At 33.5% G+C, this 288,358-nt stretch overlaps 1 protein-coding gene, 1 long non-coding RNA gene and 1 other non-coding gene across 4 annotated transcripts; all 3 read left to right on the forward strand.

The window, feature by feature from the left end:
• The first annotated feature begins 11,801 nt into the window (after positions 1-11,801).
• Positions 11,802-208,470, forward strand: LOC140622253 (uncharacterized). 2 transcript variants are annotated; one of them, XR_012022006.1, is made up of 5 exons: positions 11,802-11,911; positions 112,887-113,007; positions 146,437-146,541; positions 157,409-157,488; positions 208,098-208,470. It is a non-coding gene; the product is annotated as an uncharacterized lncRNA (long non-coding RNA). The 2 variants fall into 2 exon arrangements; XR_012022005.1 differs by lacking the exon at positions 208,098-208,470 and having other exon boundaries at positions 157,409-157,757.
• On the forward strand, positions 76,254-76,667 carry LOC140622442 (transcription elongation factor A protein-like 8). The gene has a single exon (XM_072808152.1). The coding sequence runs from the start codon at positions 76,310-76,312 to the stop codon at positions 76,640-76,642; it is 333 nt and encodes a 110-aa protein (XP_072664253.1). The 5' UTR covers positions 76,254-76,309; the 3' UTR covers positions 76,643-76,667.
• Positions 208,471-287,368: 78,898 nt separating the features above from the next.
• On the forward strand, positions 287,369-287,475 carry LOC140622496 (U6 spliceosomal RNA). Its single transcript, XR_012022254.1, has one exon. It is a non-coding gene; the product is annotated as a U6 spliceosomal RNA (small nuclear RNA).
• The last annotated feature ends 883 nt before the right edge of the window (positions 287,476-288,358 follow it).

The raw sequence follows: 288,358 nt of genomic DNA on the forward strand, positions 1-288,358 counted from the left end.
CTTGTGCATTTACCATTATCTTCTTGGGAAAACTAAGCCTCCTGCAAAAGACAGTTTGACTGTAAGGTAGTTGTGTTTTTTGTTTTTTTTTTTTTTTTGGTAGTTGTGTTTTTTAACTCCTGTTGCTATTAAAACTTTTCCTTCTATGCTATGTTGCCCGAGGGGAACAATTAACTATTGAAAGAAGCATGTGGTCTTCATTAGGTAAGGCACTCAATTTGGTTTGTTATATCCCAAGCATCTAGCACAACATAAGACATGTAGATGTTCAATAGTCATAGCTTTCTTGTCAGATAATAAGTTGCAATTAATGACGTATACTCTTTTCTATTGAACTTTTTTTTGGTGTGTTATAAATCTAGTTTTTAAAAAACAAATCTTTAAAAAAAAATAAAAAATAAATAAATAAAAAACAAATCTTAATACTTCTAAAAAATCATTACTCTGTGGAAAAAGTGTGGCTTTAGAAATGTCAGACACAGGTTCTGATTCTATGTTTACCATGTATTCGTTGTGATACCTTGGGTAAGTTCATAACTACATTAGAATTTTGTAAAAATAACTTCAAATAATAACTATTAATTTCCCATTGCTGTTCTCACCAATTACCATAAATTTAGTGGATAAAGCCACAGACTTATTGTATTACAGGTCCGGAGGTCAGAAGTCAAACAAAGTGTTGGCAGAGTTTCTTCTAGAAATGCTACAGGAGAATACATTTAAGCTTCTAGAAACCACTTGCATTCCTTGCCGTATGGCCTCTTCCTCCAGAAGAGCAACTTGAAATCTCCTTCTGCTCTTGTCATCACATCTCTTTGCCTGACCCTCACTCACTCGCCCTTCTCATAAATAACCTTGTGATTACATTTGTAACATCTGGGTAATCTCCCTGTCACAAGAACCTTAACTTAATTACATCTGCAAAATCCTTTTTGCCATGTAAACTAATATAATCAACAGTTTTCCAGGATTAGAATGGTAAGGTGGGTGCATTGTTCAGCCTGCTACAATAACACTTACCCCAAAAGGTTTTTAAGAGGATTAAAGGATTTTGACTGCATGAATGTTTGGTATAATGGATTGGCCTTGTGTGATACATTTTGTATACATCTATATCTGTCTATCTATCTATCATCTATCTATCTATCTATCTATCTATCTATCTATCTACCTATCTACCTTCCTATCTCTGTATCTTTTATATCTGTTTATTAAAGTTACCCATAACCAGAAAATTAAGTAAAACTTTGATATTTTAATGTGTTGTACTATAGTTTTATAGGGCTCATTTATGAGTCTATGGTTAAACATATGAATGCAATATTAATTTATGGAAAACCTTTGGAAGTTGACTTTTGGAAGGTTAAAAGTTTTAATGTTAACATTTTAAAATAAAGCAATAAAATGCTGAAATAGGCTTGGGGGCCTAATAGGAAAATTTATTGAAATCACTGGAGTGTAATATCTTTGCAGAGTATCTAATTTTATACAGTAATGGAGTGTGCCCAAGTGCTACACCTCAGTCTATTTGGCCAAAAGTTGTAGTCTTAATCATATGAATGTTAAGCTTTACACCTTTACAAAAGACTAAAATAACTAAATATTGCATTTTCTTCACAATGACAATGTTCACATTTCTCATTTTTTATAGTAAAACAACTCCATAATCTATACTTCTTAAATGTGTATACTTTGGTTGATTTTGTTTAGTGAGTTATATACATAACTTTATTTTCCATGACATAAGCTCCTATTAATCTCCACAGACTTTTTAACAAGTCACAATATTATGTCTAGAAAAGCGGTGGAACAAATTATAATTTATTGAATATTTAAAACATATGTTTGGCAGTATGAGATCTTCTGAAAATGTTGTATTAAAGTTACCATGGAGGAAATCACTGTGTCACACTTGAAAACAAGGATTCAATGCCTATTTTCCTTATAAATATACTTCCTCCTCATATACATGCCATAAAATCTAAATTCACAGAATATATTTATGAGATTTATTTTATATTTTAGTTTGCTGCACTTTCTACAATCTATGAATTGAACTGTAAAACATCAATTGATTCCGTGGTGTGAGCCAAATCATAGCTAGTAGAGTATAGCTGTGGCGATAATTTAGGATGACAGAACCAAATGCTAAATACTCTCTCTCTCTCTCATACACACACACATACTTGGCATAATTTGGATAACTAGAAATAGAGATTGCACATTCAATAGGGATGTACCTTGTATATAGTACACAATATACAGATATTTTGTATTCAAATAGTGTACATTAGTAAACTGAGGTTTCTTTTCAATAGGTCTATGAATATAGATCACTACATATAGGTCACTACTGTTCACAGTAGAGACAGGAAATATTTAGAGTGATATAAATTGAAGAAGACAACTCAGTGCAAATTCATAAGAAATATTTGGAATGAAGATCATTACTATATTTTGCTACATGTAAACATATATGTGGCTTTTATTAATATGTGCTAAATACTATTATTATCATGAAATCCACACAATAATAGCTTTTTAGAAGAAAATAAATTCATATTCATTCCTATGCAGAAATTTTAGATCGTTATGTACAGTTTGTTAATGCTGTATTTTTCTTATTAAAGTTACCTACTTTAATGCTTATCTCTTCATGGTCATTAAATTACGAAGAAGAAAAACAATGGTAAAGATAAATACCACTTGTACTTGTAGTGAAGTGAAGAAGAAAGAAAGCCCTTTCATGGGGATGTCAGTAGACTAGTCACATTCTGAAATACGGTTTTAAAAATATTTCTTTTTCTTTCATTGTATTTTTTAAGGGCTATTACCTATGGTTTTGAGGAATAATATATGTTCTAACTGAGATTAGTTTATGATAAGCAGAAAATTATGTTTTATTTGTTCTCTAAACAGTAAATGTTAAGAGTATTAGTCAGAAATCTTTAATCTTTCTAAATGCCAAGTAACCCCCACATAATGCTCTTATTGAGATTCTAGATAAAATGTTTCAGAAAACTGAAAACACAGAGAATTAAAAATTAAAAGGTTATTTAAAATAAAAGTTTTGGTGTTAGACTGCACGAATTAAAACTCTGGCTGCATTAGTTGTGTAAACTTGGGAAATTAACTTACTCTTTTTGGTTTTTTGTTCATTTATAAATGGATGTAATCATGCCATCATTGATAAAGGTATTGGTGAGAATTAAATGCTTGTTATAGTGTCTGGTAGATATTGCATATAAGTAATTATGTTAATAGAATGCAAATAGTATAATTATCATTATTACCACTTGCAAGATATTTCTTGTATTTTACATTTAACTCTTATTTCTTATACTTTAACCCTTATTTCCTCACATGTACATTCTATACACACTTTCTTTGTCTTGCTTTTATTTTTATTATCATTTAACCACTTTTTTGTAAGAAATGTGATTCTTGGGCAGCTCGGGTTGCTCTGGGGTTTAGTGCTGCCTTCAGCCCAGGGCCTCATCCTGGAGACCTGGGATCAAGTCCCACGTTGGGCTCCCTGCATGGAGCCTGCTTCTCCATCTGCCTTTGTCTCTGCCTCTCTTTCTCTCTGTGTCTCTCATGAATAAATAAATAAAATCTTTAAAAAAAAATGTGATTCTTACCTAAATACTCAAATTTATCCTTATCCTGCTCAAAGTAATGTGCTTTGGGTCTGTTTTCAAATTATATATATATATATATTTTACTCCTGCAAATCTTATCTAACCATAATATAATATGTATATGTGGTTAGTTAAACTTGATGGCTGGTTAGGGAAAAAATAAAGAGAGATTTTTCTCTCCCAATTATGAATTCTAAGCATTTAATTTGTAAACTGGTGAACTGTCCTATTTACAAAGCAAAACAAAAAAACCTGAAAGCCTTCATATGTAAACTAAGATAAAGGACGCATGCTAGAAATTTTGTGTTAAATGACTAAGCATTTCTTAGATCCTGGAAAATCCAGAAGCCTTTCAGTAGCAAGAATTTTATTTTGAGAAATTTCATCACCATGAAGCTCGTCTACCTAACTAGTCTGATAACACATAAATGTTTTTATTACTGTCCTACAGCTCAAAATTGATCATTATTCCTGAATTATATGTGGAACTACAATTTCCACATTTGTATATGGAAATCTATCAATAAAAAAAATCTTTTCCTTGAAAAAAAGAAGTTATTCATCAACTCAAATGATTTGTATATTTTCCAATAATATAGCTTTCCTATTGATAGTACATATAAACATTCCATTTTCACATTTACACAGAAGAAAAAAAACCTAAATCTTCTAATATTTCCTCCAAAATTGCAAAATAAGAAGAGGGAATAAAACTACTCAAAAATACACTATCTGCACAACCTGAAGATGAAGACTACCCAAACTCAAAGTAGCATAAATAACCAAAAAGAAAGCATTATATCCCAATGAACAATCTCTTGGACTCAACCCCGTAGCAAACTTGTGTGATAAGCAAAGTTAGTCTTACTAAAAATTTTATAGAAAAGAGTGGGGGGAATCTAGGGATGAGGGAGAGGTGCAGGCACCATTTTTCTTCATGGCCCATCAGTACTGACTGACTTCAGTGAGCAGCATAGTACCCACAGTGGAGGCCTACAACACCTATACGAAGCCTCCCAACCCCACACTCTATAGGTGTTTGTTTACTAGGGCAAGTATCCCTGAGAACCAAAGCAGTGGGCTCCTCCCCCAGAAAAATCAGCACAAAGCCCCCCCGCCCCCCGCCCCGCACACACACTATATCTACCAACCATCAAGTGCTGGAAAGCTTCAGCTCTGGAGGAAATAGGATCAGGCCTCTTTTCATTAGCAGACCAGAGCACACCCAGTTAAAACTTGCCATGTGCTGGACAAGGTCCAAATACTGCCCACTGCAGACAAGGAGAAATTCTGCAGAGGACTGACCTGAGGGAAAGGGCACCCAAAACAGAGCAGAGTGCACACAGCAAACACCAGAAACGCTTCCTGAAGCACCTGCCCTGGCCAGTACATGACTGCTTCTTAATAAAGCCATTATGCTCAGAAGCAGGAAACATAACAGGTTTTCATAGCAGTCAGGAGAAGACAGAGACTTAAACAAAATGCCAAATTGGAGGAATTCATCTCAAAAGAAAGAACAAGAAAAGGTCACAGCCAGGGCTCTATTTGAAACAGATACAAGTGATATGCCTGATCCAGAATTTAAAACAATAATCATAAGGATACTATCTGGGGTGAGAAAAGCATGGAAGACACGAGAGAGTCCCTTACCATGGATATAAAGGACCTAAAAGCTAGAACATCCTTCTAAAGAATGAATGAGTTAACCAGGAAATGAAAGAAGAAAATAAAAAATAAGCAAACAAACATGGAAACAAATGAAAATGAAAACATGAGGATCCAAAACCTTTGGGATGCAGCAAATGCAGTCTAAGAGGGAAGTACGTAGCAATACAGGCTTTCCTCAAGCAGCAAGAAAAATGTCAAATACCCAACCTAAACTTAGACATAAAGGAACTAGAAAAAGAACAACAAATGAAGCCTAAAGCCAGCTGAAGAAGGGAAATAATTAGAGAAGAAATAAATGATAGAGAAATAAGCAAACGGGGCACCTGGGTGGCTCAGTGGTTGAGCATCTGCCTTTGGCTCAGGTCATGATCCCAGGGTCCTGGGATCAAGTCCCACATCAGGCTCCTCTCATGGAGCCTGCTTCTCCCTCTGCCTATGTCTCTGCCTCTCTTTCTGTGTCTCTCATGAAAAAAATAGATGGATCTTCAAAGAAACAAACAAACAAGCAAACGAAAAACAGAACAGATCAATGAAACTAGGGACTGGTTCTTTGAAAAAAACTTATAAAATTGATAAATCGCTAGCCAGACTTATCAAAAAGAGAAGAGAAAGGAACCAAATAAAGAAAAGCATGAATGAGAGAGGAGAGATATCACAACCGAGGTCGCAGAAATAGTTTCCTGGTAAACCAGAACACTGGTTTTCAATTTTAATAGCTTACTTCATCAGAGGAAATTTAGAAATATCTGGAGACATTTTTAGTTGTCACACACTGGATAAGTGCTTCTTATTGGTATCTATTGAGTAAAAGCCAGAGATGCTGACATATCCTACAGGGTATAAGGAAGTCCCCTACAACAAAGGAATTATAAAATGGCAATAGTCCTGCTGTTGAGAAACAGTGATTGAAGGAGAATGTTATGATTTGATGTCACAGTTATTTAAAGGCATAGATTCTAGAGGATATCTATAGATATATAGATATATAGATATAGATAGATATATAGATATATAATTATATAGATATATAGATATATAGATATATATCTAGAGTATATATCTATATATACATACTATGATATATAGATATATAGATATATATAGATATATATATCTAGAGAATATATCTATATCTATCTATCTATATATACATACTATGTATATAGTTGGAAGAGTAATACCATTTGATATTTGGTATTTGTGTAAAAAATGTAAAATGGAGAGAATTAGGGTCAAATAAAATCAAAGACAGTGAAAAGTTTTAGGAAACAAAATGCTTCCCCTCACTACCAAAAAAAGAAGACCCAATAAGAATGTATACTTTACTAAACTGATTTTTAAGTTAATATTGAAAGAAATATTACAAATGACCACAAATCCTCAGAATGGACCAAAATTTTGGGAAAAAAGAAACTACACAAATTTCTTATAAAAAAGTCAGAATATGAGATCCACACACTTTATCTGATGAAAATTTTTTGCCAAAATCTATAATGAAACAGAAAAACTCCGTAAGATAACACTTTACACTGATTATTCTCAAGCCAGCATTTGTAGATATGAAAAACACACCCTTACAGGATTATTTTTAACTCAGAACAGAAATGATCAAAATACACACACAAGAAAAATGAAAACTTATTAATCTCAGACAATAATGAAAAAAGACAACTCAAATAGAAAATAATAAGGTGACTAAGGAGGAATTAAAATTTGATGAAGAATATAGGGTAAAAGTAAAAGAGAAAGAGAATAAAATGAGGTATTAATAAAAAATAATACAATAACAATAAAAAAGTTTTAAATATTTCTGAAAATTAGGTTGAAAAGGAAAAGAATAAAAGAGGAAGTAATATTTGCATAATTGATGTCCTAGGAAAGGTCAGGGAGGTTGGGCAAAAAATAACCATTAGAGAAAAACTAATGTCTGAAACTATAATCCAAACAAATTTTCAGAAATGAAAGACTTGAATCTTGATATCGAAAAAACTTAGGAGTCCCCTGGGAATATTATCCTAGAATAATCATCTATACTTTATAACCTAGAAAAAAAAAAGAAAATATTAGATTTTAGGATAAAGAAAAATAATTCTCAGGTCTCTAGGCAAAAATCAAATAACATACAAGAATAAAATAGAATGACAGTAAACATATAAGAATTGAGGAATTCTATACCTATAAGACTTTCTTGAGAAATCTACTGCAGGTTGCTCTTCTCCCAACCAAGACAGGACTGGAAAAGCTCTGACAAAAGAACTGTTGTGAGCACTTAATATTTGTATATTAGTATATCTCAGACTAAATAAAAGATGGTTATGAGGCTGTAAGACGAATGCAAACAAACAATTGTATATGATGTGACCAAATAATATAACTAAAAAACAAAGGTAATGAAGAGAAAAACAGGAAAGAAGAATAATTTTACTGGTTTTTTTATAGGAAGAAGATGAGATTTAAAATGTGCCATTTAGGGAAGCCTTGGTGGCTCAGTTGGTTAAGTGACCAACTCTTTACCTTGGCTCAGGTCTTGATCTCAGGGTCCTGAGCTCAAGTCCTGCATTGGGCTCCATACTGGGCATGGAGTCTACTAAAAAAAAAAAAAAAAAAAAAAAAAAAAAAAAAAAAAAGGCACCATTTAAAAATGCCAAAATGATTAAAATCATAAGAGAGAACTTGGTGTCTTAAGGTATAATTGCAAAGGTAACCACTGAAACAAAAATACAAATCTTTTAAAATATCTTTACAAAAGGAACAACTGGGTGGCTCAGTGGTTGAGTGTCTGCCTTTGGCTCAGGGTGTGATCCCAGGGTCCTGGGACCACGTCATGCATCCCGCTTCCTGCAGGGAGCCTGTTTCTCCTTCTGCTTTTGTCCCTGCCTTCTCTGTGTGCCTCTCATAAATAAATAAATAAAATCTTTTAAAAAATCTTTAATAAAAGAGAATATAAGAAAAATCCAGTAAAGAAAGAAGTAAAGCACATATACTATATATTTTTAAAAGATTTTATTTATTTATTCAGAGAGAGAGAGAGGCAGAGACACAGGCAGAGGGAGAAGCAGGCTCCATGCAGGGAGCCCAACATGGGACTCGATCCCGGGTCTCCAGGATCAGGCCCTGGGCTGAAGGCAGCACTAAACCACTGAGCCACCTGGGCTGCCCACATATACTATATTATATTTAATTATAAAATAATATGATGGAGTGGAGACCAAATTTATTAGTCATATCAATAAACATGCATTTCCATAAGTCACAACTAAAAAAAATTTTAAAGCAATTTTAATTGGGCTCATAAAGCAAAATGTAACTACTATATATATATATATATATATATATATATATATATATTCAAAAAGAATCAGAAATGCTAAAATTAAAGAGTGGCCAAAGGTATACATGAATTATGGAAACCAACAAAAGTAGGGCTACTGAATTTAATATTTAAAATAAAGTATAGGGACACCTGGGTGGCTCAGGTGGTTAAGTGTTGACTCTTGATTTCAGCTCAGGGTTGTGAAATTGAGCCTGGCATTGGGCTCCCCACTTAGTGTGGAGTCTGCTTGTCCTTCTCCTTCTGTGCCTCCCCCCACTGTACCCCTCTCTCTAAAATAAATACAATTTTTAAAAATAAATAAAATAAAATTCAATCAAAATGTATTAAATGTTAAAACAAAAGCACATTTTAATGCTTAAACTCATAATTCACAATGAAAATTTAATGTCCATCAATATTTATGGACAGAATTACCTAGAATTTAACTCTGTGAAGGAAAAACTACAAAAGATGCACTGTAACATATGAAAAATATACTAATACTAGGAAATATACTAAGAAAAATCCAGTGAATCGTAACAGCAAATATTAGCAAGGGTAAAAAAGACATAGATGTAATCAATAAAATAGATGTAGTAGCTGTATATCAACCTTAATTTCTGCTGTTTGAAAATATACTTCCTTATCAACAAAAAGAAGATATCCTTTATGGCAAACATTGCTGATGGCCTAGCCCTGTGGTGATCCTATGACTCAATATAGTCAGTAGGTTATAAGGCAATTTTGTATGGGATTTTTAAGATATCATTCTTATTGCTGTTGTAGAATTTTGTTCTTTTAATTTTTTGAAGGAAAAAGCCTAATAATTCTTTTTTTAAACATCTTACATTTTACTTTTTTGAAATGAGCAACCTGAAGCTGCAGGAGCCTTTCATAGAAATAAATGGCACAGTTAAGAATCTTAGAGCAAAACAGTGATAGGAGGCTGTAATATTTGCAACATTGAGAAGCTTCCCACCAGCTCTAGACCACCTTCCTGAAGAGTCTTTTTTGTTATGTGAGAAGAAAAAAGATCTCTCTTTGTTTAAATCCTTACAGTTGAATACACGTTATTCGTGCTAGAGTCAAACAAGTCAAACATAGTGTGAAATAATACAGTTTATAACCACAACTACCTTCTCTTTGTAGATGTTCAATTTTATATATATTTGTTTAGAAGATACAGTGACATTAATAAAACTAGAGGTTCTAAGAAACATCAGTTTCCTGTGAAATTTTTATATTAAACTCCCTTCAGTCACTACATGATTTCTCATCAAGATGTCAGTGCTCGGTTTTGAAGTGTTCTGCTTCTGAAGACTGAAATTTCTCTTCTTCCCTGTTTTTCTCTTCGTTACCTTTGTTTTTTAGTTACATTATTTTGTCATATCATATGCATTTGTGCATTAGCCTTACACCCTCATAACCATCTTTTATTTGGTAAGGGTCTTCAAAAAGATGCCCTGTGCTTTTCTCCAGAGCTGCAAATTACTAAATGAGAATTTCAGTTCAAACAGTTGTTTCTTTTGGAAAATTTGGCTATCATTCAACTCTACTGAAAATTAGCATAAATATGGTAAGGGTTAACCCCTGTTTTTTATATGATTTAACTACTGTAAATAACTCTTTTACTTAATTCTTTGTAGAATATCCCCTGAAGTATTTATCTTATTCATTAAGAATACTTCATAGTTTAGCTGAGAGGTGAGGTAGTGAAAGAAAAGATAGTATTTTTCTTTTTATGCCTAAATATTATGTTGTGAAAATAAAGTTTAATTTCAATCTAGTTCTATATTCAAAATACATTCTAAGATCTATGTGAAATAATAACTCTGCTTAACATATGGGTTAAAATTATTGTTTTTTTTTTTTTATATGAGACAGTGAAAATCTAAAATCCCTACTTGTTTTTATCCCTCACCATTCTTCCCTTATCTGGTTCATTTCCTTAATTAAACTCAAAACATAAGAATTAAGGAATATGCTTTATTGAAGACTATGGTTGGAGAGTAGTTTTAGGTACTAACAAATCTTAAATGTTTTCTCTGTGACCTCTTATCTACTTTATATAGTTCGTAAAATTAAAACAGAAATAAAAAGGGGAAGAAACAGATTGAAACAGAATTACAACAGTGGCAAGAGTCACAGCATATTTTAGCTAAAATGTATTATCCTTTCAGGGTTGAAATTGTGAGTGTAAAATGATAGCAAGATTGAAGAAAAATTTCAGCAGTTGCAAAGATACTAGGATTTAAGTAGACCTCAGCAATTTTGAAGAAAGAGAAATTGAGTTACATGTGGCATACATGGGAATACATTAGGCTTTGAGAAATGGAGATTACTTAGGCTTGTGAAGGAAAATTGAAAACTATAAAATCCATTGAGAATGTAACATTCTATTTGATGTGTAGAGAATGTTTAAGACTACCCTGAATATGTCTGGAGTTTGGTGAATAATACCTATCTCAGCATTTTAGTGCCCTGAAAAAAAAAGGAGGAGAAGGAGGAAGAAGGAGAAGGAGAAGGGAACAGTGGAGAAGCACAGAAGCACAGATATGCCACTTGCCAATAAAATGAAATCAATCTCAATATCTCTTTTGATGAGAAGATTTTTATTTGTTTAATAACATCAGAAAAAAAGATGCCAAGAACTTTTTCTTTAAAATATATCTCCCCATTTCTCCTCTAAAGTATATGTGTAAGTTTATTTTCAGATATACTATTAGGTTTTGATGACATTTAAGATAATGAAAGTCAAAAAAAAAAAAGATAATGAAAGTCTGAATATATCAGCTGAGAATAGAGTCCTTTTCCCCAAGCATTCCTGCATTAATCCCTCACATATTTATTCAACCTCTACCCTATCTGTATGCATGGGACACATCTATGAGCAAAGTAAAGGACGATGCTTCCATCTCATATAATGAAAGAACAGGACAGACAGATGGCAAGAGGAGATAGACGGTAAAGAACAAATATTAAAAGTTAGCAAAGCATGTAGTATACATGAAGTTAATAAAATTTGGGGAAAAAAGTAGAGACGTTAGGCATGTTGTAAATATTTAATCCACTGGTAGCTTCACTTACTTTTATCTCAGAAATAGATACTTGGATTATAGAAGTTCTAATGATATCAATGCCATGACAACGGGACCTTCCTCCTCAAAACAAACACCTCTCAGAAAACACTAAGATAACAACTGAAATAAAATTGAGAGGACAGTGGTTTGCCCTGCTTGAGGAGAATGTTTAAGATGAAGTGGATATCCATTCTCCTGTCGATAATATGGTAACAAATCATTCTAAAGTGAATCTAGATCACAAGCACCAGACCAGAGATAACTATTTCAAATCTATTTCATAATAAGACAAAAATAGGCTAAAACATTCTGTCCGCAAATTGACTAAAAGAAAAAGGTGAGGGGGGTAGGGCTGTAGCGAGTGTTTCCTAAGAACACTAAGAAGGATCAGTAGACTATTGAAGCATCACACACATGCTTAATTTAAGAATCAAGATCACACTTTAAATGAATTATTCCTAGTGAACATTGCAAAGGAGATGTCTACCTATCACTACATTTATTAAAAAGGATAAAATAATGTTATGAGTATAAGCAGTTTACTGAGGTATGCTGTATCTGATAAGTAACTGACATTTCAAAAAGGAGACATGGCATCCAAAAGTTTTAAGTCAATGAGAGGATAAAGATCATCTTGAATCTGAAGAGGCCCACTTGGATTTTTCAAGAAAGTAATTTATAAACATACCTAAGCTCCTATGACATTTTCACCAATGAGAATGAACTGGTTTTGTAGGAGCTTGCAAAATTCTTCTCTAGCAAATGTTAGAAAATCAAGTAACTGTGAGTTTAAGCATAAAAGAAATAGAACTACTAATTGTATGATTTCATAAAATAGAAGAGGTTATCTGACTGGTTCTATCATTGCAGCAATAAATAGGCTTATCTTAAGTTATTAAAATTATTTCTTGGCTGTAAAGTTATGTTATTTTCACAAAGAAATAGAACATGTGGCTAGAAAGTTTTTATTAATAATACTACCTTCCAGATTAGAATTAATGAAATATATTTATTTACCAGATAAATTAAAACATAAAACCTCATTAGAGTTTATTTTAAAATATTTGAAAATAAGTGTCATTAATCTCTATTTTAAACTTATTTCAAAAAAAATAAAAAAATAAACTTATTTCAGACAGAAATTATTTTAAAGAAAAATAAAACATAAAATCTTTTATATTTTTTTTGAAGTTTTTTGTTTTGTTTTGTTTTTTGTTTTTTAAGTAAGCACTACTCCCAACATGGGGCTTGAACTTATGACCCTAAGATCAAGAGCCTTACGCATTACCAACTGAGCCAGCCTAGTGGCCCTCTTGAAATCTTTTAAAAATCAATTGATGAGAACAGATCAAACTGAATGTCAGTAAGATATTTTTAAATAAACATCATCTGGTGAATAATATATGTAGATTTTCTAGGAAGTAACACTTAATAGAAATTCCTAATGCAGGCAGTATGCTATAATGATACTTGCTACTGAAGAAGTACATTTAAAGGATGAAAAAATATCTGTGGTTCATTGAACTCGTGATAAAGAGGCCAAAGGTATTGTTTCAAAAGGCACACTGAATCTGAGATTACTGAATAGCAATAGTGAAGAAAGAGGATTTGGTGGTTTTAAAAACACATTTCATGAGGAGGAAAATAAATTAGAAGAATGAAATCCTCATCTTTGATTCAGTAATAATTTTTGAAAATTTCCATCGGTTTTCACTGTTTTTTTATCTGCATATTCTTTCTTTTTTTTTTAATTTTTATTTATTTATGATAGTCACACACAGCGAGAGAGAAGCAGAGACATAGGCAGAAGGAGAAGCAGGCTCCATGCACCGGGAGCCTGATGTGGGACTTGATCCCGGGTCTCCAGGATCGCCCCCTGGGCCAAAGGCAGGCGCTAAACCGCTGCGCCACCCAGGGATCCCTGCATATTCTTTCTTTACAGAAATATTTTTTTAAAAATGATGAGCTGTAAGAAACAATGTTTTCTCAAAGTAATACATTTCCATAAAATATGCAGTTTCCAATTTCATTAATTCTGTACCGTTCGATTCTGAGGGATTTTTTTTTTTTTTTGTATATGGTGTTAGAGAGTAGTCTTATTCTTTTCCATGTCCATTTCCCCAAAACTATTTATTGAAAAGACTATATTTTCCTCATTGTATATTCTTGCCTCTGTTGTCCTAGGTTGACTCTATAAATGTGGATTTATTTCAGGAGCCTCTACTCTGGTCCATTGATCTATGTGTCTGTTTTTGTGCCAGGACATTACCATTTTGATTACTACAGCTTTGTAATATATCTTGAAATCTGGAATTGGTATAATTCAGCTTCATTCTTTCTCAGGAATTCTTTGGTTGTTTGCGGTCTTCTGTGGTTCCATACTAATTTTAGTATTATTTGTTCTAGTTTAGTGAAAAATGTGATTGGTGTTTTGATAGGGATCGCATTGAATCTGTACATTGCTTTAGGTAATATGGACATTTTGACGGTATTCATCTTCCAATCCATGCATATACAGTATCTTTCCAAGTTGGTGTCATCTTCAATTTCTTTCATTAGTGTTTTATAATTTTCAGAGTACAAGTCTTTCACCTCTTTGGTTAAGTTTACTCCTAGGTATTTTATTCTTTTTTTTGCTATAATTATAAATGGTGTTTTGGGTTTTTTTATTTTTTTCTGTGATTTCATTGTTGGCATATAGAAATGCTACTTGTTTCATGATATTAATTTTGCATCCTGTTACTTTTACTGAATTTATTTATCAGTGCTAGTAGATTTTTGGTGAAGTCTTATATATTGAAGTATATATATGGAAGTATATAACATTTTGTTTCTCTCTTGCTGCTTTTGAGGGAAAGTTTTCAGGTTTACAACATTGAGTAAGATATTAGCTCTGAGCTTTTCATATTTGGCCTTTATTATGTTGAGGTACGTTTCCTCTAATCCCAAATCATTGAGAGTTTCTATCATAAATTGACATTGAATCTCATCAAATAATTTCTCTGCATCTGTTGTGATCGTAAAATTTTTATTCTTTATTTTGTTGATATATGACATTGATTAATTTGCAAATGTTAAACCATCTTTGCATCCCAGGAATAAATCCCACCTGATCTTGGTGAATAATCTTTTTAATGCATTGTTGTATGTGATTTGCTAATAATATTTTGTTGAGGAGTTTTACATCTATGTTTACCGGGGATATTGGACTGTCATTATCTTTTTTGTGGTGTCTTTGTTTTTTGTTTCAGGGTAATGTCATCCTCATAGAATGTATTTTCAGGGCAGCCTGGGTGGCTCAGCAGTTTAGCGCCACCTTCGGCCCAAGTCATGATCCCGGAGACCTGGGATCAAGTCCCACGTGGAGCTCCCTGCATGGAACCTGCTTCTTCCTCTGCCTGTGTCTCTGCCTCTCTCTCTCTCTCTGTTTCTCATGAATAAATAAATAAAATCTTTAAAGAAAAAATAAAGTATTTTCATTTAAAGTAATTATTGATAGCTATGTAGTTATGGCCATTTTTTATTTTTTCTCTGTTTATGTTTTTGTATTATACTTCTTCTTTGTCCCTTTCTTCTCTTGCTCTTTCTCTGTGATCAATGAATATCTATAGTGTCTTATTTGGCTTTCTTTCTCTTTATTTTTTGTGTCTCTATCATAGGTTTAGGGTTTATGGTTATTATGAGTCTCATATATAACATCCTAATTTAAATGGCAGTCCATATTAATTTGATGGTCATTTTAGTTCAAATGCATCCTAAAAAAGCTTCTTGTATTTTTTCCTTTCCCCCTTTTTTTCCTTTTCCTCCTTCTCTTCCCTTTTTACTCCTTTCTCCACACTTTATGTATATGTTGTCATATTTTACATCTTTTTATTCATATTTTTCTTATGTCTAATTATGGCTATTTCTAGGCTGATGTAGTGGTTTGTCTGTCTGGGAAGGTCTTTATTTCTTTGTTTATCTAGGAAACTGTATCTGTTCTTCAAATCAAAATGATAATTATGCCCTGTAGAGTATTGGTTGTAGCTTTTTTTTTTTTTTCTTTCAGCTCTTTGAATGTATCATGCCATTTTCTTTTGGCTTCCAATGTTTCAGCAATGTTTCTGCTGAAACATTGGTTGACAGGCTAATGTGTTTTCCCATGTATATACATTTTTGTTTCTCTCTTGCTGCATTTGAGATTCTCTCTTTATCTTTAAATTATTTTAATTATTATGTGCCTGGTTTGAACATCCTTGTGTTCATTGTATTTGAAATTCTCGATGCTTCTTGGACCTGAATGTCTTTTACTATGCTCCACCCTCTCCCCTCCCCGCCACCGGTTAAAAATGTTCTCAGTTATTATTTCTTCAAATAAACTTTCAACACTTTTCTTTCTCTTCTTCTTCTGGGACCCTTATAATGTGAATGCTTGCTCACTTAATGTTGTCCAAGAGATCTCTTAATCTATCCTCATTTAAAATTATTTTTCTCTTTTTGCTATTCAGCTGTTTGCTTTCTGTTACTCTGTCTTCAGATTGCTGATGCAGTCTTCTGAATCCTCTGATCTACTGTTGATTCTTCCTAGTGTTGTGTTTTTTTGGTTATTGTTATTTCAGTTACTGTATTCTTCAACTCTGGCTGGTTCTTTTAAATATATTTTTTTCTCTTTATTAAAGGTCTTACTGAGTTCTCTCACTTTTTCCTCCATTCCAGTGTCTTTATGATCATTATTTAAAATTCTTTATTAGGTATATTGCTTATCCCTATTTCATTTAGTCCTTTTTCTGAGGTTTTTATCTCATTCTTTCTTTTGGAGCATATTACTCTGTCTCCTCATTCTGCTTTTGCTTTCTGGTTTGTTTCTGTCAATTAGGTGAAATGGCCACTTATCTTATACTTGGAAGAGTGGTCTTGTGTATGTTGTCTGGTTTGCAGACAATGTGTGCTTGGTGACTTTTTCTGACTGGCTGGAGCTCTGGCTGTATATACTCATTAATCTTTTAAACATGACCATGCCTCTGTCTCTCTTGCTATTCTCCTGAGATTTTCTTGGTCTTTAGTTGTTCAGTAGCTGCTCAGTCAGCCCTCAGTTCTTCTTCGGGAAGAATTATTCTCTTAATAGGTGTAATTTGATGTGCTCCATGGAGAAGGTAAGTTCAGAGTCTTCTTACAACACCATCTTAACCAGAAACTTCCCAATTCTGTATCTTTTAAAATTACAACACAATCTACAAAATAGTCCAACAAATAATGTATTAGGATGAGCCAAAATACTATCTTAAGACACTTCCGCAACTGCAACACACACATTTGACACTCCTATTTTCTAATATTCAAATCACATGTATTTTTCAAGACCACTGTGATGTCCTTGCTTCTTCCAAATAGATACTCTGGCTGGTATTAACTTCCTTTTTTCTGAGAATTTACAGAAAAAAATTTGCCACTCTTTTATGGCATCAATCATTTTTACTAGGCACTGTAGGCTTTTGTGTGTTCATCTGATTTTTTTCTAATGTTCTTTCAAAGTGGGGATCCCTGGGTGGCGCAGCGGTTTGGCGCCTGCCTTTGGCCCAGGGCGCGATCCTGGAGACCCGGGATCGAATCCCACGTCGGGCTCCCGGTGCATGGAGCCTGCTTCTCCCTCTGCCTGTGTCTCTGCCTCATTCTCTCTCTCTCTCTCTGTGACTATCACAAATAAATAAAAATTAAAAAAAAAATGTTCTTTCAAAGTCTTTCTAAGACAATATACTTAATTGAAATTTAAAATTTCTTATTCACTTATTTGATACTACTAATACATTCAAAGGATAGTACTGTGTTTGTAAGTTATGAAGTATGACACAAAGGACAAAAGAAACAAACAAAAAAGAGAAAACATGAATGAACCACTAAAATTAAAAAGGTTAACAACATATATAACTTGAATCTGCCTTATCCCTTATTCTATTTTCCTGAGTTTGTTGAGATCAAAGATATACTGAATTTTATGCTTTTTATTCTTTTATAACTTAGTTACTGGAGGCATAGTTTAAGTGACCACATTTTTTAAAGTTGTGATATCAATTAAGCAGTCTCACTAGCAGTGTATAAAAATTGACCAACTTTCTCACCAACATGTGTCATTATCAGACTTTAATTTTGACCAATCTAGTAGATATATAATGTTATCTAATTGTGATATAAATTTGCATTTATATAATTACCAATGTAGCTGAACATTTTATCATGTGGGTACTTTTCCTAACTTTTTGTAAAATTCCTGTTCATGTTATTTACCTGGTTTTCTATTTGGTTGCTATTTGTAGATGTATCATAATCTAATGATAAGCTCTGTGTGCTCAACTAATGTTAGTTATATATCCTACAAATATCTTCTCTCAACATGTGTATTTTCTTTTCATTCTCTTTAAAGTGTGTTTTAATTACAAGTAGTTTTTCATTTTAATTAGTTTGAATAATTCAGTCTTTTTTTATGATTAGTGCTTTGGAGTACTTAAAAAACACTCCCCTCTATATTTGTTTTAAAGATGTGTTATAAAAAAAAAAAAGATGTGTTATATATTATTTTTTAATTGCCTCTTATGTGTAATTGCTTAATCTATTGAAAATTAATATTTATATACAGTGTGAGATAAATCTCTTATTTTACTTTTCCACATGCATAACCAGTTGTCTCAGAGCATTTATCTGTTAGTCTCTAGTTTTCCCCATGATCTGCATTGCCCTCTTAATCATAAACCAATTTTCAGAGTTTTTTCCTAGGTTGTTAGTTCTTTTGGTCAGTTGCATATATTTGGGTTAATGCCACATGGTCTTAATTAGTTTTAGCCCAATAATAAGTAAGAATTAATAACAAGTAGAAATAGTCCCACCCCACCTCCAGCCATGCATTGTTTTTCTCATTTATCTTTTTGTCCTTTTATTTTTTCATATACATTTTAGATTCCATTGTCTAAGATTTGAGGTTTTTCTTGGAATCACAGTGAATTTATAAATTAATTTTGTGGAAAAAATCCACAAGTACTGTGTATCTCATTTATTTAGGCTTTTTTTTTAAATGGTTTTAATGATGCATTACTTTTTTTTTCTAATAAGGACAAACACATTTCCTTATATATTACTAAGTACCTTAACATTTGGTATTATTATAAGTCTTACCATTTTCAATTACAGTTTTAACTATTTTGGATTTAATTGCAAAGTCACTTGTTTTATACATTAATCTTTAGATTATTTCAGCTTATATATGCAATTATATAATCAGAGAATACTGGGCGTTCTGATTTTTCCTTTTCTGGTTGTTGTGGAATTTATTCTTTTTTATGAACTGAATAGTTTCCAGTGTATAACCTCAAATGCAAATCTTGCTCCTAATTTCAAAGGGAATGCTTCTAATATTCCATCTTTAAGAATGGTATTTGCTATCAATTTGTTTAAAGGTACCCTTTATCATATTCACAAGTTTTCTTTTATTCCTCATTTCCCAAATGGTTTCTGGTATAAATTTTACAAATAAATTTCCTCCATTATTTTGAAATGATTTTTGTTTCATTTATTTGTTGAAGAACCAAATAAAATTTATAAAATGTTCTCATTTTAGGCCACTCTCCTCCTACCAGAATAAACCCAAATGTGTTATATTTTTATAGAATGAAATATATGTAATCTTGAGCTAGATGTTTTTAGTTAATATTATATTAATATTTTATCTTTTTAAGGTTTATTTCTTTAGAGAGAAGGAGTAGGAGAGAGCACATGTTAGCAAGGGAGGGGTATAGGGAGGGGGAGAGAATATCAAGCAAACTCCTTGTTGAGCATGGAGCCCAACATGGAGCTTGATCCCAGGATCCTGAGATGATGACCTGAGCAGAAATCAAGATTCAGCCACTCAACTGACTGAGCCACCGAAGCACCCCATATTATATTAATATTTTTTAAATGTCTTTAAGGCCTGCAATTTTTCTTTCTCATTATATCATCATTATATATATATTCTTTCTCATTGTATCATCAAGATTATTTTGCCTCATGAAGGAGATATAGGAAATATTCCTCTTTTTTAGAATGTGCTGAATAATTTATATTTGAGTCAGATGATTTGATTTCTTTGAATATTCAAGAATTTACCCGAGAAGCTGTATAACCTGGGATTCTTTGTGGGAACATTTAAAAGTACTTATTTCCCTGCTTAATGGTTAAAGAAAAAAATCAAGCTATGTATTTCTGCTTGAGTTAATATTGCTAGAATTTTCCCAAGAACCTATCAATTTAGAATAAGTATTCATATATATATAATAATTTATAGTACTATCTTACTAACATTAATCTCTGCTATAATTTAATCCCAATTTATATTATTTATATTATTTATTTTGGCCCAGTATTTCCATGATTGAACTTTAAAATTTCAATTATATTTTTTCTTATACTCTTGAGTTATTTGGAAATGATTTCATTAACCTCTAGACAAATGGGTATGTATTTCTAATTTATTACAAATTTAATTGCTCTTTTGCATAGAACATCATCTACATAATACTAGGCATTTGAAAATTGTAGAGCCTTGTTTGATGGTCTTGTCTTTGACTAAAATGTTCTGTGTGGCTTTTTAGTCATCTATTTTCTTTAATTTGGTTGTGCCAAAATGTATATATTTTTAAAAATTATATCTCTGTATGTGTTGTTCAAATCTTCACTATGTGTATTTTTTGCCTGTAGTTTTATGAACAAATTAAAAACCTGTTTTTAAATCTTCCTTTAAAATGGTGTATATATAAAGTCATTACATGATATAATAATGTTTATGCTATGGGTTTTGAGGCAATTCTGTAAGTACAAATAATTATAGACAGTAAATTAAAATTTTCTCATTGTGAAAAAAAAAATTTTCTCATTGTGTAGTCATTCTATCCCCTAAAAATGCATTATGTTTTTAAATCCCATTTTGTTTGATATTGATACAGTTACACTTGCTTCGTTTTCTATTATATACATTTTATATATATGATTTTTTAAATTTACAGACTTTATTATTTTTAGAAGAGTTTTAGTTTTTTTTTAGATTTTATTTATTAATGAAAGATGCATTTTTTAAGATTTTATTTATTAATGAAAGATGCAGAGAGAGAGGCAGAGACACAGGCAGAGAAGCAGAGAGAGAGAGAAGCAGGATCCATTCAGGGAGCCTGACGTGGGACTCGATCCCGGGTCTCCAGGATCATGCCCTGGGCGGAAGGGAGGCGTCAAACCGCTGAGTACCCAGGCATCCCTAGAAGAGTTCTATTTTTACAGAAAAAAATTGAGCTGAATGTACAGAACTTTCATGCGTTCTCTTACCTCTTCTTCCCACACAGTTTTCCCTATTATTAGCATTTTGAATTATTATGGTACATTTGCAAATTATGGATGGAACTAGAGGCTACTGTGCTAAATGAAATAAATTAGACTGATCAAAACAATAACCACATGATGTCATTTATATGTGGAATCTAAAAAACAAGCAAAAAGAAGGAGAATCAAACTGATAAATATTTAGCAACATCTAAATGAAGTTGGTAGATATGAAGTAACTTGTCTTAAACTTTTTTTTCTCAGAGATTATATAACGGAGCCTTTATGCTTTATTTAAAGGCACTATAATTATTTAAATAAAAACATTAAAATAATGTTAATAGAATGTATAATTTTAAAGCCATTGTTGGATGACGATGACAGTGGTGCAAAACAATCTGTACCTTCGTTATATTTAATGCATCTCACCCTTTTTTATAACTGTGTAATATTCCATTACACACATACACACACATTGCATATATACATATCACATCTTCCTTATCCATTGGTGAAAGATGGTAGCTACAGTTGCGGTGAATATAGTTGAATCACAATGTTGTACACCTGGAACTAATGTAACATTATGTGTCAACTATATTCAAAAAAATTTGGATGTTGACTTCTAAGTAATAATATTTTAAAATAAATATTATTTTTAAATATAAGAAAAATACAGAATAGTACACAATTCATAAGTACAGAGTTCAGTGAATTAAACAATGTGAAAACATCATTTTAGCTACCAAACAGATAAAAAAATAGAACACTACCAATGTTTGAGAACCTCCACCCAATGCCTCATTCTCAGTCATTGGATTTCCTTCTCCCCGCGAAGTCAGCCATTGTCCTAACTTAGCATACCAAAGGCTCTTTGCCTGTTCTTGAACCTTATATGATTGGAATCAAACAATGCAAATTCTTCATATTTAGCAACTTTTGTCCAATATTATGTTTTCAATATCCATTCATGTTGTTATTTGTTGTCCATTGTATTCTTATATATAAATTTGTCTATTTTACTCTTTTTTAAAAATATTTATTTATTTATTCATGAGAGACACAGACTGAGAGAGAGAGGCAGAGACTTAGGCAGAGGGAGAAGCAGGCTCCTCGCAGGGAGCCCAATGTAGGACTTAATCCCGGATCCTGGGATCACGACCTGAGCCAAAGGCAGGAGCCCAACCGCTGAGCCACCCAGGCATCCCAATGTCTATTCTACTCTTGATGGATGTTTTCTTTGTGAGTTATTATGTTGCTATGGGCATTCTTCTACATAGCTTTTATTAAACATCTACATGCTCCCCTACGCCTATTCATTATGTACCTGGTAATGGAATTGTTTTGTCAAAGGATATGCTGTATCTACAAATGGCAAATCACGCCAAATGTTTTTCAAAATGTTTGCATTCATGTACACTCCCACCAGAAATCTATGACAGTAGCATTTACCCAACAACCTTTTGAACTGCATTTTCATTTTAGAAACTCTGGTAGGATGTCATGACATCTCACTGTGGTTTCAGTTTGCATTTTTCTGATGCTATTAAAGTTGAACAAATTTTTATAAGCTTATTGGGCACTTGTATATCCTATAATGTGAAGTGCCTGTTTAAGGTGTTCCCCACATTTTGTATTGGACAGTAGGTCTTTGTCTTAGCATTTTAATATTCACAGATATTAATCCTTTATTGTATTTATTACAAATACATTCTCCCATATTGCGTTTTGCATTTTTACTTTCTTAATGTCACTTTTTTCTTTTTCTTTTTTTGTTTGTTTTTTAAAAGAAACAGTCTTTTAATTTGTCAAATAAATTATCATTTTTCTTAATGGTTAGTGATTTTTTGTTCTGTTAAAAAAATAAACTATTTCAGTGTCACAAAAACATTCTCATATGTCATCTTCAGAGGTTTTATCTATTATATATACATTTACAATCCAATGGATTTCATTTTTTATGTATGATGTGAAATCAGCTTCACGTTACATTGATTTTCATAAGAATAGCCAGTTGACTTGGCACCATTTATTTAAAATGGAGTCCTTTACTCTTTACTCTCTGTACCACATTGACATAAGTCATGTGTCCACATATTTAGGGTTGATTTCTGAACTTTTAATGTAATTACTTTAATATACCTTTCTGTCCTTGTGCCAATTCTGCATTATCTTAATTACTATAACTTCATAATGTCTCAATATTTAATAGCGTAATCCTTCAACTTTATTTATTTCCTTCATTTTCTCTTGGCTATGCCTTATCTTTTAGATTGTTATAAAAATTTTTGAATTAGAATGTCAATGTCAACAGCCAACTTAAAAAAAAAGGGATAAATTGCAAATTTACTTTTTTCCTTTTCTCTCTTTTTTTAAACAATATTGAGTTTTCCAATTCACCAAAGTTATGACTTTCTTTTTACTCAGATCTTTTTACTATATGTCTATAATACTTCAGTGTTTTTGTATAGACTTTATGCATATTTTGCTTAGCTTTTATGCATAACTATAGTTATACATAGTTATATTTTGTTAAGCATGTTATAGCTATGTATAGTTTATACATAACCATTTTAGTGATATTATAATTTACATCATTCTAATGTTACTTTCAAAATGTTTGATGCTATTATATAGAAATATGATATTTTTATATTGATGTATCTAGTGATTTTAGTTAATTCATTTGTTAATTCTAGTCGTTATTTTGTAGTTCTTTGCATTTTGTCATATACTATTATGCCACCAGTGCATAATGACAGTTTTAATTTTTCCTTCTTAATTATTTTATGTATATGTAGAGAAAGAGCTAAACTTTACTATATCTTTACTCCTTGAGAAATCAGAGGATAAAAACAAATTTTTATTTGGTAATAGCCTCAAATCATGTGAGTAGCTATATTTATAACTACCTACCTTTGAAGGAGCCACTAGACAGGAAATAGGAATTAGGTCAAATTTGTTGCCCACTAAAGTGAATATTGTGCTGACTATGACTACCATATATTTTAAATTTGAGGGGATGATTAATTTATTCTGATTTAATTTATTCAGTTCTTACAATAATCTTATGGCAGTCATGGCAGTGATATTGGAAAATCATATTAGGTATTAAAATAACTATGATTAATATGCTAAGAGTTCTAATGGATAATGTAGACAGCATGCAAGAGCAGATAGGCAATGTAAAGAGAGAGATGGATATCCTAAGAAAGAGACAAGAAGAAATGCTGAGATAAAAGACACTGTAACAGAAATAGAGAATGCCTTTAATGGGTTTATTAGCAGACTGTATATGGTTGAAGAAAGGCTCTCTGAGCTAAAGGATGTATCCACAGAATCCTTAAAAGCCCAAAAGCAAAGGAACAGAGACTGGAAAAATCAGAACAGAATATCCAAGGACTGTGGGACAAGAAGGTATACATATACATATACATAAAGGTATATCAGAAAGAGAAGAGAGGAAAGAACAGAAGAAATATTTGAAACAAGAAAAGACTGAGAACTCCCTCAAATTAATGTCAGACACCAAACCTAACAAATGCAGGAATTACTTAAGATTTCTCTTCAGAAACCATGCAAGCAAGAAGAAAGTGAAATAAAATACTGAAAGTGGTTAGTGAAAAATCTAGATCTAGAAAACTCTACCCTGAAAAAATGAAAGATGAATGAAGATTTTCTCTGACAAAGAAAATTGAGGAATTTTGTTACCAATAGATTTGACTTGCAAAACATGTTTTCTTTGGAGAGACCAAAAATATATATAGGTAGGTCAGAAACTCAGGTCTACATAAAGAAAGGAAGAGTGTCAGGAAAGAATAAATGATGGTAAAATAAAAACCTTGTTTTTTTTTTTTTTAATTCTTAATTGATCCAACAGATTTATCCCAGATACTAAAACAGGTTTAACATTTAAAAAAAAATAATTAGTGCAGTCTATCACATCAACAGGTTAAAAATAAAAATCACATTATCATATTAATAGATGCAAAAAAAAAGCATTTTGCAAAATCCATTACCCATTCATGATAGAAACTCTCAGTAATTTGGAAATAGAAGGGAACTTCCTCAACATAATAAAGACTATCTACAGGAAATCTATAATGGGAAAAGTTTGAGTTTCCCATTATATTACAATCCATTGGGTTGTAAACGTATATATAATAGATAAAACCTCTAAAGAGGGGATCCTTGGGTGGCTCAGCAGTTTAACGCCTGCCTTTGGCCCAGGGCACAATCCTGGAGTCCCAGGATCTAATCCCACGTCAGGCTTCCTGCATGGAGCCTGCTTCTCCCTCCTCCTGTGTCTCTGCCTCTCTCTCATTCTATGTCTATCATAAATAAATAAATAAATAAATAAATAAATAAATAAATCTTAAAAAAAACCTCTGAAGATGACATATGAGAATGCTTTTGTGACACTCTAACTTTTCCCATTAAAAGCAGGTACATGAAAGTCCCTTCTTACCAATCCTATTTGACATTATACTGAAAGTTTTTGCTAAAACAAGAAGGCAAGAAATAGAAATAAAAGATGCACTGGTAAGTAAAACATCATTTTTTTAATGCAGATGGCATGATTGTCTAAGTAGAAAATCCAGAAGATTGGACATAAAACTTCCAGAACTAATAAAATATTACAGCAAGGTTGAAGAATAAAAGGTTAATGTACAAAAGTCCATTGATTTCCCATAAAGCAAAAATGAACAAGTGGAAATAAAGATTAAAAAATATTATTTATATTAGCATCCAAAACTGAAATACTGAAGTATAAATCTAACAAGATATTTACAAAATCTAAATGAAGATACCTACAAAACTCTGATGAAGAAATTCAAAAAACTAAATAAATGGAGAGACATTCCATGTTCATGCATGAAAAGATTGTGTTGACAAGATGTCAGTTCCTCCTAACTTGATCCATAGATCAATGTCATTCCAGTAAAAATCTTAGCAAGTTATTTTATGGATATCAACAAAGAGATTCTAAAGTTTCTATGGTGAAGCAAAAGACATAGAATAGCCAATACAATATTGAAGGGAAAAAATGGAAGAATGACCCTGCTAGACTTCCAAACTTACTATTAAATCACAGTAATCAAGACTGTGGCATTGACAAAGAGAAAGACAGATCTATAGAACAGTATAGAGAGCCAGAAATAGACCCATGTAAGTATAGCCAACTTATCTTTGTCAAAAGAACAAAGGCAATACAATGGAGAAATGACAGTCTCTTTGACAAGTGGTACTGGAAAAACTGGACATCCACATGCAAATAATGGAACTAGACACAGACCTTATACTTTCACAAAATTTACTCAAAATGGATCACAGACCTATATGTAAAATACAAAACTATAGAAGTCCGAGGGAAAATGATATCCAAAAAACCTATGGTGGCACCTTTATAGACACAATGTCAAAGACTATTCCATAAGAAAAATTAAGTGATAATCTGAATATTAAAATTATAAACTTTTGCTCTGCAAAGACAATAAGGAAATTAGACACCACAACCCAAACTGGGTGTAAATGCTCTAAAAAAAACTTACCTGATAAAGGCATGGTATCCAAGATACAAAGTACTCTTAAAACTTAACAATAGGGGAAAAAATGAAAAATTGACAAAGACCTGAACACACACTATATACTAAATAAGATATACAGAGGCAAATAAGCATATGAAAAGATATTCCACATCATATGTCATCAGGGAAATGCAATCTAAAACAATGCAATCTAAAACAATGGGATACTATTAGAATGGCCAGAACCTGAAAAACTGACAATACTAAATGCTGACAAAGATGTGGATGATCAGAGACTCTCATTCATTGCTGGTGGAATACAAAATAGTATGGCCATTTTGGGAAATAGTTTGGTGGTTATTTACAAAACTAAACATACTTTCACAGTATGAGCCACCATCCACACTCTTTTCTATTTACCCAATGGAATTAAAGCATGTCCACACAGAAACCTGAAGGTGGATGTTTATAGTAACTTTATTCTTTTTTTTAAAAAGACTTTATCTATTTATTCGTGAGAGATACAGAGAGAGAGAGAGAGAGAGAGAGGCAGAGACACAGGAGGAGGGAGAAGCAGGCTCCATGCACCGGGAGCCCGACGGGGGATTCGATCTCGCGTCTCCAGGATCGCGCCCTGGGCCAAAGGCAGGCGCTAAACCGCTGAGCCACCCAGGGATCCCAACTTTATTCATAAGAGCCAAAATATGGATGCAACCAAGATGTACTTCAGCAGGTGAATGGCTCAGGTCATGATCCTGGGGTCCTGGGATCAAGTCCCACATTGGACTCCCCCCAGGAAGCGTGCTTCTCTCTCTGCCTATGTTTCTGCCTCTTTCTCTGTGTCTTTCATGAAGAAATAAAATCTTAAAAAAAAAAAAAACTGATTGGGATACCACATTTTTAAAAAAACAAACAAGTTACTAAGGTGCAAAATATTTTTGTAGTATTTTAATTTTTCCTCTGAGAATATAAACTGCTAAAAATATAGCATTAAAATGCTGTTAGAAAATTATTTAATTTCTTAAATTGTTCTTTTTTAAAACTGTGGTTATGTTAAAATTTTACGTAAAATTATATTAAAATATTTTTAATATGAATATATAGTTGAATATATAGTTGAATTATAGTTGAATATATATTACATTAGTTTTTGGTGTAACATTTTTGTTTTTGTAATCCATATGAGGTTTTCCTTCTTTTCCATCCCCATTGATTACTTATTTACATATGTAAATCATATGATTTCAAAAATCAAAATTATACTAACATTATTAACTAAAATTATACTAAACTTCACGTGACACCTATTATTTTCTTTCCTTCAATCTAGCCCCACATACCCCTATAGGTAAATATTTCATTTGTTTCTGATTATTCTTACTATGTAAATGTAAGCTCTTGCTTATGTTTAAATATTTATGTTTAAACATTCAAAAATGAATCATTTTTTTAACTGCCACATCCTTTTTTTTTTATCTTTTGTTTTGTTTTGTTTTTTTAACATAAAGAAGAGCTTATTGGAAAGTCTTTTCCAATAGCTTTTCACTTAGCAATGTATAATGGAAAGCACCGTCTGGCTTATTTTTATTTAAGAAAAAAAAAAAACCCATGAGTTTGTATCTTTTTTCATTCCCTTTAGCAATGCATATGGATGTCTTTTACCTATGATCTTGCAAAAGTATATGTTGTAATACTTTCAAATTTTGCCTAATTGGTGAGAAATCAAATCTTTATGTCATTTAATTTTGCATTTCACTTACGGTTAAATTTACTTATTCACATATATTTTAGACTAATTTCACTTTTTTATGGCCAGGTTTTCGATCCCTCTTTCTTAGGCTTTTAAGCCTTGAGCATATTAACCAATTGTCTGTGGTATGTTATAAATAGTATATTCCACTTTATCATCTGCCTTTTGATTCTTCATGCTTCTTGTCAATAAGTTTAGTTTTCTCACAGTTATTACTCTTTTTCTTTAATGCCTCAAAAATTTAAATCATACATAGAAGTCTCTCCCCAATGTTTTCCTCTGGTAGTTGTTTAATTTTATATTTAAATTTCCAATCTATTTAAGTTTTTCTTGTCTATGATAACAGATATGAATTAAATTTTAATTTCCCATTTCTGAGTCAAGTTTTGTTCCGGTAATTTGAAGTGCCACCTTTATCAAATGCTAAATATTCATATATACTGGGATATGTGTGTAGATTTTCTATTTTGTGCAATGATTTGTCTGTTACCTCAAGATTCATCAGCATTTCCCCTTATTGTCTGCATGCCAATGATCAGGTCTCAATATAGCTTATGCTTTGTGCTCTAAGGAGGAAAAGAGTACATGTTGAAAGGATTGCAAGACTTGTCTAATGCAGTTCAGCAATAACTGGTAGATATGCTTAGAGTTGATTATGAGGTTGGCCTTTTTTTTTTTTTTGACCATTGATTTGTTGGACAGGAGATAAATTATTGACATTAGAATATTATCTCATGACTTGTTTCAACATCCTAGCAGGAACTTCTGGAGTCAATATAAAATTGTTGCTGAAAATGATTCCTTAAAACTTGTAGTCAAAGAGAGTCAATTATAGATGAGGTAAGAATTCTGGTGATGCTTTGAAAAGTGCTCAGGAAAGTGTTAGAAGGAAGGCCTGAGAGGAAAAGATCGAAGTCTTAGGATAGTTATAGCTTATGTCCAGAGAATGCACACTGGGCCATATTCCCTAGGAGATCATAGAGTACACCTTTCATTAAAGCTGTAAGAATTCACTGGTGGGGCTCACAACCTTCTCTTTGAGAATCTCAGTAGTGACTGTCCTCTGTAGGTACAGGTTAACAGGAGTTATTACCTTTGGAAAAAGCTTCATAGAATTTCAGAATGGCCAAGTTGCATCATTCAGCCAAGAGAAAAAATGTGAAAGTGGTTATACTAATGGAAATTAGACTGTTGTAATCAGAAGAACATTGTTCTTTTTTTTTTGGGGGGGGGGTTAAGTTTTTATTTAAATTCCAGTTAGTGTAATATTAGTTTCAGTTATATAAGATAGTGTATTCAACATTTCCATATATCAGCTGGTTCTCATCTCTGCAAGTGTACTCCTTAATCCCCATCACCTATTTCACCTATACCCCCATCCACTTCTCTTCTGGTAACCATCAGTTTGTTCTTTATGGTTAAGAGTTTGTATCTTGGTTTGCCTCCCTATTTTCCCCCTTTGTTTCTTTTGTTTCTTAAATTCCTACATATGAGTGAAATCATATGGTATTTGTCTTTCTCTTACAGACTTATTTTGCTTAGAATAATACTTTCTAGCTCCATCCATGTTGTTGCAAGTGGTAAGATTTCATTCCTTTTTATGGCTGTGTAATATTCCATTATATATGGGGTGTGTGTGTGTGTGTATACACACCTTCTTTATACATTATTTATCCACATTTTGCATTGAATGTGTACATTGTTTTGGATAGTATAGACACTTTAACAATATTTGTTCTTCCAATTCTTGATCATGGAATGTTTTAGAGATCACTGGTAATGGTTACTGCATTCATAGCAGCTACATGATTTTTCATGTAATCAAATACAAAAGTAATAACATACAGTGCATTTGCCTGAGTATTTACACAGCCACATTGAGCAGAGTGCACCATTTATTTTATATTATTCAAAGTTAGTGATAGAACTTTTGTGATTTATCTATAGTCGATTTATAAGCATTTAGAGAATAGAAGCACATATTTCTGGAATGGGTGTTGAAGATAAGTGAATTTTTCCTTGCCATCATTCACTGATTTATTCAAAGGTTATTTATCACACAGGACACTGGATTCTGGTATTGTGAAAAAAACAAAAAGACAAAAAATTAGAATCACTTCCACATGGTCTTTTTCTGAGATGGACACATATATTAAAACTTAATAATCATATATCCAGTGTGTTTCAAGTGAATGAAAGCATAATAGAAACATATAAGGCTTCCATGGATATTTTAGAGAAAGCTTTTAGGGAAAAAAAAGTATATTTGGCCTAGTACTTGAAGGATGAATATACACTTTTAAGGTTAACAGATAGGGAATATATGTTAAGAACAGAAGTCATAAGGGCACCTGGGTGGCTCAGTGGTTGAACATCAGGTCAACCACTTTGACTCAGGTCATGATCCCAGGGTCCTGGGGTTGAGTCCTGCATCAGGCTCCCGGCAGGGAGCCTGCTTTTTTCTCTGCCCTTGTCTCTGGCTCTCTCACTTCGTCTCTCATGAATAAATCAATAGAATCTTAAAAAAAAAAAAAAAACAAAAAAGAAGTCATATTCAAAAACTATTAGAATTTGTCAATCACTTTTTGTAAAAAGTACAAAGTGCATGAAAACCATGTGTCTTATTTGTTTGGTATTCCATGCTGTTGATTCCCAAAATTGAAGCAGAACCTCTGGGAATAAGAGTCAGATAACTATATTTCAAAATGTAATCCAAAAGAAAACTTATGAGCAACCAGATTTAGAACCTGAAATCTAAGTAACTGTAATAAATGGCATAAAACAGATTAAAGAAATAACATAACAATGAGTGTCTTTGAGTGACCTTAATAGTCTTGACCATTGCTAAGATGAGTAAAGAAGATGAGAATTCTCTTTGGTTCTTCTAGTTAATTTTCAGTAGCAATTGTCTTTGAAGTTCCATTAAAGGCTGATGTCCCAGTAGCTTTATCCTTTGAATTTCTTACCACCTGTTCACAACCGCTGAGAACAATTTACTGTTTACAATGTACACACATACTTACATTTAGACACATACAAAGACCTGGTGTAATAAGAGACCAAGTGGAGAATTGAAATAGACACCTGGACTTCAGGGTTAATCATGATGCTTGGGGTAAAGTCTCAAGAGGAAACAAGTGATTTAAAAAGATTAGATGCTAGACCTAAATAAGAGTTGCTTAAAATCCATGTGATTAAACTCCAGGAGGCTCTGGACTTCGATGTACACTGTCAAAGTACCTCCAACACAGATGAAATAAAATGATTGTCAGGAGTTATGCTAAAAACTAAAGGCAAACCAGTTGATTTTACATTCTGTGTTTGCTGAGGGGCAGCTGCTCAAATGGAGACATTAAATTGACATACAGTGTAACATCAGGACCAGGGTCTCATTTTAGGACACATTTAAATCTTCTCAACATTTCCCTCTTGTAATTACTCTGACTTTTGAGCTCCATTTTCCTTAATGACACTCAATGAACTGAATTGCTTCAGTGAAATGAGAAAGCAGCAAGGAAATTCAGTGGAAGGTTTGATTACATCCCTTGTTGTAGTCCTAGTTTCTGAATAATCTTATACTTTGATTATATAATCTTCTTTTCACGGTTTATCCACCATCAAAATAGAAAACTATTCAGGGGTGATGTAGTTCCCAACCACGTATTTGTAGTATTCATAGCTAAGATATTAAAATATAAATTATAAAATATGAATTTGAAATTTCTCTGTTGCCGATCCTAGATTTATTGCTTTTAAATCCTGTGAGCTGAAATATTTTGTACATGAGTGCGTATTGTTTTTCTTAGTGATTATAATCCATATGTTCCTTTTGCTGGTTGTTTGGTTAAAGCATTAAGTGTTGATGACATTTCCTCAGTAATCTGTCCGTTTAGGATAAATTTTATACTTTAAAAATGATGTTTTAAAGGAAGATTTGAAAAGTAGGTTACCAGAAATTTAAGGTTTTGTAAGTACTTCATCCTCATGCCTGCATTTAAAGCTCCCATGCATACTGAGATTTTACGTACAGGCTGAGATTTTTATATTTAAGCAGATGATAAAAGGCAAGCCAACGACTGCACCAGTGAGTTGCTAAGCCACCAGAAAAAAAGCAAACTGTTCTAAGCATAAGAACTAGTCAAGCTGTGAGCTGTGGAATCCATAAGCTGTGTATAAAATGAGGTCACTGAATCATGATCTCATTCAGAACAGAATCATTTAGATATGCATGTACATAGATGACTTGTTTGAAGCTCAAGTGGTGTTGGCGAAAATTACACAGTGCAGTGCAATGATATGCATATGCAAAAAGTTAAAATGAAATTTTTTCATTAGATACATGTATTTCCATGTGCAGTCCGTTGAATGCCAGCTTTTATTGTTATTTTTACAGATTCAAAACATCTCCTTTTTAATTATAACAATTAGAATCTACAAAATACCAACGCATTTTTTAAAAAACTGGGCACATTTTAGAAGTCATTTAGAAATACAGGATGATCATATAGTACTAAGAGAGAATCTATAAAAAATAACTTTTAGTCAGCAACATTAATTGAGAGTTACTATGAGCGGAACAGTTTTTTTTTTATATTTTTTTGGAAAGAATGAATTTCCTCTTACTTCTGAAGGTACATAACTTAAACATGTTTTGAAAGGTATAAATTCAAACCCACTCCAGAAAATAGGTCATCTGTCAGAGCACAAATGTTTACATTGTCTTGTGAAATCCAAAGTGGCAGAAGGGATAGGAAATTCACTAAGCCTTTGAAAGAAATTAAAGTTATCTTTTGCATAGATGGTCACTGTTACTCAGGAAATAAAAGAGGGGCTACATTTCACCAGCAGGCAGCTAAAGCTGAAAGGACTTTTCGGAAATTAAAGTGTCATCCTGAGTTTCATAATAGGGAAACCCACCACGTAGTGACAACTCTCTCAAGTATCAGCTCTGTGCAAAAATAAACTGAATGATGACATATAGGGAAAAAAAGAAAAGATTGAAGAACAACTATTTGCAAACTTTAATATGATAAATTTCTGTAGAAAAAGAGAGAAAACTTACTAATTTAGAGAATGAACCAAAAGGGGGTAAACTGTTATGAAAAGTTAAAACATTCATAATATCATATTTGCAAATAGATATATATCTTCCATTTCAGTTTGGTAAATGTTACAGGAAAGGGTGCTATGATAAAAAGACACACAGATCCTTTACAAGACTGGAAGTTCTTTGAGAAAAGAGACTATGTCTTAATTTTTTTTTTTTAAGATTTTTTTTAAATTTTTTATTTATTTATGATAGTCACAGAGAGAGAGAGAGAGAGAGAGGCAGAGACACAGGCAGAGGGAGAAGCAGGCTCCATGCAGGGAGCCCGATGTGGGATTCGATCCCGGGTGTCCAGGATCGCGCCCTGGGCCAAAGGCAGGCGCCAAACCGCTGCGCCACCCAGGGATCCCTTAATTTTTTTTTTTTTTTATACCAAAGAACTATCATGGATCATTAATTGTAATAAGGCTCCGAAAATGTTCAATACAGGCTTTATTGTTTTCCAAAAATTAGAAAAATATAAATGTAGGAACAGGGTTGATAACGTAGTTACTGCACAGGACTAGATATTTTTGCAGACTAAGAAAAGCAGTTAAAGAACAGAGTCCTGGGGGATCCCTGGGTGGCTCAGCGGTTTAGCGCCTGCCTTCAGCCCAGCCCTGCTTCTCCCTCTGCCTGTGTCTCTGCCTCTCTCTCTCTCTCTCTCTCTGTCTGTCTCTTTCCCCTCTCTGTCTCTCATTAATAAATAAATAAAATCTTAAAAAAAAACACAGAGTCCTAATTCAGCCACTGTGAATTACAGTATGGAAGTTCCTTAAAAAATTAAAAATAGAACTCTCATCAATTCCACTTTGAAAAAAAAATGAAAAAAAATTGCACTTTGAGGTATATATTCAAAGGAAATGAAAATAAGAGTTTGAAGAGGTTTCTGTACTTCCACATTCATTGCAGCAATTTCACAATGGTCAAGAAATGGAAGTAACTTAAGTTTCTGTCAGTGGATAAAGATGTGATATATATATATATATATATATATATATATACATATATATATATTATGTACCAACAATGGAATGTGTTCAGCCATAAGAAAGAAGGAAATCTTGCCATTAACAACAACATGGATGGAACCTGAGGGAATTATGTAAGTGATACAAGTCAGTCAGAGAAAGACAAATACTATATGGTATCATTTATATGTTGAATCAATAAAAAATGCCAAACTCCTAAAAACAGAGTAGAATGGTATCAGAGGCTGGGGTATGGAGGAACTGACGACATTGTTTAAGGGACTAGCTTAGGGAGCTAGTAGATAAATATATCCTGAGGAGCTAATATAGTTTAGCGGTTGTACTAAAAATTACTGTAGTGTAGAGGCACCTGGGTGGCTCAGTCAATTAAGCATCAGACTCTTGATCTCAGCTCTGGTATTGGCCTCAGGGTCCTGAGTTCAAGCCCCTTATTAGACTCCATGCCTAGCCTTCTTAAAAAAAAAAAAAACAGATTTTTTTTAAAAAATATTTTATTTATTTATTCATTAGAGAGGAGAGACACAGGCAGAGGGAGAAGCAGGCTCCATGCAGGGAGCCTGATGTGGGACTCGATCCTGGGTCTCCGTCATGCCCTGGGCCGAAGGCAGGCACTAAACCACTGAGCCACCCAGAGATCCTCCCCCCCAAAAAAAGTCCTGTTTTATAAACTTTAAAGTTCCTGGGAGATTAGATAATTGTTCCCACCATAGAAAAGAAATATTAATTCTGTGGCATGATAGAAGTATTAGCTAAAGCTAGGTAATAATCATATTGCAATATAGATCTCAACACATTGTAGTTAAGTGGACACAATATTATATGTCAATTATATTTCAGTTTAAGCAGAGAGAGAGAGACATTCCTGAAATTGGGTTTCTCTGTCTTTTATGGAGAGAAAGGTGAGCTTTGTTTAGGAAGGCAGCTGACTGAGTAAGCTTACATGTGGCTACATGGTCACACACTCTGGTGCTCTGGAGATACATCACTGAGTACACAAAGCTAAGGAAGCTAATGATTACATAGATGTTTATTTATTTATCATTTGTTTATTTATTTTTCAACTACCTCAACAATAAAAGTGATAGTATCTGGAGTTTCAGAGAAAGGTAATACTTCCTGGTTTTATAAAATGTTATTATATCTCTTAGAAAATTAGAGCATACCCCAAACCCTTCACTTGACAGGTAAAGAAGCTTAACCCTGGAAGTGTGAAATTACTTACCTGCAATCACATATAAACAGAACCAGTCGTGATTTATGTCTCTCAACTCTAAAGCTGGTATTTTCCACTTGTGAAACACAATAAATTCTTATAGGACCCAATAATTCAAGTGAGCAACCATATTTCTCTGATTGTTTTAGAAATTCCACCCTGATAAGAGAAAGCAATGATAACTTTCTATTCACTAGGAATTGAAGTATTGAGAAATTAAAATAATATTTTGTTTTTCTCCCCACACATTACTGAGTAGTTTAGGGACTGCAAATGCAGTCCATTATCTGCTCTAATGCTTGCTTGGTTTTCCCAGAATAAGAGAGTAGTTATTTTAGTCAAAGGAGAAGAAACTTACTCTATACCATTAATAAACTGCTCTAATAATTTTTCTATTTTAGGATTGTAGAAAACATTCATTCCATCTATGTGAACTTTCAATACATGCTCATGGCTTTCTGGAAACACCATTAATCAAAAATAACTAAAGACAACAGCACTGAGTAGTAGGAGAGGGAATTTTTATATGAATGAAATACATTAAATCTGCAGTGACAAAGTGGAAAAACTTTTCAAAGGAATCTTATTACCCTAAGAAAATTTTCTCCCCATTTTGTAAACTCTGTGATACCATGAACCTGATTTTTTGCTCTAGGTCTATCAAAGTCTCACTTTCTCTGTTTCTTTGCAAAACAATGACACAAAATAAAATTGCTATGTTCACTCTCTGCTAGCAATGAGAGCTGCTCCACTTAGCACAATTGGAGAAAAAAGTAAGTTGTGCAATATTTGTTCTTTCCTGTGCATGGTTCTTATATCTCTATATTGATTACCAGTCATGGTACCTATTCCTTTTGACCATTATTCCTGGATATTTACCTCATGGCCTTCTTATTCCCATCCAGTGCAATACTGAGTCATGCTGGAGATGAAGGCAAAAGGAAAAATCAATAATCCTAACTTTATTTAAAATTTTGATATTTGTTCATCATAGATAGATTTTTGTTTCACGTTTGGTTGGCAAAGTGTAACTTAACATGCTTGTTTTCAGGTCCTTATATTGTGTGCCTAAAACATGTGTCTCCTTCATTTCACTGTATTTCAGCCCTGTAAAAATTCTTCCAATGATTCAAAAGCATTTTTTTTTTATCTTTCTCATTGTGGATATTCTTCCTAAGTCAGAATTTTATTATTTCATCAAATTTATGGATTCTCAATTGCATTAAGTAAAATGTTAGACATTTTTAGTTGGGATGTAAAAATTAAGATATGATCCTACTCTAGACATTTTAAAAATACAACAAAATGAGAAGAAACATACACAATTATTATGTATGCAAAAAATGTAAAGTCTACAAAAGAGATTAGAATTTATGAGAATAAATCAGTGAAAATATTTTATTCTGATCAAAAAAAGCCAATAAAATAATATCATTTGAGCAGGGAGTAAAAGGTAAGCTTTTGAAAAGCAGAACCCAGCACCACACTCAAGTTGTGACTGATGACACTGGAAGACCCTGGGAAGAAAGACCAGCTGCAGCAGAGAAGGGAGGACACCATCTTATGCTCTGAGCCTAACTCAGTGACTCAGAATAGCTTGAAATTTATCATTTTTAAAAATCTGGCTTTTGGGTTAAGGTTCTTTTAGAAGATGTGATTCCAGCAGATGAATTGAAATGGAAATTTGAAAATCTTGAAGAGAGATTACAGACTATTGAAGAATAGATGCCAGAGGAGTTCAAAGTGTCAGGGACTATATTAAAATACTTCTATTGATGTCAGATTGACATACACAAAAGTAGTATCATGGGATACGATGAAGAGAAATATGTGAAGGACTTCTGATACTGCCAAGACTTTTTTCAAGGATGACAGGTGAATTGGGAAAGAGTAGTGTAAGCAGATTGCAGTTGGTACATTGCAAAATGATATCAGAAATACATTACTGATATCAGAAATACAGACCTGAAATACACATTTGAGAAAAAGATGGATACCAAATATACTCTCCCTTGCATTAAGCATTTGAGAGAGTATGAAAATGTGAGAAGAGAAAATTTTCTTAGGAAACATTTTTAGGAACAGGCTTGAAGAGTGGGTTTTAGTCTGGAGAAAGTCAATTTGAGAGAAGTTCGAATGAGATCCCTTTAGAAATATTTCCAATGTGGAGAGTTTTTCCCCTGAAGAATGTGGTCAAGACACTGGAAGGAGAGTTTAACCAGATAGGATGTGTTTTAGATAAAGCAAAGCAATGAGGCCAAAACTATCACAAGGAATATGTGTCTCAACTTAATTCTTGCCAAATGAGGTGATGCTCTTTACTGTCAATAGATGTAGCCAGTATTTCATCTGAGTTGAAACAGTAAGGGCCTCCTTGGCAAGGAAATGACTCAATTTAAGATTTGTAATTGTAAATTCATGTAGTTTACCTTGCTAATGTATTCAGATATGACCACTATTAACCAGAACCCTGGGACTTCTCAAACAGCTTGGACGAAAGCATCTCTCCAATGTAGATTATTGTCATTACAAAGTGGCACTTAACTTTTAGGGAAAATGCCACCACCACCAACCCCCACGTTTTTTATGAAATTAAGTTTGAGCACATATCTCTCACATTCCTCAATTCCACAGTACTTACTGGCATAAATTAAAATGTCAACTGTAGCAATAATTTTATACTAAAATTATGTGAAAGAAAGCAAAATGTTAAAAATCATAAAATGCCAGACTTTCAAGTTAGCATTTAAATTCATAACATTTGGTGTAGAGGGGATTGAAAATATTAAAATCCTACCTGATTAATTTGAAGAGTACTCTCATGCTAACCTCTTAAACTATTTTAGAGATTTACTTCTATAAAGAATACATGGTAAGAAATATACTACTATATTTCCACTTTACAAAGATAAGTGAAATTTAGGTTGCAGGAATAAAAATAGGTTCCCCAAAAATTCTTCAAAGTTTCTTTTTTAAGGTCTCAAAATTATTTCAGAAAAATTGGTGGAATACAAGTTAAAACAGAAAATGATCTGACTCCAGAAAAACTCATGCATAAGGCAATCTGAACAATAGTTTTTATTAGACACCAGTAATACTCATAATTGGAGTGTCAGGTTAGCCATAATTAGTTAATGTCTTCTCTCAGATGAAATAATTTCAATGCTATTTAGTTGTATTGTAATTAAAAAAATTTTAGAGCTCAAAGAAAAAATGCTCTTCTTGGCCCTTACGAGGCTTCTTTCCCCCGAGAGAGCAGATGAATTTTATTAATTTATAAAGCTGAACTGTTAGGGGGAACACCCTGATACTGTCAATTATATACAACAAAGTGCTGATTTCTCCTGGTATTAGAAATCCAGAACTTGTCCTTCCTGAACTCTCAGGTTATTCTTAGCAATCTCTTCTTCCGAGTGTTCAGTCCTAACCTCCTAATTCCTTTCTGATGTAAAATACTTAACACTGAATAGTCCAACCATGGCCCACTATAAAGTTATCATAAATATCGGTTCATTATTTAACATTTAATTATGTTCAATTCCACCATTGAGTTCCCATTGCCAGCCACATCAGTATATCGTATTGTGCTTCTTTTCATGAACTTTGTATTCACATCTCTTCCTCTAACAGACTCAGAAATAAGAGTTTTCGGGTTTTTGTCTGTTTCTTAATCAAATAAAATAGTCATTTTGACAGTATGAAGATATTCTTGAGAAGTTATTCTTAAAGATGTGATGTTTATCCCTACTATTTTGGAATATTGAGAAAATGAATAACACTCTAATTAACTAATAATTTCAATTGCAACCCGGACCAAGTAAATACCAATTTAGTAAAACTAGTTTAAGATATATAAATAAAGTTTGAGGAAAGGAAAAATATGCTGGGTAAATTAGACTTCAAAAATCTATGCTGTAATTTGTAGATAATCTGTGTACTTATTTTCTCATCTTTTACAGCTCTACGCTGTTCCCTGTGGTTCATTCACATCAGGTGGAGTTATCATCCTTACTAGTTTATACTTCTTGCCATCTACCAATGTTCTTGTCCTTCTTATTTATCAAGTATTTTACTGTTTTTTTTCCTGTCATTTCTACATGATTTCATCCATAATTCTTGATAACATTTCCATGCACCTGGATGACTGGGTAATATTTTCTCCCATTCTACCCGAATACCTCATTTCCCTGAGCCCTACCCTGGACCATGCTTTAATCCCAGACTGCCCCTCTTCAAAAACCTTGAATGCAAATAATGCCCATGGACATTAACAGCCCCTTAGACAGTTAGCTTCCCTACTCAAATATTCATAATTAAAATCACTTATCATTTTGCAGCAAACCATTCTTTGAAGATCTGACCTTTTTCTCATCATTTTAAGCTCCTTTATTCTTCCCACTTCTTTCTTATGTATATTAGATTCCATGGTCTTTCACAATCATTATTTTATTTAGTTTTCCTCCTTCTGTTTTTCCATAATACTTGTTCTCACAAAATGTCCTTGATTTTATTATCTGAAGGATAGAATACCATCTGAATTTTGCCTGGCCAGTGTGCTAGGTTCCTTTATTAAGTTTACTCTCCTGGGCAGCCTGGGTGGCTCAGTGATTTAGCACCAACCACCTTCAGCCCAGGGCCTGATCCTGGAGACCTGGGATCGAGTCCCACATCAGGCTCCCTGCATGGAGCCTGCTTCTCCCTCCGCCCGTGTCTCTGCCTCTGTGTGTGTGTGTGTGTCTCATGAATAAATAAATAAAATCTTAAAAAAAAAAAAAGTTTACTCTCCTACTCTTTAAACTGCTGCATCTTATCTTTTCTGCACTCAAACTTCCTTCCTTCCCACCAAAGCGAATAGAATGATTTAATGTTCAAATGATAAAATAGGAAGCACAAGAAAATTGAATCCTTATGTTTCTACCAATAGATCTTCAAATTTTAATGAAGGCTGTCCTTTTTCTAACCAAGGGTGTCTCCCTTTTATTGTCAAATGGAAATACCTGTAAGTGTACCTTGGATTCTATTTTCATTAACCTTTTTTTGTCCTAAGATTTTATTTATTTACTCATGAGAGACTGAGAGAGAGGCAGAGACATTGGCAGAGGGAGTAGCAGGCTCCCTGCGGAGAGCGTGATGTGAGACTCGATCCCAGGACCCCAGCATCACACCCTGAGCTGAAGGCAGACGTTCAACCACTGAACCACATAGGTATCCCTATTTTCATTCCTCCTCCAGACATGCTCTTTTTTTAAACATCAGTATCTCTCTACCAACATTAACATTTAATGTTAATGTTTAAAAAATGCTGTTTCCCAAATAATCTTCTAAGTTCCCCCAAGTAACAGCAACTGCAGCAGCCCACTCTATACCCATATAAATGTCCACTCGATTGTTTTCTAGTTCCCACACAACAAAATTTGTCAGTGTCAACACATTCTCTCTGCACATTCCTTGCACATATTGACTCACTATCCTGATTTATCCTGACTTCACAGTCATTCCAGTAGAGCCATGATTTTCAAGTTGTTACTTCAGTTACATTTTCTAAGCCAGTATTGTTCTGTTTTACCTTTCTTATTTTAAATTATCCCTCAAATGATCCTTCTTATTCCACACTACGTGGCATATAATTAGCATTGGACTATGCTGGTTCACTCTTCTGCTTCATATGCTTTTCCCTTTTACCTCTGCAGTCATACCAACCTACATACACCTACTTTATTAGCTTTAAATGCCATTATATGGATGTGCAATTTATTTTGTGTATTTTAACTGAATAACAGTAGCATGCTATAGACTTCCATTTCTTAATTTTTGTACTCTACATTTATTAAAGTTCTAAACATGTTGCTATATGTGCATTTCATTTGCTGTTACTAACCGCACTGCAATCCACACTGCCATCTTCACAATTCACCAGTGCTGGTCTGCAAGGTTGCCTCCATTTCCATGCTCATGTGAAAGCACTGGGAAAAACATCATAAATGCTCTGATATGGAACATCATGAGAGTTTTCTGAGTGTATATAGGTAGAAAAAATGTTTTTTAAAAAGCTATTTTATTCATGAGTTTTAAATTCCACCTGCAGTTTATAATTTTTACTGTATAAGCTGTAAATTGTGGCTTATTTATTGAGGATTTTATAGTCAATCTTCTCAATTCAAATGGTTTAATGTGTTAGTTTTTCTAAATAGTTGATCATTATATCTCCAAATAAAGATATTACGATTTTTCCTTTTAAAAACTGAATCCACTGTTTCTTCTTCATATTTTATTACATTGTTGAGAGTTAAGATAAATTATTGTAATCATCATGGTTTGTATTACTTTTGACTGATTTTGGAATCATGTCTATATCCTAACCTAAAATGACTGACTGCTTTTCTTGTTTTTCTGTTTTTCAAACAACTCATATAATATAGGGATTTTCAGTTTAATTAAAATTTAGTAAAACATACCTAGAGTTTATTTGAGATTGTGATCTTTGATTAGACCTTTATTTTCATGAGGAGTTTATGTATCTTCAAGTTTGCTCATTCCTTTTGCACCACCTGTGGCATTTTATATTGTTCCAGAAATTAATTTACTCCATCTAATTTTTCAAATTTATTTTCTTACAGCTTTTTCATATGTTTATCACCTAAAATCATTTTTATGTATGGTCTTATTTTGTTTAGAATTTTGTATTTGAAAAAAAAAAGAATTTTGTATTTGAGTGCCTTCTCTCCTTTCTCTTTTCTTTTTAGTCTTATCCATTTTTATGCCCTCATTTTACTCACTTACAAAGCAGCATTTTACAGATTTGAAAACTTTCTACTCTTTGAAATAATCTTTCCTCCTAGATTATGCTGGTTATTTTCTAGATTCCCCCACCCAACTCCCAAGTATTGGTTCTCCATAGAGTTTGTTTCTTGATTTCCTAATTTTGTCTTTTGATGTCTCTCCTCTAAATGGTCTGATTCAGTCCCCTCGCTTTACATATAACATAGAAAAAGAAGACTACATTTAAAAAAAGGCTGTTGAATTTATATTTATATACTGAAGTTCTCTAAACACCATTTTATTGAACTATTTGTCATATTCGATAAATAAAACTCTTCATGTAGTACCTGATATCAGATCTTCCACGTCTCAGTAACGTGGTACCACCATTCATTCTTGCTGACCTAAAACTCAGGGCTGAATTTTTTTTTTCTTCCTTAACCTTTGAATTCCAATACACCAGCATGTTTTGCCGGTTTTTACCTACCTATATATTATAGAAGCTTCCTTCTCCAGCTTCCTTTTTCACCTAAGCCTATTTTTCAGCTAAGCCCTAGGCCTCAACTACTGAGATCTTCAACTACCACTCCCTTTACCCCCACCAATCTTATAAAAGTGTAAGAAATTTATCAAACTAAGAAAGGGTGCTAACTGAATTAATGAAAAGTGATATAAGTGCACTAACCTTGTAAGTTATTTCAGAATGCCATTTGTATACATTTTAATGAGAAAATTAGATGAGGAAAATATTTTGTCTGGGATCAATATTTTCTTGACAGAATCACATATATGTATTTATATACATATATATGTATGTATAATCAATGTACTTGCATTTATTTAAAAATGCATAAATTTCTCACTAATGTATCTATCAATATCTTAACTTAAGGTTGTAATCAAATTTATATATCTTCCACTTCCAATTTTAAAAATAAAACATATTTATATATTTTCTTAAATTCCATTGTTTAAAGTGCTAAGGTTTTTTCCTTTGTACATATCTCAACTTTTATTACAGCCTATTTCACAAAGCGCTTGCATTTTTATTTATTCATATGTGTACATGTCTCCACTTCAGTACAGTATATCTAACAGATATATAGTGAAAAATACCAATTGTGACTCAATTAATTTATATTTCCTGTGGTACTTGCATGGAAACTTGCACACAACACATGCAGATTGATTTTTATTGAATTAGTATCAGTTGTGAAGATCATACAATTTTGAGACTTTAGAGCCTTATTAGTTAGTTAAAATATTGGAGATAACAGAATAAATGTAGAGTTTATTAATGTGCTCACTATACTTTTGCTTGATAAGGTGAGAGAAGGGTGAAAGGGGAAAGAATAGTTAATATGTAGGGCATCATGATTTTCTCATGATTTTATCAAAACGAGGCTTTTATGTAGCATGTATGACACAACCATTGATTCACCCTAAATAAATATGGAACCATAATCAAAGGAATTATCTATTATCTTATCACTCCTAATATTTAATTGAATTTACACATTTTCTGACATGCATGGATAGATGGGCAGATATATTTTGTTTTATAGTTTTTACCGTTTAATGTGCAAAGGAAAAAAATTTTAAAAAATGGGCAAAGGACTGGCTAAAAGTGAAGAATGGCTATAAAAATTGTAAACATAACTGTTTTTGTTGGCTTACTTGCTTGTATTTTTAGTATTAAAAAGGGAGAAGGATAAAAGAAAGAGAGGTTCCTTTAGATCATGGTTGCTAAGCCAACAATTGTTATCCTTTTAAGTAAAGTAATCTCAATTTTGTTCAGATATCTGTTACAGCCTTCAGATGAGATGGGTCCCCCAAACAGCTGTAAAAAGTGAATCACGACTGGATAAGCACTTAAGTCATCTCATTCCCCGTGACATTGATCAATTTAGAAATGGATGTGTGTCAAAATACAAACTTCTGAATAACTTATTTTTATTATGAAAAAAATATTCATCATTATTAGAGATAGTTAAGGTTTTCTGTTATTTGTAGGTAAATATTCTGATATAAACTAAAATTATTTAATTGGAAACTCAAGAAGGAAAATGTTTTCTACAAAGCTGATACATAGTTAGAGTAAGTGGACTGTTAATAACCTATCTTGTAATGTCCAGAATTTGACAGTATCTTCCTTTCTGAATACTTTCATTCTGTTATTCCTTTCTTCTAAATCCCAAACTTATTTTTTTTCCAAACAACTTATATCATCCAGTTTTACAACCTGAAATTTATTATTTAAAAAAAATAGGTATCATGTCTGTCAAGCATAACTCTGTCATTTGGTCAGTTTTACGAGATTAAGCAGCCTACTATTCAACAAGCCTGAAGGAATGTGACACAGGACAAACTGAGGTGGGTAATAATAAGAGGAAGAGGTGACTGAAGCACTAAGTATATTATAACAGTGAAACTCAAAGTACGAAGGCACTCTGAGCCCCAATTAACTAGGAAGACAGTAAAAAAATAAAAAAGAAAAGAAAAGATAAATAAGGATGGAATGACAGAATCAAGTCATTCTTATTTGGCAAGAACCATTTCTCCCTAACCAATTACTTATAGCACTCAGAATTCTATCCAAACATTCTCTGAATCCTTCCTGTTTTCAACCTTCTAATAGCCTTTTAATGAAAAGCCATTATTCAAGGAAACTTCATGAATTTTAAGCTTATTAAATAATTCTATGAACCTCTATGTTACAGATGAATATTAATTATTTTCACAAAAAGTAAAAAAAATAATTTTTAAAAGCAAGTATTATTAGTTAAAGGTAGCATTTTTGGAGCTCAGAAACACATAGTTGAATTTTATTTTCATTCTATAAGTAGTTGCGTTCTACATAATGTTAGGCTAAATCAACCACAATAATATATCTTATCACAGATGTTTTTACTTATAATATCATTAATGAATAGATAGTTCTTTCAAGTATTTCTACTTAACTGAAAGATATATTATGGATTTTGTTTTTTTTCTCTTCACTTTCATTTGAAAGTCTAATCTATGTTTGTATAAAGGATGGAAAAATAGCTTACAGTTAAATGCAAATCAAATCTTTGATCCAAAACAACCCAAAGTCCGCTCTTTATTTTCAAAACTCGAAAAACTTTGATCATCTTTGTAAATACAACATTGAGAAAGTATGCATCAGACACACATACAAATGTTTCTTACATCTAAAAAACGGCTTGATTTAAAACGACCAATGGGCACCTGGGTGGCTCAGTCAATTAAACCTGCCTTTGGTTCAGGTCATGATCCTGGGGTCCTGGGTTCAAGCCCGACAGCAGGGTCCCTGATCAGCGAGGAGCCTGCTTCTCCCTCTGTCTACTGCTCCCCCTGCTGTACTCTTTCTCTCTCTCTCTCAAATAAAAATAAAATCTTTAAAAAAAACTTAAAAAATAAAAAAGACCAAAACTTATGTAATAAATCATTATCACTCTAATCTATAAAGTATAATATAAAGTGAAAAGTAATATTGTGTGTGTGTATACATCATACATATTCACACCTGCATAATCTCATAGTTGGGTGGGATTTTTTTGCTAAATAGAAAGTGATTTTTATGTATAATCTGTTGACTCATTTGAATTCCATCAATTATCAGGAGATAAATTCAAACAAAATAAACAGATACTGAGATTGTCCCTCTCATGCAAGGGTAAGAAACCTGACCCTGTCCCATGTGAAGCAGAGAGAAGGAAGTAAGGATTTCTCTTAAACTGGTATTCTAGGAGGCTACTTTCTCAGCAAAAGACTGTGATTTGGAAATGAAAAATCTTCGGTTATAACACAGGGAAAAAGAAAACCCATCTCTGCCAAGGATTCTAGATAGATGAGAAAAAAATTCCTGTGAAAAATGGAAAACTCAAGCCTGTACAACTAGACTTGTGCAGATATTTCCAACTTTGAAAATTATATAAATCTTATTTAAAGCCCCTGAGGAGCAAATGAAAAATGGCAGAAGTCTCCAAACTGTGGTGTCCATTTCCAAAAACAATACAAGCAAGATCTATAATAAAGCTATTGGTGGATAACTTTATAGATATTTTTATATGATACACACACATATGATTCTGTGTGTATTATATGATATGATGTGCAAAGCCAACTTATATATAAAATATATGTAAAGTTTCAAACCCACACACATCAGTGACAGTGGTATCTTCATGATAATTTTAATGCCATAGAAATTATCTTGGAAATATTTTTTACCATATAGATGTTTTCAGATTATTACTGCAAAAACGTTAGATCTACAGGATTAAAATGAAATACCTTTTCCTAACTCCAAAAGCAGATGACCATGTGGACATATCACTAGGGCCCCTCTCAGGGCCTTGGGCTTGGCTCAAGCAAGTGAAGGGCCTTGACCTTCTACCACTAGATACCATTAATGAGAATTCCTTCTTTCCTACATTAAACTTCATCCAAATTTAATGATTTTTCACAGCTATATTTATAACATTTCTCAGGATGTTCAAACCGACAAAAAGGTTACTTTTCATATGGGTAAAAAGCTCAATTGTAAAATAGTGACACTAAGAGCCTTTATTTCTTTAAATTGAATTGTCAGCAAACAGAACAACAATAAAAATATGTCACTCATGACAAATAATAGAGTATATTGTAAATTAATCTCAGTCTGTATCTTCTCAATCTAATTAAAACGTTAAAGTTGCCTTTTTTTTTTTTTTTAGTTTCCTGGTTAATACACATCCTGCAACCTGCTGCTTTCTTTGCAGAGCACCTCATTAGCAAGCAGGTGAACCTAAATTCCTGTATTTTAGCTTGCCAAAACACACAGACACATTGTGTTATTCAGTTGTGATGAATTAAAATGTGGATTTACAGAATTTCACTTCTTAATTCAATACAATGATGAATTCTCAAGAAGTGTATTCTATCATTATTTTGTTTGTTTTAGCTAAAACAATGGCTCTACAAATTACTCTTGGTGTTACTAAGCTATAGGAAATTATCTAATGGTCTTTCACTAGAAAGAACAAAAAAATGTAGTACCTCTCACAAGCTTGGCATTGTTCTCAATGCTAGAAGAGTAAATAAAACAGAAAATATCCTTGCTCTCCCGTAGTCCACACTCTGGTGGAATGAAACAGACAAAACAGTAATTTTTGCTTTGCAAATTTTGCAGAGGAAATGTTTGCATTTCTATCAATCTATATTTCATAAATATGTTAGTGACCATAATTACCAAAAATATTATATGAAATATTACCAAAAATAATATCTGGATTCCTCACATAATTCAAAATGGTTTTCAGATTTTATGAATATTGACAGTATGCTTACTATATAGTTCATAGATAAGGGATATTTTGGTATTAATACTGGATTAACCAATAAATCTGAAATTCCTAGGACATAATATTATTGAAATTGTCATGTTTTCAATCAAGGGAAATCATAAATATATTCAGTTTTACTTATTCTTTATATGCATAAAGATATAAATTTGAGATAGCCAAGACCAGATTAAAAATAGACCAAACAATATACCAAGAGAAGAATGGAAAGAATGACATCCTGTGATGATAGCAAGTAGAAAATAAAAGCATAAATTCAGGCAATGGAAACTGAAGATGATTAACTCTCTTAGACTGTATCTCATTTGCATAAAAGGTTTATATGCCTAAAATTATCAGAATAGCATTATCTTGCATTTTACATGGAACTTGAAATTTAAAGTTATTTTAACATTTGCACAGTTTTTCACTGCTTTGGAGGGTAAGTGTGTATGGGGGGAACTGAAGTGTCCTTTTCTGGGTAAATATTTTCAAACCTATTGATATATTTAAGATACTATTGACATAATACATTTTTTTAAAACCTCTTTGCAGAGTTTATTTTTTTTATTTATTTATTCATGAGACACACACACACACACACACACACACACACACACACAGAGGCAGAGACACATGCAGAGGGAAAAGCAGGCTCCATGCTGGGAGCCCAATGTGGGACTTGATCCTGGGTCTCCAGGATCACACCCTGGGCTGAAGGTGGCGCTAAACCACAGAGCTACTGGGGCTGCCCGACATAATACATTTTAACAAATACTATGATAGAGTTTTTAGGGAGGATGCTGATAGTATGTTATAACCTTGTAAGAACAGGGTTTTTTTAGATATATTTATTTATTTTAGATTGAGAGAGTGTGTGCATGGGAGTTGGGGGAGTGGGAGAGGTAGAGGGAGGGAATCTCAAACAGACTACCTGCCAAGTGTGGAGCCTGACACAGGGCTTGATCTCACCACCCTGAGATCATGACCTCAGTTGAAACTAATAACTATTAATAACTATTAGACATTTAAAAAACTGAGCCACCCAAGAACAATGATCTTGAGCCAAGCACAAGAACAGTGTTGTTCATTGTTTTTCTACTGCTTTACCTGCACATAATATGCATAATACAGTTTGTTAGAATTTGATTTAAATTTTGGCATTTCTTTAACACAGTGGGTCTACATGGTATGGGAAAAAATTAGTTGTATTTATATTCAGAAGGGCCAAGTTTTCTTCTTAATGCTATCATGCAAATGATTTGAACAAGTTGTTTAATTGTTTTTAATCTTGGCTCTACCATATGCAATATTCTTTAATTATTCTAAGTTCACAGAGTTGAAGACTATAAATAAAGCCACCAATTAATACATTCATTCATTCACTTCTTGAATGAATGTTCCTTTGGTTGTTACTGTATGAGAGACATTGCTAGACGTGAGCATAAAATATTTTTTTAAGTGACATTTTTGACTTCTGCTCTCATGGAGACTAAAATTTAACAGGTGAAGCATATATTAAAATAATTACACAAGTATAAATGTAATTTGGTAAAAGCTAAGAAGAAAAGCTATGCAGTATTATTTGACAGCATATAATAGAGACCTCAATTTAAGGGTCAGGCAAGAATTCTGTTAGGTATTAACATTTCAGTAGCACATGAAACCACTTAACTTTATGTCATATAGGGATTTACTAGATGTGTGTCTATGAATAGGAATATAATTTCCATGAGGGCAAGAATTTCAATAATTTGTTCACTGCTCTCCCAGTGCCTAAAGTAGGGCATAAATCAATGAAAGGGATGGGACATTTATTATGTTGGTAAATTGGATAATGACTTTCTTCCATTGTATTATGAACCTCAATAGAAATATTTTTTTTCAAAATTTTCAGCTTTACAGAAACTTTAGATGCAAGAAGTACATTTTTAATTTATTAATTCAACATCCCTTTGGCATTTATTGAATGCCTATTATTAGCCAAATACTGTGCTACTACACGGAAAAACCTGCCTGTTTCATTCTATACTCAGAGAATATTTCACTTATGACACCAAATACCAACAACTTCCATACCAAACAAGGCTCTAACTCTCCAGATACCAACAGAGTGCCCTATAATTCAATTATGGCACTAACTACATAGTGTTGGCACAAACCACACAGATTAAGGGCTCAGCTCCATAAAACTGGCTCCTACTTTTGATACCTATCACAAATAGTGAATCCCAGATTATCTACATTTTTGTCTGACGTGGCCACAAATTGGAAGTTTTCATGATTGTCTTCTCCGTCATGTATAAGTAAGTAACCCCAGTAGCCAGAAGAATGTTAAGAAAGAAAACCAAAGATAGTGGAATCACAATGCCAGACTTCAAGCTATATTACAAAGCTGTAGTCATCAAAATACTATGGTATCAGCACAAAAACAGACACACAGAAAAATGCAACAGAATAGAAAACCCAGAAATGGACTCTCAACTCTATGGTCAACTAATCTTCCACAAAGCAAGAAAGAATATCCAATGGAAAAGACAGTCTATTCAATAAATGGTGTTGGGGGGCATCCCAGGTGGCTCAGCAGTTTAGTGCCACCTTCAGCCCAGGGTGTGATCCTGGAGACCTGGGATTGAGTCCTATGTGGGGCTCCCTACATGGAGCCTGCTTCTCCCTGTGCCTCTGCCTCTCTCTCTCTCTTTCTCTCTCTCTCTGTTTGTGTGTCTCTCATGAATAAATAAAAAATAAAATGTTAAAAATAAAAAATAATGGTGTTGGGAAAATTGGACAGCCACATGTAGAAGAATGAAACTAGACCATTTTCTTATGCCTTATACAAAGATAAACTCAAAATGGAAGACCTAAGTGTGAGACAGGAATCCATCAAAATCCTAGAGGATTTTTCCAGCAACCTCTTTGACCTCTGCCATAGCAACTTCTTGCCAGCCCCAATAGTTCATTGGGGCTTCATCAAGATTAAAAGCTTCTGTATAGGAGTCCCTGGGTGGCGCAGTGGTTTAGTGCCTGCCTTTGGCCCAGGGCGCGATCCTGGAGACCCGGAATCGAATCCCACGTCGGGCTCCCGGTGCATGGAGCCTGCTTCTCCCTCTGCCTGTGTCTCTGCCTCTCTTTCTCTCTCTGTGTGACTATCATAAATAAATTTAAAAAAATTTAAAAAAAGCTTCGGCATAGTGAAGGAAATAGTCAACAAAATTAAAAGGCAACCAATGAAATAGGAGAAGATATTTCCAAATGACATGTTAAGGGCTAGTATCTAAGATCTATAAAGAATTTATCAAACTCAACACCCAAAAAAACAATAATGAAGTCAAGAAATGAGCAGAAGACATGAACAGACATTGCTCCAAAGAAGACACAAATGGCTAGTAGACACATGAAAAAATGCTCCACATTACTTGGCATCAGGGAAATACAAGTCAAAACCACAATGAGATACCACTTTATACCAGTCAGAATGGCTAAAATCAACAAGACAGGAAACAAAAAATGTTGGTGAGGATGCTGAAAAAGGTGAAGTCTTGTACACTGTTAGTGAGAATACGAGCTGGTGCAGCCACTCTGGAAAATGATATGGAGTTTCCTCAAGAAGTTAAAAATAGAGCTACCCTAAAACCCAGCAATTGCACTAGGTATTTATCCCAGAGATATGAATGTAGTGATCTGGGGGTGCACCTGCACCCCAATGTTCATAGCAACAATGTCCACAATAGCCGGATTGTGGAAAGAGCTGATGAATGGATAAAGAGAATGTGGTATAGATATACAATGGAATGTTACTCAGCCACAAAAAAGGATGAATATTTACCATTTACATTGACGTGCATGGAACTGGAGGGTATTATGCTGAGTAAAATAAGTCAAGCAGAGAAAGACAATTATATGGTTTCGCTCATGTGGAACATAAGAAATAGTACGGAGGATCATAGGGTAAGGAAGGGAAAACTCAATGGGAAGTTATCAGAGAGGGAGGAAACCCAAGAGAGACTTTAAATGTAGGCAGCAAAATGAGGATTGCTGGAGGGGAAGAGGGTGGGGGGATGGGTAATTTGGTGATGGACATTAAGGAGGGCATGTGATGTGATGAACACTGGTTGTTATATGCAACTGATAAATCATTGCACACTACATCTGAAACTAAGTATGTACTTCCTGTTGGCTAGTTGAATTTAAATTTAAAAAATAATAAGCCAATAGTATATGTAAAGTGATACATTAATAAAAGCTGCTGTGGATTGGCTATCTAAAAAGAATTCAGGGCACCCAGATGGCTCAGTCTATTAAACATCTGCCTTCAGCTCAGGTCCTGATCCCAGGGTCCTGTGATTGAGCCTCAACAGGGAGCCTGTTTTTCCCTCAGCCTCTCCTCCTGCTCCAGCTCTCTCTCTCTCTCTCTCTCAAAACTAAATTTAAAAAAATATTTTAAAAAATAATAAAAATAAATAAAAAGAATTCAACCTTAAGTTGAATTAATTTCATTATATCTAATTACCTCTACCAACCTGAAAGAATATGTCATTTCTTTTTTCAAGTATGGAAATTGAGGAACCACTAATTTAAGTAGATTATCCATGCCATACTTGGTAAAACTGGTAGTCTGGACTTGTGACTGTCTATTTCTTAGTTTCTTTCCAGACTTCTTTTATTTTTATGTAATTTAGGAGTGAGTTGCTTAGTCTCCAAGTATTTTAGGTTTTTTTCAGGTATCTTTCTTGCTATTGACTTCTACTTTAATTCCACTGTGTTCTGAGAGTATTCTTTATAGGGTTTCTATTTCTTTTTTAATTTGTTAAGACATATTTAAGGGCCAGAATGTAGTTTATTCTGGTGAATATTTCTCATGAGCCTGAGAAGAATGTGTGTTCTATTGTTGGACAAAATGTTCTATAAATGTCAATTAGGTCCAGTTGATTGATGGTCGCTGTTCAGTTCAACTATATCCTCACTGATTTTCCGCCTGCTGAATCTGTCAATTACTGAAAGAGGGCTGTTAAAGTTTCCAACTATAATAGTGGACTTAACTATTTCTCCTTGCAGTTTGCATTAGTTTGTTTGGGCTACCATAACAAAGTGCCATAGAGGTGAGTGGCTTAAACAAGAGAAATTTACTTTCTCACAATCCTGGAGCTAAAAGTCTGATACCAAGGTATTGGCAGTCTTGTTTGTTAGTTTGTTTTGTTTGTTTTCCTGTGGCCTATATCCTTGGCATACAGGTGGCTATCTTCTCCCTGTATCTTCACATGGTCTTCACATGGTCTTTCCTTTGTGTGTGTCTGTGTCCTAATCTCCTTATAAAGACCCGAGTTCTATTGGATTAGAGCCCACACTAATGAATTCATTGTAATGTAGCAATTACATCTTTGAAGACTTTCTCATCAACTATAGTTACATTCTAAGGTAACGGGGTAAAGACTTCAACATATGAATGGGGGCACAGTTTAGATCACATCATAACTCTATCAGTTTTTACCCCAATATTCTCGTGCTCTGTTGTTAGATGCATACACATTAAAGATTGGTATGTCTTGCAAAACCAGTCCTTTTCTGATTATGGAATGTTTCTCTTTACTGCTGATAATTTTTGTTTTTGTGAAGTCTCCCTCTTTTGTCTGAAATTAATATAGCTAACTTCAGATTTCTTATGGTTAATATTAAAATGTAATATAGTTGTCTATTCCTTTACTTTTAATGTATCACTGTCTCTATATTTAAAACAGGTGTCATATACTCTTAACTGTAGAGAACAAACTAATGGTTACGGTGGGGAGGAGGGTTAAATAGGTGATGAGGATTAAGGAGTGTATTTGTTGTGAGAAGAATCAAGTGTTATATGGAATTGTTGAATCACTATATTGTATGCCTTAAACTAGCATTATACTTGATGTTAACAAACTGGAATTTAACTAAAAACTTAAAAAAAGTAAAGTGGGTGTCCTACAGAGACCAGTAGTTGGGTCTTATTCTTTTGTCCACTATTTTTTTAATTGGTGAATTTAGACCATTTACATCTAAAGTGAATTTTGACCTGGAGGCATTAAGAAGGCAGAGTAGTAGGAGAACCTTATGTTTGCCTCATCCCTCAAACACAAACTTGAAAACGAAAATGAAAGGGGGCATCACAATTTCAGCTATATTACAAAACTGTAGTCATCAATACAGTGTGGTACTGGCACAAAAACAGACACACAGATCAATGCAACAGAATAGAAAACCCATAGAAACTCTATGGTCAACTAATCTTCCACAAAGCAAGAAAGAATATCCAATGGAAAAGACAGACTCTTCAATAAATAGTATTGGGAAAATTGGACAGCCACATGTGGAAGAATGAGACTGGACCATTTTCTTGTACCTTACACAAAGATAAACTCAAAATGGATGAAAGATCTAAGTGTGAGGCAGGAATCCATCAAAATCCTAGAGGATTTTGGCAGCAATCTCTTCGACCTCAGCCACAGCAACTTCTTGCCAGACATGTTTCCAAAGGTAAGGAAAACAAAAGCAAAACTGAACTATTGGAACTTCGTTAAGATTAAAAGCATCTGCATGGTGAAGAAAACTGTCAACAAAACTAAAAGGCAGCCAATGCAATGGTAGATGAGATTTGCAAATGGCATGTAAGACAAAGGACTAACATCCAAGATCTATAAAGAACTTATCAAACTCAACACCCAAAAAACAAATATTGCAGTCAAGAAATGAGCAGAAGACATGAACTGACATTACTCCAAAGAAGACACAAATGGCCAGTAGACACATAAAAAAAAAAGTTCACATCACTTGGCATCAGAGAAATACAAATCAAAACCACAATAAGATACCATCTCACACCTGTCAGAATAGCTAATATTAGCAACACAACAAACAGCAGGTGTTGACAAGGATGCAGAAAAAGGAGAACCATCTTGCACTGTTTGTGGGAATAGAAAGTGGTATAGCCACTTTGGAAAATGGTATGAGAAATTTAACTTTCTGAGGAAAGTTAAAAATAAAACTACCCCATGACCCAACAATTGTACTACTAGGTGTTTACTCAGAGGATACAAAATTCTGATTTGAAGGGGCCCATTCACCCTGATGTTTATAGCAGCATTATCAACAATAGCCAAATTTTGGAAAAACCTTAAGTGTCCATCAACTGATGAATGGATAAAGAAGAGGCGGGATGTATATATGTAATATTACTCATCCATCAAAAAGAAGGGAGTCTTGCCATTTACAACAATGTGGTTGGAGCTAGAGTGTAGTATGATAAGCAAAATAAGTCAGAGAAAGAATATCATATGATTTCTCTCCTATGTGGAATGTTAGAAACAAAATATCTGAACATATGGGAAGGGGGAAAAAGAGAGAGAGAAAGAAATATGAAAGCAAACCATAAGAGACACTTAGCTCTATAGTATAAACTGAGGGTTGATGGAGAGGATATGAGCAGGGGATGCACTGAGAGATAGGTATTTAGGAGGGTATTTGCTGTGTTGAGCGCTCAGTGTTATATTTAAATGATGGATCACTACAATCTACTCCTGAAACAAATATTACACTATATGTTAACTAACTCGAATTAAATAAAAATATGAAAAAAAAATAATAAAGTGCCTATTTGCTGGATTACTATCTACCATGTTTGTAACCATTTCCTACCTATTGAATTTGGGTTTCTTTCTTTCTCTTTTTTTTTTTTTTTTTTGCTTTTTTCTCTTGTTTTAACTGTTTTACATGATTTTATTTTCTCTTCTGTCTTAGCATATTAAATATATTTTAAAATATAATTTAAATGATTGTCTAAATATTGCAATACATGTCTATAAGTAATCTAAATCCACTTCCAAATAGCACCATAGGTAGCTTATAACTGAATGCTTCCATATCTTACTCACTAGATGTCATTCATTTCACTTATCTATCAGTTAAAAATCACCTAATCCATTGTTTTATTATCATTTTGAATTGTTATCCATTTGAGCAGCTTAGAAGAAAAATTTTAAATGTATCTTACTTGTATTTATTTCTTCTCTAATGATCTCCTTTTTTACTTAGATATGAATTTCTGACAGATTTTCCTTACTTATTTTAATATTTTTGCATGTCTGGTCTACTGGCATTAAGTTCCCTCATTTTTTTGTTTGTCTGACAAAGTATTTTTCTCCTTTACTTTTGAAGGATAATTTCACTGCATATAAAATTCTAAATTGATGAGTTTTCTTCTTTCAACACTTTAGTTTATTCCACTCTTTTTACTTTCATGACATTTGAAGAGAATTCCAATGTAATTATTATCATCTTCTCTAGGTAAGATCTCTCCCAGATCACCAGCATCTTTCAAGATTTTCTTCTTGTCTTTGGTTTTCTGAAGTTTGATTATGATATGCCTAGTGTAGATTTTTGGTTCTTAATTCTGCTGTATTTCATCTAAGTTCCTGAATTTAAACTTTAGTATGTTTTACAATTTTGGAAATTTCTTGACAATTATTACTGCAAATACTTGTTACTCCATTCTCTCTTCATCTTTATTATTTGTATTACATGTATGTAATACATCTTGTAATTTTTCTCATGCTTCTTGAATATTCCATATTTTACATTTTATTCTTTTTTTAAAAAATTTTTAATCTTTCATTCTTATTTTTATTTTTGCCTGTCAGTTTTGGAAGCTTTTATTGACATATCTTCAAATTCACTGATTCTTTCCACAGCTGAGTCCTGTCTACTGAGGAGCCAATCAAAGCAATTCTTCATTTCTTTTTACAGTGTTTGGTCTCTAACATTCGCTTTTGATTTGTTATCAAAGTTTCCTTTACTCTGCTTACACTGCACATCTGTTCTTGAACGTCATCCACTATTTACAGTAGAGAGTATAGCCTATTATCATTGTTATTTTAAATTTCAGCTCTGATAACTTTAAAGATTTCTGCCACATGTTACTGTGTTTCTAATGCTTGCTTTATCTCTTTTGATTGTGTTTTCCTTGGATTTTACCATGCCTTGTAATTTTTTGTTGAAATTTGGACATGGTATTGGTTACTATAAAGGGAGATAAAAAATTTATCAATGTGAAGTTCTATATTTATTTTTAATATATAAATATATTGATTTGGGCTATGTTTAATGTAGCTGTAGGTGTCAAGGGTTTCATTTCCTTTAATGTCTTTATTTATGGTTCCATTGTTCCCTTTGGGTCTCTTTAGAAACATCTTAAAATCTGTTTCTAACAGCTCTCTCAGTTGTAATCCATTGTTATATTGGAGTACTGTTGATAAGGTGTCAAAGTATTAGGGAGAGGAAGTATTCTATAACTACATGGTTAAGTCCTAGTTTTTAATGACCAAGAGTCCCTAGGCTGTGATCTTTAGAAGAGTTTCTTACCATTTTTTCCTCCCCGTATGTGTGACAGAGTGGTTAGAAAGGCTCAAGTTATTAATTGCCCTTCCTCACAATATATTAGATTCTGATGAAGTAGCTTCCTCTGAGGGCAGGACTTTGCTATTGAGAAAATAATGTTCTGGCCATATATCAATATGGTTACTTTTTTCATTTACTTTCTAAAAGCAAGAGGGAATATTTCTCTGTCATCAAAATAAGAAGCTGATGGGCTCTTAGCTTCCATGAAAATGTGGAAGCAACCAAATGTCTATTCCTCTAGGAGTTTTTAACTCTTAAGCTAGTTCAGCCTCACCATCCATATATCAGTCAATTACTGAATTTTTCTTACCTGTTACTGACTCTAGTGGCATCTACTCCAGGTATGCTGTGATTCTCTGTATTTGAATTTTTTTTTTTTTTTTCAGTTTTTAGGACATCAGTTTACCCTGTCACCTCGGTTCTCTGTTGCATATAAGAAGAGTTGTATTTTAATTTGTTCAGCCTTTTGCTTATTTTAAGTTTGGGAGTGACAACTTCAGAGCTCTTTATATGTTGAAGCAGAAACCAGAAGTGGGGATAGCCTATTTCAGATGCCCACATTTTTATCAGCTATATCCAAATCTCAAAGTGATGGTATTTGTTGGGATGGAGGGAAAAGAGTTTAGGCAGCAGATATATATATAGTCAAGTTTTCATTTTTATCAGGACACCAAAGTAAGTAATAAGTACATGGCTAAACAACTTGAATATCTCAAGTTTGAGATTAATGCAAATTGTAAATCATTTTCCAAGTTATATCATAAGGATTGAAGATTTTATTCACAGTTCCTTATTATTATATATGTGGTTGTTACTCAAGATCCAAATAATAGGATTTTTTAAAATAAGCCCACTTAAATTATTATTTTTTGAAAAAGTTCTAAATTATTAAATTCAGGTAGTATATAGATGGACAATGGTAGAATGCACTAATATATGAGGTTGCATTAGGCCTGATTTGGGAGTTTCAATGATTCTGACAAAAACTGTTAAAGATGTGCATGAAATTTAAAGAAGAAACATATACCAAATTTTATTACCCTTATTCCAGTTATTCAATGTGTATATTTTTAGGTAATTGAGTTATCTACCATGATTACAATTCCTATTATCATTTTTATACAAAATTTATCTGAACCACTTTCATCAAAATATTTTCTTTCTTAACCATCCAAATGATATCCTCATTTATATGTATTAAAAATGCCTTATTTCTCAAGTAATTTTTTAAAAAGGACTATGGCTTTCTACTACATTGTACCATAATTTTAGTTTGTGGAATCCATTTCTAAAACTAAGGTCCAATAAATAAATAAATAAATAAATAAATAAATAAATAAATAAAAATTAAAAAAATAAAACCAAGGTCTTATATTTTCAGAATCATGCAGTAGAAATTTTTTTTTTTTAAGATTTATCTATTTATTTATCTATCCAGAGAGAGCCAGAGAGAGGCAGAGACACAGGCAGAGGGAGAAGCAGGCTCCATGCAAGAAGCCCAACGTGGGACTCGATCCCAAATCTCCAGGATCACATCCCGGGCTACAGGCGACGCTAAACCGCTGCGCCACCAGGGCTGCCCTCATGCAGTAGAAATTCAATCTGGCATTCTTTATTGAGGACATTTACTGGCTAGCAGTGAGTTTTATGATCTTGAGGCTTTGTTTCCTAGTTAGAAAATAATTTGCAGTACACTTAATCTGAAATGTTATATAAGAAAATGGAAAGTTATTTTGTATATATATATATACACACACACACACACACACATATATAATTGTCTTCTAAATATATACAGAATCTATTGGTAAGGAGAACTTCTAAATCAAAGGATTTGAGAATTACTTATTTGTCTTTTCAAATCCTTTGATTTTTAAAATGAATTTATTATGTGTCTGTGTATATTTAAAAATTTATGCCACAAATATATGACAAGTTAGTATGCAAGATTCAGGGATCTAAAGAGTACCAGTCACATATTACCCATCTCTGAATATCTCCCCAGAATTTGACTTGATATAAACTATAATGATCAACATTAAATAAGAAACTTTCTTTTAGCTTTATTTCCCCAAATTTCAGTGATCACAACCACAGTACTCATAATTCTTACAATAATTCAAAACAGAACAAAAAAATTATATTCCTTAAGTATTTCCATAGTCACATGGAAGGATTCATTGTACAAAAGGAATAAATACTGAACTAAGCTACAATATTTAACAGCTTATATCAAGAAGAATATGAAATCACATAGTGAAACCAAAATTATTAGTATTAAAAGTTTAAAAATTATACCAACACATTTAGGTCAATCCCTTGTAAGAATAAATAAAAGAATATTATTAAGATATTAACAAGTACTTGTCTGTTATATCTGGGAGACTTGGAAACAAACTTGTATTTCATTTGGAATATTTTTAAAGTAATTCTGTTGATTTATTTTTTTTAAGATTTTATATGTTTATTCATGAGACAGAGAGAGAGATAGAGAGACAGAGACCTAGGCAGAGGGAAAAGCAGGCTTCCCACAGTGAGCCTGATACAGAACTCGATCCCAGGACCCCAGGATCATGACCTGAGCCAAAGGCAGCTGCTCAACTACTGAGTCATCCAGGTGCTCTTTTTCTGTTGATTTAAATTTTGGCTTTTTGTGTATGCTACAGCGACGCTACTTAATACTGTTTGAGTTGTACTATGGCATGCATACATCAACTTCTATTAATTATTTTAACAATTTGTGTGGTTTTATTTGCTGTCAAACAAATTTAAATAGCTACTATTTATATAGAAAGAAGAAAATGAACAAATAAATGAAAATTAAAATGAATTTTGACCCCAACAATAACCAAAATAATATTTTGGCTAATATTTTTATTTTGACCTGCATATTACTTCTGGTCATATAAATATATTAGAATAAAGGTATTTCTAAAATTAGAAAAAATAAAATAAAATTAGAATACCCTCTATAAGCTGTTCTAGAACATTAATATTCCACTTCTATAATGATGACTTTAAATTATTCCAGAATTATACTAACGACAGTATTTTGCAGACTAAATACATACCATTTTATAAGATACTGTAAGCTGATCAGGTGTTTTCCTGATGTTAGCCATTTAGTTTGTGTCCAAAGTAGCAATATAAACAATTAAAAATGAATTTATTTTGGTTCAACCATTGCTCACAGCTTTCTTATTTTATTTTATTTATTTTATTTTTGGATTCATGAAATGGATATTATTGATATAAAGTACATGTTTAATTTTAGATCTTTTGGTAATTGGAGCATTGCCGATTAATGCTCTCGAATTGTGGGATCAGTGTAGCCATATGTATAGCTCATTTCCTTGAAGTATTGTCTTTATTCAATATTCTTTAAAGTCAAGTAGGGAGAGAATATCATCTCATTATTGCTTAATTTGTGTATTTTAATACTAAAAAAGTTATTCCTTCTCTATAACTCATAGTATGTATTTTTTCTTTTTAAAGAAATTCACTTATTCCCATGTAATGTCAGTTTGCATATATTTTCATTATTTGTAAAAGGTTTTTATATGTTGAAGCCATTTGTATGCTCTTGGGATATATATTTAAAATACCACAGTATATTCCACTAATGATTTTACTGGGAAAAAAGATTGAAAATTAAACAAAGAGAGAATCTAATGAAATAAAACTGAACAAAACAGTAGAGTTGGTCAATAATACAAATTTTAACAAACCAATTTATAAAAAGATAAGTGAAGAGATGGAAAAATGCAAATACTAAATAATAATGGTAAGAAAACTGAAAGGGCTTTATAAATATTATACAAAGTAATATTTAGGAAATAACATTACAATGACAAAAAGTGCATTCATCAATAAACAATTGTATAAGTGTATGTATATGCATATGTATACACTTGTGAACAAATATTTAAAATAAGAGAAGCAAAACTCACACAAATAAAAGGAAAATAAGACTTTAAAATTGTGATTGGTTATTTTATCATTCCTTTCTCAGTAATTAATTGAAGAAGCAGTCAAAAAAGCATATCTTAATGCTTAAGAGAAAACCTGAATAACTTTATCAACCAATTTGTATACAAAATATAGTTGTTTTGCTTTTTATCCACCATGAAAATCTCCACATCTTAATTGGTTTATGAATTTATATTTAATATAATGATCAATAAAGCAATGTTCAATATGGTTGTTTGAATATATCAACTTTTGATTTGTTTTTTCTTTTCTTTATTCTCTTCCATATTTCTTATTTCTTCATTTTGTATTTTGGATTAGTTGAGAAGTTTCTGGCTTTCCATTTCTATCTCTTAATTGACTTACTAATTATAGTTCTTTTTTTCATTAGTTGTCAGTCTTGAGTTTACCATATAGCACTTTAACTCATTACAATCCATGTCAAATTTATATTATTTATATTATATTAGTTCATGTGTAATTTGTAACATTATATGTATATTACAATATTAAATTTGCACTTCCCCACATTTCCCTGCACTGAGGTCTGAGGAATTGCATATCTATGCTTGAAAACCCCAAGTGTGATTGTATTGGTGTCAGCCTATACTTAGGAATGCTATCAGCTAGGAATCCTGTCAGCTAGGGCTGGTACTACTTGGGGCAGCCCCTACAGACATTTTCTCAACCAAGACCAGTTGTGGATGGACTGGCCTTTGTGGTTCTTATGATTGCAAGATGCACCTTGGCAACAACCATTAAGGAACTTTTAAGAAACAGGGTTAATTAACCACAAGTCCTGGAGGATACATGACGTGCCCAAGGGCCATACAGGCAGATTGAAAGTAGAGACAGAGAGTGTGCTAATGAACTGAGAGCTCTGCCTTTATGAGAGTTCAAGAGCAAAGTACCTAGGGTTTCACAGGTTCCTTGGGTTGTTAGGCTTTCTTCAGTCTTTTATTTTTCTATTCCTCAACCTGGATTATCTCCATTGTCCTATTTTCAAGTTCACTGATTCTTCTGCTTGCTCAAATGGACCTTTGAATTCTTCATTTCAGTTACTATGTATTTCAACTCTAGACTCTATTTTTGGCCTCTTTTTAGTTTTTTTGTTTTTTAACCTCTTGATATTTTCAGTTTATTCATATATCATTTTCTTAACTTTTTCCACATCTTACTTTAGTTCTTTGAGCATATTTAAAGCTTTGTTTTAAGTGTTCGTCTAACAAATCTGCCTCCAGGGCCTTTTCAAGGACTATTTCTGTTTATTTTTTTTCCTTTGAATATGCTATAGTTTCCTGTTTCTATTTTTTGTTTTGTTTTTTTTTTTTTCCTATTCCCTTGTGATTTTGTCGTTGTCATTGCTGAAAAATAGACACTTGAATGTAATAATTTGGTAACTCCAGATATTAGATTCTCTGGCTTCCCCATCATTTTCCCCTTTTAATGTTGTTTTGTTTTTCTGATTCTTGTAGGCCATCACTGTGCTGAGGATCAGCCTGGGGTATAAATTTAAGGTCTTTTCAGGTCTTTCCTGACTCTTTTCCAGGACATTGTGATTCACTTTCTAATTTTCCTCATGTATGCAGTTGTTTTTTAATGTCTAAGTCCTTAATTTCTGGCTCCCCAAATGGGGAAAAACAGATAAATAAAAGGGGAGGCAAGGGTGCTGACCCTTAAGCACCCTGCAAGTGATTTCAGCCAAAAGAGGATCTGGCTTACAAACAACTGCAGGGGAGGTATAACAAAAAAGGCCACCAGGCTCTTTGTCTGCATTTCTGCAACCAGAATCAGCAATGGAAGATCAGAGCACAGATCTCTGGATTTGAAGGACAGGATCATTTTAATCCACATTGGCTCCTTCAAGTTATGGTCTGGGTGCTCCAGAAATATGTCTGCCATTGCAATGCGGGTTGGGGAAAGGAAGCCACTACTGTGCTAAGAGCTAAAATTGATTCAACTTTACAAATTGACCACTATTTACCATCCAAGTCTCTCTTTGGAAGTTGCAAACCTTCAATACATTCCAGAGTTCCAACAGATGTACATCAAGCATATTTCACCAGTGCAATTTTTATCTAGGTGAGGAAACAAATTCTTGGCACTTCCTATACTACCATTTTTCTTGAACTATCCAGTGTTTTCTTTTTTTAAAGGGGGTTAAATTTTGGTCCCACAGGCTGTTATTTTATGTGTAGATTTTAGTGTGGAAAACTTACCGTGGTAAATAAGAGTGACTGAAAACTATCAGAAGCAAAGATGGAAGCTTTGATTTTTAGTGAATATTAATAAAAATACAATAATACTTTAAAAATCACAAATAGAATAGCTTACATTTTCTGAATTATTTATGTGCACAATGCACTGCAGAGAGTATGGTGGATTACAAGAGAGACACTGATTATTATTTCCTGTCTTGGAGATATATTTTTAAAGTTTTTTGTTGTTTATATTCTTCATCTGTACAGTAGGGAAGATACCACTAAAATGTTTTAAAAATATAAATCCCTAGAGAAAAAAATTGTTTTAAATATTTATAAACCAGCATCGATTTATAAGAAGATTATTAATAAAAAAACAATTCAACACCTTCCAGAAAACAATGTTTAGAATTATGTATTTTGTAGGACAGTAATAATTATTTATGTAAATATCTGTCAGAAACCCAATTTTGGTGAAATGCATTCTAATGTTTGTTTTCTAGATATTTATGAAAATAAATGAAATGTATACTTAGTTGTCCATAGAGTTAGAAATGAATGTAGATTTTAAAACATCCTATTGAAATCATTTAATCTCACTTACCCTTCATTCTCCTTATCTGCACAAAGACTTAGTTGGACTACCATGAACTCTCTGTAAAAGATTCCTAATATCCTTTGGGTATTAGCAAATGGAGTAAAACCTTTTGATCCTTATAATCTCCTAATTTTAGAATTAATAATATGATTACTTATATTGAATAAACTATATCAAAGAGATGACATAGTCGACTATACATAAAAGTTGAATGCAGCAAGGTCGACAAATCTTTTTTTAATATGTGTAAAGTATGTAAGTGTATCTTGAGGACTATAAATGTGATTAAAGGTAGGAATTGTGATATTTTATTTTATTTTATTTAGAAATTGTGATATATTGATGTTAGAGGTTGATATAGTATTGTCATCAGTTGTTTCACATAACTACCTAACAGAATTATATGCCATCAAACTAGGGCTAATTCTGGAATAGATCCTGAAGTAATGTTAAAACTAATGGAAATTTTATGATAACAACAAAAAAGTACATTTATCCATTATAAATTCTAGAGTACATTATAAATGAGAATATTTTCATTTGTGATAGGATAACTTGACCAAAATAGCAACTCCTATAATCCCACAGAAATCATGAAATAAGGGAAAGGTGTAAATATGAATAAATAAATATGAATCAAATAATATAAATTTTTTTATAATATAAATAATATAAATTTTTTCTAAGACTCCATTAGAGATGAAGCCTAGCATAGAAAATTAGTTAAATGAAATTATTAATTATGGGTAAAGAAAGTAGGAATCCTCAGGAAAAGAGAGATGACACTGAGGGAATTACTTTAATTCTATGAGTTGGTGATTTTTATGGACACATGTTTCACTAATTAAACTAATTTTTCTCTTAGAAATAGTTTTTGGAGAAGGGCATCTGGGGGGCTCATGGTTGAGCATCTGCCTTTGGCACTCAGGTCGTGATCCAGGGGTCCTGGGAGTGAGTCCTTCATTGGGCTCCCTGCAGGGAGCCTACTTCTCCTTCTGCCTATGTCTCTGCTTCTCTCTATGTGTCGCCTGTGAATAAATAAATGAAACCTTAAAACATAAATAAGTAGTTTTTGGTGCTAATGCCCGTATTTTTGGTATATGGCTTGATGAAAACACAACAGAAATAAAGATTTGTCTATCAAACAAATTAATTGGTGAAAAATGAATGGGAGAGGGATAGGAAAACAAACAAGAATGGTAAAAAAAAAAAAAAGAGAGAGAGAGAAATGGAGGCAGTAATGACAGGAAGAATAATTAATGAAACCTTTGGTTTTCAGTAACTGATGTAGGTAGTCAGGGAAATATTCATAAGTATTTTCAGAATAATAATGACACAGAGCTTCATGTATGCTTATTTACCTTGTTTATAGAACATTGTAACTGAGAACACTTGGCTTGAATATTTTAATCTAGGCTAAAGATATTTATCATTAATTGATTTTCTCCTAATTTTAAAAGAATATTAAACTAAAATGTAAAAATACATCTGTGTAATTAATTGTGCATACTGCTGCAATATATAATTAAACATCTGCGTTTTTTTTTAAAGCAATAAGAAAAATGATATAAAATGAGTCCTTAGCTAAGAGAGTACTATTTTAAAAAATCAATTATTCTCTAAAACACAGCAAGCTGCTTTTCAGAAATTACAACAAAGCAAACTGCTGGTAACCATCCTACTGTATATCCATTTCTCAAAATAGTACAAGCACTCTCACAAAAAAAGCCAAGTCATTCATTATAAAATGCCCCCAAGGCATAGATTTTCTCCAAGTGAGCTTCACATTTTTTCTTTGCAAAGAAAATCAATTTCAAAAATAAGGGGAAATGCTAAGCAAGAACAATTTAGTTGCTTTAAGTATATGTACTGACTATACAGTATATAAACATACGGATATTTGAATACTATTTATACTTGTAATTTAAACAGTAGAGCAGATATTTTTACTGAATGTTTAAATGCATAGAACATTCTCAATAGCATTCATTGTGTACCATAACCATATACTGCAAGTAAAATTCATATAATAGCATTTTAAGCTTTTCAAATAGTAATTATTCAAATTCTGTATTTAAGTACAAGTGTGTTATGAAAATGAATGATTTCATAAGATGGCGCATTATAATAGATTCTCCTCAAGCTACATAACCTTCAAAATATCTGAAATCATTCTTTTTAAGTATTAGCATTTTCAAATAAGCACTTTGTTCTTTTAGCAATAAAACAATATATTATTTTAACACCTGTTGACAGTTATTATAGTTTATCTTTTACAGTTTCACAGATATTACTAATTCAGAAACATACTTTTTTTACTTAAATATATGGACAAAGTTGGACAAATAATAGCAGGCTCATTAAATGAGTGTTGCAGTCTTATGAGAAGTTACTTTTCCTTGGGGCTCCAGGGTGGCTCAGTCAGTTAAGCATCTACCTTTGGCTCAGGTTATAATCCCAGGTTCCTGGGATCCAGTCCCATGTGGGCTCCTGACTCAGCAAGATAGTCTGCTTCTTCCTCTCCCTCTGCTCCTCCCTCTGCTTATGCTCTCTCTCTCTCTCTCTGTCTCTCTCTCAAATAAATAAATAAAATCTAAGAAAAAAAAAGAAGGTACTTGTCCTAGTATGTAACTTAACTCATACAAACAGCACCTTATGGATCGTAAGTAGAACATGTTGGATAGTCCCTTCCCAGGGAGAATGTCTCCCCTTCGCACAATACTCAACTACATATTTTAAATTATATAAAAAAAATTGTAATTATTCAGTTTAGGATTAGTAAACAGCATTTTCCTATTCTTTCAAGTTATAAAATTTTCTCTTTGAGTGTTAGAATAACTAATCAAGAATAGCCCATGGTATGATATAATTATTGGTAGTCTTAAGTGTTGATTCATGTATAAGGGTAGTCTAGCTTTTGAGATTTGCTTGTTTCTTATTTTTTTAACATGATTAATGGACACCTATAGTGAACTTATCTATGCCTATAGGCTTCTATCATACTTCTTGTTCCAGTAGCTGAATGTCTAGGTATATAATTCTGATTATTTTATGTTTGGAAATGTTCTGATGGCTACATTTAAGATAAACAAAATAAAGGTAGAGTAAATGCAAAATGAACAAGTTCTTCCTGGGTTCTTTTTCCTTAGTTCTACCAAATATTTTGAAGACAAAATTAACCTATGAACATTTAAGAAATTTACAGATATGTTAAAATTGTATAAAGGGGACCTCATTTTTATTTATGTCACATGTTACATTTTAAAAATAGTCTCACATGGATATTTGAAGCTCAGTATAATAAAGGGAAGTAACTACCAGCAGAGATCACTTCCAAATTAGAGATGAGAGGCTGAGTCTTAGGTCTTGGAAATTGTAAAAAATCACAGAGCGCTAAGAATTAGCTCTATCCTCAATACTAATCACCCTATTCCCTGTACGCTGTATGTTCTGCTACAAAGGGAGAAAACTAAACTTAATCCTTTTGTATTTATACTGAATTAGAAGTTTAAATAAGTAAAGAAAACATACTTGGCTGTATGTATTTGGGAAAGGCAGTAACTGTCTCCCATTGTAGGCATTTTTAAATGATATTGCATATAACAAATTTAAGAAATCCATTTGACATTGTTCATGTCAGAATTTTTGTAATTACACATGGGCATGTAATAGAGTTCAACTCCTTATTTGATGTTTGTTGGCTGACAGATTTCAAGCCCTACAATGACCCCTTTCTCTTCTGCCCCACATCTGGGAAGGCCTGGATGCTCCCTCCTTTGGCACTGGTAAGAGGTTCAAATTATGAAAGCCTTGGCTGTTCTGCATAGAAATCTTTGCCCCAGCTCTTCTCCAAAGCTACCATAAAGCACCGAGTTAGTTTTATCTCTCCATAGAAAGCCTCATTATGGATATAGAACTTTTCATAGTTTCTTGGTGCACATGTAAAATCCTTGACATTGATCTGAACTAAATTTTGAGGGAGAGGTTTATCCTACTTACCTCTGTTTAGTGTCCAAAGCAGTGCATTATGTATAAGACTCCTATTAACATCCAAGTGAGGAATAACAACTTGTAAAGCTCAGATAATCATTGGTATGTATATGTCAATCTCCATTTTTTTTTGCTTGTAAAGAGAATATAAATTAGTTAAATTTATAATTCTCCTAGAGTGAGTGAGGGAAGGAAAAAACTTATTTTTTACGCTACAAACATTACATCACGATGACAATCCTTGAACTTTGCTCTCTGTGCAACGGCAAATGTTTTGATTTGTACCATTTACACTTAGAACACTTGTTCCTGGCTCAACCTCCACTTTTTTGATTTCTAGTTGTCATTAGCACAGTGGAGTAATAGAAGAATTCTATTCTTGGATTAGCTTGAGGAAGTGTGCAGAGATCAAGAAGTGTGTACTTAAAAAGTTTTACATGGGCAGCCCAGGTGTCTCAGCGTTTAGCATCACCTTCGGCCCAAGGCGTGATCCTGGAGACCTGGGGTCAACTCTCACATCGAGCTCCCACAGAGATTGATTTTTACCTTAGTTCTCCAAAAGAAAAAATATATATATATAATATTTTAAAAAGAAAAAAAATCTTGTCTATATTTTCAAATTTTCAAATATAAACATAAATGTTTTCTAATATGAATAATTTATAATCATGGTTGGTTTTCATTCCCCTTATCATGACTCACACACTGTTTTTCTGATAGTTTTATAAGTATTTATCCAACTTTAAGATGGCACATTTATAATTTTTTTTATTTAAAAAATATTTCCTTTTAACATACAGATACTTTTTTTCAATATCCACTTAATTGTTGTTAAGGTATACTTTTGCTGTTATCTTAACTTTATTGCATTATTGTCTTAGAATGTAATAAATGAGACATTAATCCTTTGGAGTATCTGATGCTTAATTTTTGGATTGATAGAGAATCTACTTTTATAAGATTTCCTGTGTATTTGGAAAAAATGTTTATTGATATACACAGTTTGTATTGAAATCTAAGTATATCTAATAAATCAATCTAAGGAATAGTATTATTTAGAGCTATTATCAGTGTGCTTTGTCTATTTAAGACTTCTGGGGATGGTGTGTTAAAATTACTAATTGCAATGCTGATTTATCATTTCTCTTGTATTTCTATCGTTTATCACTTGATATATTTTAAGGTGTGTTAAAATATGCATGTTTAATAGTAATGAACATAGCTTCTAGTTTTATATATATTATGTGCATATATTAGTTTTGTACCTTATGACATTTTGAACTATAATTCTATTTTTTATAGATGTTAAACTTAATACCTCAAAAATTTTTGGTCTATAATTGCCTAGGGTGCTTTTTTCCATCAATCTATTTTCTTTTTTTTTTTAATTTTTTTAATTGGAGTTCAATTTGCCAACATATTGCCTAATACCTAGTTCTCATCCTGCCAAGTGCCCCCGTCAGTGCCCATCACCCAGTCACCCCAACCCCCCACCCACCTCCCTTTCCACTACCCCTTGTTCATTTCCCAGAGTTAGGTGTCTCTCATGTTCTCAATCTATTTTCAAGCTCTCTGTGCGTTTTTTTGTGTGTGTGTGTGTTAAAAAGATCTCCTATAGACAAAATAAAATTATGCATTGTTTTTACATACTATGCGAAAGTTTTCTAACTGGTAGGTTTGATGAACATACATACATCTGTTATCACCAGTTATATGAGAAACTGGCTGTGCCAGTTTTATTTTATGATGCTTTCCCACACTCTACATACGTATTTATATTACTTTCCCATTTGATTTCTAAGTTATTATTTAATTCCTTTATAAAAAACATGTGTTCATGTATTTTTGTATTGTACTCCGTCTTCGCATTATTTAGATAATACCTGGGATTTAGTTCTGAGTTTTATCCATATATTTATTTTTTCTTTTCCTTTACTTTAGTCTGTCTTTGATTATAAATATTCAAGTATTGTATTCTTTTTACTTCTTAAATATTTTGTAACAAATCATATATTTGGTTTTTATTATTATAATACTTTAGCTAAAATTGTTTTTATTATGAGCAATGTGGATTTACATGTGTAAGACTATATTCATAACTCATATTTGAATACAAATTTGTCTGGCTGTAACATTGTGAGTTCAAAATAATTTTCTTCCATTAACTACATTTTAATACTTCATTATCTTCTTGAGTACAATGTTTTTGACAAGAAAACCTATTTTAAATTTATTCTTTTCCTTTGAGTCAAACTTCTATATGGATACTTTTACATTTTCCCTTCTTTTCAGACATTTTCAAATTTCACTATAGTATATCCAGGTCATGGTTATTTATTTTATTAACTGTTTAACATTTGATAGACCCTTTCAAACAGAATTCTTATTTCTGAATCATGTTTCTTCAATATTTCTTCAAATATTTTTTCCTATTCGAATTCTTTTCTACTTATGTGCTTTCTGTTATCCCAACATTGGCTCTTATATTTCCATACTCTTGATCTTAGAATTTCTTTTTTTATTGTCTATCTTTTTTATCTTTCCATTCTGCCTTCAACATTTAAATAGATCTTTGGTGACATGTATTCCATCTTCTGTTTTGTTTTAGTTTTTTTTTTTTTTAACCTTTATGGGTTTTATTAAGTAAAAGTTCCATATGGTTCCTTTTGAATGGTTTTTGGTTCATGTTGTTATCATGTTCCTGCCTATAACTATGTGTGTTTCATGCTGAAATATATGTACACATATTTATGTGTATATTTACACATATATATATATATATATATATATATATTTCAGTTTGGTGTCTTTCTTTTAAGGTAGTTATGAGTTCATTTTCTCTGGAGATATTAACTACTCTGTAACAATTTTTAATAGATGGGCAGCCCGGGTGGCTCAGCAGTTTAGCACCGCCTTCAGCTCAGGGCGCGATCCTGGAGACCTGGGATGGAGTCCCCACACTGGGCTCCCTGCATGGAGCCTGCTTCTCCCTCTGCCTGTGTCTCTGCCTCTCTCTCTCTCTCTCTCTCTCTCTCTTTCTGTGTCTCTCATGAGTAAATAAATAAAATATTAAAAAAATTTATAATAGAGAAAGGCCAAGGCAATACATAATTCTGTATTGGTCCTGATAAATCTAGAAAGAGGCTCAGACACCAGAGAAAGACCATAAATTACTCTCACTCAGGGCCATGACAGCACAAATTCTGCTGGTCAAGATTTCTCTCTTAAATCTTTAGCACAAAACAGGAATGGAGAGAGACAGTCTTAAAAGATTAAAATTAACCAACACAGGAACTTGGGACTGAAAATGGATAAAAGTAAAGGCTCAAATGTAGCTTGTCAGTCTGCATATATGCTAATTAAACCCTCACTGTAGGAGAGCTATGATGACTTGTTCTTATAACATAGGGGTGTTGGTGGCTACTGCTATTTTGCTTCAATGAAGAGACAGGCAATGATTATTTTCAGCCAAATCAAGGGCAAGGCAAATATTCTGTCCCGTGGGGTTCTCCTCTCCTCTCCTCTCCTCTCCTCTCCTCTCCTCTCCTCTCCTCTCCTCTCCTCTCCTCTCCTCTCCTCTCCTCTCCTCTCCTCTCCTCTCCTCTCTCCTCCCCTCCACTCCTCTCCCCTCCTCTCCCCTCCTCTCCCCTCCCCTCTCCCCTCCCCTCTCTCTCCTCTCTATTTTTTCTCTTTCTTTCCCTCTCTCTCCTCTCTCTTTAGACTACCTCTTGGAAATGATGTTTCCCTTTCATTTTTATACTTTCCCAACATTGATTTTTGAGACAAGAAACTATCACCCATATTTTAAGAAATTGCTGTTTAATAACATTTTTTTTAAGTAAAATAGACCTTATCCTTGAAAACCAAACCTATCTGCACAGATAACTACATTAACATTACTCTATATTCCACTGTATTTCTGTCCTAATCACCATGTTTTTATTGTTAAAGGAGACTCTTGTCCAGGAAGAGAGAAGTTATAATAATTTTATTGTTCATTCCTGGAACTTGCTGAAAAACTCATTTAAATGAATAATGAAATGTTCATCTCTTCAACTGATAACATTAAATGACTGTAGATTCCCCAAGACTCTTCAGAATCCTCACCTTAAAATCTTCATTTATTATAATTTCAAATATCATGATAATTACCACTAAACTCAATAAATACCTTGGATGAAAGTCCTAAACTAGACTCTAAAACACATAAGTATTCCAACTTCATTTTTTCCCCCTTCAATACAACCAAGACTATCTCAAGGTAGTACTGCCCCATGCCTCAATAAGAATAATCTCAGCTTTTTCTCATCAACAGTGTATTTTAATGGCAATTTGAGACAGCCAATATTCAATAATCTTGTAGGTTCACTGAGCTCCAATTGATTGAAAATCCTCAAATCGCATCCTCCTCTGAGGCTTATTGAGATCCCTACTAGGACAGAAGTTCTCAGAGACTTGTGACTTGTGCAGTCACAAAGGCCCCCATGCTTAAAAAGGGCTCTGGGCTTAGTTTAAAACTCTGTTATTGTCATCTTAAATTTTTTAACCCTATTTGAAAAAGGAACACTGCATTTTTATTATGCACTGGGCTCCACAATTATATAGTCAGTCCTGTCTATCAGTGTTGTCTCTGATTAGGACTGTGATAGGTTAAGTTTCTGACTTAGATATTTTTTTTCTCTTTATTTCATTGATAAAGCCAAATGTGAATATTTTGTTTCATATGAATAATCATTTTAGGAAGCTTTTGATAATCTTTTTTTAAAATATTTTTTTTCTTTATTTATTTATGATATTCACACAGAGAGAGAGAGAGAGGCAGAGACACAGGCAGAGGGAGAAGCAGGCTCCATGCACCGGGAGCCCGACGTGGGATTCGATCCCGAGTCTCCAGGATCGCGCCCTGGGCCAAAGGCAGGTGCCAAACCACTGCGCCACCCAGGGATCCCCAGCTTTTGATTATCTGATCAAACTTGCAGTGTTGTCGTTAGTGAATATTTGCTTTATTATCAACTCTCCTATGTGTCCCTGTATGTTCTTGTCACTTTTTTTGTTGTGCAGCTAAAAGAGGAATTCTTAAGATCACGGGAAGAAACTAGGTAATTTTCCTTTGGGACCCATCCAGCCTCCCTCATGCCAGGTGCAAGTAATAAATCAGTTTTTCTGGGTTACTGAAATGAGGTGTTAGGTAATCTGTTCAATGATAAACACCACAAGGGACACCTGGGTGGCTCAGTGGTTGAGCATCTGCCTTTGGCTCAGGGCATGATCCAGGAGTCTTGGGATTGAGTCCCTTGTCCGGCTTCCTTCAGGGAGCCTGCTTCTCCCTCTGCTATGTCTCTGCCTCTCTCTCTGTGTCTCTCATGAATAAATAAATAAAATCTCAAAAAAGTAAAATGATAAACACCACAATGGGCCAGAAAGCTAGAAACTTAAACACCCTATCATGTTTTCTCTAAATAATAATAATAATAATAATAATAATAATAATAATAATGAAGCTTGTTTTTAACCTTGTGTTTTTATGGAAATAATCATTTGTAACCAAACTTCCACATACATACAGAGCTTGGAAGATTTTCATTGTATGTATTTTTTTGCAAACATTATATTTTGAAAAAAATGCATATAGAGAATTAGGGCATTTAAAAACATAATGAGTCCCGCTTTTAGGTAGTATTATGTATCAGAAAAACTGTCCTGTGAGAATTTTTTAATGGTTTTTGAAAAAAAAATTTAAAAGACCCTTTACTTTCCAATTTGTACCTCTCTTGCCCCAGTTGTTCGGAAGAATCTAAAATGAAACATAAAGATTCAATAGATGATCACAGTAGTACAACCCAATGTTCTGTAAGACTGATTTACTTCTCTTTTACCTGAAACATAATACATAATATGTTAATTCCTAAGACACTCTCTAAATTCTATCCAATTTTAGTGAACAGCCATTCCCTGGTAAGTTGTAAAGAATAATGCTGGGTTTTATTATAGCTCAGCATGCAATGTATGTTTAACAATAAAATATACATTTTTGAAAAGACATAATCCTTGGGGTAATCTATGCTTCTTTTTAGGACTGTATGTTAATAAAACATAATACCCAGGGAATTTATAATACTGTTGAAAGAACCTTCACAATGAACATAAGTAAGTTTGGACACTGTAAAGCACATGCTTATAGAATATTTCTCACAGAGTTTTCTAAGGAAGAATGAGTACATATATTCTGTTCCTTGAGTTAAAATACAAAAATAATAAAACACCTTGATGGCAAGTATTATTAATTCTTCTGTGTTTTCACACGAAAACTGGGTTAAAACATAAGACCAGTTCATTTGTTATTTAAAAAAAGAAACGTAGTAACGATGAAGTAGTCTTCCATCTATAAATTAATAATATTAAAAGGTTTATTTCAACTACCTTTTAAAATTAAAAACCCATTTTCTAACAATAGAAGTTGTATCTGATAATAAAGATTTATAATTTATTAAGAGGAGAAATAGTGTGGAAACTACTTCATAGGCATTATCTTAATTTTTCTGTATAACTACCCTATGAGTTAGTTGATATTATTATTTTAGAGATGTAGAAACTCAGACTGTTTAAGATCAGACAGATGGGAATAGGTAGGTGGAATCTGAAATGTTAACTACCAAAGGCAGAGCACTTAACAGTATTATTGTACCTCCCAGTGAGGCATATAGCCAGTATTATCTAAAATACCCTATTTGTCCTAGGACATACCCAGAATACATTATTAATGATAACTGTAACATTTCTTCCCCAAGAATATACATTTTGAAATCTGACTAGAGATAGCAAATCGACATTTATATTGCTTTCTGGGAATAAAGGAATGAAATTCTATTTCACATTCTCCTTTAGAGCTAATAATCATGGAAAATTTAGGAGTCCCACTCTAGAACACATTGGGAATTTCTTTGGTATAGAATTATATGGTAAAAAAAAAAAAGTTATATTACTAAAGCCAGTGAAAGTGATATAGCCTTTGGAATTATATGGTAAAAAAAAAAAAGTTAGATTACTAAAGCCAGTGAAAGTGATATAGCCTTTGATGTCCAGATAGGACTGAGAAATTAAGAGAGTAATAAATTTAGAAAATCTAATTAAATGAATGAATTTAAGAGTCCAGTTTAAAAAAAAAAGACTAAGTGATAAACATAAACATATATTGCACAAATGCACATACACAATCTTTATAGAGACAAGAACAAAAATCTAGTAATTAGAAATAGTTAAGTTTACCATTATGTTATTAATGAGAGAACCAATGTCTATGAGACCGTCCCTGCCAAATCCTTTACGCAGGTATCAGATCTGCTTCCCCTGCCTAATTCTACTTCCTCTTCCATATTTCACAAAATTTACCATCAATACATCTTTTATAATTTTCAGTGTCTGTTTCAAAAGATCCCACTGACCTAAGGTCTTCAGAGTATTCGATGCACAGGATTAGACACATGGTATGAAATTGTCATCTTTTCCCTTAAATCATACCTAATGTAATTCCTCCTCACTCCTCACCATCACCAGCCATGAATTATTTGTACCACTTTGCTTTCCTGATGTGTTTGGAAACTATCTTTTGCTCACCTCTTTATCATAGAGCAACTCTAAGAACAGCAAGGAAATGATAATTGCTTGTTAGGGAAAAAAGTTTATCCAAGAAATTAGAAACTGGAATCATTTTTTAAGTTAGTAATTCATCATTTGTAACCAAAAGAATTGTATGATTAATCTAGGTATTCTCTTTTAATGAAAAATAAATATTAAATCAAGGGTTATTGGTGCAGGATTTAATGCACATGTGAATTTTGTTTTCAGATTAATGTATACCCTTAGATCACAGGAAAAAATCTATTTTCTCTCTTGATACTAATTAGCATAAATTACCTGAATAAGCAACTCTTTCCCATACGGCAAATTGTGTCACTATATAAAATTACTCATGTTTGAGAGTCAAAAGCTGTGTTGTTTACAGAATACTAAGGACTATGAAATAAACAGGTATTAACTCTCTGAATCATTTGCAAGTATTTTTGCTTTCCTTAGATATGCAATTCTACATGAACTATAACCATGGTGGTAAGAGACAAAATCAACAATCTGTAATATTACTAAATATTTATCTGTGAATAGGGTAGTAGATAAAAAATGACTACTTAGAATGAAATAATAAAGAAATCATTTTCTAATGCTATTTTTAAGTATATTTTCTAATCTAAGTATACAACCAGTCAGAAAAGTTCTACTTCCTTAAGATCAGAACCCCAGTGGACTTTTACAGTCTCTTGAATTTTCTGATGGGGAATTCTACACATCCACATAATTCCTGTCGCCTTTAAAATAATAAAAATCTTGCTCCATATTACTGGAGGAGAAAAGTGCCCCGGATCCTTTCAGGATTATTCAAAAGAAATAACAGAAAAATATTCAACATGAAAAAGTCTTGTGAAGAAAATGAAGGAAAAGCACAGAACATGCCAAAGACCGAGGCAGACCGCCCTTCAGAAGATGTACCACAGGAGGGAGAAGGAAATCTTCAACCTTCTGAAGAAGGTGTAAGCCAAGAAGCAGGAGGAAATCTTAGAGGAGGGCTGACCCAGCTTGGCCTGGGGTTTAAAGAGGACATTCCTTTGGGGCATTTGGATCCTGAAGAAATGATAAGAAGAGTAGATGAGTTGGAAAGGCTTAGGGAAGAGATAAGAAGAGTAAGAAACGAGTTTATGATGATGCATTGGAAGCAAAGACATTCACGTAGCCATCCTTAACCTGTGTGCTTTGGGCCTTGAATTCTTTTTTTTTTTTTTTTTTGTCTGATATTAAAATCTGGCCCCTGCTTTCTTTCTGTTATCTGATGTATCTCTGATTTTCGTTTTACCTTTAGTCATCTGTGGAATTTTTTTTTAGGCAGCTTCCTTGTTACCAGCATCTCACTGGATTTTGTATTTTGACCCATTCCAGAGGTCTGTTTTTCAATTGGAAAGTTTCACATATTTGCATGAAAATATATTCATTCTATATTGTAAAGTAAAACATAGCAAGTTACAGAGCAGTATATTTAGTATCAGTTCACATGTAGGATTAAATCCCAAATTTCTGTGCCTGTGTGTGTGTATATATACATATCAAAAACTTAACTGCTTATTTCTGTGTGGCGTGAGTTTTTTTCTTTTTGCTTATATGCATTTTTTTCAAGAACACATGTCACACACAAAAAAAGAATTAAAGTTTTATAAGTAAGAGTTAAATAATCTGCAACTAGCTTAGAAGGGCAATGGTGGCACCTAAACTCTTGATGGATGAACTATTAAAAATATGTAAACCCCAAGTTACCTCTGGTTCTCTTAGCCAGAGGAATAAAACTGGCAATTATTACAGATTTAAAAATAATAATAATAAAATAAAATAATAAAAATCTGAAACAAAAAAATGCAATCTTTTTAGAAGCATTATATTATGGTTATGTAATATGGTTTTATATGTATATCATAATAAATATAATATATATTATAGTTATATAATGTAATTGATTAATATCTGTCAATTGTATCTCAAAAATATGTATCAATTGGTAGAATAACATATATTGCCATGCAATATTCAGTAGGTAAATCAAATTAAAATGTATATTCCCTTTTATTCTGTAATTAAACTTTATGCAACTACTCATCAAATGGAACATTGAAGAGCATGTCATTATGAAATCATTCCCAGAAAGTGTAAGTATTCTTTTGTTTTTTAAAGAAAATATTGAGGATTTTTTTCTTTTTTTCTGTGTCTAGCTATATTTTACATTTGCCAGACCAAAATAAAGTATTGCGATGAAGGGAAATATGAAATTCTCCTAACATATTTTCTCTGCATTAAGAGTTCCATATTATAGAGTTTATTAAAATTCATCTCTGTTACAACTGTACCACGTTGACCTTTTAACTTTATTTCCCTGTAGTCTGTGGACTATATAACCTTCTGTTTGGTTTTATTACTAATTTCAAGATTTTATTGCATTTTACTATTGATGATGACTCAACATTTTATAATTTATATTGCCCACTGGACAAATTAGCTGTAATTTTTATTTGTAAATATGATTTCTATTTAGAAAACATTAACATATTTTCTGACCAAAAACAAATGTCACATATCAACTATTGGTAAATATTAAAATATACACAATGAAATGAAAGCAATTATATTCCATATTTCTTCTAACTTAAATTTACATGATTAATAAGGTGTCTGTGTTCGGAAAAATAAGTAACCACACTCTTTTATATATATGCTTTTGTTCAAATATTTTCCAGAATTGCTGAATTCAGTAGAAGGAACCTAATGTCAGTCTGTTCTTGTCCTCTGGGAAATTAATCCAAAAGGATAAACTTCAAAGTAAAAATGTCTTGAACTTTGCCAATATGCTCTTCAACTGTGCCCTAAGTATAATTACTCTCTAATCATTTCCCACATATTTCATGCTGGTTTATTCAGGTCTCACAATGCTGTCTACTTGCTTTTCCTCAAATACTCAAGGCTTACTTTCACTTTGGGATTTGTTAACTGACTCTATATACTGAGTGTCTAAAATGCTCTACCCAAGAATCTTCGAGAGCTAACTTCATCTCTTTCAAGACTTTGATCAAATGTCACATTTATACTTATTAGTTATTGTCCCCCTATTTAAATTTATAGCCTTCACCCCTACACCTCACTCTTGATTCTCATTTCCTTAGAAAAAAATATGGGTGGTTGATATTTTCCACATATACTGTGTGTCAAGTACAATGCTATTACTGTGAGTATAACAGTCTAATAATGAACCAGACAGAGACATGGAACTGTCCTCAAGTTGATCATACTGTATAGTAAAATATAAATATTTTTTAAAAATCAAGTGATTTATTAATATATTTGTGAAAAGTTTATTTTTATTTATTTTTATAAATATTTTATTTATTTGTGAAAACTCTTTAAATGCAAAGTGCTTGGGCACTATTAATGCATAAAAGAAGGGGATTGAACTAACCTGGGGGAGAAGGACTATGTGAGGAGAAGGTATTTTTAGGAAACGATGTTTATACTCTTAACTTATTAATCCTGAACATCTCCATATGTGATGCCCATGACAAATAAAAGTGCTAGGCTACGTGAGATTTTTATTAGCAGTAATGTACTCAAAGCTGAGCAGCTTACATACAACACTTCTCATTGATCTCTTTATCAAGAACTTAGTCCCATGGATTCATTGCACTGAAGGCGGTTGGACCATTTAATCACTTTACTATTTTGTGCCCTCCAAATAAAACCAAAATTCTTAAAGGGTCAAAACATAACCATCAAATATCTGAAGAAGAACAAGGAAAGCAGATTTGGCCTAAATTATGTAGTATGTATTTTGAAGCAATAGTGAATTAGTTTAGTATTTGTGAATGGATAAACAAAATGACAATCGAAAAAAGAAAGCCCTGGTTATACCTATACTTGGATACAATTTTGGCTAAGTAGTGAAGGAAGGATATTTTCAAACAGAGAACTGGAAAAAATAGTTTACTATATAAAAGAAGATATTGGTTTCTCAAAAAGATATTGGCTTCTCACCTATCATCATATATATGTGTGTGTGTATATATATAAAATATAGATTAAATACATAATATAATATATAATACATATACATAATATCGATACATAAATGCATAAATATCAAAATGAAAGATGTGACTTTGGAAAAAATATGGTGAATATCTCAAGAGAGTGGAGTAGGAAATATTTTGTTTTTTTAAATCAAGATAAAAAATCATTGACTCTAAATAATACACTATTGATGAGTTTGACTTATTAAAATTAGATTTTGTGCAAGGAAGACTAACTTACACAAATTTTAAGTACAAGTTTCAAACTTGAAAAAGATATCATATTTCATACAATTGGCAAAAAATCAATATCATACCTAAGATGACCCAACTTACTAATAAGAGATGATGTCAAAATCTGAACACAGATGGACTCCAAAGTCTGTGTTCATAACCACAATTCTGTGAGGCTCTATAAAAAATTATCTGCTGAATAAATAATTGTGTTTACATATGCATATGAATTTAGTATGAATAGTTTATTTTTTGAACAATTTATATATGTATGGGATTATATATGCATAAATAGATATATATCTAGAAAAGGAGAGTGTCAGAGACTGAATAGAGAATTGAACAACTCCCAGGCTTTTAGAATGGGTGTAGAGGGGTAGTAGTAAATTTCACTTAGAGGTGAACATTTTGTGGGGATGAAGGGTGGAATCAATGACATGGTATTTTCTCTATTTTTAATATGATGTGATTTTGTACTTGCATATTGAGGGGCTGATGCCAATACAGGAGTTGAGGACATATATTTACCTGCAGTGCCAAGATTTTCATATATGTGTTGTGTGTTTAGCCATCCATCCACCCATCTAGATGGAAACATTTGTGGTGTGACTATTTGCTTGAATCTATTCTTAGTTGCTTTTTTTTTTTTTTTTTTTTTTTAGTTAAGGGTGCTAATTTAGAGATCTTGTCCTCAAAAACTTTGATGTTTTCTTTGCATTTTCAACTTTGAGATATTTAACTTTTAACATTTAATGTTATTAGTTAATAAGTATATTTCAGTAACATGAAAAATGGTATGATTTCTTTTAACTAATCTATCTTTATAGCTTTCCACTATTAGATTTGTATGTGTATAACTATTCTCAATGAATTGTATCAAAATCGTTAGAACATGCTCAATTTTTACACTTTTTTGTTAGTTGGGCAAGAAAACCTTCATTCTAGGATGTTTTTGATTATGGCTTTTGTTCTTTCATTCATAGTTCCTTCACTTGGAAAATGTTTAATATTTTGTCATCTCATTTTATTTCTTTGATTTTTTTTGTTTTCAATTATAACAATGATTTCCCAGATTCTCTTCTGAATCAGCTTCTGGGAGGGGGGGTTATATCTTATTTTGCTGATTGCAGTTTGAAGTTTTTTGCCTACCATAAATGGGTTTAATTCCATTTTCATACAGTTCCTATTCAAGTTGTCTATATCTTACCTCTTTTCTGCTCTTGTTCTTAAGATATATGTATCATGTGATAATGAGAATATGACATATCCCTTCTTAAAATTATTTTTTCTTATTAGCACATCTATTTCATACCCTAGATTTATTTTTAGTCAATACAGAAATATAAATTCATTATATTTTGGAACATAACCCCAAACTTTCACAACTTATTACTTACTGTGTCTCTTGACATATTAATTCTTTCTGAAGTTCAGAGTCCTAGACTTTGCAATGCATGTTGTGGATGTGATTAAATTAAAATAAACAATGCAACAAAAAGCACCAAGGAGATTGCCTGGTGCAAATGTTGTCTAGTGGATACACATTTTATGGAAATTCCTATTTCCAGATGAATAAATTTAAATGATAGGTAGAGAAAAAAATGCATCTTGGGGGAAGTATAGAGACAGAAACAATCTGAGCCCTCAGAGGAATATTATTTACACTGAAAAAAGAATCCAACAAGCTATAAAGATAATAATATCCTTGGTCATCAGAAAATCATTATAGTTACCTTGGCATAATGTATGTTATCTACCACTGTTCCAGAGATTTGGATAGTAATCTAAATATATAAATTAAAGAAGAAGAATGCCATTCTCTCTTGTCTAAGTTTGAATATGTAATTTGTCATTAAATTAAGAAAATTTTGAGAGTAAAATGAGGAGCAAAACAATTAAAATAGTATAATTTTCAGATATTTATCATTGGCTAACCAAAGTATTTATTATATTAATGGGTTGGTAAAATAATACTATCCAGATACTGTTTTTAAATAATCAAAAAACATATGTATATATTAAAGCAAAAGTTAAAAAGAATTATGTTTGCTGTATATTCATATACTTCCGTTATTAGGTCCCATATAGTTCTAAGTCTATGGCATTGGTATTTTTTGAAGAATAATTCCTTAGGGTATAATCTTATTTTAACTTATTTAGTAGAATTGCCTGCAATATTTTTTGTTTGTTTTAAGGTTTATTAATCTAAAAAAATTGTAATTGGTAACACTTTTATCTATTTTCTGTAAGCCTGTTTTGTTTTAAGATTTTATTTATTTATTCATGACAGACACACAGAGAGGCAGAGACATGAGCAGAGAGAGAAGCAGGCTCCCTACAGGGAGCCCAATGTGGGACTTGATCCCAGGACCTCGGGATCATGACCTGAGCCAGACAGACGCTCAACCAGTGAGCCACCCAGGCATCCCAATTTTTACTCTTTTAATTTTGTATTTAATATTAAACATCTAAACCAAATTTATTATGTCATGTACAATGCTATTGTTATGCTTTACCTTCAACATAACAAACTTTCAGACTTTATTTTGATTCCATATATTGGATGAAATCATCAGATCAGTACTAGAACTAACCCAATGGATTTTTCTATTTGAAAATCTGATGACTTAGATATAAAACTGAACCATTCAGTTGTTTTTCAGAATTTCCCTACTAATAATCCCAGCACATCAATAGCCATTGCTACACCTCCTGTTTATGATCACCTACTGCTTAATGTCCATTTCTGTAAATGTAACAATAATTATAAATAAGCATATCATGAGAAAATACAGACAGGCTATAGCAACTGGTTTGATATTTTTCTAATAAGAAGGAGAATATATTGTGATTAATAAAAACAAATGTCAGCAATATTTAGTGAAAATTATTCAGATTCATATGAACTACAATTGTATTTGTAAAGAACCGTCATGGAGAGAAATGAAATGATAGTGTGATCAGAATCACGTTGAGGATTTTAAGAAGTATTCTGATATAATGCAGGTTCATAAGATTAAGGAGTCAGGGCGCCTGGGTGGCTCAGTCAGTTAAGCATCTGTCTTTGGCTCAGGTCATCATCCCCAGGATCCTGGGATGGAGCACCATATCCCTGCTCAGTGGGGAGCCTGCTTCTCCCTCTCCTGCTTCCCCTGCAGGTGCTCTCTCTCTGTCAAGTAGACAAATAAATCTTTTTAAAAAATCAAGAAGAGTCTTCAAAACAGTTATATTCTTTCGACCACAAGAATGAGGAAAGCAATGAAAATTTTTATGCCACTTAAGAGGGAGAATAGGTATAGCTGGTTCATCCTTAAGGATGTATTTCATGGGAATTGGAGAGGGAATACGGTAATGATACGACAGAGAAATTTTGGGACTTTAAATAAAAGACAATGCCCTTATGAATATACATGCATACATGGAAACTCTTAGGTATTGCTGACTTATCAGAGTGATTCTATTAAAAGTATCTGCTCTCTATTTTGCATCACTTGTTCCACCCAGTAGCTACCAAGAAAAGCAGCACAAGTGGTTGAAATGAAGTTCTTTCTCATGATAATTGGTCTTTGAAAATTGATTTGAATTTTGGAAATCACAGTAGCCTGCTGTTATGATTATTCACCTTGGTGTATAGTCATTGGCAGTTTCTCTGTCTTTCAATGTAACATTTTTTTAAATGCATGAAACATTAGATTAAAAAGTGAAAAAGGGGGATCCCTGGATGGCTCATCAGTTTAGAGCCTACCTCGGGCCCTGGAGTGGTCCTGGAAGCCTGGGATTGAGTCCCGCATCAGGTGCCCTGCATGGAGCCTGCTTCTCCCTCTGCCTGTGTCTCTGCCTCTCTCTCTTTCCATCTCTATGAATAAATAAATAAAATCTTTTTTAAAAATATAAATAAATAAATAAATAAATAAATAAATAAATAAAGGGAGAAATAGAATTATCTATAACATTAGTCCAATCATATTTGAAATAATTTGTATAATCTCTTCAAGTGCTTTCCACTTAATGTGAATATATTTGGAGTTAATATGCACCTTGTTCTATAGCCTCATCTCTGTATTTAAAATCTTTATGAACTTTTGGGGTCTATAAATGCATTTTTCAAAATGGTTTTTAGTGACTTAAGGGTTCCACAAGCCCAATGAACCATTAATCATTCAGCAAATATCATATGTTGAATGTTAGTTTCAAGTTGTGCTGTTAGAATTAAGCTTATTGTAAATGTGTATTCTAGCATTTATGCATTTAATAGAATTAATTAATATTTAATTAAGAATAAATATTTAATCTTCTCCTTAACAGAAAAGGAATTTGTCACCTAGGAATGCAATTATATCAATTTATCTATTTATTTTTAATTTTTTAATATATTACCAAATGATCCAATTGATTGACCATATTCTATGAACCTGACATTTTTTCTATGCTTGGTTAGCCTGAGACATTACTTTTGTTTTCCTAATTTTTGCTAAATTTTAAATAAAATCAAATGATATTTCATTGTTACTATAATAGCCATTTCTTGTATTATCATCTGACAATTTCTGTAATGATTCAACACTTTCATAAACACCCAGTGCTCATCACAAGTGCCCTCCGTAATCCTCATCATCTATTTCACCCATCCCCCCAGCCATCTCCCCTCTGTCAGCCATCAGTTTGTTCCCCATAGATAAGAGTTTTTCTTGGTTGGCCTCTCTCTAGTTTTATTTTCCTAACTTATTTGTTTGTTTCTTAAATTCTGCATATGAATGAAATCATATGGTATTTGTCTTTCTTTCACTGACTTATTTCACTTAGCATAATACTCTCAAGCTCCATCTATGTCATTGCATAAAGACTTCATTCTTTTCTATGGCTGAGCATTTTTCCATTGCATATGTATACTGCATCTTCTTTATCCATTGTATGGTTCTTAATTGGCCTAATTTCTTTTTTAAAAGATTTATTTATTTATTTGAGAAATAGAGCAGAGCGAGCAAGGACATGTGTAGGGGGAGAGGGGCCGAGGAAGAGGGAGAAGCAGACTCCCCACTGAGTAGGGAGCTAGATGCAGGGCTGGATCCCAGGACCCTGAGATCATCACCTGAAGGCAGACACTTAACCAACTGAGCCCCTTAATTGGCCTAATTTCAATGTTGTGTCTCTGAGAATAAGAAGACCTGAGAAGGAGAGAGACAAAGGAAGCTGGTGGGTGGAAGAATCAGAATACATACAGCATTTGTCTATTATGTTTATTATATAATGGCACGGTTCATGGCATCCAAAAACAATACAATAATAACATCAAAGATCACTTACTATAGATCACTATAACAAATATAATAATAATTGTAAAAGTTCAAAATATTGCAAGAACTATCAACATGTGACACAGAGACATGAAGTGAGCAAACACAATTTAAAAATGGTGCAAATAGACTTGCTCTACATGAGGTTGCTATAAACCTTCAATTTGCAAGAATGCAATAATGCAAAGCAGAATAAAATGAAGCTTAATAAAATGAGGTATAGTAGATGTCCTTGTACATTTATAATGTAATGTACATTAAGATTATTAAGAGTGATTCAACTACTAAACAATAACTTCAGATCTGACTATAATAAAAAAATTATAACCAGAAAAATATCAAGGAAAATTCATGGACAATAATATAATATAAAATAATGGCTTCAATGGGAATTTAAGTTTCTTGGCCCCTCTGTATGTCTTACTTTGTTTTTCTCCAGGAAAATACCAGAGCACATCTGTCTGAAGTAGAAATATCCTCCACTTCCAGTATTTTAAGTCACATTTGAATAGCTTTACTTAATTTTGAAAAGAGTACAACCACACTGCACTAGAAAAAGCTTAATAACTACAAGAAATGCAATTATGTTGCTGAATCCTATCACACAAGAATATTTTTTAAAAGAAAAAGACAAAAACATTCTTGTAAAACTATTTCTCTATTCCTTTCCTTGTGTTCATATTGTTGTTTATTCTTTCAAATATCTTAGTCAAAAATTGTCAGTATCTATTTTTCTCAATTCTAGTTCTCTCACAAATGTTTTCTAGTCCTTCCATATCCTGTCACATCAAATTCAAATATTTAGAAACTGTATAAAATTAATTTGATAATACACAGTTTGTTTAAGTATTCTGCTAATGTTTAAAGTTTTGGTTAGTTTTCTCTCATGTGTTTTCAAATAATAATGCACTACACATTTGTGTATAAATGTTTTTATTTATTTTAATTATATTTGTAAAATAATTTTTTCTCAGGTGGGATACTGTTGTGCCACAGAGTGAGGCTTCTGAAAGGGAAACATTTTACCAAATTATTTTCAAAATATTGTTAAAAGTTAATGCTCTATAAGTTAATTACACAATTTTTTAAAGTAATCTCTACACCCAACATGGTGCTCAAACACATGACACTGAGAGATCAAGGTCACATGCTCTACTGACTGAGCCAGCCAAGTGCCCCTCCATAATACAGTTTTGCTCTTGGCACTGCAAGTGATGAATTTCATTACGTAAAAATGCTAATTCTTATGGCTGCAAAATAAAATATTTATCATTTGTTTTCCTGTTTTAATTTATACTCAGGGGCAGCCCAGGTGGCTTAACGGTTTAGCGCCATCTTCAGCCCAGGGCCTGCTCCTGGAGACCAGGGATCAAGTCCCACTCAGGTTCCCAGCATGGAGCCTGCTTCTCCCTCTGCCTTTGTCTTTGCCTCTCTCTCTCTCTTTCTGTGTGTGTCTCTCATGAATAAATAAATAAAATCTTTAAAAAAATTATATTCAGGATATACTATTTTTATTATTAAGAGAATAGCATATGATAAACTCAGCACTAAGGGAACTTAAAATCGATTCTTACTATTGAGTCCTTGTTTCTTGCTTTTGCAGCTCATATATTTTGGGAAAGCATGCCAAAAAGCCATATAACTTTATAAGATTTTTCTTAGCAGCTGCATATTACTCCTTGGCTAAATGTATAAAAATTTGAAATGATTTATTTATTTGGGTTGCTGCATAACTTTTGCTATAATGAACAGCAATTCAATAAGCATGCTTATACCTGTGTATACAAAGAAATGTATGTATGTTTGTATATGTGTGTTAGAATATATATGTATATAAACTTCCCAATAATTAATAAACTTAATGATTCACTATCATTTTTGTTACATTCTAAAGTAGCCCCTAGAGTAAACATATAACTTTGCTCATTTATTTTTTAATATAATAATTAGAGAATGATGATTCATAGTTCCAACTAAAGAAGTTGGAAAAATTTGGAATAGAGCCAAAAGTCTAGAATTCACACACACACACACACACACAAACAATGAAAATATTAAAGATCAGAACTTAATAATCTTGAGAATAAAGATACAATAAAGAATATCAAGATTTGCCAAAAGCTAATATTTCAGAAAGACCAGAGAGGTAAATATAATGTTGGTGAGAATAATCAAGTGAAAAATAAATAAGAGCAAATTAACAGCATGAAACACTAAAGATTCATAGATTTATTGAAAGCTCTAGAAAAACTTAATGATATTATCAGGTATCCTAAATTTCATACACTTTAAATTACTTTTAACCTTTTTGTACTGCTTTTCAAATGTATTTAGTTTACTTGATTCTTTATTGTTATTTAAATTTAATTTCTTGAGGAAAGAAAACACATCAATCAAATAATATTATAATTTATTTTAAGATTTATTTATTTATTTATTTATTTATTTATTTATTTATTATTATTTATGAGAGAGAGAGAGAGAGAGAGAGAAGCAGAGACACAGGAGGAGGGAGAAGCAGGCTCCATGCCGGGAGCCCTACGCGGGACTCGATCCCGGGACTCCAGGATCGCACCCTGGGCCAAAGGCAGGCGCCAAACCGCTGAGCCACCCAGGGATCCCCAATATTATAATTTATAAGTATAATATTAGACTTGATTAGTCATTTATTTTATTAAGAATGTAAATTGTTTTGGTAAGTTTTCCTCCAAAAATATTCTCAGAATTAGTCATTAGATATAGGAACATTTATTTTAAAACTCAAATGTATAAAGACAGATAATCATTTTTAAAAACTATACACACAGTTCTTTAGAAGTATATTTGATCAGACTTTGGTGAAGATGATTCCCATATGTACTTACACTGCCTGCTCCAAACACATTGAAATGTTACAAACGACATCAACAATAACAGCTGAAAAAGCATATCTGAAAACTAAAATGACGCCAAAAAAATTCATGATCCAAATGTTCTATAGAAACAAAGTGGAGAAATTGAAGTGAAGCGACAAATTTGATGTGATTCAGTTCAAAAGAAGTTGACAGAAATGAATATTCTGGTTACGCATTGACTTGTTCTGAGCTTTCAGTGGAACATCAGAGTCATTCTCACTGCACATAATAGGAATAAAAAAAGTACCTCTTGTCAAAAGATGAATCCTGAAAATAGAAGTTAGAAATTATATGTAACATGTCTTTACTATCACTTCAGGAGGCAAACTTCAAATAATCACTGTGATACTGGGTCTCAGAGTGAACAAATGAAAGGTATGAGAAGGAGAAGAGGAAGGAAAGCAAAGAACAAGTGAACAAGCTCCTATTGAGAATGATCTGCATAGAAAGATTCTCAAATATGATAAAATAAGCAGTAAAATAGATATCAAGTTCAATTATACAGAGATGAATGTTTTCCAACTGAAATAAAAATTATAAAAATAAGTTTTTAACAGCCTAAAAATGTTACAACAAAAATTGTCTTTTATGTGAAGTCCCAAAATCCCCCTGTGATATCATTATACATTCCCACCCCAGTTCCCATGAAAAACTTGTTTAAGGATGAACCAGCTGTACCTTTCCTGTCTTTACTAAAATGACACAAAGATCTTACTGCTTTTCACATTCTTGTGATCAAAAGAATATAAATATTTTGAAGACTCTTCTTAATCTTATGAAACTGCATTATATCAGAATACTTCTTAAAATCAACAATGTGATTGTGATCACCTTATTATTTCATTTCTCTCCATGAAGTTTCCTTACAAACACAATTATAGCTTATACGAATCTAAATAATTTTCACCAAATATTATTTTTAATTTTTTTAATTTAATTTTTTATTTTTCTCTCTGTGACTTATCTTTCCTTTGTTGATTGTTGATGCCTTATTCTTGTAAAAAGAAGTTTATTAATGTATTTTTGCTTATTTTGTGATTATTTACTACTTTTAACATAGTTCTTTCTCAATGCTATAAAGATATTCAATTACATTTTCTTCTTAAAATTTTTTTTAATTCTTAGATCATTAATCCTTGTGAAATTTGTGCTCTAGTATGGACCAGAAATACATCTGGCTTTCATATAGATAGTTAAATTGCTAAACAATCTGAACTTCCCTCATGGAGTTCCTTTCCAACTCATCTGGAATATATAAAAATACAGAATTATAACTTCGTGAGTAAAAATGATAATACCATAATAATGACTATTCTTCCCAAATAATCTTACTGAAATTCAAATATAGTCAAAACTGCAGTGAGAATTTTCCCCAGACTCAACAAGCTAATGTTAAAATTTCATGTGATTGGCATGAAAGCAAATAAAGCCAAACCAGTTTGTAGAAGAATAAGGAAAGGACTCATCTTCAAAATATTAACTTAACATAAAGATATAGTAATTAAAACATTGTGCTTTTTATAGTGACAGCCAAATAGATCAATATAATACAGAGCTTGGAAATGGCAACACTCATATATGGAAACTTGGTATATAATTCACCAAAGGGAATCATAGATTATTAGAGGTAAAATGTTATATTCACAAGGAATATAGCAATAATTTATGAAATATGTTTTAAGATTTTTGTGAAAATATTTTCAAGGGAAATTTTTTAAAAAAATTATACTGAATGATATCTTATTTTCTGCATCTTCAGAATAGAAGAAGCTTGATTCTTGTCTTGTTTGTATTTATTTTATCAGAAGTTTAGGTAGGCCTAAACTCTCAAGAATTTCATATTTTGGCATCTACAAAGATATCTACAGATTAACATTGAAGGAAAAAAAGCAAGGTCAGGGAAGCTCAAAGGAAAGAAAGAGACATAAAAGTTGTAAAACACAAAAGGAATGATAATACATGCTCTTTGTATTTACAAACAGTGATAATATGGTTTTAAAGCTTCTTAATGGCAACTTAGATCAATACTGTGAATTTATTTGCTTGGCTACTTTCCCTAGTATGGCAGTAAAAATTCTGAAACACAGAAAGATGAAATTTCTTGGCAAAAACCACACCGTTATTATTTGAGAAGTATTTTCCCATACCATTCTATATTGCCCAATTTTATTTTAATACAATTTATTTCTGTGAATATTTTATTGTCATTGACCTAGAAAAATAAAACAAAAACAGTCAGCCATTGGAATGTTTCCTAATACAGATTTATTTGTGTCAGTGTAGTCCTCCAATATTTTGTAATTCTCTTGGTGCAGAAATCATGCTTAGTCTAATAGTTTATTAAGAACCACTATTCAAATTATTCTGATGTAAGTTCCCTGAGAGGGAGGTCATATCCTATTCATTTTTGTATTTCTTATAGCATGTAGCAAGTATTTTATGCATAGTAAATCCTTGATAAATATTTAGAAATTTACAAGTTAGAATTTTTGTATATATTGCATATTAATTAGCACTCATCACTAAATTAACAACAGAAGGATGCCTACCAGCGTGACTCAGTTAGTTAAGTGTCCAAATCTTCATTTTGGCTCAGGTCATGATCTCAGGGTTGTGAGATCAAGCTCTGTGTTGGGCTCCACACTGGGCATGATGCCTGCTTAAGATTCTCTCTCTCCCTCGCTCTCACTCTCCCTCTGCCCCTCCCCTCCAAAATAAATAAAAATAAATTAACAGCAGAAATATAAAATACCAAAAAGTAATATGCTCTGAATTAGTAATGGAATTAAAATGATGTTTGACATAACATACAGGACAAGGACCGCTTAAGTCAGTAATGAAGGAGCATTAAGAATTGAGTTTGACTATGCCTTTCAGGAACGAAACTAGCGCACTGGCTTGGTCTTAGTTGTTTAAATACATAAAATATCTCACCACATTACTAAACTATCAAGGTAACAGTGGTATATATATTTACTGTTTGTTATGTTTAAATTTAGAATAATTATACTGAATTCCACTGATCCTGAAGTGAGTGTCTTCTTCACCTTTAATTGCTCTGAATTTAGCATTAGATAGCATCTAATCATGAATGGTGCATCATTATTATATTGACAATTTTTCCTCATTTTTACATAAACTAATGGTATGTCTTACATTCAATGATTGTTAGCCATGATGATGAACTATGATATTTTACCAAAAAAAAAAAAAAAAAGGAAAAGCCATAAAAGTTCTCTCTATTTAATAAATTAGTGATTAGTTCCAAATTGCCTGTAGTGTTAGGGTATTAGAACCATTTTTCACAATGATATCAGTCTGACAACAGGGACTCCAAGGTTGATGATTTCCATAGTCTAAGTCTTTTTCCCTTAAATTGCCTTAAACCACTTGGAATTATAGAACAATATTTATTAACCCGTGTTGTTTATGTAGTGTTGCCTTTAGTCACATTGGCATCATTGACACTCATTCTCAGGTTTTTCTACATCACAGAGGAAAAAGCAGGACCAAGAGCTTTTACTTTCCAGACTCTTTTTCTGTGAGGTCCTAGTAAGAACCTGCCAGTGAAAGATCATTATTCTCTTTAGTGGCTGCAGAGAGCCACATGGATGGACAGAAAGATGGCGGATGTGATGTTAAGTAGGTGAACTTCTTGAGCATTAGTTGATTCTGTGACCCATAAACGCTGAGACCTATAAAGGCTTCTCTGAACTTTGCTCCAAATTCTAGAACATTTCTAATTCCTATGTTTAGACAACCTGTACTTTGACTACATAGTATGGATCCTGTTTTATTGACAAAAGAGTGATGCACAATTAGGAAATTGGGAAAAGAAAAAACACACTCTTTTAACAAATAGTCTATTTTGATTGTTGTATCTTCTACTCTTTTAACTCCAATTTATACATTCTGAAAAATCATCTTCCTTTGAACCTGCAGAGCACTTGATAGGTCCATTTTAAATCAACTGAGTTTTATGTATTTCAATCCAATGTTATGTCAAGAAATCTTTGTTTTCATCTTTTGTTTTGCTTAGTACCTAAGCATTCACATAGTAGATTTTTAAGTTTAATATTAAAATATTAAAATATTACATATATTATATGTATTAAGTGTATTAAAATATTAAAATATTACATATATTATATGTATTAAGTGTATTAAGTGTAATATTAAAATATTACATATGTTCTAGTTATGCAAGGGTGAGAATCAGCTAGAATGCTACTTCCTACCTTCCTTCTCACTTGTAATTCACTCAGAGGGAAAGAGAGAGAGAGAGAAAGAGAGAGCCTCTGAGTGAAACTTTTTATGTTTATTCTGAAATTTTCTAGTGAATGCATTTGAAAGAAATCAGTTATGTCTTTGACATGATACTGTATTATTTTCCAAGGCGTATGCTGCCCTTTCCCATAAATGCCCTTCCTCCATTTGATGTCTTAATTCTCCAATATGCATTACCTCCCTCAGGGGGGTATGATGAGCCAGTAGATTTTTATTTTAAAAAGGCTTCATTTTTTTCAGATACACCACTGCAAATAGTTTGGAGAATTTCTACTGATGGTCTTTCTGGGCATAGAGACCTCTTTATAGTTTTGTTGAAAATCTTTCTTCTGGCAATGCACTCAGGTCTCATGCCTTTTCCAAGACTTTTCTTTTGTTACAACACGTGCTTCTACCTAAAATCTTGACATTATTTCCCAAACTAATGTGTTAGTTTGTTATGACCTAAGTCTTTTGTAGCTCTGGAAAAAAAAAAAAAAGGTATAATGCTTTCATATGCATTTAAAAGATCTGTTTCTAACAACCTACTACCCTGTATGTTTACTTTTTGAAAATGGTAGTAGTGATTGTAAACTTATATCACTAAAGGTTTTGCCTATAAAGTCACATTGATGAGATGAGGATTACAGAACAATGTAATATTTGATTAAAGGCGTTATTATGAATGATGTAGTTTTGGAAAGTTTCTTGATATATTTTCAGACATAACCTAAACATTCACATAATTGGTTTATTTTTTAACATTACATATCCCTTCAAAAGTGATGCTTTTGGTGTAACTTTACTGAGTGCATATCAGGGTCTTTTATTTGATCTAAACAATTAAAAGCTGATAGTACGAGTGCTGGCCTGGAAGTTAAGGCCTGCTTTTCTCTTTCTTGCATAGAATAGACCAAAATTAAGCACAAAAAGCATGTCTTATGGCTATTGTCTTTTCTTCCTTCCCACTATTCTGATTTTTGCATTAGTTTTACTCTTTCAAGCTATGTACAGTTTATAAATACCATATCCATTCTTGTGTCTTATTTTGTCATTGTAAAGCTCATGAAATTTATCATTGTTGTATATAGTAGTTTGTAAATTTGTGTTGTGAAATATTATTTAATTATATTCATATTGTTCAATATATTCATTCTGTTGTTGATTAGTAGTTGGTGGTTCCCAATATTCTATCATATGGATAATACTATTCTAAACATCTATATGTGTCTTTTGGTTTCATTTTTATTGGATATATACCTAAAAGTAAAATATTTTGGATTCGGATATATCCGTCTAGATTTAGTAGATACTGACAAATAGTTCTCTAAAGTACATGCAAAATTGTTTTTTAAATATTTTTATCTATTCATGAGACACACACACACAGAGAGAGAGAGAGAGAGAGAGGCAGAGACACAGGCAGAGGTTCCATGCAGGGAACCCAATGTGGGACTTGATCCTGGAACTCCAGGATCACACCCAGGGTGGAAGGCAGGCACTAAACCGTTGAGCCACCTGGGATCCCTGTACATGCAAACTTTTACCTTCTTAGAGAACTTAGAAAAATTGCTCCAGTCTATCATACTACCAACATTAATTTAGAGTATCGCATAATACTATAGGCTATATTCTTTTTGGAAAGAGATGGATACATTTCTGGCTATTAGATGAGTTATTGGACTTTGTTTGGAATTGAATGTAAGGAAAAAAGGGGGTGTGTGTGTGCACACATGCTTACATAGCAAAAGAACTGGAAGTTTGTCCAGGTTCCTTGTTCACTGTTAACTGTTCCACTACCTTCAACATCATGACAGTAGGATCATCTTTAGCATTATCTAATTGTTCCCAATGGGAACATTTAACCAAGTATGGTAGTTTTCTCCTGGGTAGTTTAAATTGGCGCTGAGGCCTATTTTTTGGGTTACTGGTTTCATAAACTAGATAAGAACTGTAGGAATTGATTTCTGTCACCCTTTATATGCACTGCAGAAACAGTCTTATATGTTCAGATATAAGAAAGAATGGCATAGATATAAGTAAAATATCACATGCAGTTTTATATCAGAATTGTTAATTCAGTCAAATTGTTTGCATCTGTAGCTTCCTATTTCTTACTCCTTATCCTCTGTCCTCCATTCTTACCCTTTGTCATCTTGTTGCAATGGTCCTGACCTCGATTTTTACTTAAAAATTGTTCTCAAGAAATAATGTGAAACAGTAGCTCCCAATAAATTATGATTTACTAATAAAGCTTAACAATGTCAATACTATTTTCATCTCAGAGCAATCATAATTTTTCTTATTTTGACCCAACATCATAAAAATAAATGTATTGAATCATTAACGTTGACAAAAGGGTTGAAAAGATGTTTTGAGGACGTGAGGCCCTTATGATTCTTTTGTTACACTTAAGAGCCAGTTTTACATTTCTCAGTCTAAATTGTAAAGTAGTGATTTTAAGGAAAATGATATGACATGTTTCACATGAAAAAATATCTGAACATATATATAAGCCCTAGGTTTTTGTAGGTTAAAAGCCACAAACGAAATCAGTATTCATAAAACTCATTAATTTCACACCAAAGTTATTCTAAATTTTATTGTTTTGGGGAAGGCAATGGGATTGGTGGTTGTGTTCCAACAGACTCTAGGCTCACACTTCTATGAAACCTTGTTAAAATGGAAGGGTCTGCTGTCCACAGTTGAGAAGCTTTGTTCTAAAGAAATATAAAAGGGCTTAAATTTTGCTGTAAACAAAACAAAACAAAACAAAACAAAACAAAACAAAACAAAACAAAACCTGCTGTAGCTCTCATCATGTCCAGACTGTAAGCTACCAAGTTTAAACTTTGCAGGAGGTTTTTTTGTCCTAAGGCACTTGTTTAAAGTACCATGTTTTTGTCATTATTTTGTTTTGTTTTTGCTGTTCTCCTCCAGAGCACTATGAAAAGTTCAAAATATTTAACATTGATGTAGCTTGCCAGGGGCTTGATAGCATGGCTATCAATCAATAGTGACAATTCCCAATTTTCATTTTATCAAGTGTATCAGCACATATTGAAAACAGCTGTTTTGTGATATTTTAAGTGAATTGCCATACACATTTCTTTGGTTTTCTTTTCAAATGTGAGCTTTAGTACACACTAAAGATAATTTGCCAGAAAGATAGTCATTTTAGTATGTATAACTTGGCAAAAAGGCATCAAAATAAATGGACTTTTAATTTATGTATGCCTGAATTTTATGTCTCATCCAGATATAAATAATTTTGAGCCAGCAAATTGTGCAGACCTATGCTATGTCTGATATATAGAAATATCTGTAGTATGCAGAAAAATAAGGGTAAAAGTCCAAAACTACTGATTCTTCTCCTCAATATGATTTACATTAAATAATTTGGGATAATATTGAGATGATACATAAATATAATAATCTAAGAAAAATATCCAGAAAAAGTGCTTTCTAGTTCAGTACTTACTATTGATACTCAAGATCAATATTCCACAGCATTTAAAATATGCAGATATGAATTTTAATGTCCTCCAATCCCCTGGCCCTCTTTTCTACTTCTTGACTTCTCTGATTCCTATTATTACCCTTCCAGTACGTTCTAAGCCTCTGACTACCTCCTTGAATATGTTATCATTTTCTTTCAGACACAGCATGTGGTTTACTCACATTGAAGAAGTGTTTGTGGGCAGCCCGGGTGGCACAGTGGTTTGGCGCCGCCTTCAGCCCAGGGCCTGATCCTGGAGACCCGGGATCCAGTCCCACATCGGGCTCCCTGCATGGAGCCTGCTTCTCCCTCTGCCTGTGTCTCTGCTTCTCTCTCTCTCTCATGAATCAATAAAAAAAATCTTAAAAAAAAGTGTTTGATATATACTAAGTATTTCAACACAAAGGTAAAATGGTATGCTCCAGTAATAAAGTTGCCATATTTAGAAGATAAAAATACATGACCACCAGTTAAAATTGAATTTCGCATGAACAACAAATACTTGTTTTAGGATCTGCAACAGATTAATTTATTTATTTACTTTTTTTTTTTAATCATTGAAGTATAGTTGACACATAATGTTACACTAGCTTCAGGTATGCAATATAGTGATCTGACAAGTCAATATTTTATGCTGTGTCAACATAAAATACTATTGCAGTACCATTGACCGTATTCTTTATGCTGTACCTTTTGTCCCTGTGACTTATTCATTCCATACTTGGAAGCCTGTACCTCCCACTCCCCTTCACCTACTTTGCCCATCTCTTCTAGCAAACCATCAGTTTATCATCTCTATTTAGGAGTCTGTTTCTGCTTTTGTTTGCTTTGGTTTTTAGGTTCTACATATAAGTGAAGTCATATGGTGTTTGTCTTTGTCGGACTTATTTCATTTGCATAATACTCTAGGTCCAGTCATGTTGTCACAAATAGCAAGATCCAAGATCTTCTTTTTCCAGCTGAGTAATATTACATTCTAAGTATATACCACACTTGGGCTGCTTCCATATCCAGCATTGTAAATAATGCTACAATAAGTAGAAGAGTGCATATATCTTTTTGAATTTCTGTTTTGGTTTTCTTTGGGTAAATATCTAGTAGTGGAATTACTGGATCATATGGTATTTCTATGTCAAATTTTTCAGGAACCTCCATACTGTTTTCCACAGTGGCTGTACCAATTTATATTCATACCAGCAATGCACAAGGGTTCCTTTTCTTCACATCCTCACCAATACTTGTTGTTTCTTGTGTTTTTTACTGTGCCATTCTGACAGGTGTGAAGTGATATCTCATTGTGGTTTTCAATTTGCAGTACCCTGATGATTGGTGCTGTTGAGCATCTTTTTATGTGCCTGTTTGCCATCTGTACTTTGGAAAAATGTCTCTTCATGTTCTCTACCCATTTTTAATCAAATTGATTTTTTATTGTAGAAGTCTTCTATATATTTTGGATATTAACCCCTTGTAGGATATATCTTCTGCCATTCACTAGATTGTCTTTTGAAAGTAAAAACTTTATAGCTCTGAACTATTGCAGTATTTTCAGTGTCTAAAACAGTGCCTGGCTTTGTATAGGTGTTTAATAAATATTTATTAACTGAATAACTCAATAAGTAAATTAGCTTCTTATAGCGTTTATAGTCTAATGCGGCTATAGACAACTAATGTCTATTTGTTATGCCACAAATCATATGATAAATGCTACAATACTGGCCATGCAGAGAGCTTCAGTTCCTACTTCAAATACAAGGAGGTAGCAACAAGCTTCTGGAAGAATTGTATTTCCTGTAGGACTGAATCTATATCATTGAACTATCATGGATCGGAGTAGTCAGTGAGTGATATACTTGGAAGGAGAGAGGAACTGTCATTAATTCTCAGATCATAAGACAGGCAGCTGTGTGACCTCACTACCAATAGAGCTAACCTCATTATCATGTACAATACAAATTAGGTAATTAATTACATTGCTATAAGCTGTATAGTTACCAATTATATATATATATATATATATATATATATCTTAATTAAGCTTCATTATATTTTGTTTGCAAACCAAATTCATCCTGCATGTGTTATATTATCTTCCTTGTCCTTTTCCTGTTATTTTGCTGAACAAATTAAGAGATATAAAACATTTTATATTGTAGGCCTGAAGTGTAAAATCCCAATTCCTGTCACATAAGCAATACATATAAGCAATAATGTAGCTAATGTAGTTTCTCAGACACTGAAATAAACTAAAAAACAACATATATGCCATTGTTTTCAATTCACTTCTAACCCAATTTCTTGAACAATTGGAACGTAAAAGATTCCTTCCCTTACATTCAGTAGCTATTTTGACCAGAAAGATGTCTATCTCTGTGTAGCATACTACCAAAATGTGGCTTTTTATAGATGCATTTGAAAAATAAATGGATTATTTAATGGTAGATAAATAAATTGTTCATGTTTTCTTTTATAATTTATTTTAGAAATTTATCATTTTATGATGTAAGAAGTTAAAATTTTAGGTATTTAGCAATAATTTTTTGTATTAATCTCTTCTTTGGACCAATATCATAACAAGCTCTAGAAGAAAATTATGAAAAATATTCTCCCCAACTACCAAGTACTAGGAATTTTTATCCATTAGATTACCTAAAATCACTTAGTCACTCCCACTGTTCGTATTAAGTGGCAATATCTTCCATTATATTTCTACTTACCTGTATTTCCCTGGAATTGCAATCTTCGCCTGAATAATAGGTGAAACAGCACAAAGGAAGAAGTCTTTAATTTATTACAGTAGAGTATTTGTTTTATTTACATTTTTATTGTTTATCCCATATCCTAATGTCTCATTCAACATTAAATAAATTTTTCATATAGATTGCATATAGGACTTTTGTATATATAAAATTTTATATGATAATTGAAATTGACATTGTTATCAGTCAAGGTCCCAGCAGACAGAGATGACATACTTAGATCAGTACAATTTAGAGTCAGGTTTTTTTTGTTTTTTTTTTTTTGGTTTGGTTTGGTTTTGTCTTTATTTATTCATGAGAAACAGAGAGAGGCACAGGCAGAGGGAGAAGCAGGCTCTATGCAGGGAGCCCGATGTGGGACTCGATCCCAGGTCTCCAGGATCACACCCTGGGCTGAAGGCCATGCTAGACCGCTGAGCCACCCAGGGTGCCCTTAGGGACAGTTTAATAAGGGTAACACCTACAAAATTCGGGCAGTAGGAAAACCCTAAGTAATATTGCAATTCCTCAGGTATGGTTTCTAGACCTGAAGGTATGAAGAGAGGGAATGGTTACCACATTCAGAAGACAAGACCAGTCTGTGTGAAGAGTATTACCTGACATATAAGAACATCCAGGGAAAGGTTTGGCCAGCCTACAGCATGTTCTCAGGAAATGATTTAGAGGAATAAGTTTCCTGACTTCATTTTCCCTCCCTCCACTCTGTGTTGTTTAGATCCATGATGAGAAGGGATAAGGGAATCCCTGTCATGTAGATTACATAACCCAGTTTCTCAGAAACAGACCAAGCAGGGGAAAGGTATAGTATGCTTGGAGTCAAGGGTTCGGGATTAGGGAAAAATTGAAGATTTCCAGCATGGTGAATTGATATAGCAATGTCACTGCATAATCTTCGATATTCAGAACTTCAAAACTCATTTTGCCTCTTTAGAATGTAATATGTATTGCAAATTGCCATAATTCAACAGCATATGGATTTTGGACAATGTTTCGCAAAATGTGGAAAGTATTTAGGAATATAAACTAAGGCTTGGAATAGTTCCTGTTTTCTAGCTCTTTAATTTTTGTCTTTTAAGTTTCCATGTCCTTCTCAAAATTAAGAGGTGACTTTATACTAGAAAATGTATGAAAACAAACAAACTACAGATTAAAACTACCCTAATTAAAAAGTCACTTTTTCCAAAATGTAAAAGTTCTGTTGGTTTTCATAGGGCGAATTTAAATTGCCTCACCCCATGGCAGCCTAGAAAAATTAGATGTCTCATTTATCTTCATAAAGACCAAATACTTTCAACGGAGCAATGATTCTTTGCACAGCAAATTAAGCTATTTAACTATGCTCCTATGGTCACCAAGTATTTTTAAAGCCACCTTAAAATTAATACTTTATGTATTAAAAAGAAACGTTTTAAATTGCTGAAGTATAGTTGACATACAATGTTATATCAGTTGACATACAAGTGTACAGCATACTGATTTGACAATGCTATAAATTACAGAATGGTTGCCACAATAAATGTAGTCACCATCTGTAATACAATTATTACAATATTATTGACTATATCCCCTATTCTGTACTTTTTTATCTTCATGACTTACTTATTTTACAACTGGAATTTTATACCTCATACTCCCCTTCACCTATTTTTCCCAGCCCCATAACATAAATATGTTACATTTTTATGAACTTTTCCAATATTCACTTTGTTGTGGGGTTTAGAATATTTCTTATATGTGTGGTTTTGTTTTCATACAATCTGTAAAATAGAGAAGGGTGTGTAATGTTTAGTGAGACTGACAGTAATGAAAATTGAAGGTTGTTTCTAGTTCTTAAAATGGATTGTTATTGTCTTTAGAGAAGTCATTTATCTGTTTTTTAGGTCATCCTTTTAAAAAAAAATATTTTATTTATCTATTATGAAAGATACACAGAAAGAGAGGCAGAGACCAAGGCAGAGGGAGAAGCAGGCTCCTCACAGAGAGCCCGATGTGGGACTCGATCCCAGATCCCGGGATGACGCCCTGAGCTAAAGGCAGATGTTCAATTGCTGAGTCACTCAGGCATCCTGTTTTTTAGGTCATCTTTAAAAAGGGGAATCTGCATTAAGATTTCTTTGAATCTTAGTATACTGAAGTTTTCTGCATACATACTCAAGGGTTAATATTTAGCTGTGTTCAGGCTGATCCAGCCCCTTTTTTCTTCTTTTCATTTTTTTAAACTAATTTTTACTTTTAAATGCATTGATCAACATTTTTAAAAACACAAACTAAGCAACTAGTAAGTATATCCAATTATTTACAGAATATAGTTTACACTGTTATTATCATGAATATGTGTATTTTTGTTCCACTCTTAAATTTGCTATCAGATTGCTAGTATGATATATATAACACATAATATTATTTACCTGTTCTATAGATTTATATAAATTCATTATATGTGTATATGCTCAGTAAAATAAAAAGTTGCTTTTAAAACTATCAAGTTACTCTGTCTTGGATTGGAAGACTGAGATGGTAAAGATTACAATTCTGTCTAAATTGATCTACAGATTTAACACATTCCCAATCAAAATTCCAGCAGAAATTTTCATAGATAAAGGCAAGCTGATTTTAAGTTATACAAAAAGGTAAAGGAATTAGAATGGTCAAAAATTTTTGAAAAAACAGAAGAAGAAATTTTCTAAAATCAGCATCTGATTTTAAGTTACTTATTAGTGAAGAGAGAGACACACATAGATTGATGGAATAGAAGAGAGAGTCCAGAAATAGACCCACACTAAATTGGTGAATCGAGTTTTGACAAAGGTACAAAGCAAATAAATGAAAAAGGATTTTTTTAAAAAATAGAAATACACTTCCAAAGATATGGATCTTAACCTAAACTTCATACCTGACAGAAAATGATTCAAAAAATGGGTCATAAGTCTAAATGTAAAATGTATAACTAGAAAGACTTTAGAAGAAAACAAAAATATTTGTTACTTGAGCTTAGATAGAGTTAGACATGACACCAGAAGCACACTTATGGTAGAATAATATACATAAAAGCAAACAATAAATTGGACTCCATCAAAATTAGAAAAACAAAAAACACTGCATAAAACTCTTAAAGAATGAAAAGACAGGGGTGCCTGGGTGGCTCAGTTGGCTAAGTGGCTGACTCTTGATTTCAGCTCAAGTCATGATCTGAGGGTCCTCTTGTGCCCTGCATTGGCTCCATGCTCAGTGGGGAGTCTGCTTGAGGAATCTCTCTTTCTCTCTCCCTCTGCCCCTCCTGCCGCTCATGCTCTCTCTCTCTCTCTCTCAGTAAATAAATAAATCTTTAAAAAAAAAAAGAATGGAAAGACAAGTCATGGCCTGGTTAGAAAACACGCCAGACGAAGCACATATGTGACAAAGGATTTTTATCCAGAATACATAAAGAACTCTTTACACTCAACAGTAAAAAAAAAAAAAAAAAAAAAAAACACCTAATTTATAAATGGGCAAAAAACTTGGATGGTTGCTTCACTATAAAAGATATATTAATATCAATAACATGATATTTTAATTAATAATATGAAAATAGAGTCCACATTATCAGCCATTAGGGAATGCAAAATAAAACTATGGTGCATTGTTACCACCTATGTGTTGAAAGGAGTAAAAGAAGAAATACTATCAATATCAAATGCTGACAAGAATGCGGAGCATTGAATCTCTCCTGTATTACTACTGAGAATGCAAAATGGCACAGCCACTCTAGAAAACGGTCTGGCATTTGCTAATAAAATGAAACTTAAACTTACCATATGACCCCTTCATGTCACTTTTAGGTATTTACCATACAAAATTGAAAATGTAATTTTCACAAAAACCTATATACTCTTTTTTTATAGGAATATTTAATAATGTCCCAATTCAGCCTTACAATAAAGTGTTATTTGACCAAAAAAATGACTGAACTATTGATGAACACAAAATATTGAGATGAATCTCAAGGGCATTATCCTGAGTGAAACAAGCTGGTCTGAAAAGGTTATGTACTTTATAATTTGACTTTTATGATGTTTTCTAAAGGACAAAACTATGGTAAAGGAGAAAAGATTACTGTTTGCCAGAAGTTGGGGTGAGGGGAGGGTGGAACTGTGGAGACATGAACCTTATTGCATAGATGATGTAAGCAGAACAAGTTAAGAGCAGACATAGTTTTTTGACACAAGTGAAGTCATTTTTTGCACCACACCCCCACCCCATTTCCACTCTTTTCTGATCTATGCCCTACCTGTTCTACTTGCCCAAGCACATTGTAGAAATTCCTAGGAGGTGTCAGAATTACAAAGAAATGCAAAAACCTCAGAGGCATCTGGGTGGCTTAGTCCATTAAGCACCTGACTTCTGCTCAGGTCATGATCCCAGGACCCTGGGATCAAGCCTGTGTCCAGCTCACTGCTCAGTGGAGAGTCTCCTCCTGCTTCTCCCTCTGCAGCTCCCTTTGCTTGTGCTCTCTTACTCTCTCTCTCTGTCAAATAAATAAATGAAATTCATATATTAAAAAAAAAAGAATGAAAGAAAGGCAAAAATTTCATATGTAAGGATTTTAAAAGAACAAAGGGATTGCCAAAACTAACAGTCTCTACCAGGCCAGGAAATAGCCTAACCACATCAAAGACAATAAATCATTGGTAAAACCCCCAGTGCTGGGGACCCTGGGTATTACAGTCCAAGGTTGAGCCAACAACTCTTGGGTTTAGGATCTCAGGACAGTAAGACCAAGCTCTGTGTTGTGCTCTGCACTTACCTCAGTCTGCTTGGGTTTCTCTCTCCATCTCCCTTTGCCCCTCCCCTCCTCCCTCTCCCTGTGTCTCCATCTCAGTAATAAATAAATTATTAAAAAACAAAACAAAACAAAACAAAAAACCAAACAACCATCTAGTGCATTTTCAAAAGAAAGCAAGACCCTGCATTCCTCACCAGAGATAAAGCGTCCAGGCCCGCACCCATAGTTTAGGCTGGCCCATAGCTCCTTCCCCTAGTCCCATAGTTCCTCTGCTTCCCTATAATGTTCAAGTTTTGGTCCAAAGAGGAGCACTGGCTTCAGTAACATAGCATTGACTGCACAGATAGGTTTGTTTTCTAAGGATGCCTGCCTTTACATGCACTGACAAAGCTCCCCTTTCTGAATCTTCATCCTAAACCCTAAATAAAAACAATCACTCACTCCTGCTCAGGGAGTCACAACTTTGGGAGTTATTCCTTGTGATCTCCTCATTTGCTGCGAGTAAAATTTCCTTTGTGTGACAACTCCACCTGGTGTAGTCCCTCTCTCTAACTCACCCAGGAGCAGACTCAGGTTAGTTCAGTTAGAAAGATTACCTGAAGGAAATGGAGGTCTTAACAAATGTAATACCAAGGTCATACGATTAGGTCATACGATTTCCAAAATGTCTTTGGCAATTACTACTGATCCTTTAAAAACTTGAATTAAAAATCTCATGGTTCAAATATCACAAGTAATTTGGATTCTTTATTTCCACTTCACTATTGTTATTGTTGTTTTAATTTAATGAAGGTTATTCTAGCAAGGCTTTAATGAAGGTTATTCTGGCAAGGCTAAACAGAGTTATGTTGTACTCTACTGAGATTCATCAGCTGGGGAAAATTAGAGTTGTTTAATTAATTTATTTATATTATTATTATTATTAATTATTATTATTATTGAGAGGGGGAGAGAGAGAGTGGAAGGAGGGGCAAAGGGAGAGGAACAAGTTCATGCAGACTCCATGCCCAGCATGGCACCTGACACGAGGCTCCATCCCAGGACCCTGAGATCATGGCCTGAGCTGAAATCAAGAGTCAGATGCTTAACTGACTGAACCACCCAGGCACCCCAAGTTCTTCAACTGATTTAATGCATTGTTTTCAAATGTGTTGACTATGTTCTTTTGAAAGAAAAATGAACAACTGTTTGTTGTGGAGCATTTGCCTCTCTTCTGAGTTTATCAGTGTCCCCTCCAGGAAACCATTGGATCCTGCTGTCCTCCAATGTTACCGTGTCACACAAAGATTCCTCCAGCCTCCTTTACCTGTGGGGCCAGAGGAGTGGTAAAGTGCTAGGTGCATTTTGCAACCGATTACTGATGCCATTATTGTATCTCTCTTACTCTCCTCCAGTTTCCACTACTTCAATGATTTCTTATCTCACACCTTTCTTTGTTCACATTTCTTTGCCTCCAGCCAGCTTCCTTCTGCCCTATGGAGCCCTCTCCAGTTGTGAACAAGGTACTCTAACAGATGTGGTTCATTCTCAGGTCAACATTCTTTTCTTTCTTTTCAAACCTGAAAATATAGTTATCTATAGTGCTATTTCTAACAACTTTAAAGCTGAGTTATTATTCATCTTTCTTTTTCACTGCAAAGAATGCTCTGAATTTAATACTTCTTTCCCACTGTTATCTTAATGTTTTTTTAAACTATGCTTACTAATTTTTTTTAAAGATTTTATTTATTTATTCATGAGAGACAGAGAGAGAGAGAGAGGCAGAATCACAGGCAGAGGGAAAAGCAGGCTCCATGCAGGGAGTCCGACGTGGGACTCGATCCTGGGTCTCCAGGATCATGCCCTGGGCTGAAGGCGGCGCTAAACCACTGAGCCACGTGGGCTGCCTCTAATTCTTATTTTTCAAAGTTTCACTTGTCATTTATAAAACCTTGTATTTCAGCCAAAAGAAACCCCACAAAATAATGTCTATAAAAATAGCAAATAAAATATATTAACATTTAACACCATACATTAGATATTATACAAAAGATACTTTAATAGCCTATTATACGTAAGAGGAAACATGCATTGAGAAATTAAGACCTGCGCAAAACATGAAGTCATGGTGCTGGTATTTGAGCCAGTGGGTCAGGTTCCAGAATTCCAACTCTTAAATTTTACTTTTAACTGCAAAGGTATGTACACATGTCCATGACTCCACTCCTGTTCTTCAAAAACACTGAAGTCTAATTCAGAAGGAAAACTCAAATTCAGCATATCAGATACACCTGTAATAAACTTTCTTTCCCACACAATCCAGTCTTCATATTATTTCTTTTCTCAATGTCTGATCATTCACTCGGTTAGGAAAATTCTAAAATGTCATTTTTTAGGGTTACTCTGACATCTCCCCTTATTTCATTTCAGGCCCTCTTTTATTCTTAACTGGGCTTTTTTTGTCTCTAATCTCATCTGTATGAAATCTTCCACTGCATGAATCCTATACAGTCTTTCTGCCCTCGTGTTTTGGCAATCTGGACAGTAATTTTGGTGCCGGCCTGACCTATCACTGGCTTTCTGAGTAATACGGTGCCTTATTGCTTCTCTACTAAGAAATCTTTTTAAATGTGATATATAGAGTCTTAATAGTTCTTTTCATGAAGAATAAGGATGATGTCTTTATTTTCCTCACCCCCTAATATCACTGTTATAGAGATCAAATAAGAGAATATATAGAAATGCCATTTAAAACCTTATAAAGTACACAAATATGCTTTTATATGCTGCTTAGATTGAATATTCAGAAACAAACATTTTCCTTGTCTCTTCTCCTTCATATTCATCTCATTGTCTTGTTACTCACCTAAGAATGCCCCTTCTTCACTCTTTTTAGTGACTTGGTTTTATTCTCCTTTTTCAACTTGATTGAAAAACTTTCATTCACTTGTTAGAAAGTGTTTTTTTTTGTTCTCTTTTTTTTTTTTATTAGAAAGTGTTTTATTATCACTTAGCTTTTTAGCCTTATATATAAAATCTGTCCCATTTCTTCCTTCCCTTTTCCAGGAAATTCCTTCCCCCATTAATTTCTGTTGAAAGCTAATTAACAATCCTTCTCCTCAATACTGCACCTCTAATTTATTTTCTTATTCTAATCAGCTAGCAACTGTTATACACTGTGTCAGCTTTCTGGTCAAGGAGTTTGAGTCACTGGTCTGTTTTTTTAGAATGGGAGTTCTGCGTTTCCTAGAGATTTGGGGACTCCTCCTGTCACTATCATAACCTTAGAAACTGCTGTTTAAGTTGCTCTGAATTGGAGTCAGGAATCTGGGTTCAAATCCAGTATTTTTTTTCACTTCAAATAATTAGGCAAATCACTTACTATTTCTGAATCTTAATTCTTTCAACTGGAAGAAAAATCCTACAAAGGCCGAGTTCTTAGAGTGAAAATGAGGATTGAAGGAATATTTTCACATGAAGTATATGACTATGGCCTTATATTAAAGGTTCAATTAATGTTGTGTATTTTACTTTACCTTTATAAAGAAGAAAGATACTGAAGCACAAAGACATTTCTGTTTGATCTATCCATGGAAGAAGTTTTGTTTGTTGTTTTCCTTTTTTTTCAAATGAAGGAGTATTAATATAAAAAACCTAATTTTTTTTTCAATAAAATATGGCCTGGGATATGGAAATCTCTGTACTTGGCCTCCTAAAATTTCCTCTACATCTAGTTCACCCTATGAAGTGAGACATGTCTGCAAGAACCCTAAGATTTACTTACATAAAATTATGTAATATCAAAAATATTTCAGATGGCATTCAACCACTTTATATTTATCTACATGTATATATACACATATGTGCATAAATAAGTTTATTCACTTATAAAATGATTTGCTAACACTTCTTGATCTTAAGCAATTTGTTAAATCTTGGGAATAGAGAAAATGAATACATTGTTCCAAACATAGATAGCTTAATATCTAGTAGGAGAGACAGATAGACATTACCTCTTTTTCTCTCCCTCTCTTTCTCCCTGTCACCTAGCGATTATTCATTTATCTTTCTATCCATTTATTGACTTATCTATCAGTTGCTCATCTATTGATTGATCTATTAAAATTTAAAAGAAAACAGAATATATAGGACCACAGCAGAAAAGCAGTTAATCAAGTTTAAGGTCAGGACAGAGTTCCTAGAGGAGGTGACTTCTAACCTAAAATTGGAATGATGGGTAGCAATGTGTGGAGGCTGTATACACCCTAAAGACTGTAAGAAATTTCTAAAGGGCTTTGGACAAATCCTAAAGTTGATAATTCCATTTATTTAGCCTTTAATTTTGAGAAATTTCAAATGAAGAAATGTTTTAAGTTTAGTGCAATAAATATTGTATATTTCTATATTTCTTACCTGTATTCACTCCTTGTTCATGTTTGGCCACACTTATTTTCTCTTATTTATTTGTTTCAAGTATGTATGTATTGGTGTATGCGTATAAAAATATATGTATATGTAACATATTTACATATGTGTGCATATAGTTACACATCTTCCTCTTTTGAAGAATTATTTTAAAGCATATTCAAACCTTGTGCCATTTAACCTTTACAAACTAAAACTCTAAATAATATGTGTCTCCTAAGAATACAAAGGACAGTATACAAAGAATCCTCTTTCAGTTTTCACTAGAATTCCCCAATTGTTAACATTTTACTAATATGCTTTGCAGTTCTCTCTGTATATATAACTCATATTATTTTTTCTGAAACATTTGAGAACAAGTTACAAAGATGATGGCCCTCAAACTTCAGTGCATTTCAAGAAAACAGATTCTCTTATGTAACTGTGGCCAACTGATAAAAATTTCCTGATCTGATGCATTACTATTATCTAATTTACAGAGCTTAATCAGATTTCACCATATGTACCAATAGCGATCTTTAAAAAAAAATCTATGATTTTTTTATCTTGGGATCGCATATTACATTTAGTTGACATATTGCTGTAGTTTAATGTGTTTGTCTTTCATGAACTTGCTTATAGGAACCTACCAATATAACCCTGATACTGACATTTTTTAAAGAATGTAAGACTGCAGGGCTCCTGGGTGGTTCATTTAGTTCAATTTTAGAGTCTTGATTTCAGCTGGGGTCATGATCTCAGGGTGTTCGGATTGAGCCCAACATCAGACTCTGAATGCAGTCCCCTTGGGATTTTTTTCCTCTCCCACTCCCTCCACCCCTCCTTCTGCTCATGTGTATGTACTCTTTCTAAAATAAGCAAATAAAATCTTTAAAAAAAAATAATTGTAGAATAAAGCTCAGTTTTGGGTGGTCTGATGTTGCAGTTCCACAGATGCCATTCTGTATTCTTCTCAGTGCACCTATCTAGGGTCATGTGATGCTGTTCTTTCCCACAACTAGTGGTACTCACTTTGATTATATGCTTCTCCACTATACTGCTTTTTCCTTTATGACTTATAAGTAACTTGTGGGACTACCTTGCGGCTTTATAAATTATGTTGTTTTCCATCAAGCTTTCATCCACTTGTTACTGCATCCATTGATGGCCCTTGCTGAATCAATTTTTTTAATTAAGGATTCCAAGTAGTGATTTACTATGTCTTTCATTGTACTTTTCTTTGGCATCCCACTCAAAGGATGAGGTTTCCTTTATCCTCTAATTATCTACTAACCTATGCATTTATGGACTCATGACTTCACATTTTATTAAATTAGCTTTAATGTGTTATGATCATTTTTTAGTTTTGATAATAGTTCAGATTTATTCACTAGGAGATCCATCAAAATGGGTGGTGTGCCATTTTGAGAAACCTTTAGTGCTATGCTTATACATTGGCTCTAAAAAGAGGGTGGGAGGGGCTTTATTTAAAATATTTGCTGATTTTAATGGTGTAAATATTCCTACCATTGATAATTTTAATCTACCATCACTAAACATGAGCTTGGAAAGACAGATTTACAGTCTCCCATTATAAGTGGCCTATAAATAAAATTGGGAAGATACCTATAACCTACTCTCACAAGTCAGTATAAGCCAAGTCTAACATAATGCATGTCTCCATCATTTTTTATAGTTTCTTTACTTTCTGGTAAACAAGATGTTCCAGGCTTATCTTGTATTATTCCTTTCCGAGCTCTGGAGTCAGCCATATCTTCAGGGGGCCTTAGGCTAACTGGTCCAACTTGGTTGACTCTTTTTCCACGCATTTCTCTGCCTCACCCAAGCTAGTCTAAGAATGACCTATGACAATGATAAAAGCAAAAAAAGAGAGGAAGCCCACATTTGCATGTGCTTTCTAAGCTTCTTGCATTATATAAGCTATGATCTCGGGATCCCTGGGTGGCGCAGCGGTTTGGCGCCTGCCTTTGGCCCAGGGCGTGATCCTGGAGACTCGGGATCGAATCCCACATCGGGCTCCCTGTGCATGGAGCCTGCTTCTCCCTCTGCCTATGTCTCTGCCTCTCTCTATTTCTCTCTCTGTGACTATCATAAATAAATTAAAAAATTAAAAAAAAATAAGCTATGATCTCAATATCAAAAACAAGTCATAAAATCAAGCCCAGTCTTCCGAGGTAGAATGAATTGATTCTCCTAAAGTGAGAAGGCATCATAAAGTTACATGGCAAAGGGCATGGACACAGGAGGGGTGAAAAATAATTGTTGACCATGGTTCAGTCTAAGAAATAGCTATGTATTATTGTCTGATCATTGTCTTAACTATATCCCAACGATATTGCTATACAGTGTTTTCATTATCTTTGTTTTTAGAAATTCTATAATTTATCAGTGTATATCCCTATCACTCAAGAAAAATTTTAAAAGCCATATATAAATAATTTATATGTAAATAAGTATATATGTATATGTTTTATATTAGTTTTCAAATAGAAAGACTGCTTTTTTCAATATGGCAATTAATTTTTAGTTTTATTGCATGGTGATTAAAGGTGGTTGTTCATATTATTTTGCCAAATTAATTTATATTTTTACATGTGGCTTATATGACAAAATATTTTAGCTATTCCACATGTTTTTAAAAAGAAGCTGTAATCTTCATTATCTATAAAATTTATTATTTATATTGTTAGGTCTTTTATAGATTTGTTTTTCTTCATCTAATTAATATAACTTGTATTTAGAATTATGAGTTGAATTTTTCAATTATTTATAATTTTGTCCATTTCTCCTTACATTTAAAAAAATTCTGATTTATGGATATTATTAATTTATTTGCTACTCAGATTTCTTTTGATTTTATTATCTTTTAAGATTTTATTTTGTATTCATGAGAGACACAGAGAGAGGCATAGACATAAGCAGAGGGAGAAATGAGTGAGACTTGGTCTCAGGGATCATGAGCTGAGCCAAAGGCAGAAGCCACCTAGGTGCCCACTACACAGAGTTCTTAATTGTTATGTTTTTATTATCAAATAAAACCATTAGTATAATGAAGCCCCCATCTTTATTCAGCTAGCTTCTTTTTAATTTGAATTCAAACTAAATAACAGATCACAGTCCCTTCCTTTTTATTGTTTACATTGCTTACCATTTATTCTTAATCTTGTATGAATCATCCCTCCAAAACTTTTTACAGAAAACAATTGGATTTTACTATGTAATCTTATTGTTTTCATTTAATAGGAGAATCAAATCCATTTATGTATTGTATATATGTATTAATAACACGAGAATGATTGGTTCCTATTCTCTTATATTTTTATATGGCTTATGCTTCATTTACTAAGCTTATATTTATTCTTTCTCTATGTCTTTTGTTAATATTATTTTAAATTTTGCTTTGGTATTTAGGAAGGTTTTTTATCTACTAGTTATATTTATAATAATACCTATTACAAAGTTCTAGTCCTCTTTTACTTTTCTTAAACTTCAAATCTTTTGTCAGTATTAAATGATATATTTTGAATTTAATTTAGTACTTCTACATTAGTCTAACTCTTTTCCATTTTTCCTTTTTTCTCTCTCATTTTCTTAATTTTTAGTGGAATTTTATATTCTAATATGTCATAGCATCATAGCATTTACACAATATTTTTACATCTTTGTTTCCATGTTGTTCTATTTTTAACTTTTTGAGGAAACTTCATACTGTTTTCCAGGGTAGCTACACCAGTTTGCATTCCCAACAGTGTGAAACAATATCTGTCATTTCCTATGTTAGTTAAGTTTAGTCATTCTGACAGGTGTGAAATGGTATCTCATTGCTGTTTTGATTTCTTTTTCCCTGATGGTGAGAAATGTTGAGTATCTTTTCCTGTGTCTATTAGCCATCTGGATGTCTTCTTTGAAAAATGTATATTCATGTCTTCTTCCCATTCCTTAACTAGATTATTTGATTTTTTTGGTGTTGACTAAGTTGGTTTTGCTAAATTCTTTATAGATTTTTTATACTAACCCTTTATCAGTTATGTAATTTGCAAATATATTCTCCTATCCTGTAGGCTGCCTTTTAGTTTTGTTGATTGTTCACTGTACAGAAGTTTTTTATCTTGATAAAATCCCAATAGTTTATTTTTGCTTTTGTTTCCTTTCATTGAGTTTCATAAAAATATTTATCCACTTATGTCTTGTGGAAGAGGAAACTGAGGATAAACAGGATATTCTGTTCTTCATTATACAATATATTTTACCTGGAGCCTAAGATCAAAGAATTTCATCTTTATCTTTAACATCGAATAATTCAGCTAGTATAGGCCTGACAGTTGATCATCTGGGCCAATTTTGAGATAAGCAGTAATTTTTAAAAACATATTTTTATCAGATACTCCAATTATACATATACTAGATATTTTAGCTTGCATTATCTATCATTTTCTGTATGACATCTTTCACTTTTTATTCTTGTTTTAATTATTTTTACATTTTTTATTTTTATAATTTTAGTCTGATCTGTTTTCTCTTAAGAAACCTGAAATTCACCATTTATTTCTGATTTTATTTTGTTCTTTTAATTTTTTTTAATTTATTTAACTCACATTAAGTTTTTTTTTTTGTTTTGTTTTGTACATATCTTTTTAAAGTTTTTGAATTTCCAGTTTGAGGTATTTTTGCCTAGGTATAAATGGCTGTTTAAAGAGATGTAATTTAGATTGCAATAATATTGTTTCAGTTTTCGTTTGCTCTTGGTTGCTCTTTAGGGATAATTTTTAACCCAAGAGAAGTGGCTAACTCCTGGACTTGGGCAGGAAAAATACAAGATTACATGGAACATCTTGGTCCATGAAAGAAATAAAGATGTGACTGAAAAATAACGGAGACATTATTCTCTGAACTAATAGTAATAAGATTCTTAGTAGGATTGCTAATTGTATTTCTTAATTTAAGTGTGCTCTCTTTTGTTGGCAAAGTGAAGTACGGGTTCTTTAATCAACTGTGCCATTTTGAAGAATTGAATTTGTATATTTTCTGATTTTTTATTATATTTTTAAATTTTGTTTCTGCCTGATTCTTCATTCTCAGCTTTGTTTCCTTCTTTTCTTTTGCCATCACACCTACAAAGGACACTTTCCCTATTCAAGTAAACCCAATTTTCTGGAGGTAATGCCTTTCCTACATTTCAAACTCAGTTCCTTTCTTTTGATTCCCTAATTGTCAATATCTGAACCTCTACATACTATATCTATTCCAAATATTTACGTTGTACTCTTGTTCTGCAGATAATTTAATATGGATCTCAACACTCAAAATATCATGCTCAGCAAATCCTCCTATTTCCTATGAAGTTTCCACCTAATCCATGAATGGTCTTTGGACTATTTTCCTACTATCAACATAAGTGTAAGCTATGAGTAGTTTGACTTATCATCTTTGCTCTATATGTGTGTATTTTGTGTGTGGAGGGCTAATGGATTTCTGCAGCCACCCTTGAAAACTTAGATTATGGAAACCTAGAAAACCTAGATTATTGTGGTTTTGAAATATTGCTCTGGCTAAATGTATGAAATGGAAGATGAGGGTAGTGATGCCCTAGGGCAGAGTAAAAGTTTCAATATATTACAACAATTAGAGAAATAAAAAAAAATATGGCCAGAACATACAATGTTGTCTGAAATTAGATAACTTAAACAAAAGAAAAAAATTATCAGTCACTCCTTGGCTAGTTTGGAATTAGTGATTAATGAGATGATGGATATCCAGAAAATACTCTGATATGAGAAATTCATTATTGGTTTATCTGGAAGGGACACTACCTGTCTCAACTCTATTTGTACACAGTAAGTCAATGAGGAATTTAAGCCAGATAAAAACAAATACCTATTTTTATGATATGCCTTCTATGGAATTCTATGCCAAAAATTATTTAGAAATAATATATTTAATTTCCACAGTAACAGTATAATTAGTACTAATTTGCAGATGAAGAAATTGTTTCTCAGAAAGGTTAGGTTTTAAATATTATGCTCATGGCAAAATAGTAAATAAAAAGTGAAGAATTATTAGAAGTTAAATCTAAGTACAATTATATTTTAAAGGTAAATTAAAATACTAGCAAATAAATAAATACTTTGCTTCACACAAGTTGATAGACAATAGTAAAGCCAGTAAATCTGAGTTTGTAACTTTCATTGCAAGAATTTCCACATCTAAATTGCAAACAGTATTTTGAAAGGTACATCACAGCATCTTGACATTTTAGTGACTGTCTATAGTACACTTTTCACCCAATCAAGACATGTTAGAATGGGTTTCACCACAGGAAATAGATTAGTTGATTAGGTCAAGCCAGGTCTAGGCAATTCCTGTTTTACAATAAAAGAAAACACTGTGATTTTCTTAACTTAAGTGGATATTGACTTCTACTATGGCGAAGATCAAGATTTATTATCTCAAATGATAGTCAACAGACTGGATGACAACTATTGACTTGGAGGAAATCACAGCAGGCCACTGAACCACCATTGAACCTAAAGAAAGATCTTCTATGTCTCTCACAGCAGGATAAGGCCAATCTTACATCAAGACGATAGACCTTGCCAGGGACAAGGGCTATTAAAATGTCTTTCCATTTATTTGGTTTGTGATGTTCCTCTAATATCTCAGCACTTTAAGGCTGAGAGCAGTTAACTGTAGTATTAGAGTCAGAGATGAGAATGTCCACAGTGATAGGCACATCTTAATTCCTTAGTAGAAATATACTTTATCAGGCATTCAAAATGTTCTCAGTTAATAATGATATAAGTTTAATAATAATAAATAAATAAATTGTAAAACTCATTTATACATCTTTTAGAGTGTTTAATTACCAATAACAGTGTACTATTTCATAAAATATTATTAGATAAAAGGCTATTTTTAAAACTGGAGACAGAATAAAAGGTAAAAACATGTAAACATCTTCTTTATAACTTATACACACAAACCTGACAAATGTAGACCAAAAAATAAGCCTCAATGGAGCTAAATCAAGTAAACACTTTATAGCCATCATTGTTTTTGCTAAGAAGGAAATATAGCATTCCTATTGTCGAAAGGAGGCAAAAAGACAAACTCAAAAATACTAGGCAATAATCCATACACTGTATAGCAAAACATGTAAAGCAAATAGATAAGTAAGAACAAAATGGAAGAAGTGTAAAAATGAGTATGGTAGGCTGAATCCTAAGATAACCCCCAAGATTCCCCATCCTTGGTATAGACATACCTTCTTCCAGTTACTCAAATACTAACATGCTGCTGTGAGGGGATTTTGCACATGTAACTAAAGTATTAGGGTCCTAACCCAGCTGACTTTAAGATTAGAGAAAGTGTTCTCAGTGGAACTAACCTAACTGGATAAGGCCTTAAAGAGACTAGGCTATTTCTGGAGAGGTGACCAGCATATGATGCGTGACTCAACGCAAAAGAAATTCTTCATTTCTGGCCTTGAAGATAGAGTTAATGACAAGAATTGTAGTCTCAAGAAGCTGAGAGTAGCCTTGACCAACAGGCAGGGAGGAACTAAATTCTGACAGCAAGCAACCTGAATAAGTTTGGAGAACACTAATTTCCAGATGAGAACAAAGAGAACCCAAAGAACAAAATATAAGCCTGTTACAAGTGAAGGCAAAGGAGCGGTAGAGAAGGGAAGCTGACAATATAGATATGACACATGATGACTGACAGGGCAAGGTCCAGAGGAAAGGCAGTGGGGAAAGAATTGAGATCGATGTAGAGGGATTGCATTTGATTAGGACAAGTAACTCTCCTTCTCTGAGACTAAAAAAGATTAAAACAAGGACTAATTTATATAAATTTGAATTTGAGGGGTGGAGTGGGTAATTGAGATGCTGAATCACTCAGATTTGATAAGCTTAGGTGTTACCTGAAGTAGAAGTCTGTTTTGTTTTTTCTTTTTTGCCTTGAAAATGAATGCTGTAAGGATGGGTTGAACCCCTGACTAGAATGATTTGTTTTTTAGAAATATGACTAAGGAGTTTACCAAGAATAAAAAAGAAATTGTCAGGAATGCCTGGGTGGCTCAGTGTTTTAGCGCCTGCCTTCAGCCCAGGTCGTGATCCTTGAGACCCCGGATCGAGTCCCACATCAGGCTTCCTGCATGGAGCCTGCTTCTCCCTCTGCCTGTGTCTCTGCCCCTCTCTCCTCTCTCTCTCTCTCTGTGTCTCTCATGAATAAATAAATAAAATCTTAAAAAAAAAGAAATTGTCAAATAGACTCAAAAATCAAACTGAGGTTGTAGACCAGAAATTTAAAAAATATATATTTCTCACTGTGAAGAAAATTAAATCTCATTATGTATATATTGAATGTCAACCTATTAACCACAGAGGAGCTACTTAAAATAAAGCAAAATAAAAATTTTAAAATCTCCCATAAAACGAATATTTGTTGGAAGAGTGTTTACTGAAATTGCTTTTTTGAAATCACCTTTTTGCTTGAGAGGTGTTAAGAAATTGGAGGGCTCTTGAATGTAGGACCTAGTACCTCTTTAAACACCATCAGTATGATCTGAATAGCTGAAATGGAAACAGATCAGTTATCCTTTATTGACCCTAGCATCCCTTTACTGCATCATTTAGAAGAAGAGCTGTTTATTTAGATACATCTTGCAATAAATTTAGGAGAGAATTTTAGGAATTTTGAGAAGAAAAATATATAGACTCATCCAACAACAATGCAGTGTGAATTGAGGGTTATATCATCCTCCTTCCTTGCACATGGTTTATCGTTGAGGAGCTTGCAATTGCTCTGGCTTTATGCAATAAATATTTATTGAATTCTGACTAAATTCAAAGTTCTGAACTTGGTCCAGTGAAGACATAAAAAAATGAAAAAAAAAAAAACATCAGAAGCCAAAGAAAACCAAAAGAAAAACAAATTTTGTAACAAAACAAATAAGACAACAGAATCTCTAACATCAGTATACTCGAATCTTAGTACACGATTCTATGGAAAAGTGCTGGGAAAGGAATGAAACTGAGATCAGACAGGAACATATAGTTCTAAGTTCTCAAAAGGTCAGAACAAGCTGGCTAAAAAGTAAAAATTGAATTAATTGTGTCTAGTTAAGTACAGAAAGGGGGAAAGAATAGGACATGGAAAAGAAAGAAAGGCTTGGAGAAAAAAAAGAATATGGTCCCTAAACATCGTGCATTTGGAAAATTAAGAGCAGAGGGTGTCTGTGGGAGGTGAAGCAGTTCTATATATCAGTTGGGATCAGATTGTAAGATTCTTGGGCTATTTTAAAATGCTTTAGAACTTACCTAAGAAGCAATGGTACTGAAATGTACACTGATTTTTAAGCAGTACTGATATTATCATATTTGTATTTTAGAAAGAGTATCCCAGCTGCAGTGTGGAGAATGAATTGAATGTTGTTAGATTGGACTACTGGACGTGGATTAAGAGTTTGATACAGAAATTCATTTACAGTATGAGGGGTTATAGTGGCCAGAATCTAGGTATTAGCTAGGGAGATAGGAAGAAGCGGAAAGATTTGAGAGAAAGGATTTGGTACCTATTTTAATGTAGGAATGAAGATTGGGAGTGCAGAGGTGAGAGTGGGTAAAAATAATAACTGGATGTCAGAATAGCAGGTGAGCAAAGGAATTTTCAAGTTAGTGAAAGCATAGAAATATTATTATATAACTGCTATCTATTGTAATGGGTTTGCTATCTTAACATCTAAAATTTAGTTTCAGGGGATTGTACATGTTCTCAGCATTACAAAGGCTGAGGCTTCTTGAAAATACATGTTTTAATCTTTGCCAGTGCTTTCCCCATAACATTAGGGGTGATCAAAACACATTTCACTATTGTTACATTTGAGGTGATAGATGATATTTTTATTTTATTTCAAAGAAATATTTATGGATAGTTTCTATGATTGTTAGTTTTCGTTATTTCTTCAGTATTGTTATTTGCTTTTTCATATGTTTTTTTTCTCTGATTTTATTGACATTGCATTTTGACATGTTGTTAGTCTTGATATTGCAGGATATGGGGAAAAGAGTATGAATGTGCCTATTAGTTCTCACTGTTTCCAGAACATTGATCTCAATTAACAAGGTAACAGGCTGTACTCTCCCTATGCCTCATCAAAAAAGATTAAAATATTGGTTAATTATAGCACCAATAAAACTATCAATACTCAATATGCAGCACAATTATTCTCTAGTTGAGAAATCTAAAAAAAATTTCCATGAGGAGTCATTTTGTACAATTAACTAACTGGCTTATTGATTTCTTCTTCTCTAGAGTTACTGAAGAAGTTGCTGAATGAATCATATCTCAAAAATTAAAAATCATTCTTTTCTTTCAGGAAAAAGTAATTATGGAATCCTAGAAACCAATATAAAGACTAAGTATAAGGAGTACTAATATTATCATCATTAATGGTAATTATGACCTATTTCTAAACTGGCAAAGTTTTTTTGCAAACGTTATTTGATTAATATTCTAATTTTCAATAATATTATTAATTAATATTCATTGAATTGATCTGTATGGTTCATTTTACTGATAAATTCTATCTTAGTAAAACAGCTTTAGCTACCATATTCTTCTCTGTCAAGTTGACAAAAATATTTTATTTTTTTAAAGATTTTATTTATTTATTCATGAAAGGCAGAGACACAGGCAGAGGGAGAAGCAGGCTCCATGCTGGGAGCCCGATAGCAGAATTCTATCCCAGGACCTCGGGATCACGCCCTGAGCCAAAGGCAGATGGTCAACTGCTGAGCCACTCAGGCATCCCGAAAAAAATTACTTTAAGTGTAGATTATTACTCTAAATAAATCTACCTATTGCTCTACTTAAACCATGATGGGAAAACATTACATATTTAAAAATAATTTTTAAAAATTTTGCTTCTTTAAAAACAGTAACAACAAAGTTCATTTGCTGGGTTACACCAAATCAAATGAAGTAAAATGAGTTTACTAATTAAAGATTGTTGGAAAATGTACCAAACTTAAAGAGAAAAATTAAAAATTAGAAAAGATATGCTGAAGATGAAACAGAAGTAGGAACTTTTGCGAAGATTATTTGCTTTAGAAACTCTTAAGGATCTAAGGAAAAAAACAACTGTATGTTCTTTTTTAAAAACATCTTATAAATAGAAGTGTCCATAGAAAGAGTTAATCCAGGAAAACGAGATATTTGTAGTAACAGCTGGATGTCTTACAGACTAATTGGTGGTGGTGGTTTTGATTCTTGCATAATTTATACTGTTTCTCTTTATTTCTCACCGCACTTAGTTGTGACCTCTTTTGGTCCTTTTGATATAGTTACTACCTAACATTTGGTGTTTTCCGCATTTCTCTTTTTGGGGAATCACCAGGAAAAAAAATTCCATAATTTTGGTACTTTGTTCTACTACTGTACCCTCTGGTAGTACAACAAAGTACTAAATCCTATTTGGCCTGGAATCCTATTTGGATCTTGGAATCCTATTTGGCCCAACCCTGGTCTCATTGAAAAGAAGGATCACACACTTAAAATGAACCAGAGCAAAGATCTCATCTTGATTTGAGTACTTCGAAGTTGCCTTAAAAATCTCAATTTCTAATGAAAGCATTTTGAGGGCTATAAAATAATTCATTATACATCTTTTTAAGATGTATTTAGTTGAGATAAAGGGGGAGAGAGAGAGAAAGCCAGTAGGGGGAGGGGCAAAGAGAAAAAGACAGAATCTCAAGCAGAGTCCCTGCTGAGTGTGTAGCCGGACCCTGGGCTCCATCCTAGAATCCTGATATCATGAACTGAGTCAAAATCAAGAATCGGCTACTTAACCAACTAAGCCACCCAGGTGACCGAATTCCTAATATTAAAATGCTGCATATATTTAACACTTGTTATGTATGAGCACTTGAGATGCATTATTCTTGCTAATAATCCCATCACATTTATGTTGCATATGTACTCACCATTTTATACACAAGAAAAATCATATTTAGAGAGGATAAATAATATCCTAAGATAGTATTTGAAGCCATGCTTCTCTGAAATGGAAGTTTATATGCTTAACAACCGTACTTTATGTACGCTATCTTGAAGATTATATCATGAAACCTATAGCACTAATCTAGAGGGAAGATAATTTCTGGTTCTTCCCTGAAATATCAGGCTGGTGTACATGGTATATCATTGCAATAGAGTACATATTCAGTCTAGGAGAAATGTTAAAATAAGGCTTTAGATTTTATAGCCATGACTAGGACAGGTATGTTAAGACTCTAGAATGGATTAATATTAAAATAATAATAATAATTGAAAATTGCATGCATAGAATGGTTTAATTTTTATACATTTCTATCACTCTAATCTCTGTTGTGTTTGTGTTTATATTATGTATATACACATACTTTCTCTTATAAATGCTTATGGCTAACTAAACACAAAGTTGAAGGCAAATATTACCATTAAATAATTTTACTGTTTTATTGTAGTCAAATTCTAAATGTTTGACATTATAAAGCAAGAACAAAACTTCTTATTATTTCACATTTTGGATTAGGTCCAAATTCATTAAACAAAATATTTTATTATTTTTTATTTATTTGTTTGAGAGAGAAAGAGAGAATGAGAGGGAGAGATCAGAGCACTGGAGAGGGGTAGAGGGAGAAGCAGACTTCCTGCTGAGCAGGGGGCCTGATTTGGGACTCAATCCCAGCATTCTGGGATCATGACCTGAGCCAAAGGCAGATGCTTAACCAACTGAGCCACCCAGGTGTCCCTAAACAGGATATTTTCTATACTCATATCCACTTATTGAATTATTTTTGCATCTTTGGAAATGGCCTTCTCTCATTCCCCATTTTAGTAGGCTAATATGGATCATCTTTACATCCTGGTAAATAAATCCTACATAGTCACCACATATTGTTATTTCATATTATTATTATTAAATGTGCTACTGCTATTTATCTACTTTTTAGTCACTATTTATGATAGGTGTGTCTGTGTTCACAGAAACCTTCACACATAATTTTCGTTCTCTTGGCTGTTTTTTTTTTTTTTTTCTCTTCTTTTGGTATTATTTCAAATCATACTAGCTTTAAAATATGAGTGGGCCAAATTTATTATCAAATATTTTTAACATAAAAGTGGTTATAGATTCACCTAAAGGTTGATTAATTGTACAAATATCAAGTCTCAACATTTTGAGAGGTTTTCAGATACAGTGAGATTTATTACACACTGCTCCAATTTATTTGATTCACTGGTCTATTTATGTATTCTCTTTTTTTATCAACCTTGATGATTTATATTTTTTCAGAAAATTGTCAACAGTTATTCAAAACTGTGTGTATACATATGTACACAGACATATTAATTTATGCAACCAAATTATTTTTCAGTGTATTTATTAATATAAATAGATGTTTATTTTTGAATAAGAAATACCTCTACATGAGAAAAAAAACAAAATGTACAAAAGATAGAGAGGTAAGGGAAGTTTGCCATTTTTACTCTACCACTCTGTCCTATTCCTATGCTTAGTGCAACCTCTAGGATATGTGGGGAAAATATTTTTTTATTGAATATGTCTTCAAAATATCTCAAAATGCATAGGTCCATGTGAGGTAATAATAATTTATTGATTAAGCAATCTATAGACTTTAATTCAATCCTTATTAAAATACCAACAGCATTTTTAACAGAATTAGAACAAACATTCCTAAAAGTTTTATGGAACCACAAAAGGCCTCAAATAGCCAAAGTGATTTTGAAAAATAAAAACAAAACTGGAGATATCACAATTCCAGATTTCAAGTTATATTAAAATGCAGTAGTAATTAAAACAGTATGGAACTGGCATAAAAATAGACACTCGGATCAATGGAATAGAATAGAAACCCCAGAAATAAACCCATAATTATATGTCACTTAATCTTTGACAAAGAAAGAATGACTATGCAATGGGAAAAAGACAGTCTCTTCAACAAATGGTGTTGGGAAAACTGGACAGCAACATCCAGAAGAATGAAACTGCACCACTTTCTTACACCATACACAGGTAAATTCCAAATGAATGAGGACCTAAATGTGAGACAGGAAACCATAAAAATCCTAGAAGATTTTTCTGACATTGACCATAGCAACATCTTTCAAGATAACTCTTCTGAGGCAAGGAAAATAAAAGTAAAACTATTGGGACTACGTCAAAATAAAAAAGTTTTTGCACAATAAAGGAAACAATCAACAAAACTAAAAGGCAACCTACTAAATGAGAGATCTTTGCAAATGGAAAATCTATTTTGGAAACTAGCCCTAATAAGAGAATAGTATCAAAAATATATAAAGAATTGATACAACTCAACACCAAAAAACCCAAATAATACAATTAAAAAATGGGCAGAAAACATGAATAGACATTTTCCAAAGAAAACATACATATGGCAAACAGACACATGCAAAGATGATAAACATCATTCATCATTAGAGAAATGCTAATCAAAACTACAATGAAAAAATTAAATAAATAAATAAATAAATAAATTAAATTAAATAAACTACAATGAAATAGCACCTCACACTGTCAAAATGGCTAAAATCAAAACCACAAGAAACAAGTGTTGGCAAGGATGTGGAGAAAAAGAAACCTTTGTGTGCTGTTAGTAGGACTGCAAACTGGTACAGCCACTCTGAAAAATAATAGATGATTCAAAAATTTGAAACAAAACAAAACAAAACAAACCTATATGTACCCCTGTTTATTGCAACATTATTTACAATAGCCAGACTATGAAAGCAGGCCAAATATCCATCCATAGATAAATGGATAAAGAGGGTGTGGTATATGCACACAATGGAATATTATTCAGCCATTAAAAAAGAATGAAATCTTGCTATTTACAACAAAGATATAGAGAGTATAACACTAAGCAAAATAAGTCAGTCAGAGAAAGAGAAATACCATATGCTCTCATTCATATGTGGAATTTAGGAAACAAAACAAATGAGCAAAGGACAGAAATGAGGGAGAGAAACCAAGAAACAGACTTTTTTTTTTAATTTTATTTATTTATTCATGAAAGACAGAGAGAGAGAGAGAGAGAGGCAGAGACACAGACAGAGGAAGAAGCAGGCTCCAGGCAGGGAGCCCGACGTGGGACTTGATCCCAGGTCTCCAGGATCATGCCCTGGGCTGAAGGCAGCACTAAACCACTGAGCTACTGGGGCTGCCCAAGAAACAGACTCTTAACTATAGAGAACAAACTGATGGTTATCAGAGTGTGTGTATATATTGATTAAGAATTATTTCTGATTTAGACATTGAGTAAAAAAAGGCTAGATGAGGAATTTGTATGGTATTCTATTTTCCCCCCAGTGAGGGGTGGGAAAAAGGAACATTCTTATTTTTTAAAAAATTAGAATAATGAATGAAGAACTTAGATACTTGATTTTGCCAATCAATGCATATGAAGATTCTTTCTAAGCACCATCTCTTGCTGTTCAGGTCCAGTAGCTATTTCTTGGTGTTCTTTATTGTCAAATGGTCATTCCTGGCTAATTTTATACATCCCACCTAAAGAAAAATGTAGCAATGCTGTTACAATGCATGGCCATTTGGAGCTTTTTCTACATAGAACTTCTTGCATATGAGGTTCCTTCTTATTTATTTATATCTGGTTGCATCATTAATGACTTTTCATTATCCATCGTGACATTTGTGAATACTGGCTTCCATTTACTCTATCAGAGGTTGTTAGGGAGCTTTCCTGATGATGACCACAGATGCAAGTCTTGCCCAGAATTTTCAGGCAATGAACAATCATTCACTTTCCAGCCATGCTAAATTTACCATTTAGAAGTTTGTAGCTTACATTCAAAACAAGGTATCATCCTACAAGGTCTTCCCTTTAACTTCTCAAGAGGTTGCATGTGGGGACTTTCATGTTAATTCAATCCCTGTCTCCACTGAATGCAACTGAAAGGATAGGCAAGAGCCCATAAATGGGGCAGGCAGAGTGGCCTCTTCAAGCACAAGGAGCATCCGTTCCTCTTCAGACAAAGCCTCAAAGGACACCAGCAGCTGTGAGTGGCTCCCTCCAGAGTTCAGGTGAAACCCGGGGCAGAGACCCACTCGGTGCTCCAGTCTGAAGGTCGGCAAATGTGTGTAGGCATTCTGCTAAAAGTAGTCCTGTGTCTACAACTCCTGACTCCTTTGGTGTCCAAAACTCCTCCTCCTGCTGGAGAGTTCATCAGAACTATCATTTTAACGCCATCCTGGCAAACCATTCTAAAGTGATCCTAGGAAAGAAAGGCCTCATAGATCCTACAATTAGTTATGTGGGATCTGGGGCCGGTGACCAGGGAGGAGCACACACAGCAAGTCCCCCACATTCTCAGGGCATCCATCAAGGCAACCCCACGCAGAGCCGAGGGTTGGAGCATATCCAGCTGAAAAAGAGCGCCAGGGCTCATGTAGTTCTCAGTCTCCTCCTGGGAGCTAGCCCCAAGCAGCAGAGAGGAGCTGAGACAGGGCCCGGTTGCTCAGGTCTGGGATAGTAATGCCCCTGTGGGGTGTTCCGTATCCATGCAAAGCACTCCGTGCATATGACAACATTTATGAATATATTTATATTGTCATTCCTAAACATAGGTGCGCATACTTTGGCGCTCTTTTGTTTCTTTTCTCCACTTAGGCATATCTTTGATATATTTTCCACTTATATATGGAAGGAAAAAGAAAAGTCTCATTCTTTTGAATGAGCTACATAGCTACCATCATATTAAAGTCCTATAATTTATTCGATGCTTCATTATTTAATAATACACTTATGTTGGCATCAAATCTAATCTTTCTTCATTACGAAGAGTGCCATATTGAATGTCCCTTAACATACAATATTTTGTGCAAGTTTACAGTAGCAGTAGGATAAATTCTTATAAAGGAGTATACTGTGATGATACAGGAGAGCTTGGTTCCTGTCTCACGGAGCCGAAGAATGAATCTCCCGGACAACAGAGAGTGAGCAAAGTGATAGAAGTTTGTTAAGCAAGAGATACAGAGAAAGCTCTCGGAAGTGAGAGGGGTCCCCACAGGGTTGCCCCTGAGGGCTTTTATGGTCTGTCTTTTATTGAGAACCTAACCAGGGAGCCCATGGCCTTGAGATTCCTCTGCAGTCTTGGTTTGAGCAGGGACTATTGATAACACCCAAATGACATATTTCTTTGTGGTCTGGGGAGTTTCTGTGATTAGTAGCCATTAAAGGGGGATACCCCCTAACATTTTGGAGCTAGGGAGCCAAGTTTATTATTTTTCTATGTTTTTATTGTCTTATCTCTGTTTTCATGGGATGGATAGGAGCCCGACTCTGGGCATTTCGGAGTCCTTGGGGTTTATGGGAGCCCACAGATTTCTGGGTGCCTGACTCTGGGCCTTTCCCTTATCTTTCCCTGCTTAGCCCCATCTGCCCCTAACTCATTCCTACATCAGTTACAAAACTATGCTCATTTTAAACTTGATAAATAATGCCTAAATACCCTTTTTGGGAGTCCAAACAATTTATATTCTCATTTTTAAAGAATTAGGAGAATATCTGGTTCTATACACTATTACATAGTGTATATTATTAATCTTGATCTTTATTCTGACAAATGAAAAAATAGTCTTGTAAATTTATTTAATTATAGGATATGTTCTTTATCCTCCTGTTTAAAATCTATTTTTTATTTTTATTTTTTAAAGATTTTATATATTCATGAGAGACACAGAGGGAGTGGCAGGGACATTGGCAGAAGGAGAGGCAGGCTTCCCCTGGGGAGTCTGATGTGAGACTTGATGCCAGGACCCGGAGATCATGACCTGAGCCAAAGGCAGATGCTCAACCACTGAGCCACCCAGGTGTCCCTGTTTAAAATCTATTTAAATTACTTTTCTCCAAACTGTAGGTTTATACCCTTTTCATATTTTTCAAGTGGGTTGTTCTTTTTTATATTACAGCCATTTATCTGTAAGTTTTACAAATACTCCACCCCTCCCCCTGCGGTGTTTTCACTTTAATTTCAGCTTTATTTATAGTGGATGATTTTTGCCTTGGAGAAATTATTGAGTATTTTGTTTCTATGTATGGTTTCCGAGCAGAAAGAATTTTTTGTACTAATGGACACATGTGCTACTCGTACAAAACTTATATATGGTATATAGTACATAACTTCCTGTTTTTTCTTATACTTTTATGGCTTCTAATTTTTTATTTTAAATGCTTGATTTAACGGGAATTTTGATATAAAGTGGAGATATTTTTCCTTTTGATATGTAATGCCATGTTTATTGTACATCTTAGGCATTTAGAATCTTCAGGTTTTATTCATCCACATTAGACAGAGTTTAAAATTTTAATTTTACAATTAATTTTTAATATAGCTTTCATCAATATATTTTGAGATACTTATATAAAATATTCTAATAGCTATCTTCATAATTAAACATTAATAGCTTTGAAAGAGAAGATAATATAGTATATTCATTTTAATTCTAAAATGGGTATTTAAAATGGAGCTGCTAAGAATAAATAAATATATGATGGATTCACATGGTTTTAAAAGTTTCTGCTTCTAGATGAAATATAATTATAGAATGTGAAAAGTAATAATGCTTACTTTTGAAAAGTAGAGATTCAAGAGTGGTAGCAATTAGAATACATCCTTGGATTTGAATCAGAAGTTTTGTTGCTACTAAATATGTGATCTCGGGCCTGTGCTTCAATCGCTTTGAAGATCACTTTGCTCATCCATAAAATAGAGATTAAAAAAATTCATTCTACTCCAAAAGGTTACTTTTAAGTATTCAAACCTTTTGACCAGTTTTGTCCATCATGCCCTATTTTGGGAGACATTATACTAATCTGAGAGAGTGTAAGATAAACAGTAGGCAATATGTGAAAAGAAAATACCAAGTAGGGGTCAAAAGTGGGTCCCTAAAAAGCATATTATCTTCCAAAAGCATGGATTTAATGTCATGATCTTGAACATATGGCCAAGTCACTTCTCTTTAAATGGTTTTAATTTTTCTTTAGCTGTCTTTCTTCTGTTCATCAAAGTTTGTTCTTCAGAGCGTATGTGTCAGATATTTGTTTCCCTTTGTTAACTTCCAGTGATGGCTAATGAACTATCATGTACCAAAGTTCATTTTTTTCCTTACAGAAATGTGATTGAAGACTCGGAAACTAATTATAGTAGTTTAACCATTTACTATCTTAAGTATTTACTATAAATCAACAGATATTTATGAGGTTTTTCCAGGCAGACACTAATAGTCACTAGGGATATAATATGTGGCTGAAGCAGGCAAAGGATAAATGTATTCCTTGTATTCATTGAGCTTTTAGTGAATAGCACAAAGTTCAGTTAATTTCAAGGCAGTGTAAGTTTGATATAATAAATGCAGGGTGTTGCAGTAACTCATGTGAACCCTGGGAGGTTAGAGAGGCACTGGCCACGGAAGCCCTGTAATCTCAGAATAAAGGTCTGCTCAGGAAGTATACAATAAAAATAACAGAAAAGTGGTAGAAAGAGAAGAAAGCACATGTAGAAAGCACATGTACCCGGTAGAAGAAACAATTTAAGAACAGAAAGAAATGTGGGATGTCTTAAAATCATACTAAATGTAACAGATTTAAGAAACATTTATTTTTATCTCGGAAGCATAATTCCAGTTTGTACAGAAAAGTAGCTATGTACAATAGGCTTGGTGAGTAGGGAGACAGTTTTTGAGACTGCTTTACTAATCCAAAGATGACGATTTATTGAATTTAGGAGGTAGCAGTAGGGATTTCAAAAAAAAGGAGACACCTGTTTAAGCTTGCACAGAATTGGTTTAGTAATTGGCACTAGGGAGAAGGAGAAGAAAAGATACAGAGAAACAGTTTTAGTTTTCTGGCTTGATCACTAGGATATATTCTGGCTTATTGCTTACTCAATAATGTTTGCTTTCTTTGTGATCTTTTTGAAGAGGTTCTCTGGGTTGAGAGAAGATTTTGGGGGATGGTGGGGAGCAGAACCTTCCCGGATCCTCATGTCAAGATTAGAGTCCTAAGATTTCGTTTTTGGTTTTTGGGATCTTTTAAAAATATTTTCTTTCTTGAAGATTATATTTATTTATTTTAGAGAGAGGGTGCAAGCAGGGGGAGGGGGAGAGGGATAGGAAGAGAGAGAGTTTGAAGCAGACTCTGTGCTGAAATCAGAGCCCCACGTGGGCTTAGTCTCACAACCTTAACTCTAATATCCATAACCCAGACTTAACTAGTCCTAACATTTTGGTTATATATTTAAATTTTATACAAATTTGTATATTTATATATTATAGATTACACTTTATATGTGTATTACAAATTATACATATGAGATTTACATACATACATTATATATAAATCATCCATTTTTCTTCTCTACTCTCATTTTACCATCATTCCTCTTCCTATGATCTTTATGCCCCAGTTATTTAAACTGTGTCATCTTCTTATGGCACTTCTTCATGTCGGTAATATTTGGTAGAAAGTAACTTTATTTAATCTGTTAATATACTTTATCAATTTTAAGGTGATTTCAAGGTTTGTTCATGTTTTTAAAAAAAATTTTATTTATTTGTTCATGAGAGAGGCAGAGACACAGGCACAGGGAGAAGCAGGCTCCATGCAGGGAGCCCGATGTGGGACTTGATCCTGGGTCTCCAGGATCACGTCCTGGGCTGAAGGCAGACGCTCATCTGCTGAGCCACCCAGGCGTCCCAATGTTCATGTATTTTTTATTAAAATATTCTAATATACAAAAAACAAACACATATAGAGGATAGGTCATTTAAATCATGGTAGCTTTTGTCTTAACTACAGTAAAGGCATCAAAATATATACATGTATATAAGATTACATATATATATATTTGTGTGTGTATATTTCATTTTACATATCACTGTTGGAAAGCATGTGGCTAAAATCCTTAATACTATGATGTATTTTTACTATTCAAATATTAACAAAACAAAAATAAGTTTTTCTTGTTTCTCATGTTTATTTAAACATCTATTTTGTTGCATGTACATCAGGAACAAATTATATACAATTTTTAGAAAGGTTAAAGTAAAGGAAAAATAAGAGTACCTAAAAATTTACAAGAAAACATCAATTAGTTTAAAATTTTTATCAGCTAGAAGCACCCGGGTGGTGCAACTCTGTAAGCGTCAGATTCTTGGTTTCAGCTCAGGTCATGATCGCAGGTTCCTATCATGGAGGTCTGCTTGGGTTTCTCTCTCTGTCCCTCTCTTCCCTAAATTAAATAAATAAATCTTTTTAAGAAAATTATCAGCTATGTATTTGTAAATATAAGGTTGACTTTTAGTTACACAAAGGAATCTTGGGCAGCCCCGGTGGTGCAGCGGTTTAGCGCCACCTGCAGCCCAGGGTGTGATCTTGGAGACCCAGGATCGAGTCCCACATCAGGCTCCCTGCATGGAGCCTGCTTCTCCCTCTGCCTGTGTCTCTGCCTCTCTCTCTCTAGCTGTGTCTTTATGAATAAATAAATAAAATCTAAAAAAAAAAAACAAAAAACACAAAGGAATCTTAAATAATAAGCAATGTGGATATTAACAAACTGACTATGTTGTGAATTACCTTCAGTATTATATGTGTATACATGTTTGTATAAAACATACACATGTACAGTACATATATGAACATAGATATATGTATATTTTTCCTAATAATGACTAAAATATGGGCTAGAAGTTTAATCTCCTGAGTGGTCATTTTGAGCATTTGAGGATTGAATAACTGAAAACTGCCAGGGTTGTCTCTGTAAACTATCCTTTTTCCTAATCCTTGGTTTATGCATGCATTTTTAAATTATGTGAATTTTACAGAGTGAAATACAGAAATATTAAGTATACAATTTGAGAAGATTTGACAGAGATGTACATTCTTAACTTCTATCAAAACACATAATTTCCACCTTCCTAGTAAATTCCATTTACCCCTTCTAGTCAATACTCATTCCCAATAAACAACTCATATTTTGATTCCTGTCAGCATAGATTAGTCTTGTCTTTTCTCACATTTCATTGAGTAAAGTCTTTTGTGTCTGGCTTCCTTTACTGAACATAATGTTTTAAGGACTCGTCCATGTTGTTTGTGAAATTAGTGGTCCTCTCTTTATTATTGCTAAATGTATATTATTCTAAAATTATAACACAATTTGTTTACCCAATCTTCTATTCATGGATATTTCAGTGTTTCTAGTTTGGGGCTACTATGAATCGTTGTTATAAACAGTCTTGAATAAGTATTTTGTGAACCTGTGTTCCCATTACCTTGAATAAATAACTAGAGTTGAATTGCTGGGCCATTGATAGTTATTTAACTCACTAAGATGCTGCTAACCTCTTTCCCAAACTGGATTTGCCAGATTACACAACCATCAAAAATGTCTGAGTATTACAGTTGTTCCACATACGAATCAACACTTCACATTGACTGTCTTATTCTAGACATTATGCTCATTCTAGAGAGAGTTAAGTGGTATCTCACTATTTTAATTTGTGTTTTCCAAAATCAAGTCCCCTTTCATGTGCTTTCGTCATTGATACACATTTTTGAAGTCCTTATATAAAATATAGATATGATATAACAGATTTTTATTTCTTTTTGTGTCAGTTGAGTTGAATTCGTTGGCATAAAGTTGCTAAAATATTCCATAATATTTGTCTTTTAATATATCTGGGACCTGCAATGATATCCATTCATTCATTCTTGTAATTGATTGTGAAAAGATTTTTCTTTCTTTCTTGATCAGTCTTTTTAAAAATTTTGAGCTAGCTCTTGCTAAATCATTAGCTTCTTAGCTATTTTATTAATGTTTTCAAAAAACTGACAGGTTATATTAATTTTTTCTTTTATTAGTTTTTTTATTTCATTGAATTCAGCTTTTCCTTTTTCTCCTGTTTACTTTTTGTTTCTAATTTACCCTATTTTTTGTTTTATTTTGTTTTGTTTTGTTCCTATTATGGAGGAAGCAAATCCCTTTATTTTCAACTTCTGTACTTTTCCTACCTGAGACATTAGAAGGCTGTAAATTTCTCTCACATTATTGTGTTATTGGACTCCAAAGATTTTAATTTATATTTTTATTATCATTTGGTTTGCAATATTTTCTAATTTCTTTTGTGATTTCTTGAGTAATGGGTTTATTGGTGTGCTATTTAATTTTTAAATAGTTTAAGAATTTCCATTCTCTCTTTCTCTATTGGTTCTCTACTGAGTGCTAATATAATTTAGTTTTAGTCAGAGAATTGCAGAATATTCTGCAAGATCAATGATTTCAAAGTTTTGAGATTTACTTTACAGCCCAGTGTATAACCTTATTTGGTGAATATTTTATGTATACTGATAAGAAATTACTGCTGCATTTTCCTGGTTCTATCAAACTTCATTTAATTCTATTAGAGCAGGCTAGCCTACCTGGTTCATGTATTTACGTTAGCTTGGGGCAATTGCTCTGTGGTGTGGTATTCACTCTGAAGGCTTGTCCTTTATTGGATCTTACCAAGAGATTCACTGGTTTCTCTAATCATGCTGGGTCATAAATTCAGTGTTCACCACACTGCATAATCTTTGCTATCCCCATTCATCTTTCAACTCTGTAGCAGGTGATCTTTGCAGTACCTCTTATAGTTGAACTCTGAGCATGAGTTGCCCAGACCTTGGTCAAGTACCTCTTGTGAATCCTACACAGACTCCACTTCTCCCATGCAATGCTTCCTTTTCAAACCCTATTTTGCAAATTTCTGCTCTCCTAGCAACCAGCAACTCCAATATATATTTTCTTTGCTTAGTGAGACTACAGTCCTGTTTGGCACCATTTCATGAACATTGGCAGAAAAGTGTCCAGAGGCAGAAACCTAAAAGGATCATGGTACTTTCTACATGAGTTTTCCTTCTTTCAAGGAGCACAGTCATGACCTGCCTATTGGTCAATGCCTGAAAACTGTTGCCTAAAATATTATCTAATTTGATAAGAAATTGCAGGGTTTTTTTCACCTATAAAATGAATCACTTTTTTTCATACATTATAAACCTTAAGTATGTGATAGTCACATAACTTCTTCAGTAAGCGTAGGACTTCCACGAGTTTTCCTGAAGCTTATAGCTAGAGAAGTCAAGTATAAAAGCTTTCTCTGGAGCTATATATTCCTTTGATGTTTGGGTTATTGAAAACAGACCCACTGGATAATTTATCTTTAGCATAGTCCATTTCTATACCTCAAAGTGTTAGCTGCACTTTCTTTTTGATGAACATTCTTTTCTGACTCCATCTTGAACAACTTTTTCATCAGAATCTCCTTTTCATATTCTCTGTATTCTAGAGTACAACAGAAGTCATTAGAGCCCCTGATTGGGACACCAACTTTGAGATCCTACGTGTTCAGGCTTATCTTTAAGAAGTTGTTTTATCTGGTTCACTGCTGCAGGTGTAAGAGTAAGGACAGGCCAGGTGGGCTACAGCTGCTTCTTGCTCACAGAGTGGCCCAGACTAATGAAGACCTGATGCCTTGAGCTGAAGCTCAGGCACTCAGCCTCTCTCCAGGGACATGTGGCCACCTATAAATAAATGTTTTTGTTGGAAGAGCAAGTCCGGTATCAGTTACTCTTTCATAGCTTTAAGTAAAAATCCAACCACACCTTTAGAGTATACTTGAAATCACTGAATGAGTATTTTCTGTCTTATCATAGCTTTAAACTTCTATAACAAAAAAGCTATTTGTGACCCTTTAGTAGGGAAGTATATATGATTATTGACACTTACGTAATCCTTATGGATGCTGTTTCTTTCATCTGTAGAGGTAATAAGGCCAATGTAAAGTTATCAGTTTGAAGAAACTGTCACATTGGAAGCATATATTATTTAACATTTTCCTTCTTTAATAAAAAAGAATATGTGTATAAATTATTATAAATATGTGTATAAATTATTACAAATATTGAACAAATCCGTAGCCTAGATGTTCCTATTTTTCTTCAGGTTCTTTTTTAATTCCATGAAAGATAATTATAACCTTAAGAAGTTAAATGTTATGAAGGTGCTCAATTTCCTCAAAGCAGTGAGCATGTACCTCTGAGATTATTCTCAAAACTGGATTATGTATAAACCAATATTTTCATTTTTCATCTATTCGTTAATCTCTTTCCCTAATTCAGTATGATGCATTCATTTGCCCTTGAAAAGCAAGGCAGTCTTCAACATATTTTTCTTGTTTCACATCCATTTCAGAATCCACATTGTTCCACTCAGTCATAGTACTATTCCACAAATTGCTCCCTCAGCCTAACGCTCAGAAAATGTGTATAATTCTTTAGTGTATTTTTAACAGAGTAAAAAGCATAATTTAAATCCATATTTTTCACGACTTTTAAGTTTAGAGGTCTTTGTTTTTGTTGATGTTATTTGCTTTAGTCTCCTTCCCTGTAATCCTTTCAAATAAATCCTTTTACTCTTTTCATTTGGTAATTCTATAAGCATATTATCTCTAGAGACTTTTACTGTCCTTTGGAATGACTTTGGACATTTCCTTACTCTCATTTACAAAGATAGAACTGATGAGGGGGCAAGTAAGGGTTTGCTTATCTTTGTATTTTATTAAGGTATACTACATGTTTGACTGGCAGTTCAGTTGTCAGAGTAAAACAGGGCCAAATGGCACTTTCTAGAAGCAGCTACAGCAGCTTATCATTCACTGATTCCATGACCTTTCAGGGAGAATTTTTACCAGCTCAATAAAAGGCAAGTTCAAGAGAAAACCCAGGAAGAATGATTGGCTAGTTTTCTATTTAAATAGAAAGCCACATGACTTTGTTCCTTTTTTTTCCCTCCTGATCATCAGTGTGGTTCATTGTTGGGCTAACTCATAAGGAATATAGGGGTTCTTGACCTTCTTTACTCATAATTGTTGAGCATCCTGCATGAACCATGATCACTGTTTAACCTGTTTGTCAGAAGTGATATAGCCTAATGCATTTTAATTTTGAGAACTTTTTTTTTCCTCAAGAGACCTAGCCTGAGTGGGCAATATTTTAATATCAAAGAGTAGTTACAACTTTCTGTTTTCCTGTAAATATTTAGTAAATAAATTTACTCAAAAGATATTAAGTAAAAAAAAAAAAAGATATTAAGTAAACTTAAACCTTTAACCACTATATTAAATAGAAAACAAGAGCCATCTGCCAGTAAAAACTGATTTCAAAAAAATACAATGAAACCACCACAATATTGTCAACTTCCCACCAAATACATGTTTGCAAGAGGTTCTGAGACTAGGGCCTACCTCTCTTTTATAAAAAGAGAGATTAGCATGAGTCAGGGTTGTTAAACACATCTTTGTGCCAAAGTAAACATTTCTCATGATGCAGTCAGGATTGAAACTAAAGTGGAAAGAGAATCATTTTCTCACTAATGTGATCCAATGTGATTTAAACCTATCTCTTTAATATATAAAATTATCTCTAAAGCAATAGTGGCTCTTGCCTCACATGTTTGGAGCGGCTACCTTGGGGAAAATCCTCTTAATTCTAGAATGTGGATTTCAGTTACCTGAAACTACCCTGCATCTTTACTAATCATTGAATACAAAGAGTAATTCACCTAAATCTAGAGAACCTAATGAAAAATAGTGTCTTTTGGAATATTTAGAAATTAAGGAAAACTATCAGCCATATATTTTTCTCTTTGTGATTTTAAGCATGGGGAACAAATATATTTAGTTTTAAGAGTCCTAAAGAAGTAATCAGGTTTTATTAGCATTACAAGTTGCAATATTGTCTAGAAATTCAGCAGACCTGAGGAGCAGAGCAGATGTTTTAAGGATTCAAGTTTTTAAACAGAAACTGGTCCTCAATCATATATTTTACAATCATTTTATTTAACTAAGGCCTTTAATCTGTAATTTCTTGAAGGCAGTCCGTGATTGTCCTAAAGATTTGTATTTTTCTCTAAAAGTCATAGGCACTCATACACATGCACAGAGATATATGCATGTACACAACTAGCGCACTGAGCAGAGTCCAAGCTACATCAGAAGGCAAACAGACTGAAAACAGAAAATACACACTCAGTATCAAGATATTTCACAACATAAGAACTTCAAAAATTAAAAAAAAAATAGAAAGAAAGAAAAACTTCTGGAGTCACAGTTGCAATAGGATGCACAGAAAAACTTATTTTATTGCAGTATTGTTTATTACATCACACCTTTCCTTCCTTGGGCCAAAACAATAGACTGAGCCTCCAGCATATGCACGGAAATATCTCAATTTCTGAAAACAGGCTTAGACTCTGCTCTAGACCTACCTAGAGGCAGAAGGAGCTCACAATTTAATTTGAAGGGTATTAGGGGGGAAAAAAGAAAATTAAAAACCCTTCCCCACAATAATTATTGATCATTTCCCATGCATCAATATACAGATTTTTCTAAGTTCTCTCAGTCTGGTAGGCCATTCTTTACCCTTATCTACCCTAGTAAACTTTTATTACTCTTTAAAGCCAGTCCTCATAACCTCATTTGTGCTAGTTCTTAGGCTCAAACTACTTTTGCCTGTGCTTCCACATCCCTCTGTTATAAGATTTATTGTTTTCCTTTTTAGTTTTTACTTGATTACCTGTACCTCAGTAGTGTAAAGGTAGTATTTTGAATCAGCTTCTGACAGGATCAAATAAATACCAGCTTGACTTTTTTTTTTTTTTTTTTTTTCAGCTTGACTTTTTAATTAGTTTTGGGACTTTGGGAATTTTTATTTCTAATTTCTTTAAATTTTATTTTGTGTTTTTAAATTTTAATTGTGTTTTCTTAATTAAAATGAAAATAATGTCATTTTAATTTTTTTCTTGGGATCCCTGGGTGGTGCAGCGGTTTGGCGCCTGCCTTTGGCCCAGGGCGCGAGACCCATGCAGGGAGACCCGGGATCGAATCCCACGTCGGGCTCCCTGCATGGAGCCTGCTTCTCCCTCTGCCTGTGTCTCTGCCTCTCTCTCTCTCTCTGTGACTATCATGAATAAATAAATAAAAAATCTTAAAAAAAAAAAAAGATTTTAAATTAAAATGAAAATAATGTCATTTTAATTTTTTTCTTAAGAATCAATAATGTATGCAAAATGTTGAGCACATATCTGAGATTCCATAGATGGAGATAATTAGTGTCGTTATTTTTTAAACTGTGAGCTTAGAAAAAGGGTCATTTCTTATCCTTAAGAGTGACAACATTTGTGTATATAACTTACTTATGTATTATGTTATGTACCTATATACCTACCATTTAATTTTATTAATTGAAAAGGTAGAAATATTTGCAAGGTATGAGGAAAGTTTGAGACCACCAACACCCCTCACCACTCCCCAGAGTCTTCCTTCCTGCTTTAAACATGCTCTGGCATATGTGTGAGGTAATGTGTCAGGTTTCTAAGTTAGATATATAGTCACTTCACTTATATGGGAAGAACCATTTAACTCATGAAACATCTCAGTTTTATAATGGATAGTTACACTGTTTATATGATATTTTTCATATGCACACTGCTCAAGGCATTTCATAAATAAGGACCATTTAATTTGTTAAGCGGAAGGTCTGCATTGGTATGACGGCTTGTAAGGAGAGTGATTAGATTACAGGGCCTATTTGACCATTTACTTATTGCATATGTTTGATAAATTATATATAATTACTATTTCTCCACCATCTCTCTTTTTAAATTACATACATATATCCATTTGTATGTATTCCTATTCTGATCCAGTTTTAGTAGCTTATAACATAATTACAATTATGCATCTTTAGTTCTTATAGTCAGTTTCTGGAATTGTCTATATTTGCTTCAAATCCAGCTTCTTTCCCTCAGAGTTCTTCCTTTTTCACATTCGACAAAATTGACCAGGAATATCTCGGGCTTATTCATTCCAAAAGGTATCATACCTGCTTCCAAACTAGACACACAGAGAGAAAATCAAAGCGTAATTCATTCACAGTATTAAACTTTGGCCTTTGTCACTTGGTGTCAGTGATGATAACTCTATCCACAGCCTCACGGACTTCCACTGTTGAGTCTATGACTGCCCCCCTCATGTCCTAGCTCAGCCTCCGTGCTACCTACCATGCACAGTGCCAATACCAGTTCTTTTCATACACTCCCTTGCCTATTTACTTTTTTTTTTAGCTTTTTTTTTTTTTTTTTTTTTAAATTTTTATTTATTTATGATAGTGAGAGAGAGAGAGAGAGGCAGAGACACAGGCAGAGGGAGAAGCAGGCTCCATGCAGGGAGCCCGACGTGGGATTCGATCCCGGGTCTCCAGGATCGCGCCCTGGGCCAAAGGCAGGCGCCAAACCACTGCGCCACCCAGGGATCCCTCCTTGCCTATTTACTTAAACAGAGAAAATGTGTACTTCTACACAGGCAGAGCTGTCTGTGTTACCAAAAATACTAGGATTATTAAGAGCAGAGATAAAGGCATTCAACATTCATATACCTCAAAAATAAGTCTAGTTGCACTCAAATCTCTTCCTTTAGTCTAGGACTTTAGTTGTCATAAAGTAATACTCGCAAAACCAAGAGGAGGCACTCAGGAGACTCTAAGTCTAGTAGTTATGCTGAGCCAAGGTGACATTTTATCCTTATCTCTCAGAGAGGTTATGGGAATGTCACCCATATATAAATAAATACATTTATAGATAAAGTAAGCCCATATAATACTTTATTTCATTGAGCATAATGCCTGTACGTATTAAGTGTGCTTAAACTGTAGAACTCTTATCAGTTTATTAAGTATAATTTATTTTATACTTTTCAAAGAGAATGTGTTCAATCAATTTTAGTTATATCCTTAACTGAACTTTATAAAACATGTATTATTAGGCAGAGACTGTGCTAAATACTTTACATACATTTTCTCATTGTATGAATTATACGTGGTGAATTTTATTATTTCCATTTAACAGGAAACTAAATTTTAAAGATTTGTTTAGTTGCTGATGGTACCTAATGGAGTCAAGATTTGAAACCTCTTCTTTCTGAATCTAGAAGCAAAATGTTTAGCCAGCATGAGCATTAACTCTCTGCTCATTAAAATGCAAATATGTCTGTAATGAATTGTATAAATAACTCCTACAATCTTACCATGAATGTGTTTCTTAGGTTGCTTTCCTCTGTGATGTAACAAATTGTATATATTAGGAAGGCACTGTATGTAGGCAAATGAAGGAAATATTTAAATGGTAGAATAAGAGAGAAAGGAGAGCAACTATGCCAAAATCAGGCATCTACCACTTTTATTATTCTGCTTTGCTCTAAAATACTAAGATACAACCAATTTGAAAATGAGCATTTTTGGAAAATAAGTATTTTCACAGTTTCATTATATAATAGATATCACACATACAGAAACACAAAGATACAGAAACATGTCAAGCTGACATGGAAACTCAGTAGAGATGAGTTAAAGTACTATAAATTATTTGTTTTTAGTCTCCCTTTCCTCCCTAAAATGTCTGGATTTTATAAAATAAGAAAATCAAAATTTTTGATGGACTATTCAGTTTTCTTTCATCAAAATTATGAACTTATAAGACATTTTACGTAAAATGATAAGGTGGAATTTCATAAACCTACTATATTTGCTATTCTATTCATTTGTTTTATTTAAGTCGAAAGCCCTCCACACTTCAGAGGGCATTGAAGACACATGCATTTAAACATTTTAAGAATAGAATTTAGAAGATTATTCGTTATTTTTCCTAATTAATATGTGTTTGCAGTAACAAAATAACAATGAGAGATAAAATTTAAATTTTAAAATTTAGGGACACCCGGGTGCCTCGGCAGTTGAGCATCTGCCTTTGGCCCAGGGCATGATCCTGGATTTCTGGGTTCGAGTCCCACATCAGGCTCCTTGCATGAAGCCCGCTTCTCCCTCTGCCTGTGTCTCTGCCTCTCTCTTGTGTCTCTCATGAATAAATAAATAAAATCTTAAAAATAAATACATAAATAAATAAATAATAAATAAATTTTAAACTTTAAAATGAGATGTGATGAGGTATTAGCTAACACTATGGTAGTAGTCATATTGCAAGATGCGAGTGCTTCAAATCAATATGTTGTATACTTTAAAACAAAACAAACTTATATGCCAATTATATCTCAATAAAGCTGAAAAAAATACAACTTAAAATGAAATATCATTCAGGCATCATTTTTATTGGTAGAGTAGATGGGTACTTAAACCATTTTAGAAATGAGAGCCACACTATTTCTACATGGCTCTCATGCACATCTTATAAATAAAGATACTTTGAACTTACAAATTTAAATATCCAGTTCTTGAAATATGGTAGGACATGGTTTATATAATTTCAGTTATCTAGGAGCATATAGAAAACAGGATCTTGCCATGTTCATTTTTGAATTTCTAGTGCTTTTGAAAATACTTGATTTAAAATAGCTATTGAATAAATGAATAAGCTTTGAATAGTTAAATATGAATGTTAACATACTCTTTTCAAAATTATTTTTGACCGACTATTTCTTCATATTTCAATTGCATCTAGACACTCATTTAAAAAATTCATTTCTTGTTATCACATTCAACATGCTACATGCATATTGCATTCAACCTATCTTTGTGATAACCTAGTTAATACATTTCCACTTTAGAATTGAATATTAGCAGTTAATATGATTTTAATATGCATTACTTATAGAGCTTGATATTTCCCTCACATTTTTATCAATTTATTTTTAATACGGAAAATTTTATGCCATCTTCTTAGGTGTCACCACAATGACACTCTAGTCCTGAGTGGAACTGAACATGTAACTAACCTCAGTGACATCTCTATCTCCTCTTTGTGTGACCTCTGTCTACTCTTTCTCTGTTCTCTCCTATAGTTAGGACACATGCTTCACAGTCATTACATCAATTCTAATTTATTTTCCAGTTTAAAAAAACAAAACAAAACAAAAATCAATCAAACTAAGCAAAACAAAACAAAACAAAACAAAACAAAAATATGAAGCCAAAACCAAATAAATAAAAACCAAAATCATTTAGGGGCACCTGGGTGACTCAGTCAGTTAAGAAGCCAACTCTTGATTTCAGCTCAGGTCATGATCTCAGGGTCTTGAGATCAGGGCCCTGCCTCTGGCTCCATGTTCAGTGGGGAGTCTGCTTGAGGATTCTTTCTCCCTCTTCCTCTACCTTCCACCTGCTTGCAAGGTCTCTCTTTCTCTGTCTCAAGCAAATAAATCTTAACAAAAGTTACTACATTTTAATTCATATCTTTTCCCAAATAGTTCTTTAAATAAAATTAATTAAAATATAGAGAACATAGATTATAATCTCTTCATAATACTTAGATCTATTATCTACTGTGGACAAAGCATGTATAACACTCAGAATTTACCAACAGTCTTTTGCCACTTTTTTCTTATATTGCCATGTATCGTTACATTTGTATTTGAGCTAAAGTTATAAATTACAGAAAGACTAATTGTTTAATCATTTGGGAACACAAGTAATGGGAAAGCAAAGTATCAAAATTTTGGTTGAATCATCAGGATTTCCAACTTTTTACAGTTCAATCACTGGATTTAGGCAGTGGGTCATTGAATGGTTTTACTAATCAAAATGAGGAATTAAAGCAGGTAATTTCTCAATATTTTTCCTTTTTGGAGAACCTTTAAAAGAATTTCTTAAAAAGGAGTTTGGGGACAGATAATGCAAATACATTACTTAATTTTATAGCTGCTGGAAAATATTTGAACAGTAAAAAGATCTCACTTATCTAGGACCTTAGGATTTAATCCTTTCTACTGACTTTACTCTGCTGCTTAAAAATATTCTCTGGTTTTCCCAATACTTCAAGGCAAAGCAGTGTAACAGAAAAGACTTTTTTCTTGATCCAACAGTGCCCTATTATTCTTTGACCTAACCTCTTCTCTTCAAAAGCTATCTTCATTTATATTGCTCTAAAGCCATTTCCTCTCAGCTCCTATTATCCATTTATGCCTTCAGTCTTCATGCCTTAAAATTGCTCCTTTTTTTCCTACCTCTCTACTGAAATTGCTCTCTCAAAGGTCATTAATGAGTTTCTTCTTCCCAAATACAAGATACACTTTCAATTTCCTTATTTTTCTCAATCTCTACTGTTTTGCACTAGAAACTACTTTTTTGTTTGTTTGTCTCATTTAGCTTACAAAGGAAGAATATGGTTAGGATGTCTGACATTTTGTCAGCAAATCTCAAAAGAGACATTACAATGATGGTAAAGCTCATTAAACATAGAGCTTAAAGTCTATACTGTTTCCAAGGTAGTTTTAAGGACCTCAACAAGTGGAAGGAGTTTGCATATTTTTAGTCTTACATTACATTAATATTACAAGCTTCATCATATAATTTACTTTAAACAGGAGTCATCATGATCGCTCTGGTTCCAATTATGCCTCATATTTTTAAAGCCAAATTCTACCTAGTGATTAGATCAGATTCTCTGATTCTTAGTTTCATCTCCTGGTAGTGATCATCTGGTTGGTTAGTTCATATTTTTTCTAGGAAGGCACTTAATAGGTTGCTAATCAGCAAATTAACTGTTATTCTTGGTCATGTATATATAGGGTATTAGTTAAAGGGTAAGGTGGCATTCAGATGGCACAAAACATGGCACTTGGGAAGCAGAGGCTAAAGATAGTTCAGTTTTATTTCTAGGACAGTAGTTATCATTTTTGGCACATTCTATTCTTTGCTTATCAGTATCCCCTGCTTTGCATTGGAGAGCTTCATTAAACATTTTACTAGTTGCAAACTGCTAACTTGGTGTCCTAGAGTTTATAAAGATTTAGTTCACCTAAGCAGTGACATAGACATTCCTATCACCACCTGTGTCCTTCTGGTAATTAGTTTCTTGATTTCCATTTCTATATATGTATATATACATATATAGATATACATATATACATATATGACATGTAATTGTCATATATATGATTATGGAGATAGATAATAAATATCAGAAATAGAATATTTAAGGATTCTCTCTCTCTCTCTCTCTCTCTCTCTCTCTCCCTCTCTCTCCCTCTCCCTCTCTGTCTCTCTTTTAGGCCTGTTTGATTATTAGGAACAGGTAAACAGGTAGACCCTCACGCTAGCACAAATATAATTTTGTATTGGATATGGGGGTACCTGGGTGGCTAAGCAGCAAAGCATCTGCCTTCAGATCGGGTCATGATCCCAGGGTCCTGGGATCGAGGCTCACATCAGGTTTCCTGCTCCGTGGGAAGCCTTCTTCTCCCTCTGCCTCTGTCTGCCTTCCTCTCAATCTCTCTCTGTGTCTCTCATGAATAAATAAATAAAATCTTAAAGAAAAACTATATTGGATATGTGGTCGGAACGAAGAGAAATCTAAGAATGAATTTTAAGTGGGCTAAGCCTCAAAGAGAGTGGAAGATGGTTCTTGAGTCAATGCATTTCTCTTGGCTTCCAGCAGTGAGTCACTGATCTATAACCAACACTGTTGATATGATTCCTATTTTTGTCCATGTGTGTACCTATGGCAATTGACTACCTTTTATTGCTATTTGCTACTGCTGCTTCCTAATTTTGTCTTATACATGATCTCTTATGGTCATTGAAATATTACTATACCTCTGTTAGTCACTATTAGCTACACCATCCACTTGCTCAATCAGCCTGAGTTTCCCAATATACTTCATTAAAAGCAAGACTTTCTTTGCCCAAATTTATCGTATCATGTATCATGCAAGTGTTCTTATGGAGATAAGATATCTATTCCTGGTCCAAACAGCTTAAGTCATATGACATGACCACATGGCAAAATAAATGAAAATACTATGAAATGATGGCTGTGGATGAGACTGTGTTGATTTGGTTGGGGTGTTGCCAGTCAGGCACTAAAGTTGGCACTAATCCAATCATTATCTGCTTCCTAAAAACCCTTCTATATATATTTTTTTTCTTGCATCTCTTGACATTTTTTTTCACATCATTGACACTTTTCTATCTCTGTCTCTGAAGTGAAAGAGAAGAGACACTTTCCTTTCTGAAAAATTTCCTCCCAATTTCCTTATTGAATAGGTGCCTTAAGGTTTTATCCTTGGATGTACATTTTATTCCCTTTGATTTTTCTCAAGACATAATAATTCTTATGAAGTCAGTTATAACATCTTTCATATAGTTCTTGAGTCTATAGTTTTAGCTTTAACTACTCTCTGAAATGCCAAATCTTCCTTTCCAATCACTGATTCGTTTTCTCTACTTGAACGTCTCCCATGTTTATGTATACTAGTTCTGAAACAAACTTGTTATTCCTGGTAGCCCTTAAATAGAGATCTCACTCTGACACTGATGTTTCCAATAATGGAATGACAATTCGATTAATTACCAAGTTTTATCCTTGAACTACCTCTTTTCTTCATCCCCTACCTTTAGTCAGATGCTAAATACTATGTAGTCTACCTCCATATTATTTCTTTCATCCTCTATCCTGTATTCTCATGCTCACTACTTAGTTCATGCTTTCATTATTACTCCTAACTAGACAAGCATATTCAGTATCTTCCCTGTCTACAGCATCTATTCATCACTGTCACACTAACCTTCCCACAAGAATTTCAGATATATAAGTCCCCATTTCAGTAAAGTCTCAGTGGCAAATAGATGGCACATTCAATTGGGTAATTTTAAGAGAGTTTACTAGAATTTTAAAAGGTGCTAGATGAGTGAAGAGAGAACACAAGGGATAATACCATACCTTGAGGTTCACATCCTGTATTTTTCCTGTCATTATACCTGAAGAAAAGAGAGATAAGGAAGTGGTTGTTGGAACCCAAAGATACAAAGGACTATGTAGAGAGGCCATCTGTCTTTAAGGAGGAAGCCAACCTCACAGGAAGACAATTTAGGAATATAACCTACCTCACTGTCCTTCCACCTTCCAGATATCCTGCCAGTGTTTCCAAATGGGCAAACCCAACTGGAAGCCTAAAGGCAAAGGATCTCATGAATGTGGTCCAGATAGATGTAGAGCAGAGAATGTATCTGAAAGGGCAAGTAGTTCAATTCAATCCTCTTAAATAGCTTTTCATTGCTTACTAAAATAAACAGTGTTTAAAGTGTTGCACTGAATGGCCTAAATCTTTCCTATTAGCTTTATTATATTTTTTGGCCAAATTGAGCTGTAGGAAGTCTCCATATTTTCATATTTCACTATAGTATATGCCTCGTTCTTTATTGAAAACACTGTCTTTCTTCCTTTGACACATCTCTACCACCTGAAAAAAGTACATATGCTTTGAGACTTGCTTTACCATTTCTCATCTATATTTTTTCCTCAATGTTTATATAGTATGGATACATTCAATTTCTGTAAATATGACTCTGTCTTATTTAGACACTTATTCCAGCTTGTACTTGTGGTAGTCAGAATTCTAAGATGGCCCCTAATATCCCTTCTCCCTCCCCAAATGTGCATGCCCTGTGTAATTCCTTAGCTTTTGACTATAAGCAAGAACAGTGAATATGATGGTACATCATTCTTATGATTATACATTTTATATGGGAAAGGGATTTTCTAAATGTATTCAGTCAATTTTGAGTTAATCAAAAGGGATATTATTCTAGGTGGACCTGACTAATAAGATGAACCCTTGAAAGAGATTAGCACCTTTCTTAGGACATTTAAATCATGGGAAATTCTCCTGCCAGCCTTGCAGCCTTGGAGAGGGACACGTAAGAAATGGTGGACATCCTTTAGTAGATGAGAATGGCTTCCTGTTGCCAACTAGCAAGAAAGCAAAAATCTCTGTCTTACAGTCATAAAGAACTGAATTCTACGAATAATCCATGAGCTAGGAATAGGACTAACCCTCCAGTGAGATTGCGGCCCTAGCTGGCCCCTTGCTTTTAGCCTGGTGAGACCCTTAGCAGAGGACCCAGCTAACCTATACCCAGACTCTGGAACAGTGGAAACTATAAGATAACAATTTTTGTTTTAAGTCATTGAGTTTCGGTAACTTATTACACAGCAATGTAAAACTTTATATACTTCAGTTAAGTCTGTATCTGTCTTACTCAAACTTTCAAAGTTATAAACTTCTTGAAAGCTTTAATTATGTTTTAATTCTATAAGATTCTCTATAATTATTTGAATAGGTGACATAAAATATATATAAAGCAACAATAGGAAAAAACCCAAATGTTTGCACATTATATGATATACTCTTATGATAAAACCTACATATTCTCTGAAGCACTAGAAATATATTGTATTGAAATCTTACCTAGAGGAGTTGAGCTATTAAGTGAAGAATGGAAATCTTTGTGTTCAAAGATTAATATTATAGGACTTGTTTTATATAATCAGTGCACAATAGAGGATTAGAGTAGGTTGGATAATGGTTTCCCAAAATGATTTCAAATTATAGATTATTTAAGTCTTATAGGGTGTCCAAATATTACCTTATTCAACTCATTAGCTTTGTACTTGACAAACAATAATACCTCCAGATGACCAAAACCACACTTATAGAATAAGTCAGTAACAGAGTGTAGGTCTGGATTCAAGCCTTTGCTATACCATACTGAGCAACATTTGCTACCTCTTACTACACCCTGATGAGACTGACTGACCCAAACAGACAGAGGGAGAGCCACAGGTTCCTGAATGGGTTCAAAACACCAGACGATGAAAAAAAAAAAATTAAGATGAGTTACATCACCTTAAATTTAATAAATTTAATTTCTATTAAAATTTAAAGAAAATTAAAAAAAATTAAGATGTTATTTTCAAGGCCACAAACATTGTCTGGATTGAAACAGAAGAATGAATGATTTTAGAGATGTGAAGGAAGGTCAATTAGTGTTTATTTTGTTTTGTTTATCAGTTTTGTAGCTGAAAATATTTTTTTATTCTAAGCAAAAAGTTCAGGCTTTTAAAGCATAAAAATATTTTTTTTAAGATTTTATTTATTTATTCATAGAGACAGAGAGAGAGGCAGAGACACAGGCAGAGGGAGAAGCAAGCTCCATGCAGGGAGCCCAACATGGGACTCGATCCCGGGTCTCCAGGATCATGCCCTGGGCTGCAGGCGGCGCTAAACCGCTGTGCCACCAGGGTTACCCTAAAACATAAAAATATTAAAAAGCAGTTTTCCATTCAGAAACACCAAATAAAGAACGGTGTTAGATTTGAGAGTATTGCGTGGTCAAAAGAAGATACCTCAAAAATGAACATTGAGACAAGCAGAAGAGATTTGGAAGGAATAGAAGGAGTTAGCGCTTCAAAAGATGCATGATTTTAAAGTTAGCATTTCCTTTCTACAAATGGAGTTAGAGAACAGAAGGCAGATGCTGTCTGATTATCTCAGATTCAGCTAAAGGAGGATGTCATTTGTTACTCCAATTTACAGGAACTGCATAAAACAGTCATAACAGGAGCATATTTTCCTTGCCTGCGCCATGTTAATCATCATTACATCTTTTCTGATCACTCCAGAAAGAAAAGTTACAGATGTTAAGGGAATGGGGCAAACATAAAAAAAGAGAACTATGCTCCAGATAGTGTTCTTTTCTGCAGATGAAGTGAAAAGAAATGAAATTTTCCAATTTTGTAAATAAAATGTGAAGCTATATGTATCTTCATGTTAGTCACATTCTAATAAAATAAATAAAAGATGAGATGAATATTCATTTTGACTTCATTTTCTACTTTTTTTTTCAGAATACTTAAAGTTTGAGAGAAATGTGAGACAACTTCTTTTGTTTCATCTTGTCTTGGGACTTTTTACTGGAGGGCTCTATTATATTTGGATTCGAATTCACTGCGGTATGTTAGGAAATCATTTTTACATTATCTCAGGGTGATTCAGAAAATCTTGATTATTCAGTTGACTTGAGAATACACTGGAGGAATCAGCTGGATATCAAGGTATCCAGAGCTTTATCTCATGTCACTTAATGTGAAGATAATGCCTTTTCTACTAAAATTTAAAGAAAACTAATATTTTGAACATTTTTACATACACTTTTAAGATTTAAAATGAGTTTCAAAGGTTATTTTCAGGCCTGCTTTTAAAGAAACCTAAGTGGAGGTCTTTAACTTTCACCAGTTAAGAAAACTCAATGTGATGTGAATTACTGCAGGTAATGACACAACTTCCATTACTCTACTTATTTAATTGAAACTCTAATTAAGAAACATGTGCTAATCTTTACTTTGATAGCAACCTAGAAATACTATATACCTACTTAAAATCTACCCCATTTACCACATTAAGATTAGCGGCCCACCTTACTACATTTCTCAAAGGAAGTAACCTCTCTCAAGCTCCCTTCAGCCTCTGACCAAGATGTAGCATATAATACCAGTGGAGACCAGTGGAATTGTGCGAGGCAAGAGGCTCTGGGTCCACTATTGTTTTTATTTAAAGGAATAAATTCTATTTTGTACTCAGAAAAATCTGAGGTTCTTTGTGCACATCTCTTAACATGATATTTTAAGTGCATACACACACAGACAAATAAGAATATTGTTTTTGTTCTTGCTATCATATTACTCCACACTTGTATTGCTATCTTTCAAATAGTATTAAATAAATATTTCTGAATAAATTATAAAAACAGTATATGCACATGGTAAAAAAAAAAAAAATCACAACTTTAAATGGTACAGTATGGAACGCCTGGGTGGCTCAGCGGTAGAGCGCCTGCCTTCACCCCAGGGCATGATCCTGAAGTCTCAGGATCGAGTCCCACATCAAGCTCCCTGCATGGAGCCTGCTTCCCTCTCTGCCTATGTCTCTGCCTCTCTCTCTCTCTCTCTCTGTCTCATCAATAAATAAATAAAACCTTAAAAAAAAATAAAGGGTACAGTAAAAAGAAAAATAAGAAACTTCCCTCTCATTTCCCATTCTTTACTCTGTACCATCCCCTGAGGTAAGGATTTTAATAACTATCCTAATTATTTCTTATTCTGTTTATCTCTGTAACTCCAAGTAAGTTTTCTATTACCTCTGTTTCTGAATTAATTTGCTTAAGAATTATTTATTAATTTTTTTGATGATTGAATTCACTGAAAAATCCCTCTCATTCTCATATCTATCATTAGAAGAGACTTTGAAGTCCTAATTAAGGATATGAAACTTTACCATCATGTTTTACTTAGTTTTACTTTTGTTTCTATGCTCTTTTCATATTTTGACATGGAGCAATTCAATTTCCTCTGATATCCCCTCCTGCCTCCATCCACAGTGCTCAGACTACCTGGGTACTTTAGAGAGCTTGCTTTCTGTTACTGCTGCATAATCACCTGCTTAAGAATTAAGATCAGTACTTCTTGGAGACTGTCTCTCTGTTCCTTTGTTTTTCTCTGTGCTTGAGTATGTAGACGACTTCTTAGAAGATATCTGATAACCGGTTTTTGTAAATGAGCTTTCTTCCTTCTCTTGAAGAATTCTAGGGTCATCTCTTCATTCTTGGGTTCGGGAAAATTTACAATTACGTTTCTAGACATATGGGACATTTTTACATTTGTTACATTCGCCCTTAGAGAATTGTTTCAGTGTGAAGATTTTGGGTCCTCTTTCTACTCTTGAAATCAGTGTTAGATATTTTTTTTATTATTATCATTATACTCATAGTAATTATTTTCTAAATATTCTCAAAACAGTTGCTATTTTGTTAGTAATCTTCCTCTAAATTATTTTTTGAATACCCATTAATTAGATTTGAGCATCTTGTATTATTCTTTATGACTTTCATTTATTTTTTATTTTCCTTTCCACTTTTTAATCGTGTATTTTAGAATATATCTTCCAATATCATTTGTATTTTGACAATAGTAATTTTAATTCTAAAAGGCTTTTTCTTATTAATGACTTTTGGCTTTTCCTTGAGTATATTAATTGATTTATTGTGCTTTTTAACATTCTCTCTTACCTGCTATGCTCATCATGCAAATGAAAATTCATTCAAACATGAACAGACTTGTAATATGTGAGGCAAACAGTATAATCAGAACTATAATCTGAAATAACATGGCCAGAAACATAATGACTGGCAAACAAATTAGAAAAGCTTTCAAAATTTCACTTCCTGTGCTATAGAGTAGTACATATTTTACCTAACTCTGAACATGTGTGGCAATTATTGTCTCTCTTTTTTGCCAATTATTACAAAGTCAGTCATGTCCTGGTATCAGTCACATATATAGAAAGGTGTCACATTTTCCAGGATTCTAATTCTGCCTCCAAATTTTTACTAATTGGGGCACCTGGGTGTCTCAATTGATTAAAAGGCCAATTATTGATTTCAGCTCAAGTCATGGTCTCAGGGTGGTGAGATATAGCCCCTCATGGGGCTCTCTGTTGAGTGTGAAGTCTGCTTTAGAATCTCTTTCTTCCTCTCCCCTGCTTTTCCCCCTAGCTTCACTGGAACTTGTGCACACAGAGCGCTCTGTCTCTGTCAAAAACAATTTTTTCTCTAAGTATAACCTATCATTCCTAATCATTATGTATATAAAAATCATGGTATAGAAATACTTTAGTGCCAATATATTAACATAGATATAGTTTGTAATATATTTTCTCCCTAATAATATGACATGTTTATTTCATATTAAAATAAACTCGAATATGCTTTGTTATAGATAAAAAAAAAACAGATTTGAATGTGAAAATATTTTCAGGTTTCTTTGATAAACATAATTTCCTTATATGCAACCTGCTAAAAGATATATTGGTGCACTTCAAAGTCAATTGAAACAGAAAGTAGGGTGGTAATTTATTGTAGTTCACTGATGTGTATCCCAGTGGAAGACAATTCAACCTTTTGTAGAAATTCCAGAAACTAATTTACTACACAGTGTGGGAGTGTTCAAGGAAAGTCTTCAACATTCTCTGCTAACCCTCTAATCCTTGGATTTCCACCAGTGAATAAACTGAGATTTGTTTTAGAGAATTATTATTTTATCTTAAAAGAATTGATTGTGCAAATATTTGCAATTTTCATTTGAAATTCTGAAAATTAGAAATTCTTTCTATCATAGAAAGAAATGAACATCAATTTTTCATTAAAACATTAAAACATTTTCTGTCCAAGTTCCATATTGTAAAACATTACAAAAAATTAAAATAGTTATCCAAGAATAGTAAGCATCTCTCTACTTCATTAATTAACTCAACTAGCATGTGTTAGCATCACAGGATACCTGAAATTCTGGTATTTTTAGAATCAATAGGATCAAGGGAAATTAAAAAGTAATACAGTCCTAGAAAAACATCACAGAAAAGTAACTTACTACATTTAATAATATAATTTCACATTAAGACTCTCTAAATTGCTTTGGGAACCTATTTCACTAGGGATTATGTTTATTTTCTGTGCTTGTCAAATGGTTATAAACAAAACTTAAATTGTTTTTAACAACCGCTAAAAAAAAAAACCTTTTAGTCTTTCAACCAATGTTATATACAATATACATCTATAAATATTATATATATATATATATATATATATATATATAACATATACTATGTTAAGTATTTGGTCTTCCTTGTAAAAACAATATAAAATGAACAAAAGGAAGAAAAAGTAGGTCTTTCATGATAATCTCTTTTTCAACAAACCTATTAACCATATTGTGTATAGCAATATGCAGATTCTATGGAAATTTCTCAGATAAGCACATTTTCTAGAATTCAAGACTGAGTGTGGGAAATGCACATGTGAACTCACAATTATGCAAGGTAGAATAAAACAAATACATAATTAGTGTACAAAGAGGTACAAAATGTGATGAGGGAGTTATAATACTTTGGATATAAACAAGGAGTTTCAGTGGTCTATAAATAAAAAAACAGATATTGGGGTAGATACTACTTAAATAATTACTTATAATCAGACACAATGGTTGGCATGTAATACAACTGGTTTTCCTTCTTTCTATATTTCCCTACCTCCAAAAAAATGACATAAAGATTAGTTAGACTTAAAAAGTAATCATTACAAAAGCAGAATGTAGAAAAAAATGTAAAATAGAAATGTTCACTCAAGCTACAGTATCTATAAGTTGACATCAAATGACAAAAACTGACATCAAGAAATCCAGAGTGGCAAAGACTGCTAGCAGCCTCCCAATGATCCACGCTGTCCTTTTCATAGAGTAGAAATATTTCTGTGAAGTGGCTGTCATTCAGGAACTTCGTTTCCTAACAGTCTGGCATTTTGGTGGGACCATCAGATTATTTCTTGCCAGTTGACTGTGAGCTCAGTAATGTATGTCTTCATTCCTCCTGGGCCTCTGTTGTTTTTGTAGAAGTAGGTGGGCCTTCTCCAACCTTTTTTTTTTTTTTTTCCTTTTACGTTAGGATGCAAAGGACCCAAGACTTGTGGACTTGGTACTACAGGATGGAAAGAATCCTTGCTTAACACTTGGGAAAAAAATCTACTTCCAAACAGCAACACTATCAATAAACTATTATATGGGCAAGAAATAAACTATTTGTTATACCTCTAAAATACAGAATTTTTATTGTTATTACAAGGGCTTGTATAATAGTATCCTTATTAGTATCCTAGAATTCTTTTAACATAAACCAAAAATAAAGGAATAATAATTTATGATTGAATATGGTAGAAGTAAACAGAGAGCAGCTATTTTGCAATTTAAATAATAAGATTTACTACCTGAACTTTGGTTTGGCAAACATTTTTTAAAGGGTTAGGTAATAAATATTTAGGATTTGTGAGACAAACAGTCTATGTCACAGCTGCTCCATTCTGTCATTGTAATGCAAAAGCAGCCATAGATAACACATAAAGAGATGGGAGTGGTTGCATTACAATAATACTTATAAAAAATAATCCTGACGGCCATCGTTTGCAGACCCCTGGCTTAGCTTTGGCACACTTTCTCCACCTGGTGGCAGCAAATTAAATTGCAAGAATAGCTAAATGGTGTAACTAAATTTCAGGAAATAAAATAATTGAAGAATGAAGTACACCTAAAGTCATAAAGCGCACTTGTGCGTAGAGATGTTATTATTATTATTTTTTTTTACCCATACAGCTACTCCGCTATCTCAATGGTTGAAAATCCAGCTCCTGGTTAAAATGTATATAGCACTGATTTCTTTATTTTATAAATACTTATTTTTAAAAATTAAGATAATTCCCAAGAAAAATGGGAATATTCTCTACCTATTTTATGGCATCATTTTTAGCACGTTTAATAATGGAACAACAAAAATGACAGAATTAAAGCTTACTTTTATTATATTAGTTACTATCTGACTCAATGTGTTTAAAATAAGACTAAGATATTGGATATGTGGGTAAAACAAGATTTCAAAGACTTTCATGATGGTACTTGAATTTTCATTATATTTTATGCATGGTTTCTCTCATTCAAGTAGCTTCACAGAGTTGGATTAACAGTTGTGTCCATAAGTAATAAAAATGAAGGGACTGGATTCATCAGTATGGTAGCACACTGCCAAGCCTCCTGAATCTAGGGAGGCTCTATACTATTCAGAAAGGTTTATAATACTAATCGACTCTGTGCCTTGGAAAAAAGTTTTATTAGTTTTTTAATATCAAAATTAATTTAAAATTTTAAGAATTTGTTTAAAGACAAGTAGTTATTGCTAATGGAAAAGAATATTAATTTGAATATTGTAAAAAAATAAAAGAAAGCTCAGTTTTCCTTTCTTTAGATCAACCAAGCTCCAGATTTTAAATATTTTGTTAATACCCTGTAACTTCACAAAACTTTTGATAAGAAACACAACACTTTTGAAAAATAAAGTTTCTTTTTGAAATCCTCATTAAAATATAAATATGAGAGAGTAAGGAGGTAAAATTTTCTATAAAAATGTTGGTTTGCAACATGTCAATTACTACTGTTCTATCTATCCTTTACTTCCAACCACTGTTTGAATTACTCATGAAGTCACATGTAACTATCTTGATTTAAGTAGATGGACCTTCAGTGAAATCCACCAAAATTATTGTCTAACGCACCTATTTGAATGTGTGGTCAGGATTTCTTTGTGCGATGTAAAAAGAAAAAAAAAAAAGTGAATCCACAATGTTTGATATCAACAGGAAGACCAGTTTAGTAAAAATAAAAGTTTAGCACCTGAGAGTAATTGTAGATAACATTTAAAATTTAATGGGCTTACTGTATATAGACTTTAACTTATTGGTAATGAGAGCACCATAGAATTTTCAGAATGAAAATAATGTGATGGTTTCAAGTATTTTATTTGTAAATATATAAGAAATGGATTGAAAAAGAGAAAGACCATATGTAAATATATGTATATAGATGGATGGATGGATGGATAGGTAGATAATGTTCATGACTTTTCCCTAATTAGATTTTTGGTTTTCCTTTATTTTATACTTCTTTTATATCACCAGATAACACAAGATCTGCTGATATTTTGGGTTCATAGTAGATTTTTAATCAATATGTATTGAACTGGAAGGAATTATATTGTTAAATAAAATGCTTTATTGTTAAATCAAAATATTCTTAAGGAGTTATTTTCCTGATCATGTGCAGAAAACCTGATATTCTCTGTAAAGATGGAATAGAAATTACATAGATGGATGCACACAAAAGCAATATAGAGTATCATACGTTGTTGAACTGAACAATTGAAGGTTTTTATCTAGGATGCTAACACTCATTACATTAACCTCTGTAATTAAAATGACTTCTTTTTATAATACACAATTGAATTTGCTACTAACACTAACATGATCAATATAATGGGTGAAATTTACGTTAATTTGAACATGAAATTACTTGTTTCCTAAGGTTAGGATTAAATTAAGACATCCTCTCCTAATGCTGATTAAATCAATGAAAATAATCACCTGCAAACAAAGTTTAAAAATGCATATGTCCATAGACATCAAATGTGATTCTTTAGTTTTACTTTGTAACATAAGTGGAGATATACATACTTTAGTTTGTCTTATAGCCTGTCTTTTCGGAAAAAAGAATTTTCCACTGGGAAATAATTTTGTATATAGCTGAATTCCTCTTGTGATTTGTGTATTCTTGCCAGGACTTCGGGGAGTGTGATGCGTTGAAAAATAGCACACAGAGGATATTTTAGAGCAATAAAACTATTCTTAACAAAACTGCAATGCTGAATACATGACACCAGTGTTTTGTTTTTTTTAAAGTTCATACCATAAAGAGTAAACTCAAATGTATAAGATTTAAAAAAACAAACAAACAAGAGGTAGGGACATCTAGGTAGCTCAGTCAGCTAAGGTTTCCACTCGATTTCAGCTCAGGTCATGATCTCAGGGTCCTGAGATTGAGCCCCATGGCTCGAGCTCAGTGAGAGACTTTGTTGCTCTCCCTCCCCCTGCTTGCGTGTGCTCCCTCTCTCTGAGTTTTTCATAAATAAATAAATAAATAAATAAATAAATAAATAAATAAACAAGTAAATAAATAAATAAATACACACACATATATGTACATGTATATATATATATTTACAGATTTTATTTATTTATTCATGAGAGATACACAGAGAGAGGCAGAGACTCAGGCAGAGGGAGAAACAGGCTCATCTCAAGGAGCTCAAAGTGGGACTCAGTCCCCAGGACTAGGATCACCTCTGAGTCACCCAGGTGTCCCAATAAATAAAAATTTTTAGAAAGGAATCTGTACAAATGTACAAAATAAGGTTCCCGAAGGGGAAGAGGATAAAAGGTGTTGAACCAAGTAATTTCGGAAATGAATGGGTATTATAGGATTTCACTCATACATGGAATTTAACAAATAAAATAGATGAACGTTGGGGGAAGAAAAGAGAGGCAAACAGGAAACAGACTCACAATTATAGAGAACAAACTGAGGGTTATTGGAGAGGAGAGTGGTTGGATGGATTAAATGTAAATCATATTGACAGCATGTGGTATAGTACTGTGATAAAAATGACTCTCTACCTCTGTTGTTTTCCAAAAACCTATAACTCGAGTCTATCTATGATAAAACATCTGACAGATCCCAACTGTGTAATATTTTACAAAATATCTGATCGATACTCTTCAAAATTGTCAATGGAAACATTGTCATAGCTAAGGGGAGCTTAAGTAGATGTGACAACTAAATGAGATGCATCCATGGGAACTTGGACCAACAACAAAAAAAGAGCATTAAGTAAAAACCAGAGAAATTTGAATAAATGTGAACTTTGGTTAATAATATTGTTTCACTATTGATTCATTAACCGTGACACAGGTACATACAAAGGTAAAATGTTGATTATAGAGACAATTGGGTGTGGGAAATATAGGAACAAACCTTGCAACTTTTCTTTAAATCTAAAATTATTCTAAAATTATAAGTTTATGTTTAAAAAGGAATTACTTTCACTTAACACATATAAAGTTTTATATCCCATTTAAGCCTAAAAATCACTCTGTTTCAGAATAAATTATAGTGCTTCTCTCAAAGAATTGTTTTAAAGATAAAATAATGCATCATAATGACTATTCTTATTCATAGTGGTAGTCTCAATAGGTAAAACAATTATGTTGATCAATGAAATCAAGCAAATACAATCATCTTCCTCCTTTTCACACATAGCGCATACATACACACACACACACACACACACACACATCCACTAGATCATCTTTATTGTTCCCTGGCTATAATGGTAACAGTAAATTCAAAGACTGGCTGGGTCAGGCAAAGAAAAATGATGGAATGGATTCTTTTGAGAAGTTGAGGTTCTGGATTTGGATTCAGAAGGTTAAAAGTGGAGATGTATATTTGATTGATTAGGTAATCTGTGCTTAGGGACTGATAAAAGAGTCAATACCGAGTAAATGTTAGTGTTTGGTGTTTTTGTATGCTTCATCTGATTTTTATTCAGCATATCCAGTGTTTGCTTTAAAGAATATATGAACTTAGAGTAGTCTGTAAATCTATTTATTAAATGTCTGTTGTGCATTGGACTAAACTATGACTTTTATAAAAATATACATATATACATACGTTAATATTTTATACTTGTATAGTTTTTTTAAGACTTTATTTATTTACTCATGAGATACACACAGAGAGAGGCAGAGACACAGGCAGAGGGAGAAGCAGGCTCCATTCAGGGAGCCCGCTGTGGGACTTGATCCCGGATCCTGGGATCAGGCCCGGAGCCAAAGGCAGACGCTCAACCATTGAGCCAACTAGGCATCCCAACATACATAGTTTATATATACATATACACACACATATATGTATAAATAAATACACAAACATGCACATACATACACACACACACACACACCATTAACATATCCTTGCTTTGGAATTTGAAATCTAATATGTGAGATAAGAGTACATGCAAATGAAAATAATATAAAAAGAAAAGGAGGTCAATTTATCTAGAGCTCTTTACCAGAAAATGTATCCAACATATTTAGAAATATGTTACAACAATAAGGCCAAGGGATAGGGATCCCTGGGTGGCGCAGCGGTTTGGCGCCTGCCTTTGGCCCAGGGCGCAATCCTGGAGACCCGGGATCGAATCCCACATCCCACATCGGGCTCCCGGTGCGTGGAGACTGCTTCTCCCTCTGCCTGTGTCTCTGCCTCTCTCTCTCTCTCCTCTCTCTCTCTGTGACTATCATAAATAAATAAAAAAATAAAAATTAAAAAAAAAATTAAAAAAAAAAAAAGGCCAAGGGATAGAGATAAGCCAAAATAGAGGGTCTGTAATTTAAAGGCTGAAATCTAAGAGGAAAAGGGGTTAGATAAAAAGGTGTCGAAGTTTTGAGTGATCAACTACTGCTGGACAGGGAAAAAAATGACTCTGATGAAGGAATTATAATAAGGGAAAGTAGTTATAGTGATTACTAGATTTAAGATGTTCAGACAGCAGATGGCATGGGAGTGAGAGATCAGATGAATAGGAGATGCAAGTATCATATTGGCAATTAAAGTTTTGGGTGTGAGACTGTTTTGGATAATGGCAAGATCCAGGGAATATCTATTGTCATTTATGTTTGAACATGGAAGACAAATGGTTGAAGCCAATTTGGTGGGCCAGTTTTGATGACAGCCAAGATGAATGGAGTATCTATACGTACTCTTACCTGGACCAACCTGGTTCATACCTATGTCATGACATAATTATCAGTACCACTCCCTTTCTCTCTCAAATTTCACTATTTTGAATATAACTTATATGATCATTTTAATTTTGACCCAATAGGCAAACTCTGTAATGATTAGGTTGAATTGTCAGGAGTTTTTAAAATAAGGGATAAAGGAGAAAAGTGGAAGAAAATTACAAGTTGCTGCTTTGAATGGGAGCTGAACAAGGAGAAGAAGAAACATGAGGGAGGAGGAGTAACAGTTTGGAAGGCATCCAAACTTATTTCCTGTGTCTCCTCAGCAAGGCTGTTTCTGCACCCATCTGGTTTATTCTATGATTTTGGTGCATGCCCTGTACTTCATCATGAACTTTATTTGTGCTGTGCCCCTAAATGAAATAATTTTTTTCTCTTTTGCTTCCTCAAAACCATTCCCTCAACTGTCCAAAGCTTAGTTCAAAAATGGCCTCAATAAAATACCTTTAAGTAATAGGAATAAATAGTAATCTAAACTCTGTGATTTAAGAAGGATGCAGCATTTAATGTTTATTGATTGTGTCTTGCAGAACGTATACCAGATCCTGGTGAACTTCCAGGAAGTTTAATACTCTCTGGTGACTGTTGAAAACTAAAAAAAAGTCGTCTGGTGAGATATATTTGATATATTTGATATTTGATACTTAGTCTCAAATATCTGTTCAGCTGGGTATTGGGGGTATGTTTAATCCATCCATGTTCACGCAGCAAGAGCTTTATCCTTTAATCAAGGATAGAAATTTTACATGCTGTAGCTAAGTTGCTATGTAGATTCGTGTGCAAACTGTTAGGCTTATAAAGTTTATGGTAAATATGGCCTCTTTTGTGTGTTTCCACATACAAAAACACTAGTGTATGGGTTAATACTTGTACTCTGAGAAAGCTTTATTAAAAAACAATAAAGGTTAAAAAAATAAAGATATTTGGTTGTTGATGCTGGTGTTGTTTCTTTCTTTCTTTTTTTTTTTTTTTTTTTTTTGAGGGTGTGACAAACCCACTCTCTTCACTGCTAACTTTTAACTTCTAACTTATTGTTAAAGGCTTTTTTGTCTTTCTTTTTTTTTTTTTTTTTCATATCATACAATAGGAAGTCAGTTGCCTATAATCACTAAGGCTCAGGAAGATGAAAGTGCCAATGGCCCATGCTGGTTGTTAAACCTTAAAAAAGATATATCTGCGTTTGAGGAAAAGAGATTCGTTAGCCCCTTGTTTCAGTACTAAGATCTGTCAACAAAAATAAGCAATGAAAATACATTTCCTAATTCATTTCAACTATCTCCAAATATAGAATAGTCTACACTATAATATAAATGCAGTCTTATTTCTTTGAAAAAAAATTCCTTAATCTTTGAATCCTTCACTTAGAAAGTCACCTTCATTATTTTAATGATTCATAGATGATTTCTACAAGGGGAATAATCTTAGTTATTTTTATTGGAAGCAAATTTGCTTTTGATAGAAGGTGAAAGTAAATACATAGTCTTCTAGGAAATTAAAATATATTAAATGGAATTACTGTCTTTAATCTCAATGATCTCCTCTTAACCTACAATTCTATTTTATTATTATCTTTTAAGTTATATATCAGTTGAAACCCAAATATGTGTATTCATTCTTTAGTAGAACTATTTAAATTACGCAAGTGAGATGAGTGACTGGAGAGTTTTGAAGTGAACCAAATGATACATGTGTTAGAATTTTTAAATGAACCTAGATTGGTGTTAAGAATTTACCAGATACTAGATATTTTCTTTCATAACTAGATATTTCTAGTACCTCTTCTGATACTCTAAAAGCTTTTATCATGTGATGTATATATGCATAATGTAATGTAAAATTTAGCTATTCAAACTGTTGAATAAATTGTAAATCAATTAAACTATACCATCTAATCTGTTTCATTCTTTTTATTTCTATGAATATATGAAATGGCATATGTTTTTGTATGGATACCTTTTTGAACACATAGATGGTTCAAAAACTACAGACAATAATTACTGGCATCCTCAGCTTTTCTTCGTCCCTAATCTAAATTCTTTCAGTATAAGAATTGTTTGACTTTCAGCTTCTCAATGTTATATAATACTATTCACAGCTTTTTCCTAATGAATCATAAACTTTATTATTATCATAAACTTATTTGTTCATATATCTTGGCCTTTGGCCAAATTGCTAATAATGCCAAGATTCTAAATTTAATCTTGATAATCTTGACATTTTAGTAGTCTTGATTTGGAATGGGAATGCAGAAGGCTAATTTCCAGGTTTTATTCCCAGAGAAACCACTGGAAGCTATAAAGTCTAACAAAAGAAGCAAGACATATTTTAAAGAGGTAAAGTCAAGACTGAAAAGCAGGCTTCTCTTAAAGTGCTAGTAGCATATCTTCCTATTCACATGTGGTATCTGCTGTGAAACTGTCAGCTAATTACGTATAGTTAATTGTATTCTTTTTTATTTTATTTTTTTAAGATTTTATTTGTTTATTCATGCGAAACAGAGAGAAGGAGAGAGAGGCAGAGACACAGGCAGAGGGAGAAGCAGGCTCCATGCAGGGAGCCCGATGTGGGACTCGATCCTGGGTCTCCAGGACCAGGCCCTGGGCTGAAGGTGGTGCTAAACCCCTGAGCTACCCGGGCTGCCCTCTTTTTGATATTTTGAAGAAGATATTTAAATAAAAAATATCTTGCTCATTAATTTCCCCAATAGAGTTGTTATTGGATATTTGGGATACTTATTTTGAATTTAATGAAACTAAAGTTTCAAATCAGCCTTTAAACATTACTTCAGAATGATGGCAGACCTTGTGAAATACTATTATTTACTTCCATTCATGTAAATTACTGTAGAAAGTATTCAATATTAATGAATAGCTCTGCAACATTTTTTAGATAGCTCTGTAACTTGAAATAACAATAAAATAATATAGGTAAGTAGTTAAGAGCATGTGTAGACATTTCAGTCAGCTAAACTTGAGACAGTCTCATTTCAGCCATGCTGTATTTGTGTGTTGTTGGCCAGGTTTTCTACAACATTTAAAATGGGAAAATAATTGTTTTCTAGAAGGACATTTTTTTAAATAATAAATTTATTTTTTATTGGTGTTCAATTTGCCAACATACAGAATAACACCCAGTGCTCATCCCGTCAAGTGCCCCCCTCAGTGCCCTTCACCCATTCACCGCCACCCCTCACCTCCCTCCCCTTCCACCACCCCTAATTCGTTTCCCAGAGTTAGGAGTCTTTCATGTTCTGTCTCCCTTCCTGATATTTCCTACCCATTTCTTCTCCCTTCCCCTCTATTCCCTTTCACTATTATTTATATTCCCCAAATGAATGAGACCATATAATGTTTGTCCTTCTCCGATTGACTTATTTCACTCAGCATAATACCCTCCAGTTCCATCCACGTTGAAGCAAGTGGTGGATATTTTCTGGGGATATACCCCAATAATGCAGATGAATGGATAAAGGACTTTTTTTAAAAAATATTTTATTTACTTATTCGAGAAACAGAGAGAGAGGCAGAGACACAGGCAGAGGGAGAAGCAGGCAGAGGGAGAAGCAGGCTCCATGCAGGGAGCCCGATGTGGGGCTCGATCCCAGGTTTCCAGGATCACCCCTGAGCTGAAGGCAGTGCTAAATCGCTGAGCCACCCAGGCTGCCTTCTAGAAGGACTTTTTTTTAAAAAAAATGATTATACTGAGTGATGGGTGATAATTGCTTAGCATAATGCTGGTACATGTTTAATACTCAAAGGTAATTCATTATCATTCTTATTCTTATTTTATTGCTACTACTATTACTAAATCTATTACGTGAATCATTTCTGGATCTGTTTTTATTGATTTTTTCTCATTAATATTCATATTTCCATGCTTTTGTACATGCCAGGTAATTTTTTATTGAATATCAGACATTATACATTTTATGTTATTGGCTCTAAGAGTTCTTGTGTTCTCTTAAATAGTTTTGGATTTTGTTTCTGAATTCATTTAATTATTTGGAAACAATTTGATGCTTTTAATGCTTGCTTTTATGTTTTGTCAGATAAGCCCAGACAACCTTTAAACTGTAGTCACTTTTGTCCCACTACTAAGGATTTTACTTGATGGCCCATGTATTAGAAGGACTTTCCACTCTAGTTGTTTAGAACATGAGCTATTCTCAGCTCTGTGAGCTCTCTTACATTTGGTCTGCCTGTTTCTTTCCAATAGTCTTTCTCTGGTTGTGAGATGATTCTTCATAAGTAGGTGCCAATCAATATTCAGATGAAGTTATGAGAAAAATCCTCTGCTGTTTCAAGAACTCCCTCTCTTTAAAAAAAAATATATTTTATTTATTCATTCATTCATTCATTCATTCATTCATTCATGAGAGACACACAGAGCCAGAGGTAGAAGGAGAAGCAGGGCCCCTGTGGGGAGCCCATGTGGAACTTGATCCTGGGACTCCAGGATCATGCCCTAAGCCCAAGACAGATGCTCAACCACTGAGCCACCCAGGTGTCCCAACAACTCCCTCTCTTAACTAGCATTCTACATCATGAACTCTAGCCAACTTGGTCTTCTTGAACTCTACCCTGTGTTTCTTCTCACCTCAGGAAGATCAGCAGGCTCCATTTGCACATTCTGTGCCTGAATTTCTGCCTGGAATTTTTCTCCAAGAATTGAGCGGGGACAGTCTATAGGATCACCTTTTTTTTTTTTTTTTTTTTTTTAATTTTTATTTATTTTTCCTCTCTCAAGGATTACTATCCTGAGATACCAGTTGTCCAGTGAGGGGGCAGGGTGCTCATATACTTTGTATCCATCCTCCTCTCTCTCCTGTTCTTCCTCTTCTTTCTTCTCCTTCAACATTTTGTCTCATAATCTCATTACCCATAAGACCATATTTTTGTTAAAGATTTTGCACATGACAATTTGGCAAGTAACTTTTATTTTTATTCTACTTTATTAATTTCAGGTTTTATCTTTATTAGTTCTTTCTTTAGGATAAGGTATTATTAGTTCTTTATTCAGGATAAGACTGGTGTACCCACCCCCAGTTTCTTGAATTGAATGCTGCTTCAAAGATTATTTTTCATCTTTCATGATTTTTTGGAGGGGGGATCAAAACCATTTTATCGAGGGGCTTCATGGAAAGGTCAAAGGGGAGGAGGACGATGAGATCCGATGTCCCTTGACCCAGCTGGAATCTTTCCTGCATCACAGTTGTCAAAAGCCATCTTTCATAATTGTTGAATAAGCACATTCAAAATTTCACCTTTCTTACCTTTTGAAGAATAATTCACTGTCCCTCTTTCATTTATTTTACTCAGTATCCTGATTTAATTCTCACTTAATTCCCATGCTATATTCATTAAAACCCTCTATTTCCTGTTTTCTTCCCTGCCTATTGAGACACTATATTATATCCTCTTCTTGTGGCTTGAATATTTAGCTGTTTCAGAGCATGGCTGCGTATCAGTGGAACCGTATTGATTTCAAGTTTCCAGTGGCTTTAAGCAGCATGAGCTCATGCCCCCCCACCCCCAAGCAGGTATAAACATCATGAAGCTTCAAGTACAGTTCTGTGTCTATCTTCATAAGAAGACTCATTTTATTTTCTCCTAAGTTACTAGGGGACAAATATAATTTGCCAAAAGGAATTTTTTTTTCTTAAAATCACAATGTACCGTAAGTCTCTAAGAATTCTTTATGGAAAAACTCTTAGAGACATTTTGTAACTTTGTACCTATTTTATAGAAAAAAGAAATTCTGGCTAGATTATTTTAAAAGCTGACTGCTATTTTGTGATTATATTTAGTTTTTAAAGATCCAGGCATTACCTTTTGAGCCATCCAGGATCCTCAAATATTTATGTCTGAGTCCCCAAGTATAATTTTTCTGATTCTCCCTTGACAATAGTGAAGATGGGTTTCAGTTTTCATAACATGTATTCTCTTCATTTTAATGAGGCTGAGGAAAAAAGAAATAAATTTAGGTAGTCAATAGTTATCTTGACCCAGAAATTTCAGAATTGTTTGAAATACCTGTCATGAGTTATGTACCACATAGAACCATATTTAAGACCAAGACACATTCGTTCCCTTGGCTGCCAAGAGTATTGTCTACTCACAGCTGAGTCCCCTGCTAGGAATTTCCCTCTGAAAAGGGACAGCCTTCCCCAAGCTCATGCCTTCTCCTAGGGGTGGCCTTTATCTGATGCCTGTGCCATAGGGCAGCCGTCTTGCCTTGATGCAAGCCACCTCTCAAGGAGCTGGTGAGTTGGAGAGATTCCCCCTGAATCCACTGAAGAGGCTTTTGCTGCAACTTCATTGCAGATGTGCTTCTCCTTCTGAGGAATTCTGCTTCCCCAACTCCTAGAGTGTAAAGAGTTCCAATTTCTCCACATCTTCATCAATACTTGTGTGTTTTGTTGTTGTTGTTGTTGTTGTTGCTGTTTAATGATAGCTATCCTAACAAGTGTGAGGTGATATTTCCTTATGGTAGGATTTGTACTGCTGAACATTTCTTCATATGCCGATTGGCCATTGTATGTTTTCTTATGAGAAATATCTATTCAGGTTCTTTTTTTTAAGATTTTATTTATTTATTCATGAAAGACACACACACACACACAGAGGCAGGGACATAGCAGTGGGAGAAGCAGGCTTCCCACAGTAAGCCTGATACAGAACTCAATTCCAGGACCCTGGGATCCCGACCTGAGCCAAAGGCAGACACTCAACCACTACGCCACCCAGGTGCCCCTCTATTCAAGTTATTGTCCGTTTTTTAATTGGGTAGCTTAGTGATTTATTTTTACCAGTGAGTTACAGGAGTTTCATATATTTTTTGAATATTAATCCCTTATCAGATTTTTGGTTTGCAAATTTATTCTCCCATTCTGTAGGTTGCCTTTGTATTTTGTTGATGGTTTCCTACTATGGGAAGAAGCTTTTCAGTTTGAGGCAGTCCCATTTATCTGGTTTTGTTTTTGTTACTTGTGCTTTTGGTGTCCTTTTTGGTATCTAAGAAATCATTGCCCAGACCAAAGTTATGAAGCTTTTCCCCTAAGTTTCTTTCAGGCATTTTAGAATTTTGGGTCTTTTTTTTTTTTTTTTTAAGATTTTATTTATTCATGAGACACACAGAGAGAGAGGCAGAGACACAAGCAGAGGGAGAAGCAGGCTCCCCGCAAGAAGCCTGATGCAGAACTCGATCCCAGACCCTAGGACCATGCCCTGAGCAGAAGGCAAATGCTCAACTGCTGAGCCACCCGAGCAGCCCTAAAATTTTGGGTCTTACGTTTTATTCTATAATCCATTTTGAGTCATATTTGTGTATGATATAAGATAAAGGACCAATTTCATTATTTTCCTGTGGATATCCAGTTTTCTTAACACTATTCATTAAAGAGACTATCCTTCCCTCACTGTGTATTTTTGACACTCAGATCAGTTGACTCCAGATGCATGGATTTGTTTCTGGACTTTTTGTTCTGTTCCAATGGTCCATATGTCTATTTTTATGCCAATATCATACTATTTTGGTTGTTGTATCTTTACAATACATTTTTAAATCAGGAAATGTGATGCCTTCATCTTTGTACTTCTTTCTTCCTATTGCTTTGGCTATTCTGAGTCTCTTGTGGTTCCATATGAATTTTAGCATTGTTTTTTCTATTTATATAAAAAATGCCATTGGGATTTTGATAAGCAGTGCACTGAATCTTTGGATTGCTTTGAGTTGGATGGAATTTTTTATAAACATTGAGAGATTTACTATAAGGAGCTGGTTTACAAAATTGTTGGGGCTGGATAGGCAAGTCTGAAAGCCATAGAGAGGGCCACCAGGAAGTGGGGATCATAAGCAGGCTAGAACTCACAGGCACAGGCTGAAGCTGCTATGAGTAGTATGGATATTTTAATAATATCAAATCTTCCAATCTATGAACTTGGGATGTTTTCACATCTTTAATTTCTTTCATCACTGTTTTATAGTTTTCAAAGTACAAGTCTTTCAATTCATTGGTTATTTATTCCTAGGTATTTTATTCTTTTTGATGCCACTGTAAATGGAATTGTTTTCTTTTTAAGTGGTAAGTATTCTTTTCAGACAGTTCATTTTTAGTGTATAGAAATGCAAATGACTTTTAATTTTATGTTCTGTGACTTTACTGAATATGGTTATTAGTTCTAGAAGGTTTTTTTGTGGAATTTATGATTTTCTACATATAAAATCATATATGCAAGCAGAGATAATTTTGCTTTTTCTCTTACATGCCTTTTATTTCTTTCCTTCATGCCTGTATGTGTGTGTTTGTGTGTTTATGTGTGTGACTGGTCTGACTAAGACTTCCAGTATTCTGTTGAGCATAAGTGGTAAGAGTGGGCATTCTTGCCTTGTTTTGATCTTAGAGGAAAAACTTTCAGTTTAATGTCATTGAGTAGGACCTTAGCTGTGGACTTTTATTGTATGGGCTTTACTATATTGAGACAAATTCCTTCTATACCTAGTTTGTTGACAATTTTTTTAATCAAAAAAGTATATTGAATTTTGTAAAACACTTTCTCTGCCTCTATTGTTCAGATTATCTTATTTTTATACTTAATTTTGTTAATGTGTCATGTAAATGGATTGTTTAAAAAATTGATATTTTTGAATTTGTATACCCTAAGTAAGATGTGATGGAACAGTGGAAAATGAGATGGGGTCTTCGAGCTTAGGTTAATGTGTGGGCTCTTTCCACAGACTTTCTGTCTCCCCGGGAGGGATTCTTAACTGTCTATTCCTTCATTTCCTTGTATTACAGGAGGTGAGCTTGGTGACCTTCAAGTCAGAATATTTGTGTGCCTCTGGCCTCCTCATGCCTACTCCCAGAGTCTAGACTTTCCCATGATATCTAGTGCCCAGGAAGGCTCTTCCTCTGTCCCTCTCAGTATCTAGAGGGAAAACTTCTTTCAAACTTCCTGAAACTAGGTTTTGTTTGTTTATTCTGGTCAATCCAAGGCACTCTGTAGATAGAAATATGGATTGTTTAATTTCGATGATCCCATATATATGTTAAATACTCTGATAATCACATTTGAAACTGTCATCGTACAATATAAAGATAAAGCTTAGGCTAATTACTTAAGTTTTTAATTTCTCTTTACTTTGGGGAAAATTAAATACCAATCAAAAACACCATGGCAAAGTTGAGAAAGACTGCAGAGAAAAGGAAGAATTTTAATACCTGTACCAGCAGTTTTCTTCTGCTTTTGAAAAAGTGACTCTGTGTTTTTATTTTATAATGAGACATAATTTGCAAATTATGTCACTGACCATGAGTGAAATATAAGGTAATTTTTAAAAAAGTATTTTCCTGAAGAAGAAGCTGAGGCTTAGAGAGATTCAGTTATTTTATCAAGATCATATATGTTAAATGGGGTATCAGACAGGTAGTCTGATTCAAAAACACACATGCTCTCAAACACTAGGATACTTCATCTCTCATGGTTAAACTGGACGACGATGGGGACACCTGGGTGGCTCAGTGATTGAGCATCTGCCTTTGGCTCAGGGCATGATCTTGGGGTCCAGGATCCAGGATCGAGTTCCACGTTGGGCTCCCTGCATGGAGCCTGCTTCTCCCTCTGCCTATGTCTCTGCACCTCTCTCTCTTTCTCTCTCTCTCTCTCTCTCTCTGTCTCTCATGACTAAATAAATAAATATTAAAAAAAATAAACTGGATGACAATGATGATGATGTTGTCACTACCACTGATAAAAATGATAATGGTAATACATGCCATATTTACTATGTTTGGGCCATTGGTTTGAAAGCATTACTTAGGCTATTTCATTGAATTCTCACGTCAGCTATATTAGTGGAGGTGCTATTATTACCCTCTGTATTTTCATTGATGAGAAAATTGAAGTAAGAAGTTAAATAAATTACCCATTTTATAATTAGCAGGCAGACGAGTCAAGATTTGAATACAGATAATCAGGCTCTAAAGTATATTCTAAATCATTTAAGTGCTAGAACACATGCATAGACTAACAAATAAGAATTTCTGTCTGTACCCTGTATTGCTCACATACATTATAAATAAAAATATGCTTATGTATTCTCATTATTTAACTAAACAAGAAAGCAGTCTGATTTGTGTTATCTATATTTTCGGTTGCTATCTGCAATCGTAAAGTCATATAGAAACCAAAGATAATGGAATAGCTGATGATCTTCTTATGTAGATATCAGCATCTGCATATTAGCAAGGCACCACCTATAATGCTGAGTCTATGTAGATTTTCAGAGGATTTGGCCATCCCCTCCTTCTTCATATCTAAATATTGTCGAAATTAACTTGACAAATGTCCAATTGCCCAATGTGGTAATTCAATTATGAAAGTAGGTCTCATTTTTTTTTTTTGAAGGGGGGATTCCTGTTAAGAGTATTGAAATAAAAGAAAAAAAAAAGAATATTGAAATAAAAAAAAAAACAGAAGGATTTTAGTGTACTATTTAATATGGTGTGGTGAGTTTCTAATTAAAATTATTTTAGCATTGAAAACCATGACTTGAATTCATTATATTGAGGAGAAGTGTAGGAAGAAACAAGCACAAGTTTATAACTGCCTCCCCTGCAGTAACAATCACATATGAATGTGCTTGGCACAGCATGAATATCCAACATTTGCTCAATCTTTTACTATCTCAATTCTTCCTAGTGTCAGGTTTGTAAGGAATTTTTTTCTCACTATCCCTGTATAGCACTAAAATTAAAATTACATAAAGTTAGTCCTGGAAAACAAAATCTCAGATTATTAAATTAAAATTCTCCCATTTCCAGGTAAATATTTGATGTATAAAAGGATATATTTAATTCTTGATGTACAAAAGAAATAACTTACTAACTTGATACCATTTGCTAGTGGTAGAAACAAGAGTTAGAAACTTACATGTTCAATCCCAAAAGCTGGAAATAATCATAGTATGGAACTCATAGGATACTAAATATTTTCTGCTTCAATCTTCAGAGCATCCAGATGAATAAATACCCTCTTTATATTCTTGACTCAGAGAACCTCTATGGGTAGTTTTATATTGTTTTTTGACATGTTGCTGTGATGCCATGAATCAAGTGGCATATCAGGGATTCTTTTTTCCCTGTTTTCTAATAATTTTGAACATTTCACTTTTATTTTGTCTACTGAATTTCCCATCTACCAAAGTAAATATACTTTAAAAGAAGGAATTAATACCTATATAAGGCAAACAGTCAATAATATTAAATACTATAGAATCTTAATTTTTCTTATTGAGAGAAAAATAAAATTAAACATTAAAGAATTCCATTTATTTCCTAAGTTTGGGAAGGTCTAAGATGATTCAATTAACATATGATATTTCCCCATATATAGGAGATCTCTGTTCTAACCACCCAAACTATTGCTTTCTTCTAATAACAGAATAGTTGTCTCCCATTGTTTTAGTGGAAATATTTCATCCTCTTGTGGCAAGAGAGTAGACAGAGGACATAGTCCTTGACCATCATTGCAGTTTTCACGTAGACTAAGAAATTAGTTCAAATTCAGACACATGATCTAAATCAAACTAATACAGTTCAACTTTTTTTTCTTGAGGTTATATGGAAAGAATTACTTTCTCTCTATTGAGGTTGTTCACTGTAGGGATAAGCCTACAGTTCTACCCATCATGAACTTTCCCACAATTTCACAATTTAATTTTTTTCTCCTTTGGAAATAAAATTCAAAAGGAAAAACCTAATTTAACAGTAAATCTAGTGTTTATTATGTGATGTATTATGTACACGAAATGCTTATAAGAGTACAAATGAAAGCTTTTTGTAAAATAGAATTCTGGAAGAAACATTTTGTTATAGATTTAGTGTTTATGTCTCTACAAAATTCATAGACTGAAGTCCTGATCTGCAATATAATGGCATTTAGAGATGGGGCTTTAGAGAGGTAATTAGGGTTAGATAAGATCATGAGGGTGGGGCTCTGGTCTTATGGGATCAGTGTCCTCACAAAAAGTAGAGACACTGAAGTAGAGATACTTGAGGGCTTGCTCTTTCTGCCATGTGAAGACACAACAAGAAGTTGGCCATCTCCAGGCTGGCAAGAGCTCATACAAAAACGTGACCGTGCTAGCACTCTGATCTTAGACTTCCAACCTATACATCCATGAGAAAATTGTTTAAGCCACCCAGTCTATAGTATTTTGTCATGGTGGCCTGAGCTAACTAATACACATTTCAAAAAATTTTTATTTTAGTCAGAGTCTCTGATATATTTCAAATTTATTAAGGAGTGTATTTCTGAATCTGTGAGATAGGCCTGAGGAAAAGCGCATTGCAAGTTATCATGATTTTGTTTGTAGACTTGTATTTGTTCTGGTGTGGTGAGGTAATTCAGGTCAAATATACAAATTAATATAAGCTTGTTATCTAAATGCAGCTTTTTCCTATAATGTAAAAAATAATCACCAATATACTCACATAAAAATTTCCTTGTTGTTACTCATTTAAAGGATTAATTACCCTGCATTCCTGGCATTTTAATAATATACAGGTGATATGTGTTTAATATATATTATAATATCTGTACATATGGGATGGAGAGAGAGAGGGAGAGATATTTTGAGGTTAGTGTTTTAAACACTTATTGCTTTCTAGTTACAATCTGATTGATGAGACAGATCTAATCCTTCATTTCCTTTCCTGTCACCTGTGATCATTTATCTACTAGAGGAAGATTACATATTCCTTAAAAAAATCATATTTTACGATACCATTTTAACTTCAAACACTCTATTTCTTAGACAGATATGTGAGTTGATTATTAAGGACTTTAATATTTCAAGTAAATTTGCATTTTAACATGAGACAATATTACAAAATTTCTAGATGGTTTTCATAACCATAAATATGTAAAATATCAGTAGATATGAGGCATTTAGAAGATTTACCTCCAGTTATGGAAAAAAAATTGTAGTATGAACAGATCAGCCCTACCTAGAAAAACGTATTATCCGACAAAAATCTTATTCACATACATGTCTGTCTCCTCTGTAGTCTCATGCCCTGTCAAAATACAATTAATGGAGTTCTGAAACATAAAGATACCTGATTTTCCCAAAGCTAGGTCTCCTTTATCAAGTATGCCTGACTAATGACTTTTCATTATATCATCTCTTTAGAAAATGATGAATGAAACCTTTTAAGACTAATGCCTTGAGATAAGGGTTGCCAGATTTAGCAAATAAAAATAAAAGATGTCCGGTTAATATGGTAATGTTGAGGACAATCTAATACTAAAAAATTATTCATTATTTATCTGAAATTCAAATTTAAATGTACATCCGGTATTTTATCTGGCACATCTACCTGAAGTGTGCAGTACTTGTTTGAAACTGCAGAAAACAAGTTTTTAGTCAAATTTCAGGTATTTCATTATATTTATCTAATATTTTTATAATTTGCTTTAGACTCAAAGAAAAATTAATCCTGGTGTCATTGGGTGGCTTAGTTGGTGAAGTGGCCAACTCTTGATTTCAGTTCAGGTCATGATCTCAGGGTCCTAGGATAGAGCCCTGCATCAGACTCTGTGCTCATGGGGGACTCTGCCTAAGGACTCTCTCTCTCTCTCTCCCTCTCTTTGTCCCTCTCAAATAAAGAAATAAATCCTTTTTAACAAAGAAAAATTGGGGATCCCTGGGTGGCTCAGCGGTTTAGTGCCTGCCTTTGGCCCAGGGCACGTTTCTCGAGTCCTGGGATGGAGTCCCCGCATCGGGCTCCCGGCATGGTGCCTGCTTCTCCCTCCTCCTGTGTCTCTGCCCCTCTCTCTCTCTTTGTGTGTATCTATCATGAATAAATAAATAAATAAATCTTCTAATGAATAAATAAGTAAATAAATAAATAGAAAAAAGAAAAATTAATCCTAAATTTATTGTTGAGATTATTTGTCTTAAATAACCTTTTTTAAAAGTTTGTTAAAAGTTAACCAAAATTGTAGCATTCATTTTTGAGACAGTTACTTGTAAATATGTGTATCTGATCTTTACTGTCTTTTGCAGTAAATGCCAATAGATTGTGCTTAAATTCTGATATATGATTCAAAGACTTTGTTTTGTATATTTAAAGACTATTTTGCTAAAAAAAAAATCTACAGAATACAATTTCAAATATGCACATCAATTAGTTTTTTTTTTTTTTTAAGTTTGCACTTCTGGCAAATAATCTGTAATGATTCCAATGTAACTTTCAAAAGAAAAGATGATATCTAAAATTCTTAAAATGTAGGATATTCCCAGAGTTCACTTACAACTTACTGTAGGTAGCAGGTTGTTAGAGTAATGGTGAACAGATCACATCTCCCTGTGTAATGCAATAATATACCATCTTCCAACATTGACTCTGGCCTAGATATGTGATTTATATTAGCCAATAAGACAGTGTTCTTTGTGCATTGGGGCTAATCATTTGTTGTTTCCTAAACTCCATTTGAGGAGGCCTCAGATGCCTAGTGGAAGATGAGACCCATGGAGCATAAGTCATGGAGAAGTAGTGCCAGCTAAGGTTCCTGACACCAAGGATCCTTAAACCAATAGACTGACGGGATCTCTAGCAAGATGTTGCCTGCAAAAGAACTGCTCAGCTGAGTCCAATCCCGTTTCTGACCCACAAAATCACAGCAAATTAAGTGTTCCTATTTTAATTCAATAAGTGTTGGAGTGATTTTTTTAATGCAGCAACAAGTAACTCACATGCCCTATGCTGTTTTCAATTATTTTTAAGAATGTGTTATCAGTGTATCTTGTCAAACTGACAAATAGCCATAAGCACATCAGATTTTGCTATGGACCAGAGCAGCATCCTGACTTAGTATTTGTCTACATGCCTAAGGAATCTAAGAACAGTTTCTCTTGGAGTGAGTTATTTTAGAGTCCTTTGGCCTCTTCAGGCTCTCCCTGCTGATACTGCCAGTAGGAGTTTTAATAATGGTAATATTTATGATGCTATGATTTTCTAGCTTTAGTAACAAAGTTGAGATGAGCCAATTCATTTCAAGTTAGCTGCTACAATAGCTGATAGATGTAAGAGTGATAAATATCTTAATAATTTATATTGGAATGACTCTCTTATTAGTGAAACTTATTAACGGTACTTAAGAGCCATAAATTGTTCTACTTTCCAATAAATGCTTATGCCAAGTTGTGGTAATGTAGATTGAACAATTTTAGAAACATAGTTTTTACTTGACTAATGTTGGGTATTTTAGAAATATACATATTTTATTGTTTTGAATAATTTGAAAGGTGAATCATTTAAAATTAATGTTTCCTGACTTTTTCTGAGAAAACTGAATCAATGGGGCTATCATAAATAGGTTTAAGTATTTTTAGAAATAACTTTTATCTCCTTCAGTCTGTTCCATTTCTTTAAAGATTTCAAAATGTCTTAATTGTATACAATTCATTCATTGATTCTGTTTGAGCATTTACCATGTGCATTAAACTCTGATAAGCAATGGCAGTGACATTGGAGAATTTGGATATGACAGAAATAGATTCTAGACACAGGAAATATATGAATAATTAATATTCAATAAATTCAGAGCATATGTAGCATTCAAAGTTGAACAGAAAAAAAGTTCATAAACTGAAAAAGACCTATGTATAAATCAATAATTCTCCTTGGCTTCCCAAAAATTAATGAAAAATGCAAAGATTATTGTGAAACTTCTAGAATGAATGGAAAATAAATAACACAAGAGCAAAGTCAGAAAGTAAAGTTTCCTATAGATATTTAAAACTTATTTTGATCTAAGAATTCTACATGGCAATTCTGTGTACAAGCTTGTTTACTCTGCCTTCCAGATAATTGAACAGAATGTATACTGTTAATGTCATAAAGTGACACAATTCCAAGTATTCTGTGAGATTAGAAGATGAATAAAACATAAGCCCTGCTTTAGATTTCTCTTAATAGGAAGAAAGAGACAAACATAAAAAAAATCACTGAATAGTCAGAATGTTAGACAATAGTACCTTCCATAAAACAAGTGGTAAGGAAGTGCAGAGGGGAGATTAATTCCAAACAGGAGTTTTTGAAAATGATTCATGGAGAAACAACTTCTTATCTTCCCTTGCCTTATCTTTCTTGATACTGGGATAATTCAAAAGGAATTCCTAGTAGATAACATGGCTTGGATGAAAAACTGAGCTGGAAATTATAAGGGTCACAGGGTTGATAGATGGATCATCCCATGGACTATAGGGAGAGAGAGGAAGTCCTCCTTGTGTCTCAAGCACACAGAGATGTTAACATTAGGTATTAGGGAAGACTCCAAGATCCAATCTCTGAGATTCCCGTTGTAGGTCAGCAGCTTCCTTACCCCAGTGTGAGTGGCCTTGCTACTTGTTTCTTTTCACATTCTAGCATTGGCAGAAATGAAATGCACTGACTGAACTTAAAAGCTGGAACCAGATGTTGAGCAAACTGTTGTGATAAAAAGTTCACTGTTCTTTTTGTAAAAGAAGGAATCATGGACACGTTTTAAGCAGAGGCTTGAAGTCATTTAATCATTATTGTAGATTAATTTGTAAAGTGGGAAACTAACTGAAATAGGAAATGTGTTCACCTAGAGAATTATTAGGGAGTAGATTTGCCAAAAATATGATGGAAGTGTCAGGTAGAGCAATAAAAAAAGATATTGCAGAGATGTTATTTTAAAAGATGCAGATTGATTTTCAGGGAATGCTTGAAAATATGTAAAAATATACAATAAAATGGGAATAAACATTTTTAACCACTTTAAGTTTAATACCTAGAACAATAGCCCCTTGAAATAGTTTTCTATTGTTGTTGTTTTGATTTTTTAATGTATACCCATTTAAAAGATAAAAAACCCTTTGGTCTACAAATGCAAAGTGATTTGCAAAAAGTCAAAAAGCAAATTAGTTTAGATCCAGGGGAAAAGTGAAGAACATTTGTCTCCTAACCCTTCTGTAAATTTTTTATATCCTTTTTTTTTTCTATCATAAGTTATTGCTGAGACAAACAAAATAAAAGACATCAAAATCTTTACTGAATTATTTTAGTATATTCTTAAATCTTACTTGCTCATATACATAGCTTGTAATAAAAAAAAAACTGCTATTGTTTTTAATGGTAAGAGTACACAGTTAAACAAGAACAGCTCAAAAAGGAAGTGTATTTTTGTTTAAAACATATTTTGTCTTTTTTCTAATAAATTAGATATTTTGCTGGGAGCATGGTACACAGTCTGAATTTTCAAAGAGCTTTTGTTACCCCTAAGGAAGAAGAAAAGACATATATTAAAATACACAGTTTGGAAAATGTTATTCTTAAAACAAAGTGCCTCCTCTAACTATAGTTTATTATCTTCACCCCAATTCCCAAATGCCAGCCAGCTATAGTCACACAACTTTAATACGTTAGCTCTATAGCTGATAATATCTTTTTAGAAATGGTTTCTCTACCTTAGTTTTTATGGCATTATTTCACTTACTACCTTATATTGATCTTGGTGACTCCACTCATGTTTCTATCACCAGGATTCCTAAATAATGTGCTTTACTCTTAAGCCTAGTATCTAAACAGTAAAATTTCCTCTCTCTATTGAAAAAGCCAAGCCTTATATTTAAGATCTCTATATTTTAAAACTTAAGGGTCTCAGAAATTCTATCACAGAAGACAGCTTCCTGCAGGCACCATTCCTTGTGAAGGAAGTACCTGATAATTGTGCAGTGATCTGAAAGTTTTACGTTAATCAAAAATAAAATGTGTAACCATATATTCTAGACACCGTTGTTATTTTTCAGAATGCCTTAAACCTTTGCATGAAGTTTGGTAACTTTCAGCTGTGGATAAAAGTTCCCAGGTTCAGGGACACAAACTTTATAAGTATTTAAAAATAAATTTTCATTTTCAGTGGGCTCAGTAGGTCCTAGTTAATAGTAATTTACTTAATTGAAATAGGGCACAGTAAATTGACTCCTACATGACATTTATCCCTTAAAAACATCACTGTCTTTGATACAGACTCTCATGATATTTAACAAAAATATTTAATGTATTTAGTCATCTTTTTTGTTGTTAAATTCAGTTAGTCAACATATAGTATATCATTAGTTTCAGATGTAGTTTTCAATAATTCATCAGTTGCATATAATATCTGGTGCTCATCGTATCACGTGCCTTCCTCAATGCCCATTACCCAGTTACCCCATCCCCCCACCTCCCCTTCAGCAACCCTCAGTTTGTTTCCCAGAATTAAGAGTCGCTCATGTTACTTCTATTTTCTTTGGCTATTTTTCCCAAATATGAATCTTTTAAGTACAGAAATAATACCATTTGGATATATACATGCATATATGTATCACTTATTATATATATATATATAAGTTGTTATATGTATATTAAAATTTTAATGTAATCTCACTTGAAAGACATTGGGTGTCTTTGGGTAAAAAGTTTTTTCTCTACTGTAAACTGAAAAAAGCAATATCTGTCTAAGGCTAAGATGTCTAAGATTGATCAGAAACAAACCATCTTGTATATAAATGAAATGTGTCTTATGAGCAGGGTAAACATGATTTTAAATATATTTGGTTTGTCCTTGCTCAATTATTCTCCTTAAAATAACTGATCAATTTTTTTTAGGACTGAATATTTGTTTCTGAAATTAAAAAAAAATACTGAAATTGAGTACCATGATACACTTAACTATATACAAAAATTAAACAATTGATCAAATGTGTATATATATTATATATATAAGAAATCATAAATATAGACATATATTCCTTTTTTAAATTTATTTTTATTGGTGTTCAATTTGCCATTATATAGAATAACACCCAGTGCTCATCCCGTCAAGTTAGACATATATTCCAATATGCCTGGCACATAGTAACCCCTATGCATATTATCTGATTTTTATATATTTGTAGGGAAGAGTCTATAGACAAATAAAAAATAATTAATAAACCAAACAATAAAGAGTAACAAATTATAGGTTATCCTCTCTAATAAAGTGAAAGCCTCTGGAAGAAGAGCATTCCATGTAGAGAGCACAGTGAGTGCTAAGGTCCTTGAGGAAGAGCAAGGAAGCTGAGAGTGAGCAAGCTGGAGAGGAGTAGTAGGTTTTGTCTTTCTTTCTTTCTTTCTTTCTTTCTTTCTTTCTTTCTTTCTTTCTTTCTCTTTCTTTCTTTCTTTTTCTTTCTTTCTTCTTTCTTTCTTTCTTTCTTTCTTTCTTTCTTTCCTCTTTCTTTCTTTCTTCTTTCTTTTTCTTTCTTTTTCTTTCTTTCTTTTCTTTCTTTCTTTCTTTCTTTCTCTTCCTTCCTTCCTTCTTTCCTTCCTTCCTTCCTTCCTTCCTTCCTTCCTTCCTTCCTTCCTTCCTTTCTTTCTTTCTTTCCTCTTTCTTTCTTTCTTTCTTTCTTTTTCTTTCTTTCTTTTTCTTTCTTTCTTTCTTTCTTTCTTTCTTTCTTTCTTTCTTTCTTTCTTTCTTTCTTTCCCTTCCTTCCTTCCTTCCTTCCTTCCTTCCTTCCTTCCTTCTTTCTTTCTTTCTTTCTTTCTTTCTTTCTTTCTCTTCTTTCTTTCTTTCTTTCTTTCTTTCTTTCTTTCTTTCTTTCTTTCCTTCTTTTTTTTTCTTTCCTTCTGAACTCTAACAACAGCCATAAATACTCATTGCTCTTTGCTTATCTGAGCAAAACCACAAATCTCTTGAAAGAATACCTGTCGTATCTTTGACTAGTACCATGGATAATCATGATTCCATTTATCATGATGTTTCTCAAAGTGATTAGGGTGTTTTCTCTGGGAAAGGAGTAGAACTTAAAAGAATCATGATGGTTTGCTTATTTTGCCTTGGGAAAAACATAATAAAAATCACTGGGCCTAGGCTTTTCAAGTTCTTAGCCAAAACCTGTCCAGATCCCATTCCTTAGCACTTCCAACCCTCCTCTCCTCCTCCCCACCCCTGTGACATACATGTCACATTGTTAGTGATATAAGAAGCATGGTAAACTAAATAGTTAATGATTTGAACAGTGCTAATGAGTCATGTCTACATAGAGAGGTTTTAAGTAGATTTAAGTTTTTTGTATAGGCCTTCTCAAGAACCATCCTGCATACCGCTGAGAAATTAATATTCCCTAAAGCAATTCTAACTGAAATTTAAACATACTTAGTACACTTTCTTTGTTTATAGAATAAGTCCAATCTTCTGGTCAAATTATTCAAAGTTTCCAAAATTTGGCCAAGCCATTTATGCATCTGTGCCTGTGACTACAGTCACTTATCAATTCAAATTGCCTAAAATTGGTTATTGAGCTTTCTTTTTTCTCTTTTTCCTTTCTTTCCTTTTTTCTTCTCCCCCCCCCCACCTTTTTTTTTTTTTTCCAGAGTGGTAGAGAGAGGGGCAGAGTAGAGGGAGAGAGAGAATCTTAAGCAGGCTCCACACCCATTTCAGAGCCAAACTCGGGGCTCAATCTCACAACCCTGAGATCATGACATGATCTGAAATCAAGAGTCAGACATTTAACTGACTGAGCCACCTAGGCACCTCAGTCATTGAGCTTTCTGAACTCCCATGCCTTGTGTGGAATCTACACTACCTTTCATTAACTTCCTTCTTTTTAGAACTACCTCTTCCATTGTCTGTAACTTTTCTTGACCTTCATGTAGATTAAATGTCACTCCTTCCAAGAATATACTCTTGACTCCTTCTTGTTACAGATAACATGTTGCTTTGATAACTCTAGGTATATGCTTTTATTTGAAATGTCTTATACAAAGACTAATAGTTAAGAGCATACAAAATTTGGAATTATTTGACTTTGATTGATATGGACTTCTCTTTTATAGCTGTCTTTGATCAAGTTACTCAACATTTCTGAGCTTTATTTTCTTTCTTTGTAAAATCTTTATCATATCTTTTTATACTTAACATAATGCCTGGCACATTGATGGTACTCAAATAAATAATATCTTTAAAAGTTGTGCATTGTATATGCACATATGTTTATGTTTCCTTATAAAATGTTTCCTTATAGAATTTCCCATACTAAACTAATGTGATGAATAAGGCCATATATACCATTTCCTTTTTGATGAGGACTTCATTAAAAACCTGCTCTTTCTATGCCTAGGAAGAAATGGATATCAAATAGACACACATGCACACATACACACATATATCTGTGTGCTTTCTTCTCATGTAGATCAGACCTATAACCACAAAAAAACCCTGATTTTTGCATTTTTATTTAATTTTATTAGACCTTAACACAGTCTAATAAAAATATTCATAACTTCATCAAAGGAAAAATACTAATTGAACTGTACTACAAGATGTCATAAAAAACAAAAACCATCTTCTACACAGTGAAACTTTTTTTGTAGTTTAGAGTTTATACACATCCAGTTACAAAATAGGTACAATTTCAATTGCCTATCTTTGTCTTTGGTCTTAACCTAGGTCTGAGAGGAATTTAATCTTGCTGCTAGAGTTTACTTTAAATGGCTTTGTTGTAATAGGTTTAGAATGGCTTACAATCATCATCTGTTTCCACAATCACTTATCACTCCACCTAGGCTAACAATTACAGCTCCCTTAACAGCATAATAAGACACATCACAATGTATAGGAAACCAGCACTATCTTTAAAATTGAAGTATGAGAGGTAGGTAATATACACACATGTATTATGAAAGGGATTCAGTCCAATGTTCTGGGTAACAGCCACTCTATTTAAAATAATTCATTGTATGTAATTATTTTCCCTTGTTGTTTTAGAAATATGTAATGAAGTTGAATAAGTAGATAAAGCTATTTCATTAGCCATACATGTACATATTTGGAAAAAGCAATGGTCCTAGAGCATTATGTTCTGTCTTAGTTCTTTATAGCAAAAAAATATGGTCCAAGCCGTGTGCCAAGGATTTTAAAGTACCCAAGTAGACCAAGTGAAAGTCAGATTTTATGTTTAAAGCTAATTTATAGCTCTCCCTTTTGTTCCCTTTTTAATTTTGTTTATGGGAATGTATGTATCTTGCACGTAGGTATTTGAGTTTATTGAAATTAATCATGTATCAATATGTATCAAACATATTATCAATATCTATCAGTAGAATGAAAGACTAGGTACTGGAGCTGATGACAGTGGTAAATGAAGGCCACGCCAATGCAAAGGTAAGAGACTTAGCAACATATTTAAAATATCCTTCATGGATACAGAAGATTATTTTTAGCAAGATTAAGTAGACTGCCACATGGCAATAGCATGAATTTTCTGAAAAACTCCTGGTTAGGCTGGGTTTTTGTGTTCCTTGTTGTGGAGGTACTTGATCTGTTCACAGAGGCATACACACATGCTTTAGAGCCTTTAATTAAAATCAAATCACTTAGTTTATAAAACAGACAAACACATCTTGGGAATTCAACAAATAGTAAACTATAACTTCCTACCTAGTATAACTATCTGAGCAAATAATTTATAATAGTCAGTGTTTGGAGATGTGAACAGTAACCCTCAACAACAACAAAAAATGCCAACCCTTTTTTTTTTTTTTTTCCAACCCTTTTTTAAAAACCTTTGTCAGTCAGTGTTTGGAGATGTGAACAGTAACCCTCAACAACAACAAAAAATGCCAACCCTTTTTTAAAAACCTTTGTCAATTATGCTACAAAATGTTGAGATTATATGTTACCAATGGAGAAATAACATACTAAAGAAGCCTTAAAATGTTAAAGAGATGGTGTAAACACCCATTTATTATTTCCAAATATACGCCTTCCAAATCAGAATTCTTTTTCTGTGCATGGATATGCCATTATTTAATAAGTAGGACATCCAAAATTATATAATGAAAATAGATTTTACATTTATCACAAATCCCATTGTCAATAGATGGCAATAATATTCTTTGCAGTTGATTTCTTCCTTCTCTTTAGTTATCCCTTCCTGATAAAAATTTCATAACACAGTAAGGTTATTTATATCTGAAAAGTTCTATATTTCTATCATTACAATTTTTCATGTCAATATAGGCCAGCTATGGGGGAGGTATAGCATGACATTGCTTTATTAATGCTGACACTTTCCTGTGGATTGAAGGACTTTTTATCCTGTGTATATATAGAGGCATGTTATTAGCATTCAGATGTGGTTTCTCCATTGACTAATCCACTTCAAAATATTTGCATGAAATCAAATTTGCTTACTAGTCAGCTACATATAAAATATAATTTACAGACCTGGGTTCACATTACTGAAGTTTGGTTATTTGGAGCATAGAAGAATTATCAGTCAGTCTCATTACCAAAGGAAGACAGGCAGTGAATTCCACAAGCACTGTCACTTTGCCTGTCCTGAATTGATTTATACAGTGTGTATTTCAGATGTTTAAAAATATGTCGAACTTGGAGTCTTACTGATAGAGTTGGTAACATTAAGATTTGAAATTTGTCATTTATAAAATTTCATGAAGTGACAGGTTTTTTTCCTTATGAAATTTACAAAGTAAAAGTTTAGTCCCCATTGCATTTGAACAAATCTGAGGCTGACACATAGTTATCAAAATAAAACATATGTAATTTCTGCAAAAGCTTATATATAAAAATGTTTAAATCACAATGGCAACTTAAATAATTATAGTACCTTTTTATATTATAATTGTTTTTTAACATAAATGATTGTCTAGATTGATTATTGTGCTTTGTGGAAGTGTCCAAGAAATAGCCATATTGATATCTTACTATGTGCCAGTATACTTCTGCACTCTTTCCAAGTATTAATTCATATTCTCCTTAAAACAAATTTATAAATAGATACTATAATTATCTGTTTTAGAGATGAGGAAACAGCATCATGGAGATTAAATAATATGCCCAAGGTTGCAAAGCAAGTAAGAGGTGGAAACAGGATTAATGTACAAGCACAGTCTAATCCTGACTATTCATAACACCATGTGCTATGGGGCTCAACGGGAACAGAATCTGAGCTGTTGTGAAGATAGAGGGGAGATGAGAATCTGGAGATTAAAACTGAGCAACTTTTTATACTCCTGTGTATGTTTCTGTCTAGTGGGAGAAATCTGTTTTTAGTGGAGACTTCAAGCAAAGAGGTTTACAGCATTCTCATTGTGAAAGCAAAACTGCAACCTCAACCAAGCACACCGAGAAGCCATGTAAAGCAGGCAACATTACTATAGCACATTGGAATAAAGGAACATTTTGTTTTCTAGTTGATAAAATTGCAAATAAAACATAATCTTTGAACAAGAAAGCAATCAAACTGGGTTTGGGGGACTAAATATGAGGAGGAGCCAGCGGTCCAGCCCAGCCTAGAGGGAACAAGAAGATCTGCAAGGCCTAGAGCTATGCAAAGCAGAAAAGAATCCATCAGGTTCACAAAAATATTGCTGATCTCCCCTCATATGGAGGAGGATTTTTACTAGGTTCTTTGTTTGTTTGTTTGTTTGTTTGTTTGTATGATTTAAGGGAGAAGGATAAAATTTTGCATTAGAACCTTACGTATGATGTTTCTGGTTTGCTTATTTGTTGTTTTTGCCTAAATATAATACAATTGTAGGTAATTTTCATTTCTTAAATTGAACTTGATCATTCTCAAATAATCACTTTTATGTTTTGTAAAGGATTAGAAAATTAACTAGTCAAGACTTAAATGATTATTAAGTGTTACTTGGCTATCACAGAGGGAATAGTAGTATATATTTATTAAAGAATCTGAATTTATGTTTCTAATATAAATTTATGTTTCTAATATAATTTTCTAATGAAAATTTCATTTTCATCTGTTTGCAGCTATTTAGCATCATCTTTTACATTTAAATGGTAATTGTCCTTTAGTGCACACAGAAGACTTTGGAATTTGTTTTAATTTAAAATAATAAAAACATTAAATATTACATTCACTCCTAAATATTATTTTAATTTTCTCTTTTATCTGTTTATATCTGTTCTTCTGCTTTCATGCTTTTCCATTTTGTTTTATATATCACCCACGTTCTCACTTCAGATAGCATGATCATTTCAGTATGCAATCACATCTCAGGCATAACTTAGATAATTTTGTCCAGCTTTCTTCCCCAATTCTTGGAAAGTGGTTATGAGATGATTCCAGATTCAGAGTCTTCCTCAGCCTTCTCATCAAGATGTTAACAGTTAGAAAATTAAAATAATCAAACTAGTTTTCTTTTTTATTTCATATTCAACCAACTAGCTTTCTCTGTATTTTCTGCTTTCAGTTGTGAGAATAACTAGTAAATATATTTATTTTGTCCACTTGTTGCCATTTATTGTACTAACTGAAATAAATTAGAATTGTTTTATATGTCAACTAAGCCAAAAAAAAAAAAAAAAAGCTTTTATTTTCTATAAGGGCAATTCTGAAATTTAAGAAAAAAAAAAGTTAGAAAATAACCCTGTCCTCACAAAGGGAGAATCATCATTAATTTTAAATGGCAAAATATGGACTTTTTTGAATCTATAATTCTTCAGAACAGGTAGCTTGAAATTGCTGATTCTGTCCATTTGGTGGGTGGAACAATGACCTCTGGTGCACGAAACTTGCACATTCATGAATTTCAAATCACGTTATAGCTTAGCGGAATCTCTCATTGTCTTGAAATTGATGACGTCTGCCTCTGGCCATTTTAAAAAGCAGATAACAGGAAAGGGGGCTCATTTTTGTCTAGTTTCGTGTGCAGCCATAGGAAAAAAATAGCAAAATAACCAAGATATATAATCATTTGTATATAGCTCAAAAATGTTAGCATATTATTGTAATTTTGTGTAGGCAGGAAAAACCACCTTTTTGCAGACAAATTGGGGCAGATGTTGACTTCAGCATTATTGTACTAGGGAAATAAACGGTGTATATAATAGTCTTGATATAAATTCTTAGATGTTTTAAAACTGCATTTCCTCTACCACACATGCATATTTTAATGATTCCCCATTAGTTTTTCTTCAATATAGATACAATCTGTTAATCTTTAAATTATGTTTTTGGTGATTGAAAAGGAAAAGTTCAAAATCAAGATGAACATCTTTTGGCATATACTTGGAAATATGAAAAGGTCCTTCAAGTGAAATTGATGGGACAAGCTAAAACGTTTTCCTTTATATACTAAGGATATCAACAATATCCTGTCATTTATACTGCCAATATTTTTTTCTTAAATTCTGGATTCATGTTTCATGTAACAAAATTTAATCCAGGGACACCTGGGTGGCTCAGCCGTTGAGTGTCTGCCTTCAGCCCCAGAGCGTGATCCTGGGGTCCAAGGATGGAGTCCCACATCAGGCTCCCTGCATGGAGCCTGCTTCTCCCTCTGCCTATGTCTCTGCCTCTCTCTCTCTCTCTCTCTCTCTCTCTCATAAATAAAATAAATAAATAAAATAAAATAAAATAAAATAAAATAAAATAAAATAAAATAAAATAAAATAAATCCATATTAAGCTAACATGTTGAGACTTTAACTGGTTGATGACAAAAAAAAAAAACATAAGAAAGGCAAGGGAAAATCAAAACAAGTAAAATATAAAAAAACAAAGAGGTATATAATGAGGTGGTATTTCAAGTCAATTTTAAAAAAGGAATTTTTATTAAGCAACATTCCAATGTTTATAAACCAAAAAGTAAAAATTGACTGTTATGCTAAATCCCAGATGATACAAAGATTTAAAGAATAAAAAAATGAGGAGTCTAATAAAAACATAAGTAAAAATTAATAAAATATGGGCTAAGAGGTCAGCATGACCTCTAAAGGAAAATTGATTTAGTAAAGGAATAAAATATTTAAGTACGTAAATTCAAAATAGCTAAATGTTAAAACAGTAGCAAAATTAAAAAAGATGGCTGTCAAAATTCGGCAATTTGGTACAATATTTTGTTTGTGTTTTTGTTTTATATTTTGATTACCACAGCTCAGTCCTGCTGTTTCAGGAACTTATCACCATATCACTTCTAGTTTACATGAGGACATCTATTGGATTTTATTTTCTTTTCTAACTTTTTTTCAGAAGATATTTATTGGGTACCTGTTCTGTACTATATACATTGTTCAAGACACCAATGATGCAACAGTGAACAAGAACAACTCCTTACTTTCATGAAGCTTACATTGTAAGACATACAGATTATAAATATACATGCATTTATCCTACTCTAGCTTATCCTGAGTTTACCTTGCTATTCGCAGTTATTTGGAGAAGGCCATTACATTTGAAGATTTAAAATTTTTTTGGGAAATATGTATTTGGTCATGTTAGATATTTAAGTACATGCATGCTTGCTTAGGGGTTTGCTGCTCTTGTTGGCCATACCATGATTTGTTTTTGCTTCATGTTTTCCTCCTTACTTTCCTATTTTGACTGATGAAATTTTGTTTGTTACGTTTATATCATCTTTATTGATTTTGAGACTATGGCCTGTGTTTTATGATTTTTTTTACATTTAACTACAAATATTAAACAAAATACAGTTATTGATAGATTTATACCTTTTCTCAACAAGTTGTGGGTTAGTATACTTTGCTCAAATTTTTCTCACTATACTCAGATAAAATTGCCAGAAATATTTTTAATTTTAAGAAAAAAGTGTTGCTATTCTTTCGCTCTTCTTGCTTATACTCGTGTTTAACTTACCATTGTATTTTATCAATAATACTCTCTACTATTGCTTATTTCAACCCATTACTTCCATAGAGTCAATTGTCTTCTTCCTATAGTAGGTATCTTAGTAGGGTTGGCAAGTAGGAAGCCATTTAATTTCTAAAAATTACTTATCTCTGGAGTACCTGGGTGGCTCAGTTGTTGAGCATCTGCCTTTGGCTCAGGTAGTGATCCCAGGGTCCTGGGATCGAGTCCCACATCAGGCTCCTGGGAGAGAGGCTGCTTCTCCCTCTGCCTGTGTCTCTGCCTCTCTCCCTGTGTGTCTCTCATAAATAAATAAATTAAATATTTAAAAATAATTAAAAATTATTTCTTTCTTAGTGTATTTAAAATCTTTATTTTAATATTTAATATTTCTGAAGAGTAATACACTGATATGTACACATCATCCAACTTCAGTTCTCATTCAAACTTTCACATTTATATCAAAATACAGTTTATCTGGAGCGCCTGGGAGGCTCAATCAATTAAACACCCACCTCTTGATTTCAGCTCAGGTCATGATCTCAGAGTCCTGGGATCAAGCCTGCATCAGGTTCCACACTTAGTGGGGAGTCTGCTTGAGATTCTCTCTCCCTTTCCCTACTCCCTTTGCTAGTGATCTCCCTCTCTGTCTCTCAGATAAATAAAGAAGTCTTTTAAAAATGTATGGTTTATCTGGGTATAGAAAACTAAGTTGATTATGATTTTTACATATGCTTTTGAGGATACTTGTTGTCAGACAAATTAGTATTCTTTTGTGGTTAATTTCTCGTTTGCCTATGGATCTTTTACAAAATATTTCTTTATACTTGATGTGCAACTTAACTATGTTATGTATAAGTGTGATTTTTAAGATATATTCTTTAATACACATGGATGGGATTGGAAAGATTCATGATGTTCTTTTTTTTAGAAAAAGTGTGAAACATTATCTAAATATAGGATTTCTGCTTTGTAAAGTCAACTTTCTTCTAGGGATATTTTTGGATTTCTATGTTATTCTTTCTTATTTCCACCCATTCTTGAAGTCTGCTATATTAGATATTAATGAATATGCTGGTAAAAATTCAGGAATGTTTTACCAGGCTGGTGCTGTGAAATATGGCAGACAGTGACCTATACTTACACCAAAGAATGTCTCAGTTAATGCTTAATAACCTATATATTCACATGATTTGTAAAGTTAATAAGGATCTATTGATTTTCATTCTTTGTGTTAATACATGTTGTAGATTTGTTTTTATTTATTTATTTATTTATTTATTTATTTATTTATTTATTTATGATAGTCACAGAGAGAGAGAGAGGCAGAGACACAGGCAGAAGGAGAAGCAGGCTCCATGCACCGAGAGCCCAACATGGGATTTGATCCTGGGCCTCCAGGATCGCGCCCTGGGCCAAAGGCAGGCACTAAACCGCTGCGCCACCCAGGGATCCCCATGTTGTAGATTTGAATTATTTCTCTAGAAATTGAACACATACTTAAGTGCAGGTGAATAACATTAAATTTTTATACTATAATTTTACATTGTACTGTCATGGTGTTATATAGGGAAGATTATTTAGAAATTCATTCAAATAAAGCTATAGAATTAATTTGGAACAAAAAATATTCTAGGAACATCTATGGAGTTTATCTGTAGTCAGATTTTGGTGGTATTTGTATTTTTGTTCAAGGAAGACATTTTTTTTAAACCCAAAATATTTATATCTTGATTCTATATTACCAGTTTAAAGTTATAAACTGTCTAATTCTCTTTGGCTACAATTATATTATTTTTAAATTCAAGAATAAGATGGGGTACATTTTTTATTTTAAAAATTAGTAATTCTACAAACATTCATCGAATGCCCAGTGCATGCTTATGATATAAAATTAAGAAAGGAAGCTCTCTATTTTTATACTGTAGACATCATTGTTGAAAGAAATTGATGGAGTTACTGTTCTGGATAGTATAGTGAGATAAGAACATAATGGATAAATTCCAAGAAATATAATAAGTAAATCAATTTTAGGATTAGAAAATATTTCCAGAAATATGTACCATTATGCCAAATTTTACAATGTAGTATAGTATGAAATAAGTGAGGAAGATTGTTTTGTTTTGTTTTAAGATTTATTTATTTATTTGAGAGAAAGAGAGAGAGAGAGAGGGTATAGGGAGGGACAGACGGAGAGAGTCCCAAGCAGACCCGGTGCTGAGCATGGAGCCCATCCCAGGCTCAATCCAATACCCCTGAGATTAGGATCCCATTGGAAACCAAGAGTTGGAGACTCAACCAACTGTGCCACCTGGGTGCTCCAGGAAGATTATTTTAGGCAATAGGTATAGCACCAGCCCAGAAAATGAATCACATTTAAAATCTACACATCATTTGCTGACCCTATTAAAATATGTAGAAGAGTAGTAGACCATGAAGCTTAGAAAAGCTGGAAGATCAGAATAGACTTTCTACAGTTTCTGCACATCTCTCTTCAGAATTATATACTTATGTTAGGCAGGAAGCTAGGCATTAGTGACAGGAGCATGGGCCTTAGATGGCCTAGTAAGAGCCCCACATGAGAACATCCCAGGGACTACCCCATTCTACTCCTCCAGCAGTCTGTTGGTGGTTAAAGTCTAGGCAGAGGAAGAGTTAAATTTGTTGTGCTTGTTGCACTTATGCAGCAAGCAGCCTCTAGCCCTTATTTGACCCTTGCTAGTAGAATAGAAATAATGTTGCAGTTTCCTGCCTTGAGGCATTTCAACTGCATCATGGGAAAGGACCTGCATAGTTGGCTAATTATTACATAATGCAGGCCTGTCACTCAAATGATGAGACCTTAGGACCTGCCAAAAAGAAAAATAATTGATATAAGCCCACACCCTGGAGTTTCTACAGCCATTTTCTCTCTAGTCTGGCCAGCAGCTTCCTGGGATTGTAATTTAATAAAACTTTGTTTTGCTTTACTTTTGTTTCCCTGTCCTGCAATTCTTTACTGTGGCAGAAAAAACAACAACAACAACAACAAGGTTTTTTTTCTTCTCCATCTAACTCTCTGTAACACTTGAGGTTCTTACCTATGTATCTATCTCTTCACCTTTCTCTCTATCATATACCTGTATGTTAGTGAGAAAATACCATGAAGTGATGTTGGAAGTCACTTCTCTGATATTCCCCTCATCATTCTGTTTTATCAGTTAACTTTACAGTCTCATTTTCATCTAGATTCTTGAAATGTCCATATACAAAGTGATTTATATGATATCCTTTTATTTTAGTTTTATTCTCATATTATCTTCCTAGATTATATCTGTTCTGTTTGGCTTCAGTTATCACTTGTCCAGCTCCCAAATAAATCTTTTAGTTGAAATTTTTATTCTTATGAAATATTTTTTTCTTTTCTTCAAACCCTCTATCCAGAAAATATCACAGACACTTGAAATCAAGTGCTTCTCAGAATGAACTCAGCGACCCCTCCCCTTGCCACAATGTTTCAATCCTTTATCTTAGGAAAAGCTGGAGGCCTAGGTTATGTCTACTTAAGCCTACTCTTTCAAAATTTTATTCATTCTTCTCACTACATCACATACCTAATTAAATCATTACCTCTGCAAAATCCATTTCTAAGATCTCTTTTAAATCTTCCTATAGATTGGATCTTGGCTATCACTGCAGTAGTTTACTTCACCTTCTGTTTAGCCCTCCCTTCTCTCCATTCCTCAATTTTCTTTGTGAAAATTTTCACAAATTTTCTTTTGTGAAAATTTTCTTTGTGAAAGCACTATAAAGTGATTTTTCACAAAGCAAGCCCTTAATGACCACCCAATAACATCATAATAAGGTCCCCCAAATCATTTTTTGCTTTGTGTCATTAAATATAGCATACACAGAAAAAAATACAAAACAAAAATACCTTATATAATAAATAATTGGAAAATGAGCAACCACCTAGTCACTCTCCAGGTCAAAATCAGAAAATTACTATAACCTCAGAAGCTCCTAGATTAGTTTTTTTAACCAAATAAAACTTTCTAGTCTCACAGATAATGGCTAGCTCAGATTTTAAGATAATATTTACTTATTTCCCATTGTAGTCTTGTCATCTAAGCTGAATCTCTGAATAATAAAAACCCAGCTTTGCCTGATTGAACCTAGACCCTCTACCATGGTGTGAAATTTTCATATAGCATTTTTCTTTCTTGGGCCTCAGTATCTTTTCTTTAAATCATAGACAATGTACAGAACTAAAGTCTAGTGTGATTATTAAATAAAATATTTTTTTTAAGTAGCCATGATTTTCTAGATCTATAGTGCTTATTATTGATGTCCCCTGATATCTTTTCCTAATTAGTGAGCTTTTCATCCATGGAAAACTAAAGACATTTTTTTGTGTGTGGTAATGCGGTGTTTCTAGGAGAGGCTAAGGTCTTTTTTCATATCCATTGTTTTCAGTGACATCAACTTTTCCAAAAATGCTTACAACTTTAACTTAGATTAGTTTCCTCTGAAATTTCTCACTTGTAGAATTCAGCTGGCTCAGAATACAGAAAGACCAAGCAATGAGGCTATTTACTGAATAAATGAAGATTTCTCCTCACAGAGCAAAATCCTCAGTCTTTATATAGTATTCTCCACTCAGCCCCAGGAATGTTTTTAACTCTGACTTTTCACCCCAATCCTATTATCCATTCTGCCTAGAAGGGAACATTTTTCTACCAAGGGACAACTCCAATAAAGATTATGATTCTGAGGAGGCACTGTAGTTGCCCCCAACTATTTGCTTTCATAGAACGTTTAGGGAACTAGTACTCACACCTAGGGACTTCATATAATAAAATTTTTAAAAATTCCCTTCCAACATATATATCCTTAACACTTCAAAAATGTGTAGATCATGTCCATCTACTGTCAGATCTTACACAAGCATGGGAAAAGGATATTAAATTTCAATAATCTCTTATTACAATAGATGTGCATTTGATGTATCTTCCTGTCGTTTAATATCTAGTGATTATGTATTTTTTTAAGTTATAACCAAAGTATAGCTAAGTCTTTACTAGATCCTGTGTCTCATATAAAAGGGGCACCTGGGTGGCTCAGTGGGTTAAGCGTCTGCCTTCAGCTCAGGTCATGATCCCAGGGTTTGGGGTCAAGCCCCAGATCAGGCTCTCTGCTCAGCAGGGAGTCTGTTTCTTCCTCTTCCCCTGACTCTTTCCTGGCTTGCACTCTCTCTCTCACTTCCTCACTCTCTCTCTCAAATAAATAAATAAAATCCTTAAAGTAAAATAATCTAAAGATTTTTACTAATGATGCTTTCTTGCCAAATTTAAAATGATTATTTCATTTTCATCTCTATGGTGTTTGCAACTTTATCATGTTTGAGCTTTGCTTGCTTTTTTGAAGTTCACTTCTTTGACATAATCTTTTCTTTTAATTTTTATTCTAATCATTTTTATATTTTCTCTTGTTTCTTCTCCACCTCGAAAGCAGTTGAAGACCAAAGGGACTTAATACATAATCTCTATAATGTGTTTTGTCAAATCATTTATTCTTCCTATTGATTTATAAGAAAAGTTTTAAATTTAAAAAAGACGTCACTGTTAAGATTTTTAAATGTAAATCCTAGGAATTATCTCTGTGCAACTTAGAAAAAGATTTATGTAGAGAATATTATGTATTTCAGAAATCTTAGAGGAAAAAAAAAATCCAGAACAAAGGGAAGTTAGGAAGTCAGCATTGCAGCCAAAGCTACACCTGTGAGGTCACTTAATCATGGGCATTGTAGCTGCTGCCTATGGATGCTGAATATCACTGTTGCTTTAGAATGAATAATAAATTGTCTGCCTTTCTGTGTTACTTACATAATATAGCAATATTACTCACATTATTATCATTGTAAATTGTCTGGAGCACTCTGCTCCATGCAGGCATCTAGAAACCCAGACTCCTTCTCTCTGAAGACCTGCCTTAGCCTGGAACCTTAAAGACTTTTACTGAATCAACAGACAAAAGAAGGTGAAATATTAAAGAATATCACAATATAACAATTTAGTTTTCTTTTTAATCCAGTAGTGACAGTGACTTAAAATACTGGGGCCAAGATTCTAATCTGGAACTTATGTTAGTAAACATAAGAAAAACTAGAATTTTTTTAATAAGTTACCAAAAACAATTTTTAATAAACTTTTCACCAATTTGAAATATCATTATCACATTAAAACTCATACTGTTGAATCTAATTTGACTTTTCTATTTTGCTCATTGTTTTTCCTGTTTCCAGTAGTTTTACTCAAGTGTCACGATGGAGTTTTAGGAATATATTATAGTGGGTGGCTTCTGGGCAGGTAAGGAGTTCAGTGGATCCTCTCCTGAGCAACACTGTTTTAACTGTGAAAATTATTTTTTAAAAAATATTTATAGTCTCTGGAATCTGTCGTAAGGGCATACAGCAAATGGAGAAATCTTCACTTAAGAAAATCTGCTACTTGTTGGTAAGAATAGCAACAGTCTGTGGTATTTGAATTACAACCTGCTACCTTATCCCACCCACTCCCTCAGCTCCTTGTTACTAAAGCTCTGTACCCAGTATGCTCAACTCCAGGCAGGTGCAGGATCTGTCTTCCTGGAACCTAGTATGAAGTGACTCTCTCTCTCGGGAGGGCCAGGCTGCCAGTGTTGTTTCTCATATGTTCTAACCTTATGCTGTGGGGCAGGCATGGTCAAGAGGACCAGCCCTCCTTATCCCCACCCAACCCCTTAGATGCAGCAGCATGAGCATTTTACTGTCCCAAGAGCCCATGATCCACTTTTCTCTTAAATTTTAAATAATTGACCAAATAGAACAATGTTTTTCAAGTTTACACTTTTTTTCATTTAAAATTGTGTTTTCTTCAGAAAATTTATTTCCATTATAAAGGTTATTCCAAGTAGATACAACTTATGTTTCAATTAAGAGTTTTCTTAATGATTTTTAATTGATTATAAGCTACTTCAGAGAAATGTATTGACTCTTACCCAACCTTTGTAGTTGGCTATCTCACTGAATTTTATTATCTTCTTCTGTCTAGTCATTGGCTTTACTTTTTTGTTATTATTTCTAGTCATAAGACATGAAAGCTTAGATCACTGATTTTTTTAATACATGCATTTAGATGTGCCAATCTCTTTAATTCTGGCTTTAGTTGCAATTTATACATTTTGAAAGTCCTATTTTCATTAACTTTTAGATCAATATTTTTCTAATTTCCATAATGATTCCTTATATTTAAATTTGGGTCATTTTTAAGTGTATTGTTTACCAAATACTTGACAATTTTTTAAAAATAGTATTTTTACCATTTTTATAAATATGAGAAAACCTTACATATATTTAAATGTTATACCCTGCACCCATCTTTTCTGCTATTATTTTCATATATGTAATCTCTGCATGTATTTTGAAGCCAGTATTATAATAATGTCATTTTAACAGTCATTTAAATGATGGCTGTGTGTCATTATTTACCTTGTCAACACTTGTTTTATTTCCAGTCACATATTATTTTTCTTCTTTCTGTGCAGATCTGTTGGTTCTGAACTCCCTTTTTTTCGTCTGTCTAAAAATATCTTTATTTCACCATTATTTTGAAGGTTATAGCATTCTGTTATAGCATTCTGAGTTGGCATCAAATGCTATATCTGTTATAGCATTCTGAGCTGGCATCAAAAAAAATCCTTCAGCATTTTTTAAAGGTTTATTTATTTATTTGAGACAGAAGGAGATGGGGAGACAATGAACCTGGGAGAGGCACAGAGAGGAAGGGAGAGGAAGAGGGAAAGATCCCAAGCAGACTCTGAGCAGAGCATGGAGCCTACCTGGGTTGGATCCCGTAACGCATGAGACCACCCCCCAAGTCAAAAGCAAGCACATGTGGTTCAAGCAACCGAGCCACCCTGGCATCCAGCATTTTTCAGTATTTTAGAGATTTTATTCCATTAGCCTTTGGCTTCCATGATTTCTCTTTGAAAATCTGTAAACTTTTTTTTTGAAGGCTTCTGGGAGGCTTAGTTAGTTAAGTGGCTGCCTTGGGCTCAGGTCATGATTTCAGGGGTCTGGAGTCAAGTGCTGCATCTGGCTTCCTGTTCAGCGGGGAGTCTGCTTCTCCCTCTCCCTCGGCCCCTCACCCCTGCTTGTGGTCACTTTCTCTCTCAAATAAATAAATAAAATCTTCAAAAAAAATAAAATAAAAACCTACGGTATTTACCACAACCACTCCACATTGCCATTAAATTCTAACTTCTTAGCTCCTTTAGCAGTGAATATCTGCTAAAATTTCAGTTTTTTTAGCCTCTCTTGCTTTTGCAGCAGTTTCTTCAAAGGAAGATTATAGATTTTTGTGAACACTCTCATGATTTTCTCTTTTCTTCAGACTTTCCCCTCCATTCCTAGCCACTTTGACTAATCCAGTCTTCGGCCCCTGCCCAGTGTGGCTGCCAAGAACTATATTACCACTTAGCAGTTGATCAGTGGCCTCAGGCAAAATACAATGGTAAGGTGATGTTCACTTTCTTGTGATTTCATTATCTTTTCAGTATCAGTCTCTCAAATGTTCCATCTATTGATTTCTCAGAAATTCCTTTAATCAGGCATTCCTACATATTATACAGATGTCATAGTTGTTTTCGGTGGGATAGCTTCATCCCATGTAAAATCCTCTGACATGGCTAGACAGGATTTTTTGTGACATCCCCATTGGCTAGCGATTCAATCTGTTATCTTCTATTGTTTCTTAATGGACCACAATATTTTGAACTTTCCTCCATGATGATTACTTGAAATAAAAACAGTTCAATTGTGATTATTTTCTTTCACTTACTTAGTTTTAAGTTATGCAATGTCATTTTTTCCTTAAATTCATTTTTTCACACTTCTTCAATTTATCTCATTTTCAACTTCTCTTATATTTCATAATTTGTGTCTTGTTTAGTTTTCTTGCATGATAATCAATCATATTGAATTTTACTCTTTTCTGATTTAAATGAATTTATATTTAAAAAATATATCCCTTTTCTTTTATGTCCTTAGAGTTTTTCTTCTTTGGTAGAAATGTGAAAGCACTGGTCATTTGAATTTTGTTCTGGGTCTGAGGAATTTGCTATTTACTTGGCCAATTTGTGCCATCAGGCAGCAAAAACCACTGTAGGTGGAATTGTTTTCTCAGGATGTCATTTGGTGGTCTCTTTGGAGAATTACAAAAGAACATTTGTTATTAATCTCCTTCTCAGAGGAGAAGGATAAATATAGATTAACAGCTATGGGTATCTGATTTTTGAAGTGTTTTTCCAACCTGTTTCTGTTTGTTTCAATTCCTGTGCTACTAATGGTTCACAAGATTATAAAGATATGGCCTTCGTTATTGGAGAAAATCCTTGTACTGGGGATTGTACAATTTTTCTACATGAATTTATTTCATTGTTTATGGTTAGACTGATTCTGGACTATTTGTTTATAATTCAGTGTGTATTTTTCCCCTTCATGTCTGAGCCTTAATAATCTTTTGATGCTTCTCTTTTTTTTAAATAAAGATCACAGGACAGAATTAATTTTTTTTAAGATTTATTTATTCATGAGAGGCACACAGAGGCAGAAACACAGACAGAGGGAGAAGTAGGCTCTATGCAGGGAGCCCAATGTGGGACTCAATCCCAGGACCAGGATCACGCTCTGAGCTAAAGGCAGACGCTCAACTGCTGAGCCACCCAGGCATCCCTTTTGATGTTTTTCTGATGAAGATACCAAGTTAGAGAAAATAAAATATGTGTGCATATGTATGTGTGTGTGTGTAACACATATAATTACAGAGTAAATGTATCTATATTATATATATTTGGTATACATTTACTGTATAAGTATAAATATGTAAAGTATATAATGTATAGAAATATTTACTCTAAACTTTCAATAACCTATATATTTGTATTTATATGTAAATAAATACATATGGCTTTTAAAACTTTTTTTCTCATTTTTACATGAACCATTGCTATTTCTAAAATTTGGTATGGTTGGTAGATAAAATAGGTTTATAGTTTTCTTGTTCTGTATTCTTTCTACATTCTGACTGCACTTCCTGTATTCCTCCTCCATAATGAATGAAAGTTTTGATCCTTTGAAACCACCTCCCTTCATTCTTTACCATACCGTGCTGTAAGTACAGCAGATAAACCTGATGTCAGTGTCCTCAACTCCTTTCTCTTGTTTCAAACTATGCTGCATTTAACCCATATCCTCTGATGCCTATGCGATCTGGTTAGTCTATTCCTAGTTTAAGTTAATGAAAAGTTTTGTTTTGATTCTTTTTACTTTTCATGTGAAGGATTGAAGAATATTTTTTAAAGGTTTTATTTATTTATTCATGAGAGACACACAGAGAGAGAGAGAGAGGCAGAGACACAGGCAGAGGGAGAAGCAGGCTCCATATAGGGACCCCGAGTGGGACTCGATCCCTGGACTCCAGGATCATGCTCTGAGCTGAAGGCAGGTGCTAACCACTGAACCACCCAGGCGTCCCAGATTGCAGAATAATTAATTTACATAATATTTTTCATCAATTGTTACTAAAATTAAGTTTACCAAATTAAATTCAGGAAAATGCTATCATGTCGTTAGTTTCATCTCTACTTTCAGAGCAGAGCATGGAGCCTACCTGGGTTGGATCCCGTAACGCATGAGAACATTCCTGTTTCCTAATTCATTTGAGAGAAGAAGCAATTTTCTTCTGTTTTATGGTTAAATATGTTGCTCACTGCTTGTTATTTTTACTTTTCTTTATTCATAACTAGGCCAAGCATTTTCTCTTTTTTAAAAATGTTAGGTTTGCTAGATTCATAGTATAATAATAAATTTAAAATCAGCCTACAAATGTGAGTATAATAGAAAACAAACATATAAATAATTTTTAGTGAGTATTCCATTTCTGGCACACATGTATTCAAATATAATAGTTGTAATGTTAAGTACAGATTAAAAACTCCAAAAACTAAAAATATGACTTTACAATAACTTTTCTAAAATGTAAAAACTCCAGCTTTGGTTTTGCGTAGGCCTATGTTGTTTTCCTAGGGAATATGCTATAATGGCAATTAGAACTTGGAAACTCATGTTATATCTTATTTAAATGAAAAAAAAGTGGAACAAGACTGTTGGTCCGTTTCATTTTTACTCTATTTAAATCAGCAATTTACATTTAAGTATATGAATGAATGTCTTGAAATTCCAGGGATTTTTGCCAATAGGAAACTCAGCGTGCAATATATTGTTATGTTTAGATGCCAGCAAATCCATTTATTCATTTAGCGAACATCACAATTCTAATGTGAAATCAAGCAATATTTGAGGCTTTAATTAAATGGAAATGTGTTGTATTAGCTGAGGGAAAGAAACAAATTGGCTGTTACATATTCCAAACTATGAATGCTAGAAATAGTGTTTATTGGGTACTGTTCTAGACATCCCCCAATTCACACACTTGTACAATTGAGTTTAACCAGTTGAGTAGCTAATATATGTAGAAATATAAATTACTTGATTTATGAAACTTAAAAACAATTTTTATGGGGAGCCTGGGTGGCTAAGTCGGTTAAGCATCTGACTCTCGGTTTTGGCTCAAATCATGATCTTCTGGTTGTGGGATCAAGCCCCACATCTGGCTCTGCACTCATTGCAGTCAGCTTTAGAGTCTTTCTCCCTTTCCCTCTGCCCCCCCACCCCTGCTTGCATGTTCTCTCTCTCTCTAAAATGAGTAAATAAAATCTTTTTAAAAAATTGAAAAAACGTTTTTTTATCATTTTTGGTGGTCATGATTTGAGTTACAGGACACTTCTTAACTTAGTGAATGTCTTCCTGTTTTCATGATTAGCTTAACAAGATACTATATCTTAGATCTGAGGAAAAAAATAGGAATTTATTGATATGCTATGGTACTTAAAACTTAAGACATAAACTCTAGATCATTTTACTATCATTTGGTGAATTAAAAAAATTGTGGTACATTAAATAACAAGCACATCTGAAAACTTCTCATAGAGACTGTTTGCTGACAGAATTTACATAATGCGCTTACTATATTTAAATATACATAAAACTGTTCTCACCAGATTCCCTCACCTGCTTTAATTACAAATAATGACTGTAAGCATAGTCCATAACTAATTCCTCTTAAACAAAGAAACAAACTATCTTAGGCTTCTCATATACTTTATTCAATTTGTTAATTGAATAAATAGATTTCTTGGCATGTGATAATTATAGGAGTTTCCTTCCTCTAATTCTGAAATATTCTTCTACCATTTATTATTTTCATATCCATAGGACATGGCTCACCCTTTAAAAAGTATTTAAATCACCTGTCATTTTTTCAGTATAAAATGCTGAAGTGCTTTCCAGTATAAAGAAATTTAAAATAAGTTGTGGTGCCTTATAGTTAATTATGCTTTATGACATAGTTATATAGTTAGTATAGTTAATTATGCTTTAAATTTAATTTGAGTAAAATTGGCATGCTCTGAAAACTGGGACCACAACATTATAAATGCATTCAGTGCCCAGTGTACTAGTCCTAAACTTGTAGTACAGTCAACCAGTAAATGATATAATATTAGAAGAGAAATTTTATTGTCAGTTAATGAAAGGAGAAAGAGGGTGAAAACATTAATTTGTATTTTGTTTAGGGTCAGCCTGGAAGAAAAGAAAATGTTTAGATATGGAAAGTGGATTGAAGTTCCAGGCCTAATTATCTTGTTTCTGTGGGTTGCAGGACTAGTGCCAAATTTATCATTGACTTTGTAGAAGAGTTCTGAGTACAAATTTGACATAGGACAGCTGAAGCAATGAGAGAGGTGAAGCATAAATATCCCCAAACAACCTATTTTCCATATTGAAATGTATTTCTTCTAAGATGGGGAAGCTTTAATGAAGTTGAAGATGACTGCAAAATGCCTTACCTGACAGATGAAGCAATAAGCCCATTCCCTCTCTGCAGCTAAAAGCTTAAAATTACCCATCTGTCATCTCTCTAGTGGGTGGGGATTATAATAGAAGGCAGCAAGCCATCTTAATTACATAACTATTCCAGCTCCAATTATATATCATGTACAGTTTAAAATGCATTATCTCTCTACAATAAACTAAACATATAACAATGGCACTACTCACTTTTATCCTTGACATTTATATTTTTCCATTACTTATTTTTTACTTCTTGTTTAATGTAATATTTTCACACATTTTACCTTGATGACCTCTCTCTCTCTCTGTCTCCCTCTCTCTCTCTTTCCTTCTCTCTCTCTCTCTCTCTCTCTCTCGGTATTCTCAAGTATGCAATGATTATTTGCTGACAATTACTGTGCTTGAATCCATATCAATACATTTCATATGGGTTTTTATGAGGAAAAAGAAAAGTAGCAACATGGTGTAAATTTAGACTTGTTTTTTGTCTTGTTTTTTTTTTTTTGTAAAAATATGTTTTTGTCACTTTGCATAATAAGTCTCAAAGTATGGTATCCCAAGGGACTCCACGAGGTTTATAGACATTCATGTGATTTTGAGAGATTCCGGGTGATTTCATTCAATATTCCCCTTTTATATAATTGGATAGATGCTAGGTGTCTAAACATAGTACTATTTTGTTTTTTATTTCCCTTTCACTTGACCCACTTACACAACTCCCATAGTTGAATATGTGACAGGAATATTGAGTTAGGTAGGATTAAGATAACACTCAAGAGGGAACTTTTAAATTTTCTACATTAGAGAACATTAGACAGAGACATTCTGTCTAAACACCAGACTTCTCTTGTTTTCAGTGAGAAAATGTAAAAACTCAAGACCTTGCCATTTTTATGTGGCATTTTGTTTTAATATGGGAAAAAAATCTCCCAAATATTTGTATCAGTTAGTTATCCCTGTATAACAAACTCCAACAAAACTCAGCCACATGTAACAGTAAGTATTTGTTTAGCTCATGCTCCTGAGGACCAGATGATCCAGGTAGGGCTCCTTACTACAGCTGCCTTGTCATGTCCTCCTCTGCCTGGGACCATGTTTAGTCTCCATATGTGGTGAACTTTGTGCCCCTCCTCTTTGCTCGGGTGATCAGTTTTTCCAGTGCAGATATTTAAGAATTAATTTGTTATCCAGTCGCCTCTACCACCTCTACCCTCACCTTGTACTAAATCAAACATTAGAGCCCATCGATTTTTTTTTCTTTGATATTCCTCAAAATTTTGGGTTTGGATTTTGTCTTTGTTTTTGTTTCCCATCTTACTACTATTATCTTTGGTCTACCTGATAGTATCTCTCATTTGATTTATGTTAAGAGTCTTATAACTGGTAATCCTTTAAGTGTAGTTTCTCTCCCAAGTTTGTTGATTATATATCCACATTATATTTTTAAATATTGTTTAAGTATGATTGTGTCTTTAAAAATTATTGAATAGGCTCTCAGCTTCCCTCAGGGCAAACTGCTGACTGGAACTGCTATAAAACGGATATGACATAGAAAATCCTTCTGTGACCTTTCGTTTCTTCCTTACCTCAGTACATCCAGCTTTTAGTTCTTCCCTCTCCCTCTCCCTTTCATAACAACCTGAGAAACATTTTATGTTCCTGCATGAAATTTGTCTAAATGCATTTGTCTAAATTTGTCATTTTCAACTCATCTCTTCCTCTTTCCAGGTACTTCCTTGAATATGTGCTCCTGCCCCCAGGAAACAGATCCTAAACTAGATAACATCTAATCCCTACTGAGAAATCATCTTAGGTTTAGCTGTTACTCCTTAAGAAAGGAGAAAGGCTCTTCCTAGTACTTCTAATAACACTCTGAATTTAGCCATTAATGAGGTAGTAGGTGTTGTGCAAAAATGTCATAATTCATTTCCGTATCAAACACTAGACTCTACATTTCCTAATATCACATCACACTCTTTCTTCTCTATTGCATATCATGGATAATTAATATTGAATTTGTTGACTATTATTGAATTGTGGAAAGTAAGTTTGAAGAAGAAAATAGACATTGCCTATTAGAGTAGACTCAAAATGAATTAGTTGCCAATTGTCATAAATCAAGAATAAATACTTGCTACACCAAAATACTGGCCAATATCCGTTATTGCATAGTATTCATGACTTTTTATTTTTGCCCATATTCTTACATAAGCATCATTTTTATACCTGTTCTTAAGGAGAACTTATATTCATTGCTATGATTTCTTAACTTCTAAACGCCTTTTTGATTACTAAGTCAACTCCTTGATGCACTGATGCTGACTACTTTAATCAACATTGAATATTTCAACTCTAGCAAATCTCTTTTAAAGTAACATGAAGTAGGGATCCCTGGGTGGCGCAGCGGTTTGGCGCCTGCCTTTGGCCCAGGGCATGATCCTGGAGACCTGGGATCGAGTCCCACATCGGGCTCCCGGTGCATGGAGCCTGCTTCTCCCTCTGCCTGTATCTCTGCCTCTCTCTCTCTCTCTCTCTCTCTCTCTCTCTGTGACTATCATAAATAAATAAAAATTTAAAAAAAGTAACATGAAGTATATCTTTCTATATATAGTATTAAAAAGATTTTTAAAAGAAGTTGTTAGTTGTACTTGTTAATGTAGTAAAACTAATAAAGATCAAAGATACAATGAGTGTTTCTATTATATGTTTAAGAAATCTTATTTCCTTAACTATTAACTCATTTAAACTGAATGACTGAAATAATGAATGGTGGGTAACTACTAAACCTTTACATTGTCCATTTTGTTATACTTTGGAAATTGAGCTTTCACAGAGTAAGAATTTTATTTATTTTTTGAATTATGCTTTTTTAAAATTATCTGTTTTCCTCTGGCATTAATTTCTTTCTTTTCTTTGTTTTCTTGTATATCCTGTGATCTTGAGGTTTCTTAATATTTTGTAACAAAAGAGTGCACTGATCTTCCTTAGATGCTCCTGGTGGTTTGATTCCTCAATGTTGTGTACATTGTGTTTGTTTTCCTCAGTCATCTTCTCCTCTGAGGGAGGCAACTACTTGAGAAATCCAGGCATTTTAGGATGACTCACTTAAAGGAATAAGATTTGCATTAGGCTATGTAGGAAGCAAGGCCCATAATAGATTGAGGGTCCCTTGCTTAAATACTAACTACAACACATCCCTGATGAAATAAAAGAATATCTGTTATTAACATGAAATGTATAAATTTAAGAGACAATTGAATTGCTCTTCATTTATTCCTTTGCTTCATTAAGATGCAATTTAGAATATTTTTTTATGATGGGCTCAAGTGTGTCAGCAAAGATTTTCTATGGTGACAAGAAGCAAGAAATACTTTATATTTTAACAGATATAATTCTAATGTATAAGGTATTGTAAAAACTATTCATGTGTTGAACAATATTTATAAAGCAACTATCTTATCCTGAGTAGTCTTTTACATGCTTGAGTTATATTGGTAAGAAAATACCTCCATATTGGTAATTATTATTTTTAAAAAATGACAAAGGTAATATGGGGAGGCAGAAATTAGGAAAAGTCTGTTAGAATGCTATGAATATAGAAAATAAACACAGCCTAAAAATTGCCTAGAGTAGTTTGATAGTTTTATACCTTTATTGATATGCCCAAAATTCCTTCAGTATAATTTCACAATGTGTTCTGCTGAAATTATTTTTCTCCAGTGCTTGGAAAATATCTTTCCAATGTGTGCTTCCAAACACATTCTTCTTTGTCATATTCCTAAGTTATATTCAAAAATCTGTATCAAGAGTTTTCTAAACACCAAATTTAGCATGGATTCAGAATCATAGAGTGACTGGCCTATGGCCAAGGCAATAAAGATGTATTATTTGGTAATGCACATGCACTAATACAATGTACTCTCTCCCCTCATTAAAATCTCCAGCCAATTGTTATTTTTCTTCCATTACACAAAGTAATCCAGACCTTGATCAAATATTCTATATGAATACTAATCCCCTTCCCTGGTCTGTCTCTGAATCAGTTGTCTAAAAAGGAGTTCCCAATTTATTTCTCATGAAATATTATGATTATGATGATTATGCCACTCTACTCTGGTTCCCATTCATCCATGAATCAAGTAAAATATGTTTTCCTTTTGTCCAGTGACAGCTGTGATTCTACTCTAGACATGCTTTCCATAGTTATCATTTCCCTTTTTTTCTACTTTTCCTTTAAAAATATTATTCTTTCATTCTGTGACATTTGTTTGTAGGTAATACCATTGTATCAGCGTTGGTAAAACTAAGATGGACTCAAGTCCTGGACAAGAAAATTATCTATATCAGGAAACTCAACTTAGTAGAATTTGTATTTTATCAAGGGAGAAAAGGTGTGAAACTGAAGAAATGAATAGGAGTTATTTCTTGAAACAATTCAGAGAAAGGCAAAGAAAATTATCAAAGAGATAAGAGTCAACTTTCTTTATGCTAAAATAATGAATAAGATTGGATAAAAACTATATGCATTTGTAACTTAATAAAATCCTAACATTTTGTAACTGAAGTAAGAGATCATTTTTTATGAATAATTAGGTAGTGTATATAACCAAAGTTAATGAAATATGCTATTAAGTTGTTGAGTCTCTCTATATTTACCTAATGTGTGTATAAGCATTTATGTGTGTGTGTTTGTGTGTCATGGACATATATTAAAGAATTTATCATATAAATATCATAAATTAGGTAAAATTATATAGGTATATCTTTAACATATCTAATGTGATTTGTTGTCAAATGCAGTATGCTCGTCACTTCATTTTTTTTTTCTTATTCTCTTTTTCTCATGGTAGTAACTTCAAGTAGTAAATACATAGTGGATAATCTAGAATGTAAATTTGCTTCTTAAAAATCATTGATATTATCCTGGGTTTTGGCTTATAATATTGTAATAAGTAAATCACAATCTTTGAGCTTTAAACACTGGACATCCTGCCCTACATCTTTTGACCTATATTTTTTGCTAGTGAAATTTTCATGCAAATCATTATTACAATTTCACTATTTTCACAATTAACCTCTAAAAAAGATAATGCGAAACATAATTCAAATTAATGATGAAAATGTCAATTTACTTTATAAATTTATTTCAAATTCTTCTGTAATGAAATTATAAGAAGATTTGCATCGACCAGGCATCTTGCGCTATTTTATGAAATGAACTTTAGGGGATAATTACCCACCAAATAATATTTTTTTCTATTTTGTTAATATTCAATTCAAAGATATACCAGAAATTTGCCTGATGAAACAGATATAGCACTCCTTTATTATAACCTCAGCATGGATACCAGAATATTTTCAATCAGAAAATTATAGGAGAAAGGAGAGCAAGGTATAAACATAATTAGGTAGTCAAACTGTCTCTATAATTATTTAGCCTCACCCAATTTTATTTTCTTTACAATTATAATGCTACTTAAACATGCCCTGGTGCACTTGTATTAATATTTCATGTATGTTTGGAACATTTACCTAATCCCTATTCCAGCAAGATACACAGCCAAATACTGAACCATCTGGGTTTCACAACATAAGGCCATGAAAACAGAAACGTGACTCATAAAATACTCCCGATCTTGAGATCTCAAAGACTAGTAAGAAAGATTATGTGCTCTCACTTAAAGATATCAAGTTAAAGTATAAGTAGAAACATGTAGAACATGTTATGAACACACATACATAAAAAGTTCAACTATGACTTTAAAGGAGGGAGAAGATTAGGATAATCAAGATAAGATAAATTTAATTGAACACATAATATTTGAGCCTGATCTTGAAAGAAAAATAGAAATTCTTTGGGTTACAGGAAGTGGATAAAAGAGCTTTCACAAATAATATTGTGGGCATGACTACACATCTTTTTTGTTTATTTTCTGATATATCTTGTATTTATTTTCTTATTTTTAAAAAAGATTATTTATTCATGAGAGTCACACACAGAGAGAGAGAGAGAGAGAGAGAGAGAGAGGCAGAGACACAGGCAGAGGGAGAAGCAGGCTCCATGCAGGGAGCCCGATGTGGGATTTGATCTTGGGTCTCCAGGATCATGCCCTGGACTGAAGGTGGCTCTAAACCGCTGAGCCACCCAGGCTGCCTGATTTTCTTTCTTTTCTTTTTTTTTTTTTATGTCAATTTATTGTTTATCCTTTTACCAATATTCAAACAGAGAGTAAAAAAAAAAAAAAAAACATTCAAAAAGATCCTCTAAAATAGTCAAGACATCTGTTTTACCTCAGGTCCTTTTCAGAAACTTGGAAATCAGGAGCCCCGGTATTCATAGAAAAGTTGTCTTAAAAATATCTGTTGTATCAAAAATAGTGTTTGAGGGTCACGACTTAGAAAGATTTTAGTTTAAATTTTATCTACAGCCTAGGAAAGCAGATGGTGGTTCTAAAGGAAAGATTCAACGAAAACTAGGAAAGTGCTGCTTCCAAATTTTTGACTCCTCAATTAGTATTATTTGTTGGAACGAGGCGTTGACAAAGCCCACTATTCTGTAATTATCATCCTGTCAAGTCTCTCCAGTTAAGACCAGCATGCTGCACCTGGTCCGAGTTAAAATATGTGTGTGGACAGCTATTATTTAAGTTTTTTATTTAAATTCCAATTGGTTAACACACAGTGTAATATTAGTTTCACAGATACAATATAGTGGTTCAACACTTCCATAGAACACCAGGTGTTCCTTGCACCAAGTGCCCCTCCTTCATTCCAATCACCTGTTTTATCCATCCCCCACCCATCTCCCCTCCAGTAACCATAAATTTGTTGTCTGTAGTTAAGCGTCTATTTCTTGGTTTCTCTCTCTCTCTCTCTCTCTTTCTCTCTTTTTTTTCTCCTTTGCTTGTTTTATTTCTTAAATTCCACATACAAGTGAAATCATATGGTATTTGTATTTCTCTGACTTCTTCACTTAGCATAACACTCTAGTTGCATTCATGTCATTTGCAAATGGCAAAATTTCATTCTTTTTTTATGGCTGAGTAATAATTCCATTCCAAAAGAATGGATAAAAAAAAGTTTATATCTCCCACTTCTTTATCCATTCATCAGTCAATGGACACTTGGACTGTTTCCTTAATTTGGCTATTGTACATAATGCTCTTATTCTTATTTTTTGAGGTGGAAAGTCATGAAAGTAATTTGTTGATCAATCTAGGATTCTCCCTTAAGTCAGAAACCCTAAATTTGTCAAGCCACCAATTTTTATTGCAGGGTAAATTTCTCCAGCAACTCAGCTACTAAGGGCAGGAGCCTAAAATGGAAATGTTTAAATGTTACCAATATATTCTATCTTGAGCAATATTTGGACAGTTGAAACTTGTTACTGATTTGGAATTTAAATCTAAACCAAGAGAACTCTGAAACAACTCAAGTGTTGGACTGTTTCATGAGAGTAGCCACAGTACCACAGCCTTTAAGGATTACAAGATCTATATTTAAAGTTGCCAGGATGCCTGGGTGTCTCAGAGATTAGGCACCTGCCTTTGGCTCAAGGTGTGATCCTGGAGTCTCGGGATCAAGTCCCACATCGGGCTTCCCACAGGGAGCCTGCCTCTCCCTCTGCCTATGTCTCTCCCTCTCTCTCTGTGTGTGTCTCTCATGAATAAATAAATAAAACTTGAAAGAATAAAAAAAAATTGCCTGCTAAAGTGCACTTTTCTTGCTTTCTAGAAAATATAATGATGAAAGGGGGGAAAAAACTATCATCTCTCTGAAACTGAAATGAATATAATTCTGATATGGTAAAGAGGAAAAGGCATTTGAGTTGATCATTCATTAATGTTATTAATATTGAATCTCTTTTCCATGACACGGAGACAGGCACTTTCTCTGTGCTTTCAGATAATTTGCTTTTACCTTCCTCTGCCACCTCCAGTCAATAGTCCATCAATATTTTATCATTTCTTTTCTACCACAGTACTCCCACTTATGGCATGATAGCATTCTCTAAAGGAGCTTCAGTAACTTTCTTTTTTGTCAGTCGACGTCATTTCCATTTTTTTGTGGATAAGTAGTGAGTATTCAAGTTTTCATTAACTAATAGTTACATATTGGTTACATAGACGTTTTCTAATTGGTCAGTCCTCAACTATTGCAAACAATTACTCTTTTCTCAAGCACTGAAACATAAGAATCATTTGTGTTACTTCCTCTAAAAAATGTATTTGCCTCCCTCTCCTTGAGAGTCCCATCAAATAAGTTTGTGATCTATATTTTATCAAGCACTGCAGGTGATCCTGATTCAGGTGGTATAGAGACCAGAGTTTGAGGAGCACAGTTACAAAATATAATATGTTGCACATTATTTTGGCATTTAGATTTTTTAAGGGATAATCTTTGCTTAATCCATCTTTAGAGTGTAAACTTCTGTAGCATGTTGAATCATTCCCTAGTAATTGTTTGAGGAACTTTGCTGCATAATAAAGGATACCAGCATTTGATATCTATCTCTTGGCTTATAGATAGAAAAATAAGCTTGGGTTTGGGATTCTCTCCCCTGCCACTTTTACCATCTTTATTTTTAAGTGTGGTTTTTCACCTCATTGCGGCCAATCACTGTGACTCCATGTACTGGCATCTTTTCTTTTTCTTTACAAGAAAATCCTGCTTATTTTTTCCTGTTTTATTGGGAAATAATTGACATCGCATCATTGTATAAGTTTGTGAAATGATTACCACAGTAGGTTTAGCAAACATTTGTCTTCTCATAGAGATACAATGAAAAGAAAAGAAATTTTAAAAGAAGAAAAGTATATTCTCCTTGCAATGAGAACTTTTCAGATTTACGCTCCTAACAATTTTCTATGTATCATACAGCGGTGTTGGCTATAGTCATGTTATACATTACGTCCCTAGTACTTACTGATTTCCTACCTGGAAGTTTGTGCCTTTTTTTGTGCGTGTGTGTGCCTTTTGACCACCTTTCTCCAATATCCCTTCTCTCCCCCCTCACTCTGTCACTGCTATCTTTACTATAAACAAGGCAATGATCATATGTATTCAGAGTCTCCTGTGCATGAGGCATCAGTAAAATCTGGAAGAAAGTAAGGTAAACATACAATGTCCCTGTCCTCATATAGATTACAATCTTGTGTGAGAAACAAACATAAGCAAATAATCGTGTATTTGATATAAAATATCATTGTGATAAGTACTATTAATGAAAAGTAGACGTGGTACTCTGATGTCATGTAAAGGAATAAGATTTGGGAAGGCAAGTTGTTCTTTCTAAGGAAACTAAGTATTCTGAGGGTATAAAAGTAATCCAGTTGGAGAGAAGAGAAACAAAGTATTATTCTAAATCTAGAAAACAATGTAATTGAAAGCCCAAAGAAATTAGATAAAACGAATGTGGCTTAAACAACATGAGCACAAGTGAGATGAACAGAAGATGGGATTGTTTTGGTCACTAAGGTCAAAATCATGTAAGCCCTTTCTCCTGCTCTCCCTCCTTCCATTCCTTTTTCTCTTCTTTCTTTTTATCTTCCATGTCTAGTTAGGGATTTGGACCCTAAGATAAGAGCAATAAGAACTAGGTGAAAGAATCTAACTATATAAGTGGCATGATGTGATTTAGCTTTGGACATACCAATATGGCAAAATAGATTGGAGATATTGTTAATCTGAAGGCGAAAAAGGGACCAGAGATATTAGTAAGAAAGACCTTGTAGAGGCCAGATGAGAAGTGTGTAAAAAGGGAAATGGAGAAGGATCAAATGAAAGAGATATATTTTGTAGATAAAATTGACAACCTGTACTGATTGGCATTCATCCTTGACAACTCCTCTTCCTCACCCATCTCCAATATCCAGGCATTTGGCCTACACAAGAGTATGCATAGAGAGGCCATTTGCTGGCCTGAGGAACATGGAGAGAGGGGCAGGTATAATGCTAGATTTAGAAAACAGAGCTCAATTTTGGAGAAATTAAATTTCAGATATTTGTAAGACATGCCAATATGGAGATTATGTGTATCTTGTTTTCCATAGAGCTCTGGCCTTGAGAAATTATTTGAGAAGTTATAAGTATATTTAAACAATGGAAAAGAATATAGTGCTCACCCAGACACCTGCTTAAGACATGGCCTTTGGCTCTCAAGTCAAAATCTAAAACATTTTCTTCAGGACCCCTTAGAGCCAGCATCTCTAAACTTGCATCATATGAGAACTATATCGCCAAATAGTAGAACAACTGAGGCTACTTGTGACCAAACAATTAATACCTTAATGCCCTTTGTAATGATGATCTCTCTCCCCATGAGGACCACAGGCTAAAGGGCACTGGGCCCTTTGAAACTGCCACTCTCTCTACTACCACATGAGCTGAGGCTGCATCATAAAATAGGTTTGGATATACTAAAACTTGCACTTTGAATGATTTTTTAAACTGAGGATTCAAATTTAGGCTCTGGTATGATTTTTAAACAAGTATCTTTAAAAAGGAATTAAGATCAGTATATCCTGTTTTGATTTTTTCCTGTAGATCCACCAGAAAAATATGGATTAACTGGGAAGGTGTTTGGTCTGCAATCAAGAACTAGGTAAAAAAAAGAAAAGGAATGCACCACCATGTACCTGAGCAATCAAGCTGGAGTATCTCTAGTCTGATTAGCTAGTGATATCCCAACATCAAGTCTGTGCTGTACCTTTTGTCTTTGACATGGGCAATATCTAATGTGGTGGGTCAGTAAGAAGAGCTTCTTGCCCACATTAGTACCAGAAGAGCAGGTTGTCTGAATGACTTTGAGTTTTAAAATAACCAAGAATCAAGTTTTATTTGACTTGAACAGACATTGTGAACAAACCCATAACCTTAACATGATCATACTTGTTTCATATATCATCTTCAATCTCAGTGTTACATGATATTAAGTTCATTTACTTAAAAAAACAAGATAATGAATACAAATAAGTTAGCGGTTCTCAACTCTCTTTTTCTTTTTCTTTCCTACTCTGGTTTATCCAGTCCTATTAAATCTAATCATTCAAGGCAGACAACCAAACTATTATTTCATTCATTCAGTCATTCATTTATTCAAAAGTTTTGTGTTTTGTTTTTTATTTTTTATTTTTTGTTTTGTTTCGTTTTTTAACTGAGAACTAAGTATAGTAAGTGCTAAAGATTCAAAGATAAATAGCATGTACCCTACTTTTAAAACTTTCAGTATTTTGGGGATCCCTGGGTGGCGCAGCAGTTTAGCGCCTGCCTTTGGCCCAGGGCGCGATCCTGGCAGACCCGGGATCGAATCCCACATCGGGCTCTTGGTGCATGGAGCCTGCTTCTCCCTCTGCCTATGTCTCTGCCTCTCTCTCTCTCTGTGACTATCCTAAATAAAAAAAAAAAAAAAATTAAAAAAAAAAACTTTCAGTATTTTAAAGTTTTCTAATTTCAATATCCAATTTGAGGGGAAAAATGATCAAAAGTAACACCTACGACAATAAATTATTTCTTCCCTTTCTATCATAAATGCTTCTATTACTGGGCCCTATTAAAGTGAGATGCCATTTATTGTATATTAATGAGACTGAAATAAATGCATGAATGAGTAAATGAATGCTTTTGTGGAAAAGCCAAAGGTCTAAAACAAAGTTTAGGATATTATGAAAAAACTTAGCAAAATATCTAAGTCTCAGGAAAGATAACTTATCATCATGGAAATCTGATTATGTACCTAGCTTTGAATTAGGTAATTTAAAATATTATTAGTTTAATACCAATACAATCATGAGGATAGATAACATCCTGTTTTACTGAGGAAACTGAGTCAACAAATTGGCCTTACAAAATAAAAAAAACAAAATCCAGTGTTGGAAGAAATATTCAAATCTGAATTGCTTAATGCATGTATATTCTTACTATATCCTTATTCTTCCCATGGATAGGATGGCAGAAGGATGTGCAGCACAGAATAATTACAGAACCTTAGAAAAGTGACTTAACATTTGTAGTGTTAGCTTTCAGTTTATAGCAATAACCTCCATTTCCTTTTGGAGCTGCTTTTTTTTTTCTTTTTCTTTCCATACCATATCTAAAGTTCTACTTCAAAGTCAACCAGATCTTGGATCATACACACCTTTGTGTTATTTCTCACCGATCTTCAATATAAACCCTGTGTTAATATAATAGATCAGTGTTCTCTCATCTGATCATACTCATACTGTCTGAGATTCTTCCCTGATAGTGTGTCTTTTGCTTAGAACATCTCCCATATCCACTCCATTTATTTTTCCAATTTTAGTCACTTTAGACACCTTTTAAAGTCAGTACCTAATTCAAATTATGTACACACTACCTTGACTGGTTTCACCCTTTTGTTCCATACTTTGAGAAGTGCAAATCAGGGAAACAAGGGTGTGAGTATAGAAGGAGTTATCCCAAGAACAATTGTGAGGGTCTTCAGAGTCAGCAGAACTATGTATTCCTAAAATGAACAAATGTCTGGAAAAAAATAAGTTTAAGATTTTTCACACAAAAAAGATATATGTATTAGTAATTACTGATTTAATATTTGGCTCCCTGGGAATATAACTTAAAACTGTAAGTTTCTAAATTTATACTTTTTTCTCTATGGTTCTCAAGACTGAATAATCAAGAGCTTAGGATCCATATCCAAGAATCTTTAAACTTTACCTTGTTTACTTTTGCATTTACAAAACCATGCTGCAACAAGAAATCAGTATGCTGCAGATCATGTATGTGTATTCCTTTATAGAGCTAATATCTAACTCAAAACAGTAAGTGCAATGCCTTTAAGAGCCATTACAAAGTAAACAATATTAAATACAGGAAGTGATGAATTGTAGTAGAAATGGTCAACTGGTTATGTTTTTTTTTTTTTTTTTGAATATATTGCAGAGGTTTTTTTTTTTTTTTTAAGATTTTATTTATTTATGATAGTCACAGAGAGAGAGAGAGGCAGAGACACAGGCAGAGGGAGAAGCAGGCTCCATGCACCGGGAGCCTGACGTGGGATTCGATCCCGGGACTCCAGGATCGCGCCCTGGGCCAAAGGCAGGCGCCAAACCGCTGCGCCACCCAGGGATCCCTCAACTGGTTATGTTTTTCCGTGTATCTCTGTTCATCTTATTTGTCAAATTGTGCTTATAAAGTAGTAGAAACACCTTCCCTTACAGGTGTTAGCAAGTTGTCTGGTTGTAATGATTTGCAATACCTACTAGGATTAGGGAAGATGAAAGAAGTAGCTAAGAATACCTGTTTACAGTTGTATAATTACTCAAGCCTGTTCAACATATTTTAAAAAATGTTCAAGCGCATAGTTTAATACTGTTTTCATTACGTAAAAATGAAAATTTAGTGATACATTAGAATCTTTACTATTCAAGAGTTCTAAATTAATATTTTTATCTATATGATGTGGTCCCTCTGGGTTCCAAGATGTTCTAGAAGTTCATTGGTGGGATAGTAGGAAGAGAGTTCCTGTAGTAGGAAGATCACTGATGAATACTGTAACTGAAGAGTAAGAAGACATTCCTATTTTATTGCCAAGACTCTTTTATTAGCAGAGCACTAAAAATGTTTATGTGACACTGGTATTATGGTATTATGATCTCATTCATTTAAGGATGATATATGGAGAGTTTATTATCCCTATGTGAGAAAATAGAAAATATATTGGTGTCTGCCTCTGGTTCCTGGCACAGAGCTCCTAAAACCCTTGTAATTTCCTAGGGTCGTAAGAATGTCTCTTGTTCTAAGGAGGTAACTCTTAGTGGGCTCCTGGATTACCAGAAAGACCAAGCCATAGGTTTTTTTAACGAGTACTTTAAGAAAATTTGAATATAATTGAATTGATAAAACAAGAAATCTAAGCAACCTTTAATTAAATGTTCCTTGTAAGTCAGATCATCTAAAAACCAGTACAGAAGGAAATAGTACAAATTAACCTGTAGGCTTTTAGACTCACTATATAATTAAATATCAGCTTTGTTTCCAGAAAGGTCATGATCAGAAAGCCTTTGGTCATACATATATGTGCTTTACAGTTTGAGAATTATAAAATCTGAACAGTAAATTGTAATTCTTTATTAATTTAAAATTAATCCTCCTCGAGCTGAGATGAGGCAGAAAGGAAAGAAAGGGCTTTCCTATTTGGCGAGTGCTGAATTACTTTACTTCGTGAGTCTAGGTGGTTTGTGTTGCCTGAGAGCCATGAGGAGTGCATACATCTGTATATGGATACATCTTAAACTAACCTCATTGAAGTCTATAGAAAAAAAAAAAGGCAGTAAATTTGGTAAGGGTGCATACTCATGCCCATGAATGACATATGGAAATAGTACTGTCTTCAATTAGGTCATTTACTATATTCTAAATTAAATACTTTTTTTAGAACATTTTCATCATGCTAAAAAAGAAGACCCATACCAATTAGCCATCACTTACCATTCCCTCCAAACCCCCCTCTCAGCCTCAGGCAAATACTAATCTACCTTCTGTCACTGTGGATTCCCTATTCTGGACATTTCATATAAATGAAATTATATATTATGTTGCCTTTTGTGTCTAGAACCTTTCAGTTAGCATAATGTTTTTAAGGTTCATCTATGTTGTAGCATGTGTGAGTGCTTAATTCATATTTATTGCAAAATACTATTCCATTGTATGAATATACCACATTTTAGTTATCTATTTATTACTTGGTGGACATTTGGGTTTTCACCTTTTGGCTATTATGAATAATACTGCTATGAACATTTGTGTTAAGATTTTTATAGTAAGTTGGTTTTTTAGATTGAAATATACTTGACTTATACTGTACGACATAGTGTCAGGCATACAACATAGTGCATGGACAATTATATAAATTATGAAATGCTCACCATCATAAGTATAGTTATCATACATAGTGCAATCTTATTGACTGTATTTCTTTCTATGCTATACTTTTCATCCCAATGACTTTTTATTTTTAGAGATTTTATTAATTTATTCATGAGAGACACAGAGAGAGGCAGAGACATAGGCAGAGGGAGAAGCAGGGTCCCTGCGGGGAGCCTTATGTGAGACTTAATCCCAGAACTCCAGTATCACACCCTAAGCCAAAGTCAGATGTTCAACCACGGAGCCACCCAGATGCCCTGACTTTTTTTTTTTTTTTAAGTAAGTTCTATTCCCAGTGCAGAGCCCAATGTGGGGTTTGAACTCACAACCCTGAGATTAAGACATGACCTAAGATCAAGAGTCAGATGCTTATTCAACTGAGTCACCCAGGTGCCCCTCAATCCTTACTTTTTAAAAAGATTTTATTTATTTATTTGATGAGCAGAGGGAGCAGCAAGCAGAGGGAGAGGGAGAAGCAGGCTCCCCACTGAGCAAAGAACCAACATTTGGCTCCATACCAGGACCCTGGGATCATGACCTGAGCTAAAGGCAGACACTTAACCAACTGAGCCAAGCAAGCAAGCTTCAATGACTTATTCTTAACAGGAAGTTTGTACCTCTTTATCTCCTTCACTTGTTTTGCCCTCCCCCCTTCCCTCTAGAAATCACCACTTGTTCTCTGTATTTATAAGTCTGTTTCTGTTTGGGTTTTTTTGTTTGTTTATTTGTTTATTGGTTTCATTTTTTTTTAGATTTCACATATAAATGAAATCGTATGGTATTTGACGGGCTTATTTTACTTAGCATAATATCCTCTAGGTCCATCTACATTGTTGCCAATGGCAAGATTTCACTCTTTTTATGAATGAGTAATATTCCATTGTATGTGCATGTGTGGATTTGTGTATACATACCACAGCACTCTTGCAACAGTTGTGGCCAAGCCTCTCAGCCAGCAACACCAGGCGCTGATCCCACCCACCAGCACATCCACAGCAGCTAAAAATATTTTTATTTAAATGCTAAATTTTACTCTCACCCTCCGAATTCTTATACATGATAATATTTTCATGTGGAATCCATTTGCATATTGTATTAGCTATTCAGAGTTGTTTTACATACTACACTTTGCTTTCTATTGTCTATTTCTATTAATGTTTTATATCTTCTAATGACAGGAAACATGTTTAAACAGTTAAACAGTAAAAATGGCTCAGTTATTATTACAACTATATTATAATTTTTTATGCTTCTTGATAGTAAAAGTAGAAGGAGCCCCTACTTATGCTATCAGGCTGATTAAATGATAAGTCATAGTGTGGGTAGTAGGTTCTATGTTTATCCACAGGCACAGAATAAACCTGCCTTGTAAAAGCCAAAGCTGCCTACCTTACTACACATTTAAGAGTTTATATAAGACACAGGGAGAATTTTTATGACTGATATAGTCATAATTTTGTGAATAGCTAACCATAGAGCTGAAGCAAGTTTGAGGTAGTTTTGTAATATTCTTGACATTTATGTTTCTATCAAGCATTATGGTATAAAAAAGGAATTTGAAACAATAATTTTCCTTAAAGAAATGTGATGACTAACTTTCCAAGCAAAAATAGCCATTAGAAGGGGGGAAAAAGTGTTCTGTGTTCAGGACAAATATTCTTTCAAAATGTGATATAATTGTACTCAACAGTATAAAACATAATGATTATCATAGACTGTCAGGTATCATTTTTGATTCATAGAAAAAAAGGAATTATGTTTAAACCACTTTTTCTTAAGCAATGGCCATGGTTCCCTCAGGGATTCACTTGATATATAGGGTAGATGCCCTGTGAATCTTATTTAATGTTTTTTGATGATAAAAATGAGTATGCTGTTTTAATCATTCAAAATATTGCATTACATTCTATTCCTTTGTTTTATGATGCCATCTATTTTAACATGTGTGATCTATATTATATAAGATTGGGAGTAGGGGAAATTAAAAACTCAACTAAATATACATCATTTTTATTTAACTTTCTGAAATTAACATAAAAGAACATTTTAGTGTAATAACCAAAGTTTTTATCAGGCAAATGGCAATGAATGACTTAGCAGGCCACTCAGAAGGCTAGGTGGACTTAAGTTTTTGTCAGTAAAGAAGCATAGAAGGTGGCAGAAGTAGGTGCAATGTTTTAACATTGCAGATAATCACAGGACCAGACAATGGCAGGACCAGACATTAGAATCCAGCAAGGTATATTGGTCCTTTAATTGCCAGGCTTTTAAAATGCATAGAAAAGGAGGAAGCATTTACCCCTCCATGGATATTATCTACAGCAATTAGCAGGGAGGTCTTTAGTCTCCAGCTATGCTTTCCTGCAAACTCAGCATTCACAATTGGGGAATACCAGCCCTTTTCCTCCTATAATTGAAAAGCTAAGGTTGAATCCTTATTCTTGCAGCATATGATGTAGTGGGAAAGGAGACTAATTCCCCACCACAGCATTCTACTTGAGTTAACTGCCTTAAGCACCAGGCTGTAGGAGGTTTCCATGGAGCTCTACAGAAGATCAGTTGTCTCTAGAGAAGTAAATTTATTCCTTAGTCAAACTCTCTCAGCCCAAAGTAGAACCTCTGTGCAATATTAGTCACATACATCACTTGAATCAGGAAAACATGTGAATCTAAGCAGTGATACTGGAAAGCAGGGAAGCAAAGCTAACAGTCTTATTTACAGTAGCTTCAAAAACAGTAAAATATTTACGAACATATTTCACCAAGGAGGTAAAAGATCTCTACACTTGAAACTATAAGACAATGATGATAGAAATTGAAGAAGACACAAATAAATGTAAAATATTTGTGTTCATGGCTTGCAAGAATTATATTATTGAAATGTCTCTATCATGATTCCAGTGGCATTTTTTTACTGAAGTAGAACAAACAATCCAAAAATTCCTATGGGACCATAAAAGACCCCAAATAGCCAAAACTATCCTAAGAAGGAATAATGAAGGGACGCCTGGGTGGCTCAGCGGTTGAGCATCAGCCTTCGGCTCAGGGCGTGATCCTGGGGTCCTGGGATCAGGCTCCCTGAGTAGAGCCTGCTTCTCCCTCTGCCTGTGTCTCTGCCTCTCTCTCTCTCTTTCTGTCTCTCATGAATAAATAAATAAAATCTTAAAAAAAAGAAGGAATAATGAAGCTAGAGGCATTATACTTCTTGCTTACCAACTACATTACAAAGTTATTTTAATCAAAATAATATGGCGCTGGCATAAAAAAAAAGACCAATAAACAGAATTGAGAACCCATAAATAAACCCATGCATATATGGTCAATTAATATTTGACAAAGAAGCCTCAAGAATACTCAATGGAAAAAAACATTTTTATAATGTGTTGAAAATTTTATTAACATTTTGTTTAAAAAGCTTTATATCTGTGCTATGCCAAGACACAGAAGGTTCGTAAAGAAGTTACTTGTTAGGGTTTGATTCTTGGTTTAGAAGTTGTGGGACTTGGTATTTTTGTTAAGTGGTTTAAGAATTCTTGATCTTGGTCCAGGGCTGGTAATATTGTACCACCTTCTTCCCCACAAAAATGGTTCTCGATAATGTTGAAAGCAATCAGGGCAACCTGAGGATTCTCATGAAGTTGTAAAGCCTTAATTTTTATCAATGCCACCAATTTCTTGTATCAATCTTTTTAATAGTACTGGGAAAATTGGATATTCACATTTAAAAAAATGAAACTCTATCCCCATTCTATACCACTCACAAAAATTACCCTGATGTCAATTAAAAACATAAAACTTAAGACCAAAATCCATAAAACGTCTAGAAGAAAGCATAGGAAAATCTTGACATGGGTCTTGGCAGTAATTTTTTTGATATGATACCTCAAGCACAAGCAACAAAATAAAAATTATACAAATGGGAGTACATCAAACTAAAAAGGATGCAGTAAAAGAAATGGTCAGCTATATTAAAAAGCAACCTACAGAATGGAAGAAAACGACACATCTGATAAGAGGTTAATATCCAAGGTATACAAGGAACTTACATAACTCCATAGATAGATAGATGATGATAGATAGATATAGATGATAGATAGATAGATAGATAGATAGATAGATAGATAGATACATAGATACATAGATATGATTTTAAAATGGGCCGAGCAACTCAATGAACATTTTTCCAAAGATATCCAAAAGGCCAGCTGTACTCAATATCACTAATCAAAACCACAATTAGCTATCACCTCATGTCTCTTAGAATGGCTATCATCAAAAAGACAAGAGCTAACACATGTAGGTGAGGATGTAGAGAAAAGGGAACTCTTATGTTCTGTTGGTAAGAATGCGAATTGATGCAGAACAGTATGGAGGTTCCTCAAAAAATTAAAAATAGGATTACTATATGGTCCAGTAATTCTGATTCTGTGTATATATCTGAAAGAAATGAATCAATCTCCAAAATAGATATCTGCACCCCCATGCTCATTACAGCATTACTTAAAATTTCCAAGACATGGAAATGACTTATATATTATATATTGGCAGTTGAATAGTTAAAGAAAATGTAATACACACACACACACACACACACACACAATGGAATGCTGTTCTGCCATAAAAAAGAATGAAATTCTGCCATTTGCAAGAACATGAATGGATCTTAAAGGCATTATACTAAGTGAAATAAGTCAGATGGAAAAAGACAATTACTATATGACCTCATGTATGTGGAATCTAAAAAAAAAACCAACTCATAGAAATAGAGCAGTTTTGTGGTTGTGAGGCAAGGGGAAGGGGTTGAGAGAATTGGGTAAAATTGGTGAAAATGTACAAACATTGTAGTAATCATTTCACAACATACACATATTATATATCATTATGCTGTACACTTTAAACTTACACAATGTTGTATGTCAATTATATCTTAATGAAATAGGAAAAAGTGATTGTAGTCTTATATATAACCACCAAATAATTCAGGAATGAAATTTAGAAAAAAATACCATTAATTATATAAAAATATAGTTCTTAGGAATTAATTCAACAAAAGATGTGCAAGACTGCTTCATAATAAACTACAAAACAATGTTAAAGGAAATTAAAGAATTAAGTAAATGGATAGCTATATCACAGATACAGTCATACAGTCATGGATAGATACAGTTGTAGATTCAAAGGCTCAATATTACTTAGATGCCAGTTTTCCATACTTTGATCTATATATCCAAAACAACTACAATCAAAATCTCAAAAGACTTTTTTTTTCTTTTATAGAAATGTTAAAAATGGCTTAAAAATTCCTAAAAAGCCCAAGGATCTATGTAAAGTTTATACAATCTTGAAAAACAATCACCACCACCAAAGGAACAAGGAATAATGGAGGACTCGTTATTGAATTTCTGTCTTTCTATAAAATTGTATTAATAAAGATTGTAAGGTTTTGGCTTATGGAAAGATAACAAGGTCAATGGAACAGATTACAGAATAGAGAAAAAGATCCATGTTTATTTGGTCAATTGATTTTCAACAAGATCTCAAGGTAATCCAATGCAGTAGAGAAATTTTTAAAACAAATTAGTTAAGTATATGGGAGAAAATAACTTTGATTCACTTATACAGTATGCAAAAGTTAATTCAAGGTGGGCCAAAGTCCTGAATGTAAAAGCTTATATTTAGAATAGAAAATAAAAATTCTAGAAGCAGAAAATGTTTTCTAGAGTTTATTAGGGTTTTTGATATATGGATATCTATATTTGTCAAATGTATCCAAATTATACCTAAGATCTATATATTTTATTGAATGTGAATTTTATTCAAATGAGTTTTAATGAGGCAAGATGAAGATAAGGGAAATGCCTCACTGTGATAAGCCACTGACAGTCAACTGGGGTGCTGGTGCCAAGGTCAGATTCCATCTACTTCCCGGCAAGACATGAAATCTGGAAGTCCCAATCATCTGAGAATGTTAGCATGTAAGAGAAGGGGAGAGGTGTACAGATTTTGATATCTGCAGTGTAGTTGTATAACTCCTGATACCTCCCTTCTTCTGATTCTTGGTTACCTGTAGACAGCTAAAATCAAAATGAGTCTTTCACTCGATGGTGATATTTATGACACAGCATCAGTGAAGTATTCTAGAGTTCTAAAAATAAAATGCAGTGTTGGACTGTTGAAATCTGTCCCTAAGTGAGCTCTTCGAGCAATATTTTGTTCCTGAGCTTTACAAATTATTGGTTGAGGGTTAGCCATGAATCCAATGCAGGGTAGTCCTGAATGAGGTCCATAGACCATGCCCCAGGAAGGGAATTTAATTGATTGATTGAGTGGTGTCTGAAAGTCCCAGTGGTTATCCATAAAGGGTTGTGGGAAAGCTTCCTGGCGGAAATGAAAACTTAATTGATAGGACCTTGAAAGATATGCAGCAGGTAATAAATGCAAAAAAAAAAAATGAGTAAGAGGATGTGGAGGAGGGTATTCTAACTATTTATTTTAAAATGTAAGAAATAATCTAATACTTCCAAATGATAGATTTTTAAAATCAACATTTTTATCTATTTCATTAAAAGAGTTCTTCCCTATATATCTGTATGTACTTATAGAAATTAAGTAATCTATGTGAACTTAACATAAATTCCTAAGTCTCTATATTCTAAATAGTTATCCTTCGTTTCTTTAGGTTTCCAAAGCCCTTTGTTAACACTTTTATTATACCAGTAACTATAGTCTTTTTTGTATTAAATGTAGTTGGTTATTTATTTGCTATTTTATTTAAGCTGTAAGTTCCTAGTGGTAGGAATGTAGCATGTTTACTTAGAGTACACAAAGAACCTAGTGCTATTTGTAAAACTCAATAGGCTTATAAAAATGTTCTGCTTCTTTATTTCTCTGCTTTATTAATCTTACCTTTTGATATCTCCTTAAACAAAATAACAGTAAGCTTAGTGCATTCCCAGTATCAGCCTTTTTTTTACCTTTTTTTCTATGGAAACTCATCTCACAGATACACCAGTTAACCAGTCTGTAAACCAGTGAACTAAAATTTAGGATGATTAATATATGGTTAATAGTTTCTATGGCTTGTGTGTGAAAGAACTACAGAAAAAAATATGTTAATTGAATTTTATACCTAAAACTTAAGGAGATATTTCCCTAAGTAAATAATGGTAAATAAATGCGTTCTATTTCTCAACTAAACATAATATAATAAATTCAGCTTTAAGTCATTTATTTTAAGAAAGTAAAGGACTATAGTTTTAACTTCTTGAAGAAATTTTGTTTGAGGTAAAATGTTATACTTGATTTCTGTGACTGTTGTAACAAATGACCACAAACTACCTGCTTAAAACAATAGAAATTGAGGGGAGGTGCAGAAATAAGAAATATGCCTCATTAGGCTCAAATAAAGATGTCATCTGGGCTGCATTTCTTTCTAGAGGCTAAAGGTAAGAATGTATTTCCTTGCTTTTTCCATCTTTTTGAGGCTGGCAGCATTACTTGGCTCAGAATAATTTTCCTACCTTCAGATCAGCTGATCAGAACATTAATTGCATATGGATCCTTAGTTCCCCTTTGCCATGTACAATAACATATATCACAGATCTGAGGAGTAAGGTGTGGACATTTCTGTGAGACAATAATTCTGTCCACCAGTCTACTCTCTGGCCTCCAAAGATTCATATCCTTCCCACAGGCAAAATATGTTCACCACCTACCAACATCCCCAAAGATCTCATCTCTTTACAGCAGCAACTCTAAATCGCAAATTTCACGTAAATTATCAGCCCCCAAATCCGAGATTTCATCATCTAAATCAAATATAGGTGAGAGTATGGATATGCTCCATTTGGGGGCGAAATTTCCCTTCATCTGTGAATCATAAAATACGAGAAACAAGCTACCTACTTCTAAAATACAATTGTGGAACAAGCGTAGGAACCAATTATAAACATCCCTATTCAAAAATGGGAAAATGGAAGGCAAAGAGGAGTCAAGTGTCCCAAGCAATTTTGAAAGCCAGCTAGGGAAACTCCATCCAGTTTTAAGGCCAGAGGATGACCCTTGGTGTGTTGTGGCTAAAGCTGTGGGGTAAAGTCTCCATCCTTTAAGTTATCCTACATTCTTCTTAAGAGGTGACATGTTAGCAACTGAGTAGTTTTATCAACATGTTCTTGACTGTAGAATTGTGAATGTCTGACAACCTTCTTTCATCGTGTCCTATCGCTCTACTTTTCAGTCAAAATTGGAAGTGTTTTTGCTTATTGAACATTCTCAAGAACCTCATAACTTTTTTATGTTGTCACAGAAATTCACTCCATTTAGACATTATGTTCCTAGATAATCCCATTTATATTTTGGCTTCTATTAAGATTGTTGAGAGGATCTCTGAGTCACATGCTTAGTCTTTTCAAAGAGCTTCTTCGGTGACTGAATATTCTGATCTTTTATCTTTCTAAGATATCAGCAAAGGACTTTCCAGCCACATCAGTGGACTCTTCTGTAGAATATGTTCTCCAGATGGTGAATATTTTAATTTTAGACTCTTATAATCTAGATAGAATGAGAATTTCCCAACTCATCAAGCCTTATTTTCTTTTAACAATTTCTTTCTCAATTTATCTCTTTCCATTGAAATTTTACCATAACCTAAAGAAGAAACTAGGCTTACCTTCAACACTGGAAGTCTTCTCAGCTAAATGTCCAGTCTCATCATTTGTAAGTTCTTCTTTCCACATAACTACAAGACAAAATTCTGCCAACTATTCTTCCTCTACATATCAAGGATCTCCTCTCCTCCAATTTCTCAATTCCATCTTATCTCTCACCAGCAGTACCTTTAATGTCTGTATTTCTACTAGTAGTTGGCTTATGATGATATAAGTATTTTCTTTTTTTTAAATTTTTATTTATTTATGATAGTCACACACAGAGAGAAAGAGAGAGAGAGAGAGGCAGAGACATAGGCAGAGAGAGAAGCAGGCTCCATGCACCGGGAGCCCAACGTGGGATTTGATCCCGGGTCTCCAGGATTGCACCCTGGGCCAAAGGCAGGCGCTAAACTGCTGCACCACCCAGGGATCCCGATATAAGTATTTTCTAAGACAATATATGTTTTCTCTACCATACTCCCCACTTTCTTCTCTGTCCTCACTAGAAAATAGTCCTTGACATCTCTACCTCTACAGAATCTAGGACTTTTCTTTCAATCTCTTTGAAATTTGACCAGCAGCTGCCCATTGCTCAATTCCAAAGCCATGTGCATATTTTTTTTTATATATATATATATATCTTAGCAGTATCCCAGGTCTGGTAACAAAATATGTACCAGTTTTCTATAGCTCTTATAACAAATTACCAAAAATCCACTTGCAGAAAAACAACAGAGTTTATTACCTTATAGTTCTAGACTAGATCAGTAATCTAGAATGAGCCCTACTTAGCAAAAATTAGGGAATTGGCAGGGACTCTTTCCTTCTGAAGAGTCTAAGGAAGAATATCCTCCTTGCTCTTTACAGTTCTGGAAGCCATCTGTATTCCTTAGTCCATGGCCCCCTTCCATTTTCAGAGCCAGCAATGGTTGGCCAAGGCTTTTCACACCCATTACTTGAACTCTGCCTCTGCTTCTGCCTCCTGGTTCCATTTGTAAGGGCTCTTCTGATTACAGTGGGCCCACCCAGATAGTCCAGAATAATTTCACTATTTTTATTGTCACCTGATTAGCGATCTTAAGTCCATCTGCAACTAATTCGCTTTTGCAGCAAAACATAATATATTTACATGTTCCAGGGGTTAGGATGTGGACATCTTCTTGAAATAATATTAAGCCACACCTGAAAGAAGGTTAGCTCATCCATTAGGCAAAGTCCTCCAACCCTGATTTACAATTCCCAAGTGACATTGTAACCATACATCTTACCTTGATTACATAAACTTACTTTTCTTCTTTTATCATGGATGTCAAGCATAGTGAGTGGTCAACAATAAACACTGTTTCATGGATGAAATAATTAAGGACTAGTGAAGGAGGGAAGTTGCATTAATTTGACCCCATGCCAAACTTTTGCTTCTATACACTATGCTAGAGAACATGCAAACTATGCTTGCTGAACTGCAGCTACCATTTTGAATCAAAGGATTTTTTAGCTCTCACTTGTTTTGTTTCTTCAGGAAGTTTTATTTTTAAAAAAATTAATAAATGTAAATATCAAACATTATATAAATATAGACTATATATTTAGGTCTTTAGGAAAGTAGCCTTAGAATTTATTAATAAGCTCTGTAAAATTCATAGTTTGGCAATTAAATTACAAAATTTAAACCTTAAAATGAACTTTGAGATTATTTCTTTCAATAAACCAAGTTTACAAGTTGGAAACATGAGGTTCAGAAAAACCAGATAAGTTGCCTTCTTGGTAGTGTAGCAAAAGAATTAGAACCCTTTGGTAGCATAGGATAAGAGTTAGAATCCTTATTTTCTCACCACATTTTAACTTTTTCCTACATTTTTACTTACCACTTATAACTAATAAAAAAAAAATTTTGAACTGAATTAAGGTAGAAATAAATGTCTTATAACCTAAATTTAGCTAGGTATTTTTGTAGCTTAGAATACTCCCTCATTAAGTTTAGCTTGTGTTTTCTCTCTCTTTTTTTTAAGAAGTTACAGATACAATTATTTAATTTCTCAAATCTCTTGGTATGTTAGACATTATTTTTTAAATGTATAATTACTATATCAAATCTGCTCTAAGCCAAATGGCTTGAGTAAAAGCTTAAAAATTCTACATATTAAATCAATGATTGTGACTGAAGTTAATCATTTACTCTTATAATTATCTGTTCTAATCTGCTTAAAGTTTTAGTATCAAAATAAATGAGTATATATTCTAATTTCTTTGAGTATAATACTTCTTTTACTTCTCAACAGAAACTATTCAGCAATAATTTTGCTTTCAGATTAATTTATATTATTAAACCAGCAAAGAAATTACTTCAGGGTATTTTTTTGAATTGTTTTGCAATCCTTATTTACATATTTCCTCAATTTATAATTGACTATGAATTTATCAATTATGCCTCATAATAAGCCTCATAATATGCAAATGATAAAAGACATATAGACTTATGTTTCATAAGTTTTCAAAATAATGTCAATAATCACAGTGTGCATTTTCATATTCTATATAATATAGTATTTCTGGAGAGTTTACAAGTTAACTAAATTGGACATATAAATATTCATTGTTATAAAACAAATAAAAAAGAATAATGCTTATAAATTAGTATGTTCTTTGTTTAAAATGTTAAATATAATTTGAAGCAGGATGAAAAACAGATTAAGATCACATGTTTTGATAACATTAAATCAATACTATTTTATTTATTTATTTTTTTCAATACTATTTTAGATGTATTTTTTAGGCGTGAAAACTTAGTTCAAATAATGACCTACATGCAAAAAAAAAAAAAAATGATAAATCTTAGTGAAATTGTACTTGATGTTTTAAAATACAAAATAATACTTTCAATATTTATAATAGAAAGAGAAAGCATGTTGTTTATAATTCGTACCATCAGCTGACCCCACAGTTGGGGTTATTTCCATCTTTGTCACATTTAAACAACAATCATATATGTTGTTAAGCAGTGACTGAAATACCTTCTCAGTCTTTATAAATGATTTAGCTGTTTATGTTTCCTTCTTCATTATATTGTCTTATAAGGCAATTTACAAACTTGGTAAGAAACTGTGCATCATAGTGTGAAATTACTTTAGAAACTGTTCCTAGAATCCTATCAAAATGATAGATTCTGTTGGGCAATTCATGAATTCAGAGATCCCTTTTATGGAGTTTCATTATTATTAGTTGCATGTCATTGCCGCTATAATATATTAAACAATTTTAGAAGAGGAATTTTGACAATTTAGGGGTTATGATTTTTTTCCTATAATAAAAGAACATTTAATTTTAAATAAGATACATTTGGATGGTTTTTTATTTGATATATTTTACCTTAGATTAAATTTCTTACATAGAGTGCAGAAAGCTGAATCTTGACAAATATAACTCTGCTGGAGGAAAAAATGTAACACTCTTAAATAAGTATGTGATACTTACATTAAATATTTCAAACATAACCATCTATAAGAGAATTGATATGATGTTGAAATTTTGTTTTATGTATGCATTGGTTTCTTTCTGGCGGAGATAAGGGCTATTTCTAAGTCAACACATAGGATTTAAATGTAAAATCCCTAATATGTCAACCCAAGTGATCACTACTATTACTGTGACCCAGTTAATAATTATTATTTTCTTTCAAACTTGAATGCAAATAGAAATATTACCTATTGGTTCTCTTTACTAATCTCAGTCATTTTTGGCTGTCCTAGCCAATTTTTTTTTCTGGATTTTACTTTCATGATTTTGTAGTGTGTAGCATGTTCAGAAAAACAGTATGTCACAAGACAAGGTTAGAGGCTTTGAAATCTGACAGATCACTTCGTTCCACATTCATCTTCAGTCATTGACGCTTTTAGGTATTATTAGTTCAGGCAAATGGTTTTATTTCTCAACACCTTGCTTTCCATGTCTGTTATATGTGTCACTTTATTGAATTTCTTAAGAGCACAGTATCTGAGACAAAATAGGTACTTAATAAAAGGTATTATTATTTTTTTATATAGTAATAAGCTGTGGAGAACATTTATATTGGTGAAAATTTATTGATACTGGTGTACTTACATAAAGTCCTAAATTCATTGTACTAATATCATGAAGAGTCTGACTTTGTTTTTGATGTTTGACTGTTGACAGGTTTCAATTACTACTATTCCCAGTTTCATTCTTGCCCTACATGTGGGAATACTGATAAGAAAGCCCAGATGTGGAACACCTGGGTGGCTCAGTGGTTGAGCCTCTCTGCCTTTGGTTCAGGTTGTGATCCCAAGGTCATGGGATCGAGTCCCTCATCAGGCTCCCTGCGTGGAGCGTGCTTCTCCCTCTGCCTGTCTCTGCCTTTCTGTGTCTCTCATGAATAAATAAATAATCTTTAAAAAAAAAAAGAAAGAAAGAAAGAAAGAAGAAAGAAAGAAAGAAAAAGAAAGAAAGAAAGAAAGAAAGAAAGAAAGAAAGAAAAAGAAAGAAAGAAAGAAAAGAAAGAAGAAAAGAAAAGAAAAGAAAAGAAAAGAAAAAAGAAAAGAAAAGAAAAGAAAAGAAAAAAGAAAAGAAAAGAAAGCCTAGATGCTCCCTCCTTGGGACTGGCAGACTGTTCAATCCATGTAAATCCTAGTCATGTGACAGGAACCCTTATTGCAACCTAGTTGTCTAATCCTAAAACCTCAAACCAATTGCCACTCTGCTCCCTCAAGCCATTTGTGGACTTGCTTTGGAGCCTTTTCTACTCTCCAAAAGCATAATCTCTTCCTCATACTTGTGTATCATCATCTTCAGTCTTGACATTCAAACCAAATTCCAGGTGTATGTGTAAGGGAATCCATCTTGTGTCTGAAGGGTAACAACTAACTTGGGCAATTTCAGGTCTTCCTAATTTCTTGCTCAGCTGTTTGCATAAATCATGGGCTCAATAGTGGCTTCTGATAAACAAATTTGAATATTAACTTTTATTTTCATTGATTTTTTTTTGTATATTCCAGGGTCAGTTTTAATTGTTATACATGGATTAATTCATTTATTTATTACAACATCTATATGAGGAAAATAGGATTAGCATCCTTCATTACACAGATGGGGAAAAGGAAGGTAGGGAAATTGATAAAGTAAGCAGCAGAACTGGAACTTATACATAGGCCACAGCAGGTCCCTGCTCCTGTCCATGACTCTGTTCTCTCTGATAACCGGAAGTTCCTGTTGAGGAAGATATTCAATGAGTGAGGTAGATAGGCAGGTCAGTGTGGGTCTATCATATGGGACCCAAACCCTCACTCCCTAATTATTTCCAGGTTCCAAGACATCTGAGGATGTCCTGAAAATACTCCATTCACCAAAGCATGAAGAAATATTTTGATTAATAGACAACTGGTATCTTAAAACGGTGCCTCTTTTTTTTTTTGGCTCCTTTTCTACAGAGTGACAATGCTGGGAGAATATGCTACAATAAAAAAAAAAGTCTCTAGACTTCAGTGAACAGGGCAGCATCCCAAGGGCCCAGAGGCTATTAGGACCTAGAAAACTGACAAAGCAGACAGCTTAGATTCTTTTGTAAGTTTTATTTATGCCAGAGGGTGGGAGCTTTGCTCCAACATAGTTCACAGAACAACCAGTTCGGAGGAGTCACTAGGGGCTCCAGTGTTCTTTGGAACGTCAAGGAATTCCCTCCAGGGGCCACAGTAACACAAATAAACTCACCAGCAAGTGTTTTCACATTCCCTGTGTGCCTATTTTGTCAGTGTTGTCACTTCCTTGTAAGAAATATCCTATGACCCGTTGTCTTAAGAGAAAAAAAGTTAACCCTTCCAAAGAGATGGCTCCTCAAGATAACCTGGCACCAGTAGAACTTGAACTGCTATCACATTCACCTGTGAGTGGGTTTTTTTTCTGAAGCATCATAGAAATTAGAAAGCATTCAGCAACCGAATTTTTAGAGGTTTTTTCCTTTGTCTAAGATAATAAATCTTATAACAGATTGGTGCTTTCTAAACATTTTGTCTGTTCTACATTTTCTCACCCTCTTGTAGTTAGGGAGTTAAGATGATGTGATATGATGATATCTGGCTAAACAGATTATAAGAGAAAGTAATGAATGTCAGCATTGCCCTTGAGCTTTTTCTTCCCTTGCTTAGAAACTGAGCAAGACTCATGTTCCAAATGGTGCGGCTATAAGAAAGTGAAGGTTCCATCAAGTGTAATTTTAAGTGATTTTTAGAGCCGAGCCCTTTCTGATCCCTCCACCCTACCAAGTTGTGTACCTATAATGGGAATAAAAAGGAAATATTTGCTTTGTTAAGTAATCGAGACAGTAAGATTGCTTTGTCTTTAGCATATTGTAGCATATCCTGAACTAATACTGGTGGTCAGTGATAATTCATGGGTGGTATCAAGTGGTTTAAAGTCAAGTGGTTTAAAAAGATAAGTACTTGGAAGAAATAAGATTAGAGAATTATTTACAAAAATCTTTAAACTTGGGTTGCAAAAATATGAACTAAATTCACTGCTAAAAAATTAAAGTGAAGAAGATGAAAAGTTACCTATGAGTGTTTTCCTTAAAATTTTCAACTTGTAAAAGAATTGCCTTGTCTCCATATTTGGGGCCTTCACTACTTGAGAAGTTTTAAGCTCAAGAGCAAAATGGTTTCCCAGAGGAACGCAAGAGATTCCTTTGCAATGGAAGTTGAACCTGACAACTGGCCTGTTTAGACATATTGTACTGGGTGAGCCAATTTATGAGCCTTAATGAGAGATGAAAACCAGCTCCCACTGTGCAAGCTGAAAACAGTTATTACTCAATATCCCCACTACTTTTTTTATGGGCATGAACAAGTCACCCATTCCCATACAACTGAGTATACCTATCCTGGATTTTGATTTTGATAACAAAATTGACTAGGAAACAGTAGAAAAACTCTTGCAGTGGCAGAAGTATTAAAAAAAATCAAATTATAGCACATAAGGACAAAAATGTACTTATTTGTTATTTAGTGCGCATTTAAGCTTTGTTTGTGGTGCATGCCAATTCATGTGGTAGTTATTAATGCTACCAAAGGCGTCATCAGTGAGCATGCTTGTGGGATAATATTGGCTGTAGTCATGAATGCATATCCCATGGAACCTGCCTCTCCATTTCTAGTCCTTCATGAGCTACCTACAGATAATTAAATAAATTCCTGCTTTGGTTTAAATCCTCTATTATACATACCCAGTATTACAAATGAGAATTCCTGACCAATGCAGTTATTCATTATGTCTTCAGGCCTGCTCTCAAAATTAATGAATCTAAAAGGAATTTTGATAAACCAGGTTCAAATATAGCTGGCAGGTTCAAATGGAAAGGAAAAAGAAGTCAGGAACATAATAAGATCAAGGAGTACAGCTACTGGAAGTAGGAATATGAAAGTACTGAAAGGACAGGGGATTAAAATCAGAGATGTTGATCTTTAAATTAATATTTATGATATGGAATACCCCTGGATTATGAGAAATGGACATCAGAGGACATAGCTAAAATGGAATATAAATTAAAGATATTTGAATTGAGTCAATGAAAATCGAGGTTAAGCTCTTTGATTTGTCATTCATATGGACACTAGAATTGCCATTTTAGTTGCAGTTATAGGAAAATTCATTTTTGGTTCAGTGGGAGGTTGTAACTTAAAGATCAGTAAAAATCTACAACAGAGAGAAGCAGAAGTTATTTAGCAATATGCTTTAAGATTTAGAGGAGAAGAGGCATGGCAGCTGTTAGAATACTTATCATCTAAAAAGTGGAAAAAATGAGAAAAACGTTCAGAATGTGCCAGCATCCTGTGGCATGTGGTTAAAAAGTTATCATTCATAGAGGGGCTACTAAGGGCGTGGTGTCCTTGATGTAACATGCAATTTCAACTAAGATGAGGAAAACAGTAGGTTTTGAAAAGAGGTTAAGGTGAAGGGAATTGGCTAAAAGAAATAATTTTATCACAAAATATTAGGACACGTTAGGGGATAATTTATGATTCATTAAATCATTTAGTAAGTAAGTAATATTGTTTCTCCCAGGTAGCAAGCACCATGAGAAGTGCTGGAAATATAAAGTGTAGCCACTTTATATCATTATCTCTACCTTTAAGGGATCTTATGATGTAGAGAAAGAGACAAAAATATAAAAAGAACCAATTAACATAGTACATGATAAATGCTTCAGGCATTCTTAATGAGAGATAGAGGAGGACATAAGTTAACTGAATTGAGCTTTGAGTGAAGGAAGATGGAAAATGTTAGAATGAGAGTTTAGAGAAGTTTATCAAAAAAGAAGTGACCTGATTTTGACCTGGGAATACAAGATAGGGAATTTTTCAGAAGACTGGGGTATGAGAACAATGTCAGTTAAAATGAATTGCAAATAAAAGAACTAACCCTCTCACAAGCAGCATGTCATACTGAGAAAACCAATAGCTGAGCGTGGGTAAAGAGTATGTGAGTGTGGCTTGCTCACAGGTACAGGATAGGAAGTGAGAGTAGTTAAGAGATAATTCTGGAGAGATATGGGAACCAGGTCTTAAAGTGATGTGAAAGACTTACGTTTATTTTGAATACTGTGTAAAGCAAGGGATCATATCTATATTTTGAGCAATATTTGTGGGGCAGGGAAGAGAGCAATTAGGATTTGCTGCAGAACCCCTTGCTCTCTGCTCCTCCTTATAGCTGGCAGCCTTCTGCGGTTTCTGGGCCAGATTTGTCTTCCAGATGTTGAATGTGATGCTTCCAGAACAGAAGGAGGCCTATCAGTTACTCTTCTTCATATTTTGTAGTCTGTGTTTCCAGATGCAGAAATCTGCCTTTTATTTTATCTTGATATCTAATACCTGTCCTGTTCCTGAAGGTTAAACTCCAAAATATTTCACAGATCTGTCAGGTTCCTGACTCACTGTAGGGTTTATCTTACATTTCCTGGAGCACATGTGTTTTCTCAAGGCATCCAGTGTCCTAACCAGCTTTTACTTGTCCTGCCCAATCAGTATATCAGTGCAATCTTGGATGTCCAGGTGATGTAGACTCTTTAAACTACATTTTAATGGTGGGGGAAGAGAATTAACATATTCTCAGGAAAAACTGTCAATATTGCTGTCCATCCCCTATGAATGTGTTTCTGATTCTCTTTTCTAATTGAAATTGGAAAAAATCCATTTGCCAAATTGATGGCCGCGGAATATGCACTTATGGCTCTATTCATTACTGTTGCATTGATACCAGTTGATATTGGAATCACTATTTGAATGGGTCTGCCATAATCTACAGTCATTCTACAGGATACATCTTATTTCTGCAGAGGCCATTCCGGCAGATTAAATGCAGATAAAAATAGAGACTACCACTTCTTCATTATTTAAGCCATTATTATTATTATTATTATTATTATTATTACTATCTCCCCTAAAAACAGTACTGCTTCTGTTTTATTATCTTAGCTCCGTGTGTGTGTGTGTGTCTGTGTGAGACAGAGAGACAGAGAGAAGAGAGACAGAGACAGAGAGAGACAGAGCAAGAGAGAGGCATGAGCATGTGCTTTTTAGAGACTTCTACTGGGTCTTCCCCACTATGTTAGGTATATCCCACATTAGATCAGGGACCTAATGCGAATGTAATAACATTCAAGTACATCAATTCCATATGTATGTCACAGGTTGGAGAAATAGCCACTGTGTGTGTCCATGTTTTTAGTCAACCTACTGATGAACTGAAGTTTAGTGAGGACACTGGCCAATTTACAGCAGATTTACTAGATTCAGGACTCTGATTGTCTGCTTCTGTGTCTGCCTCTCTGGTCAGAAATAGCAATTAGCAATCTGAGCACACATTTTCAGCTTTTGGAGGACAGGATGCTTATTGTCCACTTTGGCTCCTTGTAGGCAGTGTGCCCGGCTGCCTACTAGGGACTGGGTATTGGGGGATGGGTAGTTGTTGTGGAACTAAGACCTGAAGTGACTGAAATCAATCACAATTTACTGTCCAAGGCTTCCCCTGGGAGTTGCAGGCCTTTGATAAACTTCAGAGATCCAAAAGAGTTATGCCCAACAGATTTTTGCCCCTGCAAGTGTTGTCTAGGTGGAGAGACATTCTCGGTGGGTCCTACTCCACCACTTTTCCAGAATTCTCTTGCCTGCACTACTCTTTTGCCTCTGAGACACGATGTCTGTCTTATTAACCAGCTCCACAGCTTACTCTTGATCACTCCCTTAGCTGTACATTTGGTTATAGTAATTATGATCTCCTGAATTCTGATGGTTCAGCATTAGCCCTTGGCTCCTATGAATATGGAGTCTCTCCAACCCCACTGATATTCATGGCCTTATCTACCATGAGCCATGACTTACAGAGAGCTTCCTAACAATGGTATTGTCTATCTCACCAGCGCAGTTCTGCTGGACTTTATGGATGGTGTTTTCCTCTTGGCCCCCCTGTGGAACATAAATTTTGGCATACTACAGCTCGCCACCAGGTCAGAATAGCATTTGTTACTTTAGAAGAGGGCAGATAGGGTCCAAAAGAAAGCAGTTAATTGAATATTGAAGTTATTTTTTAAACTCATAATGGTGATCATAGGTTACAATCAGAAGCACTTTTATGGGGATCCCTGGGTGGCGCAGCGGTTTGGCGCCTGCCTTTGGCCCGGGGCTGATCCTGGAGACCCGGGATCGAATCCCACATCGGGCTCCCGGTGCATGGAGCCTGCTTCTCCCTCTGCCTGTGTCTCTGCCTCTCTGTCTCTCTCTGTGTGACTATCATGAATAAATAAATAAAATCTTTAAAAAAAAAAAAAGAAGCACTTTTATGTTTAGAACACAGCACAATGAGAGAGAAAAGTTATCTGAAATCAAAAATTTAGCCTTGCATATCCAAATCAAAGCTTGAGGGCATTGAAGCACAAACTTGATATCATACTACATAGCGTAGCATAAAGAATGTGATGGCATAAACGATTTTTCCACCCTACAACAACAGAGCAAGAACTTATTCTGAGATATAATATGATTGGGAGAAGAGAACAAATATAAGTCCCTGACCTCTTTTTAGAAAACAAACCAAAGACAATTGATAAAAACCTCCAGATTATTCTGAAATCATACAGGGATTTATTCCCCATTACCAATATGAGTTTCTGGCGGGAAGCAATTTCAGATTACCCATCCCAGATAAGATTACCCCAATAATATAGGTAGAGAGAGGAAATCATATACCCAGCCTCGCCTCATATTTCCAAATGTTTCCTCAGCCCCCACGGGGGAGAGAAGAGACATGCCCAAATGGGGCATAAAAGACTGCTCAGAATTGAGAACTGGGTGTTTACCAAGGAGCTGTAGTAGCAAATGGCAAGGAACCCCTTGATCTGAGAACAGAAAATAAAACAGCAAAGTGGGAATTGATCAATGAAAAGACTGATTCAAAGATTGCAGTGATACTAGGAGGTGGAGGTGAAAGCGCAGTCAGCAAGAATGACCTGTCAAGTCTCCAGATTTCATCTTTGTGTATTGCCTATGCTAAAGGAAGAGCTATGGTAATCATTATAATCATTAGCACATTATGTCCCTGTAGTGGACACCAAATGAGGAAGAATCCGCAGTACATATGAAAGCTAGGGAACACAGAGAGAACACCTAATGGGAGAAAGCTGCTTTTAAGCCTTCCATCATTTCCTAAATCCAAGTCTGTAGTTGAAACGATTGATTGCCTTGAATTGGCAAGATCATATTTTTGTAATATCAGCAAGGGGGCTGATTAGCTGAGTAGAATTTTGTAAAGTTTCTATTTGCACTGTTACAGTCTATAAAATGTTGACTCTGCTCCACATGTTTCCTAAGAAAGTATTCATGTCATAGAAGCAGCCCGTTGATATTGAAGTCTGCCTACACTATTGACATAGCAAATTAGCTCTTCAGAGGCACACTGACCAAAGTACCTCAAATGCTCATTCTTTACAGTTTTTTGATTAAATTGTATCTAAGCTCTATCAGTGTTGTGCAACTAGCCAGCTGGCCCTAATGGAGAAGCTGTGGCAGCTCAAAATTCCTGGGGATGACTAGAAAAGCCATAAGGAAGAAAGAGAGGAAAGGGGAGGTGTCAGGAGCAAAGGAGAGAGAAAAGAAAGGAGACCAAAACAGAGAAAAAAAGAAAAAGAAAAAAACTCTTGTTTTGAAGACATCTCATAACTACTGAGGCAACCAGGACTTGAAGGAGCCTAGAGATTGGAGAGAAGAAAACGCAGAGATGTAAACCAACATCCTAGGAGAAGCTTCTTTCCTCAGGGATTGTGCTTAATTTTGAGCAAGGTACAAGTCAGAAAACTCAGGTAGAAGATTACACTTTAAAGATAGATAAGCCAAGATGACTTAAAGTTCATAATGATAGGATAACAAAAATTGGATTTTTGAGATTTTCAGGTAATAGGACTGGAGGGCATAAGACCCAGAGAGAAGAGAGGAACCTTTTTTTCTCAGTGGGATTTACCCCTCAAATCATTAGCTGATTTCTTTTTTTTTTTTTTTTTCATTAGCTGATTTCTTAAGATGCTGAAGGCCAGAGGTTAAGAAGATAAACAGAAAGTCAATGAAAAGCAGAACAAAATTTTCTTCAGTCTTGCTGCTAAGAAAATAAAAAAAATAGAGATCTGGAGAAAGGCCTCTACCAAATATGCCAAATTCTCACTTGGGACCTGTGAAGACTTACAGTTAGGAATGTAAGAAATGTGAAGGGTATAAGATTTTACCTCACAAGTTAGCCTGCTCCAGTTTCTCACACACACGAGACTCCTCAGTCAGAAGCAAAGGACTTTATTACTCACAGCCCTGCAGGCAACATGTTTGCATTGGTGCTTGGGTCTCCTCGAGGCCCATGGGGGGAGTGTAAAATCAGGTCCTCGGGAGTTTGTGTCATGAGGGAGAAACCCTGAGCTTACTTAGGTTAGAACCCTGCCTGTCTTATAAGGGGTCTGTTGGCAAACCTACCAAATTTTTGCTCTTGAAAGAAACATATAAATATTATCTTGGACAGCAAAAAACTCAGCAAAAACCATTCCCTTAAAGAATGCTATTTTCATGAAGAATGTTTGTTATATTGAGAAAATAGTTTCATTAATTGAGTTTATAATTAATAAAACTGACAGCCCAACCTCAAGTCAAGCCATTCCTGATTGAATCAAAGTAATATACCAGCAGCACCACCACCACCCCTTAATCCACCAATCAGAAATTAAGAGTATCCCTCTCTGGAAGAAAATCCCATTATCTGACAGCCCACCATTTTTATTTTAATACAAAACGTCTTCCAATAAGATTACCAAGTATATAAATAGACAAGAAAAAGAAGGAAAAATTGACCAATAAAAACAGATGTAGAAATGGCCCAGTTCTTGAATTTAAATATTTATACAGTGCAGGCTTTTCATTTACTTTAAAAGAATATTCTGAAGTAGTGTTCAACTTATAGAATTCAAATGAAAAATCAGAGTCATACATTTATTGTCAGTTTCTCTCTGAAAATATGATATGAAAATTTTCATATGATATGAAAATATCATGAAATATCATGAAATAACATGAAAATATCATGTTCCCAGTATATATTAGGTATATATTTATGTTCATTTATGCAAATGCATTATGATATTTCTTTTAAACTAAAGAATTGTTTAGCCTATGAAGTATTATTTATATATAGTTTATATATTGTATGAAATGCTTTCTTTGCTGGATAAACTATAATAGCAAAGTATAATATATTTTCTGAAACTATTTGTTTTGAAAATATAAATTCACCAGATGGAAAATAAAGCTTCAATAATACTGAATATTTAACACGAACATCAAAGGTACACTAAGGGCAGTAAAGTACATTTGATATTTGAAAAGATGAAAAAAAGGAGTAATTTTAATGCCTCCCAGAAAGTTGTATTATTTTATTAAAAATTTATAAAAAGTACTTAAACAACAAAACATGATGCATATGGCAAAATACCGCTAGAAAGAAAAGAAGGAAAATAATAAAAATTGAAAGGCATTTTTAAAATGACATGAGTTTAAATACTATAAAAATAAAGTGATAAAGTTCACTAATTAAAAAATAAAGATTTAGTGGCACCTGGGTGGCTCAGTGGTTGAGCATCTGCTTTCGGCTCAGGTCATGATACTGGGGTCCTGGGATCAAGTCCACATTGGGCTCCTAGTGGGGAGCCTGCTCTTCCCTCTGCTTATGTCTCTGCCTCTCTCTCTTTGTGTCTCTCATTAATAAATAAATAAAATCTTAAAAAAAAGGAGAGAGAGATTTAGATTAAGCCCAAAGTTCTTGTTCTGCCATTGGGTTGCCACTGGCCAAAATCAAACTTTCCACCCAGACTCGGGTTTTGGATGTGTTAGGAACTAAGCTTTTCCTATACTCTCTTCATGTTCCCAGTATCATATATATTATTTTCAATTCCAGTTTTAACTTTAAAAAATATAAATGTGGAACATGGATATCTAAGTAATATATAGTTAAAATAGGTGATTTCTACTTGGGGCAGTTTGAAAAGCATAACAGCAATGGAATAGTCTCTACATAGGAGCAATAATTTTTGCTACATGTGAAGTGTTAACATCCTCCCCAGTAAAACAAAGAAATAAAAACACCTAACTGACTCTTATTGGTGAATGATAGGGTAATAACATTATTTTCAAAATTGGTAAATAAAATAATCGAGTATGTATCTTGCCTTTTATGAACAAAATATGTAACAGAATAACCTAAGGATATATGAGATGCAATTTCTTCTTAGGAAGAGTATCCCAACTAGTCAGTGCAGAAGGTAAATGCGAGAATTATTTTTCCATTTCACAACCCCTAATGAACTAATTGATCTACATAGGAATTATCATTACTACAAGAGAGAGAAGATGGAAGAGGAAAAGGTGTGACCCATGAACTATACATTTATTCCACATACATACGCATACTGTGTGTCATGTAAAGCCATTAGATCCAACAACCTACTAGTGAAATGTAGACTGAAATATCAAAAGCAGTGTTTAATATGTATAAAAGTTACCTGTTTGTTTTTTTATGCAGATTCTGGTTCAGTGGTTCAGGTGGAGCCCCAAATTCTACATTTCTAATAAGCTCTAAGTTTGTTCATTTGATTAAAGTTTTCTGTGTTGCGGGTCCTTGGAAAATATTTTGAGTAGCAAGGCTTTATAGGAAAATAACTTAATTTTGAGCAATTTCTGTGTGGTTGTGTGTGTATGTATTTAAGAGAAAGAAACTTTAAAAGAAAGAGAGGGAAACTACAGTTGAAAAAGACTTAAAATATGTATCAACTACTCAAAATATGGACATCTTATTTGAGTTCTGTTTCAAAAATTAACATACAAAACTGTGACATTTTTGAATTGTTGAAAATTGAACAGTAGGTAGTGTTTGATTAGTTTAGTTATTTTTAATAATTTAAGTGTGATAATGACATTGTAGTTATATTTTAAAATAGTTATCTTGTTTTTTTAAGTTTTTACTGAAATTCCACTTAGTTCACATACAATGTAATACTCATTTTAGGTATACAACACTTCCACACAACACCTGATGTTTCATGTTTCAAATTATTCATAATGAGAGTTTATTAAAAGGCTTATAATATTTAAAATCACACAGTTGAATAATAAAAATCCAAAATAGAAATATAAAGTCTTTACCCATATAAAACAATGTCCTTAACTAGAAACATGGTTGAATAATATAAACAGCTTATCGGAGAAAAAATGAAATATTTTGCAAGTTAATTAACCAAAAAGAAAAAAAAATACAAATTATGGTCATGATTATAGCAACGATACACCCTTAAAACCCCCAAATTAACTGATTAGAACTTTTATTTTTGTGATCATATCAATTAGGTTATGATTATCAATAGCTTATAGAAATGCTAATTGGGAAGAAATGTAGCAACATATTACACGAGACTGGCTTTTTTTTTAATATTTTATTTATTTATGACAGATACAGAGAGAGAGAGAGGCAGAGACACAGGCAGAGGGAGAAGCAGGCTCCATGCACCGGGAGCCCGATGTGGGATTCGATCCTGGGTCTCCAGGATCGCGCCCTGGGCCAAAGGCAGGCCCCAAACCGCTGTGCCACCCAGGGATCCCGAGACTGACTTTTAAAAATATGTTTTAAAATATGTTTATTCTACTTTTTAGAAAATTATTCCAAGTAAATAATCAAGTATATGGAAAACCACTGTTGTACAAGGCAAATATTAACTTTTTATTTCGATTCTTTCCACTGTGATATCAATAATTATCTCAACTTTGTTTAAGCAGAAAAGGACAAAACATTATGTTGGAAAGAACTAACAAAGATTCTCTTTTTTACCAAACTCTAGCCAGGCTCCCTTGAGCACTCTTCTTGACTAGACTTAACCTTGATCTATAAAGACTTGAACAAACTCTAGCATGGTTTCTAAAAGCTCAAGGTCCCCATACCTAGGATTATCTCTAGCAACCCTTAAAATGCCTGACAGAAAACTCAGTACTGCCAAAGGAATTTACTGTTCCTTCCAGCCAACATCTGAAGATAAGGCCCCTATTTCTCATCTTCTGTGGGATAGTAAGAGCCTAACTTTAACAAGCACCGGTTAGCAAACCCAGAGTTTTACATGGCTCAACCTCCCTTCTTGATTTTTGTAAATTTTCACTTCCCTGACTCTATGGAGCTGCTGCGCACACTCTTCCTTATTCCTTCATTTTGCTTTTGACTCAAACACCTTCCTGCAAATAGAAAATTGAGTTCGGCTCTTCGTGGGTTTCTTTCTCTATTGCAATAGTTTAGTATTGATTAAAATCTGTCCATACCACTTTAACTAGTGTCTGGCTTTGTTTATTTTTGACAGATGTCAGTTGAACTCCAGTGATCAGAATGACATCAGGTCTCTGAAAATGAATAGAACCAGGGATGAGTGATTCATCACTGCAAGAGTAGGGAAATTAAACAAGTGCGGTGGTCATAGTGAAATGGACAAAAATAATTAAGGATCAACTCTAAAGCAATTTTTAGAGCAAATATGTGTAAATCACTTGAGCTCCCAGCAGTACTCTAAAGATAAATAAAACATGTGCTATGCAACTATTATGTATTTGTTAAAAGTCATGCTTTTAAGAATACATGATGGTATAATATTGAATTCATAAAAACAAACATACAAATCTAGGTTGAATCTGCGAAAATAAATGAACAAATTGAACACACTGGCTCCTAGAAATTGCTGAGTCCAAGTAGTAAACAGAGGGTTCATTTTAAATTTATCTGATGTTTCCAGTGGCCCACTACTGGACAGAATAGTTTGTTTGTTTTGTTTGTTTGTTTGTTTAACATGGACTTGCTGACTGAGCTGCAGCTGATTATAGCAGGAATCAGTGATGGAAAAATAAAATGAGTTGCTTGTGTTTTCCACTGCTGGTAAAGGCATATTAGAAATCTGGCATGTTGCATATATTATTTTGAATTGTGACTAAGTAAGTCACACAAATTTGCATGAAGGACATAGAAATAATAGCGGATCGATTGGAAACTGGGAAATATATTAAAATAAGGCTTGACAGCATGTATTAGGAGGTAGAGGACAGATGTAAGCAGAATCCATAGGAATTACAGAGAGGTATTAAGGTAGAGGAGAGTACAGTGGGTGGGAGAGAAAAGAAGAAAGTCATTTACAGCGATGTGAGGGATGTAGTATCAATACTGAATGGTCACTTCATGAGTTCTGATAGTTTCTTTCCTGAGATAATTCCACTTTCCAGATAATACCAACATGAGCCAGTATCAGCATCAGTCCCACTAATAAAATCTGTTTCTTTCAACCTGAAAGGATCCTCACATATAAGCTCACACACTACACGAACTTATGGACTAGGAAAGACTGTTACAGTTAGAAAGCCAAATTAAATTGTTTTACTTGTTCCCTTTCATTGAATAATTGTAATCCAAAGATGATTTTTTTGTATTGGATCAAATTATTGATTATCCATAAGTACATTTCCCTCAATGAGATTTTTTTTTTCTCTTTTCTTATTACAGGCTTATAGTAGTGCTGTATTAGTGTTACTGTGGGTTTTAAATATGATATTAGTTTCCCTAGGAAGATTAGCTCCTTAGAAATATTTAAACATCATTTCATATTTTAGGATTAATTTAACGAGTTACACTAATTACTACTTACAAAGTAAATGATAACAGTTTCTATTTTGTCGATACAGATTTGGAAGTAATTCTTACAGCTAGCATGCTAAAGATTTGACACTTATTAATATTACATATATATGTAAATCATATATATACATAAATCATCTATATACATATAGATGATTTAATCAAACTAAACAATTTGTATATATATGATTTAATGAACATAAAAATTTAGTGAAGATTTGAAAATCACAGAGACCAGTGTCCTATATTCCAGGATTCAGAATGTTGCCCTCTGGCTTCTGAATATTGTAATGAGAATTAAAAACTAGACTTTTCTTTATTATTGAATTTTGTCCTATCACTTTTTCATGCCCTTTGTTAGCATTTGTCACCTTTAGGCTATCCTAATCTGATGTATTGGTGTGAGACTTTGAAAACTGTGGCAAGAAATGTGTCATAGAGGGGCACCTGAGTGATGCAATTGGTTGAGCATCTGACTCTTGGTTTTAGTTCGGGTTGTGATCCTAGGGTAATGATCTCAGGGTCACTAGATTAAGTATTTCTCCCCTCCCACACTGCCGAGTTGCCTCCACTCTCAGTGTGGAATCTGCTTAAGATTCTCTCTTCCTCTCCCTCTGCCCATCCCTGTCTCTTTCAAATCAATCAATCAATCAATCAATCAATCAATCTTTAAAAAAATGTGTCATAGGGAAAATACGGCATATACAAAAAACTAGAAGAATAACCATAATTTTAATTTATTGTCAATGAGACCATAGTTTGTTTTCTCTGTGGTACATGATGGTCCCAACTAGATTACTCTTTGAAAAAACTTAACAGTATAGAACCTAACAGTGTTGAATACATTTCAATGAAATGTTGCGTGTCTCATGTAAAAATCAAATAATATGCCTTTCTTGATTAAATATATTAAACCTAAGGAAAAATCTAAGTTTCTTCAAATGGACCTTTGTGCTCCAAAACTATCTACTTTTCTAGCTTCTTTTCTTGCTCTCACCATAAAGCCCCTTGTTTTATGCCATACCCAATAGTATAACTTTCATTATACCTTTGCATGTGATATTCCACTTTGGTCCTTCTGATGTATCTTACCTAGTCACATGTAGGACACTGATTTCTCCTCAGTCTTAATTTTTAAATCAAACACTGTCTCCTCCAGGAAACCCCTCATGCCATCATTAGGCAGTTAGAAGTTTCTCCCATGGTCTTACCAATGCCTTAGCTAGGAAACATACTCCAACACTGCAATTGTTTGTTTTTACACCTCTCATTTCAATTAAATTATAGAGCTCTCAGATGAAGAACCTATGTTCAAATATTATATTTAAAAATTCTCCTTATTGCCTTGAATAGTACTTGACATTCTATATTTTTAATAAATGAGGTAAAAACAAAAAAAAAGTAGATGAAATGTTTAAATTGACATTACATTTGATTTAACATGAAAGAACAAGCATAGTTAAAAGTTAAAACTAATTACAATTGAAAGTAAAACTTCTTGGAAGTTTATTGTTATATTTCAAATATTATACAGCATAAGAAAATCGAAGATAAATGTTTTAAGAGAAAGAAACTTTATTATAAACATTGGTTTCATTTACTAAAACGATTCTTATGAAGGTATTATATATTCATTATATCAATTCAAAATGTAAACTGACATGTACAAAGATTAATCTATAAAATTGAAATGATATTAAGAAACTCACTTGCTATAGCAGTTATCAAATGAGTTGAAGCTGATATTTTTCTAGGTATTTGAAGAAAAAATTTTAAATATCCTAACTGATGAAATGTGTAGTGTGTGTTAGCACTCTATATTTGAGAGTGTCTAAGGCAGAGGTCAAGGCACCAACATAACCCAGAGTTATTATTTTTTTAATTGCAAATTTCAGAGTCCTACCTCAAAATTACTACCACAAAATTCAAAACCTCTGGGAAGAAAGTAAAAGATTGTATATATTTAGATATGTGATATGCAAATCTAGTCTGGAGTTTTATTTTATAATAACTACTCTAAAAGATAGTTTCTTTTTCCCATATCAACCCTATCATACTAATTGGTAATCTCAATATTAGTGTAGATAATTTTTCTTATTCCTTGTTATCTCAACTCCATTAATAACCTATATTCCAATTATCTGGTCTTTTTTCCCACCTTAGCCACTTTACTTGGTCACCACCATATGCTGACTTCGTCCTAAACTTTAACTACAAATCCTCCTTCCTCTCGAATTCAAGCATTCCAACCCTGACTATAATCTTTTATTTCTCCAGTTCTCTCCCTTTTGTATCCTAAAACCAACAATTCCTGAATCTAGGAAACCCTTCACTTGATTTACTTATACTTCCTTTCATTGTCCCTTATCCCACTCAGTTCTCATTTCCTTTCTTACAGAGTTTAAGGTCTGTAATCCCTGTTCTCCTTCAAATACTTTCTTCACTTGCCTCTCCGTGAAATTATTCTCTCTTCTTCCTCTCTGGCCACTCCCACTTTACTTCAGTCTCCTCCATTGGTTCTTCCTCTCTGTTAGTCTAGAAACACTGGCATGACATAGAGCTCATCTCTTTGACCATTTCCATCTTTACTCACTGTCTCAGTGAGTTCAAGTCTCATAGCTTTAATTACCATTTTTATGCTCATGACTGCCAGATTAATTTCTCAAGCTCATATAAGTTGTCTTCAACACCAGAGTCTTAATCAAACCCCATATTTAGATGATTCTACTTAAATATTTAGTAGGTTTCTCACATTTCACATACCAAAAACAAACCTGTGATGTTTCTCCTCACCATCATCCTGTCTTTTTTATCTTGATTAATGGCAGTTCTATTCTACTTCTTCCTAAGCCCCCAAACTAGATTTATTCTTGACTCTTCTCTTTCCTTCGTACACCCCTTCCAATCTGTCACCAAGTCTTATTGACTATACATCTAAAATATCTAGAATTTTACAATTTTTCATATCCTCTGGGCATTTTTTTTTTTTTTTTTTTTTTTACTTCTCCACTTCTGCCTCTACCTCTAGTTTATTTTGAGCCCAGCAACCATAATCGTTCTGTTAAAAATCTAGAACTGGTCATTCCATTTTTCTTTTTTTTTTCTTTTTTTTTTAAATTTATTTATGATAGTCACACAGAGAGAGAGAGAAGCAGAGACATAGGCAGAGGGAGAAGCAGGCTCCATGCACCGGGAGCCCGACGTGGGATTCGATCCCGGGTCTTGAGGATCACGCCCTGGGCCAAAGGCAGGCGCTAAACCGCTGCGCCACCCAGGGATCCCTCATTCCATTTTTCTAAACAAGAGCTATTCTCTTCCCATCTGACTCATAAAAGCCAGTGTCTTTACTATGTTCAAAATGCCCTAGAATCGACTGAACTTCTTCAACTATTAGTGGTGAAAATCTTTTTAATTTATTTTTTATTTCCACTCTATCATGGCCCAATAATTTTGTAAAATATTATTTGTAATATTTTTGTAATATTTTGTAAAATATTATTAGTAAAAATGAGGTATTAGAAAAGTGAAGAACACTAGGATATATCATATTTTAATATTAATTTTAATAGACAAAATGCTATTATGGTACTCTATCAAATTGAAAAAACGCTATTATGGTACTCGATCAAATTGTTATAAAAGTTTCTTAATTTCTTGTATCTGTTTCCTTGTGACTAGTGACAAATTGTTCCTGGACCAGGATAGGCTGGAGTCCACACGCTAAATATTAGCACTATTCTAGAAGTTCTGTGTTCCTCTCTCCACTCAGATCTTTTATTCTGCTGTTTCCTCTTTTTTCCTCCAATCCAGCCACAGAGTTAGGTGATCAGTCCCAGGACTTCCAGGAACTTTTCTGTCTCAGGAATTTTGAACTCCTTTCCCCTGCCTAGGAGCTGCATGACTTATCTCCCAACTCCCCTTGGGACTATACTCAGATGTTAGTCCCTAATAAGGTCTTTTTTCTTTTTCTTTCTTTCTTTCTTTCTTTCTTTCTTTCTTTCTTTCTTTCTTTCTTTCTTTCTTCCTTTCTTTCTTTCTTTCTTTCTTTCTTTCTTTCTTCTTTCTTTCTTTCTTTCTTCTTTCTTCTTTCTTTCTTTTTCTTTCTTTCTTTCTTTGTTCTTTCTTTCTCTTTCTTTCTTTCTTTCTTCTTTCTTCTTTCTTCATTCTTTTTCTTTCTTTTTCTCTTTCTTCTTTCTTTCTTTCTTTCTCTTTCCTTCTTTTTCTAAGATTTTATTTTCATTTATTCATGAGACACACAGAGAGAGGCAGAGACACAGGCAGAGGGAGAAGCAGGCTCCCTGTGGGGAGCCCGATGTGGAACTCCATCCTAGGACCCCAGGATCACAACCTGAACCAAAGGCAGAAGCTCAACCACTGAGCCACCCAGGTGCCCCTCTAATAAGGTCCTTCTTGACCAGCCTATCTAGAAAGTTACACTCCTTTCCAATATTTCTATATCCTAGTACTTAGTTAATGGTTTTCTTTTTCCTTTTTTTTTTTTTTTCTGTATTAATTCTTTATATTATTTCTGTTATCTGATTAGAATGTAAGCTGTGAGTACAGGAATTTTTACCTCTAAATTTACTGCTCCATTTTCTGCACCTATGCCCACCATATAGTAGAAGCTTAAAAACATTTTTTTAAATAAATGATTCTGAATAGCTATTGAGGTATACAAGGCCTTATAAGTAGAATAAGCATTAAGCACTTACAAGGAAGTTTAAATAATTTGCTAACACAGGAAAATATAATAAACTATTTAAGTTTAAGTGAAAAGAAAAACTGTTATTATCAACAATTATAGTACTATCCCCCACTGTGCTTGTAGACTGAGAGGAAAAATAAAGCTCTTTTATGTGATGTTATTTTTAATATATGTATTTGTTGTTGTGGGTTAATAAAAAAACAAAATCCTATAGAAGGGTTATTGAATTCATAGAAAATTTTTGTTTTATATTGTCCTAGATACTGGTTACTAAAACCATAATTCTGAGGTGTCCACAAATGCTTTTATTATTTCATTATTTTATTTGTTTTTTTCATAAGTGCTTTTATTATTTTAAGTAGGTCTTCATACTTGTAAATACTATGAACCACTGATTTATAGTTGAATCAAATTTCAATTGCTTGAAATTAATTTTGGCAAAATATAGAAAAATAAAATTTTAACTTATTTACTCTTCCATAGTTTAATGATAAAAACACATTTATTGTGATTATGATCACTATATTTGGGTCCTAATTTTGATTTTCAAATATTCAGAAATATTTATCTACTTAATCTATCTAAACATTTAAAAGGTTTGATAGAAAGTCTCAAAATTTTAAAATTGAAAAGGATTCTTCTCCTTTTTTTTTCTTCTTTTTTTTTTTAATTCTATAGTTTCTGAGGTACCTCAGATACTCCAGGCAGTAGTCACATTAACAAGAAAACATTCTTTGGCAAATAAGCACATTCTCTGCTACTTACCTTATGCCCATTAGTTAATACAGTAAAGGCAACTGTTATTTATTGACATTAAATTTACAAATACAAAGTAGTTCATTAGAACTATGGAAAGACAAATATTTTTTTTGCTTGTATCTATTTATAATTCAGAAAGAAATCCAAACTATGTTTTTACTCCTAATTTGGAATATTTTATTCATTTTCTGAAGAAAAGAAAGAAAAAGTTTTTTATTTCTCACTTAAGTATTTGCACAGAGTTCATTTCAGTTACCTATTTTGATTATTTAAAATTGACTGAAGAAGACAGAAAAGGCTCTAAAAAAGGATGATTTGACAGAGAGAAATGGATGCTTAAAATGTATTCAAATGTGACTTCCAGTTTTAGCTCTAATGTGTAAAAAGCTTCAAAGTTGTCATTCTTGTCCTTAGAACAAAAGAAAGCTGAACAAACCAAAAAGCAATGACTTTTTTTGACTCACCAGAGAACTGGAGATACAGGGCAAATAGCCATCTCAAAATCTGGGGAAATAGGCAAATCTAGAGAATCAAGATCTGCTCACCTGGAACAAAAGCTACTGGAACCATAAACTGATAGGAAAACATAAATGGCAATTTTAATGACTTGCTGGAGGCTAAATGAAGACTAACATGAGAGTGAGAAACTCCTGGCATCCACAGTCTTCCAAAGCCTTTTACAATTTAACGGGTTTTACCTCCAAGAATCCCACCATGTTCTCACAGGGAATAGTAAAAAAAAAAAAAAGATACTCTGGTGGCTCCACACAGGGAGGTGAAGATGAACTTTGTTAAATATGTCTGCAGGGGTATCCATAACAAAGGCCTATTTTCCAGGGAAAGACTATTAGAGCCTTATTCCACCAGCAGAAATGACATTTCTCCCCTCCAGCCTTCTTGTCTCACCTTAAGGGCGTGGAAGGAGGGGAAGCTAAGGAACATTAGTGAAGATCAAAGCCTAGGGATATTTAATCATAGGAATATTAAATGCTTCCAGTTACCACACATTACCACCACACCAATAGGGTTTCATTTGAAAGAGTTGTAAAACACACACTCTCTCTGAGGAGGACTACTTAGCCTAAAGTCAATAGAGGAGGGGGAAAACAAAAAGAAAACTACCCACATGCCTATAGCAAACATTAAATACAACCCAACTACTAGATAGAGTTACATAAAACTTCGCACAAAGACCTATTTACCTCAGTTACTTTTATCCTATTCCATGGTTACAAAAAGAAAAAATAGTTCCCAAATGAAGTCACTTGTGCTAAGCCCCATGCCAGCAAACCAAGACTTAATACCTAACCTAATTGCAGTTTCAGTTTCTCCAGGAATGTGACCTTTAACCAGTCAATCAGGACAGCACTAGTGAGGTAATCTGCCTGCTAGACCCCAGTCTTTCCCCAAAGGGAGATGACTTCCCTGAAATAATACTTTCTTTGTCTCAACCTTTCTTTCTATACAAACCTTCCATTTGCGCAGCTCTTCAGAGCTTCTTTCTATTTTCTAGATGGGATGCAGCCCAATTCATGAATCGTTGAATAAACTCAATTAGATCTTCATATTTACTCAGTTGAATTTTGTTTTTAAAACACAATAAAGAACTACAAGGCATGACAAAGTCAATTAAACACACAGTCTGAAGAAGCAAAGCAAGAATCAGAACCAGACTCAAACATGACCGAATGTTGAAGTTATCAAAAAAGGAATTCAAAATAACTATGGTAAATATGTTAAATACTAGTGGAAAAATGATAATATGCAAGAAACGAGGAAAGGAGTGATAGGCATTCTAAGAAAGAAAAAGAAGAAAATATTAGAAAAACCAATCAGTGTAGCAGAAATGATTTCATTTTGTTTATGTAATATTAGGTTGCTGAAATCTGTGACAGCTCACTATGGAAAATAGTGGGGCATCTCAGTAAAAAGGTATTAGAAAGGACTTATAAAATTTAGACATCTTTTAGGTAATTTCAGAGAAGGTGCAATTGGATTGAGTCTTTGCTCTGGATTATGTGCTGTTAGGAAGCTGTGATAATACTATGATTTGGTATTAAACCAAATCTAACTACAACGTATGAAGAATGAAGCAAGGCTGAAACCATAATTTGCAAACCAAACAAAACAGAGATCACTCATTTTAACCAGGAAAGGAAGAAAGTCAGAAATTTTCATTTTAACCAGGAAAGGAAGAAAGTCAGTAATTTTTATGGTTTTAAAAATGTCCACATTATTGTCTATGTTCATGTAACCAAACTAATGTGAGTTTGCTTCTTGGTGAGTTGCAGATAAAATCTACACCAGGTGAGTTGTCACACAAAGAAAACTTTGATCATGGGTAATAACTTCCAAAGCTGTGACTCTTTGAGCAAGGGTGATTAGGTTCCTTTGATTTAGGGCTAGGATGAATATTTAGATAGGGGAGTTTTGTCATCATATGCAGAGGCAGGCATAAGGTGGCACATGTGCCTTAAGGAAACTTGCCTATACATACCTTTTATGATATGTAAATAAGGCTTGCGCTCCTCCTTTGGTGGAAAATTTAGTAGTATAATGAGGTAAAACTGTTGGTTACTCCATGGGTCACTATGGTCCATCTGCACAGGCAGGAGTCAGGGGTTGGTCTGGCTGGCCAGAACTCTTTGGGCAGTTGCTATTGCTTGAGGGGTAGTTACGCTTTCCATCACGGAATGCTACGTGCCCTTCAGGTCTTTTGCCTGAGTTAAGAGATAAGCTAGAAAGAAGAGCTTACGGAAAGATGTGGGACAAAGGTCACTGGATACAAGCAGGTGAGCATTAAAGGTCAGGTCTTGAGGTCTAGCTGATGACATTCACACATTATTATGGCATGATCTCCCTTTTGTCTTAACTCATTATGGTCACAGAATGACCTTTCCTGACATTGGTATTCTGTTAAATTGTTTATTTTCAACATAACATCAACACCGAGCCCTGAGTGAAAGGCCAGCTCTTACCAACATCAAGACCTGGCTCTGGAATGTCAATGGCTGCTGTTTTCTTTCTTTCTCATCAGTTTTATTTCGTTTGGTAAACATTTCTCAGTGATGCATAATTTGTTTCATTGCTATCTTTATCATATGTTAATTTCCCATATAGATGTAGAACTATCAATATCTCTATAATATTATTTAAATTGGGAGAGAAAAGATTGGAGCTAAACTATTTAAAACCCTTTTATTGTCATTGGCAGGCAAAGATTTTTTTTTAAAGATTTTATTTATTTATTTATTTATTTATTTATTTATTTATTCATTTATTTATTCATGATAGACAGAGAGAGAGAGAGAGAGAGAGAGGCAGAGACACAGGCAAAGGGAGAAGCAGGCTCCATGCTGGGAGCCGGACGTGGGACTCGATTCCGGGACTCCAGGATCAGGCCCTGGGCCGAAGGCGGTGCTAAACCGCTGGGCCACCTGGGCTGCCTCCACCAGGTACATTTAGTACAATATGCCCAAATGAACACATGGTCACTTAACCAGGGACTGGACAAGGAGGTGCAATGTGTAATCTGCAGGAGGCAGGCGCTGAACCCCTGAGCCACCCAGGGATCCCGGCAGACTAAGATCTTACTCAACTTTAAGACTTTGTTGAGTTTAATATCTATGGAGAAGTTTATACCATTAGAATTAAGAAAAATAAAATTTCAAACTAGAAAAAAAGGTAGTCTAATGGGGAAAAGAAGCTAAACAAACAACTAGGGTTGGTTCAGGGCTAAAGTACAGAAGGGAAAGAAATTTTAACTCAGCCTGGAAGGTCAGTCTTTGAGGCAGACAGAGGGTAGAAGGGAAAAGTGTAGTGAAAAAGCAGAAGCAAGCTCTAAGTGTTCCAGTGCTAGTGAGTTATATGGCAAGTGCAGGAGACACTTGTTTGGGAAGTAGGGAAGTCATATAGGAAAGGAACAGCAGCTGAGATGTTTGTGAGCCAGCTACCACTGTGGAATTCAAAATTAGTTTGGCAATGCTAGAGCAGAAGATAAACATATGGAGGTTGGGGGGAATTAGAGAAGAGTCTGGCTTCATCTATAAACAGCTGAAAAACAAGCAAACATTTCAAGCGGGAGAGTAACACAACTAAATTTATGGCTGCCATATGGAACATGGACATGGGGAGAACAATCTGTAAAGGACTGAAGGCATAGGAACAATTTGGAAGCTCTCTCAAATCAAACTAAGATGCCTTCAGAACACTGAAAAAAACTCAGGGGATACTCACTGCAAGTTTTTTGTTGAAATTTATTTCTGTTGTGGTACATGTAAAAATTCTCTGTTCATTGTCAAATGATGTGGTATGTCCACAGTCTTTTTTTTCCCAAATCAATTTAACAAATATACTCTTCACTAAGTAATGTATCTCTTACAGACTCAGTCTTGTAGGATTGAACCCTTTACTTCTGGGATCTGATACTTTCTCCAAGTAGACAGTATCAGAACTGATTTGATTACTTGATAATGTGGGAAAACATGCACATTGGAGTTGGTGTCAAATTAAAATTAAAATATTGAACAGAGAAACTGATCAAATATTAAAAAGCTCTGTAAAGACATCTGGTTTCAACATGGCCTGAGGTGCAAAGACTTTTACTGACTCAACTAATTGCTAAAGGAGAAAGAGGCAAAAAAATCTACTTATTAGTATTTAGAATTTTAGTTATTATATGATATTTTTATTTTATTTTTATATTTATATTTATATAAATATTTATATTTATATTTATATAAATATTTATATAAATATATATAAATATATATTTTTATATATAAAAATATATATAAAATATATTTATATTTTTATATAAAATATAAATAGTAGAATACTCATACTATATTTTATATATTATATTTTATATATATATTTATAATATATAAATTATTAGTAGTAGTATTAGTAGAAATAGAAGTAGTATTAGTAGTAGTAGTATTAGTAGAAGTATTAGTAGAAGTAGTAGTAGTAGTAGTAGTATTAGTATTAGAAGTAGTATTAGTAGTAGTAGTATTAGTAGAAGTATTAGTAGAAGAGTATTCTGAGTTAAAGCAACAAAGTATTGGTTTTAACTACATAAACTATGAAGTAAATATTCTGCAAAAACAGGAATTAGAATGTATTCTACATACAGTAGTAAAATCTATAATCTCTTTTTATCAGCCATAGGAATAAGACCAATTTTATAAGGGGCAGAGGGGAACCATTATTATGCAAAGGTGTGTTCATACCAAGAAGTATATATTTTTACAAAGAGGAAAAACATTTTACTTTAAGTCCATTAAAAGGTACATGGTGTTCTCAAAGTGCAAAAATAAATTTAGGATTATTCCATCCCATTTTGTGAGGATGAGATGATTCATCCTGATTAGGTTTCCTGTTGAGGCTGAGTGGTTTTAATAAAAGAAGGAAATCAATGACTGGCCATTGGAATATAATGGATCTGTAATGCTATATTTTAATGAGGCAGCAATGGGAGGCCATTAGAATGAAATAGATTGACCATCAACAGCACATAAAATAATTTATTAAACAAGCTGATGTGCAGATAATAGGGTCACTAAAAGTATGTCGTAGGGATATACAAAAAGTATGAGACTATAGTTTCCTAATAAGTTTCTAAACTAAGGATTGTTTTCATGCAAAGGGGAAAAACATAATTTGCTGATTAGTGATACATATTAGGACCTCTTAACCACCTTTACCTTTCATGTTTTGTGTAATTTATGATATAGTAGAGTGACAATTCATAGCACTTTGGATAAAATCTGCAAACATGTATGCTCTTTGAAAAATGATTAACATTTAAAATTTTTAAGTTAATATTAGGCATCAATACGTTATTTCTTGTCATATAATCTATATTTGGTCTCTCATTTAAATGCATATACTATGTAATTATTACCTAATCAATATCATTTTTATAAGATCAGAAATAATTCACTAACCCCCGAAACAGTTCATTTTGAGAAAGCTAAATGTATTATTTGTAGTCATATTAAAAATATTGAGTAAACATTTCCTTCATGAGAGAACCATCTACTCTTTTAATATTTCCATATTGTCTCCATATTCCAGAATCTAGGTTAAAATAATAATTCAGCCTCCCACAGGCAACAACTGTCTTAGTAAGATGAATTAAAATATGATTAAAATTAATTCAAATTATAACTAGAACTTCTTTGAAATTAATGGTTAAGGTTTTATGGTGATATGTTAGAAGCTTACCATTGTCAATCTTTAATGAATTCATTTTAATCATTATGCTAAGTACATATAATCAAGTGGATTTGAGACATAAAATTTCAGCCTTCTGGGTTACAATGTTATTTTTATCTCTTTTGTTCACTCATTCCTATCTTGTCACAAGTTATGCACAAGTTAATTTAAATACTCTTCTTCAACAGCAACATGCAAAAGAATGAAACTGGACCACTTTCTTACACTATACACAAAGCTAAATTCAAAATGAATGAAATACCTAAATGTGAGGTAAGAAACCATCAAAATCCTGGACTACATAGGCAGAAACTTTTTTGACCTCAGCCATAGTAAATTCTTATTAGACACATTACCAGAGGCAAGGGAAACAACATCAAAAATGAACTATTGGACCTTTATCAAGATAAAAATGTTCTGCATAGAAAAGCAAAACTAAACTAAAAGGCAGCCTGCAGAATGGGAGAAGATATTTGCAAATGACATATCTGATAAAGGGTTAATATCCAAAATTCATAAAGAACTTATCAAACTCAATATCCAACAAAACCAAATAATCCAGTTAAGAAATGAGCATAAAACATGAATAGACTCTTTCCAAAGTGGACATCCAGATGGCCGATAGACACAGGAAAAGATGCTCAACATCTACTCATCATCATAAGTCAGAACCATGATGAGATACCACTTCACACCTGTCAGAATGGCTAAAATTAATAACTCAGGAAACAACAGGTGTGGGAAAGGATGTGGAGAAAGGGGAACCCTCTTGCACTGTTGGTGGGACTACAAACTGATGCAGCTACTCTGGAGAAGAGTATGGAGGATCCTGAAAGAAGTTAAACATAGAACTACCCTAGCATCCAGCAATTGCACTTTTAGTATTTACCCACAGGAAAAAAAAATACAGGTTTGAAAGGGTGCATGCACCTGATATTTATAGCAGCATTATCAACAGTAGCCAAACTATGGAGAGAGCCCAAAAGTCCATTGAATGTGAATAGATAAAGAAGAAGTGATAACTAAATAAATAAATAAAATAAATAAATAGTGAAATATTATTCAGCCATGGAAAATAATGAAATCTTGCCATTTGCAACAACATGGATGGAGCTAGAGTATATTTTGCTAAGTGAAATAAGTCAGAGAAAGACAAATACCATATGATCCCACTCACATGTGGAAAGAAAGAAAGAGAAAGAACAGATGAACATATGGGAAGGGGGAAAGGAAAAAAAGGAGAGAGGGAAACAAGCTGAGAGAACAAACTGAGGGTTGATGGAGGGAGGTGGGTGGGGGGCTGGTTAGATGAATGATGGGGATTAAGGAGAACACTTGTTGTGATGAGCACTGAGTGTTGTAGGTAAGTAAGTGATGTATCACTAAATTCTACTCCAGAATCCAATGTATGTTAACTAACAAAATTTAAATAAAAAAAATACTCTGAATGTTACTGTATGTTAACTAACAAAATTTAAATAAAAAAAAATACTCTGGCAAAAATCCTCTCATCCATTTGCCCTTTCCTTTGTGTCTTACAGTAATAACACCAGCAGGTTGCACATTCTTCTTCCTGCAACTTGTTAAAATCTTTGCTTTAGACCTGACAGTTTTCTCTTTTGAAGTTGAGGTGAATATATTACCATATACCTCCATACATGGAACTGAGAGCAGTCAGGAAATTAAGACTAGATAAACTCTTTCCTTTAGTAAAGATACGTTGCAACAGAAGTTTCACTTTTCTTAAATAATGAAGAAATCACTTTTAATAATCACTTTCAAGAATACTTAATTAACAACATAGGTCATATTTCTTTTCAAATGTAATCCGTTCATGAGGGTAAAGAAGAATTTTAATTAAAAATTCCAAGTAAAACCAATGTGAATCTACATTATCAGTTAAAAAAAAAAAAAGTTGTTTATAGTTTTTGAGAATATATTGCCATAGTAAAACTCTAATTCAGTTAAAAAATAGTCATTTAAAAACTCTGATTTATTTAATAGGCTAATAGATGATAAGGCCCCCAAAATGGCAGTGCTACAACTATTGAGGAAAAAAACTCATAATATATATGTATATAAATATATATGTATATAATATACAGTATAATTATACAGTATAATAACCACTCCACCATAGAGGAATACACAATACCAGTTGAAGCCTATTTAGAGGGACACCTGATAGGGGGGAAAAAACTTTCAGAAAGTTGAGGAAGAACAGAACATAATTTATAGAATTCATGACTGAAAAGGAGAACACCTTCATTGCTGTGTTCATAAATGTATTCACACCCCAAATAAATGGTGTTTATTAGTGACTCCATCTAGTTTATTTCAATTCAGACTTTTAATTTATTTAATTTATTCATTTAATTAATTTATTTATTTAATTTATTTTATATTATATATATTTTATATATATTATATATTTATATATATTTTTATATATACACATTTTATAATTTAACATATTTATTTATTTAATTTATTCATCACTTTACCTTTCTTGTACATTTTTATCCTCCTAAAATAAAGATACCTTATATATACCATTAATAAATATAATATATATTAAGAATGAAAAGTAGAATTATGAAATAAGTATATTTTAGTAAGAAATACTGAAGTGTTTCCAAAGAGTAATGATTTTTCTTTCAGGCATGTATTTCTATTTATTTGCTTACAATATGCCTTTTTCAAAGGCAAGAAAATTTTATGACATTTATAAAATTAAAAAATTACTGAAAATGGTCATTTTAGTCACAAAATATAATTTCCACCCTGTAATTAGTACATTAGGTTCTACAAAATAGGCACAGCTTCCAACTTCATTTCAAGTTCACACTTATTCCTTGTTATATTCCTGTGGTATAGGTGGGTTGTCTATAGGTAAGGAAAAAATGTGATCACCTTTTTTTCCCCTTGCATTCTTTTATCAGCTTGCTTATAGCTTTTGGCCTGCTTTGTTTGGAGCAGGTGGAAGCACTTGAAGATTTAAGAGATTAAGGAAGGAATAAGAAAGCTGCATCAATTTACTAATATGTAATGGGCATTGGAAATGGTTATAGAAGTACCAAGGTACAAGTGAGGTGTTTGACCACCTGATCTGCAGACCCTTCTAAAAGGAGATTGTAAAAATACGAGGCTTGAACTTGTCACTTCTACTGACTATAAGAAGGTAAGATTGTTGGGATTTTTTGAGAGAGCTTGCTTATTTATTTTTAAGATTTTATTTATTTACTTGAGAAAGAGAATGGAGCAGAGGCAGAGGCAGACTTCTCGCTGAGTGGGGAGCCCAATGCGGGGCTCAATCCTGAGACTCCTGGATCATGACTTGAGCAGAAGGCAGATGCTTAACTGACTGAACCACCCAGGTTCCTAAAGAGTGGAGAGATCTCATTTAGAAAAAGCTACATAGTAAACACCACTTCAATCAAAAAGGAGTGCTGGTGCTCTTTTGAGAAGTGGGCTACAGTGAGACTACCCAGAAACCTTGGTTTGAGATTAGAGAACTCAGTGGACAAGTGCTAGACTCTTGCCTGGGAGATTCATAGGAAAAATGGTGAAAGCAAGTTGCTGCTGTTTGAAGATCAAATTGAGTCTGTGTTTGTTAATTAATGTGATCGTAGGACTTTTGATTATATAAAAGTACCTGCCATAGTTATGAAGCTTCCTGAAAAGTTGATTTGGAGTCAAGAGAAATATGTCATTCAAGGGATAAATTGTGAAGGGGCTGTGAAAAAAAATATAGTTACTTATGATTTCTATATTCTTCAGTTATGCTTCAGTGTTCCCAGTTATGCTTGAATAACCTTTGCACAATTCCTTTGTTGGTTCAAGAACAAGCAGAAGGGAAAACCATTTGTGCATCCTTTTCACAATTTAAACGAGTATGGATCATCATTCTATGACATTTTCTGGTCTAGCCTAGCCTGAATTTTTTTTTTTTAAATAATTACACTACTATTATTATTTATGTTATGTTTGGTTTAAAAGTCAGTTCTCTATATCATATTTTCTCAATTGTTATTTGCATATTTTAACAGATAATTTTTCTTTAAACATATGATAATACATTAATAGAACTCTGTTAATATTTTTGTAGATTAATGACCTTCATCAAAATTTTGTTTGTTAACTGACACAAGGTTTTAACTGACCCCATCCTTGAACAGCATTTAATAATATTGCTTACTTGAAATTATGCTGGGGATTTACTAGAAAAATAACATAAATAAATAGTATTCCAACTGGTCATTATAAATTCCACCCGGTATGTTTATTTTTTTTTTTAAGATTTTATTTATTCATGAGAGACAGAGAGAGAGAAAGGCAGAGACACAGGCAGAGGGAGAAGCAGGCTCCATGCAGGGAGCCGGACGTGGGACTCGATTCCAGGACTCCAGGATCAGGCCCTGGGCCGAAGGCGGTGCTAAACCGCTGGGCCACCTGGGCTGCCTCCACCAGGTACATTTAGTACAATATGCCCAAATGAACACATGGTCGCTTAACCAGGGACTGGAGAAGGAGGTGCAATGTGTAATCTGCAGGAATTCATTCCAATACCATCATTAAGCTTGTGTATACCAAGGCATTGTTTTCATTTCTTCTACTTTCTTCCTTTTGCTTCCTGTATAAGAATTTATCCCAGTTCCAGCATTAGCTAATTTGGTTGGAATGAGCATCTGATGATCTTCCAGCTGTTCTGGAAATTTGAAATGGTCCTTCCTACTCTGTCTTAGGGGACGGAACTGCCAGGCAATTCTGCTCAGTACTGCTAAGTAATAGCCACCTGGAATAAACCATCTGGTGACAAAGCCATCTATCTCACCTCCTCAGGATTTACCCATTCCCTTCCTTCTGTGTGTAAAAAAGTACTTATAAATATATGTGATGTGGTCCTTTTCTATATGTGGTTAGTAATGAGGATCTCTTTCTCTGAATATGACACAGGTTCTTATAATTCTTTCCTTTTTTCTTATTCTACCAGCTATCTCTGCTTCTAGGTCTGTTTTTACATTCATTATTTTTGTGCTTTCTGGCCATGCCACTGAGAAGTAAATCCTAACATTTTGTGGAATAAACCTCAACCCTATCCAGATATTACTCTTTGGAGACAGCAAAACATTCATTTTTCATTTATGGTTTCATTCTTGAAGCTCATTTGTACCTGAAATTTAGAATATTGGCAATAGCTTCCTTTTGAGGATAAAATTGTACAGTTCAAGCTGTTTTCAATCCTTATAAAACTAGTCCCACTTATTTATAGCAGTCTGTGTCTAGAATAGGCTTTAGAAATGATTTTGTTTGCTTTTCATGTAGTCAACATGATTGTTGACTATAAAATCATTCTCATTGAAAGTCAGTTGAACTTTGAAATTAGTAACCATCTATTTAAAAAATTACATTTTTATAAAATGTAAGCGACTTCATTTTTATTGAAAGTATTTTTAAGTTGTGACTTAATTTAAAGTAGCAGTTCTTTTCAATTTAATTTCCCTATATTTCTAAGAAATATTGTATCATATCTCTAAAAAAAGACAAAATTATATTATTTATCTATTTGTTCCCTTCTTAACTGTTTCTTTTTTATACAAGATCTGAAGATCAAATCAATTACAAGAAGGAAGACACAAGAATTTTCTCGATAATCAAATTTGATATGTCAATCTATGTCTTGAACAGATAAACATTGTTAATACTGCTAAAATTAAGGCATTGTTAACTACTTTGAAAAAATCTAGGCTAATACTACCTTAGCATTTTTTAAATCAAATTTAATTTTCATTTATATTTTTATTATATATTTTTATTACTTTAAAATATAGAATTTATATGCATAAAGGAATTTATCCATGAGTGAGGAAATAAGAGTCCATGGCAGTTATCTATTAATTAAAGACAACTTCTAAGTTACATATGTGTGTGTGCACGTGCACACACATATACATACAGCTGAAAACAAAATTGTAAAAAAAAATGCACTAGATGATATAAAGTTGGTTAAATCAGGGGCTGGAAATAGAGATGATAGGGTACAGGAAGGCAGTGGATAGTTTTGTTTTATACATCCCTCTTAGGCTTTAGTTCACTTCCTAGAATATATGTGTTTTACAATATTATACTGAAAACCAATTTTTATGATGCAAGGGTATTATTAAAAATTCATGAGTAATTGAATATTGAGACTTTTGGATATTTTAATAAAATAGTTGCTATTTTAGTCTAATGATATGAAATATTACATAAAAACTTCATTTTGGGGGATGCCTGGGTCGGTTTAGTGCCTGCTTTCCGCTCAGAGTGTGATCCTGGAGTCCTGGGATCGAGTCCCACATCAGGCTCCGTGCGTGGAGCTTGCTTCTCCCTCTGCCTGTGTCTCTGCTTCTCTCTCTCTCTCTCTCTCTCAAACAAAACAAAACAAAACAAAAAAAAACTTCATTTTGGCCCACTTTTAATAGCTTGCTTTTATTTATAGTACTTAATATGAAAATTAAATTGATAACACCACTAATGAGCCATAGAACTCAATCTATTGTTTTCAGATTTAGAATTATAATAAAATTATAATTTTTCTTATTTATTTACATTGATATATTAAAATCTCAGCATCTGTCAGTAAACATATGCTTTGCAATCATACTAGCTAATTGTTTTTGTGAGGGTACTCGGAACCAATAACTTCCACTAAAGGAGAAAAGGTGTTCAAATATTCAAATCAATCCCAATGAAATGAATCATAAAAATTCTCTACTCATGCTAACCATTAAATCCTAAATCAGAGTGTATAGCTGTTATTTTTGACATCTCTCGAACACTTTTCAAGTTAATTTTCCTTTTCTTATTTTATTATAAGAATTGTTTGAATCTGCTACATGGATTTTAATAGTTCTTCTGGAATATGATTGAAGGCAAGGGACATGACAGGTTAAATTACCCTGAATATCATCTAGTAAAGACAGGTACCTGAGTAAATTAAACATAACTCACCACTGATGTTCACAGATACATTTTTAAAAAGAAGGCATAACAATATGAAGACATGTAGAACATTTACCATATTTAGAAATGTTTATCCAAGTTTTTCTTTTTTTCCATCATGCTATAGCAGAAACTATGAAAAAAGGAAAGACAAATTTGCTTAGCTCTGAAAATAAAAATTGAAGAACCACTACTGGTCCTCAAAAAATGTCCATGTCTGGAAGATAAAACAAAAAGGATATTACTTCTTCATTCCTCGAATAGAGAATTTCAACATAAATTTAATTCTCCAAAGCCATGCAGAAAAAAGAGAAGCTCAGATTTTGTGCATTTCCACTATTTGATAAAATAGTTACTATAGAATCTTAGTGAATATAGAACTTCTCCAGATGACAATGAACTAGACAAGTCCATGTTTCTTTTTTAGTAGAGACAATAGTGTAGGTTATGGATATCTCTAAATTTCAGCAAGTCATATGACTTGTTGATATACGGAAACCTAAATTTGACTGTGTTTAATATTATGTATTGCTTGTTCACTTTATAATGTGCTGTTTTCCTGTTACGAAGGTTGGTTTTTCTGTTTTACTGCAGAATAAAGCTGTTTCTCACAGACTAAATTACTGGGGTAGCCTGGTCTTGTCCTGTTGCACAACAGTTAATATAAAACAAACAGCTTTTGAGAGAAATCAAGAACATTGGAGAAATGAAATGATAATCTTTTAGCTGGTATAATCAGTGTTAAAGTCATCATCTTAATCGCTTGTTGAAAATTATAAGTGAGTCCTATTTCAAAAGGTGTAAATATCAAAATTTAAATGTATAAACAAAAACCTTAGTTCCTTTAGCAATATACTTACCATGGAATAAATTTATTTACTTATTACAGCATTATATTTATTTTTTTAAGCATTATATTTAAATAATGAGCATCTATTTATCCAAGATCAAATGAGGAAAGACTAAACTATGATTACTTTCAGCACTTAAGCTCTGTGTCCCAAAAGAGTAGAATAAATAATACATGGCTAAAATGGTCACTGCTCAGTTTCAGATGAGAATAAAATCCTTCAGCAATACAAATGACTGATTTATCTTCTGTATTCCAAAATCTGTTTAGAAGTAAATTACTATATATAGAAACCTGATTTTTTTCTAGTGGTAGTATATGTTGAAAAATTAGTGATGCGTTACCAAAGAAAATACACTGATTCAATGACATACTGTGGTCCCTGCCTTCATCTAAGGGTTGGACAGGGGATTCAGGACAACTATGATTTCAAATCAGCTCTGCCACCCAATACATGATAGTTCAGACTATTGTTTATTTCCTTGAGTCTGTTTTCCAATTTCTGAAATATTAGCATTTAGACTAGATGATCTGTAAGGTCCTCATCTTTTTAATTCTCTAATATTTTTCAAACTCAAACTATGGTCTGACACATCTTGGGAGATTGCGGTGAACATATACCCTGGTGGCTCTCCAATGTTTCAGACTCTTGTGTAATTTCCTCCCTGTTGAGTGCACGTGGAATCTATGACCCATCTTTAAGCAATAGAAAATGGTAAAGACGATAGGATATCACTTCCATGATTAGATTACATTGTATAAGACTTCATTTTATTAGCTGGAAGGTGACATTCTCCCTATTGGCCTTGAAGAAGCAAAAAGTTATGTTGTGACATTGTCATGAAGAGGATCACGTGGCAGGGAATGTTAGGTGGCTCTATGACCTGAAGACAGTTTTTTTCCTATAGTCAGTAAGAAGCTGGGCTCTCAGTCACATAATGGAAGAGAAAGGCATTCTGCTAACAACCTCAATGAGCTTAGAAGGGGATTCTTCACTAATCAAGCGAGATGAGAATGCAGTCCGGTTGACATCTTAATTACAACCTTGTTGAGACCTTGAGCAGAGGTTCCTGCTAAACCATGCCCAGACTTCTGACCCACAAAACTGAAATTGTGTGTGTTGCTTTGTTTGCTACTTGGCAATAGAAAATGAATATAGGAATATGGGTTCAGATTTCTTGTCTCCTTGGAAATTTGCTGATTGGAAAAACAATTACAAAAACACATAGAAACAAGCAAACAGAAATCTCACCTGAGTGTGGGGAATTTTTTTTTTTTTTTTAGCTTATTTCAAAGTAGTATTTTTGTACTTTCCTCTCTCTTTTTTATTCCCTAATAGTTCACTAGAGGAGCAATTAATAAGGAGAAATGGGAAAATATAACTCTCCTGGCAGGTATTAAGCAAAGCTTTTTGGTGTTATAGGCATAATCTGTGGTATAAAATTGTTTTTTCACTTTTGGCTTGGTTTTGTAAAATTAAGAATGATAGAAATGCATTACTTTCTGTCCTCAATCACCCACCCTCTAGCCCCTCTAAGTGTTGGAGTCTGTCACTTTCTAATAATTCCTTACAAGTGGTCAAAATGCTTAGGGGAAAATCCCTAGTAAATTAGAGTAATTATCAGTAAAGATCAAGCTCATTTACTAACAAACATGTTCAAAATTTAAAATTATTCACCTTTATTTATATTTTTACTTACATGCAGTGCCTCTAGCAAGATTCTGAGCTCAGAGACCAGAACTAGAGGAGACTCAAGAAAGCACCAATAAAACACCTCATTTTGCAGGTGAGGAAAGGTTTCCCAGGAAATTTGGAATGACTCCTAAAGATTAGTCATGCATAATGTCACATAATTAGGACAAGAACACAAGAATTAAAATTAACCAAATATATTTGAACACTCATATAGTCACATGATATTTTGCAATTATTTTGGCATTTTAAATAACATTGAAAATAATAAAATAATCATCTGCATTCCTTCCATCTAAAATTAAATACTGTTAACATCTTGATATTTTGCTACCATTTTTACAGAATAAATACTATATTACCTGACACAAATATGAGCTACCAAAAAGATGGAAACATAAAACAGATACCACAAAATGTGCCATCAAAAAAATACCATCCAATGCCATTAGAAAAGATTAATCTGTTATCACAAGGTTTTGAAGTGGCGTGTGAATGGAACCCAACCATAGGGCTATAGTTCATTTTTATTCTGTAATTCCCTAGATAGCTCACATGCAAATTTAAATGGGACTAGCCCTCATTAAAGAGGTGGCCTTTGAAAATACTGAGATAGTAATAGGGCCTCCATCTCCTTGGAAAGAGCACTGTAAAAAGTGGGACAATCTGTTCAAAGATGAAACAATACCCGATGTATTTTAAAATCAGCCAGGAGGTCATTGTAGTTGAGCAAAAGTTCTTTGAGTCTAAGATGCTTTGACAATTGAGCCTTCTGTTATGTCTAACCTCATCTATCATCCACTGCTTTGCTTATACTACTTCAGCTCTCTTTTGGATCTAAATGAAAACTATTTGATGATGTTAAACAAATGACTTTCCAATCCAGCTTTAGACGTTGCTTTACATATTGTTTTGTTAACAGTTTGATTTCATGCTTGGTGCAAGTGTGCTGTAACTAGAGAATTAGATTTAACCAGAGCTGTGTTTTAACTGAGGTAAAAAGAATGAAATGAACGAAATAGAAGTGAGAACCTAGAGTTTTCTCTTGATCCCTGGCAATTGAAGCAAAAAGATTGACTTTTGGAAAGGTGAGTGTTGCTCTAGGTTTATGAGCCCTCTCTGACTAGATGCAGTGTCATCAATATTGAGTGGAAGTAGGTAGTTCTAGTGTTTGAACTGGTACATGGGATTCGATTTTGACCCTTGTTGGAAAACTGGTAAAATTACCTCGAGCTGTACAAGTTTCTCCATTGACCACTGCTAATGGAATTGACAATGGCCAGGGAAGCTTGGTATAATTCAGGAGCAAATTGATTTCCTGCTGAACGTTATCCAAAATATCATGTAGGAGCACCTGGGTGGCTCAGCTTGTTAAGCATCTGACTCTTGATATCAGCTCAGGTTTGATCTCAGGGTGATGGGTTCAAACCCTGTATTTAAAAAAAATAAACTAACAAAAACAAACCATCATGTGAAGCGTGATACAGATAAATAGTTCTTTAAACTATGTAAAGATTAAATTGCAAATGTATTCTTGCAGGAACTATTACAGATTGAATCAGTAGGGCTAATTAATGAGGTTTTAATGCTTTAGTTTACTCTAGCATATTCTTTTTGAATACTCTCTTCCAGTATAGGAACTAGCTGAGCTTTGCGGTCTTCAATAATACCCTCTACTAAAAATCTTCAGTCTTTACATACGATAAAGAACAATACTGTATACATTTTAAAGGCTTAGATTCTAATGAAGACTCCACTTGTCACATTGGGGAAAACAAATAATTTGTATCAATTTTGATTTTTTTTTTTTTACCTGTTAAATAAAGATGGCGGTGCATTTTGAAAGCTTTTCTTGATCCATAGTTTGTTTTTTTTTGCTGCTGTTCTCTTAGCTGTAGCACTGGAGCAGACCTCTACTGTAGCTAAGGTAACTATACAATTTATCTTCTAAATTTTTAAAAGTCAAAATAGGCACTAGTTATGAATGTTGTGAATATAGTTTTATTACTTAAATTTAATATCTAGTTATCATCATCCTTTACTTTTAAAAAATTATAATACTTCATTTACTGTTTAAAAATGAGCATCACTGTGGAGTAACCCTGTCTTGGATACTCAGGATGCTATTCTCTAACTTCGGAAAGCCAAAAATTTGGTACTGAAAGACTAGTTAACCATTGGATACAGAAGAGAGTTACAAGGGCTATCATGGAGGTAAATTGATAAAAGGTATGTATCTTTTAACATGAGTAATTTATGACTAATTTCTTACTATTTGAACAAATTGCCATAGAAACATAGAGAGGTAATGAGATATTATGGGAAAAAAAATGGCTTTGAAATCAGGAAACCATGTTCTTATATTACCTGTATGATCTTGGGAAAGTTTCCCATTCTCACTCCAGATTTCATTGTCATAACATTTGTATTTAAAAGCCCACTTCACTGGTTTATTAAAAGAACTGTGAAAGTTTCTAGCAGAGCATCTTATACAAAATAGGCTCTCAATTACTGTTGGTAGCCCTTCCCTTCCTTGTGGTACTATTACCATATAGAACTTAAGAAAAGATAGAAAAGTTACTTTTTGTTTTCTGGTCAGATAGAAAGTAATAAATCTTCCCTGTGTTTTGACAACTCTAAATTAGGAGACAAATGCATGCAGTTAGCTGTAAATGAACCTTTATAGAAAAGAGCAACGGTTGCAATTAACAAAGGATGATAACCAACCTTTTATCTCTTAAGGAGATGATCATTCTTTAATATGTATCTTACAAGAAGAAGTAAAGATAAGCCCTTAAACCTTATCTATGCCATTAAATTGTAGGGACTTTTTTCTTAGGCACTTTAGAGACTATTCTCTGTCCTTCTCATCACTTAACCAGTTTAATTCAGATGAGTTCCACATTAATTGGAGTCCAAGATTCAAGATTAGAAACTTTGTGTCATGTATTTTAAAATGAAATATAGACTAATGACAAAATGAAAGCACATTATATTTAAATAAATGTATTTGGGAGAAGAATTCTAAAGAATATTAAATAAACATAACTATGAATAAAGTAGATATAACTATATTATCTCTGACGGAAGGATAAGAGAGAGAAAAGTCTTCTAGTAGATTTAATATCAGTGATATGCCATAGACGTGAAGATATGGTCTACATTTTTCAGGATAAGTTTTAGTTCATTCAATGCAACATTTTAAAATGTAATAAGTAGATAATTCAGTGACATTTTAGTTTCTGCGTTTATAAAACTTTAGTGTAGATTTTGTCAGCACACTTATATGACTTTTGGTTCACACAGTACCATCACTGAAAATGTGCTTATTCCTATGCCACTGGTTTTCTTGCTATTACAAGGCAAACCTTCTCTAATGGCATATTCATAGTTTATATTTAGCTAATGTCTTTCTTATAATGCTGAAAAAATAATCTGAAAACAAGTTAATTAATGACCTATTCAGTAATCCATGATGAAGAATGCTTATGTTCAAATACTTGGCTCTCTCAAAGAAAATATTTTAATCCAGAAAGTATAAGAACATATACATATACACACATATGTCAGTATAATAGAAAATTAGAAATCACTGCAGATCTAGCTCCATATCTGATTACTATAATCAGTATCTGTGGCGTATAATGATTAATACCATAAATTTTAGAATTAAATTAATCAAGGATAATCCTTTTTCTGTAATTTACATAATGTTAGATGAGTTACTTGACTTCTCTAACCTTCCTAATTGAAATTAACTGATATTGGCAAGCTTGATATTTGTTGTTCTTAGACTTCTTTGTCCAAGTCTCAAATATATTTACTTTATACCAAATTTTGCACTTAGAATACTAAGAACACTACCCATGTACTAATCACATAGTTCATGTGATTATACACACTATAACCATATAGTACATTGGAAGTGAGTGTGTGTGTGTATGTGTGTGTGTGTGTGAGTAGATAGACAGACAGATGAGCAGATAGATATGCAGAACAGGAAGGCAAGAGAGCTGTAATACCTTGAGGACAAAATGCCTCAATTTGGGAATTTAAAAAAATGATATAGATAAAATAACATTAAAATCACAGGCAAATTTAGAATCAAGTATGGGTATAAAACAAAAGTTTCAGGAATCCTGTTATACTGTGTAAAACTCCTTCATATAAAATTTTTAAATAAGTAGTATTTATACCCTGGAATATTACAAGCATTCTCTTGAATGATCCTGCCCTTTTTTTTCATACAGTTTCTTTGAAGTATAATAAGAAATGTGAGGAACTCACCAGATATTAATTTAGGAAAAATCTATGAATATGGTAGTCACTGTAAATTCCATGCTTGAGGAAAATATTTGACTACCTAATTGAAAGCTCTTTTTGGAATTAGACTTAATATGACTAGCTTTTCCAATCCAAATATATCTCTACTCCATCACCAGCTCTTTCCCACCTTAGTGAATAAAGCGAGTGACCTTGCCATTCATCCAGATGTCTCATGGTGGGAACCTAGGAATTGTCTTTTATTTCTCCCTTTCTCCTATTCTCTTGTACTAATCCATAAACAAATCCAGTTTACTCTATCTCTACTGCTAGCATCTTGGTCCAGGTCACTATGAGACCTGGTGAAATAGCATTCTAACTTTCTTCTCTCTTTGCTTTCCTACAGTCCATTTTATATTTATTGGCAAGGAAACCTTCAAATACAAATCACATTATATCATTTACTCACCTGAAATTCTTTGCTGGCATCTCACTGCACTGAAAGTTAAATCCAGAAATCTTTCAATAATATATAAGCCCCAGAGTGGTATGTTCTTTCAAGTCCTTCAATTTTGTGCCTTCGGTCTTTTTTGGTATATTAAACCAAATAGCAATACCCTTTCCCTTCCTTAAACACGTCGAACTCAACTCTTTCTTACTTCAATGGGTCCTTCATAAAATGTTCCTGTTGTTTTCAGTTTTCTGTTCTTTGTTCTTTTTTTTTTTTATCATTAGTTCCTCTCCATTTCAAACATGTATGTAATCCTAGAGAAGAAATTTTCCTATAAATAGAAGAGTAGTAATAGTCTGGATTTCAATGAAGCCTGTCTAACTACAATTTGACACATTCTTCCAGTCCCACAGTTCCTTTCTCTCTCTTTCTTTGCTTCATTTTGTAGCCCATCATAGCTTGTAAGTTGTAAGTTGTTTATTTTTCAGTTTTTACTTACCTTGAATATGTCTATCTAATTTAAAGGTCCACAAAACACAGCAGAATGCATCTTACCTGTTGACCACTCTTTTCTCTGGACTAAATATGGTGCTTACTACATGACAGCTTAAATAAACATCTATTAAATTTATGCATGAATCATTTTCCAGTCAGACTAGGCATCTGACTTAAAGCAAATAGAAAATATTCAGATTCTATAAAAATATGCTATAATTCTAGAGGTTCTGTGGTAATTAACTTAATCTCCTAAATTACAAAAGTTTTATAATCTGTAAAGATTATAAGTAGAAGAACAGATTGGATGATGGGAAAAGTACCCATTGTGAGCTCACCATGCTTCCAATGTCTGATAGTTCATTTATATCTATCTAAATTCATTTTCATTATAATATGAAAGTTATTATCCCCATATGGACTTAGAGAAAGTGAAATTCTGAGTAGTTTATAAAAATTCTGAAAGTCATGAGTTGGAAAAAATGGAATTTGAACACGAGTTTGTCTGACATCATGGTTCATTTATTTTTCTGGCAGAACATATATAATTGCCCAGAGCCACAAGAGTTAGTGAGGGGATGGATGGATTTAGGCCCAAGCCCTGTAACTCCAAGCTATGTAGTCTTCCCAGTATAATGCAACTGTCTTATTTTATACCAAGTCCACATTTTGAATAGTTACTTGTAATGACTCCTATATAAATATACTATGTATTTATCTTTTATCTTAATTTGAAAATTGGACAGTTGCAAAATTGCCATTTTAGAAGATGTAATGGTTCTTAAGGATTCAGGACCAGGAATGGAAAGTGACAACGAAATAATCAGATAAGCATAAAATAAGTGTGCTCACTAAATACATTTTATACACACATCCCCAAACTGTATTACTAGAGATGGAAGAAAAAAGGACATGGTTTCCCCCATGGGTTTATGAAATGTGTATTTCAGCAAATAACTCAAAACTAAAGGATGTGGATTTCATCACTAGCATGCCTATAGCCATTCTTTTCTATAATATGTAAAGAATTCATCAAGATTAGCTACATTTATAAATCCTAGAGAAGAAATTTTCTTCTAAATGGAAGAGTAATAATAGTCTATAAAGGAAATACTTAAACTAATTTTAGAATATTAAAATCCCAGTACTCATACCATTAAAGAAAATCATTTGTACATATTTGCCAAAAGCACATTAGCAATTGAAGAAATGCCACGTTTAAAAGTAAAAGCTGATAAAGCAACAACAAAAGATTTGATTGAGGCACTTTTTAAAAACTGTAAGATCATTGTCGTTCTGAGAAATCTCAGATGGCCTGATAGAGTTCTCAAATGTTATCTTTTCTTAATGTCTGCACTTTGGGTAGTTATAAATATGGGAAGATTAATTATTCATTAAAATAAGAGGAAAAATAATTTCTAAAATATTTAAGATTTCTGCTGCTAATTTTAGCTATTTTAAAGAAATATCTTAGTTTCTCTAAGAAAGTACACGTCCTCAAAGTTTGTTTTTGATACTTTTTGATATCCAGAGGACAAATTATGAAATTTCTATTTGTGTTAGTTTTGTTTCTTTATAAAACAGTCACAAAAATTTTTCTCTCAAGTCCGTTTTTGATAATTTTCTGCATTAAAACAACTATGGATATATCAGATTATGTAGTTATTTTACTGTAAACTACTTTGAGGTGGCATACAATAGACATTATGCTCAGAGTTTCTTATTGATAGAAATTAAGCAAAGTGTAGTGCTTCCTTGACAATGAGTATTTGCTATTCCTTATATATAGTCCCTGATATAAGTGGGAAAATGTCACAAATGGAAAGCACAATAAAGTTTCATTTTCTTTTCAGTGCTGATGTTAAAGAGACACATAGGACCCAGTCACTCTTGTATGGCAAGGCTCCTGCTAGTATAAGCAGAACAAAATCGCCTAATGTCTATATCAAAATGGTATTGATGGTAAAGTGCATCATAAACACGTGACTTATTTTTCAAATGTTAGAACTTAAAAAATCTTGAATTTGTCTTCAGCACAAAAACCTTGAACATAAAAGCATCTTAAAAATTGCTTTCTGCATTGCCAAGTAAAAGAAAGCATTCATTGGCTTAACTTGGAAAAAAGAAATTTTGAATATCATGGATTCTTTTTTATCTTAGAAAAGTAAGTCATTGCTTCAGTGAGTCTATCAATAGCATTGTTTATTTCAATATATATTTATTTTAATATTTTGAAGTAGTTTCTGGCAATTGCTAGATTTGCCTTTAAAGTACAGCTAGATAAAACCATTTGATGTCTGGCATTGCAGCTACACTTAGATTTTTGGCCTGTTTTTGGTCCAATGAATCATATGAAGTACACAGTGATTCATATAAATGTTAAGGGATGTCTTTGTCTTCCAAATAAGAAAATATGTCCTTGCCCGGAAAAATTGCCATGGGAAAGTAAATCTTGATATTCTCTCCGAAGGTTGAACCTCTCTATTGCTTAGAAATACCTAATTTTGGTGTTTGAACTAGAAAAAAATCTTTGTATATACCTATGACTCATTGTTTTCTATGTGGGAATTCATTGATGTTGAAGACTCTTTCAGAAAAACTGAATAGATAATTGTCTCCTTCTCAGCTGAGCCTTTGAACCATACTGTTTCAAGAGGTTTTGTTAAACAATGAGAGTGGAACAGGTAGTTGTCAGTATTATAGATGACTGCTGGATTTCAGGGTTTGAGCTTGAGCACTCCTGATTCAGTTTATGCACAAATACTTTATTTTTTTGTGAGTAAAAGAAATCTTAGCTCAGAAGCTTTAACATTGACTACTAGAATAGTTTATGTCAAATGGATATTTGACATTCAAAATCAATTGAAAGACTTTTATTGCTACAATGAGGTAGATTTTTTCAGTTAAAGACCTTAGTGTCCGGCAGCCCAGGTGGCTCAGCGGGTTAGCGCCACCTTCAGCCCAGGGTGGGATCGTGGAGACCCAGGATCAAGTCCCATGTCAGGCTCCCTGCATGAGCCTGCTTCTCTCTCTGCCTGTGTCTCTGCCTCTCATTCTCTCTCTCTCTCTCTCATGAATAAATAAATAAATAAAATCTTTAAAAAAAAGACTTTAGTGTCAGTATTGTTTGAGTGCCACCATTCTGCAAGGAGAAAGATCCTGATAGTCTCTGAAAAGTTTCCAGTACTGAGAGAAATATTTTTGCTGGCTGTATTTGAAAAAGATAAGTGCTTGTCCATTTTCTCTCAAAGCAGAAATTAGCAGCCATGTGGAAACATAAAATTCTTGTGTAGTTCCTACTCTGTCAAACTTAAAAAAGCATACATGGTTGTATATTTTTTTTAATGCATTGTTGGTAAAGATAGAGAAAACTTCTTCAAAGCTTGTCAGGGATAACCTCGTTGATTTGAAAAATTAAATAAAAATAATATAATTGAAGGCTCTATTTAAGATTCTCAGAGAATTTTGGTGTCCTTGATAAGAGACCACACTAATCTACAGAAACAAATTTGTACAGTTGTAACTTCTTTGCAACTATATAATTCTGTGATATGGCCATTATGTACTAATACCTAACATTGGTTGATACTTTATGGCTTACAAAGAACTCTAAGACATATATTATCATTTTTAATCATTACAACTATAAAAGTAACACTGGGACAATTAAGTCTCAGTCTATCAAGTAATAGATAACAAATTGATATTCCTTGTAAATGCTGGTGGCTGTCCATTGGATTTCTTCCTTTCTTCTTAAAAACACAGACCTCATATGATAGACTTCCTTATAATCTAACTTGACTTAATTCTAACCAGTGGAATATGAGTAGAGATGATGTGTGTGCAAATTCCATAAAACTTCCCATGTCTACTTCTCCATCTCCATATCCTCATCCAATGGTCTGGAATGACAATGCACAGGGAGGGTCTCTAACTGTGTATTGGGTATCTTGAGTCTCTATCTTCCTGGACCACAGAATCACTGTGGAGCAGCCTACTACTCTAGCCTTCAGGTTATACCCTGCCCAACCAATCTGAAGCCACCTTGAACTCTTGTAATCAAAGGGTAAACATTTATTGTATCAAGCCATTATTCGAGCTGATTAAGAACAAATCAATGCAATGTAATATACCCACTAGTACTCTATAATGGAACAATGCTCTAACAAAAAATAATAGATGTGACATTGAATTGGCAGTTTAGCAGTTAAAATCAAGGAAGGATATTGTCAATTGAAAATCTGAGAGCTGTGTTATATGGTGTGGCAAAACATTGTGGTAAAACAGTCACTTGTTGTAACTTGAAAGACCAGTCAAGAGCCCATACTCCTATATCTCTAGGCTGAGTAATTGGAAAAAGCTAAAGTTTTAATTTGTGTTTATGATTATTTGCTGCTTTTAGCAAGTTATTACAGAAAAATAAATGGGCTTAGAAATAAAAAAAATGACTTATTTCTAAGCAGAGATGAAAAAATTCACATTATTGGACACTAAGTGCTCCTGGACCATAAAAAGTAGGAAGTAGGATTAAAATGTGTTTAAAAAGACAATGATTCAAAGACCTCTGTTAACAAAGACTCAGTCTTTTTGCAAAAATCAGGTGAAGGTTGTTACCTCCTAACAAATTTATTGTTTCAGATGGTGTTAACATAGTCAACATTAAATGGGTGATGGCAGATAAAGCACATTTATGAACTAGGTAGCAAAATATTTGGGTTGTAATTAACATAAAAAGTACCCTGGAACCAAACATCTTACTTCGTGATTCTAAGATGCTCTTTTCTTTCATATTTTAACATCTCTGAAATTGAGATTTGTCATGAAATCAGTGGAGTTTTACAGTCACTAAAATAATCTAGAGGTAAACAGCAGAACACTTTCTTAAACTATAGGAACATATTTGGGATTTTTGTTGTTGTTTGGGTTTTTTAGAGAGAGGGAGAGGTGGTGGATAAATAGTCCTTAAGTGGGGGAAGTAGACTAGCTGTGCTTTAACACAAAGCCAGTTTGAGAACCTAGTACCAGTGGCATTAAATTATTTTATAGATTTGTTCTCTATTGCTCCTGATGACATAGAGGATGATACTGTGTTGAAAAACATCAGCATCGATGACTCTGAGTTGAGAAATAGTTCTAAAAGTTAGATTCTGCATGTGAGGGCAGATTCAGGAATACTTTAACATGTTTGTTTATATTTCCTTTTTCTATATATGCACAGGAATGACAATGACAGTGGTTCTCAAAGTGTGGCTCCTACACAAGCTACATATATATCACCAGAGGCTTATTAGAAATACAAATTCTCAGGCCATACCTAGACTTACTGAATCAGAAACTGGAGATGGAGCCCAGCAATCTATGTTCCAGCAAGGCATCCAGGTGTTTTCGACACAGGATAAAGTTTGAGAACCACTGACCTAGGATTAAATAACTACGTCTAAGATTAAAGGTCTATTTCAATGTATATCAAGTAAGCATTTAGAGAGATAAGTAAACTATGGTACATAAAATAATGATGTCATACAAAGAAAGATATATTTGAGGAAATGTAGTAGTGTGGGAGTATAAAAAGTTAACTGGAAATTATGTGACTACGGGCGCCTGGGTGGCTCAGCTGTTGAGCATCTGCCTTTGGCTCAGGGCATGATCCTGGAGTTCCTGGATTGAGTCCCACATCGGGCTTCTTGTGAGGAGCCTGCTTCTCCCTCTGCCTATGTCTATGCCTCTCCCTGTATGTCTCTCATGAATAAACAAATAAAGTCTTAAAAATATATATATGACTAAAGAAATCATGAGTATGGCCTCAGAAATCACTGGACTCTGTAGGCCGGGTTAACGCCCTATGGGCAAGGCTTAAAATGTATAACACTCATGGAGGACATACCCTGCCATAACCCTGATCAGTTGTAGCTGTGGGGGATGCTAGTTAAGAAAGGACTTTCCAGAGGTTGGAACCAGGGATCATAGAAAATGGTAAGGGAGTTCCCTTCCTGAGAATAGATCCACTGCTAGTAAAGGAGCTTCACACTACTATCTCAAGAGGATTTCATCATTTCTGTCAAATGATAATTGCACTGCTTTTCTCTTGGTCCAAATGGGAGGTTTATAATGCAGATATCTGTTCTATTCTCCACAATTATTGTGTGTGTGTGTGTGTGTGTGTGTGTGTATAGTTGGAGGATCAAGAGATATTTATTTATTCATTTATGAATTTATAAATTGCTGGATTTTACAGGAAGTTGCATCCAGACCACAGATCCTGAACCTTGATCTTGATGTGGTAACTAGATGGAAGTTTAGGTTGTCATGTTTTTGGGAGGGACTAAGTTCTAAGTGTAGGGAAAAGGGTGACATGGATATTTAGTGGGGAAAATATCAGATTGTGTTAGAGTGCTAACTGACCTTTAAACCCATTCTTCCCTTTCACTTTGACAAATAGGCCTACAATCTTCCCACATTCTCTTCTATTTAGGTGTTGCCATCAAACTTTAACCTATGGAATAATGAACAAAGTGACTGTGCCACTTTCAGGTCTGCCTCTAAAATATCCTACTTATGCTGTACCATTTTCCTTTACTCAGGTGATTGGAATGGGTTATACTGGAAGTCACATAATCAAGACTGCTGATCCTGCCCTAGCCTGGGTCCTTCAATACCTTCATGGAACAGAGCACATGTACCACAACCGGCCCCCCATCCTCCCAGATAAGAAATCTACTCAGACTCTTCTGAGCAAAAAAACACATGTGTATTTTGTTGATTTGTAATATTTGGCAGCTGTTTGTAAAAGCTGTTTTACAGCTTTACATATACAATAATAGAGTCTCAATATAATAATATATACAGTAATATAATATACATGGCTGAACTCAGTTCTTAGAAAATATAATTCTTTCTGCTACATCATTCTATTTATCATAACTTTAAAAAAGTAAATCTCTGACACAAATGTTTGTATGACAATTTTTCCCATGATTACATTTGTCCCCATTGTGGGTATACGTTTCTCTCTCTTTCTGACCCCAAATAAGGCTAATGAGATAATTGCTTCCTATTAAACTCTGAGTTTTGGAAAACAATGAAAAGCTGTTAGCTTCAGGTAAGACAGATGGTTGAGGGACCATGTTGGTGAAGCTTCAGCCCAATCTCTATTCAAGTGAAAACAGAAGCTTCTCCATTATCATATGCTGTGCAAGGAGTTTTAACTATTTATAATACACACATATTACAAGATAGACAGGGGATTCTTAGATTTTAGGCTTGCTCAAATAACTTGGAAACTTGCTCAATTAACTGGGAGCTTAGGGGATTCCACATATCTTTTCTAATTATTTTCCCTAATCGATAAAATGAAGAGATTGGATTCATGATTGAGTTCCTGGGTGTTCCTGTGGCATATGAGATGAGCATTTCTTGGCACTCATTTGAAGCATCTTCTATTACATATATTTGTGAAGTTGTTTTTATTTTTTTTTCCTAAATTTAATAAGCAAAGTGCCTGGATCTGCTTCATCTTCTTTTGCCACAGTTTCCATTCTAGTGTTTTGTGCAATTGCTCAGTGAATACATATGGAGTGAATACATGGCTCTTTCTGCTGTCAAATACTCTAATAGAATTCCAAATAGTAATATAGATAAATAAGCATGGATCTAACATCTACTTTAATTTTATACCAAATGATGGCAGTGATGAATTGCCTTTGAGAAACATATTATCTTATCTAAGATAGGCCAGGGCAATTCAGGTGGACTTTATTTTCTTGCTTGGGGGCTCTTTTAGATGTACTTTCTCACTTATATTCTTTTAGTATCCACTTTTCAAAAGGATAATCTCTTTGACAAAACCTAACCTAATATATATTTTATTTGCATTTTTACACAGAACAAATAAAATATTCAAGAAGTCAGCTTCAATATAAATCTATACACCTTTTTTTTAAAAAAGTTCCTTTTAATTCTAGCCATTGACCCAATAGAGACTTTATTATTCTTAGCCTAGAGAAATTAATGTTTTCTCATTAACCTGACTTTATGGAGTAAGGTTGAGGATATCGCTAATTACGTGTTAAGGAAGTAGCTTACATGATGGAAAGAATGGAGACAATGATAATAATAGTTAACATTAACTAAACACATTCCAGAGATCCTTAGACAATTAAGCACAATTGGATGGGAGGATAGTGGAGCTGTTGCAGAGCAGAAAATGATAGGGAATGATACTTATTCCAACTACTGTTAATATCCCCACTGGAAAACCTGTCAAGTATTTGAGCTATAGGGCTTGGTAGCAGCTACTGCCTTTAGGTTCTTACAGTCAGAATTCCAACCTACAACCCTATTTACTAATGAAAGTAAGGCTGATGGCAGATTAAATTAAAGAACAGTGACTGAAATCCAGAAGAAAGATGGAGACCATGAGCTGCATTTAGAAAAAAATGTGGAAATACTTTGTTATATTTCAATATGTTAAAGAAATCACTCACACCTGCAACTCATTTGTATAGCAATATACCCACCACAGAATGCATTGCCAAATTAACAAGTTAACAATCTGATTTTTGAACTCATTTTTCTCATTTCTGGAAAACAAATTAACAAAATAAAAGGTCTTATATAACTTTTGTTTTTTTGTTCTTTGTTTTTCTTTTTAATAGTGGTCTTATTAAGTAAGTTTAGTCTACAGTGCTGCCATATGAAACCCACCCAACTTGAATGGTATTCAAATAACCATTGAGTTTGAATTTTGAGTTTGTTCAACTTAACTTTTATAAACAGATGGTCATCTTTCTTTACCAAGCTAGTTTATAGTTAGAGCATACATTAGGAAGTATAATAGATTTTGGAGTTAAGAGATGTTGGTTCACATCCAGACCAATAACTGTAACCTTAGGCAAGTTAATTACCCTCTTTTGAAACTAGAAGATGCTCTATTTTATGATTATATTAGAGAAAATATGTTTACTGTCAAACTTAATAACTAACTTAAGGTTAGCACTTTAAAGATATTATTTAAGTGTTCATAGTAAGATTTTCATTCCTTGGCCCATAAACCTTCTCTCTGTATGAAATTATGTTAAACAAATTTGGTTTTATTTAAATTACTTGGGTTTTGGAAGTCTTGTTCCCTAGGAAGCCAACTTTGAGACTGAACTATCATGTAATAGATTTTTTAAGAAGCTCTTCAGTTTAACTGGTGTGGAAAAGGGAAGGAAATAGGGTTGGATAGAGGGATAAATTGGGCTTCGGTGTCCTATTTGACCCCATGCAGAGCTAAATACTGAGATAGTCCTTCACAGTTGTCCCTGAGTATGATGAAGCAGCTGAATATGACACTGAATACCAGTTGCCTCTGGGAAGGCAGTATGACCTTGAGTGAAGCAGTTCTTTCAATCCCAGAGCAATTTCCAGAAAATGGGCAATAGTCCCCACAGTTTTACAATCTTAAAAGGGACCCTGGATGATGCATAACAGTCATTACACTGGGAATAATACATCATAGTGATTAAAAAGCAGAAATCTGGAGTCAAAGTATTTGGATTTAGGTGATGATTTTGATATTTATTATATGTGTGACTGAAAAAATTGCTAACTATATGCTAAGGAATCTACAGAAGGCAAATTAATATTAGCTATATCACAGATTACTATACGATTTTAAATTTTTTTTTATTTATTTATTTATGATAGTCACAGAGAGAGAGAGAGAGAGAGAGAGAGAGAGAGGCAGAGACACAGGCACAGGGAGAAGAAGCAGGCCCCATGCACCGGGAGCCCGACGTGGGATTCGACCCTGGGTCTCCAGGATCGCGCCCTGGGCCAAAGGCAGACGCTAAACCGCTGCGTCACCCAGGGATCCCGATTTTAATTAAAAATATGTTCTCCGTTGAACATCATGTTTGGAAAATAGTTAAGTCAGTAAATGTTAGTGGTTGTTATGTTACAAAACACTTGAAATTTTCTGTTTTGTATAATTACAGAGGTAATTATGCCTGGGAACTTTAAAAGAAATCATTGAATATTGTGTGGCTGGGATAATCTAGTTAACTTGCCATAGTGTGAGAGAGAAACCGAATTGAGAGCACCTCTTAGGAACTAGGAACAGGCCTCAAAGATTGTATGTGAGCCTGTTTTGAGTTTCCTGGGCAGAAACTTTTGGAAGGAAAGCAAATAATCAAAGCTGGAAGATAATGACAACACCCCCCCACCCCACCCCCCACTCTCAAACTAGTATTCAGTAATTGCTCCCTGAGTACTGCAGGCTGTAGAGCCAGGAAGAGGCCTATCCTTGTGTCAGTATCCGGTCAGGAAAATAGAAACTAGACTTGGTACTTCAAAGGGAGTGGTTAGGGGTCTCAGAATCTAGACTCTGAAAAGAATCATGCAGACTTGGAACTCAGACCTTAAAGGAGGTAGTGCTTAAAATGGAATGCAGGTTTCCTGGGAGCATGGAGAAGGGTCCCACAGAGCTATGGGCCAGAACTCCAAGGAGGAAGCAGCAGCACCTGGTGCTCGTCTTTAAGAACTCCAAGGAGGGGCACTGTGGAGCGAGGGTTCTAGATCGGTTCAGTTAGATCTAAGAGAGCATGGTGAAGCTGGTTCCTAGAGAGCAAGGGCAAGCAAACGACTGGAGAGTGGCATTGGTCTGCTCCTGCAAGGGTGAAGTATGATTGTGGGAGTCATGCAGCCTGGAAGGCAGACACACAGAAGCTAGTTCCTTCTCCTCTCCCTCCATCTTGCCCCAGTCAGAGAGTGGCAAATTATAGCCTGTGGGCCAAACCTCACCTGCCTCATGTTTTTGTAGTCTGGTGAGTTCATATATATATAAAGTACTTTACGTAAAGTACTTTACAGAGTTCATGTATATATGTGTATATATATATATATATATATATATATATATATATATACACACATATAATGTATTTTAAACTTTAAAAGATTTTTGACAGGTGAAAATTATATGTAATTAAAATTTCAGTGTCTCTAAAGATTGGCTATAACACATCCATGTTCATTTGTTGACTTACTGGGTATATTTGATGTAGGAACAAGTTAGGGGCAGACGGGGGCTAGGCAGGAAAAGATAAGGGAAAGGCCCCAGAGTCAGGCTCCTACCCATCCCAAGGAAACAGAAATTAAGACAGTAAAAACAGGAAAAATAAACCAGGCTCCCTAAGTCCAAATGTTAGGGAGTGTCCCCCCTTAATGGCTACCAGACCACAAAGAAATATGGCAATAAGGTGTTATCAGTAGTCCCTGCTCAAACCAAGATGGCCCAAGAATCTCAAGGCCAATGGGTTACCTGACTAGGCTCACAGAAATCCCAGATATAGAGAAATGTTATGGAAGAGATATTAACCTGAGAGAAGGGAACACCTTGTTTGAGCTCCTGACATTTACAAAATATCTTGTTTGTTATTATGATAGTTATAAGTCCACCATGTTTGTTCTAAATAGCCACTGATGTTGACAAGAAATTTACCCAGTTCCCTGGACAGTTTCCTATAAAAAAACAGACCATAAAAGCCCTCAGTGAGAATCCTGTGGGGACCCCTCTCACTTCTGAGAGCTTTCTCTGTATCTCTGCTTAACAAACTTCTATCACTTTGCTCACTCTCTGTTGTCCCCAAGATTCATTATTTGACTCCGTGAAACAGGAACCAAGCTCTTCTGTATCACATTCATGCTACAGAGATACAGTTGAGCCGTTGCAACAGAGAGCAGCTGGCCCACAAACCCTAAACTATTTACTACCCAGCTCTTTCAAGTAAAAGTGTGTCAACTCCTTCGAACTCCTAACTCCCTGTTGGCAAGGGAGAAATGTTTATGGAGTGCTAACCTCAATACTACAAAGCAAAATGTGTACAGGTGGTTTTGGGCCTGAGAGACAATAGCTTAGTGCCTGGCAGATTTGGTTCTTTACACATGTCGATTTAAAATGATTGTTTTCTACTAAAGTATCAGAGTGTGTGGCTTTGTGCCAATCTTATGACACTCTCTGGCTCATTTAGGCCCTGCTGCCCTGATTTCAGCCACTTTCCCCTTCTCTTTCTTAATATTTCTCAGGATCTAAAATTTTTGTAGCCCATGCCTATCTTCTTTTCTTGTTCCTATTACCTTATTTTGTTATTTTTCTTCCTCACGCTGAAACATTTCCAAATCTCTCATGCCTTAGAAACTCTGAAGTGTCTTATCTAACTCCATTTCTTAACACAAATCAAAGTAGATTTTGCCCAAGTAGCAATGTACCTGAGAAGTTACTCTTAAAAATGCCAAGTTATATTGCTCTCCATATGATTTTACTCTAGGTAGTTTGGTTGAAATGAGCCTGCATTTGTAAAATTCCTTAATAGAGATCTGATGGGTATCACGAGCCTTGTTTATGATACGGAGAGATCGGGAGTCTTCTCTCTGTCTGGTTTCTCTTTGAATTATTCATTTATGTGAACAAGAGCCTGAAGTAAACAGATCTTCAGGTGATCTCTAAACTTTATCTTAGTTAACTTCTTTTCTCCACCCAAACTCTATAAGGACAACTACTAGATACCGAAAATATATTTTGAGTTTATTTACCATTTTCACTGAAATCTGAAGCATTTATGAAGGAACATTGGCATAAATATAAAGGCTCTAAAAGAACGGAACTCATGAGTTGTGGGATAGAATGTGCTTTTCTCCAGGGGAACATGCAAGAGTCAAGCATTTGGATCATTGGTGATAAGCCATCTTTGACAATAGGTGGAAAGGGCTTGGGTCATTTATAGTGTACTTTGGCAAATATGAGAATATATTGTCCTGCCCACAAAGAACTTAACATTGAGTCTAGAAAAAGAATGTGTTAAGTAAATAAAACTGAAACTTAGAAATCAACATAGAAATATTTTCAGTGAAAGGGGAGGTTTTTAGTGCTAGGAGAGCATGAAAAGGGCAATATGGGCTTAGTTGCATTAATTAAGAAATAACAAATCACTTGCTTTCTTAACTTAATTAGTTTGAACTGTAATTCTTTATATAGTTCTATACACATTAATCTACTACTTTTATATTTTGGCAGGAGGTTGAATTAATAATATGTTGCATTTATTTTCTCTATTCAGTTTAGTCCCCTGAGAATTCTGAGTTCAGCAAAGCCTGCATTGTTAGATTTAATCAAGTCATGTATCCAGTACCTTTCTCTTAATGTATCTATGTAGAAGAGAATTCAAATGGGAATTTCACTCTTAAAAGACAGTTCTTTCTTGAACTCTTCCTCTGCAAGCCTGAGAACATATTGATGTTTCATGTCAATCCAGTGGAGATTACGTGAGAAAGTAGATTTAAATCAGTCCTTCTAATATTCAGTTCTTATGCCATTCAAAGGACTAATATCTAAGGGTCATAACTCCAAGCAAGTAGAATATATTGAACTGAAAACTACTTTAGAATTCAAGGGAAGTCTTTGGCTTTTGGGTTATTTTTTCTTTCTAAGAAATTCACTCAAGTATTGTGTTTCTTAACGATGTCGATCATATCTATCAGTTCCAACTCTGGATGGGAGTGGCTAATTATCAGGAAAGATAATTTTATTTGTAGAACAAACTATATTATAAATTTTAATATTGAACATTCTTATACTTTAAGTAGTCTGATAGTTATCTCATAAAATGTTTATTGTATTGAACTTCCTTATACCATATTGAAGCTATCATATTGGAATTACTAGTCCTTTTTCATTTAGTAAAATTATTTGAAAAAAAAGCAACTAAAAATAGATGTGGTGAATATTATTGTGTAAACAGACAGCATTTTTAGAATGCTCATACATTATCTGAAATCTATATTAATGTATTTTATTAACTTGTCTTTGATTAAGTCATTCTTTACTAAAAATTTCCATAGAGCTTTAGAGGCTATAGGAGTCCCTAAACAAAGAAAGAAAAGTAGAAACAGTAACACTGTTTAAGTAGCAAGTAAAACAATTTCAACTCTGGTTTAGTATCTTGATTGGAATCCCTTTGAATTTGGTTTACTGCGATGTTAGTTCATATTTCAAAGTTGGTGGGATAAGGGGAAGCTAAACTTTCTCTTCCTTGCAAGGCAGATCTCCTGTAGTTCCAAGTGAAATTTTTTAAGTTTGTCTTTTTGTTTTCTTATTGCCATTTTGAGTAGCAGAGTCTAAATAAATACAAGATGTGAGGGTCATTGACCTGTATCCTCAGTGCCTGGAGCAATAAATAGTAGGGCTTAAAAAATTGGTTGAATTCACGAGTGAATACAGATTTGATGCTGGATTGTGATCCCAATTTATGAGGTAAAAGTGGGCTATTGAGTTCAATTTTAGACTAGGCCACATTTCTGGCTTATTCTAGAAGAGAAAGGAAAAGAGGAGGAGAGAAAGGAAAAGAGAAAACAAAAGAAGGAAGGGGAGGGGAAGGGAGGAGGTAGGGAAGGGAGAGGGAGAGGGAGTGAAAAATCTTTGAAGCATGTGAGAATATGCGACGTTGACATAAGGATGATCTTGTGCAAAAAGCACTTAAGAAACAGCAGGTGTAAGGGAAGCATTTTAATCTCTCATTTTTTCCCCCAAAACAGAAGATAAAAACTCCCATGTGAAAGATGCCTATCCTGTATCAGGAGAAAAGAAACATTCTTCAATTGTAAGTCAAAGCCATGAGAATTCTATACAAACAAATCTTGCTCCAATAACTTTTATCTTCCTTTAGCCTTCCCATGTAGTTTACTTTTCCATAATTGCTTCTCTTTTTTCAACCTAATATAAAAGTAAGTAGGTTTCACCATTGTTTTCAGTCTTCATTTCTTTATGAGGGCTCCTGCGGCACATGAAACTTATATAAATTTCTGTGCTTTCCTCCTGTTAAAGTGTTTTATGGCAGTTTAATTTGCAGGCCTAGTCAAAAAATCCTAAGAGGGCAGAGGGAAATTTTACCTCCCCTATACCTTATATCTCAAATTCTCTACAGCGTAGGTAACTAAGAATGCATTGGGGTTATGGCCAAAAGCTATGACAAACATTATATTGGCTAACATTATCTTGCCATTCTACTGGGCCTCTATCATGGATGAAGTATTAAGAGGTAGTAAGAAACAACAATTCAAAGCTACTATGTTAGTCATACCTTTCTATCTGCTCCTATCAGAGGTAAGACCTGTTCTTGATCACAACATTGAATATTTGACATCTGACAACCCAATCAACTGGCCAGTGCAGGATATAAGATGAAGAATGCAAAAAAAAAAAAAAAAAAAAAAGATGAAGAATGCTTGATCCATTTCTGAATCAAATAGTTCTTTTATAAATGGCTGTTATTTTTCTACATTTTCTGCATTTACTTTTCTACATTTACTGCAAAAACAACAAACAAACAAAAAAAACCCATAAGAATAGAAAGAGGAAAAATGCTTAAGGAATTAAATAGGAGTATTAAGTGACTTCTATATCATTATTCTCTTCCTTGTATAGAGACACTATATAGTACTTTTGTTTTAAGATATCACATTTTATATTGCAGTGACATCTAATTAGACTCAAATGTAACTTGAAAGCTCATAAAAGTTATATTTTAAAAGAGCAATGATAAGTTCATCTAAGCAATTTAATTATTATAATTTTTTCTGTTAAGAAGAAAATACATAAAATACATACTACATTTTTCTTTTTATCCTCCTGGATATCTTACACATCATTCTGTTTATAGTAAGTTGACTGCCTCCTTAGTACAAAGAGTATAACTTTTATTTTTTCTATTCGTAGGGCTTACCCTCTCTTTAGCTGACACAGAAAATATTTAATGATCATGTATTAAATAAATGAGTTCATGAATTGATTATGTGTATAAGTTTGGAGGTTGATATCTAAATAAAAAGGCTATAAGGTTGGTGTGAATCTAATCTGGGATTTCTTAAATAGAAATTGTCGAAAATTTGCTAAATGTTAATTCTGAATGGCTTGCATAACTAGGCTTAAGTTAATTTTTTTTTTTGAGTTCCTTAAGCTCTTCTGAGAAGGTATAATTTCAAGTTTAGTTTTGGAAACTGATAATAATCAGAAGGTGTACTCCTATTTTGTGAAATGTTTAACCAAATGTAATTAAGCTACTATTAATGTAAATTTTAAGCCATGTATAAACTGAGACTCAGGACCATACGTGTATGGTAGTTTTGCTGTTTACTTTCTATAAGGTGTCTTCAGGTTTTCAAATTGTTACTTTCAATGTGATTCTTGTCTATGTCTCATCTTGCTTTGTAACAGAACTCAATACTGAAATAGCCTTTTAGGGAAATGCAGGTCCATAGATTCTTAAATGTGAATAATTAGTGTATTTAAAGACATAGTAATAATTCTCATATCTCATGATTTAAGGAATCGTAATAAAGCTGTTTTGTGGTGGTGTTTATTTTTTGATTTTGCTAAGTTCAAAGTGTAATGCTGATTCAGCATTAGCATATTTAGATGCCTTAGGGCTTTTTCCATGAAGAATAAACACCGTTTGGCACTTTCTTTTCTTGTTTCTCCAAAATCTCAGTACTGATTTTCAGGGTCATGGGGTGAGGCCCATCTGTTTAATCAGGTTTTTGCCTGATGATGCAGGTAGATGGGAAAGTTGAAACTTAACTGTATGTTCCTTTAAGTATTGTAATTAGCCTCTTATATCTGCCCAGAAGCTAAGTAATGAGCACATTTTAAAATGCAGATAATAGCAGAATGTAAGTTTTGCTTGCTTAAGCTATTTCAAAATCCCCATGGGTTTAGTGTCTTCCCTCAGCCAAATTGGATCGGTTTTTGTTTTGTTTTGTTTTGTTTTAAGACTACGCTAATATATAACTAAAGGATGTGAGTCAATTTATCAACTTAGATGCCAGAATCATTATTCAAAGTCAATCTAATATACATATTAGATTATATGTATATTCCTTACTTAATTGTTTTTATGTAAGATATATATGTATATATGTTTTACTTGATTGTTCAAAATCAGCGTGGATATTATTTCCCCTTCAAGAAAAGACTCAAGTGAAGTTGTGTATCTTATATATTTTTTTCTTATGATTGTATGTAACATAGGGGCCCAGCTATATTGATTTGGCCATAAATATGTCTTTTAGGCAATAACTGGGTGATATAAATATTTATATAAGTATAAATACAAATACATGTATATTTGGGCCCCTGGGAGGGGAAAATAAGAACAAGTCTTATACAATAATCTTTTTGAGTTGACAATTCCTAAAGAACAGAAAATCCAGTTAGATCCATAACTAATTCCAAAATCTGGCTGGTTGAAATAGGTTGATTGAAAGGAGGTAATTTATTGATTTCTCTAGACCAGTGTTGTCCAATACTCTGTTAGCTACATGTAGCTATTTAAATTCAAATTAGTTGAACAAACTAAATTAAGAATTCAGTTCCTCAGTCATGCTAGCCAGCATTTCAAGTGCTCAGTAATCACATGTGTCTAGTGGCTAAGATACTGGGCAGCCCAGACATAGAAAATTCCTATTGCAGAAAGTTCTATTGGAGTGAGCTGCTCTGGAATATGACACTAAACGAAATTTTTCCCCTCTGTTTGGTTCCAGTGAGTCACAAATCCACACAGTAGCTGCCATCCTAATCTGAAAATTCCTGTCCATTTTGCTTGAAGCTGCCCTTAAAGAGAGTAATATTTTTAAATCACCTGGGTCCATTTTCAAGACTTCTCCATAATGGCTAACTTTTCCCAATATATTTCCTATATCATAATCTAGTATTATTTATTTAAATTGTTCCCTTATCTATACTAACTACTGTATAAAGAGTAAATTTAATTTTAATACTACTTTTAACTCATCTTCACACGGAAAAGCTTGGAATCTATGACATGCATGTGATAAATCAAGTTGGGTTTTTTTTTTTTTTTTTTGCATGTATTTCTTTCGGATCACCAATTCAGTTTATTTAATATATTTTGCTTGCTTTCCATACATATTGCAATGTATAATTATTTTCTTTCACTTTTTTAATCATCTGGGTTATCATTTATGACTGGAAACCTTCTCTATTACTTAAAATTATATTTCACTAGAAATCTTGGTTGTTTATCACCTGAATAATGATATAAGACTGGAAACATTCTTTCTCTATTACCTAACTTATTGTTTATGACTAGAAATCTTTCTCTAGCATCTGAGTTATCATTCATGGCTTGAAACTTTCTCTAGAACCTGATTTATTATTTATGAATGTAAACCTTTTTTTCTATCATATAAGTTATTATTTATGACTGAAAACCTTTCTCTAGCAGATGAGTCACTATTTATAATTGGAAACCCTTTTTCCCTATCATGTGAGTTATTATTTTTGTCTAGCAATCTTTTTCTCTATCATATGAGTTATCAAAAATAACTGGAAAAGTTCCTCTCTATAATATGTCATCATTTATGATTGGAAACCTTTTGCTATCACCTGGCTTGTTTATGACTGGAAACCTTTCCCTATATCCTGAGTTATCATTAATGGCTGGAAACTGGTCTTTCTCTGGCACGTGACTTACCACTTGTGACTGAAAAATTTTTTCTCTATTACTATGCACAGAAAACTTTTTTTTATTGACTACGCTATCATTTGTCATTGAAACTTTCATTCTCTATCACCTGAATTATCATTTATGACTGGAATTCCCCTATCTCTATGACACGAGTCACCATCTATCACTAGATAGTCTATCTTGGTCATCTGAGTTATTAGTTATAATTGAAAAGCTTCTATCATGTGAGTTTTCAGTAATGACTGGAAACCTTTCTCTATCACCTGTATTACCATTTATGACTGGAAACTCTTTTCTTTGTCACCTCACTTATCATTTATCATTGGAAACTTTTATTTCCCTATCTCCTAATTTATCATTTGTGATTGGAAAATTTTCATTCTCTACCACCTGAATTATCATTTATGACTGAAAGTCTTTCTGTCTCTATTATGTGATTTTCTGTTTATGACTGAGAACTTTATTTCTACTTTACCTGAGCTATAACTGATGACTGGGAAACATTCTTTCCTATCTTGTGTGTTATCATTTATGACTGGAGACTTTTCATTCTTTATCAGCTGAGTTATTGTTAATGATTGGATATTATCTTTCTCAATTGCCCGAGTTACCATTTATGATGGAAATCTTTTTTCTCTACTCTCTGACTTTTCATGACTGGAAACCTTCTTTTTCTAGAACCTGAGTTATAATTCATGACTGAAAACTTTTTGTTTTCTCTCATCTGAGTTCTCATTTATGACGGGAAACAGTTTTTCTCTAACTCTTGCATTAGCAATTATGACTTGAAGTCATATTTTTTCTATCACCTATGTTAGCATTTGAGACTGGAAGCCATCTTTTTATTGTTTGTATTATTATTTAGGAATGGAAGCTATCTTTTTGTATTCTTTGAGTTGTCATTTATGACTAGATATGAATGTATAATCTATCTTCTCTATTTTTTTGATGATGGGAATTTATATACACACACACTGGAATATTATATATCTTTCTTTTTATCACCTGGATAATGATGAAATTTTTTCATGAGATAGAGGAAAATCCTGACATTTGCAATAATGTGCATGGACTTTGAGGACATTATGTTATATCATTGATTTTTTTTCCCTCATTTCTAAAACAACTACATGAAGTTAATCATAATGCCTATTACTGCTATCTCAGTCAACGTTACTTAATTTCTCTGGTTATATTCTATCTGGATTTTTTCTTCTTCTTTTTTTCTTCTATCTAGCTTTTGACATTCCCAATTATTTTTCTCTCTAATGTATTTTCCAACTTTAGAATGCATTCTTCTCCCTTTTTTCTGTTCTAAATATCCTCTACTTAAATATTTTGTCTCTTCTTTAATAGCCATTAATTTTTATTATGATCAAGGGAATATTAAAAGTATTTCAAAGTAGAGAATATAATGAACCCTTGTAGATTATCACCAAGCTTTGACAACTACCAACTCATGGTTAAATTTTTCATCTGTACTCCCACCCACTTCCACCAATTCCCAAGATTCTTTTGAAGTAATTAAAAAACATGGCATTATGTATGATTTCATTTATATAACATTTTCAAAAGGACAGAGCTATAGAGGTAGAAAATAGATTAGTGGCTGCCATGGGACAGGAATGGAATACAGCAGTTTTTCTGTAGTCATAAAACAGCTTAGAACAGCTAATTTTTGTGGTGATTAAACAAATCATTACATGGAATGAAATTGTCTAGAACTATACACATCCACAGACACAAATGTAAGTTAAAAACAGTAGAAATTGGATATGGTCTGTAGTCTAGTTAACAATGTTATACTAACATTATTTTTCTTGATTTCAGTGTTGTATTGCAGTTATAAAATGTGTCACCATTAGAGGAAGCTGCACATGTCGCATTATTTCTTTTTTTGTTGCATTATTTCTGACATTTCCTATGAGTTTATAATTATTTCAAAACAAAAACTTTAAAATTAATTTTAACACTATTGAATCAATAAAATACTTAGAAATACATTGAATAAAATAAGTGAAAGATGCAAAGCTACAAAATATTTCTGAGGAAAAGAAAGCTAAATAATTAGAGATATATATGCCATACCTATGGTTTTGAGGGGACAATAGTGTGAAAATGTCAGTTTTTTTCAAAATTAATCCATAGATTCAAAGTAATCACAGTCATAATTCTATCAGAATTTCTCTAAAATTGACATCCTGTATGGAAGTACAAAGACTTAAAAAAGAAAAACCAATCTTAAAAAAATCTCACTTTACAAAACTATTACACAACTAGAATAGTAATACAATAGCCATATTGACATGATGATAGAAAAAAAATCAAAAGCACAGAATAGACAGTCTGGAAATATACCCACTCACATTTAGTCAATTATTTTTGACAGTTGTCAAAGCTATTCGGTAAATAAGGCCTTTCAACAAATATTTAGAATATTATATATCTGTGCCACAAAGAATATTAACCCTACCTCACACCATGTACAAAAGTTGTGATAAATGATACACCTAAACATAAAAAGCAAAAACTATAAATCTCATAAAACAGAGGATAATATCTTCATGACTTGGAGACAGACAAATATTTCTTAGACAAGAGTCAAAAGCACCTTAAAAAATTTAAGCAAGTAAATAAAAAAATCAGACATGATTAAATTTTTAAAAAATGCTACTTGCCAAGTAACTGTTAAAAACAATCAGTAAATAAGCCAAAACCTAGAAGAAATTATTTTTAAAATGTATAGCTTAAAAAATAAAAACAAATCACATACATAAAAATCCCCTGTGACAATAAAATGACAAATAAGCCAATAATTTTTTTTTTTTTTTTAAAGCAAGTGCTAGGGCACCTGGGTGGCTCAGCGAGTTGAGTGGATAAGAGTCTGACTCTTGATTTCAGCTCTGGTCATGATTTCAGGGTTGTGGGATGGAGCCCTCACATGGTGCTCTGTGCTCAGTGCAGAGTCTGCTTGTCTCTCTTCCTCCTCCTCCAGTCACTTGCTCTCTCTGCCTCTAAAAGAAATAGATAAAATCTTTAAAAAAGAGAGAGAGAGAGAGAGAGAGAGAGAGAGAGAGAGAGAAAGTGCCCACTTTGGCAGCACATATATTAAAATTGGAACAATATACAGAAGATTAGCATGGCCTCTGTGCAAGGACGATATGCAAATTCATGAAACATTGCATATTAGAAAATGAGCAAAACTCTTGAATAGACATTTCACAAAGGGAGATATACAATGGGAGTTAAGAAAAAGAGAGAAAAACAAATAAGAAAATGAACATTTGTCATAAAGGAAATTCAGGTTAAAACCCTGATAAAATTGCTCTACAGAACTAGAAGTTTGGTGGAAATTTAAAAGTCTAGATATGAAAATGGTGCCAAGTAGGAAGAGTTTGTGTGTAATGGGTTTGTAAAATGATATAGGACAATGGATAGTGCTTTGGCATTGTATTAAAAAGACAACCCTATAGCTGTTCTATGGCATATAGATTCTACTTCTAGGTATTTATCCAAGAGAAATGAAAGTATATACCCATAAAAGTGTCATTTTTAATATATCTAATATATGATAACTAATTTGGTAAAAAAAAAAAATACCAGCAAACTGGTTGCTTTGGACATAAAAGTGTTGATTGGGAAGAGAATGAAGGAACTTTCTGCGATTATGGCTTTGTTCTATATCTTAATAGGGTCTGATTACACAGGTGTATGCATTTGTCAAAACTCATCAAACTGTAAAAATAATATTTGTACATTTCATTGTATATTTAAAGTAAAACTACTATTAAAATACTGAATGTCACTTAGTTGATTTCCATGTATGGTGTCAGTGATTCTGAAACTACTTTATACATACATACATACATACATACACAAATTTTATAGTGTCTGAACAATAGAAATGGATATTTCTATAAATATGGACATTTCTCTCTATATATGATATATAGATATCATAGATGTATATATACACACAGAGTGAGAGAGAGAGAGATGGAAGGAGAGGGGGAGAGACCAGAAATGCCACACCTGATGAAACACGCATAGTTTTGTATGTAGCATTCTGGAAAG

This window comes from Canis lupus, chromosome 31 (assembly GCF_048164855.1).
Source record: "Canis lupus baileyi chromosome 31, mCanLup2.hap1, whole genome shotgun sequence".
Taxonomy (NCBI): domain Eukaryota; kingdom Metazoa; phylum Chordata; class Mammalia; order Carnivora; family Canidae; genus Canis; species Canis lupus.

Coding starts and splice junctions, on each gene's coding strand:
- LOC140622442 (XM_072808152.1), top strand. CDS start 76,310: ATGAAAAAGTCTTGTGAAGAAAATGAAGGAAAAGCACAGAACATGCCA.